Genomic DNA, 248,023 nt, shown 5'->3' with positions numbered 1-248,023 from the left:
CTCAATGGACATGAGTTTGAGCAAGCTCCAGGAGTTGGTGAAGGACAGGGAAGCCTGGCATACTGTAGTCTATGGGGTTGCAAAGAGTCAGACACGACTGAACGACTGAATTGATGGGCTTCCCAGGCGGCGCTAATGGTAAAAGAACCCACCTGCCAATGCAGGAGATGTAAAAGACCCAGTTCAATCCTTGGTCAGGAAGATCCCCTGGAGAAGGGCATGGCAACCCACTCCAGTATTCTTGCCTGGAGAATCCGATGGACAGAGGAGCCTGGTGGGCTACAGTTCATAGGGTCGTAAAGAGTTGGACACCACTGAAGTAACTAGCGTGCACATACATCCCGCATGTATACATAAGCTCTGCATGTTAATAAACTTACTTTTGGGGACTTCCTTGGTGATTCAGTTGTTAAGAATCGCCTTCCAATGCAGGAGACATGGGTTCGATCCCTGGTTGGGGGACTAAGATCCCACATGCCACAGGGCAACTAAACCTGTGTTCTGCAACTAGAGAAAAGCCCACACTGCAATGAAGACCTAGTTCAGCCAAAAAAAAAAAAAGTTTTTAATTAAAATAAAATAATCTTTTTAAAAAATACATAAACTTGCTTTTTGTTTTTCTGTACTTGTTGTTAATTTCTTTGTTGAAGAGTCCTGTTTGGGTTAGTTTCATGCGGGAATCCAACTTTAGATAGTGTAGTTAAGCCAGAAAAGATAAGAATGAGTAAGTCATAAGTAAAGACTAGGGGAAAAGTATTCCGGGTAGAGGGAATAAATGTGCAAAGGCTCAGAGGCAGGAACAGTTCTATTATGTGTGAGAAAGACAGAGAGAAGACCTCTCTGACTGGAGCATAGCAGCCAAGAGATTGTTTAGAGGTCGACAGGGCCTGACTATGGGGAACTTTATAGACCATCTCAAACCATCTCAAGGATTCTGAATTTCATTCTCAGACTAAAGGGACACCCCTGAAGAGTTACTTGTAAGAAATGCACCAAAAAAAAAAAAGAAAAGAAATGCACTAACTAATAAGATGATAATAATAAAGGAAACTCTGTGTATGTGAGGGGGGCATGTGGGAGAGTATATGGCAACTCCGCACTATCTGCTCAATTTTTCTGAAAAATCTAAAACCATTCTTAAAAAAATAAAGCCTACCAATAAAAAATACAAAACTGAAAGTAAAGATCCCTGTATGAAAACCTAAGATGTGTAGAGTTTTGACTTCTGTTAACCCCCAGTACCTTAGAATGTGACTATATTTGGAGATAGGACCTTTAGAGGTAAGTAAGTTAAAATAAGGTCCTCAGGTAGACCCTAACCTTATCTGACTGATGTCTTTAAGAGAAGAAATGATTAGGACACAGAAAAAGATCATGTGGACTTCCCTGGTGGTTCAGACAAGATTCTACACTGCTACTGCAGTGGGCACAGGTTCAATCCCAAGGAGGGGAAAAAAGATCAGGTGAAGTCAAAGGGAGACTGCCATCTATAAACCAAGAGAGGGGCCTCAGAAGAAATCAACCTTGTCAATACCTCGATCTTGACCTTCCAGCCTCTGGAAGTGTGAGAAAATAAATTTCTGTTGTGTAAGTCACCTAGTCTGTAGTAATGTTGTTATGACAACCCTAGAAAACTCATACAAAGACATTTCACTTTAGTTTCCAAATACAAAATGGCAATATCGAATATGCTTTATCAAACTATACATCCTCAGCCCCATTTCCCCTGTGGATTAGCTTTTTCTGGCCTTACCTCTACCATCTCCCTATCTGGAAAATTGTTGATCTGTAGAATAAAGACCAAACTCCTGAGGATGGCACTTAAGCCCTTCCTGACCACCTCCCCCGCTCCCCCTCATTCATCTGAGCTACTAATATTTCTCCACTTTTCAGGCTGGTTTGGTTCTCCATTCAGGGGACATGGAAGACAAGGTTAGAGAAGTAGGCTTTTGTGGCCCTGGTGAGGGGTGGGATGAGATGGTCATATGGTGGGAAGATGAAATGGAGACCAGTAAGGTGCTGCAGCAGTAATCCCGACTTGAGAGACTGACTCATATTAGGGTGCTTGGGGAAGATGGAGTGAACTGCATAGATTTCAGAGATATTTGGGAGATAAACTGACAGGAATCGAGTACTAAATAAATATTTATTAAAAAAAAATATTTGTTGACTTTCCTGGCCACTCTTTCTAAAGTAAGCTCTTTCGTTACTCTCCTGTTTACTTCCTTCACAGCATTTTCACAGCCTGCAATTACCTTGTTTATATTCTTGCCTATTTTCTGTTTCCATTAAGCAGAATGTAAACTAAATGAGGGCTGCAACCTTGACCAATGTTATACACACAGTGCTTGGGCACTGACCAAGTGCGCTCAGATCTTTGAGGACTGAATAGGTTAATAAGTGATTGGATGGTAAAGAGTGAGCACAGAGAGGTGAAAGGTCAAGGCCAGGAAGAAGCCTGTGATCCTGGGATCCAGAGGGTTTAAGACTCCACCTCTTTACCACCTCACATGGGTCAGAATGGCCATCATTTAAAACTCTATATTAACAAATGCTGGAAAGGGTGTGGATAAAAGAGAACCACCTTAAACTGTTGGTGGGAATGTAACTTGGTGCAGCCACTATGGAAAACAGTATGGATATTCTTCGAAAAACTAAAAATAGAGTTGCCATGTGATCCAGCAATCCTACTCCTAGGTATATATTCAGAGAAAATTCTTTTTTCTTTTCTTTTTTTTTTTTGCAGGTTCTTTTTTCTTTTTTTTAAAATATATTTTTGTCATTTATTTTTATTAGTTGGAGGATAATTACTTTACAATATTGTAGTGGTTTTTGCCATACATTGACATGAATCAGCCATGGGTTTACATGTGTTCCCCATCCTGATCCCCCCATCCCATCCCTCTGGGTCTTCCCAGTGCACCAGCCCTGAGCACTTGTCTCATGCATCCAACCTGGGTTGGCGATCTGTTTCACACTTGATAATATACATGTTTCAATGCTATTTTCTCAGATCATCCCACCCTCACCTTCTCCCACAGAGTCCAAAAGTCTGTTCTATACATCTGTGTCTCTTTTCCTGTCCTGCATATAGGGTTATCATTACCATCTTTTAAAATTCCATATATATGCATTAGGATACTGTATTGGTATTTATCTTTCTGGCTTGCTTCACTCTGTATAGTGGGCTCTAGTTTCATCCATCTCATTAGAACTGATTCAAATGTATTCTCTTTAATGGCTGAGTAATATTCCATTGTGTATATGTACCATAGCTTTCTTATCCATTCGTCTGCTGATGGGCGTCTAGGTTGCTTCCATGTCCTGGCTATCATAAACAGTGCTGCCATGAACATTGGGGTACACGTGTCTCTTTCAGATCTGGTTTCCTCGGTGTGTATTCCCAGGAATGGGATTGCTGGGTCATATGGCAGTTCTGTTTCCAGTTTTTTATGGAATCTCCATACTGTTCTCCATAGTGGCTGTACTAGTTTGCATTCCCACCAACAGTGTAAGAGGGTGCCCTTTTCTCCACCCCCTCTCCACAACCTCTCCACCCCCTCTCCACACCATTTATTGTTTGTAGACTTTTGGATAGCAGCCATTCTGACTGGCGTGTAGTGGTACCTCATTGTGGTTTTGATTTGCATTTCTCTGATAATGAGTGATGTTGAGCATCTTTTCATGTGTTATATTCAGAGAAAATTCTAATTCAAAAAGATACATGCACCTTAATGTTCACTGCAACACTATTTACAATAGCCAAGACATGGAAACAACATATATGTACATTGACAGATGAATGGAAAAAGATGTGGCACATATATACAGTGGACTACTACTCAGCCATAAAAACAATGAAATAATGCCATTTGCAGCAACATGGATGAATCTAGAAATTATCATTCCAAGTGAAGAGATTATCATACCAGAAAGAGAAAGACAAATACCATATAATATCATTTATATGTGGAATCTAAAATATGACGCAAACTAACCTATGAAACAGAAACAGGCTCACAGACATAGAAAACAGACTTGTGGTTGCCAAGAGGGGAGATGGATTGGGAGTTTGAGATTAGCAGATGCAAACTATTACACATAGAATGGATAAACAGTACAGCCCTACTGTATGGCGCAGGAAACTATATTGAATATCCTATGATAAACCATAATGGAAAAGAATATGAAAAAAGAATGGATATATTGTTATATGTGTAACTTAGTCACTTTGCTGTACAATAGAAATTATATAACATTGTAAATCAACTATACTTCAATAAAGTAAATAAATTTTAAAAAACTCCATCTCTCTGTCTCTGGCCCTGTGAAAGGTGGGCATGGACCAGAGGTTTAGGGGTTCAGATGGCCCCAGAACCACCTGCCCAATTGTCCTTTGCTAGATTTGAGAAAATATAAGTACTTCACTTTCTGGCCTCTGGCTATGGACGCAGGGCAGTGGATGTTTTCAGGGAAAGAGAATAGGCACCCCTCCAGAACATGAGATCTGCCCCTTAAGGGTGTGGGTGTAGGGGCAGCAGAAGATGTCACCTGGCCCGTTACAAAAGCCTTGAATGCCTGGCTGTTTGTTCTCAAGACTCAGCACACACACACACACAAGACTCAGCAATTGGAGCTCAGGCCTCCACACTCCCCACTCCAGGCAAGCCCAGCCTGGAGTATGCAATTCCTCTCAGCCCCTAAAGGGGGCAGCACCGGCCTGGACCTGCGGTCTCTGGCCAAGAGCGTGGGACGAACGCAAATTCCCGCGCACTTAAAGGGTTGGTGACCAACTCGGGCAAAAGCGAGCGGCGTCCCTGATTCTGCCCTCTAGGTTGGAACGCTGGTCCATTTAGTTGCTGAGGAGACTCCCCATACGTCCAGGCACCCTCGGACTTCAGCATAAGCCCCCAAGAATGGGGGGCGAAAGGACCCCCCATTAGAGGGACTCTCAGTCACCAGGACGAGGTAGAAAGGCAAGGACAAAGGTGGCTCTTACATCCAGATGGCCACCCACATGGTGACTAGCAGTACGGCTGCGTCTTGAAGGCGGGAGCAGTAGGCTTGGCCTCGGGGTGCGCGGGTGGGAGGAGGAGCTTCTTGTTGACGTAAGGCCTGATGAGGGGCGTGGCTTCTCGGTGACTCGCATGAAGGGGGCGGGCTCTTAATGACTAGACGCCGGGGAGGGGGCAGGCGTTCATTGATAAAAACGCTGGGCTCCCTGGGGCGCGAGCGCCGCGTAGCAAATCCTGGCAGCGCCTCGCGCCGTCCCGGCCTGGCGGAACACAGAAATTAGCCCGGCCGGTGCTGCGCCGCACCGTCCGCATGGAGCCGGCGGCCGGCTTCCTGTCCCCGCGACCCTTCCCGCGTGCGGCCGCCCCGCCAGCGCCCCCAGCCGGACCCGGGCCGCCTGGAAGTCCCAAGCCTGGATCTGAGCCAGAGGTGCTGGCCGAGACTCCGGCACCGGAGCCTGGGCGCCTCATCACCGACCCGCGGAGCGGCCGCACCTACTTCAAAGGCCGCCTGTTGGGCAAGGTGAGCTGGGGAGTGGTGCCAGCCAGGGTAGGGGAGCCTTGCCGACTTCTTTGCCCGCGCGGAGCGGGGCGGGGCCGCTTGGCCTCGGCATGGGGACGTCTGAGGGCCAGACCTGCCTGATGCCTTCTCCTCTTAGGGGGGCTTTGCCCGCTGCTATGAGGCCACTGACACAGAGACCGGCAGTGCCTACGCGGTCAAAGTCATCTCGCAGAGCCGCATTACCAAGCCGCATCAGCGTGAGAAGGTGAGCCAGGGCCCAGGCCCAGCGGGCGACGGGTGGGGTGGGGACGGTGACGAGGGAGCCCTTGACGGATGATAACCCCGCGCCACCACTGCAGATCCTAAACGAGATTGAGCTGCACCGCGGCCTGCAGCACCGCCACATCGTGCGTTTCTCGCACCACTTTGAGGATGCTGACAACATATACATTTTCCTGGAGCTCTGCAGCCGAAAGGTGAGGGATGGTGGAGGTGGGAGAGGGAGTAGGGACCTTAAGACCCAAAGTTGGAGTCCTGTTCTTCCTCGGCGAGCACACGGAGGGAGGGTCGGGGAGGGCGGACGAGGGGCTGAGGCCGCGGCTCTCTGCAGTCCCTGGCCCACATCTGGAAGGCCCGGCACACCCTGTTGGAGCCAGAGGTGCGCTACTACCTTCGGCAGATCCTTTCCGGACTCAAGTACTTGCACCAGCGGGGCATCTTGCACCGGGACCTCAAGCTAGGTGAGACTCCTGGGCCAACAGGATGGGGGGCTGTGGAGGCAGAGAAAAAGGTGTCTGACACACTTCTCCGCTCCTGTTCAGGAAATTTTTTTATCACTGAGAACATGGAACTGAAGATGGGCGATTTTGGACTGGCAACCCGGTTGGAGCCCCCAGAGCATAGGAAGAAGTGAGTGTTTGAGGAGGGGGGTGGCCACAGTCTGTGTGACACAGATGACGCGAGTGACAGACACTGAGTATATCTGTAGGAGGCACGATGATTGCCTGATGTGACCCTGTGATTGATGGGAGGGATGATGGGCTGTGTGTGTGTGTGTGTGTGTGTGTGTGTGTGCGCGCGTGTGTGAAGGTGGCAGTGGCAGCCTCGGTTCCTGGGAATGGTGGAGAGGCTGCTGGTCCTATGTGTGTCTGAGTCTCTAAGATGGATGGAGTGTAAGGATTCTTGAAGGTGTGTGACCAGTCCTATGTGTGAATGTGGATGGTGACATGAGCAGCGTGTGTGTGAGACAGACTGAGTGTGGAGATGGTGGCCATGACACCCTGTGTGTGTCAGAAAACCCTGTTGTGACCATGAGGACTGGGTGTGTAACACAGCATGTGTGGCAGTAATAGTGTGTAGTAAACACAGCAGTAGTGTTCACGGGGGATGTGACAGCTGATGTTAGTGTGTACGGCACAGACCATAGGAGGTGACAGCCTGTGGTGGGAGTCGGCGAAGGAGGAAGGGATCAATGATGGACCCTCTGTTGACCCGGAGGAGGGGGCTGGATTAGGGGTCAGGAACTCCCCCGTCCTGCAGAGTTGCTGAGCAGCTGGGCCAGGCGGGTGGGCAGGGACTCAGCTGCCATCCCCGGCTCCATTGTCTTGGAACAAACAGGAGTTCTCTGGCCTTTGGTGACAGGCAGCTGCTTTGTCTGGACTCTGAGTGGGGGCAGGGATGAGGGGCCAGCCAGGCTGCCTCTGAACCTTGCCCTCTCCTCCTTCCTATCCCCTGTCAGGACCATCTGTGGTACCCCCAACTATGTGGCCCCAGAAGTGCTGCAGAGACAGGGCCATGGCCCGGAGGCAGATGTGTGGTCCCTGGGCTGTGTCATGTGAGTGCCAGGGTCATGTATACACAGAGGGTGGCCGGGGGACCTATGTTCCACTTTACTCCTGACCACCTTTTCTCTGCCCCACAGGTACACGCTGCTATGTGGGAGCCCCCCCTTTGAGACCGTTGACCTGAAGGAGACGTACCGCTGCATCAAGCAGGTTCACTACACGCTGCCTGCCAGCCTCTCACTGCCTGCCCGGCAGCTCCTGGCTGCCATCCTTCGAGCTTCACCCCAAGACCGCCCCTCAATTGACCAGATCCTGCGCCATGACTTCTTTACCAAGGTTTGTAGTGCCCCAGACACATCCAGTCTGCAGATTCTCCAGGGATTGAATTGGGAGCAGGTGACAGGACTCCTGGGCTGCTCTTTGCTCACACGCTCTCTCTCCTCAGGGCTACACCCCGGACCGGCTCCCTGTCAGCAGCTGTGTGACAGTCCCAGACCTGACACCCCTTAACCCAGCTAGGATTCTGTTTGTCAAAGTTACCAAGAGCCTCTTTGGGAGAAAGAAGAACAAGAGTAAGTCTGAGACATCAATGGATTTGAGGGTACAGAGCAGCAGGGGGCTTGTCACATACATGTGGGAGTGTGAGTGTAGGGTCCCTGGGGACCCCTGGGGATAGCATACATTACACAGGCACTTGGCTATGCCTAACTGTGTCATCTCTTCAGGAAGCAGGGGGTCTGGGCAGGATTCTGAGGGTTCTATCTCCCCACACCCTCCCAGATAAGAACCATCCAGAGGAGCGGGACGAGGTCTCCTGTTTGGTGAATGGCCTCACTCGGACGTCCATTGGCCATCAGGATGCCAGGCCCGAGGTGAGGTGCTCACGTGGACGGTGTTCCCCTGACTCACCCCCACCCTAGCAGCTGCAGGAAGCCTGGGATAAAAGAGGCTGGTGAAGCATCTAGCCTCGTGGTGGCCTAATTGGCTGTGTCTCATCGGTCAGGCGGGGTGACCTGGGGTGCCCTGGGTGCCAGGGCAGGGCGAGCCATGGACTCTCAAGGATTTGGATTTCGGGGCCTGTCTCACTCCTTTTCCCTACCCAACCCTCCAGGCTCCAGCAGCTTCAGGTCCAGCCCCCCTCAGCCTGGTAGAGACAGCACCAGAAGACAGTTCACCCCGTGGGACACTGGCAAGCAGTGGAGATGGTGAGCTACCAGGAGGGTGAAGGGCGCTCGGAGGTTGCTGGGGCTGAGACCAAGCCCGGAGGGAAGGAGTGGGTGGAGAGGGAAGGAGAGTCATCGTCTAGGACTTGTGGGACTATTGCCTAATTCTCAGTGCCCTGTTCCCTTCAGGGTTTGAAGAAGGTCTGACTGTGGCCACAGTGGTGGAGTCAGCCCTCTGTGCTCTGAGAAACTGCCTGGCCTTCATGCCCCCAGGTGAGGCTGGGACCTGGTACATGTCAATGGTGGTGGGAGTTCTTTGAGTGGGAAGCCAGGAACAAGTCCTCATTCCTACCTCTTCTATGACAGCTGAACAGAACCCAGCTCCCCTGGCACAACCAGAACCTCTAGTGTGGGTCAGCAAGTGGGTTGACTACTCCAACAAGTTTGGCTTTGGGTATCAACTGTCCAGCCGCCGTGTGGCTGTGCTCTTCAACAATGGCACACACATGGCCCTGTCGGCCAACAGAAAGTAAGTGCTACGATGGGGTGCCTTGTATCCAGGCCTCTGTATTCAACAGTGCAGAAACTTAGTGTGTGTTCCCGGGATCCCAGTCCTGCAGTCTCTGAGGAGGGGGTGTGGGTGCAGGGCTCCCTCTGACCTCTGTCTCTGTCTGCTTCCTCCAGGACTGTGCACTACAACCCCACCAACACTAAGCACTTCTCCTTCTCTGTGGGTGCCGTGCCTCGGGCTCTGCAGCCTCAGCTGGGTGTCCTGAAGTATTTCGCCTCCTACATGGAGCAGCGCCTAATGAAGGTTTGTGAACTGGGTCGGGGTGGGGGTGGGGTACATTCAGGACTAACACATCCCGATCCCCTCCTAGTCACCTTTGGGGCTGGGTGGACAGTGGGGTGGGTTTTGAAGCTAGAAGCTGACCCTCTAAAGGAGACATGGATAGGGAGAGGACTGACTGGTGTCAGACGAGTGACCTGCCCCTGTTCCCAGGGTGGAGATCTGCCCAGTGTGGAAGAGGTGGAGGTACCTGTGCCCCCACTCCTGCTGCAATGGGTCAAGACCGATCAGGCCCTACTCATGCTCTTTAGTGATGGCACCATCCAGGTAAGAGCTCCGCCTGGAGTTGGGGGTGAGGACTGGGAGGTCCCGGGTGCTGGGGAGGAAACGATCTGGGCGCGAGGCCCTGACCAGTGCCACCCTCCTGTGCACAGGTGAACTTCTACGGAGACCACACCAAGCTGATCCTCAGTGGCTGGGAGCCCCTCCTTGTGACTTTCGTGGCCCGCAATCGCAGTGCTTGTACTTACCTCGCTTCCCACCTTCAGCAGCTGGGCTGCTCTCCAGATCTGCGGCAGCGGCTTCACTATGCTCTGCGCCTGCTCCGGGACCGCTGCCCCGTCTAGGCCACAGTCTGCGGGCCCGGCCACCACTCAGGCCCTGAGGCCTGAGGTCTGTGCCTGTCAGGCCCTGGCCCTCGCCTTCGTGGCCCTCCCTGTTCCTTTGGTGCCTCACTGGGGGCTCCGGGCCGAATCCCCCAGGGAATCAGGGACCAGCTTTACTGGGGTTGGAGGCGGCCTCCCACCCCTTCTCCAAGAAAAGCCTGAGCCTTAGCCCCCCGCTAGGGGGCGTTATTTATGGACCACTTTTATTTATTGACATTTATTTATTGGGATGTGAGCCCCACGAAGGGCCTCCTTCTGGGATAATAAACCGTTTTTGCAGAACTCGAGGGCCTCCTCACTCGCAGTAGAGTCCGTGGACCGTGGCCACGGCAAAGAGCGAGGCGTTGGTGACGGCAGCCGAGGCCAACCCGTCGCGCGCTACGTCCCAGAGCGCGCGGCTGACCACGCGGACGCCCTGGCCGGCGCGCTGCCCCAGCACCACGCTGCACACCAGCTTGTAGCGCGGCGGGCTGAGCTCGCGCAGGCGCATGCGCACCAGCTCGCACAGCTCCTGCGCCAGCCGCCCGGCCTCTGCGCCCGAGTAGCACGCGTCCCGCAGTCCCGCGGCCAGCGCAGCCTCCAGGGCCTGCTGCGCGCGCGCGGTCTCCCAGCGCTCCCCTGGCGCCGGCTCCGTGCGGTACGAGGGCGCCATCCGGCGGGCGGGCGCCAGGGGCAAGCCAGAGAAGCTGACCCGTGAGCTTAGAGGGGGCATGGGGCCCAGGGATGGGCGTCGACCCCCAGGGCCTGCACTTGGCCCTGCCAGCGAGTTGCGGCGTGAAAAGGACAAGACCGGACCTAGCAGGGAGCCACGGCGGGAGGCCGGGCCCAGGCCAGCTGGTCGGGTTTCATCGATGCTAGGCAGGTGGCCTAGAGGCCGCGCTGCTGAAAGTTTCAGTCCATGGTCTTTGGCCTCGTCCTCCTGGCGTCCGGGGGGCATAGGCCTGCCAGCCATGGACCTGCTGGCTGGAAGACCCACGCTTGAATGGGATGGCTCTCACTAGCTATCTTTGTACAGCATCTAGTCTTACTCAGTGATGAGTTTTTACCCTCTAATCCCTCCTTACCTGTGTTTTTCGGACCGGTGAATCAAATAGTTCCCGGCTGCGTGGATTCCTGGGTGCTTAGAGGGTTAAGGGCTGTTTGGGACAAGGGAAGAGACGCTGCTCAGACTATCATCTCTCTCTCCCTACCCCCTGAGCTCCACTTCACCTGGGCACTATGGAGGTTAGACAAGTGCACTCCAAGTACACCTCCCTTCCACCTGACTCACCAGCAGAAACTGGGATGTATCTGCCCTCTGCCTGCGCCTAGACAGTGGCACCTCCACCCCCTAACCAGAGGAAGGGACAGACAGACCCAGCTCCTTCAGCTCCCACAGATCCTTCTAGCCCCTGTGAGTCTTGAATCCAGCCATCCTCCACCCCCTCCTTGCTCTTAGGGTGTTTGGCAGAGCGTGGGGCTAGGTGACTCAGGATGGTCCTTCCAGCCTCTGTTTTTGGCTTCTGGCCCTACCTCCAGAGTCAGTTCTGGGATGGCTGCCTTCTTTTCCCCAAACTCCTTAGGCACCTGAGCCACCTGCAGCCTTTGTTCTCCAGGCTCTCTCCTAACAGCCCTTGCCCGACTGGCCTGACTGGCAGGTAGGAGGGTAAGGGCCCCTTGCTTGTGTTGTGGAGTTGCCCTGGGTTGCTGGGCAAGCACTCCTCTTCCTGGTTCCCTCTCACCAGTCCTGGCTCTGGCTTAACCTGGGAGTGTTACTGTAAGCACGTGTTGAATGCCGGGTGGCTGAGTCATCAGGGGAGGGGGATCAACAGGGGGTTAGAGCCCAAGGACATACAAGTGTGAGTGAAGGGGCAGATGTAGAGGCTGGCTCTGGTCAGAAAGGTGTCCCCCTACCCCAGGGCTCTTGAGCCACTGTCCATTTCTCCCCTTGTGAAGGCTGGCTCTCTACTTGTCAGCAAGTCACAGAGGCCTGGGATATAGGAAACCCTGAGGCTACTGGGTGGCTGCTCAGGAATCAGGATCCGGGCCTACAGGAAGGAGCACGTCATGGCCCTATTAGGACAAACATTTCCGTTCCTTGTATACAGCTAGGGTGGGGCTTGGATGACTTCCTCAGTTCTGGGCTGGGGGAGGGGGAAGGGAGACCCATTGGAACTCAGATCTGATGCAACAGTGGTGACTTCACTCCTCAGTGAATCCTGCTGACCTACCTAACTTAAGTGTCCTGGGCCTAGTCCCCCTGTCCACACCTCTTGTGTGCCCTAGTGCCGAGACTGCCCCCACCTGCACTGTGGTTGCACTTAAGGGACGCCAGAGACCATGATGCCTCTGTCAGTGTTGACACCTCCTCACCTGACCCCTCTCTGGCAGGTCCAGGACTGCCACCTCCCAAACAAGCCAGGTCTGGACCCTGAAAATGGTCCATGGGGACAAGGACTTTCCCTGTTGATGGGAGTTCTTTGGATCCGGTTAACCTGTATGCTTGTAGGGGGAGGGGAGGGAGGGGACACGAAATTTGAACTCTGAACCCTGGACAGGCAGGGGCCAGGATGCTAAGACCCTCCAACTCTGCTTAGGGCCGCTCTAGGGCTGAAGTTTTCCCTGGGCCTGTGGGAGCTGGGCGGGGCCTCCTCTCAGGCCCAGCTCTAGTTTCCGTGGAAACCCACAGGCTTCCCACCCCAGCTGCCTGGGCAGGCTCCCAGCTGGGGCCTCATCCGCAGCCAGCCTCTCCTCCCCAGTCCAGTCTGCTCCACCTCGGCCTCTCTTGGTCCCCTCCCTGAGTCCCCAAGCCTCTGGCCTCTTCCACTGGCCTCTGATGCCTTCTGGGCCTCTCCTGCCTCATTCCTAAACTTTAGCTTCTCAGCAAACAGGCCTCTGGATCTCTTGCCCCTCCCTCTCAGGCCTTTCTAGCTCTTCACCAGCTCTAGGGCTCAGCCAGGCCTCCTGCTCCTTCTACGTACTGTCTCTCCCACACATAACAAGCCTCCTAGGCTGTTCCTCCTGCTTAGTCCCCCGCCCCACCCATGGAGACCCCAGGACTGGTTGTGTATGGGGAGGCTGCGCCTTTCTCCACAGCACTCCGGAGCCTCGTCAACAACCCCTTATACAGGTGAGAGGGGCGCCTGTCTGTGGGTTTTCCCTAACTGGCTCTGCTGGGACCCATGACTCTGAGGAATCTGAGTACAGAGGAAGTGGAGAATTAGGACTTGACCCTTCTCCTGGGTGAACTCAGCCTGGGGAAGTGGAGTGTAGAGGATGGCTACTGATCACGCAGTATCTGTGACAGCCTGAGAGCCAGAGGTAGGGGCAGTGGGGACTGGAGCTCAGAGCAGCTATGTGACTTCAGGGAAAGGCCTTCCTTTTTTGGATCTTGGGCTCCTGGCAGAGAAAAGCCCTCTGCCCTCTGGATCCTGAGAAATGGAATGTAACTTGAGTGCCTCCCTGGGGAGGCAGAGGAGCAGACGATCCTATTCTGGGAATTGGGGACTTGTAAGGGGAACGAAGCTCAGGAGACTGAGCCAGAGGCACAGACAGGAAGTAGTTCACGTGTACCGCCTGGGGCTCACTGCCTGTAGTGTCTGGAACCAGGGACCAAGTACAGGCCGGGCCAGTCAGAAGAACCAGAATGCAGCTTTCTGTCTCCACTGCTTCAGAGCTGGGGTCCTCCTGCAGGTTGGCAATTTCTGTAACCCTGCTGCTTTGGGTGTTCCAGTCTGGTCTGAGCAGTGGACCCCCCCCGCCCCCGCTCCCCCCAGGCCTTGGACTTGAGACTAGAAGGCTCCAGGAAGCTCAAGCTTCATCATCTGTCTCTTACCCACTGTGCTGTTCAGAGGCCCAGAAGCTGGGGCCGGAAGTGATCATGAAAATGGAAAATGTGGTCTGGCCCCATGATAGTGCATCACTGACGTGCCTGTTTGCAGGCAGTGCCCTCCACACCCTCCCTCCTCCCCCTCCTGTCTGGAGGAGGCTGAAAAAGCTGAATTTGCAGTCTGTGGAGAAAAAGCCAAAAAGAGTTTCCCTTCACCAGAGACACAGGCTAGGGAGGAGAGAGACATTGGGATTGATCTTGTTATCAGCCCTGGTGCCCCCTCAGTGATCAAACATAGCCACCTAATGTTAGCCACCCTAGGGTTTGGGATGAGCATTCCATTTCAGGGATGAGAAACCAGAGAGGCAATAGATCAGAAATCTCTTCCCTAGGCTTCTCTCGCCTAGGTGGAGCTGTGATTAGAACCAGGCCTGTGTGACCCAGACCTTTGGCTAGAGGGACTGCCTCTTATATGGCAGATAAGGAAATGGAGGCCCAGAGAGGGCAAAGGCAAAGTCTAGAGTTACACAGAGACTCTAGCCTCTTCTTCCTGGCTCTCTGCCCCACTCTCCCACAGTGATGTTCGCTTTGTGGTCGGTCAAGAACGGCAGGAGGTGTTTGCCCACCGGTGCTTGCTGGCATGTAGATGCAACTTCTTCCAGCGACTTCTGAGCTCAGAGCCAGGCCCTGGGGTGCCTAGCCCTGTGGTGCTGAGTACCGTGCCAGCTGAGGCCTTCCTGGCAGTGCTGGAGTTTCTGTATACCAACAGTGCCAAGCTGCAACGCCACTCTGTGAGCCCACTGGGCAAGGGTCTGGGTGGGTAAGATCTGGGTGGCTGAGGGGCGGGAAGACTCTCTTCTGCTATGCCAACCACCCACTCTACAGGTGCTCGAGGTGTTGACAGCGGCTGTGGAGTATGGGCTGGAGGAACTTCGAGAGGTGGGTTCACGGGTAGCCGTCTAGTTTCCCCTGCCTCTTATGGGTGTGGTTCACACCCTGCCTCACACACTAACCTGGAGAGGAATGTGCACCAATACAGAGAGAAGTATGGGTATCTCTATATAAACAGGCATTGATGCGTGCCTATGTGCAAAAGGATATGTGTGTGCCCTGTGGGGGCATATGGGGGTGTAGATACTGGGATAAGTTAGCCTTGATCCCTGTTCTTCAAAGAGAGACAGACACAAGAAAAACGCTTAACCCAGTGGCTTAAGAAGTGTGACAGAGAAGGGCATATGGTGCTGAGATTGTACAGTCTCTCCAGTCTCACCACGAGGGAGAAGAGGGGAAGACTTCCTGGAGAAGGAAACGTTTGTGTTGCATCGGGTAGGATAGGTAAGATTGTTGTTCAGCAGGGAGAGGAAAGATGGTATTCTAGTCACAGAGGCACAAAAAGAACTGGTGAGACATTTAGTGTAGCTAGACTAAGAGGACTAAGAGTGTGAAAGGAAGAGAGGAAAAGATGAGATTGGAGAGGGTGCCAGGGGCTGGTTCCTGTAGGACCTTCAAGAATTTGGACTTCTTTGACCCAGAGGGCAGTGGAGTTTCACTGGAGGTTTCAGGTAGTGAGGATTTGGAAGCTAAGAGGAGAAGGGACTGGGAGCCATGGGAAGGGCTCACCAGTCCTGTAGGGACAGGGGTGTCAGTGGTTACCCAGGAAAGAAGTGCCTGCCTTTGAGAGAAGTGGAACTGGCACTGTTCATAGTTCAGTTGCTGTAGAAATTGAGGCTGCCCTAGCAACCAGTGTTGTTGTTCAGTGACTGTTGTGTCTGACTCTTTGCGACCCCATGGACTGCAGCACAGCAGGCGTCCCTGTCCTTCATTATCTCCGAGTTTGCTCATACTCATGTCCATTGAGTCACTGATTCCATCCAACCATCTCATCCTCAGTCTCCCCCTTCTCCTCCTGCCCTCAGTCTTTCCCAGCATCAGGGTCTTTTCCATTGAATCTGTTCTTCACATCAGGTGGCCAAAGTATTGGAGTTTTGGCTTCAGCATCAGTCCTTCCAGTGAATGTTCAGGGTTGATTCCCTTTAGGATTGGCTGGTTTGACCCTGTGAACTGGCATTACCCAGGGCTTTTCTGGATGTGGGGGGTGAGAGGGAGATGTCACAGATGAATTCAAGTTTCTGGTTAAAATAGTGTCTTTGAGTTCAGAGAAAATTGTGGAGAAAGATAAGTGTCTTGAAAGAAAAGGAGAGTGGAATTTTCACACAGCTCTTATCTAGTCTGATTAGTGAGGAATGTACTAAAAGGTGGGCTGCTGGGCTTGGCTTTGCTAGTTCCTAGTCTCAGGCCTTGGTGATTCCCTGCCTCCCTTGGCCTGGAAGGTCTCCGTGGGCCTGGGGCTGCTAGTAGCCTGGGTGGCTCACTGCTCCAAGGCTGTTCACTGTTTCTGGGGCTGGGGCCTTGAAGCAGGGACATCTGGGCACAGCCCACCTTCATTTCTGTTCTCAGCTGTGCCTGGAGTTTGTGGGGAAGGCGCTGGATGTGGAGCTGGTTTGCGAGGCCCTGCAGGTGGGTGTCGCTGGACAGGCTTGCAGGAGGTTCCGGTGTGGAGGGCCGGGCCGCCCGGCCTCTCCATCTCCAACCTGACCTCCATTCTGCTCTCAGGTTGCTGTAACCTTTGGCCTGGAACAGCTGCAGGAGCGTTGTGTAGCTTTCATTGAGGCCCACAGCCAGGTACTCCCCGCTGCATACTCCCTACCCCAACCCCTCGTTCTGCTCTTCCTTGACCCAATCGCGGACCCATAGGAGACCCTCCGGACCCGTGGTTTCCTGGAGCTGTCCGCGCCCGCGTTGCTGCCCCTGCTGCGTAGCGACAAGCTCTGTGTGGACGAGGCCGAGCTGGTCCTGGCGGCCCGGAGTTGGGCGCGCGTGGGCGCGGTGAGCAGGGGCTGAAGGGAGTGGGAGGTAGGGATGCTGAAAGAGGCTCCAGCTGCAGGAACCAGGAGAGCAGGCGGTTGGACAGGTGCCCCCGCCCGCCCAGGTTCAGTGCTGACGTCCGCAGGCGGTGCTAGAGCGGCCTGTGGCTGAGGTGGCGGCCCCGGTGGTGGGGGAGCTGAGACTGGCCTTGCTGGCTCCGGCAGAGCTGAGCGCCCTGGAAGAACAGAACCGGCGGGAGCCGCTCATCCCGGTGCGGACGCGGGGAACACGCCTCGGATCCACCCCGTGGTGTTGGGGGAGGCGAGGGGGGCGTGGTCCAGGGTCTGCGGGGTAAGGTGGGCACTGCGGGACTCCGCGGTGATTCGCATCCCTTGCAGGTGGAACAGATCGTGGAGGCGTGGAAGTGTCACGCTCTGCGGAGAGGGGATGCGGCCCGGGGCACCCCGTGCCGCCGCCGGAGGGGCACCCTGCCCCGGGAGCATCATCGCTTTTTGGATCTGCCCTTTAAGGGACCAGTGCCATGACTTGCGAAGCATGCTGCGCCTATATTAGACTGCAGTTCCCAACAAGCTCCGCGCTCAAAGCGGGCTTCCGCTCCCAGAATGCCGGGCGAGTGGGGGCGGGAAGGACCAATGTTTGCCAAACGCAGGCGCTATGGGTGAGGTTCCGGCGGTGGGCGGGCCTGAACGCCGCGGTCTTCCGCTGAGCCTTGGTCTCCAACCCTGCGCAAAGCGCGAAAGCAGTTTGTTTGCCCGCGTGCTCTGGCTCTACAGCCTGTCTCAGCACTATCGCCCGCCTCCTTTACTTTTGTAATTCTCACATATCTTTTCAACTCAGCCCCGTCTTTAACTCCAGACCTGGCTCGTGGCAATCTCTCTCCACATGTTCCACAGACACTTACAAAATTGTGCTCGCCCCTCATCTTTCCCCAGTTCTGCCCCCATCATATTTCTCATCTCCATGGGTCCAAAGCCAGAAACCTAGATGTCATCCTTGCTTTATTCTTCTTTTTCACATTTGCCTCCCATGGCTTCTATTTCTTAAAAGACTGAAAGCAGAATATGCCGCCCCAAAACATGCTGTTTTGGCATAGGGTTGTTTTAAGCTGATTATTTTGAGAAAAAGGAGACGTTTTGAAAACAGGAAAGTTACCCTTTTGTAAGGGAAATTTTTATAAACTAAATCTACATCGGTAAGGGTGTCTCCCTCTTTGAACAGAAGGATGACTAATTTACAGGAGACTTCCTGTGAAATCACTAAGATCTGCTTAATAAACCTTGCTTTCGGTGCTTTTTCCTGATGGCCTTCCCGCATCTGGCCTCCCCACACTTTTCTTTCTTTTGTCATTAGCTGAAGGAAGTATTTAAGCAGGTATTTTCGGCCACCTCTGGGAGTTACTGATTTTTCCCTGGGTATCTTCCATGTATATGTGAGATATACATGTTAATAAACTTACACTTTTTTTTTCCTCTGGTTAAGCTGTCTCATTTCAAAGGTCTCAGCCAAGAACTCAGAGAGTAGAGGGAAAATTATTTTTCCTTTCCTACAAGATCTTTCCAGTTGGTTCACTTCTCTTACCCCAGTTCAACCAGTCCTATCTGTGGCAGGAATTACTGCCACAGGCTCTTACTAATCTTCCTGCCTTCACTCCAGTGGAGACCTCCTCCCCAACCATTTCCTACAGTGCCTCTTGACCTGTCTAAAATTGTCAGTCCTATGCCCTTTAAGTTTCTCTATTTACCCACTGCCCTTTGGACAAAATAGAATGTTTCACTTTTAGAGCACTCAAAATACTGGTGGTTCCAAACATTAGTAACTCAACTACTACCTTTGCAAAAATTCACTGGTCCTCAGACTTCCCTGGTGGCACAGTAGATAAGAATCTGCCTGCCAATGCAGGAGAAATGAGTTCCATCCCTGGCCCGGGAATATTCCACATGTTTTGGAGCAACTAAGGCCTTGGGCCCCAACTACCGAACCTGAGCTCTAGAGGCCTCAAGTCTGCAACTACTGAAGCCTGAGCAACTAGAGCCTGTGCTCTGTAACAAAAAAAGCTATGGCAATGAGAAGCCCTCACACCGCAACGAAGAGCAACCCCCACTTGCTGCAACTAGAGAAAGCCCGTGCACAGCAAAGAAGACACCAGTGCAGCCAAAAATAAAAATTAATTAAAAACACACTGGTATTCTATCCCTGGATTTCTTCTCAGTTATTGAGGACTCCCCATGCTCTCCTTTCATTTGTTGTACATTTCGTCTTCCTGAGGATCCAGATCTCCCTGAAGAAAGATCTCTGGGGCCAGGAGTGGAGCCTAATTCATTTCTACTTCCCCAGTCCCTGACACATAATCAGTGCTCTGTAAATGTTCAGTGATGACTTTACTTTCTTATTTAAATATTATTTTATTCCATTAAGATACTATCAATATGAAATTAGGGACTGACTTTATTTTGGCTGTGCCTCTGGATTTGCGGCATCTTAGTTCCCTGACCAGGGATCTTTTAATAACTGGTGCCCCCTGCAGTGGAAATGTGGAGTCTTAACCACTGGACCCCTAGGGAAGTCCCTAGTTGACTATTTGGAAAAAAAAAATAAAGTTATTCTTCTTTCTCATGGATTTTACATGTTGTACATGGGTTAAAAAGTTATTTGTTATTGTATCTCTCAAGACTGAAAATGTGGTTACCCTTAATACCACCTTAGATAATGAAAACTGAAGAAGAAAAGCTCTATGTCCTGGAGGACTGGTTTAATTTAGAGGGCTGGTTAAATTAACTATGGTATAGTCCTACAGTGATGTTAAAAAAAAAATCCATGGTCTTTGGTGAGAAAAGCACAGTGCAGACCAAGCAGAGCATAATTCCTTTTGCTGAAAGAAAAGATAATATTGGGAGGAAAAGTTTTCCTTGCTCTTAGCTTGGTAACATTTGAGGAGGTAAAAATCTGTTTGCATGAAGCACACATTTTGAATATGGAGTCGGTAGGATCTGCTAATGGCTGTGAATCTGGAGGACACCAAGTATGAGATGATAACCACTTAAAAGTCACTTCCCTGGTGGCTCAGATGGTAAAGAGGCTGCCTGCAATGCAGGAGACCTGGGTTCAATCTCTGGGTGGGGAAGATCTGCGGAAAAGAAAATGGCAACCCACTCCAGTATTCTTGCCTGGAGAAGAATTCCATGGACAGAGGAGTCTGGCAGGCTTCAGTCCACGGGGTCACAAAGAGTCGGGCACGACTGAGCGACTTTCACTGAAATCCACAGGCCTAGGTGATCTCCCCTAGAAGGGATGTAGATCTAGGGACAAGAGAACACATTTGGTAGCTAGCCTTGTTCTCTCATAGTGCTGTTTCTGTAGGGCACTTTTCACAGAGATTATATATTATCTACCCTTTTTCTTTCTTTCTTTCTTTCTAAGTTCTTGGTTCCACCAAAAAATTAAACTCCTTAACGGAAAGAACCGTGTTATCTTTAGAATGGAAAAGTGGCAATGAGTGAGTGTTGAACAGGCACAGTCTGAAGTAAGTCATACCAGCGTGCCTCAGCTAATTTTCCTCAGATAACAACCTCTGGGAAAGGAAGCAGGTAGTCTGATGGGACTTCCCTGGTGACTCAGACGGTAAAGAATCCGCCTGCAATATGGAAGGCCTGGGTTCAATCCCTGAGTGGGGAAAATCCCCTAGGAGCCCACTCCAGTGTTCTTGCCTGGAGAATCCCCAGGGAGAGAGGTGTCTGGCCGGCTACAGTGCATGGGGTCGCAGAGTCGAACACGACTTGGCATACCCTGGCGCGAGAGAGAATTACTGTGTTTACCCACTTCCTGTATGCTTGCGTGTTTAGTCGCTTAAGTCGTGTCCGACACTATGGGCTGCTATCTGCCAGGTCCCTCTGTCTAAGGGATGCTCCACGCAAGAATATTGAAGTTAGCTTGCCATTCCCTTCTCCAAGGGATCTTCCGGATCCAGGGATTGAACCTGTATCTCTTACGTCTAGCTGTGTCTTTATCTCTAACTCCATCTGGGAAGCTTTTGGTGCCTTAAATGAAAAACATCAGGTGACTTTTCGATTTTACCTGCCCTATTCTAAATGACTTACTGCAGAGCTATGTAAGTAGAACACGCAGGAAAACCCCCACAGTTACAACACAAATAATAACCAACTGAAGTGAAGTGGCTCAGTCGTGTCCAACTCTGCTGACTCCATGGACTGCAACCTCCCAGACCTCCTCCGTCCATGGGATTTCCTAGGCAAGAACACTGGAGTGAGTTGTTATGTTTAAACCTAAAAAACCTTCCTAACTCAGGGATTGAACGTGGATCTCCGACATTGCAGGCGGACACTTTATTTTACAAATCACTGAAGAAACACCTCATGTATTCTATCTTCCCAAGTTATATTTGGGAAGATAAACCTTCTCAGTCGTTAAATTCTAATTTTTAACTTTAGAAAATGTAGCCTCGTTAAAGAACGAGGCCTCAAAAAATTGGGTAAAGACTCAGAATTGTTCCTCTCCACGGAAATCTTTAGTAAAAGGCGAAAGATTTATACGATCTGAAGAGAAACCAGAGTATGTCTTCGCAATTCCGCTTGGAACCTCCCAGAGCAACTTAACACTCTGTTCACTTATGGTTGCTCCGCTCCCGAGTGGTTGGAGCACCCTGAGTGGAATTTGCACAGACCATAGGTTTCTAACAGGTACTGTCCCCTCCAACAGTGGACAAACCCCCCGTGGGGCTGGAATTCAGGCGCGTGAAATCGTCTTTTCGTGGTGCACTATGGGTATGCAAATCGCAGGCGGCTCCGCCGCTGGGAGACACCACTCACCGGCCGGGCCGGGCGGCGCTGTGGGCACCTCAGGACTGCAGCTCTCTCTCTGTTTGCGGGTGCGCCGGGAAACCGACGCTTCCTTACCGAGGCTGAGGTTAAAGCCCTGTCATTTCATTCTCGCAGACCCCTGCCGTCACCACCCCTTTGGGAGGAAATGGCATCCAACTTATCTGGAAGGATAGTTCCGGTGAATGAGAAGTGGAAACGAGTTCTCCAGTAGCCTCTGTGAAGTCGTGGGAGGTGAACATCGAAAGTAATTCAGCCTGTCTGGAGTAGGGTGTGGTGTGTCTGAATGAGGGTGTGAATCTGGCCTTTAGATGTCTGGAGAGAGCTGGGAAGATGGCAGAAGCTAGATCCAGTTAGGCCTGGAAAGGACTTGGCTTTGATCTTGTTATCTCATCAATGGGGAGCCATGAAATGGTGTTGGAGTCAGAGGGTTGAGTAGTATACAGTGCGACACAGGGTGGTTTGCCCTGCAAACACTGGGACTTGTCCCCACGACTGGCTGTGGTCAGCGCCCTGGAACCGACTATTCCTGGGGCGGTCCAGCTCCAGTTGGCTGGAATCCTTCAGCTAGTGCCATACCACAACACCGTTCAGTGTTTTAGGTTTATTCACTAAGCATTCGATATATCACAAACTACAAAAATAGACAGTACCCATGAAGAAGCCAGGCCACTTCTTACATGAATATTTAATTTACAATCCTAAAAGGAAAAACCAGCAGCCTACAAAATGGACTGTAATTTTCCATTTCACAGATGAAGACGCTGAAGCTCAGAGAGGATGTCTGATTTTTCTGGGGGTGGGGGGTGACATCTTTTGCACTGTTCCAGCCTGGTGAGCTCTCCTGCTCTACCCCAAAGCTGCTCCGTACTGACCCAAACACCACTGGACCCAAATCCAGGGCCTATCTCTTGGGCATACCGGATGCACTCCCTACTCTTGGTTCCAAGCCAACCACCTTCTCTTTTTTGGTTCAGTGTTGATTCAGTCGCAATAGGTGTCCCCCCTCTCCACTCCCAACGTTAGGTCAGAACATGATTTTCTGGCCTTTGGCTTGGTGGGGTGGGGTGGGGTGTGAGAAGGCAGTGCTCTGGGGGAGGGACTGTTCCTGGTGTGTGGCTGGAACCCAGGCTGTGTGTGTGTCAGCTGAGACTGAGCTGGGATAATTGGAGGGCACTAAAAGACCTCTCCCTCCCATCCATCACATGAGACTACACCCAGGGCTGTGGCCAGAATAGTCCAGACCTCTGCACAATGGGATTGTTCAACCTTTACAGAACAAACAGCTTAAAGATAGCGCCTCACTGGTTGCTAGTCAAAGCTATGGTTTTTCCACTAGTCATGTACAGATGTGAGAGCTGGACCATAAAGAAGGCTGAGCGCCAAAGAATTGATGCTTTTGTCTGTGGTGTTGGAGAAGGCTCTTGAGTGCCTTGGATTGCAAGGAGATCAAACCAATCAATCCTAAAGGAAATCAATCCTGAATACTCATTGGAAGGACTGATGTTGAAGCTGAAGTTCCAATACTCTTGGCCATCTGATGTGAATAGCCGACTCATTGGAAAAGACACTGATGCTGGGAAAGATTGAGGGCAGGAGGAGAAGTGGGTGACCCAGAATGAGATGGTTGGATGTATCACCAACTCAATGGACATGAGTTTGAGCAAACTCAGGGAGACAGTGGCCAGAGGGAAGTCTGACGTGCTGCAGTTCAGGGGGTCGCAGAGTCAGACATGACTGAGCAACTGAACAGCAACACTGGTTGCCAGCGCAACCTCGGTTTCTACAGTGGCCCTGCTGATCCTCTGCTGCCTGCACAGATGCCTCTGGGGCCCCACGCCAACTACTGACTTGCAGAGGCCTCTGCCTTGGAGGTTGGTCTGGGCACAAAACTCCTAAAACACCTCCCCATCTCTGTTTCACTTGGCCATTTTTTTTTTCTTTTGGTCATGTCAAGAGGCTTGTGGGATCTTAATTCCCCAACCAGGGATCAAACCCGGGCCCCTGGCAATGAGAGCACCGAGTCTTAACCACAGGACCACCAGGGAATTCCCTTGGCCACTTTCTCGATGACTGTGTCCCTCTGCCCGTCCCCGCAGGCTGCTGAAACAGGATGTGGCCAGTGAATCTGGAGAGGAACGCAAGGCTGGATTATGATGGCTCTGAAAGCCACACAGTGGGGTTTTGACACCAAAAACATTTGTATCATTTTGTGTACTTAGCACTTCAGCCAGACCGTTACCAAGTATGTGACCAACACATTTGCTGCACATCGTCTTCACTTGCCAGGTGAATAAACACATGGAGGACTAGAGGGCTAGGACCTCAGGCCCTGACACGTCTATGTGCAAACTCACAACTATCCAAACACAAAGCACCAACGTCAACTGAGATGAGTTCACATAGAATATATTTCACTCTTTTAAAAATAAAACTTTCAGCATAGCTAACATCCAAACTACAAAAATAAACATCTCCATATAAATAATTTATGTGGTGAGAGATGGGCAGGGATACAGAGTGCCTCCTCAGGAGTCACCAAGCAGTGGGGACCAGGCCCAGCAAAGGGTGCTAACAGGATCCCTCAGGCTTGGTCTGCTGGGGACAGCAGTGTGGGGTGGGAGGGGGGTCTGGGCTGCACTGCAGCCTGAAGTGCTGGCTTTTACCCCACCCAGACACAGGCCCAGGCCCAGAGGAGCCGGGCATGCAAGGCTGCTCACAGCCTAGACAGCGGTGGCTTTGTGTGGATTTCGGGGAGGTCTCCGATGGCCCAGTCAGGGGAGGGGATGAGGTGGCAGCAGCAGGGCTCCCCAGGAGTGCGCCCTGTCTTCAGCAATGCCCCCACTGCTTCCCAGTGACTTCGTGTGGCCTGAATGGGGTCTCCATGCTTCGGCTGCTCTTCACCCGGTGGCTGGACACAGTCCCCTAGAGCCGAGGTTGCTGGGGCCATTGGCAGCTGGTGTGGCAGCAGGCGACCAAGCAGGCTCCTCAGAGGCTGGGTGGATGTAGGCACCAGGCAGTGGGGGCGGGTGGAGGGCCACAGTCATGGAGGTAGTCACTCTGGCAAAGCTCTGGGGCAGGGTGGAGGATATCCCCCACCTGAGCCCTCCTCCCTGTGGAGCTGGGGGGCTCAGGACCTCTGTGCTCTCCTTGTACATCTGTACCACCTGGGGGGAAACAGCAGCCTCAGTGAGCCTGGGGGCTACTAGGGACTCAGCGCCCTTCAGCGACTTGCTGGTTGGGAAGCTGAGGTCTTTGGTGGCTTCCAGCAGGCGACAAGCGCTAACAAGGGACAGGATTTGAGACCAGGGGCCAATCCTGCACCTAAAGGCTAAGGTGGGTCCCAGGAAGAAGTCAGGAGGGCTGAAGGGCAGGGACATGATGTCTGGGCAAAAGGGGAGGCTGCTAACTTCAGCTGGTGGTACTTCATGGGGAGGGGGCCTTGTGAGTTGAGCCCTGTCTGTTGGCCACTGAGGGTGTTTTGTCTTGGTTCTGTCCCACCCCGCCCCCTGGGCTGGGAGCAGGACGGTGTGGTCACCTCTGGTGGGGGGCCCAGGATGGACAGCAGTACCGGCAGCAGCACGAGCCCGTGGAGGAGGCCCAGGAGTGTAAGTATTGTCAGCACCACGAAAAAGTACCTGGGGGTGTTAAGAGGGGTCAGCCCGGTCAGGTCCTGTATCCAGTGCAGGCCAGCCCTGCCTCCTTGCCCTGAGCCTTCCCCTACCTTACAATGAAGTCAAAGTTGGAGCCAGCAAGCATGAGCAGTCCTAGCAACGTGGAGATGGCCCCATCAGTCACTGGGGCAAATGTGCGCTCCAGGGCCCGGGCAGCACGCAGGTTCCGGCTACCCTGAGCGGTCAGGAAGCCCTGGGGGAACAAAGTGGTCCTGGAGCTGCTCCTCGACCAACCACGGCCAGCTCATCTATGTCCCCAAGGCTCACCTATGCCTGGCCCATAGAAGGCCAGGTGAACCGAGTTCCTGGGAACTGGGCAGGACCCAAGCACAAGTCCATGTGGGTAACCCTGTATAGATGAGTGAGACATGTGCTGTGTGTGCTTAGCCACTCAGTTGTGTCCGACTCTTCGGGACCCCATGGACTGTAGTCTGCCAGGCTCCTCTGTACATGGGGATTCTCCAGGCAAGAATATTGGAGTGGGTTGCCATGCCCTCCTCCAGGGGATCTTCCCAACCCAGGGATCAAACCCAGGCCTCCCACATTGCAGGTGAATTCTTTACCAGCTGAGCAAGGGAAGCCCATTAATACTGGAGTGGGTAGCCTATCCCTTCTCCAGGGGAACTTTCCAACCCAGGAATCGAACTGGGTCTCCTGCATTGCAGGAGGATTCTTTACCAACTGAGCTAGATGAATGAGACAGAGATGTCTAGAATAGGTTGGACTTCCCTGGTGGCTCAGCTGGTAAAGAATTCACCTGCAATGTGGGAGACCTGGGTTCGATCCCTGGGTTGGGAAGATCCCCTAGAGAAGGGTAAGGTTACCCACTCTAGTATTCTGGCCTGGAGAATGCTATGGACTGCATAGTCCATGGGGTGGCAGAGTTGGACACGACTGAGGACTGACTTTCACTTTCTTTCAGACTAGGTTGGCCATCTATAGCCTGTCCCGTGGTTTTGTTAATAAAGTTTTGTTGAAACACGGCCACACCCGTTCATGCACATAGCATCTATGGCTGCTTTTGTGCTACACTGGTAGAAAGACCATATTGCCTGACAAGCCTAAAATATTACTATCTGATTCTTTTCAGAAAAACTTTGCTAATGCCTGGTCTAGAAGGATGGATACTTCTCAGGGTAGCATTTCAGAGGCTTTCTGATTCCTTCTTGGTATGTTTCTGCATGCTGACTTTTTTGTCCCCCAAGGAGTCTATATTGTTCTTATAATCAGAAAAATAAGGATTTTATGGGGGAAGAAAGAAAGAAGCTGTTTGTGGGGTCTGGCCAGGTTTGTGTTGGAGCTCCCAACCGGTCCACTGCCCCCACCCCACCCCCACCCCGCCTCTGCCAGACAACATGAAGCTGTGGGAGAGGCCAGCCCACCTCTGTCCTGCATCTCTGTCCTGGAAGGATCTCGCCTTTACGCTGTCATCGAGCTACCACCCCATCGCTCTGATCCATAGTAAATCCATCCAAAACAACCGTCATTTCCCATTTTCTCACCTTCCATTCTGTCCTCATCCCATTCTGGTTAGGCCTTTGTCTCTCCTCTCTACTGAAATGGATGCTTATTTGTTTACTTACTTGTTTATCTCAACATTCTTGAAGATAGTGTGTCTGTATTGCTCTCATCTCCCCAGTCCTGAGCACACAGTATTTGTTGAAAACTGAATCAGCTGGCCCACCCCTCTCCTAGTGCCTGTGCTCACCAGAGCCACGTGGACGGTGAACTCGACACCAATGCCTACGGAGGCCACAAGAATCACCACCGGGATGGCACTCAGCTTGATGCCCAGGAAACCCATGATGCCAAAGAGCTCCACAGTCATCATCGCCAGGACCAGTACCTGGGGAGGGCAGGGCTCACACAGGGCTCCTGGCCAGGGCAGGTGGGGGAGCTATGGGTCCCTCCAGCCCCACTCCTGCAAGACTCACTATGAGCGCAGCCGTCCAGGGGTTGAGCAGCAGCAGCGCACAGACGAGGAAAGTACACAGCAGCAGGATGCAGACTGCCAGCAGGAAGCAGCGCCGCAGGCCCAGGTACTGCTCCCAGAAGAGGAAGGGGGAGCCGCTGGGGTAGGCACGCACCCCGGCCCGGCCGGCCTCGGCACACGCTGCCCGGGCCCCCTCGATGGCCTCCACGAAGTCTGCAGTCTTCTGGAGGCCGTGCAAGAGGAAGGGGAACTGGGCAAACTCCAAGGGCTGGGCCGCCGGGACTGTTGAGGGAGGGGGCGGAGGGAGAGGGAGGGGCAGCCGGTGAGCACCGGGCAGCCGTGGGCAGGGCTTCAGGGGAGGGCCTGTGTGGGCCCAGGTCCAGGCAGTTCGGGCTCCCCCGGGACTCACTGCGAAGGTTCTCCCCCGTGGTGTCGTACTTGTCATGCAGCCACTCAGGGGGTGGGGGATAGAAGTTGGCCTGCGAGGCTGCCAGACCCAGGGGGTCACTGCTCACCCACACGGTCAGCCCCATGTAGAAGAGCTCGGGTGGGATCAGCCCTTCCTTGTCCACCAGCTTCCTGGTGGTCAGCTGCAGAGGCAGAGGGGGTTAAGGCTGGGCCCATGGGGCCTGGAGCCCCTCTGTGCTCCCCAGCCCTCCGGTCCTCTTCCAACCTGGCTGAAATCCAGAGGCTCCTGGGCATCCCCGGTCTGGACGAGCAGCTTGTATGCCAGAGCCCCATCCTCAGAGCCATTGCGGTATGAGTGGCGGGTGATGCGCCCAGAAGCCCAGTCCTGGTCAAACGCAGCCTGGATTCCTGGGAGAGGACGGGGTAGGAGTCCAGTTGTCCTGTGGGCTCTGGGGGCTCCTGCCAGCCGCAGTCCTCCCGGCCCGTCTCCTCGCCTCTTACCCTGTAGCCAGTTGCGATAGTAGTGGAGCCAGGTGCGGGGTGCCTGGGTGGCCGGTGGGGGCAGCACGGCCTTGAGGGAACTGAAGCGCTGGTGCAGATCAAAGAGGGCGCGTTGGGAGTGGGCGTAGTCAAAGCCACCCTTTGTCACCAGAGCCACCTCGTACAGAGAGAAGTACCTGAGCTGGGCGCTCAGGAAGGCATGCTCCTTGGTGCCACGTGGCACCACATCAGTCAGGGCCAGACCGTCCTGCACCAAGGTCGCTCCATAGAGGCTCAGGCCCAGGAGAGCCCCAAAAAGTACCAGTACTACAGCCTGTGGGAAGAGGCGACTAAGCTGGAGGCCCAGAGACATCTAAGAAGTCTGTGCCACGTCCCACCTTGACCTGCCCGGGCCTGGAGGCTTACCTTGGTGTGGGACTGGAGCAACAAGGGTGCAAACTGAGAGCGGGCAAAATGGGCAAGATTCCAGCGGGCACAGGGCAGGGACTTGCAGGCTGCCTTCTGCCCTGTCCCCTCCTCCTGTCCTAGAAGGTCCCGTGTGGACCCTCCTGGGCTGAAGAGCTCAGAGCCCAAAGCGTCAGAAGGTGGTGGCACCAGGTGGGCTTGGGGAGGCAAGATGGTGACCACATGTTGGCTGCTGGCTTCACAGTGGGCAAAGGCTTGAACCGTGGCAGTCAGGTGGGCAATGCCCACTGGTACCGTCCCGTTCCCCAGCTCCTGGGGCAGAATCTGAATCACCCGAGCAGAGCAGGGGCTGGAAGAGGCAGAGAGGGGTTGAGGGTCTGGAAATGGTGCCAAGGGGACAGGACAGGATGGGGCTCAGGAGGGACGGCCCGGTGGGACAGGGGTACCTAGAGAAGCAGCAGAGCACATCCAGGCGCTGGCAGTGGCGCCGGTGCAGGTCCAGGCTGAGGACCGCGGGGAAGACAAGCATCACGGCTGCGAAGTTGCAGCCCACCACTATGGCTGCCTGCGGGGTGGGCAGGAGGGGCACAAAACCTGGATGAAGCCCGCTGGGCTCCATGCCCACGCCAAGCCCGGGCCCCATGGGTGAGGCCTCACCTGCAAGGAGAAGGCCCGCAGTGCAGGGATGGGAACCAGGGCGGCCATGAAGAAGGCAACCATGTTGTTGATGGACGTGAGTGTGACGCTGGTGCCCGTGCGCTGCAGACACTCCCCTGTGCGCTCCTGCCAGGACAAGGCCGAGTGAAGGACGGCAGGGGAGGGACAGGAGCCACACAGCAGCTAACGTTTATTGCCCTGTTCTAAGCACTCGAATTACCGATCCTCACCACACCCTTTACCACACAAACACTATGATTACCCCTGTTTACAGATGAGGAAGCGAGGCACAGAGAGGCTTATTACCAGCCCAAAGTCACTCAAACCAAGCGGCTCTGGGACCCTCAGCAGCATGGCCTGGGATGAACCCAGGCAGGAGGACGACGCCTCACCTGGAGAGGGGTGCCAGATGGAGCCTCTGTGAAGGCGTGTGCCAGCAGGAATATGTCGTCCACGCCGATGCCCAGCGCCAAGAAAGGCAGCACCTGGAGGGGCGTGGGGGCAGGCAGTTGGAGGATCTGAGCAGCCCGGGCTGTGGGCCCCAAGTCTGCCCGCAGACCTGGCCTACCTGGGTGGTGGCAGCGTTGAAGGCGATGCCCAAGAGGGCACACAGCCCCAGGCCCGAGGCCACCGCCAGGGCCACCAGCAGCACCCCAGCGAGGCCCACTGCACCCTGGGACTGGGCACAGTCCCACCGCAGCATTGTCACGCAGGCATAGGCTAGCTGTGGGGAGAGAGGGCAGTCTGGGATGGGGGCTCCCACGTGGGGCTGGTGGTGCGGGGCAAGGTGCCAAGAGGACCCACCATGAGCAGATAGCCCCCCACCACGCGGGCGGCGCTGACTTCAGAGAAGGCGTGCAGGATGTCATCCAGGGTGGTGGAGGAGAACGCATGGATCTGCTGGGATGCGTTCTCAGGCAGGGACTCCTGGGCCAGCTGGAGAGACAGGGTGGTGTGAGGCGCAGGAGGAGGCAGTGGCCTTGGGCACTATGCCCGCCAGCTCCACGCTGACCTGCACAAACCGCCGCTGCCAGGCCTGCAGGACCGTGCCCGCCTGCTCCTCACTCCAGCCAATGTCGTGGGTCTGGTAGTCACCCCGGAAGTGTTCGTAGAGCTGGCGGGGGCTCATCAGCAGGAAGGTGCTCTGCAGGGCCTCTGCCCTGGCGGTGGTGTAGGAGAAGCAGGAGTCAGGGCTGGTCTGAACGACTAGGAGGGCATGTGCAAGGGGCATTTGCCAGAGCTGCCTGGCATCAGGGTGTGGCTCCCCATGCCTGGGGCATCCCCTTGGCAACTCCTGGGGGGATGGTCCTACCTCAGCAGCTGTCCTTGGGGGTCTCTGGCCATGCCTCCCAACAGCAGCTCCTCCTGCCAGTGCATGAACTTGTGGGAGAAGCCGTGGCAGCCCCCACTCAACTCCTGAGCCACGTCGGGAGCCTGGAGGGGGTGGAGAGAAGCTCGTTACTCCAGGCCCTACTACTTGTGGGTAACTAGGTGTCTCTGGGCGGGCACCTCCAGGAACCATGCTTGCCACAGAGTTCCGTGGGCCTGGGGTGTAGATACTGTTGTGCTGGGCCTCTTGCCTGCTCTGTAAGCGAACAGCTACAGGCTGGCAGGGAGGAGACCACAAGAGGGAGCAGAGGCCTAGAAACAGGCTGCGGGGAGGAGCTGGCTGAACTTTGGTGGTTTTGGGAAAAGGTCCACATTCACAGGGCCACACAGACACTCAGGAAACCAGGTATGACACCCATGCTTATCTAATTTGTCTGGTCTCTCTGTACATGTGTGTTTTGATGAAGTCCAGCCTTTCTGGGCTTAGAAAAAGCCAAAGGGATTCATATGCTATTTGAGGAGTCCTTAGGAGAGCTGAATGGGAATGGAAAACTCCAGGTGTCGAGTGCTGTGTGGACAGGGTAACAGTGTCCAGGAAGTAGGGGGCAGAGCATAGAGCAGTCTGCTCTCTCCAGGAACAGGGGAACAGGAGGGGAAAGGGAAGGAAATGACCTCTCCCCTGCAGACCTGGCTGGAACCCACCTGCCTGCTGTGATGGTTAGGGGCACTCGATGGGCAGTGGAGGTCGTCAGGGTGCAGACAGGGCCGCCCCACGTAGGCCTGGCCCACCTGTGCCTTGTCTAGCAGCTCCCGGAAGCCCTCAAGGGAGGCAAAGGGGCCCAGCTCCTCCAGCAGCTGCTCTGGGTCCAGGTTGGTCCACTGGATGTCAGGGCGGCCCCTGCAGGGATAGTTTGTGGTTGGTGAGGATCAGGGATCAATGCCCATCCTCCAGGCTACTGCCATGGGGCCCACGGGGTAGTCCACCCCACTCCACGTGCAGGCTCAGTCCAGCAGGTTGCCGCAGTGAACTCTGAATGGATATAGGAGCTGAGACGGAACTCAAGACAGACGGTACTTAACACAAGGAAGAGACTCACAAAAGCCCCATTTCATTCCTTCCCAAACCGTCTACCCTTGGCTCTCATACATAACCATACAGGCGCCTGCCTGTAACAGGTTTTCTTTATGGCCTGGGCAGCAGCTGAGTTGACACCTAGCTAACTCTCCCTGGCAAAGTCTCTTTCTGGGGATCTTTTCTTTAAAAAAAAAGAAAGAAAAACAACTTTTGATTTTATATTGGGATACAGCCAATAACAATGTTGTGATAGTTTCAGGCGGACAGCAAAGGGACTCAGCCATACATATACATGTATCCATTCTCCTGGGGATCTTTTTTCTCCTTTGTTCAGATCTTACAGATCTTCATGTTTTATCTAAACAACACAGGTCTGCCTTTCCTTCAGAGGTGAGGAGAAGGGGGATGAGGAGAGAGCCCTGAGGCTGCCTGTGCCCTGACCCTGGCCTGGTGGTAATCAGGCCCTGGTGAGCTTTTGCTCACCGTCCCTCCTTTCTGCTGGGGAAGTCCTGGCAGGGGATGAAGCAGGGCCCCGGAGCGGCAGCAGCGGCACTCACGGCAAGTAGGCAGAGCCCCCTTGGAGTTTGGCTCCCTCCCAGAAGCAGTCGAGGGGGGTGAGGATCACGCATGGAAACAGCTTCTCAATCATCTGCCAGGGACATCCCAGGCCAAACATCAGTCCTGTCCCCGAGATGCCCCTACGCTCCCCCTTCCCCACCTCCCCGGCTGCAGAGAAGGCTCCACCTCTACCCTGTCTCAGAGGACAGTGCAAGAGACTCACCCGCTCAATCATTCCATTTTCAATTAGGGGAACTCCTGACTTGTAGCAGATTTTGTTCAGATCCCAGGACCTGCAATAGCCAGGGGCATGGGACGTCAGTAGAAGAGGGCAACTCCGGCTCCAGCCCTGCTATGGCACCTCTCGCTCCCAAGCTGCTCGGGGGCTCAGCCAGACTCACTTTCCATAGAGTGATACTTGCACTTTACTGGCGGTGAGGGCTGCCTGGAGGTGGAGGTCGAGTGCCTCGGGCGTGAGGATGTTCTCTCCCTCCTGGCGCGGGGTCTGTATCAACATCTGGGAGGTATACGCAGCCTCCTCCCCCAGCTTCTCCTTGGTGTATTCCAGTTCCTGGCTCACCCGGCTGCCTGCTGCCAGAACAGAGAGAGAAAGCTGGGGGGCAAGAGCCTCGGTGGATCCAAGCTCCAGGGAGTGTGGGACCCCAACCCCAGAGGCCTCCCAGGACAAGTGGGAAAAACTTCTCCTTGATGGCCATGCTGAGGCCCCAGGCTCCTGGCTCTTGTTTCAGAATCTGGAGTGGAGAGGTCCAGCTGTGTGGCTCTTTGGAACTCTTGTGAGACCTAAGGTTTCAGCATGAACCCGGCTGGCTGTGTTTGCAGCAAGTAACTTAAAAATGAGCAATCAACAGGAGCGGGGCCAGGGTAGGGTTTGGGGGTGTCCTGATAAGGGAGCCCCTCACTCAGTCTCTCTGTTCTGGCAGGGAGGACAACGAGGGACAAAGGGGCTGACAGGGAGGCTGCTGTTGGAGGGTGTCCTAAAGGAACAGGTCTAGTGCTGGGGCTGGTTCCTAGCTCAGGTTGTCCCAGACAGTGGTTTATATTCATACACCTTTCTGCAAACTGCTCTGTAAAGAGGGTGGGTGGCTGGGTAAATGTCTGGCAATAATGACTCTGTAGTGGCACAAGTGAGGGGGAGGATCAAACGGCCTTTCAGTGTGATGCTGTCAGCATACTGCCTCCTCTCAGGAAATAGCTCATGGACCCTGGCAGAGGTGACATCAAAGTGGGCTGGCAGAAGAAGATCCTGTTCACCAGTTTCTCAGTCCAGACATTTATGAATTCCAGCACCAGGCCTGCCTTCATCTTCTTGATCAAGTTCTGCATTACCCTGGCTGCGGAGGCCAGCTCTGTACCAGAGGCCTGGGGAGGCAGGGAGGTTTGAGGGATGCTATGACCTGACTATGGTTTGGGGGAGACAAGGGCTAAGGCCAAACCACCCCGGAGGCTTTGTGGACGTGGCCTGGTCTTAGGCCCAGTCCTGCTTTTCCCAATCTGGGGCCTCTTCCTGGGCCCACTGGACTGCTTCTCCAAGACTCCAGTCCTACTTGGGATCATCATACCCCTCCATCTCTTTCAAACCCACATAATCCCCTCACTCATGAGAGCCCCAAACTCCTGGTCACGCTCATCACAGATTCACCCCTATGCTCATCCCCACTCCCAGTCACATTCCTGACCCCCCCACCCCCCGCAATGAGCAGTCTCACACAGCCATCCCGCCTTCTCTGCTGTCAATTCCACATATTTCTTTTCTTCCTTTCCTGAGTCCCTGCTTCTGCAGCCCTGTACCTCAGTGTTTATTTCACCAGGCTTAGGCCAGAGCTGCCACAAGGAGGGACAGGAGCAGAGGGCAGAGATAAGCTCCCCACAATAAGGGAATTTGCTGAGGGGACCGAGGTATGGAAGAAAGAAGCAACCCAGAGCTAATGAGAAAGCAAGAGAAAGGGACAGGCACAATTTAAAACAGTATCAAAGGACTTCCCTGGTGGTCCAGTGGTTAAGAATCTACCTTCCCATGCAAGGGGCATGACTCCAGTCCCTGATCGGGGAATTAATAAAACCCCACATGCCTTGGGGCAACTAAGCAAGCCCACTCGCCACAATGGAAGATCCTATATACTGCAATGAAGATTCTGAGTCCTGCAACTAAGACCCGACACAGCCAAATAAATAAATAAATGTTAGAAATAATAAAATACAGCATCAAAGAGAATAAGGAGTCCTCAGAGAAAATGAGGAAGAGAAAGTTATGTTTTGGCTGACAGTGATGGTGCGTTATGAGGACAGATGAACGGGGTGTACTGTGCAGGCCAGAAGAGACAGCAGGTGTCTGGGGGAGCACAAAGGCTTCCAAACAGACCTGGCTTTGGGTCTTGGCTCTGATGCTTGGGGTAAACTATTTAGTCTCTCTGACCTGCAATTTCCTCATCTGAGAAATGGGGACAATGCCCACCTTGGTGGCTTGAGAACCAAAGTGATGGGATTTCCCTGGTGGTCCGGTGGTTAAGAATCTGCCTGCCAGAGCACATTGGTTTGATCCCTGGTCAGGGAAAATTCCACATGCCTCGGAGCGACTAAGCCCTTGTGTCACAACTACTGAGCCCACACCCTAGAGCCCATGCTCTGCACACGAGAAGCCGCCGCAATGAGAAGCCTGCAGACCGAAACTAGAGAGTAGCCCTTGCTCTCCGCAACTACAGAAAGCCTGTGTGCAGCGACAAAGACAGAGCGCAGCCAAAAATAAATAAATACACAGAATCAATATGAGCGAAGTACTTAGGAAGTTGTCCAGTACCCAAGAGCTACAGATATGGAATTATCATTCAATAGTTGCCATGAGAGAAATGATATGACAGAAACATGAGAAAGAACTAAAGAAAACATGAGACTGTAAGTAAGTGGGGAGAAAGTAGGCAGAACAGGGGAAGGAGACTCAAAATCATCACATCTGTTAAAAACTTTACAAAAGGGATAATATAACTGGTTAGAGCATGCTTAGAGTCCACTTTATAGGTAATCCAATGAATGCAACTTACCGTCTTTCAACCGTCTTGAGATAGCATCACTGACTCAGTGGATATTAGTTGAGCAAACTTCAGGAAATAGTGAAGGAACTTCAGGAGATGCTGCAGTCCACAGGGGTCACAAAGAGTCGGATATGACTGAGCACACATGATATTGCAATATATTTTAGGACCCACAGAAACGTTCACAATCTTTGGTCTAGAAATTTCACATGTAAGGACCTGTAAGCTTTTGTAGGGACTGAGGCTGTCTCTGTATGAAATGGGAGCCATGGGAGGTTTTGAGCAGAGAAGTTGAGATGACCTGGCTTTTTCATCACCTTAAATATTCCGGAGCTGAGTTGTGAATAATGAACAGGAGTTGGCCAGGGTAAGAAGCCAGGGAAAGGGGTTCTGGACCAAGTGTGTGCAGGTAACTGTCAGGGGCTCAGCACTGCTGGGCTGCTAAGAGTGCTGGAGAGACAAAGCTGGGGAAGCAACCTAGAGTGTGCTGGGGAGCTTGAACTTGATTCTAGAGACTACCCGGAAGCCAGAAGAGTGGTGGAAGGGCTCTGTGTGCATGTGGGCGCTAAGCCGCTTCAGCTGTGTCTGACTCTTTGTGACCCCATGAACTGTAGCCCACTAGACTACTTTGTCCATGGGATTCTCCAGGCAAGATATTGGAGTAGGTTGCCATTCTCTCCTCGAGGGGATCTTTCTGACCCAGGGACTGAATCCAGGTTTCCGGCATTTCGGGCAGATTCTATAAGGGGTCTAGCACTAAGCTCTAAGCACTAAGGGAAGCAGTAAGAGACTGACTGACTTGGTCAGATTTAGATGCACCACAGGAGGGCGGTGTGGAGGCAGATTTAAAGGTGAGGGGAAAGGGCAGCCCCTTAACAGACCTAGATTTCCTGGGCCATCCTCAGAAAGGCCTAGTGATTCAGGGCAGCTGGGCCCCTCCCCAGCCTTAGAAGCTGAAATTTGATGAGTCTAAGAAGTCATTTATAATTCCACTGTCTTTGCCAAGTGAAGGATTTAGACATAGGATGCTACACAGTTCTTGCCAAAATAACCAAATGGGAAGTCCGTGGGGGTGGGTGGTGGGAAGGGGTGGGTAGTAAAATTTTCCTCACTTTCAAAAAAGGTGTGCAAGACAGGCATGACTTCCCTTTTCTACCATGGCAGCGGCAGCAGCCACCTTGGGAGAAAGCGTGATAAACCTGAGGGCAAAAGCCCAACATACAGAAGAAGGCAGAGGAGAAAGATAGAAAAACCTTTTGCTGATGTCCTTAGGTTGCTGAGTTATCTATTGTGGAACTTCTCTACTCTGTACTGCTAGACTTCTTGTTGGCGGGGGAGGAGGGAAGTAATAAATCAATCCTCTTCCTTTCTCCCTTTCCCTTTCTCTCTCTTTAATATGGCTAAACGCATTCTAAATGATACAGTAAGGGGTGTACTGCCAGGTCTTAGCTAGAGCAACTGCCACAAGGGTGGAAAGAAGGGATCCCTCATGAGAGAGGCTGAGAAGGAAGAATTTTAATTGTTTAGTAACCAATTAACTGAGCAAGAAGAACTGAGACTGGCTCTCAAGGTTTCAGCCTTGGGAATCTGAGTGAATAGTGGTTCCACCAATTGATACCTGGCTGTCACCTGCCTTCTAGACAGAAGGGCTGTATGTTCCTTATCTTCAGGGACAGCTCCAATTTCAAACCATTTCTATCACTGTTCCTGAAAGTACTAGTTGGACTCTACATTGTGATTTTTCTTTGCTTTCTTTCTTGTTACTATTTTTTTGGCTACACCACCTGGTTTGCAAGATCTTAGTTCCCTGACCAAGGACTGAACAGGGCCCTCGGCAGTGAAAGCACAGAGTCCTAACCACTGGACCACCAGGCAATTTCCTGGGATTTTTATTTTAGAGAATTTATCTCTGAGTCCTTCACCTTTAACACTGACCAGGAAGGAGAAGTCACATTCCAAATCTCACCATGGCAAAGCTGGTGAGTCCAGAACTCTCAGAGCTAATGCCATGCTTCTCTCTTTGCTCTCCGTATTAGCAAAACAGGAAAGGAATGGAGAATACCCATCAGTCCTCATTGCCGAGGGTATTGCTGGAAGAAGCCTCAGAGAAAAGTTCAGGTCAGGATCACTGCTTTCAACTCACCTCCAGCCCCAATAGAGAGCAGAGTGATGTTCCAAAACAAAGGAAAAAGACCTAGGAATTGATTCCTGTCCTCTTATATGACCCTCCCACTAAGAACACCAAAACTCCAGTGAGATCAAGCCTGGCCTGTGCTGGAATGCAGGAGAGAGGATGAGGAAACATGGAGGTTCAAGCAGTGTTTAGACTGGGAAGATCTGGGGAATGGAGAAGGAAGAAGGGTGGGAGACAGCCTCTATTGTGGCAGGAAATCCAAGAGTCATTTGGGACCACCCAGGCAGCAATGGTGTGGGTGGGGGTAAGTGTCTGTTCGTGTATGCACATGTTTGTCCTGGGGCTACGGGCGGGCAGGCAGGCAGGCAGGCACAGAGAAACATCTGCTCTGGACCCCAGGGCTGGCCTGGAGTGTGTATATATGTGAGAGTCTGCAGAGGGTGGGGGGTAGGGTAGGATGAGGTGTGGGATCCTAACAGGCAGGCAGGCTCCAAGAAACATCTGCTCTGGATCCTCAGGCGTGCCAGCATTTAAAATAACTTAGGGGTGTGAGAGTCTAACCTGGCCCTGCCTTTGGGTGTGGGCCATGGCTGGGGGAGATCTGGGGGAGCCCACAAATGCAAACTTCCCAGGAAAGAACAGAGAGGAGTTTGACTCTGTTAAAGGGTTGTCATACCAGGCCCCAGGAAAGGGGAGTTATGTCAAAACCATTAATAATAAATCATTTTAATCTAATGCTTCCCTTAGGAAGTAAAGATCTGGTTCCATTTGACTCTGCTGTTGCCTCAAAGTGCAGATTCTGTGACACTTTTCCACTAAACACTTGCAGGGGGCCTCGATGTATGGGACCTCTCCCTGGAGGCCTGCCAGATGATTTATCAGTTCCCCCAGCCTTCTAGTTCTAACACTTCTATTTCTCCTACTCAGATGTGATCTCTCCCTGCCTTCTCTTATATGACACAATTTTTTTCTGCTTTGTATTATATTGTATATTACATCACAGCATGTATTTTACTTTCCTTGCTACTGAAAGATGGGTCTTGTTTTAGTTGCCTTACAAACACTGCAGTACAGTCAAATACATATAAAAGATTGCCAGTAAATGCTAAATAAACACACATACACTCACAGGCTCCATATGCCTGTTCACCAGGCTCCACCATCTGCAGATGTCCGTTTATACGTGAGGGAGGAGCAGTGCTCCCAGGTGCCCAGGCTCTGGCAGGCAGGTGCCCCCTCCACCCAGAGCAAAGCCCACTAGAACTCAATAGCCAGCTTCTCACCCTATTCCTGTCTTGGGCTTACTATATCCAAGCAACTACAGCCAGTGCCCACAACTCACCTTCCACCCAGAGCTGTTCTAGGTCTGTCTCAATGATGGCCACACGGAGACCCAGTGCTAGGGCCCCAAAGGCCAACAGTCCCAGGAAGAGCACTTTGCCACAGTGTCTCTGGATCCCGCAGCCCAAAGAGAAGAGCAGGCCCTGGAAGTAAGCACGGAGCCAGAGCGGAGCCTTCAGGCTCCCAGCTAGGATCTGGGATAGAAAGAGAAGGGTCAGCCAGGCATTACTGCAACCACCCATGAAACCTCTCCCTTTTCTCCTTATACCACCCTATGCCAAGCTCTAGCTTCTTGGTTTCTGGATGCAAGACAGGGAGGACCTACACAGACACGGGCCCAAACTTGGAAAAAATTTAACTCCATTCCCTGCCTCCCACCCAATACACACTTGAAGAAGGCACAGATTCATTTTCTGAGATAGGATACACACACACACACACACACACACACACACACGGGTTCTCAGGTGGACAGAGGTCGACATAGACACCCTCTCTCTCACCAGGCAGATGCTGAGGACACACACACAGAGTTTTCCCAGGGTTTAGAGACATTACATTTTGCAGACCCGGTTCCTTCTTCCGCCTTCCCCTCCACTCACCTGGGGTGTTGCAGGTCGAGCTGGGGGTGTGTAGCCCGGGGGCAGCTCCCCGAGAGGTGGCGGCCGAGCCATGCTGGCGGGTATGGGGGGGCATGGGCGCCCCCAACCTGCGTTATCTGGGAGCCCTCATAGACTGGCCTGGCCCGGTGTACCGCTGAGTTACGCGTCGGAATTCAGCGGGGCCGCTAAGACGCGGATAAGGGTGTGCAGTGATGTCCGCGAGCGTGAGGAGTGGGGCAGTGAGGCTCGGGGAGCAGAGCCGGAGCCGGAGTGGGTCCCGCGTGCAGGAACTGGACCGGCGCGGTTGGATTTGGCGACCGCAGTGCCGAGGAGGCGTCTGCAGTCCCAGAAAAAGGGAGCGGGCTGGGGCTACGCCCTCCCATTGGCTGAGTCTCCCGCAAATTACCCGGAGCCTAGCGGCCGGATCTGCTGCTAGGCAACAGCGCCGCGGGGGGGCGGGGCGGGAGACCACCCAGGCAGGGCCACCCTCCGCCTCGCTTCCCCGCCCGGGCGTCCGCCGGGCCCTCGGGGAGGAGGAGGGAGGGAGGGAGGGAGATCCTGGAGAGGCGAGGTGTTGGCCAAATGTAAGTCAGGAGAGTTCAGTGCTAAGAGGTGTCGACCCAACCAAGACCCAAAGACTTCTTTCTACAGTTCTCTGCGTGCATTCTCTCCCCATTCAGTTCCTTCTCTCCACTGAGGCCATAGTCATCTCTCTAAAATGCAAATCTGATTATAGCTCCAAAACACAAAGCCCACGTGGAGTACAGCGCTCTGCAGAATCTAAAATCTTCTCTCCCATAGTTCCTTCATACCCCATGTTCCTTCCAGCCCTGCAGAGTTACACGGAAATTCCTACACCCACCATGTTAAGCCATGTATTTCTGCCTTTGTACATGTTGGGGCCCTTTTGTTTTGGCAGACCATCTTCAAAACTGAACTTGAGGGAACTCTGTGGCAGTCAGGTGATTAGGCCTTTGCGCTTTCACTGCCAAAGTAAGGGGGTTCAGTCCCTAGTCGGGGAACAGGCCCGAGTGGTGTGGCCAACCTCCCCAAACCAAAACAAAACCCCCTGAAACTGAGATGAGTTAACCATGTCCCTTTGCAGCCTTTCTTGATTCACACCACCCTCCTAACGGATAGTTGCATCTTTCTTTGTGCTCCTTATAACACTTAATTTATATATTATTGCATTTGATACAATTTATGTACTTGAAAGTCTGCCTGCCTCACTAGATAATAAGTAGGTGTTCAATAATTGTTGAATGAATCATTTGAGAGTTGCAGAAACTAGTCTTGGAAATGACTTGGAAACAGAAAATAGTCCCTTTATTAAACTTTCATCAACTATCTGGCCTCTGAGCATGCTGTTTCTGCAGGTTCCTGACTGATTAACCCTGAATGGCACAGGAGGGCAAAATCAATATACCAGCATGTAAAGTTTGAGAAAGATAAGAAAGAATCTCCAATAAACACATTACTGTAACACAACTACTATTATCTCTGGCCGATATCTTGGTCAATTCTTCCAGATTTGTTTATGATTACATCATAAACATTTCATATTACTGCATAGTCTCTGTATCAATCATCTGGAGAATGTCCTTAGGACAGATTCCCAGAAGTGTGTTGGGTCAAAAAGTATGAACATTTTTATGGCTCTTGCTACATATTACCAAACTGCTTCTTGAAAACTTGTGTCAACTAACATAATCTCCCTGGAGATCTCTCCTCAGTTCTGGGGAAAGGGGAATTTTAGGCCGAGGGGGTGAACACCTAGTGGGTGTTCATCCAGCATAGCACTTTGTTCCTCCCTGTCATAGAGAAGAGGGTCCTGTTACAGATAAAGAAAGTGTAGCCTAGGGAACTTCCCTGGTGGTCCAGTGGCTCAGTGCTCCCAAGGCAGGGGGTCCAGGTTCCATCCCTGGTCAGGGAACTAGATTCCACTTACTGCAACTAAGAGTTCACATGCTGCAACTAAATATCAGTGCAGTCAAAAAAAATGCACCCCCCCCCCCAAATCAACATTTTTTTAAGCATACCCTCAGCAATTCTCTGGAAATAGAAAGAGCCTCTAAACTAGGTTGTATGGGCCCTTAGATTGCTTTTGCAGTTCCAGCAAAAGATGGGTATGGCTAGGTGTCATCAGGACTAGAAGCAGAGAGGATTTGCTGTAAGTAGTTCTTAAGACTTCCTTCTTGCTAGATTTGCAGACATAAAGTCCATGGAGAAATAGATTTATAGTCATCTGGGCCTTGGGACTCTGTTTCCACACCAGGCCTACCACTGCTAACAGCACATCCATGGATGCTTTAATGGCAGGGCCTGCCTCCTGAGCAAATTTCCTGCTTTGTAAGGTCCAAAGACCAGGGTAGAGGAATTGGTCTGTAGTTCCAACAGTTCCAACCAGGGCCTGGTGTTCTCTGGCTGCTTTGAGCTCCAAAGTGACCTTTCTTCTCCCCAACAAAGTGAGTTCCTAAGTATAGCTGAGCTCAACCGGTTGGTGATCTAAAGCCACAGATCCCAGGGACCGGGAGGGATGAAGCTCCTCTTTTCTCTCTATAAGCAGCTTGCTTCAACTATGGAATAGCCTGGTTCACAGTCACTTCCACTGGATCTGGGTATGTGTCTTTGGCCCAAACCAGAGAAATTCTCCAAAGACAAACAAAAGAGAAAAGCCATCCTTCATCACCACCAAGGAGTAAATCTAACTACTGATTTATGGGACAAACATTCCTTAAGGTCTCTTATGGATCCATCCTTTTCTAAGCTCTGAGGTTGTAGGGTACCTGCTTTTTATTTTATTTTTTTTTAGTTCTACCACTTTATTGCTACCAACCCATCTCCCTCCACCCTCGTGCACACACGCTCAGTCATGTAACCCCATGGACTGCAGCCCGCCAGACTCCTCTGTCCATGGACTTTTCCAGGCAAGAATACTGGAGTGGGTTGCCATTTCCTTCTCCAGGGTACCTGCTTTTTAAAAGTTCATAGCCTAAGAGGGAGCACACAGACCACAGGGGAAACCACTATGAGCTAGAATACTCGGAAATTTCCAGAAGAGAGAGGAACTGGATGGGAAAAGTGGGAGGGTGACAGAATCTAAAAGGAAAGGACATGATTTAAGGTCTGGATCTTTCATTTACTGGTTATGAGATCTTGGGCAGATTATATAGTGTGACATTGCCCTAAAGTTTAAAGGAGATAATATATGTGGGCTAGGAGCAGTGCCAGGAAAGCTGAGGTGAAACACACACAGTCATACTGTTGGGGAAAGTGGTCAGCCTGGCTTCAGGGCAGGATCCATGAGGGCGGACTAGGTCAGGCTTTCTTTCCCTGCCATTCCCTAAGCTATTCACTTGCCACGCTTTGGCTTTGGGCTGGCTTCTGTTATCTGGGCCAAAGTCAATAACCCTGAGATGTGGAGGAGAGAAGCAGAGACCTGAGCAGCCCTCCACTGCCACCCACTATGTTTAGGGACCACGTCTAGTACTGTATGCCCCTTCCCTCTAGGCAGATTTATGCCAATAAGACCTGCCAAGTCTCTAGTGCTAGAGGATGCAACCAGAGATCAGAAAATGACCTTTTACCTCGATGGCGAGGTAAGGAGAGAGGATTAAGAATCAAAGTAGAGGTACTTTCCTGTGGTTCAGTGGCTAAGACTTTGTGTCCCCAGTGCAGGGGGCCTGGGTTCAATCCTTGGTCGGGGAACTAGATCCCATATGCCATAACTAAGACCCGGTGCAGCCAAAAAAACAAACAATCAGAGTAGAATTTCCCTGTTTATCCATGGCAGAAAAGCCCCTGATGGAAGCCTTCCGGGTGGTGGCAGATGGCTCAGGTTGAGGACGGGGCATCCTGACCTCTAGTAGAATGTGTTCTCCTGCTTAGCCTCTTTCCCTCCCTGTCAGCTCCATCAGAGCTGAGCTTTCTAGACCTTCTGTCTGGGTGGTCCTTCCCACACCCATCTCCCCTTTCCTCAGACACATTTAACTATTTAGAAAGCAGTATACAAAAACCTGGCTTATGTATTAATACTTCCTTAGGGGGAGGGATGCTTGTGGATTTTAAAGAAAAGTATACTCATTGCAATTCTCTGGAAACAGAAACAGCTTCTAAACTAGGCTATGCAGACCCTAGATCACTCTTGGGGGTCCAGCTAAAGAGAGTTTTCCCCACACTCTCCCATGCAGATGGGAGTGGGCTAGCAAGAGTAATGTGGTGAAGAACTGGGAAGAAGTTCAGCTTCTGGCCTTGGCAGTCAGTCCCTTTATAGGCTCAGGGAGCTCTTGCTAGCAAGTAGGGGAGAGGTGTTACCGCGGGTGGGGGTGGGGGTTCTTGGAGTGGTAGCCATCAAATTGTGTCTGATCTGGCAAGCTCCCAGAACCCCATTTCTCAACACCTCCTCAGAGACTTCCTTGATTTGTCATTAAAGGCTCCCTGCCCCTCTCCTTCACTCCCCTTGTGTAGCACCACTCGGAGAGGCAGGGCAGAGCCTGTCAATTCTTTTGCCTGCCTAGCCTTCTGGCTTCTATCCCATGAAGAGGTAGCTGGCCAGTGGACATTCAGTTGCTCATTCTATTTCAAACCTCTGGAGATGTTGCCAAAAGAAAACAAAAACTGTCCTGCCTTCTGGCAGACAGAAAGAACAGAAGAGAAATCAAAGCATCTTGGGCACCCAGCCAGTTTTGGAGTTGGTGGAAACAATAGCAGCAGTGTCCCAAGCTGGGGGCTGCTCCCAGCTGGGACTCAAACTCAGCAAGGCCTTCCCCTGGGGAACCCTTACCTTGTCTGTTTCTTTCAGCTCCCTTCTTTCCTTGGAGCAGAAGCAAGGGAAGGCAGAAGACAGGCTTTTCCTCTACCCAAGGGCTCAATGGGGAAGATCAGAAAGGAGAGTGGGAAGGTTCTGGGACAGTATAACCAATCCCTTCCCTTCCCGAACCCTATCCTTCCTCCAAACCCACCCACTTCTAGCCCCCTTCTGCGGTCAAGGAGCCATCTTCTGTACCTGAACCCCAGGCATCAGAAAGCTCTGAGAGGGGATAAAACCTGAGATTAAAAGGGCCCTTAAAAGTCACCCAGTTCAACTTTTCCATTTTGCAGATGTGTAAACTCAAGGGCAGACAGTGACTTGTCCAAAGCCAGACTACATTCCAGAGCGCAGATCTTCTATCCAGGCCAGGACTGTCTCCAGCACCATCGCTGCCCCACACATTTAATTTCAGCTCCAAACAGAATAATCTTGGGCACCATCACAGCTCTTTATTTCTACCTCCCCACAGTCCTCTAGGTTTCAACCACTCTGCTGGCCCATTTCAGCTTCTCTCTGATGAGGGCAGACTTTCAGGAACCTTGTCCTGACTAGTGGGGAGAATGTGGAGCTCTAGAGCAACCCAGAAGGCTGATGGAGGTGGAGCTCCCCCAGGGGAGGAATGCTCGGTTAGTCTCTCACAAGTCCAATGACAGCAACTAAGATTCAGGCAGGATCACTCAAATGAACTTGAGAGACTTCAGATTTTTGAAACAATGTAGAAACCAGTATTTCAAATCTTTCTTTATAATTACTGCCACCCACAGTGAACACATCAAGAGAAACCTTTACTTTGATAAATCTAGGAGGTGAAATCTCACCCCAGGAACCACTTTCATCTTCCACCAAACACCTGCAGGTGGTAAAAGTGGTGTAGGGAGAGGCAGGATCGGAGTATGAGTATCTGGGAGTGGGGGTGGTGAAGACAAGGTGGATGGGGTTCCAGAAGAGCTGTGGGAATCAAAGTCTCATTTCTCAATTACCTGAAGCAGCAGAGTCTATATAATTAGGATATAAAGGAGTGCAGCTGGAGAAGAATCAGTAAGAATTTCAAATGATGATCTGGGTTCCTGGCTCTTCCTTTCCCAGTTGGGCAGACCTCACTAAGAAGAGGTGAGAAGGGGTCTGGCTTCTCTCAGACCACAGCTTTCTTTTATTGTTCTTGCCTCCACTAAAACCTGTGGGGATAGCATTGTTGGCTAGGCAGGGGCTGCCTCCTGCTTGCTTTAAGGGGCTCCAGGGTAAAATAGTTGGGCTGGAGAAACTGACCAGACACTGGGAGGATGGGAAGTAAATGGCAGGGGTGGGAGGGTGAGGCTGGGGTGGCATGGGGGCAGGGGCCAGGAACCTGTGTGGGTAGGTATCGGAGCAGAGTAGTTAAGTCTTGGGCTGAGATTCAGGGGCAAGGTTGCCCACACTGGCAGCTGCAGGAGGTGCATCACATGCAGAGGTGGTAATGGTAGCAACTAGGCCTACAGATCTAGAAAGCCTGATTAGGGTTGGGGACTGATGTACCCTCAGGTCCTTTCAGGTGGGAGATGTTTTAAGGAATAGGCTGGGCCAGCCAGTTGGAAAGTAGCCCTCCTGGGAGTTTCACCACTGGACAGCTGCCGCCCCTGCCTGGTAACCTTGGTGGACAAGAGCCAGGCCATGTGTCCTATCTTGTCCCACACGCTGGCTCTTGACAGTTTTTCCAACAGGCACATACACTGCATGCTTGGAGCCCGACTACTCCATAAGTCTCTACAATGCCTTTGGGAGCCCTTCTTTTATTGGGAAATAAATACAGAGTCAAACAGGTGGGCCAGCCAACATCTGTAGTTCTGGGGGCCAAAAGGAAGGAGTCTGACTTGCTCAGAACTCAGATCTCCATGAGCTGGTCATTCCCCACGATCACCTCGTTCACTCGTTTGGCTATAAAAGAAAAAGAAAAGGTTATTTGAGAACTGGAAGCAAATGATTTCATTTCAAATCCAATTACTTCTAATTCTGTGTTCATAAACATTTATTCCTCTCTGATGTGGCTCTGCTCTTTAGAAGCTCTTGGGAATAACAACTTGCCAAAAGGACTTTGGGAGAGATAGCATCCTCCCACCCAGGAGGTGGGAACTGACTCTATACACCTGGCTTTCAGGAGACTTCCCATCAGAGGGGAACTGGAACTGAGTCTTAAAGGATGAATAGAGTTTTTTCAGGCAGTGTTTCAAGGGGAAGGCATTCCAGGCTGTTAAAACAGCATGAGCAAAGACATAAAGATATAAGAAAGAGGAATGTGAAAAACTGGTGTAGGATAGGGCACGGGGGAAAAGAGTGAGAGGAAAAGAGACTAAATAGTTAAATGGAGATACTCAAAGGAGAAAGGGAGATGTCTCCCATGTCATACGTAAATATCACACACTCGATAGGGTTGTTGTGAGAATTCAATGAGTTAAAGCATACTGAGTGTTTGATAAACAGTGGTTATTATTTGTGTAAAGTTCAAACCCATAAGGCCCTCGATGACCTGACCCTTGTCTACCTCTCCAGTTTTATCTTCCATCTGTCTCCATTTGTACTTGGAAGCCGTATTGTTTTGTAGCTCTACACCTTAGTATACGCTATTTCCTCTGTCTCAAATGCTTTTCCTCTCCTCCCTACTCACCCTAAATACCCTAATCAAGCACCTCCACTGTGTAGTGCATTCCCTTCTGAACCGTTCATTTCCTGGTTTGTGAAAACACTCTACCTTGGATGTTATCTCTATTTCTCTGTGAGGATCTTGAGTGCAGGGGCAGTGGATTTATGATCATATCTAGCACAGCTGCTGGCACATGAAAGATTTCAGAGGTTTGTAGTTAAATGACAAGGATAGGGTGTGACTATGTAAGTGGAGAGCTAAAGTTGCAAGGAAGTGAAGGTTGGTAAAGTAGAGAAGGTCAGGGAATGGTGAAGCTGAAGGGCTGGATGGTTCACTGATGAATACGTTGAAGTCGTCCAAGATGTTTGGAAAAAGAGAGGGAGGAAGGGGGAAGACTGTGAATCCTTGATATATTTAGGAGACTTCTCTGGGAGCTGACCAATTATGCGGTAAAAGAAAAGAAGAGGGTTAACTTTTAAGGAGTAGGAGCTATAGAAAGGAGGCAGTGAACCAATGGTCTGGAAGGGGCAGGGGAAACCAGCGGCATGCCTTCTTCCCTGGAGGCATGGGGCAGATGTAGGAGAGAGGGGAGTGTTCAGCCTTCTACTGACTCAGACAGAAAAGGCTGACCACCTGGCTGACAATGAATTCTTTCTGGGTAAGCTTGACCTCTAAAGGTCCAACATCTTTATTGCCATACTTGGGACCTGAAGTGTGACCCTGATAGGTAAGGCAGAAACTCAGCTTTCCTGCAGCTCTACTTCATCCTCAGAAGGGTTTGGTGAAGCAAAATGAAAATCGTTGATAATGGGACCAAGTTTGATAATGTGAGATGTTTTAGTCTGTTCATACTGCCCACAGCCTGGAGCCTACTTCTGCTCTGCCAGTAGAAAGGGGGTTTCTGACTGAAGCTCTGGACACTTTGAGATTACAGACATGTCTTCTGTTCTACCCACCTTTCTAGCTTTGTTTCTTGCTACATCTCCTTTACATACTGTATTCTAGATTTTCCAAATGATTTGCAGTTCCGAACACAAGAGACTGTTTTTTGCTTGCCTGGTTCCCCTTCGTTTGAGAGGCTCTTCCCTTTTGTATATTTGGTATATAGCCAGCAATTTTAAAATTTAGCCTAAATTCCTTCCTTTGAGATGGTATGCCTGATCCTTGTGCCAAAAACTGAATGATTTCTCTTTTCTGTCCTTAATCAACCCTGACATGATACCCGTGAAACTTTATTGTACTTAGTTCTTTACTTACCTGTGTCTCTATAATAGACTGAGCAGCTGGACAGTACAAGGCAAGTCTTACTCATCTTTACACCCCTCGTCTCCTAAAGCTTAGAATATAGGCGGTGGTAATTGCTGAAGAAAGTACGAGTGTTCTCGGTGGTTACGTAAGGGTACAGAAGAAGGAAAAGGAGCATGTATAGAGGAGGCGGCCTCCAATCCCCTTGTCAAAGAGAACACAACTGACACACTGATGCGTCACAGCAAAGGTGCTGGGGCTCGAGAGCCTCTTTGGGCCCATCTCTCTAATGTTCCCCAGTAGGAAGAGAAACCTAGGTCTAGGCCTTCACAAGGTTTCTGTTATAGCATTGTATTTGGCAGAGGCAATCTCCTGTGAGAAGAAAAGGTGTCAATGCAGAACAGGAGAGCTCTGAGCCACAGAGCTTTGAATTCTAACTGGACTTTGATCACATTATTCCATGTCTTTGGGCTTTGGTTTCCTCATAAAGTTGTGGGGATTCAGTAAGATAACTGATGTAAAGAGCCTTGGTAAGAATTAAACCGAAGTTACAGAATGCACCTGGGTTTGGCTTGTGTGGTCCTGCCCTAGAAGGCCATCTGCTTCCTTCAGTGAGAAGAATGGGTGGGAGGCCCAGACAGTGCTCAGGCTTCTACATTCCCAAGGGCTGGGGCTGGTCTTGGAGTGTGACTGTCAGTCAGGCTAGACCTTGAGGTAAGACTGATCAGAAAAGAATAAAGGAAATGCATCTTGGGCTAGCTTCCCAGGAACCTCCAAAAGTTCCTCTTGGCCCTTAATCCCTCTGTGGCATGAGTTAGCCATATCATCTCATATCTAGATTCTGACATCTGCTTTCCCGTCACCCAGTCTCCTCCTAGTTTCCAGGCCACTGGAATGTTCTGAAGACAATCCCAGTTTTATTAACACTCTTCTTGGTCCTTAGTGCTCCAGACCAGAGGGGTGAATGAGGTGTCAGGCTGAGGCAAACAACATCTTATTCTGCTCTGCTAGGCTCCAAATAAATACCTGCACCTTCTCTGGCTTGCTCACTGGGATTCAGGGGAGAAATGTTGTATCTGGCATTTTGGGGGAAGGTGTATTTTTATGGAGACTTTCAGTAAGGTGGAGGAAACCTGAAGGGGAAAAACAAGCAGTGCTAGATCTGCTTGGCCAGGGTTGGAAGCAGGCTCTCATAAACATATTGGAAAAGTTCTGGGCTGGAATCAGGTCAGCAAAGATCCTAAAGAGAAGAGCAAAAGGGAGGAAAGTAAGCTGGGGAAAAACCAATGACACAGAGGGGAATGACAAGTCACATACGAGAAGCTGCACTGTTGGGAGGTTGGGGAGGATTCCTGCTAGCCAGGACTTGACCTATGTACCCATCAGGTCTACTTTCACGGCTAAAGGACTGATCACTGTGGTCCCAGGGAAGAGATCCAAGTTCTCTCTCTGACAGTAATAAGAGACTCAGATGAAATGTCCAATTAGTCTCCCAGGTTTTGACTTTGTTGGCTGTAGCTTTTCAGTTGGCTTGAGTAGGAGCTCAAACTTGGCTGCCAGGATTTTTGCCAGAGATAATCTCATTAACTGAGCATGCTGGGTGGGGTGAGAAAGGCCGGAATTGCTAGAAAATGCCTTGTTTTCCCAGTAATGCTAAAAAAGGGCAGTGGGGCCTACACTTGGTTATGAGAGTCCTGTTTTTGGTGTAGAGTCCCATTTTTGCTATGGATGTGGTGACTCTATGGCATGCAAATAACTGGGATTTGGAGAGGGGACAGTATTACTTCTGAGGATGAACGTTTTTTTCCTGAAATCCCTCCATGGGAGAAAGACTGACTGGGGACCTTGCTATCTCCTTACCTCTTTGCTAGTGAGGACCTAAGTTGATGTTTGTCTAGGTCATCCATAGTAACAGGTCTAGATTGCTACACTGATGGCTGGGAATTTGCTTTCTTAATATAGCTCAGCCTCAAAGAAAAGTGACAGTGGGAACAGGCTGACTGGTCAGGAATACCTGTGGCAGGAGGGCACTGACTATTGTGCTGGATGCAGTGATCCCTCTAGCATAGAGACAGAGCAAGAAATGCTGGGGATCTCCAGTTTAAAGACTTCCCTGGCCCCCTCTCCTTCAGGATCCCTAACGAGAGGGTACATAGTGTTAGTCAGAACCAGAAAGCCCAGGAGACACTGCAGCCTGTGACATCCTAGGGGTGTGGCAAGCCCAGCCCCATGCTCCTTGATGGGAGATGACGTGCCTCAAACCCTCACTGTCTGGCATTCATTATTCATTCATGCATTCTGCACACAAAACTAAGAGGGGTCCTTGCAAAGGAAAAGAAAGGAGCACTATGACTTTGTTGGAAGTGGGAAGAGGAAAGAGGAGAAACTGAGGTTCCAGGTTCCAGCATGTAAGAAAGCAGGCAGGGGTGGGGGTGTGGGGGGCATTATGACCCTGTAGGGCAGTGGCAAATGGAGTTGACACATTCAAATATGCCTGTAAAAACAACAAAAGGAAGCATCTCCTGGCTCTAGGAGGGACTAAAACAAGAAAACACTGGGGTATTTCTACTTTTTTGCTGAGCAGGAGCTAATTTACAAAGCAAAGAGGCAAGAAGGAGGTAGAAGAAACCCAAATAGAAGAGAACAAAAAGGACAGAGAAATGTAATGAGGAGTCAGGGAGCAGATGGGATTATCCTGTCCTGCTTTTGAAGGATCCCTTCCAAGGTCTTCCACAAAGTCAGAGAATAGGCTGAGGTTCTGAATTCTATTTTAAAGAAACAACCAATAGGCCCTAGATAATAAAAAACCAAATTTCTCTTCAAGCCAAGGGTAGGTATGGGTGAACTGTTATGTTGAGCAGGAGAAAGAGCTAAGACCTGAGGTTCCTGAGGAGAGAAAGAGCCAGGATATGGAGTCCAAATATATTTTTCCTACCCGTTGGAGAAAGATGGACTAAAGGGAGAAAAAGAGTATCACTGGTTAAATTTTGCTAGGCAAGCCAGGAGTGGCTTCTTCCTCTGGTCTTTTTGGAGGCTGTCAATAGTTCATGCTGAAGACCCAGTTGTGTCATGTACTAGCTGTGTACTTTTGGTAAATTTCAACTTTCAAAATCTCAGTTTCCATTTTACCAAATGGGTCAATAAAGAATCCCTACCTCAGAGGGCTTTCATGAGAACCCAATAAGACAGTGCATGAGAGAACACTTCAAAGCTGTACACAATAGCCATAAGCCAGTGGCCACCCCCAGGAAGGCAGTGCCGTCCTTGCCCCCTGTGCTGGGGTTTAAGCTGGTGTCCCAGCCCTCTCACCTAGGCTCATACCTTCAGCTTGCACGGGATCATGGCAGAAGGTACCAACAGCTGGGGAGCCACTGCTGACCAACACTCCAGCTCAAAGGCTCTCTGGTGAGACACCAGGTGGAGTTTGTCTCCCACAGACTGAACCAAAACTGCCAGCCTTCTCTGCAGCAAGGGCATGGATAGATAACCTAGGTTTGACCTGTTATCTATCTGACTGACCTAGGCTGACCTAGGGCAGCCACCAGAAACCACGAGCTGGGAACTAGTGACACAAAAATGTAGGAACCAGAGAGATTCCACTTTGGGGCTGCTGGGCGGCTGGAGCAACAGAGCAAGCATGTAATATCCAGCGTTCAGTGAGGATGGCAGCAGTGTCCTCACCAGGATGGTCTGGAGGGTAAATCTTGGCTGTGACCCATTTTCTAAGCTTGATTCTGCAGCCATCGTGGAGCTGTGAGCTACCTAATATCTTTTCAATGAATTCTTTATCAGTTTAAATCACCCAGAGTTAGCTTATATTGCTTACAACAAAGAACTTTATTGGTAAACTAGTATCACCCAGAAAAGGCCTTTTAGAAATGACAATTCTCACATGTAGAGGAAGAAAATATTTGCAATGTGAGAAGAAAGGCAGTGAGAAGAAGAGTTATGTCTAGTCTCAAGTGAAGAAATAAGGCTGAAGGGTGGTTTCAGGCCAAGGCAGCATCTCCTCAGTTCATTTATCAGTGTTGCATTTGGTTCTTTCATCAGCATAAGTTTAGAAAAAAAGTCAGAAGAGATCTCATGATAATTGCAACTGTCTCACAAATGTCTTTTTTGGAACCCTAACTCTCTACCCTGAAATGCCCCCAAATTCCCTTTACCAAAGGATCCAAATTCATTTGCTTATCTCTACACTTCCCACATCTACTATAAACTAGGACCTGTTCTGAGAGCTAGGGACACATATTGAAATAAGTCAGTTCTTGGTCTGAGGTTCTTAGTCTAGTAGGGAAGATAGATTCATAGCTAATTGCCATTTGTGTATGTACTTTAATTAAGGTATTGACAAAGGTGTGGAGGAGGAAGGAATGCTTAGTTTGACTGTGAGGAGTCATGGAAAGAGCCAGGAAGGTTCTATAGAGAAAACACTTGGGCAGAACCATTAAGAATTTCAGACAGAGAGAGGGCACGCACGAAAGCATGGAGGGGCACAAGAGCATGGCGCACATGTGGGGCTCTGAGCCCTGTGGTGTGCTCCACAAGTCGTGTGTAATCCTCACAACGTTTAACTGTACTTAGTTCTTACGACGATCCTCCAAAATAACTTTTTATTGTCTCTGTTTTTCTAGTTTCAAACATCTGAGGCCTAGAAATTAAAAACTTAACCTGGTGCCCATCCAGTGATTTGCACAGCTGAGATCTGAACACAGGTCTGTTTTGAGTCTAAAGCTCACAGGAGAGGTATATGACTTTAAAAAAAAAAGGGAAGGAGAAAAAAATGGAAGAGGGCCTTTACTTACTGGGAGAAGGGAAAGGTGGCTTCCACCAACTCAGAACTGGTGGATTTGGTTCTTTCAGCAACTCTCCTACCCCACCCTAGTTTAGGTTTAAGGAATAATCTGAAAAGGAATGTGCCATCTTTATTGATCTTGAGCTTTGGCTACTTTTTGGTTAAAAATCCTCAGCCAAATTATGGACCATTCCAATTTGCCCAGCCCAGCAGGAAAACCCTGATGTTTGTATGTCTTTTAAGCATTACACAGACTTTCTACAGCTACCGAGCAAAGCGAGCTAACACTAAAGCATCTCTAAGCAACTGAGGATGGCACTGAGAGAATGGCTTTCAAGAAGCTACTAACCTTCTTCCAGGCCAAGAACCCATGGAACTCCTCTCCCTTAACTACCAGGTCAGATGAAGGACTGCAGGAGGCTGCCAGAGATAGTTCCAGAGCCTCTGTTGATCATTGGCCCTTTTCTCTTATGCCTGACAGCCACTGTAAAGTATTGGGACCAATCTGGGTTATTTGATATTTCTGGTATGTTTTAAATTTTTTGGTAGTAAGGCTGCATAAATATATATGAAAACTTATCTAACAAGATAAATTTCCAAAGATGGAACTGTGAGGTCAGAATTTAAAAATTTGACAGTGATGTCAATCGCCCTCCTAAGAGGGCTTTTATCAATTTATGTTCTCACCTGTGGGGTATGCACATACTTGTTCCCCAATTCTCATCAGCACAGAGCATTATCTGTGTTAGTGTGATATGAAAACAATGGCATCTGTGATTGTAATTTGGGTTCTGGTTTACCTTTGGCTTCAATCCTCTGGCCACTTCCAATTAGGCAGTTCTTGATGTCTGCTCCCTTCTCGATTACAGCGTTGTTGCAGATGACGCTGCTCTGGATGTTGCTTCTGTAACACAGTAGCCAAATTAGGGAGTGTCCATGTCTCTCATCACCATCCTCATCCTTATGGGTTGGAGGTTCTGGCTCCTCCATATGCTAGGAATAGCTGGCCAGTCTAGTTCATGGTTACATGCTTATGCTAGAAGACAGAATGCCTCAAGAGAGGACTGGGCTTTAGAGAAGTCCAGAGTCTGTATGTGCTCATAATGATATTCACCCAAAGCCTGAAAACAGCAAACAGTATGACTTCAGTTCTTTAGGCACCCCAGACCTGGAGGTCTAAATTCCACCCAATTGGTCTGCCTTTGGTCTGGGGGTGGAAGCTGGCCCTGACCCCTGGGCTGATCCATTGCTTCTGCCTCTCATCTGGGAATATAAAAAAATTTCAGTGGAGGCTCAGATCCAATGAATCTTCCTAGGAGATAAGCTATAGAAATAATGGGTGCCCCACAGCTCTTACCACAGACCCTGGTTAATCAAAACCATAATTATTTAGAAAAATAGGATATTTTTAAAGCCAACTCCATGCTATGTAAGAGACTACTCTAGACCCTAAAGCCACACTCTCAAGAGTAGCACCACTGGCTCTTAGCATTTGAATGTGTTTAAAAAGCATCCTCTTGGCTTCTGAGGATGGGTGGGTGGAGGAAAAGTCCTCTTGAAAATCTTCACTAGCATTTATTACATACCTACTTCAGGCCAGGCACTGTGCTAAGCAGTCTACATACATTACAGAAGTGACTTACCTAGATGATTCTAGGAGTATCATTTTTACCTCTGATAAAATAACCAATTTTGTAGATGAGATGACAGATTAAGAGAAGTTAAACCATTTACCTAAAACCACATAACTGCCAAGTAGCAATTTCAAAACTAAGTCTGCCTGACTCCAGAATCCATACATGCATGACCAAACAAAGAAAATAAGGGCAGAAGACTAGAGGAAGCCTGGGCCTGCCGAGTTGTTTTTCTGAGCCAAGATGGCTCTGTGGAAAGAGATCTATCCTAATAAGGGAATATTCAGTTCCTAAAGAGTCAGAAGTAGGCAGCTGGAGGGGAGAAGGAGGTAAGTAGGAAGGGTCTGGGTGTCCATTTAAACAAAATAAAACATCAACTAAGGAAAAATCCTTAAGCAATCCAAGAGGCATGCGGGATGGAAAAGAGGCCATTCCAAGGACTGAAACTATCATCCACAAGCCATAAAAAAGATTCTTGCCAAGTGCCAAAATTTTAGTAAGATGCAAAAAAGGAATTCCAGCATTTTATGGCATTTCAGAGCCTTCTTTATTCTTCTAGAAGGTTAAAGTTTGTCAGAAAGCGGCAAAGGTCCAAGCCATAGCACTCTGGTGTGGGCTAGAGATGGGTAGAGAAAATATTAGGTTTTTTTTTTTTTTTGGTTGCATGGTGAGGCATGTGGGATCTTAGTTCTCAACCAGGGATCAAACCCATGCCCCCTGCAACAGAAGCATGCAGCCTCAACCACTGGTCCACCAGGGAAGTCCCAGTACTAGTTTTTTTTGGCTCAAACTCAGGATATACTCAGTGGGTGGGCATTAAGGGACCTTCCAGAACTTTTCAATTTGCCCTCCCTGAGAGAAAGCAGTCCAATCAGCAGTTAGGGTAATTCCTGATCCTGGGTGAAAATTCACCCTAAAAGAGTAGTAAGGAAGTATACAGAAAGCTTCAGACACAGAGGCTTCTGAGATATAGTAGTAGGTTTACAACTGGCTGCTAGTTTGTCACTGAAAAGTCTCACTTCTTTTTTCAAAATGGGAGTAAGGAGATGCTTCTTGTTCAGTAGCTTAAGAGTATATAGTATGCCCTGGAATTAGGCAAGAGGTAAACATAGTGAACGAGAAAGAGCCAACAGGAACTCAAGCAGCCATAATCAGCGAGTACTAAATGACTATTTTGGAATCTGGAACACAAGTGGGAACCATCTCTGGGAGGAAGAGTCTGGAATGACTGAGGTCAGATTTCTACAGCAATGCAGAGCGTGGGTTCTTATGTTTTACAAGTCTGACTGAGATCTTCAGGAACCGCCCATATTGCTTTGTTGCTCGTTTCATTTAGTTTGTGTGTAACTCCTTCTGAGACAAATAAACCACCACTAGTGAGTCTGCAGATGTGATCGGGAAAAAGTGGAAGCTCTTGGTCAGTGGATCTGTGGAAGGCTTTGAGATGAACACCTGCAAAAAGGCTTTAGTGAGTGTGAAACTATTTTCTACCACTTGTTTCTTCAGTTGTTTCCCATGATCACTGTTGCAGTCACAAGTCACCTTCATTAGTAAGACTGAGGTACTCTGGAAATAATTTTAAGCCAATTTAGCTTTCCCCCTGTTGAGAAAGAACTCCAAGGTTAAGGATTTTACTGGAAGTATGTGTGTTTGCTCAGGCTGGAGGGGAAGGACAGACACTACCATGTCTAACAAGCCCCCTCCACGTTGCCAGTCCACAGTAAAGACTGCCTTGTGCTTCAAGTAGGAGGGGAGATGACTTCCTATATAGCTCGTGAAAAGACCTGGCTCCAGTACCAGAACTACAGCTTTTACATCCTACTTTAAGCTCTCAGCTGGGTACTAAGGACTCTGCTGTGCTGATGCCTGGCTGTGTTCTCTAGGAATCTGCTTGGAGATGGCTGAGATTAATGGACTTTTGATCTTCACTTCTCCTTGTGTGTGTGCACAGTTTCTAAGTCATGTCTGACTCTTGTGACCCCATGGACTGTAGCCCTCCAGACTCCTCTGTCCATGTAATTTTCCAGGCAAGAACACTGGAGTGGGTTGCCATTTCCTATTCCAGCGTATCTTCCCAACCCAGGGATTAAACCTACATTTCTTGCATCTCCTGCATTGGCAGGTAGATTCTTTACCACTGGTGCCAGCTGGGAAGACCTCACTTCTTGATGCTGTCAAATTTTAAGCAAAACTGCAAGCCTTGGGAAATTACCCTGAAAACCCTAAAGCTCCAGTGGACAGAAGGCCATGAGGAAAACACAGAGGCCTATAGTAAGATCACTGCTTAGCCAGGCACACCATGCCATACCATGGCACATGACATGAGGAAGAAGCCCTCACCTGGGAATCAGGGATGCCTCCAAATTCTCATTCCTCTTCTGGTTTTAGTTAGGACTTTTTTCAGTTTATTTCAGGAAAGAAGGGAACTTACATAAATGTAATGTCTAATACAGCTTAGTCACTACACAAAGCACTTTATATTTATTATATAACTTAATCCTTTTAGCAAACCTGCAGGAATGGTGGTATTTATTCTAATTTTTACACAAAAAACTGGGGCTCACAGAGATTAAGCCATGTGCCCAAGCCTACACAGTGGGAAGTGACCCTCCACTGTGCCATGGGCTTTTGCCTCAGCTGCTGACTGGCAGTGTTTGGCAAAGAGCCATGAAACTTTTCAGTAACTCTGAGGACAGGCAGGTTCTTCTCTGGGGATTAGCTGGCAGGCTTGCTAAATTTATTCATAACCTTGGGCGAGAAAAGAGTGTGGAACTGGAAATACACGTAGCTTTTTAGGCATATGACTAAAGGTCCATTTTAGGCCCATTCACTGCTTCAGTCCAAAGATTATAGTTGAGTTGCCCATATCTCTCCAGATGCCAGAGGCTCCTTGCCTTGGCCCAAGGGGCTCTGGTCCAGGTGTCTTCTTCTTTTAGAAGAAGAATCATGTATTATTTTTCATGAAATATTTCAGGCATAGATCAGTCCCAGGTGGTGCTAGTGGTAAAGAACCTGCCTGCCAACACAGGAGATGTAAGAGATGTGGATTCGATCCCTGGGTCAGGAAGATCCCCTGGAGGAGGGCATGGCAACCCACTCCAGTGTTCTTGCCTGGAGAATCCCATGGACAGAGGAGCCTGGCGGGCTACAGTCCACAGAGTCACAAAGAGTCGGACACCACTGAGGCAACTTAGCACTCAGCACGGCAGAGAAAAATACAGAGAATAAAAAGAACCCACCAAAAATAATACAAAAATATGCGATTTCCCCCCTTCTCCTCCCAGAGTTAACTACTGTTTGACTCTGGTATTTATTGTTCTTAAGCATTTTTACTTCATATAATAGTAAATGATATATTGTATTCTTTTGCAAATTTTAAAAATTTTCTATAAATGCTATCATTCTCTACGTCTGTGTATCCTAGTGCAACTTCCTTATTTCCCCTTCAACATCATATCTGTGACATTTACCCAGGTTAACTCATGTAATGAGATATAATACTTGTAGAAATATCTCACTTACTTCCTGTCTCTAGTCACTCTTGCTCTTGGGTCCTGTAGATTAATATGTACTGTCTTGGGGACTTCCCTGGTGGTCCGGTAGTTAAGAATCTGCCTGCCAATGCAGGGGACATGGGTTTGATTCCTGGTCCAGGAAGATCCCACATGCTGAGAGGCAACTAAGCCTGTGCGCCACAACTACTGAGCCTGTGCACCGAGATCCTGTGTTCCACAACAAGAGAATTCAACACAGTGAGAAGCCCACACACTGCAATGAAGAGCAGCCCCCACTCTCTACTACTAGAGAAAGTCCATGCCCAGCGCTGAAGACCGAGTGTAGCCAAAAAAATAAATAAGTAAAATGTACTGTCTCCAGTGAGTAGGCTGAACATTTCTTCCTTTTAGTTCTATGTCTCCCTTCATTACACAAAGGTTTAGCGGTAAAAATGTTTCCCTCCTAAGAAATTGAATTATATTCCCTAAGCAGAGGCAAAGAAAAAGAAAAAGAAGGGTTTGGGAGGGAGTCAAAGGAAAGAGGTAACAATCAAAAAACATATATATTATTATTATCTTTCTGGCCACACCACATGACTTGCAGGATCTTTGTTCCCCAACCAGGGATTGAATCTGGGCCCACAACAGTGAAAGCATGGAGTCCTAACCATTGGACTGCCAAGGAGTTCCCAAGATGTAACAATCTTAAAAGAAATAAGCTGGAGTATTCTCAGAAGATGGGTTTAGTGCAAATGGTTCAAATAGAGAATGAATCAAAAGTCCTAAGGAGCCCCTTAAGTCCAGGGGATCTTGTCAAAGTTTTGTAATTTGCTCTTTTTTTTTTTTTAATAAAAGGGTTATTGATGAAACGTGGACAGAATTCTTTTAATGATTATGATCTTTCTGCAACTCTCACTGCCACAGACTTACACTCAACCTATCCATTTATCAGTATTTTGTTTCATTACCTACTTGGCTTTATTATGTTTTCAAGCAGAGTTTTCTAGAGGGTTCACAGGCACCACATCTCCTAAGCCTTGGAGTATTTTTGATGATTTTATACTTTAACCCTAACTTCACTATCTATAGGACTCTTAAATCACAACTGTTTTCCTTTCAAATTTTCTAAATGTTGTTTTACTGTCTTCAGGCCTTAAATGTCAGAAAACTATGAGGCCAGCCTGGTTTTCTCCTTTCTCTGCGCCCTGAGATTTTGTAACAGTGGTGTTCACCATTTCTCCTTTGGACTGCCCATGTCATTGTTCCTTATGCTGGTCCAATCTTGGTGTTCTTTTTGGATTTGACCTAAATTTCATTGTGTCTGGCAGATATTCTCTAGACTGTGTATGGGTACATGGCAGTTATCTAGTTTTATTACAGATGACGCTTCCTTCTCTGGTTTTGTTTTCATCTTGGTGAGTTTCAAGGAGTAAAGTACTTACTCCAAGACGTTTCTAGAAGTAAACAGGGCTCTCTTGACAGAAATCAGTCAATTACAGAGGGAGGGCTTAAATCAGGGATCTCTATTTTTCATTTAGTAAATACTTACAAGTTATCTAGTACATGAAAAGTACAGTACTGTGAATTAAGGGATACAAAGACATATGAGAAGTATTTCTGTAGAAATTATAGTCTAGTTGAGGAAAAAAGAAAGATGCATTAAATATCAAACAAGCATAAGTGATGGTTACACCAGGAGCACAGAGGTGGGGGAGATAATTTCTGGCTAGGAAAATTCAAGAAAACTGCACAAAGCAGTTGGAATACATATTGGACCTTGAAATACGGCTAGGATTTCTACAGGTAAAGATCTCTAGAAAGAGGCAATTCAGGCAAAGTCAATGCCAGGACTAAGGAGAGTGGAAAGGTAAGGGGCTCAGTGGGTAGGAAAGTGGGTCAAGTGTCAGTACAAGGACACTCAGGGTAACAATGAGAAACAGTAATATCTTGTTTGGTTTAGAGGGCTGTACTTGCTGCCTATAGAAAGCATGGAAAATCCAGGTAAAATCCTGGCTCCCCAGCCTGATTGCATGTGAAGGTGTTACCCTAGACTGCTGTTTGGGTCATTCACCTTGGACTAGGAGGAAATGCAGGTGTTAATCAAGACCAGAAGATCAAAGATGCAGAGCATAGGATTGACAATTAAGTTTTCACTATACTTTGGATTGCTGAGCATCAGTTGTCATATAAATTGGAAGTGGCAGAAAATGAGAAAGACAGGCAGAAGCCTTCTCTGTATAGTCTTGCCTACACCTTTCCCAAGGTGGTCCTATTCGCATCCTTCAAGCCCTGAGGACCTCAGGCAGGTGTTCAAGCCACTGTCCAAACCACTGATGGCAGAGACAAGCAGACCAAGAATATGAGAAACTCCCTTCTAGACAAATTCATGCTCCTACTCTGCCATTTAGTCCAGATGTAATAGCATCAGGGTAATCAAGTCTCACGTGAATACAATTTAATCACCTTCCCTAAATTTACTGTAAGTAATTAAAACTAAATGACCTGAAAATAATGGGAAAAAAGATCACATGGGATGCAAGATGTCTGATCATATCACCAAGAGCTAATCTGTAGGGTTGGGTAGTCTCTAATGGCCTTCCAAGTCATTAACCCCAGGTGGGCTACCTAGAGCTTCACTTAAACTTTTTTTTTTTTACAATAGCTGGAAAAACAGCAGCAGCCACCATCTACACCTTTACTGTTTCCCCAGCTAGATGCCTTATGAGGCTATCCGAGATTATACCTCTGCCTATGACTCTGGGATATTATGCTAGGTCTTTCTATGCATTTCTCTCATATAAATAAACTGGAGTTCCTTGGAAGCCTTAGTTTCCTTACCAAGTTTATTTACATCAATTCAGGACACTAACAGTGGGCTTTAAACAGCTGCTCCTTTGTCTGCCCGTCCACAGGGAAAGAGGGAGAGGTTACCAATTAAAGCAAACAAGAAAGTTACAGCACTCTTTTTCTTGGAAAGTCTAGGTAAGATGAGACAGAGAATAGAAGTTATAAAGCCTCATGAGCTACTCTAAAACTAAGTGATCAAATGGACAAATACAAGTGTAGTTCTGGTTTTCAAGAGAATGGTGACATCTTCAGTCTTATGCAAGAATCTGGAATAGGACATGGAGTAGCACAGGTACAATACAAAAAAAATCTGGATTGCCAGCACCATTTATTCCTTGTAAAAATGCAGAAATTAAGCTGGATGATTTCTAAGACCCCATTTCATTCTAACATTCCAGGACCCAGTGTTGGAGCTAGATCATGAAAAACATGAGAAACCTTGAAGTTGAAACTTTATTCTAAAACTGAATCAAGAAGCAATAGACAACTTGAACAGACCAATCACTAGAAATGAAATACAACTTGTAATAAAAAAAACTCCCAACAGACAAAAGTCCAGGACCAGATGGTTTCACTGCAGAATTTTACCACATGTACAAAGAGGTACTTATACTGATCTTTCTCAAATTCTTCCAAAGGATTGAAACTTTATTCTAAAGATAATGGAATGGATTCTTTAAAAGATTTTGAACAGAACAGGGATATGATCAGATATTCTTTCAGACAACAACACAGGGAACATGCTACCTCTGTGAAGTGAGATAAAGTAATGATGAAGAGATGATGGTGACAGCAGCTAACATTCTTTGTGACAAGCGCTGTTTTCACTGCTTTATGTCTACTAACTCATTTAGTATTCCTAATAAACCTCTGAGGCAACTGGGTTTTTATCCTATTTTATTGTGAGAAAATTTGGCTCAAAGAGGTAAAACCAATCCCCTAAGTGACTAATAAGTGATAGACCCAGTATTCAATCTGGCAGTCTGACCCCAAAGTTCATGCTCTAATCCATAAAAACAATGCTGGAAGGATGGATTTGGCAGAAAAAGAAAAATGGAGACAGGAAAGTCAGTCAGAGAACACATGTTTCAGGAAGAGGTCTCTGGGTCTGATCTCTTTTCCTAACCTCTACTCACAGATTGGGGGCTTCCCTAGTAGCTCTGTGGTAAAGAACCTGCTTGATATTACATGAGATGCGGGTTCGGTATTTGGGTTGGGAAAATCCCTTGGAGAAGGAAATGGCAACCCCCTCCAGTATTCTTGCCTGGAGAATTCCACGGACAGAGGAGTCTGGTGGTCTATATAGCCCATGGGATCGCAAAAGAGTCATACACAACTTAGGGACCAAACAACAACAATCACTACTTAATTTTTCAGTTTTAAGCATTGTCAATAGACTTTGCATAATGGAAGATGAAGGTTTAGCTCTCTTTTCTTCCTGCCACTGCTTCCTTTCTCCCTTCCTACCTTTCATCCTTTCAGTGTAGTTATAGCATAATTTTGGTTAATGATCAGTGTTTATTTATTTATTTTTAAAAAATTATTTATTTTTTAAAAATTATTTTAACAATTTTATTTATTTTTGGCTGTGCTGGGTCTTCATTGTTGCTTGGGCTTTTCTCTAGTTGCGGTGCACAGGCTTCTCATTGTGGTGGCTTCTCTTGTCGCAGAGCACAGGCTCTAGGCATGCAGGCTTCAGTAGTTGTGGCTCCCAGGCTCTAGAGCATAGACTCAGTAGTTGTGGCCCATGGGATTAGTTGTTTTGTGGCATCTTCCTGGATCAGGGATCAAACCTGTGTCTCCTGCGTTGGTAGGCAGATTTCTTTACCACTGAGCCACTCAGGGCAAACTGAGCCACCATAGCAAACTTTGATGCCTTTTCCTTTCTTGTACAACTTTTTTTAAAAAACAGAGTTAATATCTGTTTTGTTTTCATTCAAACCTAACTTTTAGCCAATTGTCTAAATTTTTCAAGATGTTTATATGTATTTATCAGTTTCATCTTCCTGAATAAGTGTTTCCTGGATTCCACTCTGGACTGATTGTTCCCTTTATGCTTCATGCATAGCAGTCATCCTTGGATGTGCCTTCACTATCTTCCCATGGATTCTTTTCAATATTTATTCATTTTTGGCTGTGTTGGGTCTTAGTTGCCCCGAGGCATATGGGATCTCAGTTTTCCAACCAGGGACAGAATCCGTGTCCCCTGCATTGGAAGGTGGATTCTTAATCACTGAACCACCAGGGAAGTCCCCATATCCCACAGTTCTTTTTGCCTTTTTCTGAGCGGGATTCTCTTGTTTCTCATCAGTCTCCTTTCAGTTTACTTTTCATTTTGGTGGGCCATACCTTTTTATGTCTGAAAATTTCTCTATTCTACTGTCACACTTGACTAACACTCAGCTTGAGTACAGAATTCTAGGTTGAAATTAATTTTCCTTCAGATTTTTTAAGGCATTGTTCTATTATCTTCAGTTTTCATTGTTGCTACTGGTAATAAGTCTAAAACCATTCTGGTTGCTGATTAGTAGTTTATGACCTATTATTTCTCTTTTTAAGTTGGTAGCATGCTTCGTATCCGATGTTCTGAAGTTTTACAATGATGTGGGCTTATTTTTACCATTGGGCTGGCCCCTTAGTAGGCCCTTTCATTCTGTAGATTCATATTTTTCAGTTTTAGGACATTTTCTTATATTATTTCTTAAATAATTTCCTCCTCCGATTTATTAACTCTCTTTTTATGGAACTCCTATTCAGATATTAGACCTCCTGGACTTTCTCTCTTACTTTCTATCATTTCTTTAATATGCTCCATCTTTTAATCTTTTTCTTCTACTCTTTGGGAAATTTCAAATTTATCTTCCAATTTTTTTTACTGAGGTCTTTCCTCTTTGTTGCCATATTTTAAATTTCTTAATAGTTTCTTTTTTGTTCTTTGAAATGATAGGTTGAAAGCATCTTTCTCTCTCTGAGGAGTCTCTGTCTCTTTTTAAGTTGTTTTTTCTCTCTGTTTGATTTGGTCTCTATCTTTCTTTCTTTTTTTTTTTTTTTGGTCTCTATCTTTCATGATAGAGGCATTCTTTAGATCTCTGGTAATCTTTGATTATCTGTTCATATTTAGGAAAGGATTTTAAAACAGCACATGAATGGAATTTGTCATCCATAATTTTAACTATAGGGTGATTTGACTGGGTTGTTAGAAATCTCTTATGTAAATAAATTCAGGTTCTTCTTGGGCTGGTCAGATTCTCCAGAAAAGATTCTTCCAAACTCCCAACAGAAGACTTAGGCCTCTTCACCAGAGTTCTGGGAAGCAGCAGGATGTAGACTTGGGGGAGGACATATTATAGTACTTTTCCTTTTCACCCTGTCTCTATTGTTTTCCATCAGCCACTCTTTTTTTTTTCTTAATTAATTTTAATTGGAGGCTAATTACTTTACAAAATTGTCATCAGCCACTCTTTCTAAAGAGCAAAGGCTTAACCTTTAGCTCTATCCCTATATGGTACCTCTCCCCAAAATGTTTTGTTTAATCCCAAAGACAGTTGTGAGAGGTAGTTCAGCTTTTACTGGAACTTATTCTTGCCTGGAAAATCCCACGGACAGAGAAGCCTAGCGGGTTACAACCCATGGGGTTGCAAAGAGTAGTTTTTAAAATTTGTTTTATAGATCAGTTTTCACATTCCATAGGAAGGCTAAGTGCCCCTTCCCCAATGTATTCCAAACAACAGTGCCTTTACCAGTTTTAAATGAGTTTCTGCTTAAGATTTATCTTAAGAAAACGTTTCCTTTCTAAAAAGTCTGGAAACCATTGCTAATATCCTTCCTCTCTTCCACCACTAACTTTGCATTTTATACAAGGAAAAAACCTGAGGTCCATACAGAGGAAGAATTTTATTAAGCATCATTTAAGTCTTACTCCAAGTTCAGGTTGTTCACAAACCAAGATTTTAGGGCATTCCAAAGCATCTTAAAACGGGAAAAGATTCTCTATAACTAGTAACAGAGCTTTCCTTTGAAAATGGAACGTGTCTTATATGTCCACTCCTTGTAGGCCTCCGCTTTCTGTGGGACACTGAGATGGGGCCAGGTGACTCTTAGACATTGGTGCAGTGTCACTGCAGCCCTGCCACGGGCTCACTACTGTGGTCATCCCATCAAGCAGGATATCAAAACAAGAGAAGGCAGCTTATCTCAGGACTCCAACTGTCATGAGAAGACTGCTAGAAATGCTTTCTGAGACTATGTTATTATGGCATCGAAACCAAGGCCTAGGAACTATTTCTTCCTTTCCCCTTTCTTCCCCTCCCAAAGCTGATCACCTTCCTAGGCTAGGGTGGCCTCCAAAGCCTCCCAGAGACACCAGGGGCCTTGTCTCAAGTGGGTACAAGGGGAGACATACCCTTCCTCCACGGTAACTGAGTTCATGAGAAGGCAATTGGTGACAGTCACTCTATCTCTTATGACACAGGATGAACCAATGACCGAGTGCTTAATGGATGACTTCTCTCCAACCTGTGTATCTGGCCCAATGAGGCTGTCAGCTCCAACCTATAAAAGGCAAATAAAAATATAAAATATAATACCTTGTCCCCTCATTTCAACCAACTGCAAACCAACCCTCCAGATTCCTTGAGCTGGGGTCTAGTGAGATCTTTTCCTAGAGACACTTCAGCAAGAGGGATCATCACCAGTATTTCTCAGGGCCACAAGGTTCCATAATATCTTTGAGACCAACTCAGACTTACACACTGATGCACTTGTGTATACCGAGGTGCTCTCCTGAAAGCAGTGCTCAAGTCAGGGTAGGAAGAGGGACACAGATGGAAAGATCCCGTGTCTGAGTCCAAAGGCTATAACGAACCTTCCTTATAGGGTTTGTGTGGCTGGGCTCAGCACCTGTCCAGGCCGTCTGCTTGAGAGCCTGGACTGGAAGGTAAGATTTTATAACCAGAACCCAGTTTGGGACTTCCCTGAGGCCAATGATGTCCAGGGCTTGACACCCCCAAACCAGCTTTTCAAGGACAAGCCTCAGTGTACCCAGACAACGTCCCATACCTGCCCTGCCCAAACCAGCACTTACCATGTGTTTGCTGACAATCTGGGCTGATGAGTGAACCAGTGATTCTTCTGGACAGATAACAGGTAGCAATTTGGACACCTTGAAGAAAGAGGTTTGGTCACAAAAGTAAGGCCAGAAAACACCTGAAAGCATGTTAAGTAGACCCCGTGTTCAGTTAAGAGATGTGGGGAATTTTTAGCCACTGCCTCCTGTATGGATAAGGCAGGCTGATGTATTTCCCCTAAGACAAAGATCATTTATGCAACACTTTCTATACAGTCTCATCCTCAGTTCCCTAGCTGAGAGCCTCCTCCCTGAAGTACTGCTATGTCCCTCAACCGGGAGGCTGTGAGACAAGCCTTTGAGATAACCAGGCAGCATTTGGGAGAGGACGTCTAAGGAGAGCAAGGGGAACCCTGAGGCCTGACCACAGTCATCCTAGGTTCTTGTTCACCTCCTGGACCACAGTGACAACGCAGGAGGTGAGGATGGAGTAATGTTAGCCAACTCCACAATCAGGACACACCCTAAGGAGGCATCCATGTTCTTTACCAACCAAAATAAAATGTCGAAGGGGAGATTCACACTATTCTGTTTCCAGTATGAGAAAACTGAAAACGGTATGGGTGTGGAGTGTTTTAGCTCTGCACCCATTAAGGCAGAGTTAGTATATCTGTGATTCTCCAGTGTGGACAGAATGCTGGTCAGAGCACTGTGTGTGGTAGATACTCTAACTGAGGAAGGCCTGGCCAGATTGGCTATACAGGTGATGTGAAGGCTAATCCCTCTGTTCCTATCCCTGGGATCTCCTCTGTTATACTTCAGCCAATGCCATTCAGGCCTGTCTGACACACAGCCCCTGCTGACACGCCAGAGGATACTTCTCTGGCCTCAGGCTATCCATGATCTTGCTTTCAGACCAGCCAGACAGACTCTAGTCATAGAACTGAATAAGGAGAACTAAAAGTCAAATTAAGGAAGCCTTCTATATACCTCTAATGCTACATAGGGGCAACTTTACCCAGGACTGTCCTGGGTAAACATGGGACTAGCTGGGACTGCTCATAAGCCCTGTAGCTTGGATTCCCTTGACTATAACCAATCCAGTTTGAGGCTAGCTTGAGGTCTCAGTCTGAGACTGTAACTACCACACGGTGTGGGTCCTAAAGATTCTTGAGTCAGGTTTCCTTCAGGGATTCAATTCCAATTCCAGTTTTCCCCTCCTCCTGTTCCTGCTACACAATAAAGAGCTCTTCCAAACAAGCTGCCTCCTCATTGTTCCCCCTCTTCACCCTCGCCTTAAATAAAACCTGGCAGGCCTTAAAAGCACTGCTTCCCCTTCAGTAGAAGCTACTCTTTCTCCATACTTCACAAACCTCAGGGTTAAAAGGATGGGTTAGTGAGACTCTGCATGCTCTAATGCTATTCTCCAGACTTCTCTTACATAGGTATTCCTTGATGCTTTGCCATCTGGGTACTCTATACTCTGTTCCTTCACCTTCTAAGGAAAGCCTCCCCTGTGCGCCTGTTTACCTCATCACAGTAACGGTTACACAGTGTTCATCTGCTTGTTTATGAAGTGTTGTGGATATCCCCATGCTGAGCAGAATAGGAGAAAATCTGTTGAACCCAGAGGCCAGAAGTTAAGACTTCTTGGAGATCTTGGCCTTTCTTTGGAGCCACAGAGGCTCTGCCTCTGCACCATGCCCCTCACTTCCCCTTTTGCTGTACTTGGGTACCCCTATGGTGTCTCCTGACATACCAGGTCTTGCTCAACCTTAGGAATGAGGGATTCTGTACAAGTTACTGTGCACCTAATGAAGAAATAAGACAAAAGGCTCCGGTCTGTTCTGGGAGATGAATCCCCATGATTTCTCTTCTGAACTCATCCTCTCACCTGTCTGTTGGCTTCCATGTAGAGTCCTAGTGTGCTCACTCGAGAGCAGAGCCCCTCTTTCATGATGTGGACATAGCAGCGCACCTGTGATCTGGACAAACCCTCCCAGCTGTCTCCTTGACAGGCGTTCCAGCAGGCATCATAGGGAGCAAGGGTCAGTGTATTGGCTTCTTTTATAAAACTGTAAATATCTTCAGAATCAAAAACAAGCAAGTACATGAGACAGATAACAGAAAGGATATAGACTCAGTCAAGTTTTGAAAGAGGGTACAGCTCAATTCTCTTTCCCTGCAACTCAACCATGCAGCATGGACCCTGGGGAAATCCCACTAAAACCTGAAAGACTAAGTCAAAGATTAAAAGAGGCAATGTGCTTTCATGTATATTTGAAATATTATGACACAAGAATGTTTTAAAAAGAGGTCCTATAAGAAAGTTTGACTGACGATCAAGCACTATTGCGGAAGATTAATAGACTCTTGTACACCATGGAGAAACACAAGTGACTGTCCAGGCTGTAGCGCCTAGCCCTACTGGCTTTGTGCTGCTAGCCTCTACTAGCACATCTGGTAGTTGTGCTGTCAGAGAAACAGCACAGGACCTGGGCCCCAATTTTTCAACTCCTACAACAGTCATTTGGAATCTTTTATTTTCTGATAAAGAAAACTGGGGCTCAAAAGACTGAAAAATCTGCCTTAGGTCACAGAGCTAATAAAAGGTAGAGTCAGATTTCAGACCCAGGTCTGAGATGCTAAGCCCTGATATCTTAACCATCATGCTATACTGTCTCGATTTATTCCTTTGATAAATACATTTTTGGGAACATCTACTATGAGTCCAGGACTGGGCCAGGGACTAGGCAAGGGTATGAGAGCAAAGACTGACCTCATCCCTACATCCTTGAAAGGAGAGTCTGTTGGCTCTGGTTGGACTGTCATTATACAGCCCTTCACCTTTCTTCCCTTCATAGGAGAGGCTGAGTTTAGTCAGGAGTGTGTGGCTTTCCAGAGCCTAGAGAACAGGAGAACTGAGAAATGGTGGGTAGAGTGCAAAGTCAAAAAGGTCTAGAGATGAACATGGCCAAATCAGGCCTGTTAACCAGAGAACATGACCAGAGGCATGGTTAGCCTGTCCCTGAAGAGCACAGGGATGAGAATCTGCTTGAGTAAGCCTGCCCAGAGCTCAGGGAGTGGCGTAAGCTAACCTGGCTTGCCTGCTGGCTGGAGGAGAACCTGATGCCTTGAGATAGGCATCTTGGGCTGGGCTAAGTTGTCCAGCCACTCCTTCCACAAGTGTCGCTACTCGTACCTTACTGCACCAACTCAAGCACTGACCTAAGGATTTCAGCTCCTTTTTCTTTAGATCCTCCTCTTTTTCTTCTTGTCCTTGTTGTGATGAAGCTGAGGAGAACTGTTTTCTTACTAGGTATGGGATCAGTTCACTCCGGATGGAAGTGATTGACCTAGGAAGAAAGAATAGCCAAATATCAGAAATCTGAGAGTCTGGATTCAATTAGAATAAAAAACTGTGCATCCACGCAAAAGCCAAATTCCTTCCTGTCATGCCACCTTGGGACCGACAGAGATCAGAAATGGCAAGGGCTTGGCAGTTTTGGGGAAGCAGAGGATCTAAGTTCTCTCAGTTCAGGCTGGAGCTGGGCAAGCAGTGTGTTGAATCTGAGATGCCCTTCCCCTGATCTATGCAGAAAACAGTCTCTTACAATTCCTGTTTACAAAGTGTGTGCCTGAATGTTTGTATGTGTGTGCATGTCTTAACATGGTGTCTTGACTATTAACTGACAGTAACTCATGAGAAGGCAGAAAGCTCTGGCCTTTTGGAAAAAAAAGTTGTTTCAAAATATTAAAATTTTTTCTACAAAGGCCTTGTATTTTCCATTAGATTAATCAGAGTATCTTAATTTTGGGGGGTTAGTATTATAGATGGAGAAGGCAATGGCACCCCACTCCAGTACTCTTGCCTGGAAAATCCTATGGACGGAGGAGCCTGGTAGGCTGTGGTCAATGGGGTCGCCAAGAGTTGGACACAACTGAGCGACTTCACTTTTACTTTTCACTTTCATGCATTGAAGAAGGAAATGGCAACCCACTCCAGTGTTCTTGCCTGGAGAATCCCAGGGACGGGGAGCCTGGTGGGCTGCCGTCTATGGGGTCGCACAGAGTCGGACACGACTGAAACAATTTAGCAGCAGCAGCAGCAGCAGCAGTATTATAGATGGTGTCTTTTCAACAATTATTTTCTTCTTATTGGTTAACAGAATCTCATTTTATTATATTTCAATCTTGGGGCCAATTGCCTTGATAAACAATCTTAATATTAATAATTTATCTGTAGATTCTGAAAATCATACCAACTATGTAAACAATAATTTTCCTTCTTCCTAATTTGTATTTTTCATTATCTTACCATATTGGCTAAGACTTTCAATACACTAATGCTGAACAGAAGCACTAACAGCAGTTCATCCTTACTTATTCTTGATTTTAAAGGGAATTTTTCTTTTTTATCATTTAGACTGATGATTGTTATAGGTTTTATCACCAAAGCCACCATTTATTGATTGTCCTCTATGTGTAGACATTGGGCTTTGTACTTTATAGCTAATACTTGGCACATGTTATTGGTTTTGTAGATACCCTTTATCCAGTTAAGGAAGATCTCTCTTATTCCTAACTATGCTAAAAGCTTTCATCAATGAATGGGTATTGAATTTTCTCTTTTTGCATCCATGGAGCTGATCATATTTTCTCCTCTTTTACTCTGTTATAGTAATGGATTAAAAATTTATCTGATACTAGGACTTCCTTGGTGGTCCAGTGGTTAAGAATCCGCGTGTCAGTACAGGGACACAAGTTCAATACCTGGTCCAGGAGGATTCCACATGCCACAGAGCAACTAAGCCTGTGCGCCACAACTACTGAGCCCACGTGCTGCAACTACTGAGACTACGTGCCACAACTGCTGAAGCCCGCATGCTCTAGGGCCTGTGCTCCACAAGAGAAGCTACTGCAATGAGAAGCCCATGCACTGCAACTAGACAGTAGCCCCTACTTGCCACAACTAGAGAAACCTGTGTGTAGCAACAAAGACCCAGTGCGGCGAATAAATAAAAATTAAAATTTTCTTCTGATACTAACAGGTTGAATAACACTATTAAAAAACCATTTATTCAATTTCTACTCTATCCTCTCTTACAGTAGTGGAATTATGGGTGATTCTTCTATTCTTTATGCAAATTATCAAATTTTATAATTTAAGCCATTCTTTATGCTTCTTGGAGTCTTTTATTTTCTCCTAGATTCTACTCTTACAGATCCTACTACTCTCTTGATTTGATTCCAGACTCTACAAATTTAAGTTCCATTTTAATGACTAATCCATCCTAATCCATTCAGTATTTCCCACATAGATTTCAGCCTCCTTTCTACTGAAGAGTGGGCTCCCTCATATTAATAACAGTTGTACTCATTTACCAAGGCTATCAAAGAATTTCAACAACAAAATTAACTTCAATTTACTTTCATGAAATCAGATCAGTCTAGAACAGCACTTACAGAAAGAAAATCAGACCAAAGATCAATATGTAGAAAAACTTTCAGAAGGCCAGAAATTTCCTATACTGTTTTGTATCACTCAGATACAAGCAGTAAGCAACCCTGGCTAAGAGGTTTGGAACTCTTCCATTTGGCCCCTCTGGGTCCCAGGAAGCATAGTGCTTCCCCATGGGTGCTGAACCAGGATGTTTGGTTTAAATGACCAGGAATCTGTAATGGGGAAGAAGGACCTGATCCTTAGTACAGTGAGTATGCTTCTAATTTACTTAGCAAAGGAACTGCAAAACTACCATATGATTTTTAATTTTCTCTCTCACACTGTAGACCTTTTAGAATTTTAAATCACTAATTAATTACCTTAGAATTTAACAAGACTAATAATATGCCAGTGACTTTGCTAGATCTTGGAAATACACTGTTTCTGACTTCAAAAAACTCATAATCAAGTGGACAGTAAGCTGAGTGTGGATTTAGGGAAAAGAGTAGAAGGAAACGAAACTGCTGAAGGAGGCAATGGAGCCAGACCATGAGAGCCTTCTGTGCAGGCGAGAAGTGTGGACTGAGACAGCCAAAGGGAGTTTGTAAGCAGGAAAGGGACATGATGAGTTCTATTTCTTAATGAGGTGATTCTAGTAGCAGTGAAAATAGGCTTGGAATAGGAGAATGAAAAGAGACCAGTTTCAAGACTCTGAAAGATGAGATAACATGGCCTGAGAGAGGGGTTAACGTATGAGAGCCCAGTAAATCTGACTGCTGCTTCATACTTCCCATCCCCTCTCCCAGGCCCCACTCAAAGAAGTTCTGCAGGCTAACACAGGACCACACAGATGGAGTGTAGGTAGGAAGGCAAGATAGAGGCGGAGGCTGAGGAGGGTAAGCAAAATTACAAACCCTGGAGCTACACAGTTCATGGTTTTTGTCATTTTTAAAGGATCAAGTCAAACACCTTTGAAAAATTCTGTGTAAGCTGGAAGTTCTTGTATTGAATTTCAATGTGATTTTTCTTCTGATCCTTTGATGAAGATTAAAAATTTCCATATGAATATGAAGAATGAAACAACACTTATTCTTTGCTTTTTTCTCCCCTTTTAATACTCCAAGCCAGTGTGGGTAGCAAACGTTCCTTGGCCCCACTCTGGTGGAAAACAAGTCAGTTCCCTTCGAAGAAATGACAAAGCCTGGACAGCTGGGGGATTACAGAGCCATGATGTTTACATTATAGGCCAAACAGAACTGTCACTGCAAGAGGCAAGCAAACAAGCCTTGGCACACAGCCTCTTCAGGCAGAACCCTTTAAGCAGATCAGACAAGGATTTGAGGAGAGGACCTGAAGCATTCCTGCCAGGTCCCACCTGCCTCTGTAGGTGCTCAGCAATCAGGTCGATTCTCATAATGCAGTTGGTTTAGCATCATGATGGAGGACAAAATTATCCTTCTTGCTTCGTAGTCAAACTAAAAGTAGCTCAAAGCTATGCCAAGAAGTGGGAAATGCCACTGTGAACCATTGTGAACATCCCTTGGGGCTGAAGACCAGCAGCTGGATCCACTGCCCTGGGCCTTGGCAATCTCACTTTCTCCTTTTCTTTAAAAAAAGTTCATATTTATTTATTTGGCTGTGCTGGGCCTTAGTTGTGGCATGTGGGATCTAGTTTCCTGACCAGGGATTGAACCCAGGGCCCCTGCATTGAGAGCACAGAGTCTTTAGCCACTGGACTACCAGGGGAATCCCCTCTCCCTTCCCTCTTAGATAGTTTTCCCAGAAACACCTGCCTCATGTCATAAGCTTCTAAGAAATAAAAAAATCACAAAGGAGAACAAAAGATTTGACTATTAGCTGCAAACAACTCCACAAAATAAGGCAAAATAATTGCTACAAATAGAACAAAAGATTAATACTCTTCACAGATAACTAGATTAAAATTTTTCAAAATATATAAAAATATTAAAAAAATAAGTATTAAAGTAAGATGTAATTTCTCTCACAAATTAGCAGATTTAAAATAACTCATACATTAGTGATAAGGGTACTTCTCATACTTGTAAATTCATAAACTGGTAAAAATCTTTTCTAAAAATTGGCAATACATAACAAAGGTCTTGAAGATATTCATATTATTTTATTCTATAATTCTATTTCTGTACATCTGTGCTCAATAAATATATGCTGAAAAAATAAAATAATCAGATAATAATACAGGATCTTTGAACAAAAAGATATTATTTAATGTTATGTATAAAATAATAAGTTATTAAAGAGTTGTTAAAAACAACTCTTAATGTTATTAATAAAAATAGAGAACCACCAAATATTCAACAATGGAAAAGCAATAAAACACATATGTAATAGAATAGCACATAGGCAAAACTCAGTAAACAATTTTTTAATGACACAGGAAAATGCTCATGAAAAAATACTGAACAAAGAAAGCAGAAGGCAGTTATTTATACAGCACAATCTCAAGTGTGTATATAAAAATAAATAAAATGATGGAAAGAAATACATTAAAATGTTCAAGGGACTTCAATCCCTGGTCAGGGAACTAACATCTCTTATGCCACAGGACTTGGCCAAAAAAAGTTAGCAACTATCTCACGGTAGTAGAATCATGAAAGTGTTAAGTCCTCAGTTGTGTCCGACTCTTTGTGACCCCATGAACTGTAGCCCACCAGTCTCCTCTGTCCATGGGATTTCCCAGGCAAGAATACTGGAGTGGGTAGCTATTCCCTTCTCCAAGGGATCTTCCCAACCAAGGGATTGAACCCGGGTCTCCGGCACTGCAGGTGGATTCTTTACCAGCTGAGCCACCAGGGGAGCATGAGTAGAGCTATGGGTGGCATTTTTTTTTCCCTTGCTGCAGGGCAGGCAGGATCTCAGTTTCTGGACGAGGGTTTCTGGACCATACTGTGAGCCCAGGCGCTTGCAGTGGAAGCACAGAATCTTAGCCACTGGATTGCCTGGTAAGTCCCTTTATAGGCAGAATTTTTAAATTATTTTCTCAATCTTCCAAATTTCACAGTCATAGGCCATTCGTTCCTTACTTCCTGTGGTATCACTTTCTTGATCTGTTTCTATTTCTGATACTGCTTTCTTTATTTCCTCTAAAATATTTGGTGTTTCTCAGGATTTTCCTTTTTGCCTGTATTTTTCCCCTGCTATTCGTCTCCCTGAGATAGATCACTTGGTGACTTCTTTGCTACTCATTCCCAAATGTAAACCCATAGCCAAGTCCTCTCTTCTTTTTAGTCTCACATTTTCAACAGCCTGATGGACCCTGTCATTTAGGTGACCCACAATACCTTAAACACAAAATCTAAAACTGAATCCATCATCTTTCTCCCAACCCTTCTCCTACTCCCCACAAACACTGATTACTTTGCTTAGTGATATGGAGATTCATTTAGTCACCCAAGCTAACAACATGGTAATCATCTTGACTCCTCCTTCCTCCACTCCTCACATACAACCAGTCACCAAACACTGCTGATTTTATCCCCTAAATCTCTTTCAAAACTATGAACTCGCTGCATCTCTACTGCTACTGTCTAGTCTAAGCCACTATCATTATTTGCCTGGACTCCTTCAGCTGCTTTTAATTGGTTTCTCTTCCTTCAGTCTTACCGCATGAAATCTATCCTTTGTATTATAGACAGAATATCCTTTCTAAAGCACAATCTGTCTCTTCTTCCTTCAATCCACCCTCTGTGTTGCAGGCACAGTGATTTTTCTGAAGTACAAATCTGATCTGATCTTCTTAAATTTATTTAACACTCAAGATAACAGTTACTTTTGTGATCAGGGGATAGTTGCTTAAAGGTGGCTTCTGGAAATTGGGTAATATTCTACTTCTTGATCTAAATAGTAGTTACAAGGGAGTGTTCATTTTGTGAAAATTTACTGAGCTATAAAACCACTCTCAAATATTATCTCTACTTGGAAGCCTTTTGTAACACTTGTAGGTTTCTGTATTGTCATAGCAAAGACAGGTATTTGTATTGTTTTTGAATCAATATCAAGTGTGAGTTTCATGCTAGGAAATTAATATATATTATCTCATATTCTTATAGCAATCCTTATGGTAGGTATTATCATCCTCATTTCATAAGTGAGGAAATCAAGGCTTAGAAAGGTTAGTTATTTTAATTAGGTCAACACAGCTTTTATAACGGAAGAGTGGAAACTTAGTCTATATCTACCTCAAAGCCCAGGACTCTTTCCACTACACCATTCTAATCAGTATTCTGTGTTTTCTGCAACCACAGCGCTTTCTACAGGGTTGAAAATTTTCTGCTTATTGTCTCTATACCAATAAACACATAGTCAGTGCTAAATAAATATTTGAATAGATGAATGAGTGGATATGTGAATGACTGAGTGTAATGCCTCTAAGCCAGACAGCTGGCAATAATTTCTTCTTCTGATTTTTGGAGAATAGAAAGAAGAACTTTCCTGATTTGGAAATGTAATGAACTCTACATATGTTTCTGTATTATTAATATTACTAGCATTAAAAATCCAACATCTGAAGAAAACACATGATACTAGTTCTGCTTAAATTTATTATTTTTAGCATTTTGCCTTGATCTGTGATCAGGTCTTTGTTGTAGCTGTAAGTTTTTTTTTAGGGAAAGTCTAAAAATTATGTCCATGGCAAAGGGAAAAAATTGACTACTTTTACATTCTGCCTGTTCTGTTTTTGTAAGCAAAATTAAAGAGACTTAAAATCCTCTGTCTTCCACTTCAAGTCAGTCCTTAAAAATAGTAGTTAGCAAAGAGGCAGAACAGAAAACCTACTTTTATAAGGCCTGCAACTCAAGACTGCAGAGAAGAACACTAAAGGTTTGGGTTTCTTGCCTCTTCTCTCAGCAGAGCTGTAACTGGAAAGAAAACATGATTGCTGAGTTAACCCTATGCTTTGTTTTCAGGCTTTTTTTTTGTTCTTGCTGATCAAAGAAAATAGATATAATCTGGAATAGTAAACAGGAAATTGTTTTAGATTAAAAGGTACTGACTTTAGAACAAAGTATTTGGTATACAATATTCTGAGATATTCTTTTCCTCTTTTTAACAAAATATTGAAAGCTTCTATAAGAATAAATTTTTGATGCTGGTACATATGTCTTGAGAGAGACAAACATATTCAGATCCTACAAGCTGGCAAGACTGCCTAGGCTTAGGGCAAGTCAACGAATATTTTATTCATTTGAATTTATTCAAATATTTTATTCATTTGAATTTATTCACTGAGTACCCCAAATATGTCAGGCATATTTTAGACTGTAGGGATATAACAGTCAAACAAAACAAGTAAATCCATGCACTCATATTGACAGGGACAGAGTAAAGGGACAAAGTTGGTAATTAAATAGTTAATCTCAATAGGGGAGTGTAAGTGAAGAAAAAAGTATGGGAGACCCCTGTAAAATAATGATCACTCAAGAAAGCAGGTCTGCCTAACCACAAAACCAAGCAAGCCCACTTTGCAACAAAACCATGGAACAGAAGCATGAGACACACCACTGAACAATCATGGCTTGAGAACCACATCCTGCCCAGTGAGCTCAGTAAAATTTAGGACATGCTCTCTGCACACATAAAAAACAATACTTTATAGAAAGATGACATTTCAAACTGAAAGATCCTCATTGTACTAAGACCTGAAATAATTTTTCCAGAGTGCCATTAACAGTCCTGGCTTGACCAAGTAGGGACAAGAAAACTCCCCTACCCAACCTGGAGGAGGAGCTGATGATGGAAGTGTGACATCTACTCAAGAATGAGGAATAATGAGGTGGATGAACCTAGAGACTATTAAACAGAGTGAAGTGAGTCAGAAAGAGAAAAACAAATATTGTATATTAATGCAAATATATGGAATCTAGAAGGATGGTACTGATGAACCTATGTGTAGAGCAGCAATGGAGATGCAGACACAGAGAACAAACTTGTTCTCTTGACACAGTTGGGGAAGGAGAGGATAAGATGAATTGGGAGAGTAGCACTGAAACATACTTTAGTGAAGTGAAAGTGAAGTCGCTGAATTGTGTCCAACTCTTTGCCACCCCATGGACTGTAGCCTCCCAGGCTCCTCTGTCTGTGGGATTTTCCATGCAAGAATACTGCAGTGGGCTGCCATTTCCTTCTCCAGGAGATCTTCCTGACCCAGGGATTGAACCCGGGTCTCCTGCATTGTAGGCAGATGCTTTACCGTCTGAGCCACCAGGGAAGTCCTGGTGGAAACATACTTTACCATATGTAAAATGGATAGCCAGTGGGAATTTGTTGTATGATACAGGGAGTTCAAACTTTGTGCTCTGTGACAACCTAGACGGGTGAGATGGGATAGGAGGCGGAAGGGAGGTTTCAGAGAGAGGGGACGTGTGTATATCTACGGCTGATTCATGCTGATGTACGGCAGAAACCAACTCAATATTGTAAAGCAATTATCCTTTAATTAAAAATAAATAAATTAAAAAATAAAGAGAGAGGGGATGTGTCTATACCTATGGCTGATTCAGGTTGATGTATGGCAAAAACCAATACAATATTATAAAGTGATTATCTTCCAATTAAAAAAAAAGAGAGATTATAAAAAGAATGAGGAAGAAAGTGGGTTTTGCCCTTCCCTAATTTTTCTTTGATTATAAAACTGTAGCCTACTAAGTTCTCAGCCCTCTTGCCCACCAGCCTGTAGGCCTCACAAGCATCCTATTCTAACAAATCACTTGTTATATATCACTTTGCCTCTTGTTGAATTCTTTCTGCACTGAGACATTAAGGACTGGAGCTCCTCGGAGGCCCCTGAAACAGCACCTAGCGGTTTCAGTATGAAGTTGACGATCTGGCTGCCTTTTTATTCATGGAGCAACTACTATGTGTCACAAGATGAGTCAGAGTTGGTTTCTGTCTTCAAGGAGTTAAAAAAAGTAGGAAAAAAAAAAAGACATGCAAATCCAATTTACTTGGATACATGTGATAACTGAAGATTATACAAGATCAGAAGAGAGAATGATTTCATGTCTAATGGAGATAAACACAGACTACTGTGGTAGCACAAAGCAAGGGTACCTATTCTAAGTGGAAGTGAAGAGAAAAAAAATTGAGAAAAAACTTCCTAGAGGAGTAATAGCTAGATGAGTTTTAATGGATATTTAAGAATGTCAGAGAAGGAAGAAAGAAGGCAAGAATATCAGTTAAGCATTACTACTGAAGCTCATAGGCTCTAGAGCCCATGCTCCATAGCTAGAAAAAGCCCATGCGCCACAATGAAGACTCAGTGAAGCCTAAATAAATAAATAAGTGAACATCACCATGAAAAAACAAAACGAAACAACAAAAGTCAATGTGCTTCTAGGACTTTGTCCCTTTCTCAGCAGCAAAGAAGTCCCAGAGATCAAGATGAATGTAACCAAGAAGTCCAGAGAAGACTACCCTAGTTTAATTTTGGTAGCATCTACATATTCAGATATCAGTATATAGCTACCATATAACAGCTCTGGTTAGAAGATTATGTAAACCACAAATTCTTACCTTAGTTTTATTTGGTTGTTTAAGTAAAAGATACCTCATACAATCTCTAGCACATCTAAGGACAGGAAAACAAGTACAGATAAGTCATATGGATACATAAACTGAACAGTAAGAAATCAAGGTTCCTGACTATCTCCCATGGCACTGCATGGTCCCTCATCTGTTTATCTGTTCTCTGCTTTCCTGCGACTCATGGCTTTTCTAGGCAGTCTAGCACATTATCTTCCATGTGGCTTTAACTATCACCCTGATTCTGACCATATAGTATAGTTGCCTATTTCCAATTCCTGACTTCAGTTTGTGGAGCCCATCTTTACTCCCCTGCATCTCTATTTAGCTAAGACCAGGAAGCTGTGACTTCTCTCTTATCCTCCCAGGTATACATGCACATGTGTGTGTGTCTGTAACAGAGAGACATCTGAGATATGTGGTGGACGTTGCTAGCAATCAATTCATCAACAGTGGCTGATTTTATCAGGGCCCTGACTGTATGACACTGAGCAAATTACTTGAAGCTTCATCTTCCTCTTCTATAATATGAAGTTAATACCAAATGAGAGAACTATTTTAAGGAGTGAATGAACTGAAGTGTGAAAAGTACCCGAAACAGTGCCTGGTACATGGATGGTGCTCTGAAGGCCAAACCCTAAGGTTGTATGTCCTGCACCGATAGATTGGGTTTTAACACTAGAAGAGGGCGATTATAATTTTGGGTTCTTCTGAACAGGAAGGAAGTATTCAGTTTTAATTCTTCCTTTTTCAAAGATTAATCTCCTCTACGTCTCTTAAAATGGCTAGCAGGTCTAGCAGGTCAGGAAAAGGAAAAGAAAGACAATTCTTTCCCCAGGTTTCTGTGCTAAAGGAAACCAGGACTAATTCTGGTATAAATTTCCTGTCTTCCAAGGCTTCAGCTCAGATAGCCAATATACTGCTTGAGTGCTTTACAGGGCCAGTCTCCTTTTGGAGCAACTCTTGCTAAGCCACACAAAAAGTTCCAAAATGGACAGCTTCCTTAAGCTTAGATCAGATAACTTTGTAAAAGAGGAGAAACTTTTAGCTTACCACTCAGCCTAAAGAGATATCACAGTGATAATACTCAGTCTAAGCTCTGCTCTGGCCATAAAATCCAACACATTTTTGAATTAAAAATTTCAGACAATCTTTGGAATATCCATCTGTCATACATTCAGAAATGGATAAAAAGACCTTCTAAAATATATTTACGTATATCTTTTTATTTCTTTAGAGCAAAAAAATTTAATTACATTACACTGAAAATATACACTAATATTGCAATTTGCTTTTTTTTTTTAAAAGTAAACGTATCTTGGAAATCTTTCCACATCACCACACAGAGCCATACTTCATTCTTTTAACAGTTGCGCAATAATATAATTAATTACCCTGTTTAAACTGTTACAACTTTTCCCTGTTATGAACAATGCTGCAAAGAACATTTTGCAATGAATATTTCCATACTTTTAAGTAAATATTTCTGTGGGATAGAGTCTTTGAAGAGGAACTGCTTAGGCAGGGAGTATATAGTTGTAAGTTCAGATAGGTATCATCAACTACCCTACAAAAAGTTTATGTAGAAAAGTATAAGAGAATTTCCCCACAGCCTTGCTAGCTTCATCACAAAATTTAAAAATCTCTGTCATACAGTAAGAATACAAAATCTCTGTCATACATATAATTATACAAAATTATAATTAAAACTGCTTAACATGTATTTTTATTTAAGAGAGTAGGCATCTTTTGATGTATACTAGCTTTTTCTACGAACCCACTACTTACAGCTTTTATCCATTTTTCTACTGAGTCATCTACTAATGACTCAGTAGATTTTATTTTATTTTTTTTAAATTTTTTTTTTGGACTCAGTAGATTTTAAGTGCTCTTTGTAATGTATGGAAACTAGTGTTTGGGGTAGCTTGGTATTGCAAGACCTTTGTTGTTTATTTTTGTGTTGTTGTTGTTTAGTTGTTAAGTCGTGTGTATCCAACTCTTTTGCAACCCCATGGACTGTAGAACACCAAGATCCTCTGTCCATGGGATTTTCCAGGCAAGAATATTGGACTGGGTTGCCCTTTCCTTTCCTAGGGGATCTTTCCAATCCAGGGATCAAACTCACATCACCTGCAGTGTAGGCAGATTCTTTACCATTGAACCCCTTGGGAAGCCCCTGTTTATTTTTATACTATGTTTACTGGATTTTTTTTTCCCCCACAACACAGAACTTTAAAAACTGGTATTAGTCAAATTTATCAATTCTCTTTTTTTTTTTTTTTTAACGGCTTCTAAGATTTATTTGATACTTAGAAAGCTTGAGTTAGAAATAACTCAAGTACACATATTGATGAAGCTAAGTGCCTTAAGGCACATGTAGACTAGCAGACATTCAGCATGACATCGGCATCCAAGTTAAACAGTGGCATCCTAAGGCAACTCCTGCCACATCTTTATTACCCCAGGCACTACTTCTTGGGCCCATGCATTACTTCAACTGGTAAATGTTGGATGTGGCGATACTCATCAACTAGATATGATGCAGTCAGATTTGCAATTTAGAAAAGTCCCCCGGTAGTTTTGTGACGGATGAATTAAAAGAGGATAGCCTGGAGGCAGAAGACTAGCAAGGAGAATGTTATATTAAGCCAGCTGAGAAATGATAGACTGTTAGCTAAAAATCAATATTGAACTACATTACCTTATTAAGCTCAGTTCAATAACTGTTCAGTCTCTCCCTCCCATTGCTGCTGGAGCATCTTTCTAAAGCATAGCTGTCATGACACTCCTGCTGTCTGAAGTGCCCTTTTCGCATTTATTAAGACTGGGGATCTCTGACTCATTTTTTCTCTCTTGTTTCATAATATAATTTTCTCAAAGTTACAGAGATAATGGTCTGTAAAACTGTATTCATCTTGGTATCCTCACCCCCCAACACAGCAATTGGAATATATTTAGGTATTTATTCAATGTCTACTGCTTTGAATTAAAAATATATATATAAGTCCAATTCATTTTTTAAACTTTTAAAATAAAAATTTTTTTTTTTTTTTTGTAAAATACATATAATAAAATGTACCTATTTAAGAGTTCCCTGGTGGCTCAGATGGTAAAGAATCTGCCAGCAATGCAGGAGATCCAGGTTTGATCCCTGGGTCAGGAAGATCCCCTGGAGAAGGGAATGGTTACCCACTCCAGTATTCTTGCCTGGAGAATTCCAAGGACAGAGAAGTCTGGTGGGCTACAGTCCATGAAGTTGCAGAGTTGGAAATGACTGAGCAACTAAGACTTTACCTTTATTTAAAACACACAGTTCAATAAGTTTTGTCAAATATATACTACTGCAATCACTACTCCAAATCAAGATATAAAGTGCTTCCATCATCCCTCCCAAATTCCCTTGTGCTTCTAGCACACTATTATACTACTCTACTATACTCTTGTACTACTTAGCACATTTACTATAATAATTTAAACTGCCTGCTTCTCTCTAAACTGTGAGCAACCTGAAGGTAGAAACTACATCATTTCATCTTTAGCGTCCAGCAACACAGGTGATCGATGAAAAGTCTTTACTATGCACCAAGTACTACTCTAAGCCCTTCACAACTATTTTTTCACAATCACCATTATGTGTCAGGTATCATCTGTTCCAATTTCCAGCTGAGGAAAGTGAGGTACAGAAAGGCAGACACCTAAAAAAAAAAAAAGAAAGGCAGACACCTGTCCAGGGTCACACAGCTCAGTTTAAGCTTCTCTTGTCAAAGACTGTACAGGTTTTCTTCTCTCCACAGCCTTCCCTTGAGTAGCTTTGAGTAGCTTTTCTACTCAACTGCAGAAATACTCATGTCTTCTTGAACTACTGATGTACCTAATTACTTCTGCTGTCCAAACTGTCACAACATCTCCTTTCCTTCCATTCATCAAGCATATACTGAATGCCTTATCAGTCCAGGTAGGAATCTAACCTCAAGGAATCTGCGTGGAAGACATTAATATGTATTAATAGAAAATTAAAATTTACAGGGCTGAATGTTCATTTTCATAGGTGAGAGAAAGGATTGCTAAAATAGTCCTTTTTTGAAGCTCTCTCTCTCTCCTAGGTTTCCTTTTCCCTATCTATCTCTAAAGGAGTCATTTTCATAACCAGATTACTACAAATGCCTCCTTTAATCTCACCAAGTCTGAGAGGTAATGGGTAGATGGGGAGAAGAAATATATAAAGGTCTTTAAGACTTTGAGATGGGGAGGTGGTTTGAGCTAGGCTCTGTATCCTCCTCTGTTACAACAAGCTCTGGGAAAGTCCCATTTGGTGGAGCTTCTGGCCAGGAGCCATAGAATCACCAAATTGAGGCTTGTCCCCCAGGTATAACCATACTACACTTGCCAGGTAGGGGGCCTGCTAACTGGTGGGGGTCAATCAGCTACTAAGGAGCTGCAGCAGCCAGGATGAGGCTGGCTTTGTTGCAAAACTATTGCATATTCAGACACCAAAAGCTAAAACCCCATTTGGTAGTATTAAGGTAATGCTGTTAGATTTTTTTCTTTTAAGTGCAAGAGTAGTATTGAGGTATTGTTTAGGGATACATACTGAAATATTTATATATAATTACAACTGAAATCATTACAGATGAAATTATATCATAATGATTTGCTTTAAAATAACCTGGTGTGACAGTGGCAAGATTGGTGGTAGCAAATATAAACTAAGATTAGCCATGAACTGGTGACTACTGAAGCTGTATGAGGGCTTGCTCAAAATTCTCCAAGCCAGGCTTCAACAGTACGTGAACTGTGAACTTCCAGATGTTCAAGTTAGATTTTGAAAAGGCAGAGGAACCAGAGGTCAAATTGCCAATATCTGTTGGATCATAGAAGAAGCAAGAGAGTTCCAGAAAAACATCTACCTCTGCTTTATTGACTACGCCAAAGCCTTTGACTCTGTGGATCACAACAAATTGTGGAAAATTCTTAAAGAGATGGGAATGCCAGACCACCTTACCTGCCTCCTGAGAAATCTGTATGCAGATCAAGAAGCAACAGTTAGAATCAGACATGGAACAACAGACTGGTTCCAAATTGGGAAAGGAGTAAGTAAAGGCTGTATATTGTCACCCTGCTTATTTAACTTATATGCAGAGTACATCATGTGAGCAGAGTACATCATGTGAAATGCCAGGTTGGATGAAGCACAAGCTGGAATCAAGCTTGCCGGGAGAAGTATCAGTAACCTCAGATACACAGATGACACTACCCTTATGGCAGAAAGCAAAGAAGAACTAAAGAGCCTCTTGATGAAAGTGAAAGAGGAGAGTGAAAAAGTTGTCTCAAAACCCAACATTCAAAAAACTAAGATCATGGCATCTGGTCCCATCATTTCATGGCACACAAAGGCTTTGGTATAGTCAATAAAGCAGAGGTGATGTTTTTCTGGAACTCTCTTGCTTTTTCTATGATTCAATGGATGTTGGCAATTTGATTGCTGGTTCCTATGCCTTTTCAAAACCCAGCTTCATGGCAAATAGATGGGGAAACAATGGAACATACTTTATTTTGGGGGGCTCTAAAATCACTGCAGATGGTGACTGCAGCCATGAAATTAAAAGATGCTTGCTCCTTAGAAGAAAAGCTGTAACCAACCTAGACAGCATATTAAAAAGCAGAGACATTACTTTGCTGACAAAGGTCTCTCTAGTCAAAGCTATTTTTTCCAGTAGTCATGTATGGATGTGAGAGCTGGATTGTAAAGAAAGCTGAGCAGCGAATAATTGATGCTTTTGAACTGTGGTGTTGGAGAAGACTCTTGAGAGTCCCTTGGACTGCAAGGTGATCAAACCAGTCCATCTTAAAGGAAATCAGTCCTGAATATTCATTGGAAGGACTGATGCCGAAGCTGAAGCTCCAATACTTTGGCCACTTGATTCGAAGAACTGACTCATTTGAAAAGACCCTGATGCTGGGGAAGATTAAAGGCAGGAGAAGGGGATGACAGAGGTCGAGATGGCTGGATGACATCACCGACTTAATGGACATAGTTTTTTTTTTTGGACAATGAGTTTGAACAAGCTCCGGGAGTTGGTGATGGGCAGGGAAGTCTAGAGTGCTGCAGTTCATGGGGTTGCAAAGAAGTGGACGTGACTGAATGACTGAACTGAACTGAAGCTGTATGAGGGGTACATGGGAGTTAACTGTATCACTTTCTCTACTTTTGTATCTATGTGAAATTTTCCATAGGAAATAATTAAAAAAAAAAAAAGGTCTCTACCATTACTGTATCCTCTCTCAGCATGTCAAGGCCAGGACCTATTTGACAGTGATTCATTTTCACTTGGGATTAAAAAAATAAACACTTTCATGACAAAGAATTAACTTCACTTTTAAAACATGAATAGCCCAGACACTGGTAATTGGAAAATGGGTCCTGATAACTTTAATCTGTGAGGGAAGAGCCCCTATCTGCTTATTCACCATGGATCTCACAGATGATTTAGCACAATGCCTGCCTCGTAACAGGAGCTTAATAAATACGTGCTGATTGAATGAAAAAACAGAATAATAAGTCAAAAGAGAGCAGGGCAATACTGTCCTGGTGAGAGAAAACAGAGAAACAACAATACCTGGGAAAGCTTTCCAGGAGCCCAAATAATTTATTTTACCACTGGCTCTACATGGGCTTTCTGTAGTGGGTTAGCAGGAGTTATAGGTGGTAAGGGTTAGGATGCTGCAAAAAAATATTATACTGGGCATGGAGGGACAATTTCCGTTCCCCTCAATATTCTTGTATATATCCAAGTCCACCAGTCAACAGCATGCTTAGCACTTAACTCAGGTTCTCAGACTCCCTTCCCCAGCTCGTCTGAGGGAACTTATTGCTGTCGTACCAGCCTGACTGCTTTCCAGTTACCAGTACTATGTAAGGTAGAAACTTATCCAGAAGCCATCAAGGAAGACTAGCTGTTCCTCTTCTTAACCAGACAGTTATTAAATCTTTTCCTACCTGTTCTTCTGAGGACTCTAGTTGCACTGCCTATCAAAATCCTTGAGATTAGGCTTCCATGGTGGCTCAGTGGGTAAAAAATCCACCTGCCAATGCAGGAGACACGGGTTCCATTCCTGATCTGGGAAGACCCCACAGGCAGCGGACCAACTAAGCCCGTGCGCCACAACTACTGAGCCTGCGCTCTACAGCCAGTAGCCCACAGCCACTGAAGCTTGTTCACGCTGGAGCCTGTGCTCCACAAGAGAAGCCGCTGCAATGAGAAGCCTGCACATCACAACTAGAGAGTAGACCCCACTCTCTGCAACTGCAGAAAGCCCGTGCGGCAAAGAAGATCCATCACAGTAAAAAAAAATTAATTGATTAATTGATTAAATTATGTATGAAAAAAATCCTTGAGATCAACCACAAATGGAAGTTTTCTCTCTGGAAACCCACCCACATCCTGTGATCTGCTAGACAGTCTCTGGCAAGTATTTTTTTTTTTTTCACATAGTGAAAACTTTTATATTTGGAATTAGCCAGCTGGACTCAGTTTAGATGATCCCAATTTTGTTGGCAACATCCAAAGCATCATAGTCAGGAGCCAGTCGAACATATGCCTTCTTCTCTCCATCAGGCCTGATCAGAGTATTGACCTTAGCCACGTCAATGTCATAGAGCTTCTTCACAGCCTGTTTAATTTGGTGCTTGTTGGCCTTGACATCCACAATGAATACCAGTGTGTTGTTGTCTTCTATTTTCTTCATGGCTGACTCGGTGGTGAGGGGGAATTTGATGATGGCATAGTGGTCAAGTTTGTTTCTCCTAGGGGCGCTCTTCCGAGGATATTTGGGCTGCCTCCTGAGCCGCAGTGTTTTGGGCCGCTGGAAGGTGGGTGACTTCCGGATCTTCTTTTTCTTGTGGCTGTGGACACCTTTCAACACTGCTTTCTTGGCCTTCAAAGCCTTTGCTTTGGCTTCAGCTTTAGGAAGGGCAGGGGCTTCCTTCTTCGCCTTCGGCGCCATCTTCATGAAAAGCTCTGGCGAGTATTTAAGGCCCACAGTTCTATTATCAAAGCAAAACTACAAAAGTACCAAATTTCTTAACTCATGATTTTCATGAATTCATGAAATTCATGAAACTTCACTCAGTGAGGTGGACTTCTTTTCCAAAACTGGAGGAAAACTTGCTCTTCTTTCTTTCCTTCTCTTGGGTAAGTGTCTGGCCCTTTGCTAAGAGGGCCCATCTATGGGACAATTGCTCAGGGAAAGGACAACCTCTTGGAGACAAATAGCACTACAGCTGGGAAGCTCACCCTTGCAGAAAGAAGGAAGAGCCTGAAGCTGTGTAGAAAGATGCTTCATAAGTGAATATTAGTTTTATAAAAGTAATTTGCCAGTTATCATAGCACAGGCCCCCTAAATATAAGCTGGTACAGATGAAATAACAGTATGCTGATAACATAATTTCATTTCTATAATAAACTATGTTATCTATACAAACTAGTTATTTATATAACTGGTTTATTATCAAGGTTTAAAACTGTTAACTAAGTCACAGGGTAGCTTAAGTGCTGTGAATTTGACTCAATCTCCCTCCTTCTTACTTATTTTCCATTAGGAAGTCCACAACGTATTTTTTCAAGCAGTAGAGGTGGGCATCTACAAGGCCTGTGTGGAAACGTATTCTTGGGTGCCTGCAAAAAGAATGAGAGAAGAGGGTCACATGAGTTCTACTCTATTATTAGGTAGTATGCATTAGGAAGTTTCTGAGGGTCAGAGTCATGCTGCCTACACCTCACTCTGGAGAGACCAAGAAGGTGATTATCGGCTCTGATGCTACCACAGAAAAGGCTGTCTCTTTATGGAAGCCCTATTTCACACTTTACGAGGTCTTTAGGCTTCCAAAGACATGAATCCAAAACTGGTAAGCCACCAAGTCATTGACAAGTCATCTTCTATTTTACTACAAACTCCTACCCACAATTCTTGTAACTAACATTTTCTTGCTTCTACTCCAACTGCCTCACTTCCTGCAGGCCATACTTAAGCCATGCTTTCCTTTAGTATTTGACATATATTACTCCATGTTCACAGAAGATGAAGTAAAATTTTATGAATACTCCTTAACTCCCTACTCTTAATTATTCACCAGGAGTTTCCTCAGGTTGACTTTCTTCAGGAAATCTTCCCTGAGGACCCAAGTTTGTGTTCCTACAACACTTGGTGCCCACTTCTACCAGATAACTTAGCACAGAGCAATGTAACAGCCTACTTACTTGTGCTCTTTCCCACTAGACTAAAAGTTATCTGAGGGCAGAGATTTATTTATTTTTTAAATATTTATTTGGCTGCCTTGGGTCTTAGCTGTAGCACACAGAGCTTTTGTTGTGACGCACGAACTCCTGAATTGTGTCCACGCAGGCTGCACTATGCAGGCTCAGCAGCTGTGGTGCACGGGCTTGACTGTTCCCTGGTATGTGGGGTCTTAAGTTTTCTGACTAGGGGCTGAACTTGCGTCCCCTGCATTGCAAGGTGGATTCTTAACCACTGAACTACCAGGAAAGTTCCAAGATTTATTTTTATAGTCTTAGTACTGAGCATTGGATCTCACACAGAATGAATGTTTCATAGTGGCTGAACAAACACACAAATAAATTAGGTCAAATTAAGGCATTTGCCTAGTTGCTATTTATTGGCTTCCCTGGTGACTCAGTGGTAAAGAATCTGTCTGCCAATGCAAGAGACGTGGGTTTGATCCCTGGGTCAGGAAGATCCCCTGGAGAAGGAATGGCAACCCACTCCAGCAGTCTTGCCTGGAAAGTCCCATGGACAGAGACTGGCAGGCTAGAATCCATGGAGTCTCACAGAGTTGGACACAATTCAGAGACTTAACATGCACTAGTTCCTACTTAGTCTACTAACTTTGGTTTCAGCCTGAAGAAATGCCATGTTTCATGTTCAAAGTCATTTTATTTAATAAAATAAAAGATAGCTGAAGGAGAGGAGGGGAAGAGTAGGGTGGAAGAATGGCAGTTCCAATTGTAGCTGCCTGGTTATTATCTTCTACTCTCTGTTACTCTCCTTTGACTGCTTATAGTCTGAATGAAAATTATTCTCATAGGATCTAGATATCTTAGAAGTAATTTCCCAGGTGGCACAGTGGTAAAGAATCTGCCTGCAACGCAGGAGACATAGGGCACACAGATTCGATCCCTGGGTGGGGAGGATCCCCTCAAAGAGGACATGGCAACTCACTCCAGTATTCTGGCCAAGAAAATCCCATGGACAGGAATCTGGTGGGCTACAGTCCACAGGGTCCATGAGGTCACAAAGAGTCATACACAACTGAGCAACAACACACACACACCACCCTGGGCTTCCACTCTTTTGGGAAGAAAGGGGGAAAAATGCTTCCAAAAGAGCAAGAGAAAAGTCGGATTTCAGATCTCACATCTATAATACACACATACCCCAAAAGCCAATTACTGTATACAGTGAAGATGAAGAAGAAAGTTACATCTCAATTCTCACTTCCTGAAATTCTTGCGTTCCAAGAAATTCTTCAGGAAACAGAATTTTGCAAATACAGTTACTTACCTTGTGGTGCCCAGGTTTGATTTGAAGTTCACATTATGATAATTCTCCCCTTGATCTAAGCAATTTGGAAAGCTGAACTCTCTTGTTCAGTGCCTTGGTTTGTGAATTCCTTGACTCATTCAACATATTCTACTTAAATTATTCCCTCCTTGCAACTACCTTATGAAATAGATATATATCTCATATTTATAGCTGAAGTCAACTTGTATCATACACCTGGGGAAAGAATAACTTAAAGTTTGAGTAATCATCTTCTGAATTGTTACCAATCCCTAGCTCAAATGGCAATAACATTCATAAAGCATTTTACAGTTTATAAATTTTTTTCAGCTTTTTACTCTCAGTATATAAAGTAGGTAAAACAAAAAATTCTTCCATTAAAAAAAATTTCCAAAAATTTAGTTGGTACACTCAATGCGAGAGATTTAGCTACAAACTTGAAATACAATAAAGGAACAGAGATGGGCAATTCAGAGCTTTTTTTCTTTCACATGAAATTCGTATTGAATGCAAATTTTGGGACCAGGATTTAATGCCATTTAAGTTGCCCAAAAGGTTGTTTTCTTATTTTATTTTTCCCCATTTAATTGTTTTTAAATGGCATTAGAAATAAGAACTGATACTTTAAAATAAAACAAAATAAACAAAACCAAAAAACCTCAAGGAGGCACCAGTAAATCTGGGTAACTGGTTGATTGCTCTGGGCCAGGAAGATGTTTTGATTTGTACAAAATAAAGAAATCAGTAATAGAAATGATAAGACATGTAGAAATACTTATAACTTACCTAGCACAATATAAGCCATCAGGATTATTTTTATAGACCTATTTTGATAAGTATTTACTGTTTAACTGCAAAGATCAATGGCTTTTAAAGTATCTTCAAGAAAGTCTTTAGCTGGTTTGTACAATTTACTATTTTAACCATTTTCAAGTATATAGTCCTGTGGGATTAATTACATTCACTTTGTAGTACAACTGTCACCAACATCCATCTCCAATACTTTTACATCTTCTGCAATTGAAACTCTGAATCCATTAAACACTAACTCCCCATTCTCTTCTTCCTCCTAGCCCCCTGTAACCACCATTCTATTTTGTCTTTATGATTCTGGCTAGTCTAGGAACCTCATATAAGAAGAATCATACATTTGTTCTTCTTATGACTGGTTTATTTCATTAGCATAATGTCTTTACAGTTAATGTTGAAGCATGCGTCAAAATTTCCTTCCTTTTGAACTCTGAATAATATTTCATTGTATGTGTGTACCACATTTTCTTTACCTAGTCACCTGTCTATGGATACTTGAATTGCTTACACCTTTTGGTTATTGTGAATGATGCTGCTATGAACATGAGTGTACAAATATAAATTTAATCTGTTTCATACATACATTTCTTAAATTTTAATTATGGAAATTTTCAAACACACACAAAATAAGAGATAAGCATAATAAATTCCCATGTGCCCAAAGAGTTTCAATTATCAACATTTTCTAATCTTTATTTACTATGTGTTAAATTGTGTCCCCCCCAAAAGATAACCCACGATACCTGTGAATATGATCTTAATTGGAAGTATGATGTCTGTAGATGATCATATTAAGGTTAGGTCATTAGAGGAGCCCTAATCCAATAGGACTAGTACCTTAATAAAGGGGAAACTTGAACACAGAGACAGAAATGCAGAGGGAAGACAATATGAAGAGACGAGGAGAATGCCATCTACAAGCCAAGAATGCCTGAGGTTTCCAGAAGATAGAAGGGTGGAACAGATTCTCCTTCATAAACCTCAGGAGGAACCAATGCTGAAAATATCCTAATTTTGGATTTCTATCCTCAAGAATTGTGAAGACAATAAACTTCTGTTGTTCGAGGCCACCCAGTTTACACTGATTTGTTAACAGCAAACTAATATAGTTTTTAAAAGCATGTTCCAGACACAAAATCATCTTACTGTAAATATTCCAGTATGTGTAGTACGTATTTCCAACTGATAAGGGACTATGAAATACAATCACTATATTACTACACATAATAAAATTATCAACAACTTCATAACATCTATTATCCAATCCAAATCCAGATTTCTCTTTTTATAGCTAGTCTGTCTAAATCAGAGCCTCACAATGCATTTGGCAATTTCAGTTAAAAAAAGTTCCCCTTTTTTATTTCCCAGACAAGCCATGTGATTAGAGAGTGAATCATCTGTTTTGTAGAACACTGACTGCTTTGAAATATCTTTTAGAAAAAAAAATAGATTTATTGATACATGCCACTGAGAAACTAAGCCTGCACATCTTAACTAGAGAGTCTCAAGCAGCCAAATAAATATATTTTTTTAAAAGATGTATAACATGATCCTTGGGGCTCAGACTATAACACACTGATTATCCCAGGACTCTCCTATGCTCAATTCTCTACTCAGTTAGCCATCACTTTGTGTAAATTTTTTTTTTGGGGGGAGGGGGGGTGTCATGTCTTGAGGCTTGCGAGATTTCAGTTCCTGACCTGGAATCAAACCTGTGCCCCCTGCTACTGAAGCATGAAGTCTCAACCACTGGACTGCCGGGGAAGTCACAGTAAACAGTTTTTTGGTAATTTTTGTTTTTGAAGGCATAACCCCTGTCTTGCTGTTCACTGAACTCAGGGTAGGCAAAGCATGAGTGGGGAAGCTGGAAGAGAACTCGAGGAGGCATAGGAACTGCAGACATGTTTATTCTCTCCAGGATGGCGCAGCAGCAAGACATGCTGTATTCTCTCATGGTGCACCCAGCAGGCACAGCCACAAGGGCTTTTCAGGTGGTGCTTATATAGGTCACGATGCACATGTGCAGTGCTACAAATGATCTCAGTTGTTGCATAACCATGCAAAGTCATTATTCACAAAATGTGGGGTGAGAGCAAGAGGACATGGGGGCAAGAGGGCCTGACCACCGCCATATTGACTAATTTGCTCTTTCTCTATATTCTACCCCTTCAGGGTCTCTCACCTCACAATCCAGGCGCAGTCCATCTCCTGCGATATTCCCTTGGCTTAGTAACATTGACCCCTGAACCTACATTCTGCAACAGCAGTAGATGCTACAACAGCAAATAGTTACATCCCCAATACACAGCAAAACCCAACTCCAGGTATCACCTGGAACTCATGTTGCAGTCCTTGCCCTCATGTGGCTAGAAGAGCCACCCACCACGTGTGGAGTGCCTTTATCTTCCATGGCCAAGTCTAGTCCACTGTCTGTCCTTGTGAAATTGCAGGGTCCTCAAATTGCGGGGTTTTTATTAAGGACCCACAAAGCCCCACACAGGCACCAGGCCCACCCTTCAAAGAGCAGATTTTTGAGGTGTTCACAGCCCATCCACATGATTCTGTATGCTTTATAACCTCTGGTGCACATGGTTCTAAATCTCCAGGAGCATCAGAGGTTAGCAGCAATCATAGGACACAGCCTTTACAGTATACCTCCACACAGGGAGTCATCCAATTTCCAAAGGTAAGCACACAGCCTTTACAGTATTTCAAAGTGGAAAAGGGCATCCGAAGGAACATCCTTGGATGCCATGTAATCTTCTAGCTGAACCACCTGTTTCTCTTGCTGTCGGTGTTTCCCAAACTTGGTAAACTGCTGTTCTGGTCTCAGTTGCCTCCATAGCTCTAGAAGCAGAGCACTGGGCTGTTTATCAATTTTATTTCTGTCAACTCCCTCCGCCAGCAAATCAGTCAACGTTTGCATCTGCATAACCCAGATGGGGCCTTTATCAGCTGGCCACCCACTTCAGGGTCTTCACACTTCTAATCCCCTTCGCCTGCCACCATTCCACTACTTCTCCCGAGGTTGCCACCATTGAGGTGGCAATTAAGGAACCAAAAGGGTGGACAGGATATTGTTCAAAATGGCGACTTGCATGCCGCCTATAAAATGCTTGTCAACTTTTGGAGGCTCCTCCGCCTGCCAGACCAGTATAGAGGCTGATAGGGTGGATGTCCAGCCGATTCCAAGCATGGTGATGGTTTCCCAGTCATCACCCACCACCTTGAAGTCCAGGTCCTCACTGTACTTTCTGAGCTTCACTTGCCATCCTGTGAAGCTGTTTGCAGATTCAGTGGTTTCCTCAGGGCTCCACGGAGGTGGGTTCAGCAGGACCTGATCCAGCTCTAAACTTGCCACTGTGGTTTCACTTTCCCTTTTTGCTTTCTTCTTTCTCTCCAATGGGGTTGCTCCTTGCTCACCTTCCTGGGCTTCACCCTGGCTGCAGAGTTGGTGCCATTCCTCTTCTCCTTGGCCTCCTTGGTGCCCAAGGCCTCCTGGGGCTTCACCTTCTTGGCCCCATCTTTCTGCTGCACGACCGGCCTCACTAACAACCTGGACCTGTAGTCTGAAAAAGATACAATTCTGTCTCACTGTCAGAGACACTGGGTTCTTTAAGGCCAGGAAGTTCTTGCTCTAATTCCAATATACATAGCTCTAGTTCTTCCAAGAATCTCTGCACATCCTTCAGGGCAGTCAGGAAATCCACCCCATGGTGCCAGTGGTAGTCTGTGCCACCTTGTCCGGCAAATGGGAACTTATCACCTGCCAACACCTTCTCAATGCTATACGGAGCACTCAATGCTCCACTGCCTCCCAATCTTCCACCAGGGCCCATGCTGACAGGACCATGGCCACTGGCTTCTTCCATCCATTGGAGCCTCAGGCTCCTCTACCTGCTGGGTATCCTGCCAACTATGCCAACTGTCTCACTGTTCACTGAACCCAGGGTAGGCAAGGCACCAGCGAGGAAGCTAGAGGAAACTTCAAGGAGATGTAGGAACGGCAGACATGTTTATTCTCTCCGGGCTGGCACAGCAGCAGACATGCTATATTCTCTTGTAGCTGACCCAGCAGACACAGCCACAAGGGCTTGATAGGTGCACGCAGTGCTATGAAAGATCTCAGATGTCAGTAACCATGCAAAGTCATTATTTACAAAACATAGGGTGAGAGCAAGAGAACGTGGGGTGTGAGCGCCTGACCACTGCTATCTTAGCTAATTTGCTCTTTCCCTACAACCCCAAGGACAAAGACCAGGAGAGGAAAGTAACAAAATTTTGGAAGCTGTAAAGAAGGATAGTGGTAACAGACTTAGCATACCTAAGAAAGCTGAATCCTAAACCAGCCATAAGGAAAGCTGAGTAGCTATCTGATTTGTACTGCAGAAGCCCTGAAAAGATCAGAAATTGGCAGCATAGCTTTTACCCACTAGAAAGTTTAGAGGAGTACTTTAGGAGTTTCAGCTGGTTAGTAGCAGTGGGGATCCTAACGTAGATAAACAGCACGCATTTCAAGACTTTCCACACCATCAGCAAAATAATCAAGAATGTGAACCCATTTCTCATCATCTGTAGTCCCAGAAATAGAGATGTGGTCATGATCCTTGAGGTTTTGACTTAAGTACCTGTCTTTTTCCAAGATGAACGTGTGAATATGTTATTCCATTTTTAAAAGACATCATCTAGAAGCTTGTTTTAATATTTTCATTACCCTTCCAGTAAAAAACCTTGACTAGTATTCAAAAGAAAACAACTAACATTGGAGAAAAGCCACATGATTTTCTTATTAAATATTTGGCACAAACACAGTTACTTACAAATTATTAAAAACACATGTCTTTCAGAAATAAAACAGGAATTTAAGAGCTGGGGACGGGCCATTAAAGCACAACTAAGCCAAGTTCAGTTGGGGGAACTGAGGCTTAGAGAAGCAAGGTGATTTGCTCAAGGTCATATAGCTTTTCTCTCTCAAGATTAAATTCTAGAGTCTCTGGACTTGAATTTCTAGTACCATGCTCTTTCTATCAGTAACATTCAACATTCTTTTCCACTACCTATACTGCCTCTCCAAGTCAGTAATACATCAACTTGATAGATGGGAAAGGTGCTTGATGGATGCTGTGCCTTCTCCAAATCCACTGAGGCAGGAAGAATTTCGGCCCACTGGGATAAAGTTATCAGTACTACTTGATGACAGAGGGAGAATGTCTCTGTGCCTGACCATAGACTGAGCAGAACTCCTACTTCAAGTGTCTTACACTATCTAATTTTCCAGGACCAAATATGCCCAAGGCCCAACAGAAGAGAACATTATTTGCAGTCAAGCAAATACTTCATCCTCTACTGGACAGTGAGAAAACAGATGGGATGTATATTCCATCCTCACTGTCCTTTTCTCCTACAACCAGTACATATAAAAGTAAGAAAACTTGAAAACAAGAGGCTTCTGGCTCTCTATATACACAAACAATTTTCCAATACAACTTTAGTGTTTTCCCCATAGGAACTAAACTCCCACCTTTAGAAATTCAGTTTGAAAAGAAAGATAGGAAATACTGTATTCTGGTATTCAAAAAGTGCTTGAAAATCTGCCCCAGCATTTACTCAAGGCCCTGAGATCAAGATATGAAGGAAAAATATACCTCCATCTGCTCTTCATTTTCACCTTACCTCTTGGCTATGTCCATCTTCTTTGTTCCTATCATGCTTAAACCTTGCTCTCTTTGGCAGGGACCTCTGAGATTAAGATATTTACTAAAAATTCACCATATAGAACAACTAACTAGTTCCCAAGGAGGTTAAAGAGAAAGCAGGAGACAATCTCCAGCTTTTAGCTGTGACTACAGAAACATAGGACTCTGGCTTCTAAGAATTTTATGAATAAACCTGCCAATCTAATATAGCATAAACAACAGTGCTTGATGGATGCATAAGTGAGTCAGGTCCCTTGTTTCACATAATAGATGACCACAAGTATTCCCTTCTGCATTCCAGAGGACACAATCCCTTTGCTCTTTGGAGTCTTGTGAATTTAGGAATGCAACACTGGATTTCTTTTCAGGTCTTATACCTTAAACCTATCCTGCACACTGCTGTCAGATTACCTTTCCAGAGTCCAGAACTGAAAGCATTCTCTCTCTGCTCAAAATGTTTTTAATAATTCCCCAATATTCAAGGCCCTCTATTTTGGTACCAACTTAATTTCTCAGCCTCAATTCCTAGTGCTCCCCAACAGAGAGCTTCCATTTGGGCCAAACCATTTCTAAACAAGTCTTGCCTACCGTGCCTCCCACACCTTTGCTCAGAACATTCTCCCCACACAGGATTCAGCTTCCCATGTCCTTTTCTGTATCAGACCCAAATCCATTCTTCAAGCTGAAATTAATCTATTATGCTTTCTTGATCACCTCAGCCCCTAGAGTTTGATACCTCCTTGAATTCTTAGAACACTGTTGGCCATAATTGTTCAGAATCTGATGTTGTTTGCTACTGTTTGTTAGGTTTTTATATGCATAATCTTCTCTTCCACCAAGGCTAGTGTGAACTCTTTGAGATACTCTCCTGCCTCCTTAAATACCAAAACAGTGGTTTAACAAGAGGAGGAAACTCAATAAACATTTGCCACGTGAATATAGTATTCCTGAAAAGTATAAAGCATGAACTAAATGGAAAAGGCCTGTCTCTAACTCTGTCTCTAACTAGATAAATGATATGGAACAAATCCTTCTTCCCTTGGCTTCCACTATCATTATCTGAAATAAATGGGCCAGATGACCTTCTAGCTGTTATAGCATGATTCTAAAATATCTATAAATAAGATCATATTTTCAATACAATAAGAGATATCCTTTAATTGCATTTTATGTTCTTGGCTCTTCTAAAATATAAAGAAATCCTCCTCTGTTTCCTAAAATTTTCCTTTGATAAATTGTTTAGGAAAAAATAATCTGTAAGAACCCTCTTATTTCTTTCTTCAACAGAAAGAATTCCACATCCAGTCAGCCATATCCTGACTGCTGTCATAAACAAACTATGTTAAAATGGCCCCATCATAGATACTCTTTATAGAGAGGGAGAGGAAAAAAAAATATAATGGGGCTGGTAAACTACAGCCTGTCAGATGGAAGATCCTGGTTCCTATTTCCGTAGATAAAGTTTTACTGGAACACAGCCATGCTCATCTGGTACATGTCTATGGATGCTTCTATGCTATAATAGCAGAGCTGAATAAATGCAACAGACACTAGATGGTCTGCAAAGTCTAAGATATTTATTATTTGCCCCTTATAGAAAAAGTTTGCCAATCCTTGTTCTATACCTCAACATTCATCACAGAGTGCCAAGCCCTAGATTATAGACTTTCAACCATAGCTGGTCACTAAGTGATTTCCCGCTTATTCATTCAACAAATATTTACTGGGATTTCTTATTTCTAATTAATCCTTGTTCATTTTCTCATCTGTAAAATGGCATATAACAGAATCTACTTCATAGAGCTATTGTTAAAAAAATAAAAAAGCCTTTAACTCAATGTCAGGCACAAAATTTGAAAAACTAGAGCTGCTGTCATTATCGTCTTCATTGTCATCATCACCACTACCACCACCACCACCATTATCCTTTCCTGATGTTGTAGGAAAAGCAGGCTCTGTCTGATGGCCATGATCTCCTAAGAAAGGAGAGAACTTTAGCATTTCTGAGGCTTTACTTGGTACTTAGGAAAGAGCTATATGTTGATAGCACTCAGACTGCAACCACAAGAATAAAAGAAATGTTCCTCTGATATGAAATGGCAGTTGATCATTTAGACTTCTGATACCAGAAATAACAAAAACTCAGTATCTTTTCCAGAATTAATGAGGAAGACAAAAATGATTTGAATTTATGAATACCTCTCTTGAGAACTTAAGAGATTGCTGGCAGCCCCAAACTCCAGCAACAACATTAAAAGGCAATGTGACATTAAATGAGCCCATGGACGGATTCATAATGTGAAAGATTAAATGAGTCCACTGACTACTTTCCAAATCAACCATCTACCCAGATTTGGTTACAAACAAATTTTCTCAGTTTTTGTGAGAACTATGATTTTTTAAAAGCCCAACAGCCTGATATATGTATGTAGTTTTTTCTAATTCAATCCAACAAGTAAGTGTTGGATTGAAATGGGTGTCTACTTTTCTCTACTACAGTGTTTGTCATGTCTCTCTAACATGTACAGAAGGTGTCTGAGGAGATAAGTATGCTTTATGCTCAGATATGCAGATGACACCACCCTTATGCAGAAAGTGAAGAACTAAAGAGCCTCTTGATAAAAGTGAAAGAGGAGAGTGAAAAAGTTGGCTTAAAGCTCAACATTCAGAAAACTAAGATCACGGCATCCGGTCCCATCATTTCATGGCAAATAGATGGGGAAACAGTGGCAGACTTTATTTTCTTGGGCTCCAAAATCACTGCAAATGGTGACTGCAGTCATGAAATTAAAAGACACTTACTCCTCGGAAGTAAAGTTATGATCAACCTAGACAGCATATTAAAAAGCAGAGACATTACTTTGCCAACAAAGGTCCATCTAGTCAAGGCTATGGTTTTTCCAGTAGTCATGTATGGATGTGAGAGCTGGACTATAAGAAAGCTGAGCACCGAAGAATTGATGCTTTTGAACTGTGGTGTTGGAGAAGACTCTTGAGAGTCCCTTGGACTGCAAGGAGATTGATCCAGTCCATCCTAAAGGAAATCAGTCCTGAATATTCACTGGAAGGACTGATGCTGAAGCTGAAACTCCAGTAATACTTTGGCCACCTGACGCGAAGAACTGACTCATTTGAAAAGACCCTGATGCTGGGAAAGTTTGAAGGCGGGAGGAGAAGGGGACAACAGAGAATGAGATGATTGGATGGCATCGCTGACTCAATGGACATGAGCTTGAGTAAACTCTGGGAGCTGGTGATGGACAGGGAGGCCTGGCGTGCTGTAGTCCATGGGGTCGCAAACAGTCAGACAAGACTGAGCAACTGAACTAAACTGAACTGATGCTCTTTTTGGGATCCTTCAAAATTCTGGATAGTAGAATCCTAAATGATTCAGTGGGGGAGTAAAAGAAGATTTAAAACCAAGTGCTGGATTTCCCTGGCGGTCTAAATGGTTAAGACTCTGTGTTTCCAATGCAGGGGGCAGGGATTCAATTCCCAGTCAGGGAACTGGCAAGATCCTGCATGGTGTGCCCCTCCCCAAATCCTTAAATTACTTTACCAAGAATCCTTTGTATCCCTGAATGCATCTTTTGACCACACGAGACATTAATTATATTGAATTATCTTTCTCACTTATTTCCATTAAATTCTAATTTCAATTATTTTCATTTTTATCTAAAGTACTGGATATCTTAAATTTTTCCTCTATATATAAAATTTGATTTCAGTTGTGTCAGTTCTGTTCTTTGCAATTTTAAAATTAATTAATTCTGTAGTTATTTGGTCCTCAATTTATTTTCTTGTTTCTGTAACATTTTCTTTTATCTCATTTTTTTTCATAATACCATCTCATCATTGAACTCTTATTTATTAAATTCACAGTCCATTGAGTTGTTCTGAAGTTGCAGAATTATATATTTGTAAGGAAATTCTTTGTATTCACTGAGTTGTTTTTCTCAGGACAGGTTTTTGCAGTATATTTTTCTTGCTTTAATTTTTGCTATACCTTTGCATAGTTGGATACATTGATTCTCTTGGTCTTATTCATGCTTTTCTTTAAAAATAGTTTTCTTTATTTTTAGCTGTGCTGGGTCTTCCTTGCTGCACAGGCTTTTCTCTAGTTGCAGTGCATGAGTTTCTCGTTATGGTCACTTCTCTTGTTGCAGAGCATGGGCTCCAGAGTGCACAGGCTTCAGTAGTTGTGGCTAGTGGGCTCAGCAGTTGCAGCTCTCAGGCTCTAGAGCACAGGCTCAGTTGTGGGGTGCATGACTTAGTTGCTCGGCAGCATGTGGGATCTTCCTGGATCAGGGATGGAACCCATGCTCTTTGCACTGGTAGGCAGATTCTTTACCACTGAGCCACCAGGGAAGTCCCTCTGCCACTTTTTAAATTATTTCTCACACTTGATTAAAAACAAGTAGTAGGAAGTTCTGTGATATAATCTGAAGTAGCCACTTTAATCCACAAGTGTTTTTCTCAAGAGCTGTTTATTTATAGGTGATGTCTACTATGTTTTGGTCACCTACTATGGAACAGGCATTATGCTAACTGTTTTACATACATTTATTGGAAGGACTGATGCTGAAGCTGAAGCTCCAATACTTTGGCCATCTAATGCAAAGAGCTGACTCGTTGGAAAAGACACTGATGCTGGGAAACACTGAAGGCAGGAGAAGGGGACAACAGAGGACGAGATGGTTGGATGGCACCACTGATTCAATGGACGTGAGTTTGAGCAAACTCCGAGAGATGGTGAAGGAAAGGGAAACCTGGTGTGCTGCAGTTCATGGGGTCGCAAAGAGTTGGACATGACTGAACGACTGAAAAACAACAAATTTCCCATAGCAGCCCTATTATTATTAAACTCATTTTTACAGATGAGACAACCAAAGCTCCAATATGGAACTCTTATCCATAGGAGTAACTGGGCCAATTGAAACTAGAGCTTAACTTCATTTTCATTAAAATATATACCCTAAAATATGTCTTCTACCTCTACTGTGCTGGAGAGCAAAACAAACAAACAGGAAAAAAACGCACCAACCAGTGGAGAAAACATACCAACCAGTAAGACATTTTTCTTTCCCAATTTTCCCTCTCACATTCATTTCATCCAGGCTCCAAGCATTTATTAAGCATTCCTATGTAGTGGCATCAGGTAGTGATACCCACTGAGGATAGTGGCTTCTGAAGTCCAAGCTGAGGAAGTGGTCAATAAAATGCTGATTAAAGAAAATGGGACTACGTGGCTCCCTATGTGGAGCCATCGGGATGACTACTATCAAAAACAAAACAAAACAAAACAAAACAGAAAATAACGCATGTTAATGAGAATATAGAACAATTAGAACCCTTGTGCATGGCTGATGGGATTGTAAAATGGAAAACAGTATGGATACTCCTCAATAAATAAAAAATAGGAACTATTAATCCAGCAATCTCACCTCTGGTATATATCCAGAAGAATTCAAAGCAGGATCTCAAAGGGATATTTATACATCCATGTTCACTGCAGCATTATTCACAAAAGCCAAGAGGTGGAAGCAACCCAAATGTCCACTGATTAACAGACAGAGAAAATGTGGTGTATATATACAATGGAATTTATGAAGCCTTGAAAAGGAAAAAAAATTCTGACACATGCTACAATGTGAATAAACCTAGAGGACATTATACTAATTAAGTGAAAGAAGCAGTGAGAAATACAAATAGTATATGATTCCACTTATAAATGGTACTTAAAGTAGTCAAATTCAGAAAAACAGAAAGTCAAATGGTGGTTACCGGGGGCTGGGGAGAAGAGATAAAGGAGAGTTGTGAGTTTCAGGTTTGCAAGATGAAAAAGTTTCAGAAATCTGCTTCACAACAATGTCAATACACTTAATGCTACTGAACTGTACCCTTAAATATGGTTAAAGTGATGAATTTTATGTTGTGTGTTTACCACAGTTGAAAAAAAAACAGGAAGTTCTATAACACTGTTGGAAAGATAGTTCTGTTTCCTGTTCTCTCCACAGCCACTTGCCCTGCTCTGAAGCAGGATTTGATTCTACCTTGGCAAGAAAAGACATAGGGAAAAGCTAAGCTTGTGTGGTGAAGAAAAGCCTCTATCCTACCTCATGGGAAAACATTCACATACTTTTTGTCAGTTTCACACAGATTAATCTAGTTTTCATTTCGCCTTTCCCATCCACTGGGTGGTTTTATTTTGTTTTAAGACAAGGAGAACTGCCAAAAAGAAAAACCCCAGGGCTTACTTCTGCAGGATGGATCCCTTAATGATCAGCTCTTCATCCAAGTCTGCTTCATTAGCCATGAAGAGTAGCCTCTTGCCTGTGCTGTCCACTCCAACGAAGTCACGTTGCTCCACTGAAGCACACACAAAAAGGAAAATCAAACAAAGCCATTGGCCATGCCTGTGTGACTAAGTCAGGGGACAGGGCACCTGCTCACAATGCTTTTGGAACCAAATACAGGAGTGAGTATTATTTAACACGTACTCATCACAGTGTTTAAAACACGGGCAGTCAGAATTTTTTTGTATTGCTCTAACGGATATAATTAGGTTAGTTGATGAACTTGAATAAAGTCTGCAGACTAAAGTATTGTGCCAATGTAATTTCCTATATTAGGAGATTTGTCCTTTTTGGGTGAGGAGTATCAGGGAAAGACACACATTGATGTGTTAAAGGCAAAGGGAATCATATCTGCAATTTATTCTCATAAATAATTCAGAAAAATAATGATTATATAATATATTGTATATACATCAAATATATTGAATACATAAGAGGGAAAGAGGGAGAATACTAGAGCAAATGGTAACATTTGGGGAATCTGGGTAAAGGATATATGCAATCTCTGTACTACCCCTATAACCTGTAAATGTGAAATTATATAAAAAAATGAAAAGTTAACAAGATGATGGATATTTTAATTAGTTTGTGGTAATCATTTTATAATGTTTACATATATCAAAACATTATGCTGCTTATCTTATATATAAATTTTTATTTGTTAAAAATAATAAGTAAATATCAAAAATGAAAAGTTAAAGAAAAAGAGGGGCAATCAAGATACTGCTTAGCCAAATTAAGTGGATGAATCTCAAGTTCACTGCATGGAACAGAAGGAAAGTACAACTGCTTCTCTGCAAATAATAACCTAGGTCTGCTCACTGTGTAAATGGGAATAGTGTTTAAGGACATCTACATTTAGCCATCAGTAACTACATGTGTATTACGCACTAGATTCTATGCTGTGGATGGGAGCAATGAAAGAAAATAAGGCACATATTTACTAGATGAGGAGAGTTCTCTGGCAGACAGTGATCTTATAGGCTGCCATATTATTGCTGTCTTCTGTGTCATATTTCTTTCCCCCAACAAGATTACAAATTCTAAAAAGGCAGATTTATGATTCCTTTAGATCTTCCACAATATCTAGTACAATGTTGAACACTTAATAAAATCTGCCAGCAACATCCCTACAGTATCTGTTTATAGCTTACAAAAGCATTTTCACATAGAGACAGCATAGTGTAATGATTAAGAAGAGAGCCTCTGAAGTTAAGACTACTTGGGTATGAATTCCACATACTAGCTGTATATCTTTGAGCAAAATACCAGACTTCTATTTCTCAATTTCATCTGTAAGAGGGAAATAATAGTCCCGACACCTACCTCACAGGATTGTTAGGAGAACTAAATGAATTAATAATATCTGTAAAGCTGTATTTAGTGCTTTTAACTAAAACATCAAATAAAATGTTTAAGTTTTAAAAATTAAACAAAGACACACTGTCATTTGATCTTCACAACAATCAAATAAAGCAATGATTTAATACCACTTTGAAAGAGAAAAACTAAAAGGTGAGTTCTAGGAAAAACGGCATCTCTAAAGATGAACTTGTCTACCTCCTATTGACAGACAATGGCCACTATATAACCTAATATGCTTCCCTGTTGGCTGCAGCTGCCTATAACTAAAACCAAATGTTTCACTCAAGTGTATGATGTGTTCAGTTCAGGTTCTTGAAAGCATTCATTCTTTCAAATGTTTTTTGGTTAGCTCACATGCAGTGTTTTAATCTGAACAGGGAGAAACTGTCATAAAAAATTACACTTTTTTTGTTACCAAGATGAGTGAACTCCAAAGAAGCTAGGATAAATAATGCCAGTATGTTGCTATCAAAAGTCTACGAACAGTAAATGCTGGAAAGGGTGTGGAGAAAAGGAAACCCTCTTACACTGTTGGTGGGAAAGCAAACTAGTACAGCCACTGTGGAGAACAGTATGGAGGTTCCTTAAAAAACTGGAAATAGAACTGCCATAAGACCCAGCAATCCCACTGCTGGGAATACACACCGACAAAACCAGAACTGAAAGAGACATGTGTACCCCATATTCACCACAGCACTGTTTATGATAGCTAGGACATCCTACATGCAACCTAGATGTCCACTGGCAGATGAATGGATAAGAAAGCTGTGGTACATATACACAATGGAATATTACTCAGCTATTAAAAAGGACATATTTGAGTCAGTTCTAATGAGGTAGATGAAACTGGAGCCTATTATACAGAGTGAATTAAGTAGAAAGAAAAACACCAATACAGTATATTAACACATATATATGGAATTTAGAAAGATGGTAATGATGACCCTATATGCAAGACAGCAAAAGAGACACAAATATAAAGAACAGACTTTTGGACTCTGTGGGAGAAGGCGAGGTTGGGATGATTTGAGAGAATAGCATTGAAACATGTATATTACCATATGTGAAATAGATGACCAGTCCAAGTTCAATGCATGAAACAGGATACTCAAAGCTGGTGCACTGGGACAGCCCAGAGAGATGGGATGGGGAGGGAGGTGGAGGGGTGGGCTTGGGGATGGGTGGACATGTACACCTGTGGCTGATTCATGTCAATCTATGGCAAAACCCACCACAATAGGGTAAAGTAATTAGCCTCCAAGTAAAATAAATAAATAAACTTTTAAAATTTAAAAAAAAAGAATGCCAATATAAAATTTACAGAATTTCAACTGAAGCTATATTTTACAAAGAATTTCAAATGCCACAAAGCAACTGTGACATATATCAATTCATCCATTACATGGAAACTTGAGAATATAACAAAGTCTGCAAAGGTCTGATTACAAGCCAACATTTTAAAAAGAAATAACATAGAGATGTTATTTTTGGATATATTTGGAGTGCTTACCCTATCCAACTCCTCTGGCCCACGGAAACCTTGAATTACTCAATGTCCTGGGAGCAATAATTTCCAACAAATCAATTTTTCAGCTATGTTGCACTTCAGTCACATTTCCCTCACTCTCAAGCCCCCCTCCTTGTATTGGCTTCTTTGTAGCTACCATAGTAACTAGGACCTCAGAATATGATACAAATTATAGAAACTTGGACAGGTTTCTTTCTATCCTGCATTAACAAAGTGAATTCCACTTGGGAAGGAGAGCAAAAACATTAGATTGTCCATCCTAAGAGAAAGTTTACACAAATAAGGTTAAAAAGGCAGTTAAAACTATGAATTCCCATCTTAAAAAATTCTGTCATAACCAACTATCCATATACTTTTCCAGTTGTTTTTTTCTTCTCTGTTTCCTCTTTAGTCATTTACTTATCCATTCATTCATTCAACTAAGAAATATATTTGTGCACCAGCCCTGTGACAGGCCTTACGTTTGGGGTGGGGAATTTCATCTTATTTTATGAGGTCAGTATGATTCTGATGCCAAAACCAAAGATATAAGAAAGGAAGATTACAGGCAAATTCACTCATTATATAAGAATCCTGAATAAAATATTAGCAAATAAAAACTAATAGTGTATATTATAGATTTAAAAGGGTTACAGATTTGTTGTAGCTCTTCCCATCAAGAAATAGAGCCTAGAATGTAAAATGGTAGCCACTGTGGAAAACAGCATGGTTGCTCCTTAAAAAATTAAAAATAGAATTACAATATGATCCAGCAATTCTACTTCTGGGTATATACCCGAAGGAATGAAAGCAAGGTCTTGAAGAGAGATTTGTATACCCATGTTCATAGCAGCATTACTCAAAATAGTTAAAATGTAGAAGCAACCCAAATGTCCATCTATGAACTAAACAGATAAGCAAAATGTGATATATACACATAAGAGAATATTATTCAACTTAAAAAGGAAGGATATCCTAAAATATGCTATCACATAAATACACTTTGAGGATATTGTACTAAGTGAAAAAAGACAGTGACAAAAAGACAAATACTATATAAGTCTACTTATATATGGTACTTAAATTAAGGTAGCCAAAATCATACAGACAGAAAGCAGGTGGCATTTGCCAGGGGCTAGGAGGAGGGAGAGAATGGGGCTACTTCTCTCATAGCCATATTTAATGGCTATGAAGTTTCAGTTTTATAAGATGAAAAGAATTATGGAGAAGGGTAGAGGCGATGGTGCTCCACATTATAAACATATTTAATGCCACTAAACTAAATTTCATGTTACATGTTTTTTACCACAACAAAAAAGTGTGAGAAAAAAAGAGTGCTGACCAGAAGGAAAACAAAAAAAAAGTAAGGTTAGTTCCCCATCCTTTATATCTAGGTCGGTCTAGTGACTAACTTTGACTAACAAGAGTTTGGAGGAAGTGACACAATGTAAGTTCTGATTTTTGGCCTCAAGAGATTGTGTAGCTTCTGTTATTTTCTTAGAACCTGCTGCTGCTGCCATGTGAGCAAGCCTGGGCTAGGCTCCTATGTAAGAGACTAAATGAAAAAAGAAAGGGACTGCCCTGGTGGTCCAGTGGCTAAGACTTCACACTCCCAATGCAGGGGGCCTGGGTTCAATCCCTGGTCAGGAAGTTAAATCCCATATGCTGCAACTATGAGTTCACATGCCACATCTAAGACTTGACACAACTAGATAAATAAATAAATAAATAAATAATTTTTTTTCCTTAAAAGAAAGAACCTTGGCTGTCCCAGCTAAAGCCCTAGACATATTAGTGGGTTCAGCTTTGGTAGGCAGGCTCAAAGAATTATAACAGGTTCCTAGCATTCACACCCTTCTGTATCCTCTCCCATTGAGTATGGGCTGGCCTAGCTACTTGCTTCTATCCAGCAAGGTGCAAAAGTAATGAGATATTATATTTGTGATTAGGTTACATAAATTCATAACTTAGGCTTTGCTAAAAGATTCTCACCTTTTCTCCTTGGAGAAAAGGTCCATTTAACAAATGGAGCAAGGAAGAAGGGACATCTACATGGGAAAAAAAAAGCCAACCTCACACTATATACAAAAGACAAATCTGTCTGGATCAAGGAATTATGTGTCAAGCATAAAACTTAGAAATCCTTAATAGAAAATCTAAGTTAACATGGTTCAGAACTTGCAGTATGGAGTTCTTCAGCAAGACATAAAACAGAATGAAAATTTGCCATTTGTAACAATATGTAGGGACCTGGAGGGTATTACACTTACTTAATGAAATAAGTCATATGAGAAAGACACACATTGTATATTATCACTTATATGTGAAATTTAAAAAATAAAAAGAAACAGACTCACAGATATAGATAACACTAGTGGTTACCAGTGGGGAGAAGGAAGATGGAGGCATAACAGAGGTAGGGTATTAACAGGTACAAACAACCATGTATAAAATAAATAAGCTAAAAAAAATAGATTGTACAGCACAGGGAATGTAGTCAGTATTTTATAATAACTATAAATGGAATATAATCTTTAGAAACTGAATCACTGAAACTTAGATAATATTGTAAACCAACTATAATATACTTTAATGAAAAAAAAAACAGGCAAACAAAACAGAGAATTGGAGTCTAAGAGAACATTAAACATGTATGAATAAAACTGCACTTAATTTTTTTTAAAAAAAAGAAGATTAATTTGAGAAAAAAATTTCAGAACTGAGGACTTGAATTTTCAGATTGAAAGGCCCAAGAGATGATCCAACGCAAGAAATGTCATCCAACACAAGAGATGACAATAAAACAGTAAGGCATATCAATGTGAAATTTTAGAAGTTTGGAAATAATAAGATTCTATAAGTTTCTAGAAAGGGAAAAAAAAGTTTCATACAAAGACTCAAGAATCACTATGCCATTGGACTTCACAGAAAAGCTAGAATATAGTGAAATAATACCTTCAAAATTTTGAGGGGTCAGGATTTCCAAGAGAATTTTATATCCAGCCAAAATATCCAATAAGTATGAGAGCAGAATAAAGACATGCAAAAGCTCACAAAATTTATTTTTCACAAACCCCACCTTAGGAGTCTACCAGAGGTTATATTTTTATACACACACACACAAAGGTACATAAGCTAAGAAAGAGGAAAATATGAGGCTCAAGATATGAGAATGAAGAGTGAACCTAAAAAGATAGTTCTATAGCAGAGCAACTAATCCAGAATCTAGGAGAGAGATCTTCAAGAATCTGAAATTCTGGGAATACTTAGACTCTTGGAAAGTAATTAGAGGAAACTCACACAACTGGGATTAAGGTTGAATTGGTAATAAATACATAGAAAATTAGGCAAGTGAAAAAACAAGACAATTTTTAGGAAAATAAAGAGAAAAATAACAACATACTATAAGGTTCTGCTGTGAATATCATTTATAAGTTCATAATAATGTAAACATATACTCAGTTAATCAACACTACAATATAAGTCACTACGTTAGGAAGCTGGGGAGACTGGAAATTTGCATGCATTGTGTGTGGGGGGAGAGGGTGTGGTAAAATAGAATTAAATCTTTAAGTTTCACAGTAGAAAGTTAAGTAGATAATTCCTAAAACTAAAAATATCAAGACACAGCAAACAAAAGCATGTCATTTGAGATGTGGGATTAAATGTGGGGAAAAATTGGCTAAAAATGTTAAGTGGCTGCCTCCGAGTAGGGTGAGGATAGACAGGATGGGGGTTGCTACTTATTACAATGTACCATGAATGATTATAGTACTTTTAAAATTATGGGCATATAGAACACTGATAAAAAATTAAAATTAAATTAAGGGGGAAAAAAAAAGAAATGAACTAGAAAGTCCAGGCCGTGGAGTTAGAAGCCATGAATTCAAGTTCTGATTCTGTCACTTACCACTGATGTGATTTTTGGACAACTATCCAAAGTGTTACTAGGCCATAGATGGATTATACAAGTTGGTAAGTAACAAAACTACCTAGCCCCATTAATTTTATCTTGTGAGCAAATCTTGATTATTTATGTTTCTCACACAGGGCTTAGCATAGATTTTATACACAACATGTCCTAAATTCAATGACTACATCAAAATTTAATGTGTTTGTTAGTCAGGGATCTGATTTCATACCAGCTACCCCTGTCTGTACCTAAGTAAATCATTCGCCTTCTTCTTTTCAAATATTATGCCTTGAAACACATTTCCCTGTAACTGAAACATTAAATTGCTCCCTGTATTTTGTACATGTTCCTGTTATTGTACCTGTAACACCATGACATACAATTTCTACTATATTTGAACCTATTTCTGTATACTGATTCCTCAATCACAAGAATTTCAGTTTTGAGTATGCAGGGGTTTCAATCACTTCTATTGGACATAATTAGGGGAAAAAACAGGTTGGGGCAGGAAGAATGAGATTGAGAAGAGAAAAAAAGATAAATCAGAAGCCTAAACAGGAGCAGAAGTTTGCTTGTTGAAGAAGAGCTTTGAGAGAAATAAAGGAAGCTGAAGCAAAAGAAATATAGGCTCAGAACTGCCTGCCAACATGTGTTAATATAGAGGGAGCTATGCTGACTGAGAGATGACAACCAAGTGACAGCTTTCGTTGGTGAGATTCTGAAGCACCCTGATATATATTGATCTAGTTTGGACTCAGGTAAAGAACCTGCCTGCCAATGCAGGAGACATAAGAGACATGGATTCAATCCCTGGGTCAGAAAGATCCCCTGGAGAAAGGCATGGCAACCCATTTCAGTATTTCTGCCTGGAAAATCCCTTGGACAGAGGATCCTGGCAGGCTACAATCTATGGGGTTGCAAACAGCTGAACACAACTGAAACGACTTAACACAGTCTGGACCAAAGCTATCCATTACTCTGAGAACTAGGGAAGAGTTTGAGAAATACTACAGTCAACTGAGTAAGTTAAACAGCAATTTCCTAGAACATTTTCCATTTCAAACATTCCAAGAGACATGGGAACTGTAGAGATAATAGTCAATAATTTGTATCATAAAACCATAAAACCATCTGTACAATCCAAGTTGTACAGAGGAATGCCCAGGAAAAAAAGCCTCTTAGTAAACACGTTATCTGTGATGAAGCAAAATAAATACAGTATGTTCTCAATGAAACTGAGAGAGAAGGAAACCTTGGATTTTCTAACAAGCAAGGGATGGTAAGTGGAAATCTTTATACAATTGGTTGGTTGAATTCATATTGTGAAACCTGGATACAAAGGGCTAACTATGCTGTTTCAAGAAGTAGACTGCCTGATATACAGACATCTCATTTAATTCTCACACAAAAATCCTCAAAGGATTCAGTCTCATTTTACAGCTAAAGAAAATGAAGTTCAGGTTAGTTAGATAATTTGTCCAAGACTGCACAGTTTTTGAGCATTGAAGCCCACTCAGTCTGAATTCCAGAATCTGTGCCTTTAATAACCATGCTACAGCAGTAGCTGTTTAATTTAAAAATCTTGGAAACATTTCTAAACACAAATTAATAGGCAATGGGAATTCCCTGGTGATCAAGTATTTAGGACTATACGCTTCCCCTGCAGGGGCTGAGGTTTGATCCCTGGTCAGGGAACTAAGATTAAGTTTAAAAAAAAAAAAAGGCAATGTAGTGTCAGTATAATGTATACTGCTGAAACTCAGACTCTTATAATACCCATTTATGAATCCAACTACACCTTAGACTCAAATTTTTAGGACTTAAACATCTAGGGCTTGAATATACTTTCTCTTACCTTGAGGGCAATAAGAGATACCTTTATAGGCAGGCCCCTCAACCATCCAGTAATATCTACTGACTGGTCACCATGGGCCATAACTGAGCCGGATGTGGGGATAAACTAAACAGAACAGACATGACTCCTATTCTCATAGAGCTTATAGTTCAATAGAGGAGAGAGTAAGTACAAGAATAGGGCTGCCACATATAGGCAAATAGGGGTTGAATTAGAGGGTCAAGGAAGGCCTCTCTCAGCAGATAATTTGAAAGTTACGTTGGATTTAGAGTGCATGTGTTTTGGGTAAGGGAAGAGCATTTCTGGCAGAGAACATCACATGTAAAGGCTTGCAGCAGGGGGGAAAAAAGCTCCAAAAATCCAAACATAAATTAATTTGATCCTGCCCTCCTCAGTATCTTTAGTTCCTAAAAATCTGAGAAGGAAGTGGCAACAGGAAGAAAGATGGCTCCTGAAACATCTAGCCATTAGCCATTCTCCAATAAGCCAGTAAGAACACTCTTGGGGAAACTTGGACCTAACGGATCCAGACTATTAAACAATATCTGAGAAAGAGAGGACCACTGGCTGTTCTGCCACGTAAAAGCAGTCAAGAGACAGACCAAACATACAATCTGAGAAATTAATGATTCTTAAAAAAAAATGCTTATCATTGAAATGCATAGCATTCCATGGTAAGAATTTAAAACTTGGTCCTCAAATACAACAAAATATAGATATTGAGGAGTTCAAAATTTTATGTAAAGAATGAAAAAGTCTAAAATACAAATCTGATTATGACATTCTCTTATTTAAAATTCCTCAAATATATCCCAACTGTTTCCATGATAAAGTTCAAACTTGTTAGTCTAATCCCTGTATTCTCTCCAGTACCATTTCCAGATTCCCTGCCCTCCATACTCAGAATCTAACCATACAGCAATTTACCAGTGAACATCACACTTTTTCAAAAACAGAACAGCCACCTTAAAGAAACTTCCAATAACCATGTTGTTACCATTTAAGCATCAATTTTAAAATGGACAGATAATAGTTAATTTAAAATAAAATTATGAAAAGCTACTCATCTATAATGATAATTAAGATATAAAAGCTAATATACAATGTACAAAAAAGTTATAATACCAAGAACAGTAACTATAGTAAGGTATTTGATTTTTTTACATTCTTATAAGTAGAGGATTATATAAAAAAAAAACTATTTGTAAAATATACATATGTTTATAAAGTCTGACAATACACTTGCTTCTATCTAGTAGGTAGAAAAGGATGAATACAAGGAATTGTGAGTAAGCAAACCAGAGCTCACAAAAGTAGAAATTATATCAAGAATCAAAGGACTGATCTGTGTGGGAAGTATACATAATAACAAGGTAGAAAGAGGATTCAATGATTAATCTGTATCAGTGATTGCTTTAATACAAAAAGCACCTAGAAAGAAGTTTCAATGCTATAGTTCAGAATTATAAATTAACCAAATGTTCTGAAAAAGAGAGCTAAAAGTATAAACTACATTACTAAAATCCTAGGAATGAACATTCTAGGTGGCTCTATTAATAATAATCAGATACTAATAAACCATACATAGCTTCTAATAATTGTAACAGACCATGTCAATATGTAATGACAGGAATGCTGGCTAAGAAAAATCTAAAGGACACACCATTCCAGGGGAAAAAACACATTATAGGAAAAACTAAAACCTGTATAAAAAGTATGATCTAACAAAGTTTTCTGGTCATAAGTTCAGTTATTAAAAGTAGCCCAGTCATAGAATCAATGACTCAGCTGAAATACTTTGGGAAAAGCAGTCATGAACTATGCCTAACTAAAAATCAACAATAAGCCAAAAACCCAAATTCTATAACCCTGGCAGAAGTAGAGTATTATTCCTTTTCTTTTGGATCTGGTAAGATTACTATAACTCTCTGAAAATTAAAAAAATAACCCACTACTGGAATCTGGGGAAATATCAAGATATGTTGTAATCCAAAGACAAAACATGGTTAATGACTGTTTTGTTTACTGGCTACTTAGGGTTCGTGGTGGCTCAGCTGGGTAAAGAATCCGTCTGCAATGTGGGAGATGGTTCAATCCCTGGGTTGAAAGATCCCCTTGAGAAGGGAAAGGATACCCACTCCAGTATTCTGGCCTGGAGAATTCCATGAACTGTATAGTCCATGGGGTTGCAAAGAGTCAGACATGACTGAGCAACTTTCAGGGTCATTGGAGCAGTCAAAAGAATCAACCACTCTAAATTTGCAATAGTAATCTTAATTGCCTAAAGATATCTAACTTGTCATCAGATTTTAATTATTTTTTTAAAAGTGATTTTAAATTAGATTTTTTTGTTTCTTAGGTATATATATTCAGTTACACAATGCAAACAGTTCTGAGTGCTCCTCTCTGTAGACAAAAGCCTGTTGGATAATACAGAATCCAATCAATAGTTATAAGCTTCTCTAAATCAGGGACTGTGTCTTATTTGACTTTATGTCATCCACCCCTAGGACAGTGCCTGCAGGATAGTCAGTTCTCAATAAATATTTCTTTTTCAGTGAATGCATGAATGATAATTATAAGAATTTGACAAACAAATAAATCAAACTCCACCCTCCTTACCTGCTTTTTTTTTCCCCTTTTGACCTGGAACTGGTTCTAAGCTTTCTTGACCTTTTCTCATTAACATGGCAAGCGATGCATCATGAGCTCTGAACAGGTCCACAACCTCATGTAAGGCAACATCTGTTATCAGATCACAGCTCAGGACCAGTACATCTGTCTGTCAAAGGAGAAGAGGAAAAGTCAGTATCACAAGGGACAAAGGATCACACAAATCATCACAGGATAAACTCACAATGTCTCAGAAGCACACATAAACCGGACACTTGTCCTCAAACCTTTTTCACAGCGGTGGAATAGGTAAAATAAATAGGGTTGTTCTAGTTGAACTGTGTTGGGGGAGGGTCTGGAAATCCTACCTCCCCCTTGTGTGTGCCTTACTGCTGCTGTCCCTGAGGCACCTCTGGAATCCTGGGCTGTAAGGAAGAGAGTATGAAAACCATCACACTGTCTATTTCTGTGACTATGGAGTTAATGATCTTAAAATTTATATGTCTCTTTACAGTTTAAAAGGTGCTTTCACACAGTCTGATGATCCAATAAGGTTGTGAAATGCTTTATTTTAAAGCAGTCACTTTGCTATAAAACTAGGAAATAAATAACAGGATGAATGTATTATAATGTGCCCCTCTTTGGGAAAACAGTCAAGCTAATAAACCATTATACTACAATGCTGGGTATGTATAAAAGCACTCATTTAATCCTCATAACAATACAAGTTCTGCTATTTTAAAAAGTCTGAAAAACACTGGACTACATTATTTAGATTGAAGAATAAAGTGAATATCTAGAGAAATTTTTTAAGTGGCTCCAACTTTTCTAAGATTTTTATTTAAAATCAAGATTCTTGCTTTGGGGGAAAATAGACAATTTCAACTTACATTCTAGGAAAAAGAATCACACTTGCTAAGAAAGTTAGACTCAACCATCAGAATGCCTTATCTTACTGCCTGTAATTTCTTATTCCAAATACAGAATCTGTACTAGGACCATCATTTCTTTTTCTACATAAAACTCATTATTTATAACCCAAACAATTCCTTTTGAAGGCCTCAGGTTTAAGAAGTTCAAATTTGGATTTTTTTTTTTTCTACTCTTCTACTTATTAAGGCTCTCTTAGTTCTTTCTGGATCTCAACTGAGCTTAAAAAAAAAAAAAAAAGTTCCTATAAACATCTTCTTTTTAGGAAAAAAAATTCCTAAGCCTGCAACTCACCATCCAGGAATCATCAAACATTAACAAATCAGCCCACATACATGCAAGCTAAGGAAGAAATAGCCTGCAGAATCCCACTTCTTGTTAACAGTACTTAGAAAGGCAGGAAGCATGGGCCATTACTAAAGACATGTCACTAGAGCCGCACAGAAGTTACCCCATTTCATTATAATGAAAATGACAGTTTGTTGAAGAAAAAAAACCTTTCTATTTTTCTAAGTTTCTCTAGTAAGATGACTGATTTCTGCAAGCTGACTGTTCCACAATAAATTATTAACTGTACTCCAAAGTGAAGAAAACGACCCCAATGCAGATGCTTCTGAAGTGGTGACAATGCTGTCTTGGAAAAATAAATGCTGTTATCATTCAATATCTGCAGAAAATAAATCTGTCAGCATAATGAATGCCAAACAAGTCCTGCATAATTGTGAACAGTCTGCAGCCTCGTTTCTCTCTCTGCTTTTAGATGACTTTTTGCTGAGCTGAATGCGAAATCCCCAAGGAGCACAAGAAACAGAGCCCTCCTCCTAGTGTCTGGTTGCCATCTGTTCTCAGTGTGAAAAGAAAGGAATCAGTCTGAAAGGGCAGAGCCTGGGATACAGATGGAGGTGCTATTCCATCAGGCCCTCTTCTTGCCTCTGTTCCCAAAGAATGCACCATTCTCACTGAGACCAAACACATTCCTGTCCTCTTTGCAACTGCATTTCCAAAGAAAGTCTTTGCTGACTGATCAACGTACTTTGTTTCCAAGGCTAGAAATCCTGGAAGAAGAAACTAAAGTTTAAAAGTAAAATGGAATCATCCTTATATCTTTTTAATACTGTTTATTTTTGTTTAATAAAAGTTATAATTGTAAGAAAATAAATGACTATTGTTTTGTTTAATTTTTATCCTAAAAATGTAAAGGCCAGTCGAGAAATGCAAATGTTCTTCTACTAACTGGAGCCCACAGAGAGAAAGTGGAAAAACTCTTAAAAGAGCCAGAAGTATTTCTGATCACGTGTGACCACAAACCATGAATAAACATAGACTGTTTGGACTGTGAAGCAACTGTATATCTGAAATGCAATTAACTTGAAAGTTCCTGGGAGACATCAACCCTCAGCTGCCTTGTGTTCTGGTTGACCAGTTCTTTTCTAACATCAGAGTATGCCTCATCTTCTGCAGAGACCAACTGGCATCTCCACAGACCTCCCTATTCACTATCCTAACAGTCCTCAGTAAGCTTTACCCAAGCCTGCTCCTGTAAAGGAATGAGAGCAACGTCAAGGGTGAAAGGCATAGCTCTAAAGGACAGTAAATGCGTGCATTTTTGACCAAGAGGAAACATACAAGGTCTTCAAGGGAAGCTAGAATATAGCACTTTAGTATTCAAGATACCCCAGAATTCAAAACTTGAACTGCTGCCAATTAGTCCTGGCTAAAGCAAACAAATAGAGCTTAGAAAACCCAATTACCAAGCCACGGCAAACTCCAGAAATCTGTCATTACGAGAACATTTTCAGTCAAGCCAAAACCACTGAGTAAAACTAGAAGAAAAAAACAAAACCGGATGTATGCGTGTGTGGTGGTAATGGTAGGGTAGGAGGTGGGAAGAGCTACTGGGAATAGCCTCTTTTCTTTTCCTGGCAGCTGTTCCATGACAGATTGTTATAAGTAACATAATCTGGCAAACAATTTCCTACAGCAAGGAGAAAGAAAAACACAGTTACTCCCCTGGAAAAAAACTGTCAGGGTAAGGTAACTACCATGCTTTTACCCACTTAGCACTTCCACAAACAATGGCTATGATCCAAATCACTACCCAATACCCACCCCTGCCAATAAGGAACTAATAAATTCAGCTATTTAGTGCGACTGTGAATTGTCACAATTTACATTTTCCTATGTGGTCCAATCTCAATCCAATCTCCAAGAGTAGTTTGGTGCTTTAATAATTCAGTTCAGTTCAGTTCAGTTGCTCAGTTATGGCCGACTCTTTGCAACCCCATGGACTGCAGCATGCCAGGCTTCCCTGTCCATTACCAACTTCTGGAGCTTACTCAAACTCATGTCCATCGAGTCCAGTGGTGCGATCCAACCATCTCATCTTCTGTCGTCCCCTTCTCCTCCTGCCTTCAATCTTTAATAATTACCCATGGCTAACTGCAATGGAGACCTCACTATGCTCAATTTTGGTTGAAAATGCCTGGAAAAGATTCACAGTCTTCAGTCCCCAAAGGGCCAGCTGCCATTTTATTTTTTACTATGGTTGGATGAGCAGGTGCAAGAAGGAATGACCAACTTAGTATGTAAATAAGAAATGTGACAATCCTTAGGCTTTGAACTAAATATCCTTCCTCTGTTCCTTAACTTAATCAGTGTCACCACCATCCAGGATCTAAAGTCAGAAAGCTGGCCATAGCCTAGGATTGAAGTCCTCTCTCTCCGGCCAAGATCCCCTTCCCCATTCCCATATTTCACTGGTCCCAAGTCCTCGTCTTTTATTTCCATTGTCTTAGTTAAGGCCTCAAAATATTTTTCCAGTATCTTAATTGGTCTCTCTCACTGCAATTTTCCCATATTCTAATCCATACTTCAACTTCCACTGCTTCAGTTTCAGTTTTCAGTTTAGTCACTCAGTCGTGTCCAACTCTTTGCGACCCCATGGACTGCAGCACGCCAGGCCTCCCTGTCCATCATCAACTCCTGGAGTCTACCCAAACTCGTGTCCATTGAGTTGGTGATGCCATCTAACCATCTCATCCTCTGTCGTCCCCTTCTCCTCCTGCCCTTAGTCCTTCCCAGCATCAGGTTCTTTTCAAATGAGTCAGCTCTTTGCATCTGGTGGCCAAAGTATTGGAGTTTCAGCTTCTACATCAGTCCTTCCAATGAACACCCAGGACTGATCTCCTTTAGGATGAACTGGCTGGATCTCCTTGCAGTCTAAGGGACTCTCAAGAGTGTTCTCCAACACCACAGCTCAAAAGCATCAATTCTTTTGTGCTCAGCTTTCTTTATAGTCCAACTCTCACATCCATACATGACTACTGGAAAAACCATAGCCTTGACTAGACGGACCTTTGTTGGCCAAGTAATGTCTCTGCTTTTTAATATGCTATCTAGGTTGGTCACAACTTTCTTTCCAAAGAGTAAGGCTTAAATTAATGGCTGTAGTCACCATCTGCAGTGCTTTTGGAACCCCCAAAAATAAAGTCAGCCAGTGTTTCCATCTATTTCCCATGAAGTGATGGGATTGGATGTCATGATCTTAGCTTTCTGAATGTTGAGCTTTAAGCCAACTTTTTCACTCTCCTCTTTCACTTTCATCAAAAGGCTCTTTAGTTCTTCTTCACTTTCTGCCATAAGGGTGGTGTCATCTGCATATCTGAGGTTATTAATATTTCTCCCAGCAATCTTGATTCCAGCTTGTGCTTCTTCCAGCCCTGCGTTTCTCATGCTGTACTCTGCATATAAGTTAAATAAGCAGGGTGACAATATACAGCCTTGACGTACTCCTTTCCCTATTTGGAACCAGTCTGTTATTCCATGTACAGTTCTAATTGTTGCTTCCTGACCTGCATACAGATTTCTCAAGAAGCAGGTCAAGTGGTCTGGTATTCCCATCTCTTTCACAATTTCCCACAGTTTATTGTGATCCACACAGTCAAAGGCCTTGGCATAGTCAATAAAGCAGAAATAGATGTTTTTCTGGAACTCTCTTGCTTTTTCGATGATCCAGTGGATGTTGGCAATTTGATCTCTGGTTCCTCTGCCTTTTCTAAAACCAGCTTGAACATCTGGAAGTTCACAGTTCACGTACTGTTGAAGCCTGGCTTGGAGAATTTTGAGCGTTACTTTGCTAGCGTGTGAGATGAGTGCAATTGTATGGTAGTTTGAGCATTCTTTGGCATTGTCTTTCTTTGCGATTGGAATGAAAATTGACCTTTTCCAGTCCCGTGGCCACTGCTGAGTTTTCCAAATTTGCTGGCATATTGAGTGCAGCACTTTCACAGCATCATCTTTTAGGATTTGAAATAGCTCAACTGTAATTCCATCACCTCCACGAGTTTTGTTTGTAGTGATGCTTCCTAAGGCCCACTTGACTTCACATTCCAGGATGTCTGGCTCTAGGTGAGTGATCACATAATTGTGATTATCTGGGTCATGAAGATCTTTTTTGTACAGTTCTTCTGTGTATTGTTGCCCTAAAGTAGTGTTCTCCAAACAAAAAGATAAATACTTATCCATTTATTCTCATTTAAATTTATTTAAAAACACACAAATCACTACAAATGATAGAATATACTCTTTCTATAACATATAAAAATACAGATACTTTTAAAAGAAGAAATAAAATTGAAAGAACTAACTGTTGTTGTTCAGTCTCTAAGTCATGTCCAACTCTTTGCAACCCTATGGACTGCAGCACGCCAGGCTTCCTTTTTCTTCACCACCTCCAGGAGTTTGCTCAAATTCATGTCCATTGTGTCAGTGATGCCATCCAACCATCTCATCCTCTACTGTCCCCTTCTCCTCCTGCCTTCAATCTTTCCCAGCATCAGGGTCTTTTCCAATGAGCTGGCCCTTCACATCAGGTGGCCAGAGTATTGGAGCTTCAAGTTCAGCATCAGTCCTTTAATGAATAGTCAGGGTTGATTTCCTTTAGGATTGTCTGGTTTGATATCCTCGCTGTCCAAAGGACTCTCCAGTTTCCTCCAGCACCATTGTTCAAAAGCATCCATTCTTCGGCACTCAGTCTCTTTATGGTGCAACTCTCACATCTGTACATGACTAATTAGAAAAACCATGGCTTTGACTATATAGGCCTTTGTCAGCAAAGTGATGTCTCTGCTTTTCAATATGCTGTTTAGGTTTGTTATCGCTTTTCTTCCAAAGAGCAAGCACCTTCTAATTTCATGGCTACAGTCACCGCCTGCAGTGACTTTAAAGCCCAAGAAAATAAGAATTAGAGATTCTAATATTTTCCTCTGGGACTCCATCCTGCACACCCTCTGGCTCTGAGAACACTCCATTTTGGAAATCATCGCTCTACAGGATTAAGTTCAAATTGCTTAGCATGACATTAAGGGTCTTCAAAATGTGACTCCACCTACCTAATTAGCCAGCCTCTCTCCCACAATCCCCTCCCCACATAGTTAATGTTAATTTGCTAGAGTAAACTGCCAAGAATGCATTCCCAATTCTCTTTCCACCCCATCAAGATTCAGGTCTTATCATAGTTACTGGAAAACAGAGTCAATATATTGCCTCATCTAGAGATGAAGTCTTTTCTGATCCATTACTGACCTTAAATCACTAAGCTGTTTTTTTCCCATCTAGACTTTGAACTTCACAAGGAGCTCTTATATCTTTGTATCCTCAGAATTCAACCTGCTACTAGCAAACAAAAGCATCAGTAAATACTGGCAATCTTCTTGTTACCTCCTTCTCCTTGTTTAAACTGACTCAAAGATTAGAACATCCAATTTTAGATGTTTAGAAACAGCATATTTTCTGACAGAGCTGAGTGTCCTCTGTAGAACTTGTGACTATTTGGAGTTAGGGCAGGGATCACAGAGGTAACTTGGCAGCTTCCTGAAGCAATGAGGTAGGGGATGAATCTGCTGCCTCCAAAGAAAAGGCAGAGATGTCTGAAAGGAAAGAAATCAGATGCTGTTGTCCTGGACAGCATGGCTAGAGGGTGATATGCCAGATTTATAATTTTAAAATGCAGGTTCAACATTTACAGTTATAATATTTTTAGCTCATTTACCTTTCTACAATAAGTTTTCGTCTTCAAGTTAAGAACAAATAGAAGAATTCTACTCATCTTTCCTATGTGAAGCTAAAAACTGAGAATGTGTTAATTTCTGTTAAATGAGTTCTACATAAAAATGTTGATTACTTCTCTTCCAGGATTTAGATATCTATAATTTAATTTTAATCTCCAAATGTACTGATATTAATAGAGAAATAACAAAGGCTTTTTATTCTCTCAAATCAAACTTTCACTTTGAAATAATTTATTATTCTGAATTTATAATAAATAGCTTCATTCTTTTTCTTTGTGTCATACACACATATGTCACAGGATAAATGTATCACTGCCCCATTTCAAGACCACAGAGTATGCTCTTACAATTACATTACATATTTTCTGCCCGTAACTTGATTAATTTTACCCTGAAGTATATGACAGTGTCCAGAAAGAAACAGTGTCCAGTTTACTTAGAAACCTAAAAGTTTGTAAGAAGATCTGCAGACGGTTGTGAAAGAGGGGCATTTATAACAATATGAGAAACAAACAACTATTAAGTTTAAACAAACGAAAAAAAAGAAACTAAAATCAGAATTTTATCATCCCCCAAAAGTAACTTCTAAGATTAGACATGTTTACTTTTCCTATTAATTACACATGTGACTTTGAATAAGTCATTCCCTCTTTAGCAACAGCCTGATGAATCACATTCTTATAGAATTCTGATCCATAAAGATTCCAGTTTGGAAACTAATTACAGTCTACCTGCTACCATCATCAGTTCAGTTGGTTCTCTAAGGCTATGTTATCTCTAAGTTGATGGCAAAAACAAGTAACTTAAAATTGGACAGCATTTTACCATTTACAAAGCTTTTACATATATTTCATTTAATTCTAAATTCATATAATTCTAAAATATCAACATACTTAAACTCATTTTATAGACAAAAAGTAGGCTCAGAAATACTATGTGATCTGCCCCTTTGCCATCACATTGCCTTCCAAATTACACACACACACACACCCCAAAAATAGATGTGGTGCTAAATGAATCTACTTCTTTATAAATACCTATGTTACATTTAAATTTGGTCAGGCATCTTACTACTTAACACTAAATCACAGTTTATAAAAAAAACTAGAAGATAGGTTAAATTACAAGATACTTGAAAACTGTAAAGTACTGTATGATTGTAAGACTTTGCTTTTTGAAATTAAGAATCTGTGATCATTTTGTAATGTATAAAAATATCAAATTATTATGTCATACAACATGAAACTAATATAATACTGTAAGTCAATTAATGATACTTAAATAAAAAATTAATAAACTGCTCATAATAATGACCTCCAAATCATAGGATGTAAATAATACCACTGTCACTGTTCAGGCCACATTTCTGAACATAACATTTTGAAAGAGACTTATAAATCAGAGACACCAATACAGGGATGCTGATGGGTCTGAAAATCATGAGACCTAGCAATCCTTAAACAGGAGAAGAGAACTTAGGGATCCCACATGCCACATGTTGGGGCCAAATAAAACAAAACACAACAAGAGAAGCACTGATGAGTTCAACATTACCAAAAACGTTCTAATATCTAGAACCTCATGAGAAATACCCATTGGAGGTTTTCAAACAAAGCCTAGCATAATCTCCATGGGAAATAGTCATGAAACGATTCTTGTGTAGGGTGAAAGATTAGATTAGATGTCTTTATAAACCTTTTCTAATTCTAAGGTCCTAAGAGTCTATCACTCATAATTATAAAAGCACCAAAGGAATTTTTAGGATGTTTTCTCTGTTCTTCATACGGTCCTCCAACCAAAGGGCCCAGAGCGGAGGAGGTAAACTTACACATTACCATTTCCAGGCTGTTTCTCTCACTCCATCACCCCTGTCATGACATGAAGCAAACGACGACAGACAGAATCATGTGTTCCTCCATGCTGCGGCTATGCAACTCCCCTGTCACCGCTTCTTCTTTAGATATTGTGAAAGTTTTAAAGTAAAGATGATAGATTGAAAAGGCACAACTATAACTTCCTTTCTCAAAATATCAGTGAAATAGTAGTAATAAGATTTTTTAAATGGGCACAAACACAAAAACAGGAAAATGGGAGAGGAGACAACACTGAAAAAAATGACTCAAGTCAGTTGTAGGAAAACTGAGAAGCAACTCCGTTTATACCAGACTCCCCAAAGGGCTCAGAAACTGATATGAGCATATAGCTAGGAAGGGAGACATTAAAATTAAACAGGTCCTTTGAAAGATCCCTCTTTTCTGTTCTGCAACCCAACTACTGCATGGGTCTCACCGTGGCAGATGGCTGGAGAGAATAAAATAGAGGATATCTGGACTGGGGTAGCATAATCACAACTGGCAGTAGGGAGAGGGGATGTACCTTAGAGAAAAGGAGAGATTTAAAAAAGAATGCATACAGGATTCTCAGACACCCAGTTCCCCTCCCTGCCCCAACCCCAGTCCTGACCCTCACGTCTTCACCTTTCAGGCAGCAGAATTTAACAGTTCTCTCTGGGAAATTTGACTAGTCTAAGCGGAAAAAACTTAAAGATACAAATATAAGAGATTCTCCTGAAACAGCCCAACCACATTACCATATTACCCTACAGTGAAGCTCACAGTCAACATGCCCCATCCACACATAAAACTTGAGCAAAAAGATAAAGAAATGGAAGATATAAGAGAATAGATAAGAAAATTAGAGTACCAGTCTAAGAGATCCATTATCAGAATAGTAGGTTTCCAGAAAAAAAGAACAGGAAAAAAAAACAGATAAGAATCATCAATAAAATGATTTTTTAAACATCCCCTAAACTGAAGGACATGAAAATCCAAGTTGAACAGTTTCACTGAGAAGAGGGCTCACCTGGATAAAAAAGATTCACATGAAAGTACATCATCATGAAATTTCAGAACATTCAGGAAAAAGAGAAGATGATACAAATTTCCAGAGAAAAAGGTGATCAGATTTAAAAGGTCAATAATTATAAAACTTTAGGACTTAACAACACTGGAAGGTAAAGACAATGGATCAAAGTCTTCAAAATTCTTAAGGATCAGCTCTTCAACTGAGAATTCTATACCTTGTCAAACTATCAATCAAGTATGAAGGTAGAATAAAAGAGATTTTTCAGGCAGGCAAAGTCTTAAAAGAATTAGCTCCAAAACAAATTTTGTCAGGAAGCGCTAGTAAGTTTTTCAGAAAACAAGGGGAGTACACCAAGAAAAAAGAAAATAAGGATTCCAGGAAACTGAAAAGAGGAAAAGTAAATCCACATGATGATGAAGGGAGATGACAGAATGACAGCTGAGCACCAGGCATGGAAGGCAATCACTACTACTCTGGGAGAGACTTCTTCAGGAAGATGAAACGGATAGAATAGCGAAGGAGCCTAAATATCTTAGATGATTAGACAATTAGTAAAAAGGTTGGGGTTAATCAGTAAGTGCATAGAAGGACTTCCTTGGTGGTCCAGCAGTTAAAGACTCTGCACTCCCAAAGCAGGGGGAATGGGTCTGATCCCTGGTCAGGGAAGATCCGGCATGCCCCATGGTGTGGCAAAAGAAAGGTCATAGAAAATGAAGCTTGGCAAAGGACAAGCTATGATAATTACCCTGCAGGCAAAAAAATGGTGTGGTAAAGGAAAAAAACTGTAGAGGACTACAAGGCTCAACAGCATACATGGTCAAACTACACAGTCAAATAAACACTAAATATTTATCTTCTAAAATTACAATATAATTACATTGTTGTTGTTGTTTAGTCTCTAAGTCAAGTGTGAATCTTTTGTGACCCCATGGACTGTAGCCTGCCAGGTTCCTCTGTCCATGGGATTTCCCAGGCAAGAATACTGGAGTGGGTTGCCATTTCCTTCTGCAGGGATCTTTCTGACCCAGGGATTGAACCCACGCCTCCTGTGTTGGCAGGCGGTTTCTTTACTGCTGAGCCACTAGGGAAGCCCATAATTATATTAGAAGGAGCAAAATCCTCATGTTTCATAATAGGGAATCAATAAGTAGTGTCTATAATCAAAAGCAACAATTCAAGCACGTTATTTAGAGATACAGGGGTGAATACCAAAATAAGTAGCTAAAAGAAGAGGATGTGATTACCTTTATGGAAAAGGCTATAAGAAAAGGGGGGCAGGGCACTAATGTTTTTAGGAACAAACTCTGAGCTAGAAATACAAAGTATTTTTTTTGAAAGACTTTAAAACTATCTTCCTTTCATTCCTTCTTTTATCACCTCAGTAAAATGTCAACATCCTCATTGTTAGGGTTCCTTGACCTCACTTCTGATTATTTTTTTCTCCACTTCACTAAACCATTTTGTCATACTCTATTCCTTGGCAATACCAATAATTGCACTACCTCTAATGTCTCATTTTAAAATATCCTATTAATTCAAAAAACATACACATATTGAATCCCTAATGTGACCAGGTGTATTGCTTTCCTACTTTCATTAGATATCTTTCTCTGAAAGAAGAGAGGTGAGCAAGATGCCAACCCTACCCACCAGGAGCTCACAATCCAGTGGGGAAGGGAGTCATGTAACCAAAATTAAAGTACTGTATGGTAAGTACTGTAATGTGGGTACCTACAGTGTTCTGGGTTAGACCTTGTTTCACTACAGAAAGAAGTCAAACATGAAAACTACTAAAGTCAGGTGATGAGAGGTAGCAAAGGTTCTGGATTCCACATGGTGCCCACATGTATTATGCAATGTGAAAATTTAATATGCTCTTAAGTATTTTTTTTTACAGTAAAGTTTTCATAAAATTTCTTTTGAAGTTAATAGTCCTCATTCTTTTTTCAAATTAATTTTTATTGGAGTGCAGTAGCTTTACAATGTTGTATAATTTCTGCTATATAGCAAAGTGAATCAGCTATACATATACATATATCCTCTTTTTTGGATTTCCTTTGAAAGTCTGTATTCTTTTCACTATGCCACCCTAACCCTCCAATAAAATAAAATAACCCTTCCTCTGGGATAACTTGCTTGGGATAGAGGCCTAGCAACGTCAGTAAACTTAAGGCTTGGTGGGAACTTACAGATGAAAATAAAGTGAATGCCAAGCAGCCAGTGTTATGATCCCTCTGGTCTACAATCACTGAATCTCATCCACTCACACTTAGGCTCATATAAACATGTGTGTCTATATTAAAGGAGTAAGAAGCTTGTTCCAAATGTTTATGAAGAGCTTACCTTTGTCTGTTATTCATTAACAAATATTGAAGATCTTCTCTGGGCCTCTCTGAGAGGTCCAGATATCGTTCTTATTCCACAGTCTAGTGAAGGGAGATGATGCTATAACAGATAGTTTAAATTCTATGATTACAGAAAAATGGCAGCTAATCCAGTCTTAGAAATAGAAAGCTAGGGAAAGCCTGTTGGGGAGGATGATACCTAAGGTAAGAGATGAAAAAAGGTTGGGTAGCTACAGGCTACTTCAAATGAACTCTGGTCATGATGACAGAATGCTTACTGACTTCCCACAGATTGTACACATGGGTCCATTTCACTGGTCAGGCTATGGTTACCTTATGATTCAGAGCAGGATAGGTGGTTCTACCAAGAGTTTCAAAAAACCTAAGCCATGTGGGCTACTTGTCACCCAAGGTAATGAGAGCTTATGATGACAGCCTGGACTTTCTACCGTAATCCTAATTATCACAGTTCCCTCCTACCCTATAGCCCTCATCCCATGAAAGTTTTCCAGTAGAAGGAAAGCAACTCAAAGGAATCAAGCTCACACAGAACTTGCAAGTTTTTTCTAGCTACTGAATGTGGTACAAAGCTGCAAAATGCTATCCTATAGACCAGAGTTCCAACAAGGATAAGATGAAAACATTTCAAGCTTGTGAATACATATACTAGATCACTACAGTCAAAAGAAAAACTCCATTGAGATTTCCCAGAGGAGGGGTGGGGAATGGGAAAAAATGTTCAAAAATTCTCTCAATTAACTTTTTAACTTGTTTCTGTCATAACTCCTGGGCTTTTCACTATGCTACCAGCAGGTTCAGCAAAGGCATATTCAGGAATATACTGAGGCCCTCCCAGGCAACCTCAGCCCACCAAAGCAGTTATAAGAAGGCAAGTTGCCACTTAAAAGTCTTCAGGCAAGTTGGGGCCAAGTTCTCAGATGTTACCCTGACCAAATTGTACTCATTCTTTTCAAGAAGATAAAAATCTGCCAAAAACAAATCCCTGGGCAAAATGAATGGTTCCAGGAAAGAATGACAGAGATTTATAATTTGATAAAGACATCAAACACTCAACTGAAAACAACTTGCACTTAGCTTTTTGAACATCTAAAAATAGTACATACGCTCAATCTTTCTAATAAGCTGTCTCTCCAATGGGGATTTCATCAGCATAGTTTGTTCTTTGTTGTAGCATGCTAGGTGTTTCATAAGACTTATAACAATAATTCTTTTTAGACATCAAAGGACTTAAATAACTAAACCTCTAACTAGTGTGTTGGTATTATTATCCCTATTTTCTTGGTTGTGAAACTGAGGCAGAGGGTAAATGAGGCTTGCCTGAGGCCACAGAAAGATTCCTGTCTAGATTAAATAGAAAATTATCAGCTCCACAATTTCTAAATTAAAGGAAGCCATGAGACCTGCAATGTAAGTGCTTTAACCACAGGTTACAGAACTCCACTGTGGATTTAGTCTGCTAAGGCCTCTCAAATATACTTCACTAACCTATTCTCAAAACATGTACCTAAGGAATGGTAGCACTGTATCTAAAGCACAAAAATGGCACCAAGGCCTAATTACTTCAGACAATCAGAGGAGCATCTAATGTAAGTCAGGCTCAGTGTCCAAGGACTCAGCCAGCTGTGCTTTATGTGTGATCAGACTGCATCCTTACTTCCTGCACAAGAGACAGTGCTCCTCCTGTGCAAGAACAGCCAGGCTTCTTGCTCATATGGCTCTAAACAGGACAGAAAACTTCCCTACAACACTGGGTCTCCCTCCACTTTAGAAAGATATCAAGGAGCAAAAGTAGCACTCCTGGAAGACAACATAGTTCCTTGAGTCCTGGTAGGAGATTTGCTAATTTTTAATGTTTTACATAAAAATATTTAATAAGAGCTCTACAGTAAATTGCATACTTTAAAAGAGTTCTACATATAAAAATAACTACCAACCACACAAAAAGAAGAGGAAAATAGAATTCTGAAAAATACCAGACCACTGAACTTGTTCTAAAGCCAAAAGTCTAAAGTAGACTTTTGGACTACATGATAAAGTAAAAAAAGCATGGGCATCTGAAATGCACAAATGCATCTCAAAATCCAGGATTGGGTTCTAGCTCTAGCTCAGCACCTAAGCAGGTATGGGATTTGGAGCAGGTTATTTAAGCTCTCTTGAGTATGAGGTTTCTCAACTGCAGAACAGAGTAATACCATCTATGTATCAAGGTGGCTGTAGGGATCAGAAACACAGGCCAGACACACACAGTAAATATGAAAGATTTCCCTTGCAATCTTCAGAGAAAATGTTCTAGGTAACTCCACAGAAAATGAAACTTACATCCTGATGTTTAGCCAATAAAGTAACTCCCTACTTTAGAGTAGTCTCTAAGAACAGAAGTAAATTAATTAATTTCTCAAACTGTACTCATTTATAAAGCTTTAGCCAATTTAATTATCCCTAAAAGTGCTCAACTGGCTGCAGAGAGAGATCTTATATGAATAATCAGCTGTTAATACAAAGCAGGTTGCTGTTGCTTCTCACTTTCATCTGCTTTTCTGTTCTCTTCCAAATTGTTCAACTTAAAAAAAATGATCAAATTAACCTTAAATGGATATAATTCAGGCTGCCATCCAGAAAGAGTGAAAAAACTGGCTTAAAACTCAACATTCAAAAAACTAAGATCATGACATCCAGTCCCATCACTTCATGGCAAACAGAAGGGTGAAAACTGGAAACAGTGACATTTTATCTTTTTGGGCTCCAAAATTAATATGGACAGTAACTGCAGCCATGAAATTTTGCTCCTTGGAAGAAAAGCTATGACAAATCTAGACAGCATATTTAAAAAGCAGAGACATCACCTTGTCAACAAAGGTCTGTATAGTCAAAGCTATGGTTTTTCCAGTAGTCATGTACAGATGTGACAGTTGGACCATCAAGAAGGGCCGAACACCAAAGAATTGATGCTTTTGAATTGTGATGCAGTCCCTTGAACTGCAAGATCAAACCAGTCAATCCCAAAGGAAATCAACCCTGAATATTCATTGGAAAGACTGATACTGAAGCTGAAGCTCCAATACTTTGGCCATCTGATACAAAGAGCATCAGATGGAAAAGACCATGATGCTGGGAAAGACTGAAGGCAGGAGGAGAAGGGGGAGACAGAGGATGAGATGATTGTATAGTATGACTGACTCAATGGACATGAGTATGAGCAAACTCTGAGATATAGTGAAGGACAGGGAAGTCTGGTGCTGTAGTCCATGGGTCACAAAGAGTCAGATATGACTTAGTGACTGAACAACAACAACTCAGAAAGAAAAAGAGTACCAATTAAGTTATTTAGCTGATATATTTTATTTTTTAGTACATCCCAAAAAAACATACACTTGAGTATAAGTTTTAAAGGTATGTATGCTCAACACTGGGTGAGGCCTTCAGATCACACAACCTGGAGGTAAAAATATCCCCTCATATCTCGGCTTTGTAGTAATTCTTCAAGAAAATCTACCAATATTTTCATGTTTTTTTCTGGAGCTACTCTAGCTCCTTCATACTAGTAACATCTACCTTTCCTCATCTCCACACCATCACAAATTCCTATTCTTCCTACAAGAATCAATTAGAAAGCGTCAATAAGCAGAGCTAAGTAGTTTCCTCTAGAGGGCGCATAGTACTCTAACTCTTTGTGCTCAGTTGCCCAGTTGTGTGATTGATTGGGAACCCAGGGACTGTAGCCTGTCAGGCTTCTCTGTCCATGGGATCTCCCTGGAAGGAATACTGGACTGAGTTGCTGTCCTCCTCCAGGGGGTCTTCCAGGCCAAGGGATCAAACTTGTGTCTCCTGCATCTCCTGCGCTGGCAGGCAGATTCTTTACCACTGAGCCACCTGGGAATCCCACCATGTTCCTAACCCACTCCACGACTGCACTCTCAAATAAAAATTCAATTTCCGAGGAGATAAGTGCCATTTGACTGTACCCAGCAGACATGATCCTATTAATCTCTCAATTACTCAATGTACTTACCTAGACTTTGGCACCTAATACACAGTCTTTCTTTCCACCTGAAGTGAGGAAAGTTATTAAACCTCTATGAGCCCTACTTTCCTCACCTGTAAAATGGGAACAAAGATTCAGCTTATATATACACGTATATATACATGTATATATATAAAATATTCTTAAGATTTATATATAAATAATATTCTTAAGATGTATTTATATATAAATTCAGTTCATATATATATATATATATATATATACACACACACACATATATATTCTTAAGATTCTTTTCCATTACAGGTTATTACAAGATCTTGAAAAAAATGTAAAAACAAAAAATATGATTCAGGAAAAGTACATTTAGCTATAAGGGGTCTTTTGTGATTCCATATGAATTTTAGGATTTTTTTTCAATTTCTGTAAACAATGTTACTGGATCTTTGACAGTGATGGCATTGAATCTGTAGGCTGCTTTGGTTAGTGTGGACACTTTAACAATATTAATTTTTCTAATTCATAAATATGGGATATCTTTGCAAAAAAATAACAAAAGAAAAAATGGAGATAAAGACAATATACTTCAGAGTGCAGCTGGAGGATTAAATTGAATAATGCATATTAAGTGTATAGCATGGAGGCTTCTGGTGTTGGAAATCTCATGGACTAGGAACCCAAAAACTGTTACAAATACCTAAAAATTATGGATAAGGCACTAACAAAAAATTACTCCAAATGTATTCAAACTTATGAGAAAGAATAGGAAAATACCAAGTGCCACAACTGAAGAAGGAAATGAAAACTACGTTGAAAATTCTGCTGCTATTGCTGAGTTGCTAAGTTGTGTCCAACTCTTTTGAGACTCCATGGACTGTAGCCTGCCAGGCTCCTCTGTCCATGGGATTTCCTAGGCAAGATACTGAAGTGGGCTGCCATTCCCTTCACCAGGGGATGTTCCTGATCCAGGGATCAAACCCGCGTCTCCTGCATTGGCAGGCAGATTCTTTACCACTGAGCCACCAGTTACACTGGGCCAAAAGATGTAGCTTGAAGTTGGTATGAAAGCATGAAAGCTGGAAGTCTGAACTGAGATTCTGCATAAATGGGACCTCAGTGAAAGGGTAAATTTGGGAGAGAAAAAATCTACCCATAGCACAGGGAGTCATCAAGGACGTTTGTCTGTTTGGTCCTGGGACCAAAAATTCTGAGAGAATATTATTTCTAACCTAGAATTCTATGTAAAGATAAGCTACCATTCAAGAGTAAGGATGGAATAAACATTTTTAAACATGCACTTCTCAAAATATTTACCTTCCATGCTCTCTTTAAAAAGCCAATTAAGGACTGGGTTCCTCTGAAATGGGAGAGTAAACCAAGAAAGAATAAAATGTGAGATCTAGGAGCCAGAGTATCCAACACAGGAGAGAAAAGGGAATTCACAGAATGATAGTGAAAAGAAGTTCCAGGATGACAGATCTGCAGCAGGCTAGAGCAATGAGTAGAAATTTCAAGAGAGAACAGATGGCTTCCAGGAGGACAGTCTCAAAAGAAAAAAAAAAAAAGAAAATGATGGACAGAATACCTGAAGTGTTTAAACATATTGACATCTTTTCATTCCTTTTAAAGGATCTAAGGGAATTAGTGATAGAAACAAAAAACTAAGCAACTTTTAAAAGGGAGGCAATTAATAACTCTAAGAAAAACAAATCATTGTATTAAAAAAAGGAACTTGGAACAGTTGACGGAACTTTTGGAAGAGTTGATAGAACTTTTCTTCTTTATCTTGATATATATTTCAATATATATCTATATCTTCCATATCTATATCTTTATCAGATCTCAGTATACAACACACACACTACTATATATAAGATAGATAACCAACATGGACCTATGGTGTAGCACAGGGAACTCTACTCAATATTCTATGATAACCTATATGGGGCAGGGGGGAGTCTGAAGGGGAATGGATATATGTATGTGTGTAATTGGGTCACTTATTTGTATGCCTGAAGCTAACACAACATTGTGGATCAACTATACTCTAATAAAATTTAAAAAAAACAAAACAACTTGGTATATCAAAAAAGGTAATTTTATGTATGTAATTTATACTTCCATAAACCTGATTTAAAAAAAAAAAAAACTGTACTTTTAAAATGGGTGTATTTTATTGTATACAAATTATAACTCATTAAAGTTGATTTTTTAAAAAGGGAAATATAGGGACTTCCCTGGTGGCTTAGTGGCTAAGAGTTGGTGATCCCAGTGTAGGGGACCTGAGTTTGATCCCTGGTCAGGGAACTAGATCCCACATGCTACAACTAAATGTCCTGTATGCTGCAACTAAGACCCAAAGCAGCCATATAAATAAATGTTAAAAAAAAAAAAAAAGGGAAATGCAACACTAGTACACTATATGAATCAGCTGTAAATAACTAACTAAGTCGCTTCAGTCGTGTCCGACCCTGTGCGACCCCATAGACGGCAGCCCACCAGGCTCCCCTGTCCCTGGGATTCTCCAGGCAAGAACACTGGAGTAGGTTGCCATTTCCTTCTCCACAGCTGTAAATTTGATGCTACTATATAGGGAGATTAGGAAAGGAGGAGCTTATGTACATGGAGAAGGGCAGACAAGGTACTAAATGAGTCAAATCCTTACTTTCCATAGTGAAATTACAATAGATAATATCTAAAACTTAAAGAAAACAGTAGCATAAATATGGTACTTAGAAATATTGAGGGCATTATCAGAAGGAAAAAAAGAAGAGCTGAAAACAGTTGCTTCTGAAGAGTAAGAATAATAAATAAGGAAGGACAGTGCAGGAGACCCTTGTTCTTCACCTTAAGTCTTGTAACTGTCTGACTCTTTAAATTATATATATATGTATATTATTTGCTTATACAATATATATACTAATAAAAAGAGAGCATGAAAACACAATCTAGGAACAAACCTAAAAAAAGATAAATAAGATTTTTATGAAGAAAATTATCCCAATAAAGATATTGGGATATATTTTAAAAGACTAAAATAAATGGAGAAATTCTAAGTGAATTAGAGCCTGAAAAGTAAGAAGCAAGATTAAACTTTTATATGAAATTTTTAAAAAATCTCTTTTAAGATGTTAAAATAGGGAATAATTTCTAAAGCAAAAACTAGAAATCACAAACCATAAAAGAAAAACTGTAAAATCAATTTCAATAAAATTTAAAAGCTTCTTTTTCTCCTAGAGCCCAGATTGTAGTCCATAACATGTTCCACAAAAAGAAACCATTTGGGCTGTTTTTTTAACCCCTTTATTAAGACTGACATCATAATCAAAATCAAGGCTTTTAAAAGAAATATCTGATTTCATTTCTGAATATAAAACAATATGAAGTAAACACATGAAGAATTATTGTCAAAAAAAGTTGACACTGAATCTAATTAAAATATAGACCCAAACTCCAGTTTACAAGAAAATACTGAAAAAGAGAAGGAAGTTAGCCAATGTTCACTGCAGCATATATACAACTGCCAAGATATGTAAACAACCTGTGTCCACAGACAAATGAATGGATAAAGAAAATGTGGTATATGCATGCAATGGAATATTATTCAGCCATTAAAAATAGTGAAATCTTGGCATTTGCAACAACATGGATGGAACTTAAAGGCATATGCTAACTGAAATAAGTCAAACAGAGAAAGACAAACACCATATAATCTCACCTATACATGGAATCTAAAAACAAATAAACAACAACAAGCCAAGTTCATAGTTACAAACAAGAGACTAGTAGTTGCCAGAGGTCAGCAGTGGGAGGTAAGCAAAATAGGTAAACGGAGCCAAAAGGTACAAACTTCTAGTTATAAAATAAGTAAGTCATGGAGATGCAATGTACAACTAGGTGACTATAATTAATGATACTGTACTGTCCCAGGTGGCGCTAGTGGTAAAGAACCTGCCTGACAATGCAGGAGACATAAGAGATGAGGATTCAATTCCCAGGTCAGGAAGACCCCTTGGAAGAGGGCATGGCAACCACTCCAGTATTCTTGCCTGGAGAATTCCATGGACAGAGGAGCCTGGATGGCTATGGTCCATAGGAGTGCAAAAAGTCAGATACAACTGAGCACACCCACAAAGGAAGGGAAAGGACATGTACGTATCTGAATTTTTTGTTTAGTGTACAGGTAGGTTGAAAATATTAATACATCTGTTTTCAGTCATCAGAAATAGTAGGACAAAGTTTGTTCAGACATAGGTAAGACTGAATCCTTCATCAGTCTGATAAATATGAAACACTACTATGAAGAAGATATAAAATCCAAGTACTTTTATATTATCTGCACCAGTTATAAAAATGGAGCTCACTCACCCAGGGCCTGGGAGAATGAATGAGCCAATAATCTCTTTTGATAAGTCAGAGAAAGAGGTTTGGGCAGCTGAAATAAAAAGTGATAAGCCAATAAATCAGTGAAATTGTATGATGAAATAAGGCAAAATGAAATAGAAAAGAATGCCAGAAGGGTAAAACCAAATGAAATATGTTGAAAGAATATAACATAGCAGATATGATATCCACCTCCAATAGAGAAAGCGGAGTCGCTCAGTCGTGTTCGACTCTTTGCAACCCCGTGGACTGTAGCCCACCAGGCTCCTCCGTCCATGGGATTCTCCAGGCAAGAATACTGGAGTGGGTTGCCATTTCCTTCTCCAGGGGATCTTCCCCATCCAGGGATCGAACCCAGGTCTCCCACATTGCAGGCAGACGCTTTAACCTTTGAGCCACCAAGAAAGACAAAGCATACACATTTAGCAAATGCAATGCAAATGACAAAGATGGTAAATTAAAATGGTAAAATACATTTCAACCAAAGAAGCCAAATAAAGCTAATATACTACTGTGGTCTTTCTCTGAGAAAAGCAGAAACCACCTGGGATAACCTCACAGTAAAATTTGAGTAACTCAATCTGTAGGAAGTGGGTAAAAATAAAAGAACCAAAAGCTAATAAACTCAAAACTCAAAGGTAATGTTCTTATCTTACCTAAAATCTTACTGAAAAAGAATCAATGTTTAGGAAGTCGCCTTTTAGGCTTCCCTGGTGGCTCAGATGGTAAAGCGTCTGCCTGGAATGTGGGAGACCCAGGTTAGATCCCTGGGTCAGGAAGATCCCCTGGAGAAGGAAATGACAACCCACTCCAGTACTCTTGCCTGGAAAACTCCATGGATGGAGGAGCCTGGTAGGCTACAGTCCATGGGGTTGGTTGCAAAGAGTCAGAAACGACTGAGCGACTTCACTTTCTCACTTCTTTCTTGTGGGCAAAAGGGAAGAGAAATAAATTGGCTCAAAGAAGCACTGTTTTTAAACCACAGCACAGCTGGAGGTGTTACTTTCTCCCTTAAGGGGTTACTTGTCCTCCCTTAGCAAACAACTGCCTCCTCAGGCTGTCTCAACTCTTCAACTGTTTATATGTATTTCCATTGCGCTTCCTGCAAGTTCACGTTGATCCCAATCAGACAGTTCTGAATTTTGGCTCAGGTTTGACTTTGTTCTTAATGGTTATTCAGGAGGCTACTTATGTTCCTCCACAGGTCAGTTTTGTTGCCTTCTATTCCAGGTCAGAATGCAAGCTGACGTGACGAAGCCAGGATTTCAGGAGTCACTGGTACAAGAGAAACTAAGCAGAGATAGCAAAGAGAGCAAAGGCCTGCTAGTCAAAGTCACAGCTTAAGAAAGCTCAGAGGTAGGATTATAGGTAAAGGATGCTGTGTAAATGATGTGGAAACAGGAGTAAGGAAGGAAAAGAAATGAGACCGTGTAGAATGAGTTAATGAGGATTCTGCTCTCAGGGATAAGGGGGAGCCCTAAAATAAGAAGTGCTCAAACCCATAAGAAGAGGTAGTGGCTTGGGAATAAAATGTCCTTTTGGCAGTTACTTTACTCTTTACCTCATGCCCTCTCCTATTTATTAATAGTTGCCCCTATTATTTTTCAAGCCTCTAAGGGTTATAGAAACTCATTTGTATGGAACTCCCAGGATCTCCAGTTCCAGGCTAGGGCAAAAATAACATTTCTAAGATTTATAAATTAGGGAGCAGAGTCTAGTTTATACCTCCATACTAAACTTTTAGACAGTAACTAAAACAGCTCCTGGGAAGACCACCAAACACCCTAAGCTTCTTGGTAAACCTGGCATATAACCCTGTGAAAGAACACAGTTCTCTTCTCATTACCCTAGTGAAATCCTCCATTTCTTCCCTAAATAAGAAACTGTACTCAAGAAAGCCACACACCCAACGTGATGGTATTAGAGATCTCCTCTCTGATCAGAAGCACCAAAATCTACTTGTATGAAAGCACAGAAAGACAAAAGAAGGCCAAAAAGTAAAAGGAAATGTCTATATACATTGAACTTCTGGAAGCCCTGGCCAGGGAAATAAGACAATAAAAAGAAATGAAAAGCATTAAGATTAAAAAGGAAGATGTAATACTGTTTTTATCTGCAAGCAACATGCTGTATATAGACAATCCTAAAGAATCTACAATTTAAGAAAGTCATGGGGTACAAAGCTAACACATAAAAACCAGCTGTATGGCTATACAAGTAATAAACAATTAGAAAATAGAATGAAAGTACTAGTTACAATATCATCAAACTGACGAAACAAGAATAAAATTACTGAGAGATGCTCAAAACCTCTATACTGAAAATTATTCAAAAAAGCACTACTGAGAGAAATTACAGGCAATCTAAATAAGCAGATGTCCAAGCACTGGAAGATTCAATATTAAGATGTCAATTCTCCCCAAATGACCAAAAGAGTCACTGCAATGCCAATCAAAATCCCAGAAAGCATTTTTCTGGCTAAAAACTGGCAAACTAATTCTAAAATTTATGTGGAAATGCAAAGGACTTAGAATAATCAAGGCAATCTTAAGGAAAAGGAACAAAGTAGGCAGATTTATAGTACCTGATTTCGGGACCAACTTTATAAAGTTAAGATAATCAAGACTTTATTAAATGTAGTATGAAAGCAGAGACAAGACAAACAGACCAATGGAATAAAGAAGAGAGAACAGAAATAGCACACACAGCTGAAAATCAGTCAGCTGATTTTCAACTAAGGCACCAGTGCAATTCAATGGGGAAAGGAAACTCTTTTTAACAAATGATGCAGGAACAACTGAATATTCATACAGAAAAAAGTAAATCTTTATTCCTATAACATTTTTAAACACAAAAAAATATCTTTTTAAGCTTAGGGTAAGCTAAGATTTCTTAGGACACAAAAAACACCAACCACAGGGGACTTTGCTGGCAGTTCAGTGGCTAAGACTCCATGCTTCCACTGCACGGGGCACAGATTCAATTCCTGTTTGGGGAACTAAGATCCAGCATGCCTCGTGGTATGGCAAAAAAAAAGAGTACTAACCATGAAAGAAAAAACTGGTAATTTGGATTTCATCAACATTTAAGACTTTTGGCCATCAAAGTCACCATTAAGAATATAAAAAGGCAAGCCAGAGACTGGCAGAAAATATTCACAACACATATCTGACAAAAGACTTCTATCTATAATATACAAATAATTTATATAATCTATAATAAAAAGGCAAACAACTGAAAAAAAAAGGCAAATGTCTTGAATAGACATTCCATGAAGATATACTAATGGTCAATAATCACATGAAAATGTGATCAGCATCACTATTATCAGGGACATGCAAATTAAAACCACAATGAGATAGTGTTACATAACACCCACTAGAATGGTTAAAGTTAAAAAGACTGACAGTGCCAAGTGTTGATGAAGATGTGAAGCAAATGCAATTCTTATACATTGCTGACAGAAGTATAAAATGTACAACCATTTAGAAAACTATCTGGCATTTCTCAATACAGTAAATCCTACAAACTATAATGTATTTTTTTCAAACTATATTTTTACAAAAAGATCTGCAGAACAATGTTCATAACAGCTTTACTCATAATATCTAAAATTTTGAAACAATGCAAATGACCATCAACAGAAAAATGGGTAAATAGTGGTATTCTTATTCAATGGAATACTACTCAGCAATAAATAAAAACAAGCTAGTTATACCAGCAATAATATGAATTTGAAAAATACTATGTTGAACAAAAGAAACCAAAATAAAATTATATGATTTCATTTATATGTAGTTCATGAACAAGCAAAATTAACATATGGTGACAGAAATCAGAATAGCAGTTGACTTTAAAGGTGGGGGATTAACTAAAATGAAGCACAAAGGAACTGTGAGAGGTGATGGAAATGTTCTAGATTTGGATAATGATAACCTAGTGGCTCAGATGATAAAGAATCCACCTGCAATGTGGAAGACCTGGGTTTGATCCCTGGGTTGGGAAGAACCCCTGGAGGAGGCCATGGCAACCCACTCCAGTATTCCTGCCTGGCGAATCCCCATGGACAGAGGAGCCTGGCGGACTACAGTCCCATGGGATCACAAAGAGTTGTACACACTGAGCGACTGAGCACAGCACAATCTGAGTGTATATAATTGTCAAAACTCATCAAACCATATACTTAGTATCTGTGTATTTTACTGTGTATAAACGTAAAATCCATTTATACACAGTAAATGGGCACTGTGTATACAGCTACCCTGGTGGCTCAGTGGTAAGAGAATCTGCCTGCCAATGCAGGAGACTCAAGAGATGAGGGTTTGATTCCTGGGTCGGGAAGACCCCCTGGAGTAGGAAATGGCAACCCTCTCCTGCATTCTTGCCTGGACAAGAATAAAAAACTGGCTACAATCCACACGGTTGCAAAGAGTTGGACTCAACTGAGCATGCACGCAAAGGAAGGGAAAGGCCATGTAAATATCTGCATTAATTTCTTGCTCTTTGGTGCATAGATAGGCAGAAAATATTAATATATCTGTTTGCAATCACCAGAAATAGTAGAAATTTTGCTCCCCAACTCAAATAAGATGGCAACATTATCAGAATGAATTTTTTCCCAAGGACATCAATTTTAGAACAGTCAAGAGTGGATCTCTCTCAGTTTATGTGACACAAACCATGCAGGAGATTGCATCCTCATAACCATAGGCTCGCTATATAATTTTTTTTTAGTTTTTATTTACTTGCTATATAATTTTTAAAATAATTTTATTACTTATTTATTTTTGGCTGTGCTGGGTCTTCATTGCTACACGGTCTTTTCTCTAGTTGCAGCAAGCGGGGGCTACTCTCTAGTTGAGGTACTCAGGCTTCTCATTGTGGTGACTTCTCTTGCTGTGGAGCACGGGCTCTAGCGCGTGGGGGCTTCAGCAGCTGCGACACGTGGGCTCGGTAGTTGCGGCTCCCAGACTCTAGAGCACAGGCTCAACAGATGTGGCACCTGGGCTTAGTTACCCTGAGGTATGTGGGATCTTCCCAGATCAGCGATCAAACCTGTGTTTCCTGCATTGGAGGGCGGATTCTTTACCACTGAGCCACCAGGGAAGCCCACTCATGTTAGTTGCTTAATCAAAGGAGACTAAACTTTCAAATAATATCACGTGAGGGAGCTTAAATTTTTGAAAGTTTCTTCTTATTTCTTTCCACTCAATCTCTCATCTGCAGAGTCAGCTGGTGGACTGATTTCTATTACTATACATGAAAATGAAAGTGAAAGGCGCTCAGTCACGTCCAACTCTTTGCCACCCCATGGACTATACAGTCTGTGGAATTTCCAGACCAGAATACTGGAGTGGGTAGCCTTTCCCTTCTCCAGGGGATCTTCCCAACCCAAGGATCAAACCCAGGTCTCCCACATTGCAGGCGGATTCTTTACCAGCTGAGCCACCAGGGAAGCCCCTACTATACATAAGTTTTGTTTATTCATGAACTTTATATAAATGGAATCTTTTGAAGTACATTAGAAACGTACCTTTTTTATAAAGATGTATTATGACTGAAAAATACTGGCAACTAGTGACTGTGACAACTGAGTGTCTAAATCTTTACTAGTAACCAAACTAAACAGCAGATGAAACATGGGCAGCAAAGTATGGGGTACTAGAACATATTTTTTAAAACACATTATAAACTGCATTGCATTGGGAAAATATAAGATGACATTTATTTTCAACAAATAAAAAAAATCAATAAACAGCTTTTCACCTTAAGTTTCTGATATATGTGGCGCAGAGAATCTGCAGTTCCCATGTCAGCTTCATCTGGAATACACACAATATCTAGCTTCATTTTCATCTTGTTGAAGTCTGCACACAAAGCCTTTTGGACATCCTTGGTTGTAATGACAATGACTTCTATAGCATAAAAAAAAGGAAGGAAAAGTGCAAAAACTCTCATTCATTTAGACAATGGTTACACTACTTCAGTTAGATTTGGTCTGTTTCTAGATTTAGTAATGACAGCTAATATTATTGAGATTTTGCAACACACTTTACATGCATCTTCTCAATTAATTCTCACAACAAATTATTAAAAATTTGTAAAAACTCCTCAATTTTACAAATGAGGAAACTTGGACTAAAAGATATGAAGTGACTTTGTTCAGGGTACATAAAACCAGTAAGCAAGAGATCTAAGATAAAACATGTTAATATATTACACACCACTTCTTCCTGACATAAAGAATGCAAAAGATCACTTATTCAACCATATACCAATGAGATTATATTTTATTCTATTCTAGTTTTAATTTTTGGTCACACCAAGCTGCATGTGGGATCTTAGTTCCCCTGACCAGGGATTGAACCTGTGCCCCCTGCATTGGAGGCATGGAGTCTAACTACTAGACCACCAGGGAAATCCTGGGATCACATTTTAAAACTTCATTCATTACAAAGAAAGAGCTATCACCACTTCCCATCAGATGGCTATTAGTGTTTCACTGATGATCATAATGAATCCAGTAACAGACAATTTCCATGTAATCGATGCCTTCACCTTATCCATATAGCCATCAGTTAAAAAAAACTTGGGGTTCTGTCATGGATCTTTGGCAGGGTAATGTAATCTACTGCAATATAACATGTGTTGCAGATATCTGAAGATTAGATTTTAGCATCTCTAAAGTGTAACAATTTCTATATGTGTTTCTTGATAGTGCTCAATTATCTCTCCCTTTCACTATAATCATTCTTTTTTCACTTTCTTTTCTTTCCTCCGTTCTTTCTTTTTCATATCATTTAACTTTCCTTCCTTCCTTCTTCCTTTTCCCACTTAGCTTTCTTTCAGTCATTAACTCACTCATTCAACCAACAAATACAATTGTATTTAATACCTAAAGGCCAAACAGGCACTGAGAATTCAGAAATGAACTAAACATGGCTCCTATTCTTAAGAAACATAACATGAACTTTTAGACATGAAAATGGTTAAGGAAGGCTTCATGGAAAGGATGGCTTTTGAGGCAGGCCATGATGAACTCAAGTCCAGTGTAGTATATACCATATATAAAATGCTGATGTTACAGAGATGAATTAGACACAGTACCTGCTCTCAGGAGGATTAGTCTAACATGCCACTAACTACAGCATAAAGCAGACCTTAAAAGGTACTGGGATAGAAAAATGAAGTTTGATAAAAACACAGAGGACAGGGTGACTGACACTGTTTGGGATTTCAAGAAGGTGACATTTCCATAGGGTGGAGAGATTTTAAGTCGAGTGAAGGGAGTGAACTATAAACATAGGTCAGTCAGTCTCATAATTGGACCAGTCAGTTCAGTTCAGGCACTCAGTCATGTCTGACTTTTTGACTCCATGGACTGCAGCACACCAGGCTTCCCTGTCCATCACCATCTCATGGAGCTTGCTCAAACTCATGTCCATCGAGTCGGTGATGCCATCCAGCCATCTCATCCTCTGTCGTCCCCTTTTCCTCCTGCCTTCAATCTTCCTCAGCATGAGGGTCTTTTCCAATGAGTCAGTTCTTCACATGAGGAGGCCAAAGTGTTGGAGCTTCAGCTTCAGCATCAGTCCTTCCAATGAATATTCAGGACTGATTTCCTTTAGGATTGACTGGTTTGATCTCCTTGCAGTCCAAGGGACTCTCAAGAGTCTTCACCAACACCACAGTTCAAAAGCATCAATTCTTCTGCACTCAGCCTTCTTTACAGTCCAACTCTCACATCCATACATGACTACTGGGAAAACCATACCTTTGACCAGACGGCCTTTGTCAGTAAAGTAATGTCTCTGCTTTTTAATATGCTGTCTAGGTTTGTCACAGCTTTTCTTCCAAGGAGCAACAGTCTTTGAATTTCATGGCTGCAGTCACTACCTACAGTGATTTCGGAGCCCAAGAAAATAAAGTCTGTCACTGTTTCCATTGTTTCCCCATCTACTTGCCACGAAGTGACCAGATGCCGTGATCTTCGTTTTTGAATGCTGAGTTTTAAGCCAGCTTTTTCACTCTCCTCTTTCACTTTCATTAAGAGGCTCTTTAGTTCCTCTTCACTTTCTGCCATAAGGGTGGTGCCACCCGCATATCTGAGGTTATTGTTACTTTTCCCAGCAATCTTGATTCCAGCTTGTGCTTCATCCAGTCCTGCATTTCGCATGATGTACTCTGTATAGAAGTTAAATAAGCAGGACGACAATATACAGCCTTGACATACTCCTTTCCCAATTTTGAACCAGTCCATTGTTCCACGTCCAGTTCTAACTGTTGCTTCTTGACCTGAATACAGATTTCTTGGGAGGCAGGTAAGGTGGTCTGATATTCCCATCTCTTTAAGAATTTTCCACAGTTTGTTGTGATCCATACTGTCAAAGGGTTTAGCATAGTCAATGAAGCAGAAGTAGATGTTTTTCTGGAACTCTCTTGCTTTTTCGATGATCCAGCGGATGTCAGCAATTTGATCTCTGGTGCCTCTGCCTCTTCTAAATCCAGTTTGAACATCTGGAAGTTCACGGTTCATGTACTGCTGAAGCCTAGCTTGGAGAATTTTGAGCATTACCTTGCTAGCATGTGAAATGAGTGCAACTGTGTGGTAGTTTAAGCATTCTTTGGCATTGCCTTTCTTTGGGATTGGAATGAAAACTGATCTTTTCCAGTCCTGTGGCTACTGCTGAGTTTTTCAAATTTGCTGGCATATTGAGTGCAGCACTTTCACAACATCATCTTTTAGGATTTGAAATAGCTCACCTGGAATTCCATCATCTCCACTAGCTTTGTTTGTCGTGATGTTTCCTAAGGCCCACTTGACTTCACACTCTAGGATGTTTGTCTCTAGGTGACTGATTACACCATTATGGTTATCTGGGTCATTAAGATCTTTTTTTTGTATAGTTCTGTGTATTCTTGCCACCTCTTCTTAATATCTTCTGCTTCTGTTAGGTCCATACCATTTCTGTCCTTAATTGTGCCCATCTTTGCACGAAATGTTCCCTTGGTATCTCTTCATTTTCTTGAAGAGATCTCTAGTCTTTCCCATTCTATTCTTTTCCTCTATTTATTTGCATTGATCACTTAGGAAGGCTTTCTTATCTCTCCTTGCTATTCATTATGGAGAGACTAATGCTAAGCAGGGCTATGAACTTCCTAAAATAATGAACAATGTGAATAGAATGAACAAAGAGTTTATAGATCAACTCCAGAATATCATGTTTAGGAGTCATTCTCCAAATTCTGAGTTAGCCTCATTCAGAAGGAATTTTCTATATAACAGGCATTTAATATACCTCAAAAGACTATCCCCCCCCCCAAAAAAAAAAAAAAAAAAGACTATCCCCAAATATAACTAAAGATATATAGCAAGAGGGAAAAAAAAGTGATAGATAACAAAGCCATAAGAACTTATTAAAGGAAAGTAGTATATTTAAAAGTGTATTAAGATATGTCATTCACCTGTGATATTGAGCTCTAAAAATAAAATCTTTTCTAAAACACATCTCAATGTCAGTATCATACAGACCACTGTAAAGAACTGTTCATGGGTCTGTCTCAAGAAAGTATGACTGGAATAAACACTGGATCATAAACCTAGGGCCCAGGATCTGCACCAACTCCATCTGGTATTCTAATCTGCTATATCTAACTAAAGGACACCTCAAACTCATTGTGGCCAAAGCCAAACTCACTGTCTTCGCTCACACCTGTTCATTGTTTTACATTTCCTCTCCTATTACTGACATCACCATCCACTTAGTTACTTACCTAAGTAGAAAGTAGAGGGAACTCGTCCCTTTCTTTCTACTACCCCTCCCCATGAATCAAGAACTTTCCCAAATCGTCCTTCTTCTCCATCCTTAGCGCTAATGCCTTAGTTCAGGCCCTCTTTGTTGTTAGCATGGACTTTTGTATCAATCTCTTAACTCATCTCCTTGCTTACAGTCTTGACCCCCTCACACTAATTCTTCATACAGCTCTCAAAGCAATTTTTAAAAAAATCTGTATTTCAAATTTATTACCATAAAGTTGTTCACATTTGCTTATTATCTTTGTTTGTTTGCTTGTTTTAGCTGCGCTGCATGGCTACAGGATCTCAATTCCCCACCAGGGACTGAACCTGGGCCACGGCAGTGAAAGCGCAGAATCATAACCACTAGGCCACCAAGGAACTCTCTTGCTTATTAACTTTTAACATCTGTAGGATTTGTGGTGATGTTCCCTCTTTCATTCCTGTTATTAGTAATTTGTATCTTCTCCCCTTTTTTTGATCAGTCTAACTAAAGATTTAACAATCCTATTGATTTTTTTTAAAAGAATCATCTCTTGGTTTTACTAATTTTCTCTAATGCTTTTGGGTTCTATTTCACTTCTACTCTTATCATTTTTATCTCCTTTCTACTTATTTGAGTTTCATTTGCTTCTCTTTTTCCAGTTTGTCAAAGTAGAAACTTAGATGATAGTTTGAGACATTTCTTTTCTAATAGAGAACTTAATGTTATAAAATTTTCTCTAAACATTGTATTTTAGCTACATCCCTCAAACTTGAAAACACTGAATTTTCATTTTCAGTAAGTTAAAAACATTTTCAAATTCCCCTTGTGGTCAGATGGCCAAAAAGCACAAGAAAAGATGCTCAACATCACTAATTATTAGAGAAATGCAAATGAAAACTACAATGAGCTATCACCTTGCACTGGTCAGAATGGTCATCACCCAAAAAAATCTAAAAACAATAAATGCTAGAGAGCGTGTGGAGGAAAGCGAACCCTCCTACACTGTTGGTGGGAATGTAAACTGGTACAGCCACCATGGAGAACAGTATGGAGGTTCCTTAAAAAACTCAAAATTGAAACTACCATATGACCCAGCAATCCCACTCCTAGGCATATACCCAGAGAAAACCACAATTTAAAAAGATACCTAAAAAAAAAAAATACATGCACCCTGATGTTCACTGCAGCACTATTTACAACAGCCAGGACAGGGAAGCAACCTAAATGTCCATCAACAGAGAAATGGATAAAGAAGATGTCATATATATACTTGGTGGAATATTACTCACTCATAAAAAAGAACAAAATAATGCCATCTATAGCAACATGGATGGACCTAGAGACTGTCATACTGAGTCATGTAAGTCAGACACAGAAAGATAAACATCATATGATATTGCTTATATGTGGAATCTAAAAAAAAAGCGTCCAAATGAAGTTTGTATAGAAGCAGAGCCACAAATGTAGAAAACAAACTTATGGCTACCAGGGAACAAGGGGGAGAAGGGATAAATTGGGAGTTTGGGACTGACGTACAAACACTACTATATAAAATAGGTAACTAATAAGAACCTACTGTATAGCACAGGGAACTCTACTCAATACTCTGTAATGGCCTATATGGGAAAAGAGTCTAAAGAAAGAGTGGATACATGTGTATGTATAACTGATTCATTTTCCTGTACACCTGAAACTAATACAACACTGTAAATCAACTATACTCTAATAAATTTGTTTTTTAAATTTCCTTTGTGGTTTCTCTGGGTTATGTACAAATATGTGGTTTGATTTCCAAATACTTAGGGATTTTCTTGATACCTCTATGTTATTGACTTCTAATGTAACTCTACTGTGGTTAGAGAATATATTTTGTATTATTTTAATCTTCAAAGATTTATTGAGACCTCTTTTATTTAAAAAAATACAGTCTATCTTGGTAAAAGTTCTTAGCATTTGAAAAGAATTGTGAATTCTGCTTTACTCGGTGGCATGTTCTATAAATGTCAATTAGGTAAAATTGTAAAAAATCCTAAGGAATCCACAAAAGGCTGCCAGAGTTAATAAAAAGTGTATTTAGCAAAGTTGTAGGATACAGGGCAGCATAAAAAAGCTATGTTTTCATGTACCAGCAACAAATTTTCTGGAAATTGGAATAACTACCATTTATGATAACACAAAAATATCAACTACCTACAAATAAATATAATAAAATATGTGTAAGTCCTATACACTGAAAACTATAAAGTAGTTGTGTAAGTTGAGAGAAATTATAAAAGGCCTAAATAAAAGGAGAGATATACCATGCTCCTCAATCAGAAGACTCAATACTGTTAAGATGTGAATTCTCTTCCTATTGATCTATGGATTCAATTCAGTCTTAATCAAAATTCTAGCAACTATTTTTGTAGAAATTGATAAGCTGATTCTGAAATTTATATAAAGATACAAAGGACTTAGAGCAGCGAAAACATGAATTTAACCATATTAAACTTCAGTTTAGTAAGCCTTTCAGGACTTCCTTGTGCTTCCACTGCAGAGGGCATGGGTTTGATCCCTGATTAGGGAACTAGGATCCCACATGTGTTGTGGCACAGCCAAAAAAATAGGCTCTTCATTGATTTCTCACTGCTTTCAAGGAAAAAAAAAATCTAAATTCCTCAACATGGAATACAAGGCCCTTCACAGTATAATGCCTGTTATTTCTCTCATTACATTTATTCCCTCTTACACTCGATGTTGCTGTTGTTGTTTAGTCACTAAGTCATGTCCGACTCTTTGTCAACCCCATGGTCTAGAGCCCACCAGGCTCCTCTGTCCATGGGATTTCCCAGGCAAGAATACTGGAGTAGGTTGCCATTTCCTTCTCCAGGGGATCTTCCAGACCAAGGGATCAAACCTGCATCTCCTGCATTGCCAAGCGGATTCTTTACCACTGAGCCACCAGGGAATACACACTGATATTACAGCCACATAAAATGAAAAGTAGTTGTTAAAAAAAAAGAAAAGTAGTTGTGAGAATATGTGCTGATCATGACTTTCTCTCTGCAAAATTTACTGCTTCTGTATGGAATACTTCCTCCACACTGGTCAGAATGTCAATCTATTTTTCAAGAGTCAATTCGAGGGTCAGCTACTCTGTAAAGTCTTCTCTGAATCTCAGGTTCAAACAGTAACTTCCTTATATTAATAACAAGCACTTATAATGTGCCTCTGTTATAACATTTATCACATTACACAATGATAATCTGTTTACATGTGTATCTCTCCACTAGACTTTAAGGTTCTGGAAATCAGGGCCTGAGTTAACCTTCTCAATTCTGTACTCCAGTGTTTAACCTGGCACATACAGGTTCTCAGTAAATATATTATAAGGCATGTGGTCATTCTCATATTACGTTCTGATATCCTTCCAGGGTTATCTTGGATCACTGTGGAGACCAGCTCTAAAAAAGAAACACTTAGCACTATCTTCTCAACCTTTTTCACACAGCAACAGAGCACTTCAAAGTTTCTAATTTAAAGAGGCCAGTCTCCAGCCAACGCTGAGTCCTAGTCTTTTTTCATTCACTCCTCTCACCCTCATAAAGCTGACAAATTACTGGGATGAAGAACCCTAAAAGTTTTGTAAGTATATCTCATTGCCATAACTCACCTTCAAACCCAACACGCTCAAGCAGGTTCAGTGGGTACCACACTAAAGGTCTGTTGCCCACTGGAAGCAGAGGTTTGGGAATACTGGAAGTCAGGTCTGTCATTCGCGATCCCCCTCCAACTGCCATCACAACTGCTTGAAATTCCATTTTTAAAAACTGTAATCACAGAGAAAACCAAGAGAAAAATGTAATAAAATCAATGCACACACAGTATTCATCTTATTTTTATTTAGGTTATTGATATTCACTTATGACAAACATGTCATTTCCAACTCCAATAACCAGAATAAGAAAGACTCCTTAGCCACAGTATAAACATCACATTTATCCTATTCTCTTACTGATACATACTCTCATTTCCAGCCTGGGGTTATGGGCTAGAGGGGGGAAATGAATAAAACAAAAATCTGGCTCTTGCTCTTGAGTTGTTGACAAATAAGTGAAGACAAATGCAGTAAATTACAATACAACATCATTAATGCCATGACAGGGATATATCTAAGGTGCAGCAAGCATATATAGTGACAGTAACACCTAAGTCTTCCTAGAAAAGACAGGGAAGGTTTTATAGGAAAGTAATGCTTGAGCTGACTCTTAAAGGAGTAAGAATTTACCAAGTTGGCTTCTGATATGTGAGTTTGTATTCCCTGAAAAAAATTTTAAACTTCTGACTAGAATTAACAGCACAAATACAAGCACATTAGATCTCTGAAGAGTATGAAATGACTTAAGATGCTTCTATTAATTCAGCCATGGGCTCCCATTTTTTTCATTACCCGCAACTTGAAATATAACACTCTAAACCCAAATGTAGTCTTGTATCTTAAACTAGGTTTGCAGAGCCCAATTACAGAATAAACCAAGTTAATTTCTTTTTTTCAGATTCAAGGTGATAAATGAAACTGTTTGACATTCAAAAAAATCTCTTTACAGCTGCTACCACAGAAGACAGGCACATTAAAAACTCACAAATCCTTATTGATTTAAAATAAAAGTACTCTTTTACTTACAACAAATGATGTAACCTTTTAAAAATAAAGTGAAATTCAATGCTCTGGAAACAAAAATGTATTTAACACCAAACTGGTAAATAACGTTGCTCCTTTATCATAATTTTGATCAGTCCTGGGCTCCTCACATCAGTATCTAAACTGCAACACACACACACCCCATACACCCAAGCACAAAGTAAAGGCTCTTACACAATGTCCACAACGTAAAGATATGGTACTTTCAATTCCAGCAGGCACTGCCTCAGATTGGAATTTAACTTCAATCTGGCATTATATAAATCTCATAACATCTGATGTTATTATGAAAAGTATTAACACTGGATCCTTAAGAGTTAAAAGACCTGAGTTTGAGTTCTGGTTCTGTCACTTACAGGTGAGGTAACCAGGGGCCTGACATTTAAAACTCAGCGTCCTCAGTTTCTAGAAAAGAGCCTGGTGGTTAAGTTCACAGGCCCTTTAACCAGACTGCCTGGATTTTAATTCTAGCTCTACCATGAATTAGCTGTATGATCCAGGGCAAGCTACACACCTTTCCCAAGCCTCCATTTTCTTAATTTTCTAAGGTGAAGATAATTAGTTTCTACTTCACAGAGTTGTTATAAATGTTAAACAAGTTAACCCATGTAAAGCACACAAAACAATGACACACAAAACAAAAGCATTATATAAGTTTTTGATAATAGACAGATCATGGAAACTTTCTGTGCCAGCTGAACCATGCTGTTGCATAATTCTGGTCCCTGTATCCCTATTCTTGCTTCCTTAGTTGCCTTTCTCCTGTGTCCAGTATGTAACCACCAATTAAACATTAAAGACTCAGTTGAAGAATCACCTTGTGTATAAAGACATTCGTATCCCTTCCCACCCTCCCAGAGAAGTAACTCTTTTCTCCTTAAAGGCTTCCATTCTACTATGTACAGATCATCTCTACCTTTCAGGCTTCACTGCCCATTTATTTTAATTTTTATTATTTCTTGGCTGCCCCAAGTGTGGCATGTGGGATCTTACTTCCCACCCCCCCCACCCCCGCCCCCCGCGGGATGGAACCCGCTGCCCCTGCGTTGGAAGTGTGGCGTCTCAACCATTGTACTACCAGGGAAGTCCATCTGCCTGTTTATTTAAATGCCTGTTTCCTGGGAGTTCCTTGACTGTCATCGCTGTATCCCCAGTACCTGACATAATTCCTGTCAGACGCCAGGCACTCAGTCAGCAGTTGTGGAATGACTATCTGTGAACCTCACAACAACCCAGAGTAAGCGTCAAGCTCAAACATGTGCAGAAGGGACATCAGAACCCAAGTCACTAGGATCTGAGGTTTCTGCTCTCAGTGAGGCTCTGGGTGATAATCATGAACATAACTGATACCAGGCAGCCTGACAAATGTCTCAATGTCACTGCCGCGACTCTGAGTGATGGGAATCAAGGCAAAAACTCGCTAGCCACTCAGGCTTTAGAGAGGGTGTTCATGGCATCTTCAACCTGCCTCCGATATAGCCCTCCCTGCCTTCTCCCTTTGTAAACCGATAAAAACCCCGAATCACAACTGATCTCTCAGCCAGACTTGATTGTACTGCTCTTTGCATTTGTATCTTGCACCCAAAATAACCAAAAACAGAAAAAAAGAACGAAGGACTTTTAAATGGAAAGGATCAGGCACTGTGCTCAGGGCGTCTGGTGCTCACTCGCTGAGACTTCCAGCAGATCCTCCCCTCCCTGAAACTCAATTTCCTCAACTTTTGCACAAGGTGGCTGGCTCGGATGCTCCCCGAGCTTCCTTTTAGTTCGGCCACTTGGCTCCGCGGCCAGGTCCGGGAGGCACTCGAGCTGGCGACTCGGGCTCTGCACCCCTGCAACCCACTCGGGCCCTCCTCTGCCAGGCTTGAGGAGCCCGCCTCCCTCCGGTGAAGTGAGGCTCGGCGGCCTCCACCTCGCGGCTCCCCCCGCCAGCCCGCTCGTGCGCGGCCTGGCAGCGCAGAAGCCGCAGCTTTACCTCAAGTCCCCGCGCGCCGCCACGGTTCCCAGCGCTCCCCGCGCTCCCCACGCCGCCGCCGACTGACAGCCAAAAGGCGCAGGCGCACGATGGCCGGGCAGATCGATGGGACGCGCTGGGCAGGCCCGCAGAGAAGAAAACGAGCACCGAGTAATAGATGACGGCCGAGAAGGGCGCGGAGGGGAGGAGGGGAGGAGTAGGGGAGGCGGGGTCGCCGGAGCCTTTTCATTCATTCACAAATTACAAACTCCCACAGAGCGTCCCTCACGCTGCAGGGGAACTAGTCACAGTCTCTTCCTTCAGGCAGTTCTCCTTCTAGGACCTGGTGCCAACTACCACTCTGCGGAAGGACAGCTCATTGGGAGCTGCGGTTGAGGGCTGACCAGTGATTTCACCAAGGATTGCCAAGGTTTTCTGTGTCCAGTGAGGTCTAATGTGGCCACTCAACGTTGGCTTTCTGAACCGGATTATTATGGTATGGAAAACATCCACCTTTAAGCCATCAAAAGTTGGTCGGGAGTGTGGGATTCGGGAAGATCTCACTGTAATTGTGGGGAAAATCCCCTGGAGGAGGGCATAGCAACCCACTCCAGTATCCTTGTCTGGAAAATCCCATGGACAGAGGAGCCTGGCGGTCTACAGTGCATAAGGTTGCCCAGAGTCAGACACGACTGAAGCGACTTAGCACGCACTGTGATGGTGATACTGAACAGTGGCTTGGAGAGAGTGAGTCAAATGAATATCTTGGGTAAGAGCCTTCCAAGAAGACTAGCCAGCATGTGCAAAGGCCTTGGAGAGAGAAGGCAACTTCAGAGAACAACAAAGAAGCCGAAAGAGCTGAAGAAAAGTGAGCTGGGGGAGAGTGGATGACGGCAGAGGAGGCCAGAGAGGCAATGGGGGAGAAGGTGGAGAATTCAGATCCTGTGGGTCTTGTAGGCATTGTGAGGACCTTGACTTATGCAGAGGAGCAGCGATATAACAGGCTTTTAAAGGATCACTGTGGTTGCTGTGTTGATAATAGAATCTCTGCTTCCAGAGACCAGTTAAGAAGCTGCAACTGAAAAAAAAAAAGAGAAGAAGAAGAAGCTGCAACTGGATGAGAGAACCCAAACAGCTGAGTCTAGACTCCAACAGTTGTGAGATAACAATAAAATAATTCTTTTTTGTTTGTTTTAAGCAGTACATTTTTTTTTTTTTTTTTTTAAGCAGTACATTTTTAAGGCAGATTGTTAAGCTGCATTATCTGGTTTTGGGCAGGGGTTGTGTGGTTTCTGGTTTTTTGGCCACTCTGCAGGGCTCAAGCGATCTTAGTTCCTCAACCAGGAATTGAACTTGGCAGTGAAAGAATGGAGTCCTAACCACTGGACCACCAGGGGATTCCGTAAACTACATTGAATAACAGAACAATGGTCGTTCTCTCTTTTGGAAGCTTCCTCGTTTTCTATCCATCTCTTTTTAATATTTCTTTAATTAAAAAAAAATGTATTTGTTTTATTTTTGGCTGCATTGGATCTCCTTTGCTGTGCAAGGGCTTTCTCTGGTTGGGTGAGTGGGGCTACTCATCCTTGCGGTGCACAGGCTTCTCGATGCAGTGGCTTCTGTTGCAGGGCACAGGCTCTGGGGCATGAGGGCTTTAGCAGTTGCTGCACACAGGCTTAGTTGCTCAGTGCCACATGGAATCTTCCCCAGCCAGGGATCAAACCCATGTTCCCTGCATTGGCAGGCGGATTCTTAACCACTGGACCACGGGGGAAGTCCTCTATCCATCTGGTAAAACTTTAGTTACCTTAGCTCCCTGCCAGTTAGGAAGCAGAGTCTAACTTCTGCAATAAAAAGAAAGGAATTTGACTTCATTCAACAATATTTATCGCATGCCTAATGTGTGCCAACCAGTGTCTGAGATCCTAGATAGTGGGACTATAACAATCAACGAGAAAGACAGGACTTATAATTTTTCCCCGACTTTCAACCAGAAGAGTAGGAGCTCAGCCTAGAACGTACTTAAAAAAAAAAAAAAAAAAAAGTCCTGCGGCCACATCCATAAAACTAGCCTATCTGTGCCCTGCCTCTCTTTCACTTTAGAGTGCTGGTGATGAGTTACTGGAAAATTATTTAGCTCTAAACACTGAGCTGGTAAGGGAGCCATGGAGTGATTGTTTTGGCCACAGGAGACCTAAAACTTGATTACGATTTCCTTCTGCAGCAGGATCCTTTCTCTCTTTGATATTAACTCAAGCAAGCAGAAGCCTTGGGAATTACAGCATGGTTTTGAGGTCAGAACTAGTTATGAAGTAAGAACAGCATTCAGCCTCATATCTGGCATCCATTTTAAATGATCATGTTTAAATTAGCAAATGTTTTCAGGGAACTGGAGGACTTTCTCCTCTAGTTGAGGAAAGTAGTTGAAGGATGACTTCAATTTAAACTCACTTTAAATTATTTCCTTGGGGCAGCATGTTTTGGTCTCTGGACTCTTAACAGTCTTAAAAATTATCAGAAGCTTCAAAGAGCTTTTGTTTGTATAGGTTGAATCTGTTGATACCAACCATATTAAAAATTCAAACTGAGAAATTTTTAAAATATTAATTCATAAAAAATAGAAACAAAACCATTACACGGTAACAGTAACACTTTATTGAAAACAACTATGTTTTCAAAAGAAAAAATTTAGTGAGAAGAATGCAATGGTTTCACCTTTCTTTTGCAAATCTCATTAATGTCTGGCTTAATAGAGAACAGCTGAATTTTCCCATCCGTTGTGATATATGGTTTGGGGTGATGAAAACCTGACCTCACACAGATACATAGTCAGAAAAAAGAAAGAGATTTTAATAGTCTTTGTCAAATACTTGTGAATATTCTTCAGTACTACACACTAAACTCAAGAAATGATAGTTTATTAACGATTAGTCGTGGTATAGAATCATTTGTATCAATGAACATTTTGTACTCTGTTATTATACTTGTATTTTGAATAGGCATTTTACCCATGCATGATTTTGCAACTTGATGCATTGCTCATTTGTGAAATATTGATTCACTAAATTATGCAGATCTTCCTAATGTTGACTCATTGTACAATATTTTTTAAATCACACTTGTTAATATCACCACTAATCATTAGAAAAGTCCTTAATGGAGACTTCTGTGGCGGTACAGTGGATAAGAATCTGCCTGCTGGTGCAGGGGGCAGGGGTTTGATCCCTGGTCCAGGAAGCTTCCACATGCCATGGAGCAACTAGGCCCAAGCTACTGAAGCCTGTGCCTCTAGAGCCTGTGCTCTGCAACAAGAGAAGCCACCACAATGAGAAGCCTGTGTACCACAGTGAAGAATAGCCCTCGGTCTCTGCAACCAGAGAAAGCCTGTGTGCAGCAATGAAGACCCAGAACAGCCAATAAATAAATAGACAGACAGATAAAGTCCTTAAGAATGCTGGCAAGCTTGGGACAAGTTTCCCAAACTTCTTATTTTCTCTTAAAAGCTCAGATATCATCATCGTTAGTGGTTTTCCTTGAAATGACAGGCTTACTTCACTCATCTTGATAAATTCTGTCCCTGGCTGATTCATGTCAATGTATGGCAAAAACCACTACAATATTGTAAAGCAATTAGCTGCCAACTAATAAAAATAAATGAAAAAAAAAAATAAATTCTGTCCAGTTTGTCAGTTGTTCTTTCAAGAAAATACAGTGTTTTGTGAAAAAAGGAGTAGTTCACAAATGAAACAATGGTACAAGTTTTCTGGAAACAGTCATCATACTTATTTTGTATGCACAAAAGTGTTACACATGTACTTCCCATTTCATCACATAGAATATTAAAAACGTGTGCTCAAGGACAAAGATTTAATAAAAATTATTATTATTATAAGATTTAATAAAATAATAATAATTATTATTATTATTTTAAGTAGAGTAACCATTAGGTTTAATCGCTTCTCAGAACCTTCAGTATGTTAAACACATTTTGGAGTTCCAACTGGGGGTGTGTGGAATAAAACATTTGTCGAGCATTTTGGTAACATAATAAAATTATTTTATTGCCTCATCAAAGACATTCTTGAGTGGAACTTACTTTGTTTTATTATTTTTTAATTTTTTTATGATAAGCCTGTGGCAGTGAAGAATACATTGACTATTAATACAGTTTGGCATCACTGCTCCGATTGAGGCTAAAGCACCAGCAGTTTTATCCAGCATTGCTTTTGCATGATCAGTGCAAATATCAAGACAGTGAAAGAGGCAGTGTTTCAGTATTATTATGAAAGTAATGTTAACTCGATAGACCCCCTAAAAGGTTTCCTGGGGAATTGCTGAGGTCCATGGAGCATATTTTAAGAACTGCTGCCTTGTGGACTTCTCGCTGGCTCCCACTGCTTCTAGTTCTTACATTATGGCACTCACCACAAACGACTGTCATTCTCCTTTTTCATGTTTTCTGTATCACACTGGGAACCCCCTGAGGACAAAGACTGTATCTTATTTGCTAAAAAGACTTTATATCTGCAGAGAGAGGTATCTGCAGATCTTAGACAGAATCTGGGACATGCTAAGTAAATAATAATTGGGCGAATTAGAAATTTCTCATAAATTTTCCCTTGTCATCCCATTTGGTAGTAGGAAAACTGGGCTGAGGGCCTGGATCACTGACAACACTTCTTCTAAAACATTTCTTTTCATTAAGTTAATCTCCATTATTAGCCCTCATGCCTAGCCTCACTGTTATTATTTACTTTTAATTACTAATCACGTGGTAAGTATTTAATAAATGATTACTGAACACAAGCTATTCCCTATAATGTTTCTTTCTTTCCTGTTCACATTTCTTCCCCAAAGGACGTTTATGTGTGTGTGTCTGTATGTGGTAGGGAAATAATTTAAGAAGGTCAAGCTCTAAGTTCTCTTTGAACTGTGGGAGACAAAAGAAACTTTTCAAAAGTTGGGCCTTGGCTCAGAAATAGTCTTCCCACAGTCTGCAAGAAATCTCTCTTTGGGAATTTACTGGCCACATCACAATATTCATCTACTCCATCTGGCTGAGGGCATGTCACTGGGACAAGGAATAATTATTTTTAGAGTGCTGAGTGAAGGATAAAAATGGAAAGAAAAACTCTACTTTGGCAACCAATTTCAGGTCCTAAAATATTTGTGCTTTATTTTTGTACATAAGCCCAGCAGTTTCCTAATAGATTCATGATAAGTTAGAGAGCAAATGATGCTACAGTGTTTATGTAGAGCTTGGAAAGAACCTTCATTAATTAGGAATTCACTATTTCCTTTCAAGCACATAGAATTTTCATTGTTGGTGGTTTTCAAGGTCAGAATCTGGATTTTTATGCTCTAAACTGATCACTTTGAAAATAAGTGATTTAATGAATTTTTAATTTTCTTCCTTTATTGGAAAAACCTTCAGATATCTGATTTTCCTTGTTTTTAAATTTCAAAGTACAGTTTATGGGCCACAGTTCATTTATTTAAGAGCTATTTGTTGAATGACTACTATGTGCCAAGAATAGTTTTAGGCTCTTAGGATATATTAGTGAACAAAAAAGTATCCAGCCTTCATCCTAGCCAGGAGAGGCAGCATAAATAATAAAGAAGTTTAAATACTAAATCAGTAAACAGTGCCATATATTAAAAAGTGATAAGTACTTTGGGAAAATGAAAAAAGTTAGGCAGGGAGGAGGGACAGGGAGAGGGAGAACACCATATTGTCAGCATAAAGTTTTAGCGTTTTACAGAAGCTACTGAAATTTGGAAACTGTCTTATTTAAATCTGTCCACAACTTTCGATCTAATAAATTTAGAAATAAATACAAAAGGAACAGGGAACATCAGTAGAAATGGTGGAATAAATTCCTCCAAGAATTCTCCCCTCAATAAAAGGAGAGGAGAATAATATCAAAAATTGTCAGAATCAACATGGATATGATGGATGTGCATCATGAGAGAACAATCATGTCACTTAAAAATTTTTTTTAAAGATAGGTAGATAACGTATTTTCAATTAAAATTTTAAAACAAAATATGTATGTATGTGGCTACATTGGGTTTTAATGGCAGCACATGGGATCTTTAGTTGAATCATGCGAAACTTTAGTTGCAGCTTGTGGGATCTAGTTCCCTGACCAGAGACCAAACCTGGGCTCCTGCATCAGGAGCATGGAGTCTTAGCCACTGGACCACCAGGGAAGTCCTCATGTCACTTTTTAAAATCTGCTGGTGATTAGTCACTGCATATCTCTTATTCAGTCCATTCACAGACAGCAAAGACTGTAATTGTGTTAATTTCTTGTCACTCAGTGATAAACCCATGTGACATTAAAAAAAAAAGGATAATTGAGAATTGGCCAACAAAATGAAAGTGTAGCTAATAAATGAGAAGTGATAATGGCATGGCAGAAGTGAAATTCAAACTGTCTTTAGTTGCGGTACATGAACTCTTAGCTGTAGCATGTGGCATTGATGTAGTTCCCTGACCAGGGATTGAACTCAGGCCTCTTGCATTGGGAGCACGGAGTCTTAGCCACTGGACCACCAGTGTGTGTGTACACTTAGTCGCTCAGTTGTATCCGACTCTTTGTGATGCTATGTACCGTAGCCCATTAGGCTCCCCGTCCACAGAATTTTCTGGGCAAGAATATTGCAGTGGGTTGCCTTTTCCTTTTCCAGGAGATCTTGTCCACCCAGGGATTGAACCCACATCTCCTGAGTCTCATGCATTGCTGGCAACTTCTTTACCCAGTGCGCCATCTGACAAGGTTTAGACCACCAGGGAAGTACTTAATCCATAAAAATTTTAAAGTTTGTATATTAGAAAAGAACATATATGAAATTAAATGCAAAGTACAGGCTGAGAAGACATATTTATAATACCTGACACAACAAAGCGGTTAATATTCAGGACACAGTGCCTTAGTTACCATGTCAGCAGGCTTTGGAGCTGGCAGATCGCCACCCAAATCCTAACTTCACTACTTACTACCTACCCTGGGCAAGTTAATTAATCTTTGCTTGAGTTTCCCAGATGGCTCAGTGGTAAAGAGTATGCCTAACGATGCAGGAGATGTGGGTTCGATCCCTAGATCAGGGAGATCCCCTGGAGGTAGAAATGACAACCCATTCCAATATTCTTGCCTGAAAAGTCCCATGGACAGAGAAGCCTGGTGGGCCACAGTCCATGGGCTTGCAAAGAGTCAGACACAACTGAGCATGCGTGCCAGATTTCTCATCTGGAGATGAATATAATCATAGTACTTACTTCATAGAGTGGTTGAGAAGATAAAACAAGATAATTCATGTACAGCACTTAGCACATTGCCTTGCTGTGCTTATTATTTTAGTACTACACAAAGATTGTTATAAATCAATAAGAAAAGAATAATGAATCCAATAGAAAAATGGGTGAAAATAAAGAGCAGTTCCTAAAGAAGAAAAACAATTACTCAATACCGTAAATAACCAAAGCAGTGCAAATTAAAATAACAACCGTACAATTTTTCTGTGTGTTAAATTCAATGCCCAGAGTTGGTAAGAGTTTAGGAAACAGACACTAATGGGAGTGAAAATGGATGCATCCTTCTAGAGGGCAATTCAGCAGTTTGATGAAGCAATTTTAGGAAGTTATTCTAAGAAAATAAACAGGTATGCAAGGATATATGCATGAGGATGTTTATTATAACATTTATAGTTTTCAATACAGGAAATTTGTAAACAACCTTAATGTCCATCTGTTGAGGGTTTGAAATGAATAAAAGTTATGAAATGCCTTATAATGTAATGCAATGCAGCCAATAAAAATAATGGTGAAAATGAGTATCACCCTTGTTCCAGTGACCATTATTTCCTGCTTGGATTCCTCCTTGCCTGTAGTCTCTCCTTCTCAACTCATTCTATACGGGGCTGCCAAAGGCAATCTAATCATGTCACTCCTTTGCTGAACCCTCTCATGGCTGCTCAACGTAAAACCCTCAAAAAGCCTCTGAGGCTAGTCTCATCTCTTTCTTCCCTTCACACTCCAATAACACAGGACTCAACATGCTTCTCAGTTGGTTTTTGTACCAGTATTCTCCCTAAGGATTTAGTATTTCTCTGAGCCACTTTTTAAAAAAAAAATTCTTTGGTATTCCCATTTCCTATTCTTTTTTAAAAAACTATTTATTATTTTTGGCAGCACTCGGTCGTGGCTGCAGTGCATGGCCTCCTCTTTGCTGTGTGGGCCTTCTCTAGTTGCTGCTCTGGCTTAGTTGCTTTGGGGCCATGTGGGATCCTCGTTCCCGGACCAGGGATCCAACTCCTGTCCTGAATTGGCAGGCAGATTCTCAACCACTGGACCACCAGGGAAGTCCCCGCTGAGCCACTTTGGTTAGAATCATCTGATTCTGTCTTCTAATGAAATCCTTCACTTCTCCTCTGGAGCTCTTACATGAATGTTATTAAATGTTGTTTACGTGTGCGTGTTCAGTTGTGTCCAACTGCTTGCTACTCCATGGACTGTAACCCACCAGGCTCCTCTGTCCATGGAATTTCCCAGGCAAGAATCCTGGAGAGGGTTGTCATTTCCTCCTCCAGGGGATCTTCCCCACCCACGAGTCTCCTGCAAGGGCAGGCGAATTCTTTACCACTAGCGCCACCTGGGAAGCCCGTTATTTATGCGATTATCTGTTTAATGTCTCTTTGGGCTTGCCAGGTGGTGCTAGTGGTAAAGAGTCCACCTCCCAATCCAGGAGACCCAGGCCAGGCGGGTTCGATCCCTAGGTGGGGAAGATCCCCTGGAGGAGAGCATGGCAACCTACTCCAGTATTCTTGTCTGAAAAATCCCATGGACAGAGGGGCCTACCCGGTTACAGTCCATGGGATCACAAAAAATGTAGGACATGACTGCGTGAGCACTGGCCACACCCTTAAAGGTGAAATCCCAAGATGACAAAAATGATGTTTAACCATTTTACCCATTGTAGCCACCATGGCTCCTGACATAGCTGCTCCAAGCATTCACTGAATGAATAAATGAATGAATGAAAAACAAGTTGCAAAATACACAATGTGGATCCAATTTGGTAAAAGACAAAGACTTGTGTGGCAGGTGCTTGCTCAGTTGTGTCTGAGTCTCTTAGATCCCATGTCTGTAGCCCTCCAGGCTCTCCTGTCCATAGGATTTTCCAGGCAAGAATACTGGAGTGGGTTGCCATTTCCTCCTTCAGGGCATCTTGTCAACCCAGGGATCGAACTCGGGTCACCTGCATCTCCTGCATTGGCAGGCGGATCCTTTACCGCTGAGTCACCGGGAAGCCGTTTGAATTCTTGACCACTGAACTACCTGGAAAGCCCTTCCTGTGGCCAGTACCAGAAACAGACTAACTCCGGCAGGCCCGTGCTGGTCAGGCCTTTCCCTGAAGAGCAGAGAAGGGGAAGGAGGAGAGAATCCCCGGGTGGAGAGACGAGACGGCGGGAGCTTGCCGGGAAGAGCGGAGCTGGGCGGGAGTAGCTGCCTCTCCGGCTCCAGCGCCTCCGGCACAAAGAGACTGCAGGGGAGAGGGGGGGCGGGCGGCAGTCTCCTGTGGACCACCCAAGGCGTAGGGGTCGGGAAGCCGCAGGGCCAGGAAGGCTCATCTGGAGCATCAGATCCCAAATTACGGAGTAGTGGTCTTGAGGATGCACACAACCCGGGATGCGGAGGGGGGCGGATCTCAAAGCCAAAGTGGAGTTTTCCCGCAGGGCGGCGTCCGGGCGCTCCCTAGAGGACGTCGTGGGGAAGCGATGGGAGAGCGCGACTTCTCTGGGGACCGCGATTGAGGAGGACGGCCTCCTGTGGGGACTGCATCCATATGGCGGGATCTCGGAGTGTGTGTGGGTGGGGGTACTTGTTCTGAGATGGCACCTTAGCTGTGTGGTTCCTGGAGGCGGCGTGGGGGTGGGCAGCCATGCTGCTGCCTCCTCCTGTCACTTCCTGACGTGGATGTTTTATCAGCCAACGCAAGCTCTGTCCTCTAGGATGTCAGATTCTTCTGCCCACTAGGTTCCTGAAGGCGGACTCCCACCCTCCACATCACCACATCCATCCCAGAAGACACCAGGCCAGCTTTATTCCCACTTCTGGGCAGAGGACTCCTTATTTCCCCTCTCAGCTCCAGATTTCATGTTTGCCACTGAGAAGCCCTACCACTCCCACTTGACACATGTCTCCCTGGCTCCTGGCAGGACCCTTAAGTCCTGGAACAGTCTTCTTTAACATCCCTCAGGAGCCCAATAAACATACTGTGAAGGAATGAATTCATCAATTTATTCAACTTTTCCATGTGTAAGAGCTTCTTGGATGGAGTGTCATGGAAGCTCTTAAGGGAGAAAAGGCTGGGGCGGGACATGCATAAAACCTAGGAGGAGGGTTAAAGCCTAGGTTTTGTTTTAGAGTTGGGTAAAGAGGAGCTACTGGAGATTTCAGGGAGGACATAACTGGCCTTAACCTGGGCAAGATCTTGGAGGGCAAGACAGCAGACAGGGAGCCAGGTGTGCAGAAGTGATGAATAGGGGGTGGAAGCAGTGGTAAAGGTTTAATGTTGAGTAGCTATATGTTCTGAGTCAGGGACAGTGGTGGCACTTTGTTAGCTGGAACTGAGTTGGAGAAGGAAAGTCGGAGCTCACACCTTGGGGATGGAGGGAAAGGAGGGAAAGACCAATATGTGAAGGAGAGGATGTTCAGTTGTTGCTTTATTCTTGGTTCAGGTGACCAAGGAGGATGGCCATCACTCCTTATCCATCCCTGGAGACTTGGTGGGGGAGGAGCTCCACCCCACCCCCACAAATTTTTAGTTCAGGCTGAAACCAGAGAAAAATATGGAGGAAAAAAAAAAGGAGTCGAAAACTGAAACAAAGTCCATGAGGTGGGGAGCTAGAAGAAGGCCCCCTTCAAGTAGCTCAGGCCTGGCAGCTTGTGCTGGGCTTGTGGAAGATTCCTCTCACAAGAGGTGAAATAACTGGGAGCAAACCCGAGCACGTGTAGGGCTTGAGGGTCTGTGGGGCTGGGCCACCAGTGTCAACCCACTGCTCCCACTTCAACCGCACCCAGGGGTGCAGTGCACTGGCGTTTTCTGCTCAGACTGCACTGGTCCAGGGAAGGTGTCTCTGCCCTGGGTGCTCAGGGGGAGATCCCATGGGACCAGCGCAGGCGCAGTCCTGCAGGCCCGAGACTGCCCCCTGGCGCCGACTCACTCCTCCCAAGGGCTCATGTCGGTGTCAATGGCCACACAGTTGTAGGCAGCGTATCGGAGCTTCTCCTCACACACCTTGGCGCTGCGGGGGGCAGGGAGCTGTTCAGCACCAGGTGTAGAGGCCCTTCTATCATGACCAGGGGCTCCAATTTGTACCCTGAAGCCCTCCTCCACCCTAGGACGTCACATTTCCCCGATGCCCCACTCCCCAGGCTGCAACTTAGGGAATCTACCTGGCATAGTGCGGCAGGAAGAGGGTGCTGGAGCAGGTGGACGACTCAGGCAGCGCGTCTGTGGTCTCATAGCTGGGGGTATGGAGGGACCAGAGATGAGGAAGAATTGCAGGGGCACCGGGCAGCGGTCTGACAGGTGAATGCGTGTGTGGCGGAAGGCAAAGACTAGCCACAGGCGCTTCCGATTAGACCTCCCCTCCCCATCGGCTCTCACCCCAGCTTGTCTGGGTAGATGTAGATCCGTGCCGGCAGACGGCTGCGGCCGGTGACAAAGCGCAGGAAGCGGCTCCGGTCCTCTGATGGAGGAGAAGGAAATCAGTGCCCATGTGCCGGTGGAGGAACCTCTCCTGCCTCCCCCATCTCCGTATCCCAGGAGTGGAGTCTGAACCCAGGCAGTCCTCTGCCCTCTCCACTGACCGTTGGTGAAGTTGTTCAGTGCCTCCCAGAAATACTGCACCCGGGTGTCAGATGGCTCGAAGTCCTCAAACCGGGCTGGTGGGACAAAGCCACACAGAATTCATTCTTAGGTCCTTAAGCCCCACCCCGGGACTGTGCTGCCCGGCCCCACACTCACTGAGCTTGCGCAGGGCATCCACAGTGACCTCTGGGTCCCCGCACACCTTCTTCTCCAATTCCTGCCACGTCAGCAAGTCCAGCACAGCCTGTGGCACCACCTTCAGCAGACCTGCCTGCATGGCTGCCACCTGGGGAGAAGGGAGAAGGTCTGGCTGGAGAAGACGGCACAACTCCCAGCTCAGGGTGTGGTGGGGACACCTGGCCTCCACTCAAGGAGATAAAGTACCTCTGTGCCCCACAGATCAGCAGGAATGTGGGGCAGAGGGGTGGTGGGGGCCAGAGTTCTTGGGGCTGAGTTCTGGTGGCCCCTCGGGCTGGGCTCTGGCTCCTGGGAGCTGTCCACAGCTCTCTGTTCCACTGGCCTCTGGCTAGTACCTGCTCCTTGCTCTCTTCTAGCCGTGCCTTCTGCACCAGTTGGATGAAACGGGAACGGTCCTCATATCCCACCACGATGCCTGAACCCCCAGGGATCAGCTCCACCACCTGCTGGTCACTCAGCACTGTGGTGAATGTTAGCTCCTTCCCAAATTTGAACTCAAATGTCTCCTTGTCCATTCCTTCCATCACTTCCAAGAGCTTCACCTGGGGGTTGAAGAGAGGAAGGAAGGTCAGCTTTTCATTGTGGAGACAGTCTTGTTTTTCCTCAAGAAGCTCACAGGAAAACAGGGGAGGCAGCCAGGCAAGGCAGTTGTTATGCAGGCAATGAGGGCAGTGAGGGGGTTAGTAGACGGACTGTGAAGCCCAGCATCAAGATGATGCCTAACCAGCCATGGAGATCAGGGAAGGTGTCCTGGGGGAAGTGGCATGTAAGCTGAGACCTAAACGATTGGCTGGGAATTGGCTGGGCCACCAGCAAGTCAGGAAAGACAACATCTTAAAAAAAGGTGGAAAGAGCAAAAGGCCTAACTTTTGAGGAACCTAACTGGGCAAGTGTCCAGAGATACAGGGGTCATGTAAGGCCTTTTCAGACTCTGCATTTTATCCTAAGCCCAGGGTGGACCACTGAAGGGGTTAAAAAGGGAGCGTGAAACGAACTACTCTAGCTGCTGGAGATCAGATGGGTAAGAAGGGAGACATGGTTACCAGATTTGCAATCAGGGGCTGGATCAGGAAGGAAGGTGACTAAACCCAAGGGATAAAAGTGAGATGTGAGAGGTGGGCAGACTCCAAAGGCAGATGTGACAGAATGTGGGAGGTGAAGGAGAAAGAAGAGTGAAGAATGACCCTGAGGGGCTTGGCAAGGGGAGGGGTGGGTGGTGGTGCCACTGTGAGACAGGAGCCCTAGAGGGAGAGGATGAAGAGTGTGCTGAGCCCAAGGTGCCATCTTGGGAAAAAAGTCCAGCAGGTAGATAGCGTCACCAGAACAGTGATGGGAATTGAAGCTATGGGAGTATGTGGGGTGGGAAAGGGGGAACGTGTGTGGTAAGAGAAGGTTCAGGACAGCCTAGGGGTGCAACAAGCTTGAGAGCTGGGCAGAGAAACCCGGTCCAGGCCCTAACTCACCAGCACAGAGTCCACAGCTGGGAAGTCCTTACTCCAGCTCACCTCTTCACCAGAGAGCTGCTTCCACACGAAACCCGGCAGAGCCAGGACCTGTGGGACAAACACTGCTGTCTTCGCGCCCTCAACTGCCCAGGTTTGGCTGGCTCTTCTTTCCAAGAGCCAGGACTAAGCTGGTGGGGTGCAGATTAGGCTACTCACCAGGAACTCCTTACCCCGAAGGGCAGCCCCCATCAGCTGTCCAATCCACTCATACTTGGCAAAGTCCCGGCAGGAGGGGTTGGGCACATACATGTCCCGGGCCTCGCCTGTGCCATTGCCCTGCCCCCGAGACAGAGCTGTCAGCATGGCCTGTGATGGACCCTCCTGTGTTACTCCAGATGCCTCAACAACTTCTCTGAACACCCTCCACGGAAGGGCCCTGAAGGAGCCCTCTGAACATACAATGGCTCCTTCTCTGTCCGTCCAGAAGCTGCCCCGGGCAGTTCAGTCTCTCCCGTGCCCCTTCTCTGGCTTAGTCTGGCACCTCGGAGGTTTGCAGAGACAGGACAGCAGAAACAACTTGGGAAGTAGGGGTGGGAGCTTACCTGGTTGGCTGTTCGTACAAAGAAGGGCAGAGGCACAGGGGTGTCCGCCGAGCTAGGGCACAGTTCTTCTGACATGTCTGCCAAGCTGTCCCGGAAACCACCTCCTGAAAGGACAGACAGATGCTCTCAGTTGAGGCACACAAGAGCCCCAGGCCCCATGATGGGGTAAGAAGCAAGTCCCCTATCTGGGTTAGCTGGTCACCCTGGATACCCCAACCACTCTCAATACGGCAGGACTCTTGCTACTGGCCCTCAAGGCCTCACCTTGGTCAATGATGCCTTCTGCAATGAATTTACACTCCCACCACTGGTCATAGCGCATGGGCCACCTGTAAGGAGGTATAAGTCTCTATCATTACACTGGGCTAGGGCTCAGGATGACCCACCAGCCCAGGGTTCACCCAGGAGTAGGGGCTACAGAGGGGTAATGCCGAGGGGTCCAGAGGCAGTGTGTGGGTGGACACGGGTCCATGTGTGCCCTGAACAGGTCCCCTGCCCCCAAGCCATACCTGTAGTCCAGGGGCTTTTCATACTTGTCAGAGGGCTTGAGGCCTTCATAAACCTGGGGCCAAGGGAAAGGGGAGGGAGTTGTGGGAACATCTGAGACCAGGCCCCATTCCTGCCCAAAGACCTTGCTCGGGTCCCTCCTGGCCCAGTGCCCATGAGTCCCCTTGCTGACCCGCCCTCACTCTGACCCCAGGTGGTCCGGACCTGGGTGAAGACAGCGTTCTTGCAGGCGGGATCCCGTAAGGGGCAGGCACGGTGTTCCATGGCGAGGCGCCGGTTGATGTACAGACGTGGCATGAAGCTGGGCTTGCTGCTCTCCGAGTCACGCAGGCACTGGGCCACCAGGCCCGGCCGCTGGCGTGACAGCAGCAGGAACTGCTTTACTTGCTGGGCAGGGAGAGGTGACCAGAGCGGGGCCGGTAGGCAGTCAGCCTTTGTCCAGGCCCTGGAACATTTCTCTGTTCCAACCCCATGGGGCCAGTTCAAGCCTACTCTATCCCTGGTGCTTGCTTTCAGTCTCTCCCTTAGTCCAGCCACCAGGGGAAGCTTACTAAAACAGAAAACTCAACTTTGTCACTACCTTACATAAAAATTTCCCAATGGCTCCACTGACCAGGAACAAAGTCTGGCTCCGGTGCCCTTGGCTACCAGGGCAGCTTCCTGCCCACCTCCACCTGCCTCATCCCATGTCACACTCACGCCTATGGCCATGCTTCTCTCAAGTCATCCTGAGCAGCTGGGAACTCCCCTTGTGCACCTTTCATACGACCTGCCCTGTCCATTCTGTCGCCTCTCCTCCCAAGCTCTGTGTATTTCACATACTCTCTGGGAAATAGGACCCTAAACACTAAATTTTGATTATTTGTGTCTGGCTTTCTTCCTGTGTTCCCAGAGCCTAGCAAAAGTTCAGGCCTAGAGTAGGTCTAAGACCTTTCTGATGAAGCGTGAACAATTGCATGAGCACAAAGGGGTGCCCACTGCCAAGACCAGCACTGCATGAGTCAGGCTCACCTTAATCTCACTGAAGGTGCCCAGCGTGTGGTCCCAGGCCGGTACCAGGTGGTGCAGGACGCTGTCTAAGATCTTTATGAACCTGGGGAGGTTGGGTAAAGATAACTGTGGCTGAAGTCATAGATGCAAGACGCTCTCACCACTCCCAATACACAGGGACAGGAGAAAGCGGGGCCCAGGGGCTCTCTGCCTCTTGAAGTGGAAGAGCGTATGATATAAGGCCTCTTCCACACAAACAAAAGGCTCAGGATGCGGGGTGGGGGGAGAGGGAAGGGACTGACTGGCTCGGGACCACAGCCACCTTTGCAGGAGAACAGCTCTGCGGTACAGTACTTCCGGGTCAGTGCCTTCTAGGCGTGGGTATCGCACAAGATTGGTGGGCTGGAACAGGTCTGCATTTAGCCCTAATTCCCGCTGTCTAGAAGACTTGATCTTGACCCCTCGAAGACGCACATCAATCCCGTCATCTGGGGGAAGAAGTCAGTGAGATCACTTACAACGCCTGCCACCTCTTTGGCCCCGAGACCTGAGAATGGCTCCTTAATGCTCAGCCTTGTGTCACCCTTAGCCCCCAGAAACTTGGGACCTTTGGGATCCCCTTCTATCATCTGATTCTGATGATTATATTCTGTGCCAGTTCCTCCATCCACCACTATAATATGGGGATGCCTGAAGGTCCCAATGCCATTCCTCTTCCAGGTGAGCCCAAGCACTTCTATGGCTTTAAAGGCAGGCCTATACCCGGCACCGGCCCCTTGGCTTGGGCCCCAAAGCTTCAGATCTTGGCATCAGCTCAGCTGTCACCTTTACCCCAACTCCAAGTCCATCTCCTTCACTCCACACGCACTGCCAGCTAACCCCCATCTACATGCTGGGGCTCTCTCTCCCTCCTTATGGCCTTAAGCCCTACCTCGGCACTCGACGATGCGGATCTCGATGATTGGAAGGTGGACAGTCATGTCCTCCAGGACACAGACGTCCCCGATCAGGGTCCTGAGGGGATGAACATGAGGAACTTTGGAAACCCCTTGTCTTCAGGGGTTTCTGGGGTCACAGTCCACCTTATGCCTCCAAGCTGGGCCAGATCCCGCTGCCAGGATCATGCCCCACCTCCCACCCCAGGTCAGTTCACTCACTCGTCAATGCTCACATCACTCAGCTTCTTCAGGTTGTCCCCTTCACCCCCATAGACCACCACCCGCTTAGGCATAAAGTTGTCATCCGTGGTATCCACCGTGAGTAGTAGCTTCCTGAAGGTTAAGAGGGTGCACATGTGTCTTTACGCTCACAGGTACGTGGCTCACTCACCCTGCTGTGCTCAGAGCCCACTCACTTGACAATGGTGCCCTTCTTCATGGTCAGCCGTACCCAGTGCTGGCACTGGGACCCATCGCTCTCCCAGTAGGTGTCTGCGTTGCTGTCTGTCAGGCAGGACACATTGAACTCCTCCTGGGGAGGGCAGAGAGGTGGATGGGCCAGGGAGCACAAGAGAGAAAGCACAGTGGAGCTGAGCTGGAAGTCCATCAGGTAAGGGTGGAGGTGTGGAGGGATTCCAATAGGACTTCCAAGATGGGGGGTTGGACTGAGTCTGGCCTGTGGGGATTCAGGTTTGGCTGTGGCTTAGAGGTAAGAGTTCTGAATCTAGCAGGATGTTACTACATCTTGCTTGGGGTGGGAGGAGTCCCAGCACCCACCGTGTAGGAGGAAACGTCTATGCTCTCCACATACTGCTTCACGCTACCCAGGTTCTCATCCTCCTTGCCCAGGTGGTCGTACAAGAAGTGGATCAGGTCCTCGTCGCACTCGTAGGTCCACGTCGGGGGCACATAGCTAAGCGACCCCAAGTCCCTAATTAGGTCGGGCCCAGACCTGGAGCTCCTTCCTCCCCAGCCCATCCCAGCTTACTCACAGTAGCCTTTGTACAGCTTCAGCGTATGCCTCGGCCGGCTGAGGCCTTGATCCCAGGCGATGCGAGTATGTCAAGTCCACCACCTGTTCCCATCTGTGCGCACAGAATGGGGGACGGGATATGGAGACCTCAGCAGGCGGCAGAAGACCCTGGAGCCTTCTCCAGCGCTCTGGCTCCTCTAAACCGTGCCTCCAGAAGCCGCACCCCAGCTCCCTTTAGGTCCCGCCCCCTTTGTTGTCAATCCTGTCAGATCACACCGCCCGTGCTGTGCCAGTCTAGGGCCTGGCAATCGGCCAGCAAGCCCCACTCCTCCCAGCGCAGGACCTGAGCACCGGGCGGTAGTCCACTCCGAAGAGCTGCTGCTGCCGCTGGAGGTGGTCTGGAGTGTCGATGGGTACCAGGCGGGCCCCGCCCTCGGCCGGGCGGCACACCAGGAGCCAGCCTTCGTCCAGCCCGCAGTCGCCCAGGTGTTCCGTCAGCTGCTCCTGCCGGGACGCACCAGACGAGGACAGCCGTCAGGGAACTGCCAGCGGCCCGCCCTGCCCAGCCCAGGGCGAAGGGCACCGGACGCTAAATCAGCTCGATATGGGCGAGGGAAGAGGACCACCCAGGGGCTTCCCTGCTCCCGGGGTCTTTTGCACCTTGGTCAACTTCACCCAGAGCCCGTGGCCGTTGCACAGCTCTTCGCCTGTGGTGCGCACGCAGGCACCGCGCCGCAGCTCGATGCTGTCGCGGGCGGCGCGGAGGGGCCCGGAGCCGGTACCGGGGGCCGGGCCCGTGGCTCCCACACGCAGCCCCAGGCCTTCCGCCTCCCACACTGGCAGCAGCACGCGCGACGGTCCCGCCGGGTCCTTGTAAAGCTTGTAGAGCACCTCGCGCGGCACGAAAGCTAGCGCCGCCGGCAGCGGCCGCCCGGCACGGAGGCTCTTCGCTGCCTCCGCCAGAAAGCGCACGCGGCCCAGCAGCTGCCGCGGGGACTCTAGCGCCGCGCCCGGGCCCGGGCCAGCCATGGCGATGTGGCCCAGGGAAGCCGGCGGGCGATCCGGGCAGAGGAGCTTCGGCCGAACCAGCAGAAAGAGCTTCCCACCACCTTCAGCCCCGCCCTCGACCAGCCTTCGCCGTAAGTTCTGGACTAAGCGCACCTCATGTTGCCGCCGTATTGGCCTGTGTACTTGGATACTTAATTCTGTTATCTATTTCTGTGTCTCCCACTCAGTCAGCCAGACCCAAGTTCCGAAGTTTCTACCTGATCAATCTCCCCACTCCATTCCCATTGCTACTACTCTCCTTTAAGCCACCATCCATCCTATTGAGCCCAAAATACTTCGACCTTCTGGAGCTTCCCTGCTCCCACTGAGTCTCACTACAACCAGCTGAATCTTTAAGAATCTATTAGCTATCTTGTCAGGCTTCCCATCCTAGGAGCACTGTGACTAAAATGTTTGGGAAAATAATCCCTCCCCAGCCTGGCTGCTGACGGGACTCTTGAGGTGGTTACTCCTAACCACAGGACACTGGTGATCATTATCCAGTTTCTCCCAATAATTCTAAACCAAATGAGAGGAAAGGACAACGTGGGAAGAGAGGAGGCAAAAACAAACAACAAACAAACAAACCATGTACAGAAGTTGTTAGTGATGTACAATCAGGGAGGAAAAGGAAACTTAGTCCCTCCCCCACCCTTGTTTATTGAAAAGTTTACTTAGATGTAACTCATACCATATAAAGTGTACAAATTTCAAGTGTACAAATCACTGTTTTTTAATATATAACATTAATTTTTAATAGTAAAAAATACATATAACAATATTTGCAATCTTGACCGTTTTTTTAAGTGTACAGTTATCTATTTCCAAAACTTTTTCATCACCCCAAACAGGAAACTCTGTAATCTTAAGCAATAACTCCTCATTGTCCCCACTCCCTAGTTCCTGGGGACTAATCTACTAAAGCTCTAATCTACTTTCTGCCTCTAAGAATTGGCCTATTCTAGATATTTCATATTTCATAAGTGGAACCATACAGTATTTGTCATTTTGTGTCTGTCTTATTTCACTCAGCCTAATGTTACAGCAATGTTGTTGCATGTATCAGAACTTTATTTTTATGGCTGAATAATGTTCCATTATATAAAGACACTACATTTTGTTTATCCATTCATTTGTTGATGGACACTTGGGTGGAAACTTTGTTTTGATATAGTTATCAAATAAAGGTATCAATAAATAAATAATCCCATGTAATTTTGAGTTTTCCATTTTTTCCTCCTTAGTAAATTTGGAACACAGTGCCTCTCTGCTGATCTCTCCAAGCGCTTTGTATGCTGTCACACTACTACAAGATAAAGTGAATACGTGCACTTAACAAAGGCCTGCATGAGCTGAACTCTGTGGATAGTTCCAGACTATTTAAATCCACTAGCTTGATATTCCATTTTCCATTAAGCCAATTGCTCTTTTGTATTTTCTCTTTGCATATGCTGTTCCCTTTGCTTGGAATACCCCATTGCTTTCCCCAATTAAATGGAGTCCTTGCTGTTTGCGTCTAGCTTTTTCCCTTTAAAACATTTACCATTGTAATTGCTGACTTCTATGTTTCCTCATCAGTCTGTAGCTCTTTAAAGAAAGAAAATGCCTCGTTCACCACTGTAACCTCTGCACCTATTATAGTGCCCGCCTCTTTCTAGGTAATATAAATATTATCTCAGTTTCCTGTACAACTTTGTGCTACCACAGTTGTGGCTGGTTGGGCTCGGCATAAAATTATTAGAATCGTGGAGAGTGGGAGTGAAAAGTGAGCCTTGGGCCGAGTTTTCTGGGGTTCCCAGAAAGTCAGAGAAGAGCAAACTCCTCACACCATGCGAAGTGTATTTACAATAAAGTTCTTTGGGGAAGTTGGGGCGGTGGGGGGGGGGGGCGGCGATGAATGTGTGTTTGTTGTTGCGTCGCTACAGCGGACTTTACGGTGAAGAGACTAGGGGTGGGGTCCTACCGGCAGCAGCTGGGGCAGCCCAGGAGCTGTAGCGGGAGTCTGATCATGTGACCTTCAACATGGCGACTGCCCTGGCTCATCGCTGGAAGGGGCGGAGCCTGGGCAGAGGGCAGGCTCAGATTCAGTCTATAACGGGGACTGTGCTCGCGTTTACCGACAGCTTATCATGGAGGCGAAAGAGTCTAGGTGAGTTCTCTGGGCCACCACGCAGTGTGGCCATAGGGGCTTCTGACCTGAATCTTTCAGCCTAGGAATCTGTTCCTATACCCTTCTTCCCCAGCCCTGAGAACCCAAGTCGCTGGGATTCCAAATCTTCCAACCATGGATTCCTAAAATATTCATCCCAGGGACTACCTAGCTGGACTGCGTACCCCAGACTTTAATTTAGGAGACGCCCCCTGGACTTTCTAATCCTCATCTAAGATCCGCATTTCGGACTTTCATCTCTGATTCCCCCATGACTATCCCCCCGCCTGGAGATTTTTCAGCCCCAAAACCTTCCAGCCCCGGAACTAGCTCACTGGTACCCTTGTTCCAGAGACATCCCTCCCCCCCCCACCCCCCCACCAATTCTCCTAAGTGAGTTTTCGTTCCCTCAACCCCACTCTCCCAGTCCTTCCAGTGGCTTTGAGCCTGGGGAAACTGGGACTATAAGTAGGGTAAAGGCCCCAGCACCGGCCCTTCCAGTCCTGTACACCACCTGATAGGCAGACAGAGGGCGGAATCGGCGGGGAGGCGCAGCTTAGTAGCTGGTCTGGAGAAGGCAGATAGCCGTGCTGGATGGACCGTATCCGCCTTTAGAACCCGAGCCCTGCCCAACCCCCAGCCTAGTTCACTGAGACCTACCCTTCCCTCCTCCTGATACCCAGACTTCAGGGTTTTCCGGAGCTTAAGAATGACACCTTCCTTCGAGCAGCCTGGGGAGAAGAAACAGACTACACTCCTGTTTGGTGCATGCGGCAGGCAGGACGCTACTTACCAGGTCAGGGTCAGGGCCTCGGAGTCTAGGTAAAATTCTGGAGAGGGAAAAGTTTTTGAGGGGCAGAGAAGGGCTCTTGGAGGTTCCTCAAGGCTGAGCCCTGCCTTACCTTTTCTGTCTGCAGAGTTTAGGGAAACTCGGGCAGCCCAGGACTTTTTCAGCACCTGTCGCTCCCCAGAAGCCTGCTGTGAACTTACCCTGCAGGTGAGAGGTCAACAAAAGAGGAGGGATTTATGCCCTCCGCAGGCCACCTAGCAATCTGTCTTCTGTTCCCTATAGCCACTGCGTCGATTCCCTCTGGATGCTGCCATCATCTTCTCCGACATCCTTGTTGTACCCCAGGTACCTGCTCAGATCTGACTCACAAACGTGTAAAACAGAAAGGACAGTCAAGGCTCAAGAAAAGCACTTATCCTTATGGGACAGAGGGAAAAACAGGCTGGAGGAGACGGAGCTTGGCCGAGTTTCATTCTCCTTTTCCTCCTTCCTGGCATGGGTTGAACAGATCTTGTTCTCCAGGAGTTACAGGTTGGGAACCCAGATGTTTTCTCCCCTGCCAGGCACTGGGCATGGAGGTGACCATGGTACCTGGCAAAGGGCCCAGCTTCCCAGAACCATTAAGAGAAGAGCGGGACTTAGAGCGCCTCCGGGATCCAGCCGCAGTGGCCTCTGAGCTGGGCTATGTGTTCCAGGCCATCACTCTCACTCGACAGCAGCTGGCTGGGCGTGTGCCACTGATTGGCTTTGCTGGTGCCCCGGTAGTATGGACCAGGGCAGGGTCTTGGGCTTGGAGAGGTTACTTTGGCAGGTCTGGGTGAAGACAAGGGAAGAAGTGTCAGTCTGGCTTTTGCCTTTTGCAGTGGACTCTGATGACATACATGGTTGAGGGTGGCGGCTCAAGCACCATGTCTCAGGCCAAGCGCTGGCTTTACCAGAGACCACAAGCCAGTCACCAGCTGCTTCGCATCCTCACTGATGCTCTTGTCCCTTATCTGGTAGGACAAGTGGCTGCTGGTGCCCAGGTAAGACCTGAGGGAGAGACAAATAGCCTGGGCTTAGTTTTTAAGGACCAGAAACAATACAGTTCCTTATACCTGAGAAGCTAGGTATCTTAATGCCAGGCACAAAAAAGGCTTGACCTGCAATAATCTGGCTGGAGCAGCTAAGCCCAGACACTGGCAGGGGGGCTTAGTACTCTGTTCAAAGATGAAAGCTAGCACTGGGATCTGGAGAAGGCAAAACTCTTTGACTGGAACTGGATTTATAGGTTTTGGCAATCTCAGGGATGAAGTCACTTGGGGAAAATTGAGGCACATTCTACATGTGGGGCCAGATAATTCCTCTTTGTATGTTATGTATTTCACTTATTGTCCCCACCCCGTAATTGTAGGCATTGCAGCTCTTTGAGTCCCATGCAGGGCATCTTGGCCCGCAACTCTTCAGTAAGTTTGCACTGCCCTACATCCGTGACGTGTCCAAGCGAGTGAAGGCCGGGCTGCAGGAGGCAGGCCTGGCACCGGTGCCCATGGTAAGGATGGGGATGAGCTGAGTGAAGGTGGGCCCATGGACCTATCAGGTTAAGTCCTGCATGGAACTGAGTGACCACTAGAGGGCAGCAGAAGTATGACTAAGGTATATTATTAATAGCCAGCAGAGCAAAGCTCTCTGCAGCCTGAGATTTGCCCTTTCCCCCAGATCATCTTTGCTAAGGATGGACATTTTGCCCTGGAGGAGCTGGCCCAGGCTGGCTATGAGGTGGTTGGGCTTGACTGGACAGTGGCCCCCGAGAAAGCCCGGTGAGTGATGGAAGGTGAGGTGGAGCAGGGGACAGCTGCAATATGTGCAGTCACCAGAACAGGGCACTGACTCTGCTTCCAGGGAACGCGTGGGAAAGACGGTGACCCTGCAGGGCAACCTGGACCCCTGTGCCCTGTATGCATCTGAGGTAACAACCAGGTTCTTGTGTGTGTGTCGGTGACTTTGTCTTTGCACTCTCATGGTTCTGAACATGGTTGTGTTTATTACTATGTGTGTGTTTTCATCATCGGTTTATCCCTCCCTCTACTCCATTCACCACATGGACTCTAGGAAGGCAGGAGTTTCTTTTCATTGATTTTGTTCATTTGGCTTTTCTTAGTGCCTGGTCCATACTAGGCATCCGATAAAGTTTTTTCTGAATGACTAAGTAATACTGAGTGCCTCCTTGTATGTGTGTCACTATTATGTATGTGGAGGGCAGAGGCGTGCTGGCCCCCTGCAGCCAGTGCCCTGTTGGTCCCCCCAGGAGGAGATTGGGAAGCTGGTGCAGCAGATGCTGAATGATTTTGGGCCACAGCGCTACATTGCCAACCTGGGCCATGGACTTTACCCTGACATGGACCCGGAACATGTGGGAGCCTTTGTGGATGCTGTGCACAAACACTCTCGCCTGCTTCGACAGAATTGAGCGTGCCCCTTTTCCCTGAAGTACCACTGACACCGATGATTGTTTCCAGGAGAATAAAAGTTCCAGAGTTGAAGTCTTGCATGTGGTTTTGTTTGTGAAAGATCTGTGCCCTTATCCTCTGTTCCTTCTTAGCATCTTCCTTCCCTGGGCTGCTTCTTGCATCCTCTCCCACAAGTCATTAGAGCTCAGATATCAGTGCCTAGGCACTGTCGGACTTCATGTCAGGGCCCTGACACCATCGTGCTCTCAGATCTCCAAGCCCCAGAGCCACATGGGGTTGTATAGATCTTCCTAGGAGTGGGAGCTGTGACGTGTGCAGGGAAATGGGGTCCCTACAGCATGTGATAGAGAAGAAAATGGCAACCCACTCCAGTACTCTTGCCTAGAAAACTCCATGGATGGAAGAGCCTGGTGGGCTACAGTCCATGGGGTCGCAAAGAGTCGGACACGACTGAGCGACTTCACTTTCAACTTTACAGCACGTGAAGCCAGGGCTTTGTGTCTGGGGAGGAAGGGCGTAGAGATCAGAGAGGGACACAGCAATGGTGAGAATATTCAGAAAGGCCTGTTGAGGAAGATGGAGTCTAGGTCAGCAGGAAGAAGCTGAGAGGCCTTCAGCTTTAACCTGAAAAGTTGGGAAGAGGGCATAAAGATTAATTGAGTTGCTTAGACATGCATCACTGAGCTGAGAAGGCTTCTGACACCAATAGGCTTCTTTTCTGTGCATACCCTCTAATTTTCTCAGTATCTTGATGTTTCTGCTCATCATAATGGTACCTACTTTCTGGGGTCTGGCCCTGACATGCCTGTGAACTCTGGAGAGGGGTCTGGTGTGGTAGCAGACCTTCATTTGTCATTCCACATCTTATTAGAGTGCTAGGAACCCTCTGTGCTATAGGCCTAACCAGCTCCCTGTCCCAGCCAGGGCGATGGAGAATACAGAGAAGGGCCCCATTTATTGAAAGAACACAATTCCTGATTTTAGAAAAATGATCTTTTCTGTGATCCGTGATTTATTCATAGAAAAGCTGTGAGTTCACATACTTGCTAAAAAATGGCAATTGTGATACAGAAATGGGAGTGGTATCTTCTTTTTTTAACCAGCCTGTCAGACTGAGAGGTTGTACGGCCCATGATGGAACAGTAAGACTTGAGTAGCCACAAACAGCAAATACAACTTATCGGTCAGTGTGGAGGAAAAAAAAAGTGATATAGTTTGTCAGAGAAAGGAAACTAAAGCAGACAGGTTCTTAGTTCACACTCTAGCTAGACCACCCCTTCCCTATCACACCCCACCCCCTACTTGGGAACTAAGACAGGAAACAGTGAACACCAAGACACTGGCATCTAAATGACTCTTCTGAACGCCCGTGCTATCTCCTACAACAATTCCAGGCTGAGGAGAGGGGGCAGGAAGGTAGCAGGAACATGACGCACTGTGGAGGTCAGCCAGAGCTAAGAGAGGGGTTGTCCACCTGGCCTAGAAACTAGTCAGACAGGGAAAGGCCAAGTGCATTCCAGCCGCAGCCTCCAAATCAGTGACCCATGGGACTGTAGCAGAAGAGGGCAGAGGAAGCTTGAGGTAGAAAGGCAGGGGAAGAAAGCAGGTGCAGGGGAAGCAGAGAAATGTGGCGCTGAAGGAGCCACTCGGGGCAGAGGGAGCTTAGTGCTCAGAAGCTTGTTGGGTGACAGTGGTGAGTACAGGAGCCACAGAGATGGGGAACATGTTTAGCTGGCGCGAGAGAGGAATGGGGATGAGAGATCTGGCAAAAAGAGAAGGGACACATTCATGCAGATCCTAGAACATGAATTCACAGACAAACCTACATGTGGAAATACCACAGTTACACATACAGAGACAGATATAGACCAAACATTTATACATGTGCACTCATGTGTGGCCAGATACACACGGACTAAACATGCATCAGCAAACAGCAACAGACACACAGGTATGTACCACAGTATGCTCACATATGTGTATACCCTCACACAGAAACCCACCGTCCAGCACACAGACCTGACACATACACATGAATATATATGTGCACATACAGGCACGCACAGATATACCTATGCACACAGACACACGTATTTAGTCACTCAGATCTCTACGCACACTTAGAGATGAAATCAGATACTCTAACACAACGGTGTCCAGAGCAGATGAACATTATGAGCTCAGTGGCCTCCTATTCACCTTCACCTGTTTCTCAGGAACTCGTCAGACTCCTAGAGAGGCTGTGTCAGGCAGGAACAACAGCTTCTGTGGCCTCATGGCTTCGTGAGGTCAAAGTCTAAGTCCAGACTGGGCCTCCTCAGCCATTACTGGGCTATGAATGCCCTTCTGCAGGCTGGGGTTTCTGCATAGACTAGACTTGAGATTTCCTCTTAACTGGCCATTTTTCTCCCTGCCACCCCCAATCTTCCACTGCCAACAGAATATACTCTGCAAGGGAAACCTGAGAAATGGTTGTGAATCTCCTCAGAAAACAAGCCTATCTTCCCACCCACAGCTACTTCAAGTACCCATCAAATTAGAACCAGAATTATAAATAGTTACAACTTTACAACATAATTGGCAACACACAGACTATAGTATTTACAGTACCATAAACGCTTCTGTTTCTCTGGTTACGCAATCCCTGAGACGGAACAGTGTTCTGTGTTTGCCAAGGGAGAGAGGGGCAATGCCCGGGACACGCAGGATACAAGGGCCTGAGGTGGCATGTTGTGGGTGCTGATCGGTCTGCAGGGCCCTGCTCCTCCAGGAACAGGGGGCTGTTGTGAGAACCCTGCCCAGGCAGGCATGTTGGCTAGAGCTGGACTCTCCCATGCTTAGCCCTGTGGTCCTCTGGCTTCAGCCATAGGTGCTCAGAGTCCTCTCAGGGTGGACAAATGCTTGTGTCCGTGGCCTGACCTGATGCTACCTGGGAGCCCAGGCTGCCCTGGCAGCGAGCCGTCTGCTTTCTCAGCCGAAGCGCTCTCGCACCAGCAACATCAGCTTCTTCTTGCCTTTGTAGATCTGTTTGAGGTTGTCGATGAACTGGGCAAACTGCAGGTGGCCATCCTGCGGTAGCAGGAAGGTCTCCCGGGCCTTGCTCAGAAACTCAATGAACTCTCCGTAGTGGCGAGGGCTGATATGCGTCAGGCGAGAGTGTGTGGTGTTGATGTAGGCATTGATGGTGGCATCCAGCAGCTGGCGCAGGGGAGCCTTGTCAGTGGACATGAGCTTTCCTGAGCTGCGGCGGCCTGGGATGCCGGCCAGTCCAGGAGCAGTTACGGTGCAGCGCCGAAGGATGTCTGAAAGCACTGTGGCGCAGTGCACGCTCTTCACCACCAGGGGGATGAGGGCCGCCAGCTCATTCTTGCCCAGGGAGTGGCTGAGGGCGCAGGCCCAGAGCACATCGTTGATGGCCGGGTGGGTGTCTTGGTTGTAGGCCAGGTTGAGATGGCTCATGGCCAGTGAGGCCAGCTTGAAGGCACGTAGCGGGTAGCCACGGAGCTCCATGTAGCGGGCGATGGTGAACAGCTGTGAGTGAGTCATGCCGCCAGCCGCAGCATCAATGGCGATCTGATAGGCTGCTTCGAAGGCGATGTGGTCCTTCTCACAGAGGGTAAGGGCCGACAGGGCGCAGCTCTGAGGATCCTTCATAGCGCACTGCAGCGCCAGGGTGCGAGCACAGCTGGCCAGCTCCTCCCGCTGTGGATAGTCAAGACTGAGGCGCAGGATGGTGGTGTGGGAGACAGCTGTGGCAGCCACAATGCTGGTAGCCTCGGTGGGGGTGAAGAGTGTGTACCAGCTCTGCAAGATGCTCACCAGGGCCCGCACACCTGTCAAGGAGAGCCTGTGCTCAGCCACGGGCCTCCGGGTCCTGATCCAGGTCTGCCCAGATTACCATTTGGGGTGAGAACTTGGCCTGCAGGGACAAGCTCTCCCTCCTTCTCAGCAGCCCTGAGATGATCTGTAGTAACCAGGGCTACAGGGCCAACCCCGATGGCCAGACCCCATCTGAGGTCTCTTTCCATCCCTTCCTTCCCCCAGGTCAGAGGTTTGAAAGTTTCTGCAGGTGCTCTTAGCCCCTCACAAGGATGGAGCAACAGAGCCTCTGGTTTGCCTGCTCCAAGGCAGGAGTCTCAGATCGGCCCCTGGGTTTTCTAGCTGAAGTGAAGCCTCTCAGGGCAGAGTTTTGTGCTGGGGCTTTGGGCACTAGATGGGGTCTCGAGCCTCCAAGTTGTTTGGGATTTCTCTGAAGCATGGACAGGGACTAGGACTAAAGAACTGGGCCAACTACCTCCCAAGGCTGCACTTGAGTCCTAGTGGCTGAAAATGCATTCTTTCAGAATGTTTCTATCAGAGGATCAGAGTGCTGCTTGCCCTCAGGGTATGGTCCAAGCAGTGAGGACAGAGCTTGGTCAGGCTGAACAAGGCCATCTTCTCCTCCCAGCAGCCTCATCCTTCCCTAGGCCATCAATAATAGGAATATGATAGCGCTAAGGATTCGCTGTCCTGTCCCAAGAGTAGGGCCTAGGAATCCTTTCCCCTGGGGGCACAGGGAGCTGGGAGACTCACCCACTTCTGTAGCACAGGTTACCAACCACCGCACCATCTCCCGGCGCCTCCAGTTGAGGGTTGATAAGGTCATCCTCATCACCTGGGCGAAAAAAAGTGGCATTCCCAGCAGACTAAGCATAACTGCTATAACCTCTCCCTCCTCCTTGCCATTCATTTATGTACATGTATTTATTTGTGCCTTAAACAACCATGTCTCCCCTGAGAAGTACAGATGGGTTTGTTTAATTTCTGCCCCATCCTGCCACCAATCAGATAGAAGGTTTTCTGATGACCTGTAATGAATAAAGCCCTTATTATACCACACCTTGACTTGGAGGAATGGGAGTGGGTAGGGGGAAGATGGGGACCCTGTGGAGCCTAAGGCTATACTGCTTAACTGGTCTTAACCTCAAAACAGAGCCCAAAATTGAGTCCTGACTTTGTGACTAGCCTAGAAGCTATGTTCTGTGGACACAGAAAGAATCAGACCTGGCCCATGCCCACTCCAGTCCTCATGGGATCTTAACTACCTGTCACTAGGCCAGAAGTCTAAAGTGGGGATGGCCCACTCCTCCTCCATACCTGTAGCCCCAGCTCCAAGGCCACGTTGAGCAGGGTGCCATCTGTACTACTGTCCGTGGGAGTAGCAATCTTGAATGCATCTTGGGCCAGTTTGAAGATGAGGGAGGAAGAATGGATGTGCTTCTGTATTGCTTCCAGGATTGTTCGGAGCCTCAGAGTGTCCCCTACAGGTGCCAAGAGAAGGGGCAGGGACAAGGTCTTCTTTAAAGCTTCCCTGAACAGTCAGCTGATCACAACAGGTGCTGGTTGAACTGGCTGGTGTCAATGCACTGAATGCTTCCGAATGGTCAGGGTGGTCAAGCTTTGTCTCCACTGAACCCACTGGAGGCTCCTTCCTTCCCCAGGCACCCATGCAAATTCACTTCTCTCCACCTTTTCATTGGCCTTGACCCCTTACCCTTTTTTCCCCTCAGGATCTTTAGGTCCCAGAAATAACTTTTTCTAACACCTGAATTTTGAGAGCTACTTATACAGGAGAAGGAAGCTACATTATTGCCAAAAAAGTATGCCAGTCCCACAGTCTGCTTCTCAGTGCAGTTCCCTGGAGCTGGGCTACCACTTCTTATTCAGTAGGCAAGTATGAGTGCACAGAGTTATGGAATACATTGCAGGGATGCCATGAGTACCATATGACATGAAGGCAGTAGGGTATATGAAAGATTGGTATATCTTCTGAAGGGGTAAAATGTGAAATAAAGATAGAAGAAAAAGTAGGTCTTATGTTTTACAAAGAGGTGCAGTGCTAAGAGTGTACAGGCTTTGGAGTAAAATACATTGGGAAATGAACCTAGTTCAGCCATGTACCAGACCAGTTACTTCATCTATAAAATGGAAACAATAACCTTTTAAGGTTGTGGAGGGAATTAGAAACAATTTGTGTACAGGTAATATGTCTGTGCATGCACATATATGAATAGAAAATATGTGGGGATATTTACAACACTGTCTTAGCAATAGTAGTTATCTTTGGGGGTCAGGATTGAGAGATTACCTTTTTTCCTTCTATCCTCTTTAAAAACAATTAAGACATTTAATAGACTTTTTTTTTTTTTTGGCGGGACCTTAGTTCCTCAACCAGGGATCAAACCCAGGCCCTCGGTAGCGAGGGCAGAGTCCTAACCACTGGACAGCCAGGGAATCCCTGACTTTATGTTTTTAAAGTGGTTTTAGGTATACAGAAAATTGAGCAGATAAGACAGAGTTCTCACATATCCCTTTCTCTCCCCTTTCAGCTTCCCTTATTACCAACTGTCTTACATTGAATGAACATTGATACATTATTATTAACTGAAGTCCATAGTTAACATTAGGGTCCACTGTGTTGTACAATCCTATGGGTTTTGACAAATGCATAGTATCATGGATCTGCCATTACTATGTCATACAGAATAGACTCATTGCTCTAAAAATCTCCTGTGCTCTACCTGTTCATCCCTCTTCTCTTTCCTCCTGAAGCTACTGATCTTTTTACTGCCTCTGTAGTGTTAACTTCTCCAGAATGTCGCAGATTTGGAATAGTATGTAAGCTTTACAGACTGGCTTCCTTCAGGAAGCAAAATACATTTGTTTCCTTAAATGTCTATTTATGGCTTGGTAGCTCTTTTTTTTTTTTATTTAGTTTTAGTTGATGTACAATACTATATACATTTCAGGTATACAACATAGTGACTCACAATTTTTAAAGGTTATACTCCATTTATAGTTATTATAAAATACTGGCTATATTCCTACAATATATCCTTGTAGCTTACTTATTTCATACATAGTAGTTGGTACCTCTTAAACTCCTTCCCCCATCTTGACCCTCCTCCCCACCTTCCCCCCCCCCCACCCCCACACTGGTAACAAGTTTGCTCTCATAATCTGTGAGTCTGTTTCTTTTTTTGTTATATTCAATAGTTTGTTGTAGTTTTTAGATTCCACATATAAGTGATATCATACAATATTTGTCTTTCTCTGACTTAATTTACTTAGCAGAATAGCCTTTGATTCCATCTATGTTGCTGTAAATGGCAAAATTTTCTTCTTTTTAATGACTGAGCAGTATTTGATTATATATTTATACCATCTCTTCTTTACCCATTCATCTGTTGATGGGACACTTAGGTTGGTTCTATTTATTATCTACTGTAAATAATGCTGTCATGAACATTGGGGTACATGTATCTTTTTCAATTAGTGTTTTACATTTTTTGGATATATACCAAGGAGTGGAACTGCTGGGTCATATCACAGTTCTAATTTTCTGAGAAACCTCCATATCATTTTCCACAGTGGCTGCATCAATTTACATTCCCACCAACGGTGTACAAGGGTTCCCTTTTCTCCACGTCCACACCAACAGTTGTTATTTGTCATCTTTTTGATAATAGTCATTCTGACAGGTGTGAGGTGATATCTCAAAGTGGTTTTTATTTTATTTTTATTTATTTTTATTATCTTATTTATTTTTATTTTATTTTTATTTATTTATTTTCAAAGTGGTTTTTAATTTACATTTCTCTGATGATTAATGATATTGAGCATCTTTTTATGTGCCTGTCTATCCACATTTTCTGCCCATTTTTAAAATCAAGGTTGTTTTTTTTTTTAATGTTAGTTCATATGAAATGTATATTTTGGATTTAATTCCCTACTCGTCACTCTATTTGCTAGTATTTCCTCCCATTCAGTAGGTTGTCTTTTCACTTTTGCCGATGATTTTCTTTGCTGTGCAAAAGCTTTTAACTAGGTCCCACTTATTTATTTTTTATTTTCCTTTGCTTTAGGATGCAGATTAAATACTATCTATGGTGAAACAGATCACCAGCCCAGGTGGGATGCATGAGACAAGTGCTCGGGCCTGGTGCACTGGGAAGACCCAGAGGAATCGGGTGGAGAGGGAGGTGGGAGGGGGGATCGGGATGGGGAATACATGTAAATCCATGGCTGATTCATATCAATGTATGACAAAAAAAAAACAAAACACTGCTGTGATTTGTGTTAACAGTGTTCTGCCTATGTTTTGAGTTTTATGGTCTCTGGTCTTATATTTAGGTCTTTAATTCATTTTGAGTTTATTTTTGTGTATAGTGTCAGAGAATGTTCTAATTTCATTCTTTCATATGTAGCTGTCCAGTTTCCCAGCACCACTTATTGAAGGGCACTTCATTTCTTTATGTTGGTAAATAATATCCCATTGTATGGACCTACCTCAGTTTGTATATCCATTCACCAGCTGCAGGATATCTTGTTTGCTTCCATTTTTAGGCATTACAAATAAAGGTGCTATAAACATATGTGTGCTGGTTTTTACGTGGACAGTTGTGTAAGTTTTCAACTTATTTGGGCAAATAACGGAACATGATTACTGGATCATATGGTTAGACTGTGTAGCTTTGTAAAAAACTGACAAAACTGTCTTCCAAAGTGGCTGAACCTTTGGCATTCCCACCAGGAATGAACGAGTCTCTGCTGCTCCACATCTGCACTAGTGTTTGGTGCTGTGTCTGGATTTTAGCTATTCTAATAGGTATATAGTGGTATCTAATTTTTGTTTTAATTTGTATTTCCCAAATGACATGTCATGGTGAGTATCTTTTTACACGCTTGTTTGACATCTATATATCTTATCTGGTAAGACATCAGTTCAGGTCTTTAGTGCATTTTAAGATTCAGTTGTTTTCTTTATTGTTGAGTTTCAAGAGTTATTTGTATATTTGGGATACAAGTTCTTGATTAGATACTGTTTTGCAAATATTTTCTCCCAGGCTGTGGCTTGTCTTTTCAATGTTTTTCACATAAGTTTTAAATTTTAATGAAGTCCTACTTACCGATGTTTTTTTCATCGACTGTATCTAATTTTGGTGTTGTATCTAAAAAGCTATTTTTGGGAATTCTCTGGAGGTCCAGTGGTTAGGACTCTGCATTTCCACTGCAGGCAGCCCAGGTTTGATCCCTGATCAGGGAACTAAGATTCCACAAGTCACACAGTGTGGTCAAAAAAAGTTACTGTCAAACACAAGGTCATCTAGTCTTTCTCCTGTGTTATCTTCTAGAAGTTTTATAATTTTGTGTTTTATATTTATGTCTATGATACATTTTGAATTCATTTTCATGAAAGGTGTAAGGTCAGTGTGTCTATATTCATTTTTTAAAAAGTGAATGTACAGTTCTTCCAATACCATTTGCTGAAAATATTATCCTTTGCTCCTTTGTCAAAGACCAGTTGACTGTATTTGTGTGAGACTATTTCTGAGCTATTTTGTTCCATGGACCTATTTGCTTATTCTTTTGCCAATAGCACACATTTGATTACTATACCATATACCATACGTGGTACATACTGTACATGGTAGTTCTATTTTTAAAGTTTTTTGAGAAACATCCATCCTGTTTCCCATAGTTGTTGTACCAATTTACATTCTCACCAACAGTGTATTCCACATCTTTTGTCTTTTTGATAACAGCCATTCTAACAGGTGTGAGGGAACATCTGCAATATTACCTCTTTTCTAACATATGTATTTAATGCCATAAAATTTCCCTCCAAGCACTGCTTTCATTGCATCCTACATTTCTGATTAGTTGAATTTTGTTTTTTTAGTTTTAAACTTTCATTTAGTTCAAAATATTAAAAAATTCCTGAGAGTTCATCTTTGATCCATGTGTGACTTAGAAGTGTGTTTAAACTCCATATTTTTGGGAATTTTCCAGTTATCCTTCTGTTAATAATTTCTAGCTTAATTCCACTGTGATCTGAAAGCACACTTTGTATGATTTCTATTCTTCTAAATTTACTGAGATGTGTTTTATGGTTCAGAATGTGGTCTATCTTGGTGAACATTCCATGTGAGCTTGAAAAGAATGTGTATTCTATTGCAGTTTGATAAAGTATTTTATAAATGTTAATTAGATTCAGTTAATTAATGGTGCTGTTCAAGTATAACTTACTGATTTTCTGCCTGCTCGATGCATTGATTATTGTTAAGAGGTACTGTGAATTCTCTGAATGTAACAGTGGATTTGTCCATTTCTCATTGCAGTTCTGTTGGTTTTCCCCTCACATATTTTGATGCTTTGTTGTTAGATGCATATACATTAAAGATTATTATGACTTCTTGGATAACTGACTCCTTTATCACTGTGTAATGCCCCTCTTTATCCCTGACAATTTTCCATTTACTGAAGTCTTTGTTTAATACAGGCATTCCAGGTTTTTCTTGATATGTGTTAACATGGTATACCTTTCTCTATCCTTTACTATGTTGTTGTTGAAGGAATCAGACTGTGGTTAAGAAACAGTTTTAAAGATGAAAATAACAAATTAGTTCAACTGGTACACGTGCTTTCCTGGGAGAGTATCTTTTCCAGACTCTTCCTGCTTTCAGTGCAGCTAATTTGGTAGTAAGTCTACAGGGTATGGAAAGTGGGGGTGAGAGTGTTGACAACACCTCATATGTGTGGTTTGTTTAAGCCCTGGCCTCTGTTTTTAGTTCAAAATATGACATAACTGAGCGACTTTCATTTCATTTTCATATGGAAAGGTAAAGCGTAGAAGCTTAAGTCACAGAAGAATTAAATATGTACCTAAAGGTACTAGGATAAAAATGAAGGCCAGTACTGTTCAATGTTTATACTTAGGGTCATTTGCTTGCTTTAACACTGCCTCTTTATTAATTCCTTTACCTATTAATTGTGGCAAAAATATATATACTAAAACTTTCTATCTTAACCATTTTAAGTATACAATTGAGTACTGTTAATCACATTCAACACTGTGGAATATCATTCATTGTGTAAATAGCAGCACCATATTTTTCCAAAAGTTTTTTATCATCCTAAACAGAAACTCTGTACCCATTAAGCAGTAATTCACCATCATCTCTCGCTTTAGCCTGGGAAACTTCTATTTTTTGTCTTTATTAACTTGCCTATTCTAGACATGTATGTGGAATCATACAAAAATTACTTTTGGTGTGTCTGAGTTATTTCTCTTAGCATAATGTCTTCAAGTTTCCCCCAAGTTGTAGCATGTTATCAGAACATAGTTTCTTTTTTAATGACTTAATAACAATAGTCCACTGTATATACCACATTTTGTTTACCCATTCATTTGCTGATGGACACTTGGGTTGTTTCCAATTTTTGGCTGTTGCAAATAATGCTGCAGTGAACACTGGTGTATAAAGTACCTGTTTGAATCTGTTTTCAATTCTTTTGGGTATATACATAGGAGTGGAACTGCTGGATGATATGTTAATTCTATTTAAAATTTTCAGGCACCATCACACTATTTTCCACAGCAGCTATTAATTACTTTACATTCCCACCAGCAATGTAAAAGAATTTCAGTTTCTCCATATCCTCATCATAGGACTCCATGCTTCCACTGAAGGTGCCCAGATTCAATCCCTGGTTGGGGAAAAGATACCACAAGCTGTGCAATAGCACAGCCAAGCCATCTTAGTGGGTGTGAAGTGGTATCTTACTGTGGTCTTGATGTACATTTCCCTAATGACTAATGATACTGTTTTCCCTTCATGTGCTTATAAGCATTTATATATCTTCTTTGAAGAACACCCTCTTCAAATCTGTTGCCCATTTAAAAATCCAATTGTCTTTTTTATTGTTGAACTATAGTTCTTTATATATTTTGTATATTAAGCCCTTATCAGATACAAAATTTGTAAATTTTTTTTCCATCCTTTGTCTTTTCACTTTCTTGGTAATGTCCTTTGATGAATGGAAGTTTTTAATTCTGATGAGGTCCGAATTTATTCTTTTCTTTTGCTGCTCATGCTTTTGGTGTCATAACCTAAGAATTACCAAATCCAAGGTCCTATGTTTTCGCTTATGAAATTTATGGCTTTAGCTCTTATATAAGTAATTGATCCCTTCCTTTTACTTTCACTCTACATCTTTAAAGTGTGTTTCTTGTAGACAACATATAATTTTTTTTTTTTTTTTTTAATCACTGTCAGTCTGTCCCTTTTTTTTGGTGGGGGGGCCAAGTCATGCAGCTTGTGGGATCTTAGTTCCCCAACTGGAGACTGAACTGGGGCTTCCTGCAGCGGAGGCATGAAGTCACCTCTGGACTGCCAGGGAATTTCTCCTTTCTTTTTTTCCCCCAGTCTGTCTTTTAATTGGTATATTTAGACCATTCATATTTAAAGTGATTATTGATATACTTGGATTAATATCTACCACATTTATAACTTTTTTATTCATTGAATTAGTTCTTTCTTTTTAAAAAACCTTTCCTCCTTTCTGCCTTCTCTGGTTTAAATTGAGCATGTTACATGATTCAATTTTCTCTTCTCACAATTCTTTTCAAATTTCACAATTCTTTTCAAATTTCACAATTTCTTTTCAAAGTTACTTTAGTGTTTGCCTGAGAGTTGCAGTATACATTTACAACTAATCTAAGTCCATTTTCAAATAACTATATCACTTCATAAGATACCTTAGTATTCTCAATTCTTCCTTCTGTCTGTAATATCACTGCTTCGTTGATTTATCTTTAAGCTATAGTAACCAAATACACTTCTATTATTATTTTGAACAGTTATTAGTTCAATTAAGAATTTTTCAAAAACCAAAGGATTTACCTTTTATCAGTTCAGTTCAGTTCAGTGGCTCAGTCATGTGTAACTCTTTGTGACCCATGGATTGCAGCACGCCAGGATTCCCTGTCCATCACTAACTCCTGGAGCTTACTCAAACTCATGTCCATTGAGTCGGTGATGCCATCCAACCATCTCATCCTCTGTCATCCCCTCTCCCACCTTCAATTTTCCCAGCATCAGGGTCTTTTCAGTGAGTGAGTTCTTCGCATCAGGTGGCCAAAGTATTGGAGTTTCAGCTTCGAAATCAGTCCTTCCAATGAATATTCAGGATTGATTTCCTTTAGGATTGACTGGTTGGATCTCCTTGCTGTCCAAGGGACTCTCAAGAGTCTTCTCCAATACCACACTTCAAAAGCATCAGTTCTTTAGTGCTCAGCTTTCTTTATAGTCCAACTCTCACATCCATACATGGCTATTGGAAAAACCATAGCTTTGACTAGATGGACCTTTGTTGGCAAAGTAATGTCTCTATTTTTTAATATGCTGTCGAGGTTGGTCATAACTTTTCTTCCAAGGAGTAAGCATCTTTTAATTTCATGGCTGCAGTCACCATCTGCAGTGATTTTGGAGCCCAAGAAAATAAAGTCTTTCACTGTTTCCATTGCTTCCCCATTTATTTGCCATGAAGTGATGGGACCAGATGCCATGATCATAGTCTTCTGAATGTTGAGTTGTTTTTTTTTTCTCATTAAACTTTTTTTAATGGGTCTCAAGTGTGTGGCAGTTTAAGTTATTAGTTTTTAAAATCAGTATTTTTTAATGAATGTTGAGTTTTTTTTTTTCAAATAAAAAGTTTTATTGGAGAAAAATAGAACCACCACGTACACAGGGAAAAGAGCACAAAAATTCAACTGATACAGAACTGAAAGTCACAACTACCCAATGTTGTTTGCGATTACTTTTCAATTTCTTAAATGGCTTCCCTCAATTTTTTAAATAGCCTTGCCAATTTTTTTTCAGCTGAAATAGCATCAAGTTTTCAAAAAATTAAGAGCCTCAGCGAAGGGACCAGCTTTTAAGATAACAAAGGTGACACCAAGAGTCTCCTAATACGACCAATTCTACCGAAAAATTCCTGAAGCACATAACTACTGAGTCTGGTAGAACAGTAGCTCAGAGACCATCAGGGATTAGTTAGAACCTGACTCAGACGGTCCAGTATGCAGAGAGGGCAAACAAAAAAGCTGCATTTCCCTGTCAGATGAGTTCACATAAGAAAACCAAGGAGGTGCTAAGAAAATACGGGCAATGGCTGCTCAAAATAATTAAGAAGACATTCTAAATACCACATATTACTAGACAACAGTGTGTAAAGTGATGCAATTAGAAAACAGGCAACTTAAAAAAAAATATGGTCACAGGTCTTTGAGAACTCAAGGAAACAATCAATAGCAAACACAAGAGCTGAAAGTCTTCCCAGCTGAGGGTTGAAAGTGAAAGTGAAAGTGAAGTCGTATCTGACTCTTTGCGACCCCTTAGACTGTAGCCCACCAGGCTCCTCCGTCCATGGGATTCTCCAGGCAAGAATACTGGAGTGGGTTGCCATTTCCTTCTCCAGAATGTTGAGTTTTAAGCAAACTTTTTCACTCTCCTCTTTCACTTTCATCAAGAGGCTCTTTAGTTCTTCTTTGCTTTCTGTCAAAAGTGTGGTGTCATCTGCATATATGAGGTTATTGATATTTCTCCTGACAATCTTGATTCCAGCTTGTGCTTCATTCAGTCCAGCATTTCTCATGATGTACTCTGCACAGAAGTTAAATAAGCAGGGTGTCAATATACAGCCTTGATGTACTCCTTTTCCTATTTGGAACCAGTTCCATGACCAGTTCTAACTGTTGCTTCTTGACCTGCATACAGATTTTTCAGGAGGCAGGTCAGGTGGTCTGGTATTCCCATCTCTTGAAGAATTTTCAAGTTTGTTGTGATCCACACAGTCAAAGGCTTTGGCATAGTCAATAAAGCAGAAGCAGATGTTTTTCTGGAACTCTCTTGCTTTTTCGATGATTCAATGGATGTTGGCAATTTGATTTTTGGTTCCTCTGCATTTTCTAAATCCAGCTCGAACATCTGGGCGCTCACAGTCCACATACTGTTGAAGCCTTGCTTGGAGAGCATTACTTTTCTAGCATGTGAGATGAGTACAATTGTGTTGTAGTTTGAGCATTCTTTGGGATTGGAATGAAAACTGACCTTTTCCTCCTGTGGCCACTGCTGAGTTCTCCAAATTTACTGGCATATTGAGTGCAGCACTTTCACAGCATCATCTTTTAGGATTTGAAATAGCACAACTGGAATTCCATCACCTTCACTAGCTTTGTTCATAGTGATGCTTCCTAAGGCCCACTTGACTTCACATTCCAGGATGTCTGGCTCTAGGTGAGTGATCACACCATCATGATTATCTGGGTCATGAAGATCTTTTTTGTATAGTTCTTCTGTGTATTCTTGCCACCTCTTCTTAATATCTTTTGCTTCTGTTAGGTTCATACCATTTCTGTCCTTTATTATGCCCATCTTTGCATGAAATGTGCCTTTGGTATCTCTAATTTTCTTGAAAAGCTCTCTAGTCTTTCCCATTCTGTTGCTTTCCTCTATTTCTTTGCATTGATCACTGAGGAAGGCTTTCTTATCTTATCTTGTAATTCTTTGGAACTCTGCATTCAAATGGGTATATCTTTCCTTTTCTCCTTTGCATCTTTTCTTTTCACAGCTATTTGTAAGGCCTCCTCAGACAACCATTTTGCCTTTTTTGCATTTCTTTTTCTTGGGGATGGTCTTGATCACTGCCTCCTGTACAATGTCACGAACCTCCATCCATAATTCTTCAGGCACTCTATCAGATCTAATCCCTTGAAGCTATTTGTCACTTCCACTGTATAATCTTAAGGGATCTGATTTAGGTCATACCTGAATGGTCTAGTGGTTTTCTCTACTTTCTTCAATTTAAGTCTGAATTTGGCAGTAAGGACTTCATATCTAAGCCACAGTCAGTTCCTGGTCTTGTTTTGCTGACTGTATAGAGCTTCTTCATCTTTGGCTGCAAAGAATATAATCAATCTGATTTCAGTATTGACCATCTGGTGATGTCCATGTGTAGAGTCTTCTCTTATGTTGTTAGAAGAGGGTGTTTGCCATGACCAGTGCATTCTCTTGGCAGAACTCTGTTAGCCTTTGCTCTGCTTCATTCTGTACTCCAAGGCCAAATTTGCCTGTTACTCCAGGTATTTCTTGACTTCCTACTTTTGCATTCCAGTCCCCTATTATGAAAAGGATATCTTTTTTGGGTGTTAGTTCTAGAAGGTCTTGTAGGTCTTCAAAGAACCATTCAACTTCAGCTTCTTCAGCATTATTGGTTGGGGCAGAGACTTGTGGATTATTGTGATACTGAATGGTTTGCCTTGGAAACAAACAGAGATCATTCTGTTGTTTTTGAGATTGCATCCAAGTACCGCATTTCAGACTCTTTTGTTGACTATGATGGCTACTCCATTTCTTCTAAGGGATTCTTGCCCACAGTGGTAGACATAATGGCCATCTGAGTTAAATTCACCCATTCCAGTCCATTTTAGTTTGCCAATCCCTAAAATGTAGATATTCACTCTTGCCATCTCCTGTTTGACCACTTCCTATTTGCCTTGATTCATGGTCCTAACATTCCAGGTTCCTATGCAATATTGCTCTTTACAGCATTGGTCTTTACTTCCATCAGCAGTCACACCCACAACAGGGTGTTGTTTTTGCTTTGGCTCCGTCTCTTCATTCTTTCTGGAGTTATTTCTCCATTGATCTCCAGTAGCATATTGGGCACCTATCGACCTGGGGTATTCATCTTTCAGTGTCCTATCTTTTTGCCTTTTCATATTGTTCACAGGGTTCTCAAGGCAAGAATGCTGACATGGTTTGCCGTCCCCTTCTCCAGTGGACCACGTTTTGTCAGAACTTTCCACCATGACCCATTCATCCTGGGTGGTCCTACAGGACATGGCTCATAGTTTCATTGAGTTAGATAAGACTGTGATCTATGTGATCAGATTGGTTAGTTTTCTGTGATTGTGATTTTCATTCTGTCTACCCTCTGAAAGAGAAGGATAAGAGGTTTATAGAAGCTTCCTGATGGGACAGACTGACTGAGGGGGAAACTGGATCTTGTTCTGATGGGTGGGGCAAGCTCAGTAAATCTTTAATCCAATTTTCTGTTGATGGGAGGGGCTGTGTTTCCTCCCTGTTATTTGACCTGAGGCCAAACTATGGTGGAGGTAATGAAGATAATGGCAACCTCCTTCAAAAGGTCCCATGCCCATACTGTTGCACTCTATGCCCCCAACCCTGCAGCAGGCCACTCTCAGCCCATGCCTCCACAAGAGACTCCTGGACACTCACGGGCAAGTCTGGGTCAGTCTCTTGTGGGGTCACTGCTCCTTTCTCCTGGGTCCTGGTGCACACAAGGTTCTATTTGTGCCCTCCGAGAGTCTGTTTCCCCAGTCCTCTGTAAGTTCTGGTGGCTCTATGGTGGGGTTAATGGTGATCTCCCCCAAAAGGGCTTATGCCGTACCTACATCTGCTTCACCCAGAGCCCCTGTCCCTGCAGCAGCCCCCTGCTGACCCATACCTCTGCAGGAGACGCTCAAACACAGTTCTGTCTCTGTCTCTATGGAGTCTCTGGCTCCTGGTGCGCACAAAGTTTGTTTGAGCCCTCTGAGCATCTCTGGTGGGTGTGGGGTTTGATTCTAAACGTGATTTCACCCCTCCTACTGTCTTGCTGGGGCTTCTCCTTTGCCCTTGGACATGGGCTATCTCCTCAAAGTCGCTCCAGCACTGTGCAGATGCAGCTCCAACACCAACTTTTTTTATTCCTTCTCTAACACTATTCCTTTCTTCACATGGATCTAAGTTTCAGATCTATATAATTTTTCTTCCCTGTGAAAGATTTCTTGCAATTTGTTGGCAATAATTCCCTGAGTCTTTGTCTGAGATAGTCTTTATTTCTTTTTTTTCAAAGGATAATTTATTTGGATACCTAATTCTAGGTTGGTGTTTTTTTCTTGCAACATTTAAAATATTTCACTTCACTCCCTCTTGCTTGCATGTTTTGTGAAGTGAAGTTGATGTAATTCTTATCTTTGTTTCTCCATAGGTAAGGTTGTCTTGTTCTCTAGCTTTTTTCAAGATTTTCTCCTGGTGTTTGATTTTCTACAGTTTGAATAGGATATGCCTAGGAGAAAATTTTTTGGTATTCATCCTGCTTGGTGTTCTCTGAGCTCCCAGGATCTATGTTCTGGTTTCTGTCATAAGTTTTGGCAAATTTTCAATCATTATTACTTCCAACTTTTCTTCTACTGTTCTCTTTCTTCTCCTTCTGGTATTACAGAATATAGTGCATATGTTATATATCTTCTGTAATTGTCTCATGGTTCTCAGATATCCTGTTCTGGGTTCCCCCACCCCCATTCTTTTTTAATTTTTGCATTTCAATTTGACATGTTTCTTTTGACATTCATAATTTAAAATTTTGGAAATATTCACATGATTCAATGTTGAAAAGAGACAAAAGATAAATAATGAAGAATTTTCTCCCCCTTACCTCTGACCCATATTCACTCAACGCTAACCCTGTCCACAACTGATAGTGTTTGTTTTACCTTCCAGGACATTCTATGCATAGTAAGGAAACACTGTATTTCCTCTCCTTTAGCATAGTATATACAAATTTGCATGTCATTTCCCCCTCACATATTAGTGTATCTTGGAGATTATTCTACATCAGTACATAAAGAAATTTTTGTTCTTTTACATGACTGCATAATATCCCATTTATGGATGTACAGGTCCACAACTGCTTCTTTAAAACCCTTAGGTTATGAATGCATTTGGAGCTTATTATATAAAGATAATTTGTGCATATATTATATATAATACTCACACTGGGCCTGGGGCAGCATCCTATAATTAAACACATTATTATTTGTTCAGTGAAAGTATGAATATTCATGCTAGGTAGGATAAATAGCAAAGTTAATGTTGTATTTTTTTGATACAGTGATAAACTGATGGATGAAATAGTGTGATATAGACTAAATACTTGGGACTCTTTACTTCTAAGGAAAATACTCAATAAAACCTCAAACCAAGCTATGCTTCTAAACATATGCATAAGTAAATACTTCTTCTATCTGGTTTCTTGAGGATTTTGGACAAAAGGCTTCATCTGCATTGCTATCACTGTCACCAAAGATCAGAGTTGGGAATTTAATGATGGGCCTGGAAAGAGATTCTTTAATGATGAAACAACTACAATAGATGACCTTAAAAAAGGAGTACTTCTAGGGTAATGCGTCTGATTAATACAGATTTCTAAATAAGCAGTCTTTTTCAATTAAGTAAGCAGGTATAATCCATTTTCACTGATAAATGCATGTTATTCAAGGCCAATTAACTGCTCATACATTTTCCCAATACTGTCTATGGATATTTTTTCCAACTGTTACATCTCATAATTTTCATTATTCCTAGCCTCATGCTCACTTGGGATAACACTATTTTAACAATTCTTCTATCTTGCAAGGAATGTACAATAGGTATATAACTTAAAATAGTCAATATATATATATTTTGATGTCAGCTTGTTCTATCTCAACACTTCTATAATCTTAGTAGGTTAAAAATCATCTGAATAATTTGTTAAAGCATAAGATTCTTGGGCTATATTCACAGAGATTCAGATTCAGAATTTGCATTTCTAACAAGTTTCCAGGTCATGCTGATGCTGCTTATCCACTGATCATACATTGAGTAGCAAGGTTCTGACTTATTTAGACTTTTAGCCTATTAACTTTTAATGTAAGTAATGAGACTACATTAGTGACACAAAACCCTTCACTATCTTTATATACAAGCGCACTTTCAAAGTGAAAGTCTCTGCAAAATATTTATCAATTGTTCCAAGTATCAGCAACTGTGTAAATAGCATAATTAAGGTATACTTGATCAAGTTTCTACAATAACTCTTTTAGGAAGACTTGGGAGTTACCTGTTTCAAGTATATAGTATGAAAATAAATAAATATTTATATTTGTTCTTCATTGGGAGTAAAATTTCTTGGTTACAAGAAGTTCATGAGGTGTGTGTGTGGGATAGTGGTCTAGGAACAAGTATATAGTTTTCTTCCATTCCAGCTTCCAGTGCAATGAGTTCACTTCATTGGTAGAGATTATTAAGCCTAATAGAAATGATCTCTTTGATTACTCATGGTTTTTTTGTTTACATACTAACAAATAAATTGTGAACAACTCTTTATTTTGGTTTTACTGCACAGCTTGCAGGATACTAGTTCCCTGACCAGAGATCAAACCCAGGTCCATGGTAGTGAAAGTACAGAGTCCTAACCACTGGACTGCTAGGGAACTCTCTGAATAACTTTTGCAACATTATGGATGTTGACTTTTTCTAGCTTTATCTGGCAGATCCCAGAACATTCACCCTGTGTTTAGAGTCCTTAAAATCTCTTGTTTGCTCATCAATCACTGTTTTTTTTTTTTTAAGAAAACAGAACAGCTATTTCGTCAGCAGTGTATACTTGTTCAAGACTAAGGTTTTCATTAAAAATTACCATAACAAATTGTCAATATAATTTTCATCAATTTCATGAAAAGTTTTTTCATCATAGTTGTACAGATATTTTATACTGCAATGCTTCTGAAATTTCTGCAGCCAATCTTCTGATATCCTATACTCACTGTAAAGCTTCAGTCCTTCATGGAATAATGTAGCTTGTTTTATGAACAACAAACCAATCAGTGGCGTATTCAGACTGTTTCATTGTTGAATCCATTCAATCATGGTAATGTCAATATCTTCATTTTTGTCCTCAGAAAATTTTCTGTTCTTCTTTAGTTCTGGTCATTGTCCCTGTAAAACTTCAACACTTTGTATTTCTATTACTTCAAGTCATGCTGCTGCTGTACTGAGCTCAGTCGTGTCTGACTCTTTGCGACCCCATGGACTGTAGCCCACCAGGCTCCTCTGTCCATGGGATTTCCCAGGCAAGAATACTAGAGTGGGTTGCCATTTCCTTCTTCAGGGGATCTTCCCAACCCAGGGATTGAACCTGCATCTCCTGCATTGGCAAGTGGATTTTTTTTTTTTTTTACCACTGAGCCACCGGGGAAGCCCAGTTCAAGTCATATGTGGTGTTAATTCCCACACTTTGCTCTTTAGTAAGATGTCTTATAGAAACACCTGATCAAATTTTGTATTAACTTTATTTTCTGTGCTATTGATATCAGATGGTTCCTTTTCTACTGATTTTTATCCACAGGAGTATCTTCAATTTTCTGGACATTTTTACAGAATAATTAAACTCAAACTAACAAAATAACAACCATCTTTAAAAAAAAAAAGGCAAACATTTTATTAGTGAATAGCAGAGATGTCTGTGACTGGTAAGAGTGTTGAGAAGCAACTAATGCCTCATGTCAGCTGAGGCCAGGTTTTGCTTTCAACTTAGAAAAAAGTGTGGATTTTCAAAGCTTTTCAGATTTTGGAATTCCATATAAGATTTGGTGCTAAAGTAATATATTTAATCAGTCTCCTATTGATGGCTATTTAGAATGTTTCAAATATTTTGCAACCGCAAACAAGGTTGTAGTGAGTAACTTTGTACAAACATCATTTCACAAATATATTTGTAAAATAAAATCCTTGAAGTGAAACAGCTGGGTCAAAGGATATATACATTGTAATTATGATAGACATTTGATAGATATTGTGTAGGGCCAACCTGCCCTACACAAAGGATTACCAATCTACACTCCCACTCTACACCTTTGCAAACACAATGTTTTATTAAAATGTTTCCTTTTATTTTGAAATAATTTCAAACTCAAAAAGAAGTTTCAATAGTACTTCAAGCATCATCTTTTCTCCATGCCCTCACCCCAAACCACTTGAAAGTAACTGATTTGATACCCTGAACTCATCCCTGAGTTCTGCAGTCTATTCCTGGCAAACAAGGATACTCTTCTACTTACCTGCAACGTAACCATCAAGATCAGGAACTTTATATTGATATATTACTACCACCTAAGAAGATATGACAAACTAAATGCAACATGTGATCTTGTATAAACATGTGTAAAGATTTTATACTAGATCATGTGTTATGTTTGTCATGTCTCTTCAGCCTTTTGACAATTTGGAAAAATTCCTGAGTCTTCCTTTAACACTCATGGCCTTGACATTTTTGTAGATTAGACTAGTTATCTTATATAATGACCTTCAATTTGGATATGACTGACATTTCTGCAAGGAGATCCAACCAGTCCATCCTAAAGGAGATCAGTCCTGGGTGTTCATTGGAAGGACTGATGTTGAAGCTGAAACTCCAATACTTGGGCCACCTGATGCGGAGAGCTGACTCATTTGAAAAGACCCTGATGCTGGGAAAGATTGAGGGCAGGAGGAGAAGGGGACGACAGAGGATGAGATGGTTGGATGGCATCACCGACACAATGGACATGGGTTTGGGCGGACTCTGGGAGTTGGTGATGGACAGGGAGGCCTGGTGTGCTCCGGTTCATGGGTCGCGAAGAGTCGGACACGGCTGAGCGACTGAACTGAACTAAACTGATGTTTCCTCATGATTAGATGCAGGTTTGCATTTTTCGTGAAGTGATACTGAATTCTTATTGCCTCCTGTTAAATAATACATGATTTTGACTTAACCCATTACTCATGATATATCCATTGCCCCCAAAGTTTCCTTGTGACCCTTGCTAATCCTTTCTTCCCTTTCATCCTAGCCTATACCAAATCCCACTCCCAGGAAACTGCTGATTTTTCTGTCACCGTGGTGTGGCACTGCTAGAATTTTAGGTAAATGGAATAATACGTATGTACCGATTTTCCTTTAGTCTGGCTTCTTTCAGTTAGCATAATTATTTTGATTCTTCCACGGCATAATATGTATCAGTAGTTTGTTCCTTTTCATTACTGAGTAGTATTCCACTGTATGGTTGTTTCACAGTTTTTATCCATTCAATCTACTCATGGATATATGGATCATTTCCAGTTTGGGGTTAAAAATAAAGCTCTTATGACACTCATGTTGAATTCTTTGTATGCATATATGCTTTCATTTCCTTTGGGGTAATACCTGTGAGTGGAACGGCAGGATCATGTGTGCAGGTGTCTATTTAACTTTTTAAGAAACTGACAAATGGTTTACCAAAGTGGTTGTACAACTTATGTTCCAACCTGCAATGTATGAGAGCTTCAGTTGCTCTACATCCATGCCAGTCTTATTAAAATTGTTTTTTGTCTTTAAAATTTTAGCCTTTCTCTTATTGTTTTTTTTTTTATTTTTAAAAATTTATTTTTTGATTGAAGGATAATTGCTTTACAGAATTTTGTTGGTTTCTGCCAACATCAACATGAATCAGCCACAGGTATACATATATCCCCTCCCCTTTGAACTTCAAGATGTTATTACAATGATATCTTTAAAAATTTCAACTTCTGGCTGTACATTGCTGGTATATTGAAATACTATTGATTTTTGTATATTAATCTTATATCCTGAAACATTGTTAAACTTATTAGTTCTAAACATTTTTTGTAGGTTCCACAGGATTTTCTACATAGACAATCATGTCATCCAAGTTTTGCTTCTTCCTTTCTAATCTGAGTATCGTATAGTTCTGTTAAGTGTCTTATTGTACTGGCTAAAATCAACAGTTTGATACTGAAACAAGAGGTGAAAGTAAACAGCTTTGCCTTGTTCTTTTCTTTTTTAAAAAATTTTAACATTTAATTTTTTTGCCCCACCAGGTGGCATGTGGGATCTTAGTTCCCCAACCAGGGATTGAAACTTCTGTAGTGGAAGCTCAGAGTCTTAAGCACTGTGTAGCCAGGAAAGTCCCTGCGTTGTTCTTGATGTTAGGAAGAAAATATTCAATCTTTTACCATTAAGTATAAGGGCAGTTGTAAGAGAGATGCCCTTTATCATGTGGGGAAGTTTCCTTCTATTCCTAGTTTGTTGAGAATTTTAATGTTTTTAGTAGGAATAAATGTTGGATTTTATTAGGTGCTTTTTCCGTATTACTGAGATGATCATATGGGTATTCTTTTTTACTCTATTAGTATGGTGAAATACAGTGATTGATTTTTGAATGTTTTAAACCAACTGTGTATTCTTGGAGGTAAACCCTACTTATTATGATGTATTATCATTAAAAAAAATGTATTATTTGGATTCAGTCTCTTAAAATTTTTATTAAGAGTTTGTGTACCTATGTGCTCATGAGAGTTTTATTCTGAGTTTTTGTTTTTGCTTTTGGCTGTGCGATGTGGCATGTGGATCTTAGTTACCAGAACCAGGGATTGAACCTATAAATCCTGCAGTGGAAGCACAATGTCCTAACCACTGGACTGCCAGGGAATTCCCTGGGTTTTCTTTTTTATAGTTTTTGTCTGTGTTAGGGAAGCTAAAATGGAGGAAGTCTTGATCAGGCTTCAGAAGCAGCAGAGCAGGCCCCTGACCTTTCTTCTGACCAGTCTGGACGCTGCCCAGATTCGGTGCCTGCCTACAAGCACAGCAAGTCAGGCACCACTTTAAATAAGAAAGGAATTGGGTCCTGAAATTCTTGACAGGCTGGAGGTCTGGCCAACTGTGCCCAAGTGAAAGTGAAAGTGTTAGTCACTTAGTCATGTCCGCTGATTGCGACTCCATGGACTGTAGCCCACCAGGTTCCTGTCCATGGAGTTCTTCAGGCAAGAATACTGGAGCGGGCTGCCATTTCCTTCTCCAAGGGAACTTCCCAACTCAGGGATCGAATCCGGGTCTCCTGCATTACAGGCAGATGATTTATCATCTGAGCCACCAGGCAAGCCCAAATCCTAAGACTCACAAGATAAAACAGCAGCATTGTAAAAAGTTTAAAGTAAAACCAGAGTTGCATTTTTTGCACCAAACTTATGATACCAGTTTGCAGCCTGTGATTATAAGTAGGAACCCCCCAAACTGCAATTTGAAGTCTCACCTGTGGAGGGGAAACACTGCCCGGGACCTTTTCCCAACTGGGACTCCAGACTGCTGTTACTTGGGACTTCCCAGCATGCTGTTTCGGTCTGGATTTTGGGCAGCCCAATTTGGTGAAGTATGTGCTGTTACTCTTCTCTATTGTTTCTACTTCTCTATTCTGTTAATGATTGTATATTGAAATTAAGTAATCCTCTGTTAAATACTGAAATTGTTTATTTGTGTGTAATGGGGGGTTTCTTTTGTTAATGAATTCTTTGAACCGGAAACAAAGCTAAAGCTTTTGGCAAAATAGCTTGGTTTTGGTATCTGGATAATGATGATTTCACAGACTGAGTTAGGAAGTATTTCCTTCTCTTCAATTTTCTGCAAGAGTTTATATAGAATTGTTACGTTTTCCTTAAATGTTTGGTAGAATTTACCAGCGAAGCCATTTAGCCCTGGAGTTTCTTTGTGGAAAGATTTTTAACTACTAATTCAACTTCTCTGAACTTCATTTCTATTTATTCTTTTCTTTTTACTGTGGTAAAATAGACATAAATTTACCATTTTGAGCACTTAAGGGTATAATTCAGTGACATTAAATACATTCACATTGTTGTGCAAACACCACCACTATCTAGTTCCAGAACTTTTTCATCATCTGAAATTCTATACTCATTATATAGTAACTTCTCCTTTCCCTACCCTCTCTACTCTACTTTCTGCTCTATGAGTTTTTCCTCTAGTCTATATGCTAGCTCTATAAATGTATGATATTGTGGCCACATTATTAAAATGATACCTGCCAGGTTTACCTACTCTATGGTAATTATACTACTTCCTTTTATGACTGATAAATATTAATACTTTGTAGAGAGATACTATGTACAGTACTATGTACAGTAAGTCCCCTACACATGAACCTTCAAGTTTGAACTTTCAAAGATATGAATGTGCATTCCATCAACATTAGGTGTGAGTGAAATTTCTGCTTGTCCTCTGTCTCCTATTGCTGATCATTCTTCAGCTCTGCCATCTCCTATCTCCTCTCCTACCTCCAGTTTGTACTCTTCTTGCTGGTTCACTTGATGCCAGCCCCTGTATGCCAGCTGCTGAACTGTATGTACTACCATACTTTTTAAGGTATTGTACTGTAAGATTGAAAATGTTTTATTTTTTGTTTTCTTAGGTATTATTGTATGAAGAGTATAAATCTATTACAGTACAGTACTATTTAACTAGTTGTGTTAGTTGGGTACCTAGGCTAACTTTGTTGGACTTATGAACAAATTCGACTTATGAATGTGTTCTTGAAATGGAACACGTTCATATGTAGGGGACTTACTGTAAATATCCTGTTTCTCATCAAATGTTCAACCATTATCTTAGTATCTACTGCTATTTTTTCACTGTGGCTATTTTAGGTACCTCATATAAGTGAAATCATACAATGTTTTGTCTTTTTGTGTCTGGTTTATTTCACTTAATGTTTTCAAGGCTCATCCATGTTGTAGCATGTATTAGAATTTCATTCCTTTTTATGGCTAAATAATATTCCATTGTATATATATACTACAGTTTGTTTATCCATTCATCTGCTGACAGATACTCAAGTTATTTACAACTTTTGGCAATTGTGAATAATGCCACTATTAATATTGATGTACAAATATCTGTTTAAGTCCATGTTTTCAATTCTTTTGGGTATATGCCTACCTAATTCTTATTTATTCTTGAGTCAGCTTTGGTAGTTTGTATTCATCAAGAAATCAGTCTATTTCATTTATATTGTTGAATTTATTAGCATAAAGTTGTCTTTAGAATTTGTTGTGATGTCACTTTTCCCATTCTTAAAATTGCTACTTTGTTTTCTCCTTTTCTCTTGATCAGTCTGGACAAAGATTTCAATTTTATATATCTTTTCAAAGAAACAGCTTTTTGTTTCACTGATTTTCTGTTTTTCTATATTTTATTTGATTTCTGCTCTGATCTGTATTATTTTCTTTCTTTTACTTATTTTAGGTTTCATTTGCTCCTCTTCTCTGGGTTCTTATGTTAGAATCTGAGATCGCCGATTTGAAACCTTTCTTCTTTTCAGACATAGGTAGTAAATGCTAAAAATTTCCCTCTAAGTAAAGCTTTAGCTCTAATCCACAAATTTTTAAATGTTGTACTTTTTCATTCAGTTTAAAATATTTTCTATTAATTTTTTGTGTGTTTTTCTCCTTTGTTCAGTGAGTTACATGGAAGTGTACACTTTAATTTCTAAAACTTTAGTGGATTTTTATTATTGATTTCTAATTCAACTGGGGTTATCTGGAAAAGATTTTTATTTCAGCTTTTAAAAAATTTTATTTATTTATTTTAATTGGAGGCTAATTACTTTACAAAATGTAGTGATTTTTGCCATACATTGATATGAATCAGCCATGGGTGCACATGTGTCCCCCATTCTGAACCCTCCTCCCTCTTCCCTCCCCATCCTATTTCAGCTTTTTTTTAAACATCATTTTATTTTATTGGCCATACCACATGGCATGTGGGATCTTAGTTCTTCGACCAGGTATTGAACCCATGCTACCTGCAGTGGAAGTATGGAGTCCTAACCACTGGACTGCCAGGAAATTCCTTTTACCTTTTTTTTTTTGGAAAGATATTTTCACTGGTATAGAATTCTAGGTCAAATTTTTTTTTAAAAGAGTAATTTAAAGATTTTTCTCCACTGTCTTCTGGCTTATACTGCTTCTAATGAGAAACCTGCTCTCATACTTATCATTTATCCTTAATATATAGTGTGTATTTTTTTCCCTGCAGTTGCTTTTAGTAAGATTTTTCTCTTTAATCCCTGGTTTTAAGCAATTTGATTATGATGTGCCTTGGTATAATTTTCTTCATATTTCTTATGCTTGAGTTTCAGTAAGCATCTCAAATCTGTGTTATCCTTATCCTGCTTGGAATCTGACACTCCATGATAGGCCACTGCCACTCCCACTTCCCATATGGATGTCTAGTGTCAAATTTATTATTTTTGCCAATAAGATTTATGAAAAATGTTATCTCAGAATCATTTTAATTTGTATTTCTCATGAGGCCAGGCATTTTTAATTGTTTAAAAGTCATTTGTATCTTCTTTTCTGTAAACTGCCAGATCATATTTGTTCAATTTTTTTACTGTTTTTTAAAAATCATTTTTATATTGATTTATCTGTATCTTTTACCTTTTCTACAATGAGCATACATTCTTTTTACTATAAGAAGACAAGACATAGAGTTATTTTAAATTAAAAAAAGTGCTTTAAAAAACCCATGTAATTTCCTGGTATCAGAAAAATACTCACAGTCCATGGCAACTAGTATTTTATTATAACTTCTCTGGGGCTTATTTTCACTTCTCTTTGTGATGAGATCTACATAGCTAACATGGAGGATGTGAGCTTAAAAACCTGAGTCACTCTGGACTGTCTTATTTTTTGACCAGGGGCCCTAGAAAAATCATAAACTCTCATATCTGAGATTTGGAGCTCCATCACTTCACTGGATCTTCCAATGGTCCTGGGAAGCTAACAGGTCATTGACAATGATCCCCATTTTATAGATTTTTAAACCAGAGGCTCAGAAATGTAAAGTGACTTTATCATATGGAAGGTTAGATTTAGAAGTTACCTTAAAGATGATCTATTCTCTGTTCTCAGAGTCCTACAATTAGTAACTATGGCAAAACTCTGACTTGGACTCAGGTGTTTATTGTAATAGGCAGTAATCAAAGTGAGGATCCCTACCATTCTAAGTGTTTAAGGGAAGTCCAATAGCTTCTCTTCTTCAGGAGACTCAGGCTAAGCCTTTGGTAGGTCATGACCAGGCAGGCATACTGGGGGTGCTGGAACCTTACATCTATCTATGCTCACCTTTGGCAGCAGTCAGCATGGTGGAGGCCAGTTCACACTGCTGTGATTCCAAGTGTCCAAGCGTGAACCAGCGAGGGTAACGGCTGGGCACCACAGATACCATATGGTGAGGGTGGGAAGTGTCGCCTGCAGAAGTTGAGTTTTCTAGAACAGGTAACCTAGAAGACCCAGGGAGAGTCATCAGCTACCACCCAGACCCTTGCCATTCTGAGCCACCTTAGAGAAGCTTGTTCTTTGCTGGGGAGGAACTGGGAAGGAAAGGGTTAATGAAGAACCTCAAAGGTTTTAAAACCTATGGGTACTGTACTTTATATGAGGTGAGTGCCCGGGCACTTGGAAGAACTCAAGCTGAACAGTTCTTACTGAAAACAGTTCAAAAGTCATAAGATTATTTGTTAAAGTATAAGAAATATATGCCAAGTACAAGTAATCCTCAGCAGTCAAGCTGAGGAGCTCTCTCAGCCTTATAGTCTAACTTAAATTCTTCTGTATGGTCTGCTGCATCCTAGAAGACTACCTGCCTGAACCAAGGATTCTACTCCTGTTTGGAGACAGGATGCCCATAGTTCATTGTTCTCAAGTCTTGATATAGAAAGACTTACTTCTACTTCCCCAGATGTATCTGGTGACCTATGCCCAGGAACCATTTCTCAGTTAGATATGGAAGGGCTCAAACCCTTTGTGAAGCTGCCAAACTGGCCCTGGAACAAAGATACTCAGGCCTTAGATATTCTGTATCTGTTAAAATATCAGAGGCTTCTTCAACTCATTGAGAATGCAGCCAGGGAACATGTATGTCACTAGCTAGGAGTCCTAGATCATATAAAAATATCTGAACCATTTTAGGGCAGGCCAATGGCAGGTCCAATAGAACACAGAAAGAGGAAAAGAAAAGAAAGTGAGACAAACAAAGAGACTTCTGCTTTGGTGGAGGCATTTGGGCTGGGAAAAGGCTACCCACCTCATGGCACGTAAGGCTAATTTATAGGACAGGTCTGGATCATGAGGCAGCAGAGCTGAGAACAAATACTTGGCAAAGGTGTGCATGGGAACACTCTCTCGGTGGATGACTTCTCCCAGACCGCTGAAGGGGCCTCCTGCAGGAAGGAGATAAACCAGCCAGTTGTTTATCTGTATGCTTTTATTTGCCTGCCTGAACTTGAGCTCCAGGGATCCCACAAGTGTTTGCTAGCCATGGGAACCTTCATTAAACTTTAAAGTCAGAAATGTTGCTGTACCTGTGCTCTGTGACAGAGGGGGACCTAGAGTCAAATGCCTAAGACTCTGTGCCAACAGTCCCTTCTCTACTTACCTTCTAGTAGTAAGATGCACTGTTTCTGCAGCGTTTGCACTAGTTCATCATCCAGCTGCAGCTCCTGGAGTCGACTCAGGAGTTGCTCCTCATTACGGCACACCTTGTCCTGTGCGTAGAGGCCTTCAGGCATCACTCTCTGTTGACCCATCCCCATCAGAGCAACTTCCATGGCCAGTGACAGGTAGGACTCACTGCTGTTTGGGCAGCCTGCAGCCACAGGCACATGCTGGTACACAGGGGGTCTGCTTTCATTCATATCTGAGGACAACAGGGCACCAGATTTGTTAGGTCAGGCCCCATGGATTTTTGTGCCCCTCCCACCAATGCACACTTTGGGATACAGCTTGGCCAATAACTAACACAAAGAAGCTAAATCAAAACCAGAACAGTAATATACTGAAAATAAAAAATAAAAATATACTAAAAAATGTTATACATGGTTCTAAAGATTAACTCCTTCCTAAAATAGTTAAACTATTACTTTGTGATATTTGCAACTTTAATGTTATTGTTACTTTTTATGCTCCACCTTTGGGTTCTAAGTTTCAGGAGGAGAGCACAGGTCTAAAAGCCAGTCTTAATTTCTTTCCTTTCTCCCATTATCCATCTGGTAAATGTTTAAGGGAGACTATTAAAAGAGAGTTATTGCCCTAAGTGCTATTTTCAGGAACTTGAAAGGCTAGTAGAGACACTTACTTATAAACAAATTTTACAGCAGTGTGCTAAATACCGTAATATGTGCATGTTTACAATACAGTGATAGCATAAAGGAAAAAAGAATCAATTTTGTCTCAAGTCCCTGTTAGTCTGAGACTCTACTAAATTACCTCCCTTTTATTTCTCTTTTGTAAAATTGGTACAAAACCACCACCAGGGAGAATGTTCAAGGGAAACATGAGAGTATTATGTAATTGCAAGGGATACACACATTGCTGATGCAAGTTCTTTTACACTTCCAGATCATTCTGAGGACCTTGCCTCTGACTTCTCAAATCCCTCTGGCTCTTTTTGTTCCCTTTGGATTACTCTTCAGACATTCACAAGGTAGGGAAGTGAGAGGAGCAAAGGAAAGCTGAGGCTGGCAAAGTAAAATGGGTGAACAGGACAGAGCCAGTCCACAGAGTGGGGAAAGAAGATAAGAAAGGAGCAATCCTAAGGAAGCCACTCAGGGAAGGTCCAGTTTAGATAAGAGAACAAGAGGGGTAAAACAGACTCTGTCATGGAAAAGAAGAGGGCTCCGAAGGGTAGTCTGGGCTTCCCTCAGGCTGACCCCTGTACCTGACACTTCCAGATAGCCATCATCATTCAGGCGGCAGGCCTCAGTCAAGGTGAGAAACAGGCAGCCAATTGGATCCAGGGGATGGCCCACCCAGCCTTCTAGGTTTGTGATGGTTGTGGTTCCCCTCTGCAACAGTTCTGAAAATAAGCAGATCAAAGTTTTTGAGAGGGATAGAGACACACTGCTCTCTGTCCCTGCTTGGTCTCTTCATAAGTCTCCTCATCAGTCTCCCTCAGGTGGTGGCCCTGAGACTCAAAGTAAAGCTTGCCTTGGGTTGAGGAGACTGGTCACCAGCTCATCAGCCACTATGAGGCCACGTGGTATGCATTTAGGCTGCCTGCCAATAGCACACTATGTAGACACAGCCTTACAGTTTAAAAAGGGTCTTCTCATACCAGATCTCAGTGGATCCAACTGTCCTGGGCAAGAGGCAGGTTAGCATTATTACGCCCATTTTACAGATAAGAAAACTGAGATTTATTGCAGTAAAGAGAGATTCTACACAGAAGGTAGAATGACCTAGAATCCCCTAGCCCCTGCCATACCAGGAAACTGAATGAAAATTAAGTCCTGGGCCTTGTAGTCCCTGAGAACCCTGTCAGCCTAAGGAGTTGAGATGGCTCCTGATCACTATACCTTTCTTCTGATGCTTGTAGATTTCCAGCTGGCGCTGCTGCTGCAACCTGAGAGTATTGATAATGGCCACTGTGAGTCTGAGGGCCTCTTTTGGGTAACCATGGGAACGCAGGGCATCAACCCGAGCACAGGCTGTAGGCACATGCTCTATTAGATGAGAAGAAGATATTTTGATTCAGTTAAATTTTCAATTCAGGAAAATTTGTGTTTGACAAAGGGAGACTGTATTCAGTTCAGGTCCTCAAATCTGATCTGACATCTATTGTGTACCAGAAATTGTATTTTACCTTTTAGGGATATAAAGTTGAATAAGTCACAGGTAATACCTCCAAGGAGATACACTGCAGCCTCAGTGTAGTGGTTTGGTGTAGAAAGGGGCAAAGAACTAGGATAATAAAATGTTATACCTCTTTCTGAAGACGAACCTCAGGAACCTAATGGAGCAATAAACTGCTTTTATAGAGGGAAAGGCCTCACTTGTTTATTAATCCTGTTTCCTGAGAACCTATTATGTGCCAGGTAGCATGCTGGGCAAAGCAACTATAAAAATGTATAAGAAACGGTCACTGTCCTCAAAGAGCTCACAAATGATACATAAAAAGATCATTATAAAACAGTTAAAAAGAAATGACATGATAGAAAGAAAATATTTGAGCTATGTGCTTTGTAGGGCAAGTAATATTTTACATAGGTAGACAAACAGGGATAGGCATTCCTGGCAAAGAAAACATAAATAAAAGCATGTAAGTAAAAGCATAAAAAGTATTCTAGATAACATCTTCAGAGTATGGCAAATAGTTCTGTGTAGAGTTAGGTTATGTGGTTGGAGATAGCCTGGAAAGGTAGAGTCTGGAATGTTAAGAGATTTGAATGCCATTCTAAGAAGTTTGGATTTACCTTAAGCATAATGGATGACTACCAAACACTTATAAATGGGGAAGGAATTAAAAATTATAGAAATAATTATAGAAAATACAGATAAAATAGAAAATAAAAAGCAGAGATAAGCATTATTTCTAATTTCATATTTTTATGAAAAATGTGTCTCTAGACTTTCCTAATTAATTTTAATAAAAATGGGGTATTATAATTATTGTTTTATAACTAGGTTTTTCCACTTAATAATACATTGTAAATATTTTTCCATACCATTAAATATACTTCCATAATATTAAAAATGACTACATATCATTCCACTAAATATGTGTACTATCCTCATTCAGTCCCCTATTGTTGGAACTGTTTTTAATTCTTCTCATCTATATGTTATATGTTCATGCTCTAATAAACCCATAACTTTATGCACATCCTTAGTTAATTATTTCTCAGGATAAATTCCTAGATGTAGAATTCCTGGATCAATGAATTTATTTTAAATTATTTATTAATTTATTTTAATTATTTATTAATTTATTTATATATAATACTTAGGAGTATATCTACCTAAAGACAACAAAAGACCTATACATAGAAAACTATAAAACACTGATGAAAGAAATCAAAGAGGACACAAATAGATGGAGAAATATATTGTGTTCATGGATTGGAAGAATCAATATTGTGAAAATGAGTATACTACCCAAAGCAATCTATAGATTCAATACAATCCCAATCAAGCTACCAACTGGTATTCTTCCCAGAACTAGAACAAATAATTTCATAATTTGTATGGAAATACAAAAAACCTCGAATAGCCAAAGCAATGTTGAGAAGGAAGAATGGAACTGGAGGAATCAACCTGCCCAACTTCAGGCTCTACTACAAAGCCACAGTCATCAAGACAGTATGGTACTGGCACAAAGACAGAAATATAGATCAATGGAACAAAATAGAAAGCCCAGAGATAAATCCATGTACCTACAGACACCTTATCTTCGACAAAGGAGGCAAGAATATACAATGGAAAAAAGACAACCTCTTTAACAAGTGGTGCTGGGAAAACTGGTCAACCACTTGTAAAAGGATGAAACTAGAACACTTTCTAACACTATTTATGAATTTATTTTAAAAGCTTTTGGTAAGTGTTGTTGAAATGCAGTATTTACATTCCTACCAGTAGTATAGGAGATTACTATCTCCAACGTAGCCTCTCCTACAACAAAATCAGTTATCTTTATTTTAAAAAATTCCTGACTATTTGACAACTGTAACATGATAATTCAGTGTAGTTTTTTTTTTTTTTTTCAGTGTTGTTTTGATTTGGATCTTTATTTATAATGGGGTGTGTGTTTTTCACACACTTGTTAGGTTTATGTTTTAAAAGTATTAGATCAGAGAAGAAGAAAAATAATCAGTGGGAATTTTGGGTAGTGACCTACAGTGATTTTGGCTAAAAACTTTAAGAGAGAGACAGGCATAAATCCAGATTCAGCAGGATCTTGTGAAAGACAAAGATATGGGGTGAGGGACAGAGGTAGGGAATTAGGAGATGATAATAAAAATGTATGCTGTTGTTTTAAGACTCAGAGAATGAATATTATTTTATAAGTGTGTAGTGTGGAATATGCATTCTGTAACAAAGTCAAGAACAGACTCACAGAAGGCCAGAGGAGAGTTTAAACTCATGATGGAACAACTTTATTCTGTGATGATAAAGGAAGGAATGAGGAAAGGAAGACAGCTTGGTGACAACGGCAGACAGTGTCTGAGCTACTAGTACAGAGCAATTTAAGTTTCAAAGTTCATGCCTTTTTAGCAAAACATGTAATTTCAGAGTAGATTCTAATGTTGCTCAGTAACTGCTGACTAAGAGTCTATGAACTGATGTCTAACAGTTTTGTTAGTATTCCTTCAGATTTATTAGCTCCTTTTCCCTCCCCAAACTCAGGAAACAATAGAAATCCCTCTGTTTGAGATTACTGTACTTCAGCTGAGAACATATACAAATGGCTCAGGCTATACCCTGAGGCTCTAGTCAGGGCCCCAAAAGATCTGGATGAAGACTGTCCAAAGGGTGGTTGTGTTGCTGGTACCTATGTAGATGGCTCACTCAGGCCTGACATGAGGTGAGAATGGGCTCTAAAATTCTTAGAGTAGAATAAGTACACTTACCAAGCCACAGTGGCTGGCCTTGGGAATTAAAGAGTAGCCTCTCACTTTCCCGCTGGCAGGCAGGAGCTGTATATACATCACTGCTGATGATTCGCTGTAAGTGGCTGTCCTGCCAATGCAATTCACGGCCCTCGATGGCTCTAGTGAACACTGTCCGTCTTGGTCTGGATAAAGAATCTGGGGAAGGGAAAAAGAAAGCAGCAGTTCAGTGATGGGTAATCTGAAGCTCTAACTCCTGTGTCTTCTTTAGGATGGAGGACAGGCAGAATAATAGTGTATAGTTAGTGAGAGCAGCCACTCTGCCATTTGTCTGGGTGTTCATTATGTTGCTTCTTTGTTGGATAGCTTTTAGTGTGTCCCTGCCCTCTATGGGAAGAACATTTCTACATAGATCTATGACCGAAGACCAATTTCTCCTAGGACCCAGAGCTACATGAGAAAGAGGAGGGATAGTGATGCTCAACTGCTCAATTATAAGGACTCAAACTGCTTCCACAGAGGCCAAAGGAAAAGATAAGCAGTGAGGTAATATCCTTGGTCAACCCATAACCAGTTTCTTTTACAGTATGACCCATATCAGACTAAGTACTTCTGTCACATTGATATAAAAGCTGAAAAAGAGCTACAGTCCGTGTATTCTGGTATCTTTTTTTTTTTTTTAATTAATTTATTTATTTATTGTTGGCGGTGCTGGGTCTTTGCTACTGTGAAAGCTTTTCTCTAGTTGCAGGGAGCGGGGGCTACTCTCTAGTTGCAGTGCTCCGACTTCATTGTGGTGGCTTCTCTTGCCGCGGAGCATGGACTCTAGGACGTGCAGGCATCAATAGTTGTGGCACATGGGCTCAGTAGTTGCAGCTCTTGGGCTCCAGAGCAGAGGCTCAATAGTTATGGCACATGGGCTTAGTTGCTCCGTGGCGTGTGGGATTGACCCAGACCAGGTATCGAACCTGTGTCTCCTGGACTGCAGGCAGATTCTTTACCACTGAGCCACCTGTGATGCCCTTCTGGTATCTTTAATTTTTAAAATAATTTTATTTCTTTATTCATTTTCTTTTGGCTGTGCTGGATCTTCATTGCTGTGTGGGCTTTTCTCTGGTTGTGGCAAGCAGAGGGTACTCTCTAGCTGTGGTGAGCAGGCTTCTCATTGTGGTGGCTTCTCTTATTGTGGAGCACAGGCTCTAGGCACTCGCACTTCATTAGTCACAGCACAGGGGCTCAGTAGTTGTGGCTCCTGGGCTCTAGAGAACAGGCTCAGTAGTGTGGCGCACGGGCTTAGCTGCTCTGCGGCATGTGGGATCTTCCTGGATCAGGGATTGAACCTGTGTCCCCTGCATTGGCAGGTGGATTCCCCACCACTGAGCCACCAGGGTAAGCCCTCTGGTATCTTTATCACACTAGTATCTGCAGGGTTACAACTTGTTTTCCAATAAGAAAACCTGAGGCTGACAAAAGATTAATTAAATTGTTTTCTCACTGGAATTCTACCAAACCATCTCTCTTCAGGAAAAGGCCTGAAGGGAAACAGCAGACAAAGTAAGCTCAATTCTTTAGGGTGGTGTGTAGGAGCTGACTCATTAGAAAAGACCTTGATGCTGGGAAAGATTGAAGGCAGGAGGAGAAGGGGACAACAGAGGACGAGATGGTCAGATGGCATCACCGACCCAATGGACATGAGTTGGAGCAAGTTGCAGACGGTGAAGGACAGGGAAGCCTGGCATGCTGCAGTCCATGGGGTCGCAAAGAGTTGGACATGACTGAGCAGCTGAACAACGACAAAATACTGGAGTGGGTTGCCATTTCCTTCTCCAGGGGATCTTCCTGACCCAGGGATCGAACCTGGGTCTCCTGGATTGCAGGTAGATTCTTTACCATCTGAGCCACATGGGCTTTAATAAGAGAACATCTGAACAGAGACCTGAAGGAACTAAAGATCAAGCCTCAGACATAATTAAGGAAAGTACATTCTAGGCAAAAGGAACAGCAAGTGCTAAGCTGAGGTGGGAACATATTTGAAGTGTTTGAGGGCAGGGCAGAGGGCAGTGTACCTAGAATGGAATGAGCAAGCCAGAAAGTCACAGGAGATGAGGTCAGAGAGATACTAGGGAACCAGATCATGCAGGGCCTTCTAGGCCATGAGGAAAGATGAGCAGCTACTGGAGGGCTTTGAGCTGTTAAAGGTGTGTGATCTGATTTGACAACTGGCAGCAGCACAGAGAACAGACTTTAAGGTAGAAGCAATTAGGAGGTCACTGCAACAATTTGTGAAAGATAATGGTAATCTGTTCAGAGTAATATGCAGTAGAGGCGATGAGAGTAAATGAACTTTGGATATGTTCTAAAGGCAAAGGTAATAGGATTTGCCCATGGATTAGATCTGGGAAATCTGGGTGAGAAAGAAAAGAATCAAGAATGACTTTAAGGTTTTTAAGGTAGACTTGCCATATAAGGAGATAGGGAAGACTACACAAGAGGAACAGGTTTGGGTGGGGCTTGAGAGGTAAGAAATCCTACTGAGATGTCTATTAATATCTAAGAGGCAATATCAAAAAGGTAGTTAAACATGTGAGTCTGGAGAGGAAAAGTCTGGGCAGGAGATATAAATTTGAATGTTGTCAGTGTATAGATGATTATTAAAACAATGCAATTATCAGGGGAGTAAATACAGAAAGAGAAGTGGTTTGATGATTGAGCCCTGGGTACTCTAGAATTTTAGGTTGGGAAGTGGTGGGGAGACAGTAAAGGAGACTGAGAAGGAGGATCCAATGAAGAGAACCAAGAGAACAGTGTCGTAGAATAAGACGGAAAAGGTGTTTAAAAGAGAGAGTAGGAGAAGGAAATGGCAACCCACTCCAGTATTCTTGCCTGGGAAATCCCATGGACAGAGGAGCCTGGTGGCCTACAGTCCACAGGGTCGCAAAGAGTCGGACACAACTGAACAACTTCACTTTCACTTTCTTTCACTTTAAGACACTATTATTTAGACAACAGACATATCTGTTTTATCTTACAAAGCAGGTTTTTGTAATCTCATTAAAGAGTACAATTATTATTTAAAAAAAAAATAAAAGAGAGAGTGACCAACTGTAACAGATACTGTTGACAGGTCAAGTAAATTCTGACTTGAGAACTAGATTTAGGAATGGTTAGCATTAGTGACCAGTACAAGAGCTGTTTCAGTACTGGAGGGATGAATGCCTGACTAGAGTGAATTCAAGGGAGAATAAGAGCAGAAGAAGCAGAGAAGACAAATATATAACATTCTTTTGAGCATTTTTCTTAATTCCACCACTTATTTCTACTCTCTCAAAGAAACAGGGTGGTGGACAGGAGAGGCCTGTAGGGTCAGCAAGTATGTGTTTTTGTTTTGTTTTGTTTCAGGTGAATGATAAAACAATGTGCTGGTATACTCCTAGGAATAATCCACAACAATCTCTGACGCAGGAGAGAGGAGATAATTCCTGGGGTGATTCCTAGATAAAAGAGAAGGAATAGGCTCTTAAGAACAAATGGAGGGCTTGGACTTAGACAGAAGCACACAGAAAAATATGGGAACAGGCAGACAGTGTAGATAGGCATAGACAGAGGCAGATGTGATCACAGAGTTTTAGAGATTCTCTTCTGATTGCTTCTATCTTCTCAGTGAACAGGAAGCAAGGCTCTAGGCTGAAAGTGAGGAAGGGGAGAAAGTATAGAAAGTCTTAAGGAAAAGACAGTGTGAACAAGTAATTTAGAAGAATGAAAGGAAGCATGGACTAGAAAAACGTAGCAGGTGTATGGACAGTACAATGGGCCCACTTGAGATCAGTGGTCATGAACTTAAATAAGACCAGTTATCATGGTGGTGTTTCTCACCAATGTGTTCACTGTGTGAGTGTGAGCACTGGGTAATTAGAAAGTCAGACCAAATTACTAAGGTTAAGGTTTTGCTATGTGAATATAACTAAGGGAAAGAGGGAGTTGAGTATGTTTGCAGGGTAGTGATTATAATGATGTACCAAGGAATCTAACCTGGATAAGGAGGAAAATGAGGCTGCCACAAGAATGAAAAAGCGACAGGATCAAAATTCCTAGTGGGTCCAGAAATTACTGGAATAGGCATAACAGAGAAAATAATCTAGTAAGGCTGGTGGTGGTAATTAGAACTGCTTGAAATTGTGATTGTAAAGAAGGGTTAGTATATTGGTAATGAAAGGATTCAGGGTATGACCTTGGGGTTGCATGGCTAAGTCATGTAGAAGATAGACTATTGGTACTTCCCTGGTGGTACAGTGGTTAAGAAACCACTTGCCAATGCAGGGGACATGAGTTTGATGCCTGGCCGGGGAAGACCCCACATGCCTGAGAGCAGCTAAGCCCATGCACTACAACTACTGAAGCCCAAGAACCCAAGAGTGGATGCTCTACAACAAGAGAAGCCATCACAGTGTGAAGCCTGTGCACTGCAACCAGAGAGCAGCCTCCACTCATCACAACTAGAGAAAGCCCGCACACGGCAATGAAGAGAAGGCACAGCCAAAAATTAACACACATACACAAAAGATAGACTATTAAAAGACAGGAGGTCAAAGAACTCAGAGGCTTGAATACTGGAAGTATCATCTATGTGGCTATATTAAATGATCAAGAATTACAACAGAAGTAGGGACAGAGAGTAGTATTAGTGAGTCAACTGCCAAAACTCTTCAAGGAATGAGGGGTATTAACCCAGAGGTAAAAACGACCAAAACCAGGAGGGTAGCAGACAGCATATTTTAACAGCATCAACTTTGAAACTGTGTGATATAACTGTGGGGTATTTTAGGAAGGAGGGTAGGATAATGATGTAGAAATGGCAATGAAGAGTAAGCAGGATGCCTACTGCTCCATCAGGCCCAAAGGTAAACTTACATGAGTGATAAGTCAGTCATGGCCTGAGAAAACTTAACAGAAAACAATACCCTCAAATAAGAACCAGTAACAAGTGTTTTGGAACAAGAGAAGCCACCACAATGAGAAGCCTGCACAGCATAACTAAAGAGTAGCCCCTGCTCACCACAACTGGATAATGCCTATGTGCAGCAATGAAGACCCAGCACTGCAAAAAAAAAGGCGGGGGGGGGAGAAGAGTAACAACAAATAACCAAAATAATATACAAGAAAGAAACTTGCCAGACTGGAGGCATGTGTTTATATGCAGCATTTGATTATCTTTATGCCAATCCAAAGCCAATACTAAAAGCATGAATTCCTATGTTGTGGAGGTTATATGAGCTACCCAGGAAAGGGAAGCTTCATGTGGTGAAGTTGTAGCCTTTTCATCTCTCATTACCTTGGTTGCCTTAAATACACTCATAATCAATTATGGAACAGTAGATGAAGACCAAGCAAGAACAATAATTTAAGTGATTTCCTCCTTGAGGTTAAAAATATCAGTAGATTTGTCACTTACAATAAAAGGGAAGACATGTAAAATCAATGTTTTGATAAAATCTACCGCTTTCCTGGTGGCTCAGAGGTTAAAGCGTCTGCCTGCAGTGAGGAAGGCCTGGGTTCGATCCCAGGGTCGGGAAGATCCCCTGGAGAAGGAAATGGCAACCCACTCCAGTATTCTTGCCTGGAGAATCCCATGGACGGAGGAGCCTGGTGGGCTACAGTTCACGGGGTCGCAAAGAGTCGGACATGACTGAGCGACTTCACTTTCACTTTTCACCAGTAAAGGATCCCCATGGGCTAAAGAGCAATCAGTTGCTAGCAGGACGTGGCCTGAGTTAGATGAACTAAAGCTGATGTGATGCTGATGCCCAGTAATATCTGGTCAGTGGGCTCAAAAGGCAGAGGGTACAGTATCACTGTACTGAATTTATCTTAAAATGGGGCAAGAGTAAGTAGTATCTTGGAAGCATGGCCCCTGTCTCCTCCTCCCAGATATCTGCTATATAAAAATTTGAGGAAAACAGAGAAAAGTAATCAAAGCAGCTGTCAGGACATTTTTTTAAGTTTTTTTTTTTTTTTTCCCTGCAGGTATTCCATCTTTCCCTTGAGCTAAGTCTTCTGAGATAAAACCAACCCCAATGGGGGCCAAGATCCATGAGTCATGAAGAACTTGAAGGGTAAAGAGGATTCATGCAGAGGGTTCTAGGAATTTATGCTGGGCACTGTAAGGACACACCCAGAGTAGAAAAGGACAGCATCCCCAATGTCAAAGATAAAAAGCTTGCCCTTATTTAAGGTTTGGCATTTCAAGATAAACAAAGGACAGGCTTTTCTTATTTAGGATGACAATTTTGACAGTCCAAAAGTTGTTCAGCCACCTTCGTTCTAGGGCTTTAACCTCTGACCTTCTGGAGTTCCAGGCATCGAGACCCTAGAATGACATCTGGCTCACCTGAACTGTGACTGGCATTCTGGGGAAGTGCATTGGTGATGTTGGGCAGCTCATGCCCATAGTTCCCATCCTCCAGGGGACAGACATCCAGGTCATTCCATTTCTGCAGTTGCTGCAGCCAACAGGATTTTTCTTCCAACTTGCAATGAGGATTTAAAATGATGCACACCCATAAGGCCCCTGGAAAAGAAAGCAACCACATCCTTGACATCTTTCCTTTGATGTATGTCTAAGCCTTAATTTTTCAGTTTACTCTTTTCTTCTATTTTTAGTTGGTAGGAAAAGTTTCCAAAACATCAGTTCTCAATATAAAAAACCAAATCTGCTAAAGATTTCAGAAATGGTTATTTTTCCTTCCCAAAGGTTTCTTAAAGCAGAGTAGCTATCTTGATATCTGGGTATGTGCCTGTGTTTGATGAACAACATAGATTCGGACTTGAATTCTGAGCTCAAATCTGCAGTCCAACAAACATTTATTGAGAACTTTCTTGTTCAAGAGTTTGTATTGGAGAATAAGACACCGTTCCTACCCTTGAGGAGCTCTCCAGTAGGGAAGACAGAAAAATAAACACAGTATCATTTGAATACGATAAGCGTTAAGATAAAGATATGTTCAGGGTACGATAACAGCACAGAGCAAGGACATTTACTGTAAGAAGGAAGGTGCTCAGAAAAGGATTTAATTTTTGATTAGTTGATCTCGGGCTTTCTGAGCTTTAAGCCCCTCAACTGTAAAACAGATCATAATGTAGAGAGCCTGGCATATTACTTGGCATGTAGTGGAATTATATTTCCTTCTTCCAGGGAAAATAATTTATTTGGACTTGGATTTTGATACTGTTGATCAGCTATGATGCCTTAAAACTATCATATTCTTGGATCTTCTCTGTCACTATAGCAAAGTATCACATATTCTACATTACCAGTAAGTACTGTTTCTTTGGTCACATTACCCTTCCTTTGAAGCAAACCTGCTTCCTCTTTTCAAAGTTGGTTATGTGGCTGAGCCAGAAATATGCTCAATCTCAAGTTAACAATAAAACCTGGCTGCAGAGTGTCTTAAGTTAAACATCCTTTGGGATGGAGCTACATCTATGGATGGAGGTATACTCAGACAGTATTTCAAGACCCCTTAAAGTCAAATAAGAATGTTTTAAAAGACCATTTAAGCTTCAATTTCAGGTACTAACTAGAAGATAAAAATTCATCTCTATAGGTTCAAATAAGTTTCTCAAATCCACAATGAAAAAAGAAACTATACTATATAATATTATAGTATTAAATATTATATAATGATGGCTCTTAAGAGGATTATAGTTAGGAGTCAAATTGAGTGACTCCTAACTTATAATAATTGTAACCCAGGTGGCTCAGTGGTAAAGAATCCACCTCCCAAAGCAGGAGAAAAAGGAGAGGCAGGTTTGATCCCTGAGTTGGGAAGATCCACTGGAGAAGGAAATGACAACCCACTCCAGTCTTCTCACATGGAAAATCCCATGGACAGAGGAGCCTGGTGGGCTACAGTCCATAGGCTCACAAAGAGTTAGACACTACTGAGTGACTGAGCACACACATACACAAATAATAATAATTATAATAAAGCACAGTAGATACTATTATAGCCATATAAAAAGTGTTATGAGAATAGGTCTGATGGAACAATTAACTCTGTACATGGGGTCAGGAAAAGTTACAACATTTGAGTTTGTCCTTAAAGAATAAACATGAGTTAATTCTAGTTAAAAATGGCTAACTAAACATGTATGTTTATCACCACTCCCTCTTGATACTTTATTAAAACAAAAGTGGAGAGATAAAAACAGGCATAAATTTCAAGGTAGTTCACTACCTGCTCATTCCCTCTCCTGGAAGAAAACCAGAGCTTTACTCACTGGAAAGACTGATTCACAGAGGCTCTGGATTGGGAATACTAAACAAAGCTGAGGGTAGGTTTTCCAGACTAAAAATGAGGGATTAAGAAAAATATACATATGGAACAAATGAACACCCCCAACCCCACCATGCAGTCCTCTTTCCCCGCTTGGTTCTGAGAAGACTGTGATGGTCTTATAATTGAGACATTGTGTTCATATCCTAGTGTTTTGTGGAAGGTAGAACTTGTGAGTAATAAGATTAGCTGAGGAAATACCTAAGCAAAGTGTTGAAGGAGCAGCCTGGTTCCTTAGCGTAAAATGCAAGAAGAAAGAAATGATTTAAATACAGAACTGTTCACCAAAAAAGAAGTAAAACTTAAAGATCTGGAACATTCTCAGCCTAGGCACATTGAAAAGAATGAGAAAGGCTGTTTGGGAAAGAACCCTAAGAGTGTGACCTTATGAGAGGTAAATCCTCATCTTTCATTGTAGGAAGAAAAAGAGAACATCTATAATTTAAAAAATTAAGAAAGAACAGTCATTTAGAAATGTGGAAGCATATTAGAAAAAGCAGCTAAAAGAATTAAAAATTGCTCTTTCTAAGAAGTAGGAACTGATAATGTGAAGGAATATGGCAGAGCAATACTGCTTTTTATTATAAAGTCTGTAGAACCATTTGACATTTTAACCTGTGTACATGTATTACTTCATTTTAAAAGAAGAACAAGAGATAAATAGGAGTTGTTTAAGCACAGAAATGGTGGGAGAGTATGTACCAAAACAGGGGGAAGGACATAAGTGAAAGCAAAAATGCTGAGACGTCATTGTAGTCTCTGAATATTTGCAGTCTATTGGATGTTTTTTCCTTTTGGTAGAAAATTTTTGTAATCTAGGATGTCGGCTTTTAATACTATTGGGATTGTGAGTTCCTATTGATAAAAGTGTCCTTTCTGAACACCAGATGGCAAGAAATCCTTAATATTCAGGAGGTAAAAAATCTTGAACAGTGTGGCAGTAAGAAAGATGCACAAATTTTCAGATCATAAAAGTTACTTTCTCAACTTTTAGAATTTAAGAATCCTAAAGGCCTGTATAAACCTCATGAAAAAAATTGTTTTCTTCACATAGTAGTTCTTCTCCTATGGTGTCTGTGTTATACTGTTTGCTGGTTCCTGTAAAATTAATGTAGAGATAGGGTATGGTCAATTTTATTGGAAGCTGCTAAGAGGTCAAGTAAAGTAACAAAAGAGAAGAGCAATATGGCAGACACTGGTGGTTTTAACCAGAGCTACTTATCAGTAGAGTGACAGCAATGAGCAATGGAAGACTGCAGTGGGCTCAAGAGAGCATATGGAGGTAAGCAAATGCAAAGAGGGACGAGGTTTTCAAGAAGTGTTGTTCTGAAGGAAAAAAGAGAAACTGGGTAGTGATTAGAGGAGGAGGGGAAAATCAAAGGCACTTTATGAGACTGAAAATATTAGACCATATTTGTATTCTGATGGAATTGATCCAGTATTGAGGGAGAAATTAATGATACCAGAGAAAAGAGTAATTGCAGGAGCAAAATTCTTGAGAAAAGGAAATGGCATAGGAACAGGAGCAAATATGTAAAGACAGGTCTTTTATGGGAGCAGAGATACTTTATAGGTTTTAAAAGAAAATTTTTTAAAATGTGCACCCGTGGCTGATTCATGTCGATGTATGGCAAAACCCACCACAGTATTATAAAGTAATTATCCTCCAATTAAAATAAATAAAACTGGTTTTTTTTTTTTCAATAAAACTGTTTTTTTAAAAAAAGCATATGTGTACAGACGTGGGGAGATGAGAAAACCATGCCTGACTGCTTCTATTATCTCCTGTTCAGAAACTGAAGGTCCTAAGGCCACTCCTCCCATTCCTACTCTCCCTGCTGAGACCATACCCAGAGGAGCAGGCCTTTTGACCAGTGAGGAACCCTCAGAGTAGTCAGGGCAGGAGGGCATGAATGCACATACTCTAGTGTCTGACCCAATAATGCAGTGTTTTACAAAATGTGGTCTCTAGAAGAATGTCATCAGCATCCTCTGGGAAGTTGTTAGAAATGCAAATTATCAGGTCCTACTCCAACTGACAAGATCAGAAACTCTGGGGACAGGTCCCAGCAATCTATTTTAACAAGTATCCCAAGTGATTCTGGGAAGATCATATCGGTCTGTGTGGAATGCTGAGAGCTTCCTGGAAGGTTGATATAGCAATTTCTTAGATATGAAAATGTCACAATCAAGAGCTTTTCATAATGAATCTAAGTACCTAACAAAAGCTTTAGAAGCACTGGGGTCATGCTCTGCTTACTTCCTCTCACCTAAGACCCAAAGGTCAAATCCAAATCCACAACACAATCCTGCGATTGTCACAGAAATTATTCCCAAGAGATTCAGGTCTCAGATAAACCTGATGCTCTGAAGGCTAATTTCAAATTCTTAAAAAACATGCACTTTTGGGGAAAACAGTACATAACGAGATGAAATTGAGGGAGATGTTGCACAAGGATGCTTGATCTGGAGTTGGACAGGTTGGGGCTCCAGTATTACAGCCACCACCTGCTAGTGTGTGACTTTGAACAAAAACTTTCTGAGCTCCATTTTTCTCACCTAAACATATGGAGATGCTGATGTCTTACCCTTGAAGGGTCCATGCCTACAATCCCTTCTGAGGGAAGCTGTTTCCAAGTTGCCATGCACTGTTACGTGACCCTGGTCACAACTGGTTGGACCAGTAACTTCAGATTAATAGTTCAACATTCCTGTACTTTGGAAAATGTGATTGTGTCAGAGAGACAGTTTTCTATACTTCTTTATTTCATTCTGTATCCAGAAGTAACCAGAGGTGTCTCTGTTTCTTTGCAATAAACACACAATTACTTCATAGGTTTGTTATGAGAATTAAACATGCATATAGTCTTTAACACAGAGACTGGCACATAATGCTCAATAATGTAGCTGTTCATTATTAATGAAAACTCCAAAGCTATAGTGCCTCAGGTGATACGAAGCCCCAGCACTCAAACCAAAACTCCACACTTACCAGCCCCAAAGGAACCACGTAAAGTCCGAATCATTAAGCCTCATTCCCCAAAGCTTTTAGCTCTAAGACTATAATGTATTAATATATCCTTTGGGGAATTCACTAAAATCGTAAGCTGTAGAGGTTTTTTGGTGCTATTTTGTATGAGAGGAAAGTTTGTCATTGCTTTCTGGGGTGGAGAAAGTACGGAGAAGCTATATTAGAAATTTCAGACTATGCCATAGACAACTTTTCTAATATAACCCCAAAGTGGGGCCGTGACTGGACTGTAAGTTCAGAGTATGAAGGATTCTGCAAACAGGGAGGGGAGTTGAGTATTACCACTGCAAAACTGATTGAAACGGGAACAATGAAGATAAATAATGACTAAAGAAGATGGCCTTAATGACGAGAATCTTGAACAAAGAGCCCATTCAGGAGGCCACAGGTCTAATTTAATCTAAAAGTCCCACGGCCCTCAACCAGACCAGTGATGACAAGAAATAAAAAGTGTGAATGGACACTAAATTGCATTTTAAAGGTCAAGGAATCAAATTATATTGGTGACTGGATGTAGGGAATGAAACAAAAATGAGTGCTTGACAATAAGTTTCGTTGAATAAGAAATGGTGGTGCCAATGCCAGGTTCAAGGGAATCTTTCTTCATAGAAGGCCTGATTTCATTTTTTAATTTCTCGAGTTTGAGGTGATTAGGAGATTTTTTTTCAGTAGAAATGGCCATAGCCAGCAGCTAATACGAGACTGGAAATGAGATAATCGAAAGAGGATGAGGAAGAGATCACCACAGAGGTAACACTGAGGTCATGATACTAAAAAAAGAAAAAAAAAGTTCTCAAAGACCTGGAAAAGGTCAGTTTTCATTCCAATCCCAAAGAAAGGCAATGCCAAAGAATGTTCAAACTACCACACATGTGCACTCATCTCACACACTAGCAAAGTAATGTTCAAAATTCTCCAAGCCAGACTTCAACAGTACGTGAACCATGAACTTCCAGATGTTCAAGCTGGATTTAGAAAAGGCAGAGGAACCAGAGATAAAATTGCCAACATCCACTGGATCATAGAAAAAGCAAGAGAGTTTCAGAAAAAAATCTACTTCTGCTTTATTGATTACACCAAAGCCTTTGACTGTGTGGATCACAACAAACTGTGGAAAATTCTGAAAGAGATGGGAATTACCAGACCACCTGACCTGCTTTTTGAAAAATCTGTATGCAGGTCAAGAAGCAACAGCTAGACATGGAACAACAGACGGGTTCCAAATTGGGAAAGGAGTATGTCAAGGCTGTATACTGTCACCCTGGTTATTTAACTTGTATGCAGAGTACATCATGAGAAATGCTGGGTTGGATGAAGCATAGCTGGAATCAAGATTGCCAGAAGAAATATCAATAACCTCAGATAAGCAGATGACACCACCCTTATGACAGAAAGCAAAGAAGAACTAAAGAGCCTCTTGATGAAAGTGAAAGATGAGAGTTAAAAAGTTGGCTTAAAGCTCAACATTCAGAAAACTAAGATCATGGCATCTGGTCCCATCATTTCATGGCAAATAGATGGGGAAACAATGGAAACAGTGACAGACATTATTTTTTGGGGGCTCCAAAATCACTGCAGATGGTGACTGCAGCCATGAAATTAAAAGACACTTGCTCCTTGGAAGAAAGGCTATGACCAACCTAGATAGCATATTAAAAAGCAGAGACATTAGTTTGCCAACAAAGGTCTGTCTAGTCTAGTCAAAGCTACTTTTCCAGTAGTCATGTATGGATGTGAGAGTTGGCCTATAAAGAAAGCTGAGCGCTGACGAATTGATACTTTTGAAGTGTGGTGTTGGAGAAGACTCTTGAGGGCTCCTTGGACTGCAAGGAGATCCAACCAGTCTACCCTAAAGGAAATCAGTCCTGAATATTCATTGGAAGGACTGAAACTGAAGCTGAAACTCCAATACTTTGGCCACCTGATGTGAAGAACTGACTCACTAGAAAAGATCCTGATGCTGGGAAAGATTGAAGGTGGGTGGAGAAGGGGCCAACAGGGGATGAGATGGTTGGATGGCATCACGGACTCAATGGACATGAGTTTGGGCAAGCTCTGGGAGTTGGTGATGGACAAGGAGGACTGGTGTGCTGCAGTCCATGGGGTCACAAAGAGTTGGACATGACTGAGCAACTGAACTGAACTGAACAAAGGGGAATAGAGAAAGAAAAATAGAAGTCCAGGGCTCAAGACTTAGAAATGGTCTTATGGCTTAGAGGTTTGCTGGAAATGATAAAGAAAAGCAGACCCAGGGAATGTGAGAAAAGTTAGAATAGTAAGTATTTGGAGAGCCAAGCTAATGCCATGAGACAGAAGTCAAGGCAAAAGGTTTTCTCTCACTAAAGGCTTCTGTATGGTAATATCTGGAATAGAACGTTGGTGTCAGTAGCAAAACATAAGGTTGTGGAAGAAACACAAGTGAGTTCAAAATACTCTGGGTGGCCTCCGTAGAACCTAAATCTTCCACCATTTTGGGCTAAGTTCACTTAGCAAGATCTCTGTAATGACTAATGACAAGTATTCACTAACAGTATTGCTGGGGACAAGCTCATAGGATAGACATAGCAGTTCTCTGAGATATGGGGACTTACCTAGCTCATCCCAGAGCTGCCTGCATTTATCTGTCATGCTTGTTCCTTGTTGCCTCCACAGTGTGAGTCGTGGGTCAGCCATAAACTGTTCAGTTATTAGTGTCAGCATCCTGGCTCCATTGGAATCTCTCATCCGCAGCATCTCTCGAACCTGACACACAGGAGGGGCAGGTGGTTGGTGACTGTACATCATAACAAAGTAGGAGGAGAAGGAAGGGGAGGAGGGGAGAGGAGAAGATGAAGTATCTAGGCACAGCATATCCAAGGAGCCAAAAAGAAGGCCTCTTCTGTAAGCAAGTTCTCTGCATGGATCAAGAGAGCCTGCTGTGTGCAATGAGATACCACTTCATACTCACAAGGATGGCTACAATAAAAAAGCCAGATAATAAGTGTTGGCAAGGATATAGAGAAATTAGAACTCTCATACACTGTTTAGGGGGATTGTAGAATGATGCAGCCACTTTGGAAATCAGTCTAGAAATTCCTCAAATGATTAAACATAGAGCTACCATATGACCTACTAATTCCACTCCTAGAGAGAAATGAAAATATGTATGTCCACACAGAAACACTGTACAAGAATATTTATAGGAGCATTATTTATAACAGCTTAAAGGTGGAAACAATCCAAACGCCCATCAACAGACAAACAGATAAACGAAATGTGTGGTATCCATACAGTGGAATATTATTTGGCCATAAAAAGGAATGAAGTACTGACACATGTTACAACATGTATGTATGTTTTTAAATATTTTTAAATACTATGCCAGGAGAAAAAAGCCAGTCACAAAAGACTATAGGATTCCATTCCTAGGAAACTCAAGAATAGGGAAATCTATAAAGACAGAAAGTACATTAGTGGTTGCTTAGGGCTGGGGGAAGAGGGGCAGGGGGAACAGTGGAGTGATAGGTAAAGGGAATGGGGCTTCTTTTTAAGATAATGAAAATGTTCTAAAGTTGACTGCAGTGATAGCTGTACATATCTGTCAATATACTAAAAACCATTGAATTGTAGAATTTTTTAAATGGGTGAATTTTATGATACGTGAATTATATTTCACCAAATGTGTTAGGAAAGAAAAGAAAGAAAGCCTGCTATGAGAGCCCCCAGTTCCAAAATACTAAGTTTCTGGGACTTCTCAGTGGCTAATACTCTGCATTCCCAATGCAAGGGGCCAGGGTTCAACCCTTGGTCAGAGAACTAGATCCCAAATGCCACAACTAAGACCTGGCACAGCCAAATAAATAAGTTAATATTTTAAAAACAACAAAATATTAAGTTTCTTTAAGCCCTCATTGGGCAGCCTTTGGTTCAAGGCAGGGGGAGGTAGCTTCATTACTAATCCCCCAGGAATGCAAACTCATTTAGAGAGTGTGGAGCAAGAGGAAGAGGATGACCAGGGTGAGGCAGTAGGGCTCCCTGGATGCAACCTGCTCTGGTCTGCTCTGCTCAGCTCCCCTCCCCCCAAGTAGTTTTCAAGCATTCAGTACAGGTAGGTCAAGTGGGCTAGCTACAATGCATGAAGCCAGAAGTGTGGTGAGCCCAGTTTACTTAAGGAAAAAAAAAATCTTTTCATGTCTTACCTTGGCAAACATTGAATTGAGTTGCTTTCCAGAGCCATAGTAACCACCCTGGGAGAGAAAGAGCTTCACTTGTTCTTTCACCTGTTCTTCATCCAAATGCCAACAGTTCTCATCATCAATGCTGGCCCCAGCTGTGGGGTCAGGAGCACCTGAGAGGAATAGGATGATGAAATGAACCTCCTGAGTTCCTACACTCACACTCAGCAGGAGCAGCCCTATGTGAGTATATTCAGAAACAGATGGGCATTCTGCCTTAATCTGGGCTTTGTCAATTGTGTGGTTCTTAATAAACCTAAGAGAGTAGAGCTAGTTTCATGTTCACTAAAGTCTTAATTGTATCCTCTCCCAAGGTCTATAAATATCATCCTGGGGTAAAAAAGCACAAACACGAAAATAGTGATGTATTTTTTTCCCCTAGGAGAATGTCATTTTTCTTCTATTCTGTTTTTCTTTGAAGTTTAAAATAAGCCTTAAAACACACATATTATCTTAAAATTAAAAAAATACTTTCTTAGAAAATAAAAATTTCTCTTTTTAAAATTCACTATAAAATTGTAGCTTCTCAAATGGAGTCAACAATTCTAAATTTCTGGAAACTTGGTACCTAAAGCACAGGCAGGATTATATACAGGATGATATAATTTTATAAATTTACACTCAGAATATCTTTCCTTCCTGAGCTCACCTCAATGACATCACTTAAAACACAGTGTTAGTTATTTACACATCCCTCTCCCCTAGTAGCCTGTTAGCTCCTTGCTCACAGTTGAATCATCTGTAACTCAGTTCTGGTAATGTGACAGACACCTAAGAAATATTTGTGGAATGAAAACTGAATCTTCTTCTCTCGCTTTCTCAAAGACTGAGTCCTGTGATAAGTCTTTAGAACCCTGTCTCCAAGTGACAAAAGACTGTAAGTCAATATAGTCTTATAGTATAAGTCAATACTCTCTATGTGTGGTTGTGCAATCGGTTACAAATTCATGTCATGTTTCATCAGTCAATCTACCTTTGTTCTTGTCCTCCTATATGAAAGCCTCGTTTAAATGAAATCCAGGTCTGCAGAGAATGGTGCTCTTCTGCCATGCTTTTTCAGTGCATCTTATCATCCAGGAAATCAGGAGGACTCATATTTATTCTACAAATACTAATTAACATTAGGAGCAACCAGTTTATGGAATCCGCTATATGCTACTTTTCTTCAAATGTGTTATTCTCAACACAGTTCTGATCATATCCCTTCCCTGCTCAGAAGTCTTCAGTGATAAACTATTCTTTATAAATGAAGTTGGAACTTAGCTTAGCATTTAGGGCCCTCCCTGTTCAGGCTCTTTCATTTCTAGCCTTGTCTTTCCTATATTTATGCTATGTTTCAACTAGAAACTTAGTGTACCCAGAAGTCAATGACATTTCCTGATGACTTTACTTAATGCTTTTTCCTTTACTTCCCTTCCTTTCCCCACAACCTGTTCTTTGGCCAAAACGCATTACTTCTCATTGTCAGTACTACCTCAGTTCTATAGTCAGGGCTGCAGTGAGAAAGGAAAACCATAAAATAGTATACAGAGAGGCTAACACTGCCGAAATTCACATCCTACTTAGTTTACTTGGCAGGAGGGGATACCCCATACACCTCACCTGTCAAAAATATGCCCTTCATACTCATATGCATGATAGTAATATAGTAACTCTCTTCTTAGTACTTTATTATTACTTCTCTTAAAGACCTGTTGCATTTTGTTTTACATTAGAATTGGGCTTGTCTCATATACTCCCAACTACACTGAAGCTTTTAAAGAGTAGAGTAGGGATTCATTTTTGTACCTCACAGTGCCTGGATCATTATAGCATTGAATTAATATTTATAGAATGAACAAATGCATGTCTTATTGGCCATCTAGATTTAAAACCCAGGTGGGCAAATAATATATCCTATACTACTTCTGTAAACTGAAAGTGGCAAAGAAAAACAAATATACACCTTTCATCCTTCAATATTTGTTAAAAACAGCCATTTATTGAGTGCTTCCTACATGACAGTGTCTAAGTACTTTTTATACATATCCCTGCAGTGGCTATAGGACAGGACTGGAAAAGGTCAGTTTTCATTCCAATTCCAATGAAGGGCAATGCCAAAGAATGTTCAAACTACACTGCACTCATTTCACTTGCATTCATTTCACATGCTTACAAGGTAATGCTCAAAATCCTTCAAGCTAGGCTTCAACAGTACGTGAACTGAGAAATTCCAGATGTACAAGCTGGATTTAGAAAGGGAGAGAAAGCAGAGATCAAACTGCTAACATCCTTCTGATCATAGAAGGACTTCCCAGGTGGCGCTAATGGTAAAGAACCCGCCTGCTAATGCAGGAGATGCAAGAGATACTGGCTGGATCCCTGAATCAGGAAGATCCCCTGGAGGAGGACATGGCAACCCACTCCAATATTCATGCCTGGAGAGTGCCATGGACAGAGGAACCTGGCAGGTTACAGTCCATGGGGTCGCAAAAAGTTGGACACGACTGAAGAGACTTAGCATAGTACCCTGGATCATAGAAAAAGCAAGGGAATTTCAGAAAAACATCTACTTCTGCTTCATTGACTATGCAAAAGCCTTTGACTGTGGGGATCACAATAAACTGTGGAAAATTCTTAAAGAGATGGGAATACCAGACCACCTTACGTGGTTCCTGAGAAACCTGTAGTAACAGGTCAAGAAGCAACAGTTAGAACTGGACATGGAACAATGGACTGGTTCAAAATTGGGAAAGGAGTACATCAAGGCTGTATATTGTCACTCTGCTAATTTAACTTATATATAGAGTACCTCATGTGAAATGCCAGGCTGGATGAAGCACAAGCCGGAATCAAAATTACCAGAAGAAATATCAATAACCTCAGATATGCAGATGACACCACCCTTATGGCAGAAAGTGAAGAGGAACTAGAGTTTTATAATTTTATTTTTATTTATTTATTAAATTTATTTCTGGCTGTGCTGGGTCTTCATTGCCGTATGGGCTTTTCTCTAGTTGCGGCAAGTGGGAGCTACTCTACGGTTTCGGTGTGTGGACTTGTGGAGCAGGGGCTTCAGTAGTTGCAGCTCCCTCTAGAGCACAGGCTCAACAGTTGCGGCACATGGGCTTAGTTGCTTCAGGCATGTGGGATCTTCCTGGATCAGGGATGGAACCTGTGTCTCTGGCATCGGCAGGCAGAATCTTTACCACTGAGGCAGTGGCAGGTGATTCTTTACCATTGAACCACCAGGGAAGCCCCTTTAGAAAGCTACTCTTTAACAGTATCTCTCAAATAGAGCTCAGTTACCACATAAATGGGCTTCCCAGGTGGTGCTAGTGGTAAAGAACCCTCCTGCACGAAACATAAGAGATACAGGTTCGATCCCTGGGTCGGGAAGAGATCCCTGGAGGAGGGCATGGCAATCCACTCCAGTATTTTTGCCCGGAAAAACCCCCAGAGGAGCCTGGCGGACTATAGTTCATAGGGTTGCAGAGTCGTACACGACTGAAGTGACTTAACATGCATGCATGCATCATGTAAACACTACAATTTTGAGCATAAAGCAACAGAGGATTATTTCTGATAGTCAGCAAGAGTTCCTGGAAGCTTGTCTGACTCTATTTCTGAGAAGTGGTGAGGTTGTATGTAGGACTTGATTAGTTCTCTTGGGCAACTGGGAAAGGCAGGCCCTTTAGCACATAGACCATAATAATATACAGGCCAACCTAGTCTCACTGCCTTGTTCACACTAATACCAAAGTTATATTCTAAAAACAGAAAGGAAGTATAGAGAGGTATAAAAAACTTGAGTTCTGAAGTCAGGTGAGCCTCGGTTATAAATAATTTCCTTATTTACAAAATGGTTATAATATCTACCTCACAGGGTAGTTTTGAAAACTAAATGAATTAACATATATAAACATACATAAGGTTCTCATGTATAGTAGTAGGACCCAACCAACAAAATGAAAAAATTGGCTCATATAGCTCCTCTTCTCAAAATTCTTCAACAGTTTCCTATGATTATCTACAACCTGGTTTCATAACAAAAGCAAGCACTTATTTCAGACTTAGCTGTCTTTTCTACTATATTGTAAGATATTTGAAGACAGGAACCATGTCTGTTTTTTCCCTCAACAATCAGGACTATCACATGCACAGAGCAGGTACTCAACATACATTTCTTGGATGAATAAGTGAACATCGTTATCTCTCCATCCATTATATAGCTCAGCAAGCATTGGTGGTTCAGTGGTAGAATTCTCGCCTGCCATTATATAGCTCATAAACACAATGCAAACAGGCATTCTTTAGAATAACCATGGTGCTATGCAGCATCCTGAAATGTTAAGGAATTCTGATATCCATTTCATTTCACTGAATGACATTAATTATTTTATGTTTTCTTTCACTCCTGAATAGTCCAGGCTCCTAGAGGCAAGGATTAAATGGACACATGAGGTCCACAAACTGGTTTAATTTATAACTCTAACATTCTCTGTCATTTTTGCCCAAACTTTATGAGGTGGACAACTGGATGGCTTTAAGAAAGAGAGTTAATAAATAGTTTGGATAGAATAAACCGATTGCATAGAATAAGTGATTGCAATGGCAAAAGTATCCCAACCTCTAAACATGCAATAAAGCAACAAAATAGATTTTTTAGCAACAAAAATATTGTACAATTACCATTTACTTGGTTGATTTCAGAGTTGGAGGACAGAATCTCATCTGCCAATTTCTGTGCGGTAGGAAGAACTTCAGTGTGGTGTGCCGTGATTAAATATTGAATAAACTTTTGTAGCTGGTCCCTATTCATCTGGAAAAGGGTTTCTGAGATAGGAAGACGCAATTTGACTTGATCTGGTCTACGGATCCTGTAGAGTGAGAGTGCTACCACATGAGCACAGTAGAATATGTCTTTGTTCCCACAGCCACATGTCACTGAGGTGATTTTGCATCGATCAAAACTGATGGCAACTTTATAAGTCACTGCTGGTTCAGAAGTAGTGGCTGGTTCCGTTACTGTGCCACTGAGATGGAAGCCTAAGGAAACAAAGAAGACAGGTTTAGAGATTCTCTAGTAAGAAACTTGAAGATTTTCATTTTGCATTCCAGTTCATCAATTCAGAAACTATTTGCTGAGTATCTCCCACATACACAGCAGGCTCTGTCAAAGGTCAATGAAATCTAGGTATAGTTCTTAAGGAACACAAAATCTAGAAAAAGAGACCTTACCCTGAAGTCTATGGACCTCCAGAACTAATAAGAAAACTTTTGTTTGTACGTATGTACATTCTTCTGGGGGAACATTTCATACCTTTTTTCATAATCTCAAAAAGTTTAATCAAGAAGCTTGAATAAGAGACTTCCTTAGTGGTCCAGTGGTTAGGAATCTGCCTGCCAGTGCAGGGAACACAGGTTTGATCCCTGACCCAGGAATTAAAATTTTAGTGGGGCAACTAAGCCTGCGTGTCACAACTACTGAGCTCGCACGCCCTAAAGCCCATGCTCTGCAAGAAGAGAAACCACTGCAACGAGAAGCCCGTCGTGGTGGCTGGGGACTCAAGTACTTTAACAATGAGTGAGCCTGAATGCACTACATACTTTCAAGGACTTCTTGTTTAGTTTTACAAGTACTGCATCCCTCCAACCCATCCCCAAGTCACAAAGCTAGCTCTGCCTTGAGAAAAAAGATTTGAACAAATTTCAACTTACTGTCCTATGGCTGAGGCACCTTCCCTAGCTGGCCTCTACACTGTTTAGAAATTTTAGAATAAAATTGTACTGCAGCACTTTCTTCATTACATATCACAATGGCTCTGACATCTCAGCTTCCAGGAAAAAAGCTGAACTAAACACCTGCTATGAGGTTAGCTCCCTACAAGCATGTTATCCTATAAGTGTACCATGTTTTCCTTACCTTCAACATGCTCCAAGTACCATTTAGGAATGAGACAAGATTCAAAAAGTGTGCTGAAATGGTCTTATAGGCCCCTAACAAACTCAGTTGTTATTTTTTTTTTTTTTAATAAGCAGTCTTGCTTACATGTCATGCTTAAATGTGCAACAAGAGCTCTGAAAACATCAATATTAGCAAGAAATTGTTAAAAATTCAGGAATGGCTCATGGCTTAAAGACTTCTTATTCCCCTGCCTTCTAAACTAAATAGTGGCATAAGTGGAAATGGAAATGTAACTGTTTACTTAACATTTCTTTAGCAGTATCACAGCTGGGGAATCCAGGGTATGGGCTGGACCCAACCTTGGACTAAACAGAAAGTGTTAAGGATCAATCAGTTTTATAACTATGGAAAATATAAATAAAATTTCTTTCCCAAATAAGGAAATCCTATGTTCTTCATGGCTTAGCTCAAATATCACTTCCATATGAAACTCTATCTGGTGTCCCAGTTGCAAAACTGAATCCTATTAAATGAAGAAACTTTAACATTTGTGCCTGTGGAGCTTACAGTTTAGTTTATGAGAGAGCATTTTACACAGAATCGACTAATAATTTCATCAGATAATAATTTCACAGATGAGGAATAGGCTCACAGAAGTTACGCAGTTTGCCCCAATTTTATTATATGATTACAGTCGTGATAACAGAAATTAAAATGACTGCAAATTCAATTCTGAAACATTTTAGGCTTTAAAACCTATGAAAAATAAATTTGTGGAGTTTCCCTCAAATTAATATACTTCTTGAATAAATCCAAATTGCTTCTTTTGCTTTAAAAAGAAAATAATTTTTCGTCACTAACAGTTTTTGAGCACTTACCATGTGTTCTTTCATAAGCATTACATCATTTAACCCTACCACAATGTTATATGTTTAGTTATATTACCCCCATTTTTTGTAGGTAAAGAAACTGAGGCTTAGAGAAATTATTTAAGTTGCCTAACTTTATACAGCCTGTAAGTGGCAGAGCTAGGATTTGAACCCAGGCAGTCTGGCTTCAGAGTCTATGCTCCTAACAATCACATTTTATTTCTATTATAGTGTTCCCCAAACACTAATTTCATTTTCCTAGCTTAGGAAAATCAGAATGATGCTGGGTACTGTCCTTAATTTTTTTTTACTAACTCAATTTTCATCCTTTGCTTGTATATGGTCAGCTACTATGATACTAAATTTGCAAACTGATAAAAAAAAATGTCCCTTAACAGGGACAAATGGCAGAGAATATGCAAAATGTGGTCTCCCTGGTCAGATTCAATCTGGTAATCCATGTGTAAGACAGCACATATCTTATCTAAGCGACTACAAGAAATTCAAAGACCCAAAACCTATAAATATGTTAATTTCTTCTCTTTCTAAAGGTATCTTAAGAGTAATTCATTCATTAAACTAATAACTATTTAAGATCTGCTATGTTGGATCCCAAGGATACATCTATAAAAAGACCAAACAACCCCTGAGTTTATAGTATTTATGTAGCTTCAGGGACCTGTTGTGAAAAGCCAACTCATTGTAAGACTCTGATGCTGGGAAAGACTGAGGGCAGGAGGAAAAGGGGGAGACAGAGGATGAGATGGTTGGATGGCATCACCGACTCAACAGACATGAATTTGAGCAAACTCCAGGAGTTGGTGAAGGACAGGGAAGCCTGGCATGCTCCTGTCCATGGGGTTGCAAAGAGTCAGACATGACTTAGCAACTGAACAACAATAACACAGTCCAGCTGGGAAGACATATTTAACAACTAAATCCACAGGTAATTATTTAGTTCTAATTGTGAAAAAGTACAGAATGATTGTTATTCAGTCACTAAGTCATGTATATAATATGGGAGACATGACCTGGTTTAGGGATGGGAGTGGTAAGGGATGGGTTACTTGAGGAAATAACATTTTGAGCAGAATTTTATAGAATAAATCAGAATTAATAGGCAAAAGGATGGGGAATGGCAGAGTAATGATAAAGATGACTCCAGCTAGAAAAAAAAAAGTGCATTTGCAAAGGGCAAAGGAAGACTATGCAGAGGTGCAAAGGCCAAGAGGAACACAGAATGTTCAGAGAATGGGAAGAAGACCAGCAACTGGAAAGCCAATAGGGACGGGGGTAGGGGTGGAAAGGGGAATACAATGAGGCTGGAGAAGCAGGCAGGAGCCAGGGCTCTGGGATGAAGCCTAGCTCCTCCCGATGCTCCATACCCAAGAGGGTCACTAAATGTTGCAGATTCTGCCGCCTAAGTATCTCTCCATTCCAGTCCCTCTCTGTGGTGACCCAAGGACGAAAGAGTAGATAAAACCAAGGAGGTCTTGGAATGCAGGAATGGAAAAACCAGATCCTTATCGTCCTTCCCTCCCCCATATTGTAACTATTAACAGATTTCAGGTCCTCCTGAGCAGTATAACCTGTATCTCCTCCTACTGCACACAGGAAAAAGGTATTTGCCTTACTCTTCCCCCTCAGAGAATATGTGCCTCATCCAATCAGCAAATGACCCGCAAGACCCCTATCCCACTCCTTGTACCCTGGGTATAAAAGTGGACTAAGGATCCCTGTTCTGGAGAAGGAAATGGCAACCCATTCCAGTATTCTTGCCTGGAGAATCCTGTGGACAGAGGAGCCTGGTGAGCTGCTGTCCACGGGGTCGCACAGAGTCGGACACGACTGAAGCGACTTAGCATACATGCATGCATTGGAGAAGGAAATGGCAACCCACTCCAGTGTTCTTGCCTGGAGAACTCGAGGGACAGAGGAGACTGGTTGGCTGCCGTCTTTGTGGTCGCACAGAGTTGAACATGATTGAAGCGACTTAGTAGCAGCAGCAAGGATCCCTGTTCAGTGTTGGTTCTCCCTTGAGGTGGCCCGCTGTTCTAATAGTATCTCCCATTCTAATAAACTTAATTTCCCTCTCATTCTGTCTCATGTCTGGAAATCCTTTTCCAACCCTCGCCCGGACCATGACACTCTCGTTTAACTCCCCTAACACTGCCTCAGACCAAGATCATAATAATCTCCTACTTGGATTAACTAATCTTCCTGCCTCCTAGTCTTATTTCCCTCTCATCTTCCATAACATGAACAGAATGATCTTCCTAAATCATGGCATTCCTACTAAACTGTGACCTATTCATTTCATATTCTTGGTATCTAACACAGAATCTGGCATAGAAAAAAAAATTTATAAAAATGTTTGCTTAAAATCTTTCAAATGATAGTAGGATAAAGTTCAAATTTATGATGCAGTCTCTTTTTATCTCTTCAGACTTGCTTCCTGCCACTTCTCAGTGCACTAAACATACTAAACTACTTGCAGATTCTTGACTATGCAATGTTTTCCTCTGGTATGGGGAAAACCTCCTTATCCTAATTCTCAACTCAAATGATACTTACTCTGGGGAATCTTCCTTGATATCCTTAGAGAATCAAATGCTTCTCCTCTTTTTTTTTTGATGGTGCAACATGCGCAATCTTTCCCAATCAGGGATTGAACCCCTGCCCCCTGCATTGTGAGTGTGGAGTCTTAACCACTGGACCTCCAGCGAAGTCCTAAATGCTTCCTGAACTCTTATTTTTTTTATAAGCCATATCTCTTTTACAGCACTTGATATCAGTGAAATTAATAGTTTTTATATTTCCCTTTGCCCTTTAGATTGTGAACTCCTTGAAAACAGGGGTTGTCTTTTTCATCCTATGTTTTCATCTCAGGCACATTTTAAGAGCTTCATAAGTATTTGTTTATGGATGAATGAATAAATGAACACTAAACTGAATCTTTAATTTATATATCCACATTCATGATTCACAGAGAATTAAGCATGCTTATGAAATTCCTGATTTTATAATAAAATAAAATCAGCCAATAATTAAACAGTTTTACTGGGATGGTGAATAAAGCAACAATAATTTGAATACAAGCTAATAATAGTGAAACATTGATATTATTTTCCATAATTCCTATTTATGCCTCATATGGACACCTGTTATGCTTCTGCCAATCTTCAACCCATTTTTTTTTCATTTATTTTTATTAGTTGGAGGCTAATTACTTTACAATATTGTAGTGGGTTTTGTCATACATTGACATGAATCAGCCATGGATTTACATGTATTCCCCATCCTGATCCCTCCTCCCACCTCCCTCTCTACCCAATCCCTCTGAGTCTTCCCAGTGCACCAGGCCCTCAACCCATTTTCTAAAATATAAAATGTGAAGTTTCATTAGCTATCATTGGATACTCACTATGTGTGAGGGTATTCTAAGTACTTTCCATGTATTATCTAACTAAATCCTCACAACAGCTCTACAAGATAGGTTTGTGTATTAGTCCCCCCCTTTCTCAGATGATGAAACTGAGGCTCAGACAGTAAAGGAAACTATCTAACATCACACAGCCTGTGAGAGGCTGAAGTGGGTTTTGCACCAGGTAGTCTGGTCCCAGAGCCTGTACTCTTTACTACAGTAAGTCGTACTGAATACAACTATGCAGTTAAAATTATGTATACAGAATTTTATAAAAGTAATTAGCAAGCACAGTGCTATACAAAGATGCACTAATGACAAGTCAGTAAACTCTAATGTTTGCCTGATTTCCTGGGCACTTGTTAAAGGCAACTGAAACTGACAAGTGCTTGTGATACTCTCCCAGTTGGAAGGAAGATGGGCTCATGAACTCATCCATACAAGACAATATCTCAACACAGGGAGTGAATCATCTGAAAGTTCTAAAGGAAAGCACTTCTCAGTATAGCCCTCTGACACCATTCAAAGTCTTTTGTGTTTCTGAGTGCAAAAAACGCCTCTAGTAAAGCTTGGGCAATTAAAACCACTTTGCTCATTGCTCTTTTGATTCACCAGACCCTTGAGCAGGTGCTAATGCTGAAAATGAATGTAGTTTTAGCCAATGGCAGGGAAAAGGAGAGCAGTGGTTCACAAAAAGAATAATTTTTCTTATAGTCAGTTTAAGTACACACACACACACAAACTAGGTAACTTCTTTGCACCGGAACACTTTTCTCTTGAACAAATTTGGTTTTGATGAAACTATATAGTATAAATTAGATCTTTTCACTTAATTCCTATTTCCTGGAAGGCTATAGCAGTATACTAGAAGCCACTCTTTTTCCTGTCATTTAGCAAAATGGTAGTCACACAAAGGCTTAAAACTGTGAAAGTGACATCCTCAAAATAACTAATTTCCCTTCTAGAAAACCTTATTCAAAAGCTGGATAACTACTGCTTAACAAGAGCGCTGGAATGGCTCTATGGACTCATTCTATTATACACTGAGCTGAGGAACCAAGGTGCTTGGGTTCTAATTCCAATGCCCCTCAATTCCTCTTTGCCTCAGTTTCTTAATTATGCAAACAGACATAATACTTATATGCCTATCAGATTCATAAGAAAGTAATTAGTAAAGAACACATTTCCCAGAGGTATCAGTCAATAGCAATCCCAACCAGCCTACATAAGTTTATAAGAAGCAGATGGCACCCACACAGTGGATGAGGGTGCGAGAGATTGCAAAGTGAGGAGCAGTATTGTTATTTGGGAATATAAATGATGCTGCCCCATTACCCTGAGAGCTATTTGGTTTGTTTGTATTAGAGAGGTCACCCTAAGCTTCTCAGAGCAGCTGAGTAAGCTGGAGGGCCCTTCTTGTGGCCATCTGCTCCCCTCCCAGACTCCTCTGGCAAATCAAGAGGGTTTCCTTGTATTAACCTCTAAAGAGCAGCCACAGGCCCTTCTCAGCACCAGCTTCAGAAGGCAATGGTCTCCGCTCTCCATCTGTGCCAGCAACACAGTTACAGAATAATGAGCCTTCCCAAGCCCAGGCATTCACTTAGAGATACCCTTGCATTACCTAGTTTACCAGTATTCTTCTACCTGGATCTCTATTAAGGGGATTACATGTATATTTTAAAAGACTGAATTATCTTTCTTTTGTTATTTTAGAAACATTTTATGTAGAAGAAAATAAAACGGGAAGGATTTGTCTGGAAAATTCATTTAAACATCTAATATGCATAAAGCATAATCACTTAAAAATGATAAATTCATTCCCCCTACCCCAGCCCCTCTGTGGAGCAGAAGACTTATGGAATAAGCTGTCTATATACTGATGGACAACCAACCTATTCAGAACTGCAGATCAGATGCCTGCTTCTCACTTCACAGAATTGAACACAACTTGGAAAAAATATCACATCTCTTAAGCAGTTCTCTGCAAAACCAACGTGCATATATACAAGGTATACATGTTGCCAAAAAGGAGCTTATAGGCCAATAACTACTGCCTGGGTTATTCATTTGAACAGAGAAAAGGACAATATATAATTACAAAATGATTTCCAGAAATTACCCTACTGCATTTAGTAGTCTACATCAATGGGGAAAAACAGAAAACTAAAAACAAAAAACAGAAAATTAAACAAGAGTTGCTTTTCAATGGAAAAGGAAAAGGACACCCACAGCCATTGCTGATCAACCACAATATTGAGTGAAGAGATGTTTATTTCTGAAAAGTCTTCAAAATAGTATTCAGATTTATATTAAAGCATTAAAATTACCCATATATCTTTTTCCAAGAGGAAAAGCTTCTGGCTACTTCTTTGAGTTGTATGGCCTGAATCAAGACACCAGAATACACTGAAATTCTACTAAAATGAGTTAATATGTAGCATTTACACTAATGTCTGGTGGTGTAGTAGTTTAGTCACTAAGTTGTGTCCAACTCTTTTGCGACACCATGGACTGCAGCCCACCAGGCCTCTCTGTCCACAAGATTTCTAGCATCCCTGCCTGGAAAATTTCACAGAGGAGCCTGGCAGGCTACAGTCCATGGGGTCGCAAAGAGTCAGACATGACTGAGCGACTGAGCACATATACTGTAATACTACAAAAATATTATTATGTTAGTATTCCAACTATAACTGCAGTTAACTCCTTTATTACAATATCTAAAGGCCCCCTCATTTTGAGCTGAGCCCTAACCTCAAATGATTTAAAGAAAAATGTCTATGCATAAGTATAGTATGTGTATGTTAGTTGCTCAATCATGTCCAACTCTTTGTAACCCCATGGACTGTAGCTCACCAAGCTTTTTTGTCCATGGAATTCTCCAGGCAAGAATACTGGAATGGATTGCCATTCCTTTCTCCAGGGGACCATCCTGAACCAGGGATTGAATCCGAGTCTCCCGCATTGCACGCGGATTCTTTACCGTCTGACCCACCAGAGAGGCCCATAAAATCAAATTCTAGCAGCAATCAAAAGGCTAGTTTTCAGGAGATCTTAATCCTCATTTTTTTTCTAAACTCCATGACATTTTATTTCCAACATGGCCTTTTTAATATGGAGACAAATGCATATCCCTCATAACATTCTTTATTTAAAGGTTTCATATGCTAGTAAGAACACCATTCCTAACATTTACAGCATTCTGGTCAAGGCCTCACATTACCCTCTAGCTTTATTCTTTTGTTCCATCTTGCAGCTTGACCTGTGTGGGGCAGCAAGAATGTCAAAACAAATTCAATTAGGACAATGCTTTTCATTTTGTTTAGAAACTGAGCAAACCATTTTTCCACATTCTACAGTAATCTGATTCCATACAAACACCAATCAAATAGAAGACATTCTCATTAAGCCTTCATTCAGGGTTCTAAATGCATTCACATCATCCATTGGATCCAAGAGCCATTCTTCACTGGAAAAATCTCTAATGTCAGCAACTCTTCTGAATGAAAATTACATTCTTACTGTACAATCCCATCAATTGGCCAGCTTTCCCTTGTGCCCATTATTCTCATATGGCTTTTAACTCCTTTGCTGCTTCATCCCCAAAGGCAGGGAACAAAACTGCAAAACAGAATGTTCCTCCTCATGTATACTTCTTTAGAAAGATTCCCAGAATCACCTTTGGAATATCTAAATTGTGGATTGTGCTTTTATGGGTTCTCATGCTCTGTGTAATGTAATTTATTTTTCTTTTCTTTAAACTGAGTTTAAATTTGTTTATAAAACAGTCATGATCTAAGTTAAAGTTCAATTTATTCAGGCCTTGCCTCAGAATTATAGCACACCAGAACTCAAAAGTTACAGACATCAAGGAAAAGAAAAGCTGCCTTCTGTGAGTCAGCAAACTTGCTTACTGAGGAGCCTGTAGGAGAAACAACAAAAAAGTCAGGTGACGTTTTCTCCTGTATAAGCCAGGTTAAGATTCAAGAGTTCATCTATGTTTCATGTAGGGACTCTCAAGACCAAGAATACAGTGAAGAAGAAGGCTATAGAATGTTTTTGTAGACATGGAAGTGAAGATTCCTGGAAGGTGAATGGAGATACTCTTACCTGAGCGGTAGCTGAAAGATAAAAATCTAGAAGGTCCACAAAGATAAGAGCCAAAGAAGTTTCTATGGCTCAAAGGTCTAAGTAAGACTACACATGGAATCCCAATATGCAAAACGTTTTGCCAGGTAAAATATTTGACTTTATGCTCATGCAAAATTGAAGGGACAATGGAAATTTCCCTATTATCTAGGGAAATAGCACTAAAACTTAATGATCATCTACAATGAATGTTGAAAAAGATGAATCTCAGATCATCAGGGTTATTACTCTATTTTTAATGGCCACCATAGTGAGCTATTTTTCTTATTTTTCATTCTCTAATGAAGAAAAAGAAGATTTTCAAGCTCAGGATAAATATAATATTCCAACAGCAATTCTAAGAGATAGAATAACACATTGATTCATTCATCAAACTTTATTTAAGCTCTTAAAATGTGCTAGGTACTAGGCTGGGTACCAAAGATACTAAGATGAGAAGAAACAGTGTCTAGTGGGAAAGCAGACAAGTAAACATTTATAACTGAGAAAGTAAATATTATGACAAAGATTGGCAAATGCTATTACAGAAAACAGAGCAGGAATAACTAGTCCAGGCTGAGGGGCTGGAGTTCAGAGAAGACTTTCAGGCAGTAGTGATATTTGAGTTAAATCTTGAAAGTGAAAACGAGGTGGACAGGTAGCTAAGATCTACATTACCTGAGAAGTAATGTCAGAAGTGCCACAGAGTAAGATGGAAATGCAAGGGTGAAACAACCATCTAGACTGAAGACAGGGCCAGAAGTAGGGGAAGGAGATAGAATGGCATATGCAGAAGCAAACCAGCCTGTGGGAAGGCCTGACAGCAAGAAGTATAATATGAGATGCAGGATAGTATAGTGATTATATTAGTTTCTTATTGCTGCTGTAACAAATTACCAAAAACTTGGTGGCTTAAAACAACACAAATTTATTATCTTACAGTTCAGGAAAACAGAAGTCCAAAACGGGCCTCACTAGGTTAAAATCAAAGTGTCTACTGGACTTCCCTCACAGTCCAGTGGTTAAGACTCAGGCACTTCCACTGTAGGGAAGGTGAGTTTGATCCCTGGTTGGGAAACTAATATCCCACATGCCACTCGGCACAGCCAAAAAAAGTGTCTACAAGGCTGCATCCCTTCTGGAGGCTAGAGGGGAAAAAAATCTATTTTCTTGCCTTTTTCAGCTTTTCCTTGGCTGGTGGCCCCTTCCTTCATCTTCAGCCTTAGTAAGGGCTGCATCTCCACTGTATCAATCTGATACTGAATCTCCTGCCTCCCTCTTTCTCTTATAAGGACTACTGTGGCTGCACTGGGACTACCTGGATAATCCAAGATAACCTCCTCAACTCAAGGCCAGCTGATCAGTAAATTTAACCCTGTAATCTTAATTCCTCCTTATCTCATAATACAGGAAGGAAGGAAAGTCGCTCAGTCGTGTCGACTCTTTGCTACCCCTGGACTGTAGCCTACCAGGCTCCTCCATCCATGGAATTTTCCAAGCAAGAGTACTGGAGTGGGTTGTCATTTCCAGATGACTGAGATGTAGACATCTTGGAAAGCTATTATTCTGCCTAACACAATGATTAAGAGTGTACATGCTGGAGTCATACTGCCTGGACTCATGTTCTAGCATCTTTTAATAGTTGTGTGACCTCGAGTAAATTACTTCTCTGCACTTCAGTTTCCTCATCTGTAAAAAGGGATAATAATACTATTTTGTTGTAGTGAGATATTTATGTTTTCTCAGTTGTTTCAGTCATGTCTGACTCTTTTCAATCCCATGGACTGTAGACCACCAGGCTTCTCTTTCCATGGGATTTTCCCAGCAAGAATACTGCAGTGGGTTGCCATGCCCTCTTCCAGGGGATATTCCTGACCCAGAGATCTAACCATGCATTCTTTACTGCTAAGCCACCAAAGAAGCCTGCAGTGAGGTATAAATGGATTAATATGTATGGGGTTAAAGGGTTAACAAAAGTACCTTTCTTCACGAGACTTTGACCTTTGATTAAAATTTTAACTATGTTCCCCTGAAAACCTGATAAAGGTAGAATGCCAACTATGTTCCTAAGCAACATTATGGCTAAAAATGACACCTGACTGGTTAGAACTGGAAGAATTATAAATACCTAATTTATGCCAAATCTTAGGGCTCCCTTGAGCGGTGACTTTTTTAACTTGGCACAGCTGTTATGGGAACCCTGCTTACTATGCCTATGGAACTTCTATAAGAGATACTGACTCCTTTGGGACATAAGCCTTTTAAGTCAGGGCACCTACTAGACCTGTTCAATGTGGATATCATTTCTTTACACTTGAGCATCACCTAGAAGAATGAGGGTAAGAATAGCTCCGGAATAGCTATAAACTGCTACAAACTAATTGAAGAAGAATGCCTGATGCTGTCTTGCTGGCAAGCTTTGGATCCTATCCTGTATACTTGGTCTTCTTTTAAATGTGCTCAAATACACATACCATTTCATATTAGCCATTTTTATGTGTGCATTTCAGTGGTATTAAATACATTTCACATTGTTGCACAGACATTAACACCATTCATCCTCATAACTCACTACATCTTGTAAAATAACTCTCCATTCTTCCCTCCTCCAAGTCCCTGGCAACTGCCATGCTGCTTTGTGTCTCTATGATTATAACTACTCTAAGTACCTCATGTAAGTGGAATCAAACAGTATTTGTCTTTTGGGGACTGGCTATTTCGTTTAGCATAATGTCCTCAAGGTTCATTCATAATATAGCATATTGGCTTCCAGGTGGCGCTTGTGGTAAAGAACCTGCCTGCCAATGCAGGAGACATAAGAGATGTGGGTTTGATCCCTGGGTCAGGAAGATCCCCTGGAGGAGGGCATGGCAACCTACTCCAGTATTCTTGCCTGGAGAATCCCATGGACAGAGGAGCCTGCAGACTACAGTCCATAGAGTCTCAAAGAGTTGGACGTGACTGAAGAGATTTTAGCACACATGTAATGTCCTCAAGGTTCATTCATATTATAATATGAATAATATGAATATAATATGAATATGCTATAGCATATTGTAGAATTACTTCCTTTTTAAGTATGAATAACATTCCATTTTCTGTATTACCACATTTTGTTTGTCCACTCATCCATCATTTTTGCTTTTTCTCTTTTTTGGTCAAGTCATACAGCATACAGGATCTTAGTTACCCAACCAGGGGTTCAACCTGTGCCCCCTGCAGTGGAAGCACAGTCTTAACCATGGGACTGCCAAGGAAGTCCCTTTTTTTTCATTTTAGCTATAGTGAATGATGCTGCTATGAATAAGGGTGAACAAATATTTCTTTGAGACCCTACTTTCAATTCTTTGGGGTAGATGTCACCCAGAAGTGAAATTGCTGAGCCATATGGTAATTCAATTTTAAATAATTTAAAGGAAACTCCATACTGTTTTCCATAGCAGCTGTACCATTTTACATTCCTACCAGCAGTATACAAGTGTCCCAATTTCTCCATATCCTCGTTAACACTTGTTTTTTCTGGGTTTTGTTTCTTAAAGTAATAGCCATCCTATTGGGTATGAAGTGCTATCTCAAGACAGTTTTGATTTGCATTCATTTCCCTAATGATTAGTGATGCTGAGCTTTTTTTAATGTGCTTATTAACTATTTGTATATATTCTTTGGAGAAATGTCTATTAAGTCTTTAGCCTATTTTTGAATGAAGTTGTTTGCTCTTTTGTTGTTGAGTTTTAGGAGTTCTTTACATATTCTGGATATTAATTCCTTATCAGATATATGATTTATAAATATTTTTTCCCATTCTGGGCATTGCCTTTTTACTTTATGGATAGTGTCATTTGATATACAAAATTTTTAGTTTTCATGAAATCCAATTTCTTTTATTAACTGTGCCTTTGGTATCATATCAAAGAGATCACTGCCAAATACACTGCCACAGAGCTTTTGTCATGATTTCTTCTAAGAGTTTTATTGTTTTTTAGAAGAAGAAAGAAAGAAAGAAAGAAAGTGAAGTTCACTCAGTTGTGTCCAACTCTTTGCAACTCCATGGATTGTAGCCTACCAGGCTCTTCCGTCCACAGAATTTTCCAGGCAACAGTACTGGAGAGGGTTGCCATTTCCTTCTCTAGGGGATCTTCCTGACCCAGGGATCGAACCCTACCATCTGAGCCACCAGGGTAGCCCTTTTATTGTTTTAGGTATTACATTTAGGTCCTTGATCTATTTTTGAATCGATTTTTATATGTGGTATTAGGTAAGAGTCCAACTTCCTTCTTCTGCACATGGACATCCAGTTTTCCCAGCACCAATAGTTGAAAACTGTCCTTTCCCCACTGAATGGTCTTGGCACCCCTGTCAAAAATCATTTGACCACATATATGAAGATTTATTTCTGGGTTCTACACTCTATTCTATTGGTCTGTATGTCAATACCACACTGTTTTGACTACTGTAGCTTCACTGTTAGGTTTTGAAATGTCCTATATACTTTTGAGTAGATTAATGTCAGTGAGTGAGTGAGTGACAGTCGCTCAGTTGTGTCCAACTCTTTGCAACCCCATGGACTATACAGTCCATGGAATTCTCCAGGCCAGAATACTGGAGTGGGTAGCCTTTCCCTTCTCCAGGGGATCTTTCCAACCCAGGGATCGAACCCAGGTCTCCCACATTTCAGGTGGATTCTTTACCAGCTGAGCCACAAGGGAAGCCCAAGAATACTGGAGCGGGTAGCCTATCCCTTCACGAGCAAATCTTCCGACCCAGGAATCGAAATGGGTCTTCTGCATTGCAGGCGGATTCTTTACCAACTGAGCTATTAGGGAAGCCCAGACAATGTGAAGTGTAGTCTATTACAGTCTTTTTCTTTGCCTATTACGGTCTTGGGTCTGAATGTTTAATTGAACCTAAGAAGATACCCCTCCCTGGTTGATGTGGCAAACTGTTAAGCTCTTTGCTGTGACATGGTATGTGCTACATTAAGTTTTAGCTATTATTATATATAAATTGCTTAAAATAAGGACTGGCAGAATCTTGACATTTGTTGAAAAAAACATTGCTATTAGTAGCAGTATCACCACCATCTCCACCATCCGTTCTATAATGGTGGCCTCTACATGGGACTTTGAGCAGTTTAATATGGCTGAAGTACTTACTCGCTCAGTCATGTCTGACTCTTTGCAACCCCATGGACTATAGCCTGCCAGGCTCCTCTGTCCATGGGGATTCTCTGGGCAAGAATACTGGAGTGGGTTGCCATGCACCCCCCTCCAGGGATCTTCCCAAGCTAGGGATCAAACCCAGGTCTCCCATCTTGTGGGCAGATTCTTTACCATCTGAGCCAACAGGGAAGCCCAAGAACACTGGAGTGGGTAGCCTAAAGCTTCTCCAGGGGATCTTTCCGACCCAGGAATTGAACTGGGGTCTTCTGCACTGCAGGTGGATTCTTTACCAGCTGAGTTACCAGGGCTGAAGGGTAGAGTATAAAGAAGAGGATGGAGAAATGTGCCCAAAGAGGTAGCAAGAGATGAGATTATAAATGTAACAGGTAAATAGTGTTGATTCTTTTCTGAAAACAAGGAAGAATCATTAAAAGATTATTTTAAATAAGTCAATATCATGATTAGATCTACATTTGAAGAAGATCATTCTGGATAATGTAGAGAATGAATTGAGAGGCTGGAACAGAAGCAGAGAGATTAGCTGTTAAAAGCTATTTATAGAAGAGAAGTGATGGTGAGAACTAGGATAGTGTCAGGTAATTTTAATGGTTACTTTGTGCTGGAACACCCAAAAGTATATCTCTCAAAATCTTCTGGGCTCCGGGTCTACATTTGCAACTGCCTGCTGAACATCTCCTGAGGAAGTCACTTAACATGTTCTAAACTGAATTCTTCATCTTTCCCCCTAAAATTATGCTCCTCTGATTTTTAAGACCCTACTAAAGAAAACAGGCTAGTCATTCAGTGTTGAACTCTGGTCAGATATTCTACAACCTGTTCTCTTCCGTGCCTCCTACATACACAGTTTACAAAATTCTCCAAAAATGGTTCTATAATCTATCTACTCATTCACTCTGTCAAGCAAACAATCAAATAACACCTTCTGAACAATGTGATAAAGTTGAGCAATATTGATATTATTGATATTTCTCCTGGCAATATTGATTCCAGCTTGTGCTTCATCCAGTCCAGCATTTCTCATGATGTACTCTGCACAGAAGTTAAATAAGCAGGGTGACAATATACAGCCTTGACATACTCCTTTCCTGATTTGGAACCATTCTGTTTTTCCATGTCCAGTTCTAACTGTTGCTTCTTGTCCCTCATACAGATTTTTCAGGAAGCAGGTCAGGTGGTCTGGTATTCCCATCTCTTGAAGAATTTTTCACAGTTTGAGGTGATCCACACAGTCAAAGGCTTTGGCATAGTCAATAAAGCAGATGTTTTTCTGGAACTCCCTTCTCCAGTGGACCACGTTTTGTCAGAACTCTCCACCATGACCCATCTGTCTTGGGTGGCCATACATGGCATGGCTCATGGTTTCACTGAGTTAGACAAGGCTGTGGTCCATATGACCAGATTGGTTAGTTTTCTGTGATTATGGTTTTCTTTCTTTTCATTCTGTCTGCTCTCTGATGGAGAAGGATAAGAGGCTTATGGAAGCTTCCTGATGGGAGAGACTGAGGGGGAAACTGGATCTTGTTCTGATGTGGCATGCTCAGTAAATCTTTAATCCAACTTTCTGTTGATGGGAGGGGCTGTGTTCCCTCCCTGTTACTTGACCTGAGGCCAAATTATGGTGGAGGTAATGAAGATAATGGCAACCTCCTTCAAAAGGTCCCATGCATGCACTGCTGCACTCAGTGCCCCCAACCCTGTAGCTGGCCACGGCCGACCCACGCCTCCACCAGAGACTCCTGGACACTAACAGGCAAATCTGGGCCAGTCTCTTGTGGGGTCACTGCTCCTTTCTCCTGGGTCCTGGTGCACACAAGGTTCTGTTTGTGCCCTCCAAGAGTCTGTTTCCCCAGTCCTGTGTAAGTTCTGGCGGCTCTATGGTGGGATTAATGGCGACCTCTCCAAGAGGGCTTATGCCATACCCAGGTCTACTGCACTCAGAGACCCCGCACCTGCAGCAGTTCACTGCTGACCCATACCTCTGCAGGAGACACTCAAACATAGTTCTGTCTCAGTCTCTATGGAGTCTCCGGGTCCTGGTGCGCGCAAAGTTTGTTTGAGCCCTCTGAGTGTCTCTGGCAGGTATGAGGTTTGATTCTAAACACGATTCTGCCCCTCCTGCCATTTTGCTGGGGCTTCTCCTCTGCCCTTGGACACGGGGGTATCTCCTCAAAGTGGCTCCAGCACCACGCAGCCGCCGCTCCAGCCCCACGCAGCCACCGCTCCAGCGCCTACCAGGCTATAGTCCATGGGGTCACAGAAGAGTTTAATTGACTAAACAACAACAGTAAGAACACTGTTAAATGTATCAATAGTAATACTATAGTGTAGTCCATGGGTATCATGATACAGAATATTTTCAAGTCTTCAAAAATTTCTCTCAGGTGGCTTTTTGTCAGGTCCCCCACCTGACAAGAGCCAACCACTGTTTTAATATTTTTCACCTTAGATTGGTTTTCCTGTTCTAGAACATCATATAAATGGGGTTATGTAACATGTATCTATATTGAGCATTATATTTGTGAGATTTGTTATATTATTATGTGTATCAGTAGTTCATTTCTTTTTAATGCCAAGAAGTATTTGATTGTATGAATAGACCACAATTTGTCCATTCTTCTTTGAATAATATTTTAGCTTTTTCAGCTTTTTTGCTATTGTGACTACAGCTGCTGTGAGCATTTTTATATAAGAGTGTGTGGATGTTTTTTTGAATTTCTCTCGGATAAATACCTAGGAGTGGAATTACTGGGTCAAAGAATACAGAGATATAATTGATTATATCATTTTGAAATTCATCAGTTTGTTTATGGTTATTCCCACTAGCATTTATATGAAAGTTCCAGTTGCTCACTTGTTGGCCGACATTTCGTCATGTCAGTTTTTTTAATTTTAGCCATTCTAGTGAGTGCATTGTGGTATCTCATTATGGGTTTCATTTACATTTCTCTAATAAGTAATGATGTTGAGCACTTTTTCATGTGTTCATTAATCATATCTATGTCTTCCTTTGTGAAGTAGCTGTTCAAATCTTTTGACCATCTAAAAAAGTTGGGTTGTGTGGTTTTTTTAAAAAGTGTGTTTTAGGAGTCCTTTGTATATTCTGGATACAGGTCCTTTAGCAGATATGTTTGTCAGATATTTTCTACTTGTCTGTGTTTTGCCTGTTCATTTTCTTAGTGCCTTTTATAGAGTGGAAAACTTGACAAAGTCTGATTCATCAGTGTTTTCGTGATTACTGCTGTCTCAATAAAGTTTTTATAGTTTTCCTGACAGCCTCATCTATATCTTTAGTCAGATTTGTTTCTAAATGTTTGAAATTTTATGCTGTTGTACATTGTATTTTACCATTCCATTTTCTAACTGCTGGTCTATCAAAGTGTAACAGATTATTGTGTATTAAACTGCTATCCAGTAACCTTGCTAAATTCACTAATTTGAATAATGTATCTATAGATTCTTTTGGATTTCCTACCTCCGCATTCATATCCTCTACAGATAATGGGAGTTTTTGTTTTTGTTTCTAATCATTATACCTTTTCTTTTCTCTTCCTTTCTATACTGGTTTGCACCTCTAGCACAAAGTCAAATAAAAATGGTGATAAGTAGCATTCCTTTCTTGTTCAGTTATCTTGGAAAAATAACTATCACCACCAACAACAAACTTTCAGCATTTAGTTTGATGTTTAATGTAAGTTTTTATTGGTAACCTTTATCAGATTAAGGAAGTTTCCATGGAAGTTTCCATGTCTTCCTA

General features: G+C 42.8%; 9 protein-coding genes and 1 non-coding gene across 19 annotated transcripts in view; 3 read left to right on the top strand and 7 right to left on the bottom strand.

Annotated features, from left to right (window-relative positions):
* Nucleotides 1–5,091: 5,091 nt before the first annotated feature.
* Nucleotides 5,092–10,198, top strand: PLK3 (polo like kinase 3). Its single transcript, XM_043461530.1, has 15 exons — nt 5,092–5,535; nt 5,672–5,779; nt 5,874–5,990; nt 6,125–6,254; nt 6,336–6,423; nt 7,253–7,348; nt 7,436–7,634; nt 7,744–7,870; nt 8,079–8,170; nt 8,410–8,503; nt 8,651–8,734; nt 8,828–8,990; nt 9,146–9,275; nt 9,465–9,578; nt 9,686–10,198. Exons 1-15 carry the CDS (start codon nt 5,326–5,328, stop codon nt 9,875–9,877), a joined length of 1,944 nt encoding a protein of 647 aa, XP_043317465.1. The 5' UTR covers nt 5,092–5,325; the 3' UTR covers nt 9,878–10,198.
* A 13-nt stretch (nt 10,199–10,211) lies between these two features.
* Nucleotides 10,212–11,569, bottom strand: DYNLT4 (dynein light chain Tctex-type 4). The gene is made up of 3 exons (XM_043461536.1): nt 11,429–11,569; nt 10,981–11,052; nt 10,212–10,879 (listed from the first exon to the last, which is right to left on the bottom strand). Exon 3 carries the CDS (start codon nt 10,866–10,868, stop codon nt 10,212–10,214), a length of 657 nt encoding a protein of 218 aa, XP_043317471.1. The 5' UTR covers nt 10,869–10,879; nt 10,981–11,052; nt 11,429–11,569.
* Nucleotides 11,570–12,440: 871 nt separating this feature from the next.
* On the top strand, nt 12,441–18,083 carry BTBD19 (BTB domain containing 19). 4 transcript variants are annotated; one of them, XM_043461531.1, is made up of 8 exons: nt 12,463–13,025; nt 14,302–14,515; nt 14,610–14,663; nt 16,182–16,241; nt 16,338–16,406; nt 16,479–16,610; nt 16,735–16,860; nt 16,988–18,083. In XM_043461531.1, the coding sequence occupies exons 1-8, from the start codon at nt 12,940–12,942 to the stop codon at nt 17,132–17,134; spliced, it is 888 nt and encodes a 295-aa protein (XP_043317466.1). In that variant the 5' UTR covers nt 12,463–12,939; the 3' UTR covers nt 17,135–18,083. The 4 variants fall into 4 exon arrangements, with proteins under 4 accessions (XP_043317468.1, XP_043317467.1, XP_043317466.1 ...); XM_043461533.1 differs by lacking the exon at nt 16,735–16,860 and having other exon boundaries at nt 12,441–13,025; XM_043461532.1 differs by lacking the exon at nt 14,610–14,663 and having other exon boundaries at nt 12,454–13,025.
* A 2,979-nt stretch (nt 18,084–21,062) lies between these two features.
* LOC122437400 lies at nt 21,063–21,180 on the bottom strand. The gene has a single exon (XR_006268230.1). It is a non-coding gene; the product is annotated as a U5 spliceosomal RNA (small nuclear RNA).
* Nucleotides 21,181–23,830: 2,650 nt separating this feature from the next.
* On the bottom strand, nt 23,831–41,978 carry PTCH2 (patched 2). Of its 7 annotated transcripts, none has more exons than XM_043461525.1 (22): nt 39,107–41,967; nt 38,506–38,698; nt 32,384–32,573; nt 32,206–32,275; nt 31,982–32,073; nt 31,052–31,247; nt 30,333–30,454; nt 30,033–30,180; nt 29,825–29,956; nt 29,589–29,744; nt 29,413–29,505; nt 29,021–29,146; nt 28,810–28,928; nt 28,364–28,712; nt 27,959–28,046; nt 27,723–27,865; nt 27,459–27,639; nt 27,051–27,331; nt 26,825–26,962; nt 25,167–25,309; nt 24,981–25,080; nt 23,831–24,609 (listed from the first exon to the last, which is right to left on the bottom strand). In XM_043461525.1, exons 1-22 carry the CDS (start codon nt 39,176–39,178, stop codon nt 24,343–24,345), a joined length of 3,399 nt encoding a protein of 1,132 aa, XP_043317460.1. In that variant the 5' UTR covers nt 39,179–41,967; the 3' UTR covers nt 23,831–24,342. The 7 variants fall into 7 exon arrangements, with proteins under 7 accessions (XP_043317460.1, XP_043317458.1, XP_043317457.1 ...); XM_043461523.1 differs by having other exon boundaries at nt 27,959–28,271; nt 32,405–32,573; nt 39,107–41,966; XM_043461522.1 differs by having other exon boundaries at nt 27,959–28,271; nt 39,107–41,110.
* A 2,666-nt stretch (nt 41,979–44,644) lies between these two features.
* EIF2B3 (eukaryotic translation initiation factor 2B subunit gamma) lies at nt 44,645–150,457 on the bottom strand. Its single transcript, XM_043461520.1, has 12 exons — nt 150,336–150,457; nt 147,332–147,488; nt 139,664–139,812; nt 113,313–113,472; nt 101,952–102,063; nt 87,196–87,285; nt 68,836–68,963; nt 67,502–67,692; nt 65,626–65,703; nt 64,945–65,093; nt 53,368–53,471; nt 44,645–45,827 (listed from the first exon to the last, which is right to left on the bottom strand). Exons 2-12 carry the CDS (start codon nt 147,477–147,479, stop codon nt 45,775–45,777), a joined length of 1,362 nt encoding a protein of 453 aa, XP_043317455.1. The 5' UTR covers nt 147,480–147,488; nt 150,336–150,457; the 3' UTR covers nt 44,645–45,774.
* LOC122437062 (60S ribosomal protein L23a-like) lies at nt 86,100–86,635 on the bottom strand. The gene has a single exon (XM_043461521.1). It carries the CDS (start codon nt 86,618–86,620, stop codon nt 86,144–86,146), a length of 477 nt encoding a protein of 158 aa, XP_043317456.1. The 5' UTR covers nt 86,621–86,635; the 3' UTR covers nt 86,100–86,143.
* Nucleotides 150,458–160,602: 10,145 nt separating the features above from the next.
* On the bottom strand, nt 160,603–168,970 carry HECTD3 (HECT domain E3 ubiquitin protein ligase 3). Its single transcript, XM_043461519.1, has 21 exons — nt 168,507–168,970; nt 168,190–168,350; nt 167,866–167,958; nt 167,651–167,786; nt 167,290–167,405; nt 167,093–167,206; nt 166,867–166,949; nt 166,258–166,423; nt 165,957–166,038; nt 165,150–165,332; nt 164,948–165,000; nt 164,703–164,767; nt 164,439–164,542; nt 164,053–164,172; nt 163,855–163,944; nt 162,727–162,933; nt 162,350–162,479; nt 162,193–162,267; nt 161,990–162,071; nt 161,776–161,847; nt 160,603–161,624 (listed from the first exon to the last, which is right to left on the bottom strand). Exons 1-21 carry the CDS (start codon nt 168,873–168,875, stop codon nt 161,540–161,542), a joined length of 2,586 nt encoding a protein of 861 aa, XP_043317454.1. The 5' UTR covers nt 168,876–168,970; the 3' UTR covers nt 160,603–161,539.
* Nucleotides 168,971–170,899: 1,929 nt separating this feature from the next.
* UROD (uroporphyrinogen decarboxylase) lies at nt 170,900–174,354 on the top strand. Its single transcript, XM_043461516.1, has 10 exons — nt 170,900–171,042; nt 171,726–171,838; nt 171,960–172,039; nt 172,115–172,177; nt 172,396–172,593; nt 172,696–172,857; nt 173,226–173,363; nt 173,531–173,631; nt 173,714–173,780; nt 174,120–174,354. The coding sequence occupies exons 1-10, from the start codon at nt 171,023–171,025 to the stop codon at nt 174,279–174,281; spliced, it is 1,104 nt and encodes a 367-aa protein (XP_043317451.1). The 5' UTR covers nt 170,900–171,022; the 3' UTR covers nt 174,282–174,354.
* A 927-nt stretch (nt 174,355–175,281) lies between these two features.
* The window catches only part of ZSWIM5 (zinc finger SWIM-type containing 5), a 166,872-nt gene continuing 94,130 nt past the window's right edge, over nt 175,282–248,023 (bottom strand). The window contains exons 2-14 of the mRNA XM_043461515.1: nt 229,456–229,812; nt 224,749–224,897; nt 223,162–223,312; nt 215,592–215,771; nt 209,228–209,404; nt 206,177–206,323; nt 205,540–205,677; nt 204,259–204,519; nt 203,908–204,043; nt 202,947–203,104; nt 179,419–179,582; nt 178,855–178,936; nt 175,282–178,115 (exon numbers count right to left, since the gene is read on the bottom strand). Of these exons, the coding sequence (XP_043317450.1) occupies nt 177,253–178,115; nt 178,855–178,936; nt 179,419–179,582; nt 202,947–203,104; nt 203,908–204,043; nt 204,259–204,519; nt 205,540–205,677; nt 206,177–206,323; nt 209,228–209,404; nt 215,592–215,771; nt 223,162–223,312; nt 224,749–224,897; nt 229,456–229,812 (2,963 nt within the window). The 3' untranslated portion in view covers nt 175,282–177,252. The remainder of the gene's footprint in view (nt 178,116–178,854; nt 178,937–179,418; nt 179,583–202,946; nt 203,105–203,907; nt 204,044–204,258; nt 204,520–205,539; nt 205,678–206,176; nt 206,324–209,227; nt 209,405–215,591; nt 215,772–223,161; nt 223,313–224,748; nt 224,898–229,455; nt 229,813–248,023) is intronic.

The sequence above is a fragment of the Cervus canadensis genome, chromosome 2 (genome assembly GCF_019320065.1).
Source record: "Cervus canadensis isolate Bull #8, Minnesota chromosome 2, ASM1932006v1, whole genome shotgun sequence".
NCBI lineage: Eukaryota > Metazoa > Chordata > Mammalia > Artiodactyla > Cervidae > Cervus > Cervus canadensis.
Note: the sequence above shows the minus strand (reverse complement) of the source record. Positions and strands in the feature narration are given on the sequence as shown.

Coding starts and splice junctions, on each gene's coding strand:
- PLK3 (XM_043461530.1), top strand. CDS start 5,326: ATGGAGCCGGCGGCCGGCTTCCTGTCCCCGCGACCCTTCCCGCGTGCG. Junction 8,504..8,650: donor ACTGGCAAGCAGTGGAGATG/GTGAGCTACCAG, acceptor TGTTCCCTTCAG/GGTTTGAAGAAGGTCTGACT. Junction 9,276..9,464: donor TGGAGCAGCGCCTAATGAAG/GTTTGTGAACTG, acceptor CCCTGTTCCCAG/GGTGGAGATCTGCCCAGTGT.
- DYNLT4 (XM_043461536.1), bottom strand. CDS start 10,868: ATGGCTGGCAGGCCTATGCCCCCCGGACGCCAGGAGGACGAGGCCAAA.
- BTBD19 (XM_043461531.1), top strand. CDS start 12,940: ATGGAGACCCCAGGACTGGTTGTGTATGGGGAGGCTGCGCCTTTCTCC. Junction 14,664..16,181: donor GGCTGGAGGAACTTCGAGAG/GTGGGTTCACGG, acceptor TTCTGTTCTCAG/CTGTGCCTGGAGTTTGTGGG. Junction 16,242..16,337: donor TGGTTTGCGAGGCCCTGCAG/GTGGGTGTCGCT, acceptor TTCTGCTCTCAG/GTTGCTGTAACCTTTGGCCT.
- PTCH2 (XM_043461522.1), bottom strand. CDS start 39,178: ATGGCTCGGCCGCCACCTCTCGGGGAGCTGCCCCCGGGCTACACACCC. Junction 29,506..29,588: donor TCAACGCTGCCACCACCCAG/GTAGGCCAGGTC, acceptor ACGCCCCTCCAG/GTGCTGCCTTTCTTGGCGCT. Junction 28,929..29,020: donor TGCGGGCCTTCTCCTTGCAG/GTGAGGCCTCAC, acceptor CCCACCCCGCAG/GCAGCCATAGTGGTGGGCTG.
- LOC122437062 (XM_043461521.1), bottom strand. CDS start 86,620: ATGAAGATGGCGCCGAAGGCGAAGAAGGAAGCCCCTGCCCTTCCTAAA.
- EIF2B3 (XM_043461520.1), bottom strand. CDS start 147,479: ATGGAATTTCAAGCAGTTGTGATGGCAGTTGGAGGGGGATCGCGAATG. Junction 68,964..87,195: donor GACTTCCTAATGGAAAATAA/GTAAGAAGGAGG, acceptor CTTTCTTCCTAG/GTCAATCACTTCCATCCGGA. Junction 45,828..53,367: donor CCAGAGGATTGAAGCCAAAG/GTAAACCAGAAC, acceptor TTTCTTTTATAG/CCAAACGAGTGAACGAGGTG.
- HECTD3 (XM_043461519.1), bottom strand. CDS start 168,875: ATGGCTGGCCCGGGCCCGGGCGCGGCGCTAGAGTCCCCGCGGCAGCTG. Junction 164,768..164,947: donor GAAAAGCCCCTGGACTACAG/GTATGGCTTGGG, acceptor ACCTCCTTACAG/GTGGCCCATGCGCTATGACC. Junction 163,945..164,052: donor TTCGGGGTAAGGAGTTCCTG/GTGAGTAGCCTA, acceptor TTTGTCCCACAG/GTCCTGGCTCTGCCGGGTTT.
- UROD (XM_043461516.1), top strand. CDS start 171,023: ATGGAGGCGAAAGAGTCTAG. Junction 172,858..173,225: donor AAGTGGCTGCTGGTGCCCAG/GTAAGACCTGAG, acceptor CCGTAATTGTAG/GCATTGCAGCTCTTTGAGTC. Junction 173,364..173,530: donor GCCTGGCACCGGTGCCCATG/GTAAGGATGGGG, acceptor CCTTTCCCCCAG/ATCATCTTTGCTAAGGATGG.